We start from the raw sequence: 242,948 nt of genomic DNA on the forward strand, positions 1-242,948 counted from the left end.
TCTCATATTGCATTATTAGTACAATATGTTTGTACTTTTGTTTGTTTTGTTTGTTTGGCATCAGCAATGTGTTGTTTGTGCTCACCAGTGATGAGTGAACCTGGCTGAATTGTTTTTTTTCTAAAGTTCGGTGAAATTGGGGAAATGTTCGGGAACTTTGCCGAATTCAGTCAAATACATTGAAGTCAGTGGGCACGAAGAAATTGAACTTGAGTGGATTATGAAGGTGCAATAGTCTCTTAAGAGTTTCTGAAGTCTACAGAAGTGTTTGCAACTTATTCTGGACCGAAAAGTGTGTCCAAAAATGTGACCTGAGTTGTGAGGCTGCAGTGCCAACTACTATGCCACCAGGCACCTCAAGAGATAAAATTGATAGAATTTTGTTTCAGAAGAGGAAAAGTTCATGAGGGCAGGTAGAATGAATTCACCAAGTGATACCCACCACAGATTTGTTAGCGGGTACTCACCTCTCTCAAACTCAAACATTCAGTTTGTTTGGTTTTCCCTTATAGACTTGCTGGCTCGCTGCTGCTGCTACCAGATAGGCACAACACTAAAGCATGTGGACTCTTCACTCCTTCCTGATTGATCAACTGAACGGCACCCTGGGTAATACTATTAAAGTGGTAGCCATTCATATTCAACACAGCTCACATATATGTCTATACAAAACACACAACCTTTAAGATGCAAATGCACCGACACATTTCCAATTTTCCTTCGATTGCATGTTTAGTATTTACAAATTATTGCAAGTTTTCCAGTCATTTTTAGTGTACTATTAGGATACTCGATTTAGTGTACAATGTTTACATTAAATTTAAAATATATTAAGTGAACTATTAAGATACTTGAGGGGCTATCCCATCCAACATAGTAACACTGGCTGCTAAAGCTCTTTTATATCACACTGGCACATTAGAAGATGAAAGTGAGGCTAAGGTGGCTGCACAATGAATTTTAGGGAAATTACTCTGCAAACAAGGTCACCGGCGAACACGGCATATTTGCTGTTAGAAACACTTTGGCGAATTTGTCTGATCAACACCAGTGATCATAAACAGTAATACTAGTCACCTAAGCACTTGCACTGACCATTTATTACCAGACAGACAACACAAAAAATTGCAGATTTCATAACAAGGTGGCACATTTTATCTATGCAGAAAAAAAAGATTTTTATTTTTTCCATGCTGTTGAGTTTAATTGCATAGCATACCTGGGTCTAGTGATGTCGGAGGAATGCATAAAATGATCCTTTTTGGACTCTCATGAAGAAGCATTTGATATGTGTGGTTACCTCAACCCCAACTGAATTTTCCATATTTCTCCCACAGCTACAGTTCCTTGTTATTTTCACAGCAACACACCATAGAGCAATGGACACATACAGTACCAATTTCAAAATGTCCAATTTTTAGGGCCCAAAATCACAAGTACATCTGTTGAAAATCCAGATTTCAACACATTACTCTATATTTAACCTGTCACCAGGATATTGAAATGTTTTCATGCTGACACCTTGTAGCTGCTCCCCAAAAAATAATGGCCAATACCTGAGAAAATAAAATTATGCAATTATGCATTATGAAATATTTCATAATGATAAAAATGAATACATCATGGCCAGGATTTCAACCCAAAACTGTTCTTTTCAGGGCAATTAAGCTAACCACTACAGCACAGTTTCTAATTATTCTAAGTCAAGCAATGTCCTCCTCCTGCAAAAAACAGAGTAAAAGTGAGTTTTAGAACTCAATCCACATATGAGGCACAGTCCCATTATTTCCTTTCACCTCTATCTCTTGCTCTTTCTTCAAATAACACAGTCTGATATACAGTGTCAGCTGAGAAAGAACTGTCAACCAGGCTTACTGGTGGTGTAGTGGTTAGCATGCATGCCTCTCAACCAATACGTTACAGCTCAATTCCCATTTATCACCTACTGTATACTTTTTCCTTTAATGATCAACAATTAGTCAGCTTACATCTCTCATAGTTTATGAGTACAAAAAGACATTTTTTCATAGTGCTACCTTGTACCTGCTTCCCAAGTAACTTTAGGGAATGCCTGAGAAACTATGACCCCACCCACATACAAAGCATCCAATGACAGAATTTGAAATAAAACTCCTTTGTGGGCCGGATTTGACCACCTGGCTTTTCATTTAAGAGTACAAATGCTAACCACTACCCCACAAACTGGGGGCAAATTTTTGACACAGATAAAACTTTACTATTTCTTGACAATCACATGGTGCCCTCCACCTGCTCCCAAAAAATGATGAAAAGTGACTTTTACAACTTATTATTATGAATATATAAGGTAACGTTACATTATTACCTTCCATCTTGGTCTAATGCTCTTCGTTCTAATTATACAGTATAATGTACAGTATCATCTGAAAAAGAGGTGCTCACCAGTTTTAACGTCAGTATAGTGAATGGATTCCACGTCTATGAAGCAACACCTCTGAGTTCAATTCCCACAGATGACCAACAACTTTTTCTTTCCTTTAAACAAAAATAAAAAAATATGTCATCCATATTTGTCATTCCTTCATGAGACTCCTTTTTAGGATTTCTGTGTCTCATTTGATTATGCTTTGTTTTCCAGTCAAGACTTAGTCAATTCCATACACACAATATGTTCTTCATTACCTCATTAAAGGCTTCACCAGTCCACATTTATGTGTGAACTCCTGATATTCATATTAAGAAGCCACAAGAACAAATCATCACCAACATGTCTCATAGTTCAAAAAGCACAGCAAAGTGCAATACGTTCAGATTAATCCCCTGTGATGTTAAGTGTCAAGCTGCTGGAATTCATGTTGTATGACAGTACAACTTGGTAAACAGTACAGCTTTATTTAATTGTCATATATTAGAAGACAATATTTCAGCAGCTGATCAAGAAATAGTATTCTTATAACCTTCTTCTATCCTCCTCTGCATGATTTTGACTTCTTCAATGATTACTTTCACAACTCCATGTTCACAAACAAACCAGTTTAAATAGCATAGTGGAAAAGGAACACAGCTGTAATTCGGGGGCCAGCGTTCAGTTCTTGCACGATACATGAATATTTGACAAACGCAGTAGCTTGTCATTGTTCTTATTAATATTATAATAATGTAAGATTTTTCCCCAAATTCAAAACAGAAAGCAATTTCACAACATGTTGCTCTTTTCTGGCCTTTCCTCTTGTGCACTCTTCTCTCTTGTGCACTCTACAACTGTGCAGTCTGTCTCCTGTTGGATGCCACCATGCATACCTTCTTCTTCTTTCAGCTGCTCCCATTAGGGGTTGCAACAGTGGATCATCCTCTTTCATATCACCCTCTCTTCTACATCTTGCTGTTTCACCATCACCTGCATGTCCTCTCTCACCACATCCATAAACCTTTTCTTAGGCCTTCCTCTTTTCCTTTTGCCTGACAGCTCTATCTTTAATATCCTTTTACCCAATATACCCAGCATCTCTCCTCTTTGTCACACCCAATGCAAATCTTCACATCTTTAACTCTGCTACCTCCAGCTCTGTCTCCTGCTTTCTGGTCAGTGCCACCGTCTCCAACTCATATAACATAGCTGGATCACAAATTACTCTTGACACTCTTCTCCACTCATTTCACCCTTCCTATACTCTCTTCTTCACCTCTCTTCCACAATCCCCAATCCCACAATAACTCTGTACTGTTGATCCCAAGTATTTAAACTCATCCACCTTCACCAACACTACTCCCTGCATCCTCACCATTCCTCTGACCTCCCTCTCATTCACACACATGTATTCTGTCTTGTTCCTACTGACATTCATTCCTTTACTCTCCAGAGCATATCTCCACCTTTCTAGGGTCTCCTCAACCTGCTCCCTACTATCGCTACAGATTACAATGTCATCAGCCAGCATCATAGTCCACGGGGGCTCCTGTCTAATCTCGTCTGTCAACCTGTCCATCACCATTACAAATAAGAAAGGGCTCAGAGCTGATTCCTGATGTGATCCCAATAACATTATGCCAGCCACGGTAAAATGCAACACATTGCCCCAAACAGGTTGACCTGCTTCTCTCATGTTCAAGCCATGGTTGATGACATGGTCAACTAGTGCTGTCTATATCTGATTTGAGACTATTTGTCTTCTTGTCTTCTTCAACGAGACCTTCCTCTTGTTCTGTGTCTCTGCCTTCTCCTCTGCTCTCTCAGTTGACTCCATGGTGCTCTGTTGGGTAGCAGGTAGGCACAGAAGCTTCATGACTTGCCTTTGTATTCAGTTCACTGCTCATGCTGAATAACAACATGGAAACTATTTGGTTGCACCCTGCCTGACAGGTATGCCAAATTCCTCCATTGTGTGGCTTTGCCCCATATATATGTTACAGGCCAAACCCAATTTTAGGACAAAGTAATTTAGACTAATATATTACCAGCCAAACCCAATTTTTGGTCAAAATATTCATATGCATATACAGTATATACATCACCATTCAAAAGTTTTACAACACCTCAGTTTGTCTTCACATTTAATGAGTTGAAATGCAATCAGTGATCTAAAATGCTGAAAAGAAAAGCAGTAAACTGACAGAGGTTTACATTTTAAATTTAGCTTCACAAACACTGAAAAATGAAAATATCAGACTATTACAAATGGGCCTTCTTCAGGGACCAATTAATAGGTTACCACCTAAAGATGTTCTGCAGCAATTAAAGCAAATTAAGCTATTCAAATTGGAGCAAACAATTTGCACAGATGTTTCAACTTCTGTTGATTACTTCAAAAACTTCTGTCTCTCCTAAAGCAGAGTTGGAGCAGACTGCATTATTACACCTTCTGACGTACTGCTTGAACAATATTACATTGGCAGTAGTGTATATGCACATTCTGAAGGAACTATCTGTTATGTATAGTGCAGCAGTGGTTCACATTATTGTACATATTTGGCCATGTACCTTGTGGGCCTGGTGGTCTGTTGCGACCTTTAGGTATTTTTTTTCAGTCTAATGCTTCTTACTGTAAATATGATATCATTATCACATTGACTGACACTGGTAGAGAAGTGTGTAGAAAAGCTCTGCTGTGTTTGTTCTGTGGAGCTCTGTGCTATGTTGCTGATTTCCAAATGTAGGCGTTATCTAACATAGCATTAAGAAAAGGTGATATGAGAGTTCATCATACTTTGTACTTAGTGATTGAAATCTGTGCAATCAGAAAACAACATCATAACACTAATGCAATATTATTTGAAAATGAACAGCGTCAGATCGGGTGTAAATTTATGCTGACGCTGTTAGTTAGAGTCAGATTTGGTGCTGGGGGTTAGCGTGATCGTGACTGAGAGAATAAAACTGAAAAAAGTTAACTTTTACAAGTACCATAAATTTACACCCGATCTGACGCTATTCGTACCAGATGGCTGGTTGCTGTGTCCTACAACAAGCTTGATCAACGCACATGTACCGTACAAGCCATGCACAGAGTTCCACTGAGAATAGAAGAGCGTTCTTGGCTCACCTTACAGAGGAACTTCGTTGTTGCTTCTTACATGAAAAGGCAGTGGAAAAAGAAAAAGAGCATGTAATATCAACAAGCTTCTGTTCCAAGACCGCCGCTTCCCCCAGGAAAGCAAACTCAGTTAGTGTCTGGAGCTTCTTCAGAGTAATAGGAACCACATCATAGAGAGAAGTGTGTACATTGCAACAGGTACACATGTCGTAAATGTAGGAAGGATGGTCCTTGGGTGTGTTGGAACTGTTAACATTTAAATTTGATGATTGCATATAGCGCTGAATTGACCTCTCTGTACTATTCTTTGCTCTACATGTTCTGGATTACAAAAGAAACACCACCATGCACCAAAATGTGGAAATTGGGCAAGATCGGAAAAAAAACCCTAAAAAAAAAACGCGGCCACTGATTACAAGAGCAAGAAGGCATACGAATGAATGTGAATAATATGAATAATGTTGCATCCGTGCCACAGTGCTATAAAATGAATAAAAGGTCATAAAATGAATTATTCCAAATATCATAAATACCTATGTCTCTGTTTTTTTGTCAGTGCAGATTTGACATCATGGACCATAAGGTGCATACTAATTCAGCATGAGCAGGAACACTCAATAAAACAGAATAAAAAAATTCAAGTGACAGTGAGATACAAAGAAGGCGGATTCACCAGTGTTTGTGTGTCAGCTTTTATCTCTCCAGATCAGAGAATTTCCAGTTCCATTGTCTCAAAACAACACTCACATCTACAGTTATTCCCAGTTTCAAATAAAAACCAATAGCGTCAGATCTGGGGTGGTGTTGGTGGGGGGTTGTATCGCGATCGTGACTGAGAGAATAAAAGTAAAAAAAAATGATCTTTTACAAGTACTATAAATTTACACTGTCTGTTACTGACGCAAATTAAATGTTTATTGTATAACTAGACATTAAGCCCGTTACAATAACGGGCGCTAGAACAGTATTGCATAAACATTATTAGGAACAGTCTATATTAAATGGCAAGGGACCTTGACCTCATTCTGTTTGTTGTCTTATTTTTTTATTAAAAATATTTTTGCAAGAAGCCTAAAGTAAAATAATATTAAAAATAAAATAGAAACGTATATGACAATACAGTAAATATAATTAATATTGCCTTAGTGTAAAACTTTATAACAATCTGTAATACACAATATCTGAAGAAGATATTTAGGAAAATGTTTTTATTTTTTTACCTCAGGAAATTTTTCAATAAAATTTCATTATAGGCAACATTTTTTGTAAACACTCTGTCTGAGTTTGGCAACAGTTTGCCTTGTTCAGGACCATCTACAACCTTGACAACAACATCTGTAAAACTTCTAACTCTTGATAATGCAACATATAACTGACCGTGGCTGAATACTGGTTCTGGCAAGTAAATGCCAACTTTTTCTAAGGTTTGCCCTTGAGCTTTATTAATTGTTATGGCAAAGGCTAATGTAACTGGAAATTGTCGCCTTCTTACGGTAAAGGGTAAATTAGTAGAGGATAGAGCCAAATCAATATGGGGAATATTCTGACGCTCATTTTCTTTTTTACAATCGATCTATTTGCTCGTATTTTTCTTTGTCTTTCAGCATTTCTTTTGTTGATGTTTACTTGCTGAGTTGACCGTTCTTCCAGTAGATGTTGCTTATATACGATTTGAGTGTCTGTGTCTTTTGTCCTACTTGACGTGTCCTTTTTTTTTGGGTGGCATGTTGTTAGTAGATAGTTAGTAAACATGCACGGGGCAGTATGTGTGGCGTCTCCCCAGCAATGGATTTTATGTGCGCGGCCGCGACTACCCAATCAGCACTCTCCCCAGCAATGCTGTCCTTTATTTGCTTATCATGCGCGGCTACGCCATTCACTGTGTGCTCAGCTTCCAGTGTGTGTGCGTCCACGATGCCAGGCGTTCATGCGCACTTCACCAAAAGATACACACACATGGACACCTGGACGCACACAGGGGTTTTATTAAAGAGGATGATATTAACAATATGAGCAGCTCACTACACAAAATAGTAAATTTGTGAGGTAGCCAGGATCAGTCTCGCAACTTCTTTATTACAAGTCAGCAGTTCTTAACGCTGCACCACGGAAGCTGTCGTATTACACTTGTGCCTTTTATGAAAGTGTATATTTGATATTTGGACTTCAGACTTCACACATTATACATTTCATGTCTACATTTTGGCATTTATTACTAAAACATGAAAACATTTGTTTACATAGATTGTTGTAGACACGGAACACACATGAAATGTATGTATTCCAAATAATGATATATTATTACCTTCTACAAGTTCAGCACTTCACTCCAGGATAAACACTGAGCACTGAGAACCTTCTTTGCGAATTGAGCTGTGACGGTGGATGAGGGGATGAGATAGCTGCTTGTGTTGATAGACACATTTACAAGACAAAAGACACTGACGGAGTGGTGCGAAGGGATTTAAGATGGGCTGGGACTACAAGTTTTTTCGTAGGCTTTGGTAATTCTAGTGTTAAAAAAGAATGATAAGATTATATAGCTACATTTAGAAAGACTTACCTTTATGCATGCATTTTAAGAAGCTATTAGAAGCCTGCTTGTAGATAGATAGATAGATAGATAGATAGATAGATAGATAGATAGATAGATAGATAGATAGATAGATAGATAGATAGATAGATAGATAGATAGATAGATAGATAGATAGATATTTGTCCCGGGGGAAATTTGGCTTTTTACAGAAGCTCTTTTAGTAAATAGAAAGATACTGTATATATAACAAACACCAGAATGTATAAAAATAAATAGAACTTCTGACATGGCAGTCCCAGTCCCAGTGAGGTGTTAAGCAGGCGTATCATACCCATCATAGTAATGACAAGATAAGCAGCATATGTAATTGGACTACGGAGGTCAAAGAACATTTGAAAATGCAAAAAACAGCAAGAGTATAAGTTAGAGATGGATTTGTAGAAATGTGCTTTTTAAAAGATTACTAGAGATTTCAAGCTTTATAACGTACTGATTAGACCTCATATGGAGTACTGTGTCCAGTTTTTCTCTCTGGGATACAAAAAGGACATAACAGTGATAAAAAAAAGTCCAGTGAGGAGATCAACTAGGCTGATTTCAGGCTGCAGTTTGATATCTGATAAACTTCCTCATTTGAGGTTGTCTGCTGAACATTAAACAGATGTTTGGGAAAAGTGGTCTGGAAATAAGGGGTTTCATATGCAAAATTGCAACTCAGTCAACACCAAGAAGCAAGGTTGGGAAGATATGACCGGACTAGATGGGGGTAACTCGTGGAAAGACGCTTGTCACGAATGGGACTTTTCCAGGTCGGTGGTACTTATTGTGAAAAAAAAAACAGCATGCAGTCTGGAAAACCAGGAAAGGTGGTTGAAAGAAGAAGAAGGAAAAAAAACGAACAAACAAGAGAAAAAAATGTATCATAAAAATTCACAAAAGGTCCTCATCTGCATAAAGTAGTTGAAGTGATCTGTGATTGGCCAGCTCAGGCATTGATTCAAAATGATCTGTGATTAGATGGTGCTGGCAGGGAGTGATCTTTGATTGGCTGGCGTTGGGAGTGACTTAAAGTAATCTTTGATTGGCTGGCACAGGCAGGGATTTAGGTATGTATGTATCTATCAATCTATATTTTCTTTGGTTAGTGGAGTGTGGGATATCTTTATTTTGAACTAACTACTCCTGGGCGCTCTGCAATACCAGGATTAGGCCTGGGTTCAGGGGGTGAAACCCCTCATTTCCGGACCACTTTTCCCAAAAATCTGTTTAACATTCAAACTGACAGGAACAAGGCCATATACAAAACTGCAAGTCAGTCAACACCAAGGAGCAAGGTTGGGTAAATATGACTGGACTCGGCGGGAGGGGTAACTTGTGGAAGGACGATTGTCACGAATGGGACTTGTCTAGGTATGCGGTACTTATTGTGAAAAAAAAAACACCATGCAGAGTGGAAAACCAGAAAAGGTGGTTGAAAGAAGAAGAACGAAAAAAACGAACATACAGGAAAAAGAAAATGTGTCAGAGAAACAATTTTTATTAAGTGCAGATTCCCGAATCATACTAATATGCAGGCTGGCTAGACTGTGGCCCCTTATATTGAAATAAATAAGCTGGGAATAAGAATGCATAAATGAAAGGATGGATGTATAGATGGATGAATGAATGTTGGAATGAAATCTGATTTTCCTAAAGTGCTGGTTTCTGTTTTGTATTTGAGATAGTTTACACAAACTCTGGTCACCCAAAACACTGTGCTGGAATAAATGGATATGGGAGATAAATGAATAAATGGCTCCCTGTATTGAGTTCAATGAAGCTCTGATGAGCTCTGACCCTGTATAAATATTATTTGAGTGTGTTTAGAAAATTAATAAATGAATCAGTGTATCGATTGTGTTTTATAAAGCGTTCGTTCCTGCCTTGCACTCAATGCAGGCTGTATAGGCTCTGTATTTTCAATCAATGAATGAATCAGTCAATCAAAGGACGGATGGTTTTTGCATTGCAGAAAATTTTTCCTTGTGGGATACTAAAGTCTGCCTATCTTATGCTATTTCATTCAATGCAGCCATGATATGTTGTGGTTTCTGGCAAGACTCTATTTGAATAAGTGGGCTCAGAAATGAATGAATGAATGAGTGAATGAATGTATTAACGTATTTTCCTTATGTGTAAGTCATAATCTTCATTTTCCTTAAAAATGTTGCACCCAAAAAGATCAACTATGGAATATCATCAGGTAAACTGGTGAATAATTGTGATTATTTTCAGGCAGTCTGGAGGTATGCTGGACCTTCTGAAGAGCAAATGCACACAATGAAAATGAATAAATGCCCAGCTAACGATATCTGTGCTGCCAAGTAGTTCATCATGCAGTAAGTCGATTAGAAGGAGTTAGCGACTCTGCAAATAGAGTGCTGCCATTCAAGTCCTACTTTAGCAGAGATTAATAGTTACTAAGAACAGTACAGCAGGAGCAAATGAATGGACTTACTGCATTCATTCAGCTTAATCCACAACTTGACTCCTCATTTTATGAAATCAAAATATTTATTGTCTTCAAAGTTAAATTTCAAACTCCTATAAGATTAGAATAACAACTTACTGGTCCACATTAAATGCATTCTTACTGAAAATCTAAAGAGTGGGCAGCAGAATGCTGTGCCAGTGACTGTGTGCTGTCACTCCCGGGTCATCACTGTGTGGAGGTTGCCAGCCGCTTCTTATTGAAGCCCACAGCTTGTGCCCACCTCTCAAAGACATGCACACGATGAGTGTACCACAAAGGGCTGGCATTGTATAAATACTGTAAAACCAAGAGGTGCCAAGAATTGGTGAGCTGATGACTGGATGGCAAAATCAAGATTCAGATCATCTGAGGAATAAATTGCATATGTCAGTTAGCTGAATGTACAGGAGGCCATTAGCTTGCCTGCTGCTTGGATACGCCCTAAAGCAGGCATGTCAAACTCACTACCATTGGTGGGCCGCTTCGGCTGCCATACGTGCATCAGCGGGCTGCACTGTAACAAATACTATTATACTATTAATACAAAGTTACTGTAGCTTTCTTTCCAATACTGAAAACCTTAAAAAATGTTAAACATAAAGTTAAAAGAAAAGCAATTTATTTCCATACAATCTCTGTACAACAGCGTACAATTAGAGTCTTAGCCTCTTAGCTAGGTCCTCATATAGGAGTCTTACAGTCTGAGAGCTATTTCTTTTTTCCCGACACTTGCCAATTCATCAATATCAGGCTTGAAATCTTGTGCAGCTGCAACTTTTATATGGGATGAAAGGTGCTCGGCAGTACGTCTTGAGCGATGTGGGGTTTTGGTAGCTTTCATTAACGAAAACAATTGCTCACAAAGGTAAGTGCTTCCGAACATAGACAGTACTCTTGATGCCAACTTACGGATCTGCACTGTGGAATGAGCCCCGGACACAGACAAACAGACAACGTTTGGTCACCCAACACACACATATTTATTAATACTAATGTTTACAAGGGTGCACAACCCAGTGCCTCCAGCACCAATCCCCCAAAGTCCAGACCTCTCTCCTCAGTGCCTTTCCTTCTTCAGGCCGCCTCCACTCTTTTCCAGCCAGACTTCGTCCACTCCTCGCACGACTCCAGTCATTGAATGAAGGGAGGCGGTCCCTTTTATACAAGCCCGAATGGGCTCCAGGTGCTTCCCGACACTCCTCTGCGGACACTCCCCAGTGTGGCGGAAGTGTCGGCTGCACACCCGGAAGCCCTCTGGGTGTCCACAGTCTTCTTCCCCCAAGCACTTCCTGGTGTGGCGGAAGTGCTGAGGTCCAGGGCTCTCCAGGCACCGGGGCACCCCCTAGCTGTGACCACGGGCCCTTATAGGGTTGAGCTTCCAAGCTCTGCACCCGTGGTCCCCAGCGCAACCAAGGCGGCTGCCCCCTTGTGGTCTGGAGGAGGCACAAGCCCTCCTCCGGTCCTCCTGGGCGTCCTGGCTGGGTACCACCCCCAGCCGTGTGCCACAGCACATACGAGGGTGGCAGGTAAGCATACAAGCCTGGCACACCAACTTCGTTGTATTTTGCCTTCAGAATAGAATCTGACTGCAGTTCAATCAATTCCACTTGGATATTCTCAGGCGCATTCTCAACGTTGTAAGAAAACAGCGCAAAGTCCTGTTTGTGTGAACTGAAATCACGAAAACACTCACTGAATTCATTGCTCAGTAATTCAAGTTGGAAAACAAATCCTCCAAAAATCAAATTTTACTTTACTAAGTTTACTTCAAAGTTTATATTGTAAAATAAGCCGATATGCAAAAATCCCCCGACCTACACTACTTATACAAACTCAAAATCACAAACATTTGTTGATAAACAACTCACCAACTTCTCGCGTCCACTTCAGATCTTCAGCTGTAGTCTGCACTAACTGTTCGTTACAATACTAGCACAAAATTACATAAAACATGAAAATATGCGAGCTATTACTACTCGTGATGGTAATTTCTGCCCAGTGGTCAGTCTCAGCAGCCCAGCCAGTAGTGTAGCCTGCCAGGCTGCTGCAGCTCAGTAACTTTGGTCAAGGCTCTTGGGGATATAGCAGTGTCATACCTAGGGTATCAAGGAGCTGCAACTATACTAGCAGATTTCCGGTACCGTAATACCATGGGAAGACGCGCTTTTGTCAGAAGGCAGAAGTAAGACAAGTCAGTAAATAACGCCGAAAATGCAGAATGATTCAATCACAAATCACAGTAATCATTTTGTACAAGTTTAGTGCTAACTAGGATCTGTCATGCAGGCCGCGTGTTTGACATGCCTGCCCTAAAGGTATTACGGGAATAAAACTTACAAAAAAGTACTGTGGAACAACAGGGCAACTATACTCAAAAGAATGGCCTGGGCAATATGGAAGAGGACCTTCCTCAGGGTACACTGTAGGTTCAGCCATAATTACAATGAGCACTACACCGTAACTAGAACGTGGCACTGACCGCACACAATAATGGAGGCACCTGACCTCACCCCACCAGAGTCACTGGACTTTGTAATGTTTAGCCTGAAGTGGCAGAGTTGCTGTTCAAACTGGTATCACGGTGGACAGCAGGGGCTTCCAAAGAAACAACTGGTTGAGCTTTGTCTATCATTCTACAAGGTGGTAAGATCTTATGCTGATGAATCTCTCAGCACGTATATGCAACTGTTTAGAGACAAACCTGCTGAAAATAGCATCTGTTCAAAAATAGACATGCTGTTTATTCATTTGACACCTCAAAGCAGAGGTCTAACCTTAATGACAATGAAAACTACTTGTGACATCAGATGGACACCATTCAGACCACCATGCTTGTGCCTCTTTGTTTTGTTGATCAACCATTTCTAGTCTATCATCCTTTGTTTCAATGCATATCATGTTAGGCAGCATCACAAAATCACTATAAAAAAATGAACGTTCATCCAAACATCCATTTCCTGACCCCACTTAATCCAGTTTCAGGGTCAGTTCTGAAAGCACTGAGCAAAGCAGAAACCAGTCCTGGATGGAGAGCTGGTCCATCACAGGACACACAGAGGCAAACACATGCCTAGTTGATCCAATAAATCTAAGAAAAACAATTTAAGATATGAACAAAAATGGAAAACACATTGAAAACATTTCAGTTTCACACAGACATCGAATGGATGGAATTTGAACCCAGCCTTCCAGGGCTGAGCAGCAGCACTGCTAACTCCTTAGGCCACAGCAAACTCTAAAATACAACTGTGGGTCTGTAGGAGGCCAATGTCTCCTTTCCTGACAAGCTGCAGACACAAGAGATTCAGAACAGCACAGTGATAAAAACGATCAATGGGGTTTGATTGTCGTCTGCTTTAAATGTGTCAGCTCTTCACCCAGAGGGGGCTAAAGAGGTCTGCATTACCCAAAGAGAGCTCCTGCTGCCACATTGATTTTTCCATCCTGACAGGAGGTTATCAGAGGGAAGAGGCGAGGGTGGTTCAGGCCCACTGAGAAGGACATATATAACTGAACGGCACAAAAAGAGATGGCGTATGGCCTTCCTGCTCCTTGGGATTACTAAATGCATTCCAGGTCTGGTCACTTGGCATACTCCTATGACTCTGGTGATGCATTTGCAAACAGTGCTAGTACTAGAATACAAATACAAAAAAAGTACTCTCTAAATGCAACCAGAGCTTATTTCTCCTCCATTAACTCAAACTATTTAAAGTAGACAAGGACTTCATGTTGTCCTTTTATCGCAGTTTGATCCAGTCTGTGATCACTTTCAGTTTCATTGCCTGGTTAAATAAAAACTCAAAAAAGCTCCAGCCAATTACGAAGTATGCAGCTAAAGTTATTGGGGCTGATGTAGATGATTTGACTAGTGTGTGTGTCAGAGGGCACTGTTAAAGAAACTGGAAATCATCTCAACTGATGACAGTCATCCATGACACGTAGAACTAAAGTTCAGTAAAATCGGGAAGGATAGTCGCTTTGAAAACCCACACAAATCGCTCCAGGAACTCCTTTCTTCCAAGTGCCATACGACTTTTCAATAAAAAATATCGGAGATAATGATTAAGGTTTTGACATATATCCTGTAACCTTTTTTTGGTGTAAATATGTATTATCTAACTGCCTTACCTTAACCTTTCTTGTTTTTATTGTCTGTTTTATTTCATTCTGTCTGTTATTAGATGCAACTGAGAAGGCAAATTTCATGTTTTCTTGTGTAAACATGACTAAATAAAGAAACCTTAAACCACCTTAAACCTTAAACAGTGGCTTGCACAGCCAAAGATAGCAAAACGAGGCTTTTAATATTGATAGGCTGCCCCCTGCTGGACAAGAAGTAAAACTGATGCATTAAATACAAAGGAAAGCTCAGATCATAGTAAAGTATCAGCTTTACGCTTTTTCTTGTAGTCATGTTTAGCTGCACAAGAAGAAATGTGTCTTTTCAGCTGCAGTCACACACACACAGCCAAAAAGCATATAAACTCAAACAGGTAACCATTTCACAAAACTCCCATATTTACATTATTTAACAAATGAAAACAATTGACACATTGCATAAGATTCTGATGCACTGAGGGACTTTTTAAAGTAGCAGCATTTTTTAATTTTCTATGCCTAGACTGAAGTATTACATTTTTGTTTAATAATAATTATAACTTTATTTCTATAGCACCTTATTATACTTTTACGTGCAACTCAAGGTGCTTTCTGCTGATTAGTCCGCAAAAACAAAGATATACCAGTTATTTGGATATTATCATTAATTAATATTATGACAATTTCTAACACATGTAAGTGTACTAAATAGAAAAACAACCCGAGCATTGTTAAACAAAATTTAAACACTATAATGCAAAGCAAACTTTCATTTTTTCATATTGTTGTCTTTTTAAAAACCTTATAAATAAAGATGGCAACCAGATCTAATGTACACGTATATAAAAATATATAATGAAAAGATACAAAAGCAAGCTGACCAGCTGACATGGAGGAGAGGAAAACAACTCCAGCTATAAAAGAATGCATTCTTCAGTAAAATCTCTAAAATACAAGTACAGTAGATCCAAACTGCACAGATACGCTTGTGGTGGTCTCTGTACTCAATTGATGTCCTGTTGCTAGTTGTTGGAGGGTCAATGGACAATGCTAATCCATACCTCTTATGTATCAAGGCAGTACCTGAGGGGCAGTTAACACTTGGGCTGCCCACCATAATATCATGTAAAATACTTTTCTTTTCATGCTGACCCTAAACTTTAGGTTCCTTGTATGAGCATATCTTGCAGACTGTAGCATTATATAACACCTTCTCCTGACAGGCAGGTTCACAGTGCAGGCAACTGTTTATTTATTTATTTATTTATTATAACATAAGTGTCTAATCCCATAAGAAGCACAGGCAGAAATACAATAACATATGCAACCTAGGTTCTTGTAGCTCCAGCAGTTTTAAGATGGTCTTTCACTCCAGGTGGCACAATTTTTGTTACAAAACCTATCTAGATGCAGACACACAGCAGCTTATGTCATTCTCAGATGACCCCCTAACTAGGTCATTGTCTGGTTTATATCACAATTAGGCATGCCCACCCTTAGAGTGCTGAGCCATGCTTCCTTGTTATCCATTAAGAAATACTCAGTAAATTATTAATATACAGATACACCACTCAATGCTCAGACTGAAGCTTTTGTCAGATATAAAATCAATTAATTCTTAAACCCTAAACCTAATTAGACAAAAATGCTAAACAAAAGACAAAACATTAAACCTTAACCAAGTCAAGGAATTCCACCACTGTCAGTTCAGAAGGTCAGTCTATACAAGTCAACGTAATTATTCAGAAAAACAACAGAAAGGGGTTGCAAATTTTGAAAACTTTGCAAGTTCCAAAATTATCATCCATATATCACAAACATGCAGGTACCTGACATCCAGTGCTGTATAAAGTATTCAACAGTCATACTTGAGTAAAAGTTTTCTGAAACTTTCTGAAAAGTGAATCAAGTAAAAGTAGAATTTGCCTGCAAAAAAGCTCCTCAATGAGTCTGATATTAAATATCAAAAGTACAAGTAAATGCAGGATCTCCCCCTGTTTCATATCCATCCTTCCATTCATTTTTGAAACCAGCCTGTTTATCCAGAGTAGGGTCATCGGGATGTGGAAACCCAGGCCAGCAAGGACTGGTTGCAAAGCAGGGACGATCCTTGGACAGGGTGCCAGTCCAACACAGGTGAACACACACAAAAACACCTACACACACACACACACACACACACACACACCAAGGCCAGCTTAGCATCTCCAATCCACCTAACCTGCATGTCTTTGGACCGTACAAGGAAACCTATGAGGACACAGGGAGAACATGCAGACTCAACACAGACAGCACTGGTGACTTGAACCCTGGTCTCCTTGTTGCAAAGCAGCAGCGCTACCACTACATCAACATGCCACCACCAGTTTTTTATAAACAGTTAAAAAATGTTGATTTTGCATGAGCCGAATCATTGGGAACCACACACATGCACACACACACACACACTGGTGCAAGAGGTGTGCCAAGAAGTTACAGGATTCCTTAAAATTAAGGACAGAGATCAAATAGCTCTCTGAGTTGCTCCATTCATGGAGAAGGCCATTCCATCCAAGGGCCATGCTGGACAACATATTGAACCAGAGACCAGTCAATGTATTAAGACAGAGAGACACCAGGTAGCCTACTATCCAGGTTTTATTAATTTTATTATGAACAACACTCACATTTGCACTCTTCTAATCTTCTTCTTCATCTTTCAGCTGTTCATCTGTTTCCATATCTTCCTGTCTTCTACAGCTTGCTCTGTCACACCCACCACCTTCATGTCCTCTCTCACCACATCCATAAACCTTCTCTTGGGCCTTCTTCTTTTCCTCTTGCCTAGCAGCTCTACCCTTAACATCCTTCTCTCCCAATATACCCAGCACCCCTCCTCTGCACATGTCCAAACCTATGCTATATTATCCATAATACTTGAATAACTGTGAACCTTTCTCTTCCACCTGTTCTGGTATCCTAGCTAATTTCCTGGGCTTATTGATGTTAAAGAAAGGGTGAAGTATTGAACAACAGCAGAAGTCAACCCTGAGATGGCCAGGCTGATGTAAATAAAGACACAAAGCTATAGATGGGATTTAGGACATTCTGCTAAGGCCTACGAAGTAAAGAACCTACAGGGAGTGCAGAATTATTAGGCAAGTTGTATTTTTGAGGATTCATTTTAATATGGAACAAACACAGTGCTATCAGTCAATCCAAAATGTTAATAAACCTGAATGTTTCACAACGGAAATGTGAGTGTGAACATCATCAGGGGAATACATATGTGCGCACAATTATTAGGCAACTATTAGTGTGCAGATTTATTATGCAACTAAAGGAAAAATGAAAATTTTCCCATCTCACTTGTTTATTTTCATCTGTTATAGTGAGAATAATAAACAAACACCTCAAAATTTACAAATAAACATCTCTGACATTTCAAAAAAAATAAATCAATCAATCAATGACCAATATAGCCACCCTTCTTTCCAATAACAGTCATAAGCCTTTCCATTCATGGAGTCTGTCAGTTTCTTGATCTGTTGACGATCAGCTTTTTGTGGAGCAGTGACTACAGCCTCCCAGACACTCTTCAGAGAGGTGTATTGTTTTTCTCCCCCGTAAATCTAGCGTTTAAGAAGTGCCCACAAGTTCTCGATAGGGTTTAGGTCAGATGAGGAAGGGGGGCCATGTCATTATTCCTTCATCTTTAAGGCCTTTACTGGCTGGCCACGCAGTGGAGAACTTCGATACAAGTGATGGAGCATTGGCCTGCATAAAAATCATGGTCTTTTCCTGTATCACTGTTTGAAGAAAGTGTCTTGAAAAACTGGCAGTAGGTTTGGGAGTTGATTTTGAGTTCATCTTCAATGCAAAAAGGTCCAACTAGCTCATCTTTAAAAATACCAGCTCATACCAGTACCCCCTCCACGTTGGAGTGGAGCTCTGTGCCCATTACTGATCCACAGGTCCATCCATCTGGTCCATCAAGAGTCACTCTCATCTCATCGGTCCATAAAACCTTTGAAAAAATCTGTCTTCAGATATTTCTTGGCCCAGTTTTGACGTTTCAACTTATGTTTCTTGTTCAGTGGTGGTTGGGTTTCAGCCCTCCTTACCTTGGCCATGTCTTTGAGCACTGAACACCTTGTACTTCTGGGCACTCCAGGTAGGTTGCAGCTCTGGAATATGAAAGTACTGGAGGATAATGGGTTCCTGGTAGCTTCACGTTTGATTCTTCTCAAATCTTTGGCAGCTAATTTGCGTCTTTTGTTCTCAACACGTTTCTTGCGACCCTGTTGACTATTTGCAACAAAATGTTTGATGGTTCTGTGATCACACACCAATATCTTAGCAATTCCAAAAGTGCTGCATCCCTCTGAAAGACTTTTTACAATTTTTGACTTTTCAGAGTCAGTTAAATCTCTTTTTTGGCCCATTTTGCCTGAGGAAAACTAGCTGCCTAATAATTCTGCACACCTTGATATAGGGTGTTGATCTCCTTAGGCCACACCCTCCCTCATTACACAAATACACATCACCTGACGTGCTTAAATCCAATAAGCATTCAAGTTAATACAGCTTGGAGTTGGAATATACGCATTAAAAATGATGATGTATAAAGGAAAATAGGGTCACCCTTGTGCAGCATCTGCTCATAATGAACTACAAAAGCAGTGAGCTTCAATTTATCAGATTTGGTCAAGGGTATTGGCTTCAATGACAGCGCCACCCAATATTAGTCCCCTGTAATTCACCTACAAACACCAAAGAGTCGTCTTCTTCTTTTGGCTGCTCCTGTTAGGGGTCGTCACAGCGGATTATCTTTTTTCCATATCTTCCTGTTCTCTGAATCTTGCTCTGCTACACCCACCACCTTCATGTCCTCTCACCCAACACATCCATAAATAATAAAAAAATAAAAAAATAGTAAATAAACACTGGAATTTATTTCTCCCATGAACAGAAGATGTTCCTCCTTGGTGGTACTTTAAGAATAGAAAGTAAGGAGATCTTAAAATTTCTTAAAACAGCACATTTAAATCAAACATAAACACATATACAGTATTCCTAAACCACAAATGACATATACGCAATTGTGTCTTACAAACCTGATTACACTTAACACAGTTAACTTTCACCCAAAAACGTCCCAAATAACTCGGAAATGAAACCGGCAAAACTTAACAAACTTAACCAAATGTACAAACCACCATGACACATCTCACAAAACTTGCCAACCTCTAAGTCCAAATAACACGTATCACGATCTCTTTATAGTTCTCGGAAGGCCTCTTGCACTAAACACATTACATGACCCACATCAACATGTAACACAAACACCGAATCCCCAATAAAGCTCAGTGTTACATCAAAACCAGTTCCAAAAAATTACAGCAGATCAAATATGCAAAACAATCAGCAAAAAACTCCAGAAGCTAAATGTAAAGTCCAATGCCAGCTGAAACCAAATGAGTATAAGGTGGATGGCTGATGTCCTGGATGGGTGGTCTTGTAAGGAGAAATATATATGCATAGAAAAAGGAAAACAAAATGGTGGACTCGTCGACCATTTACTTGAAGTCCTGTCGACAATTAACTTTGTTCTGCAGAGATTCCTAATAATTCACAACTTCACCACTGCAATGAAGCGGGTGCACTCCAGTCAATCGATGTTCAATATTCATTTATGGCAAAAATGACACGCTGTCCTACACTAAATCCAAGGTGCAGTTCTTCCGACTTGTTTAGTGCAAACATTTTTCTTGTCACTCTTTCTCAAGTGGGAAATTGTGCCCCATTTTAAAACAAGTCAGCCAATCACAAAATATAGTATGGTGGTCCTGACATCCCACAAAGACTGTGTCCAATCTTGCAGTACAAAAACATAGAAACCAATGTGACCACAAGTAAGCGCCAATAAAGAATCTTCTCTCACTCCTCCCATTCCTCCAGGTGAGCTTGGTCTGCTGCATCCCGACTTTGTCTCCTTCCTCCTGGTGAGGCAGTGTCTTTTATGTTGGATCCAAGAGTACTTCACATAGCATTAAAAAGCAGAAGAACGTCTGGGTCATGGGGAAGTTCTCCAAAACAGGAAGGTCTTTGGCCAGCAACACCATCTTGCAGCAACCAGGGACCCCTGCGGGACTGCTCTTCTGAACTACAGATCCCATGCAACCCTGCTGGTGTCCACTCTGAGACCAGGCCAGGGAAGCACTGCCACATATTGTACTGGGTGATGAGCTGTCTTTGGTAGATGAACTCCTCCAGTCCATCCATTAGTTTTTATCCCTGACTGGGATTAGAATTAGACATTATCCTGACCAGGATGTCCCTCCATCCATGCTGTCCTTCCATTATGGCTTCCTGGCCGGGTAAGTTGTTGGCCTTCTTCCTATTTGAGATGCCTGTCCATCCATTATGGCATCTACACCTTAAACATGTATCACATCAAGTGGTGCAGAGAAAGAATGCACTTTTGAACTTTGTAGATTCTATTCCATTATGAGAAAACACTGAATGGAAGGCAGGCATCAGCTAAGATAAAATCCATTTTCTTCTCTCCTTCTGGTCCACACATATGCACATTAGTCGGAGTCTGATGAGTTCTTGTGCTTTTTCTGTACTTTTGACCTTCATACTCTGTTTTTGCCTGTTTCTGGATTGCTGAATTGGGACTAATTTGCTTTGGATTGCCTTGTGCTTTTAGACAACTCCATTTGCCATTGGAGCTTCTCTGTGTGACAGAGCAATTTTATGCAGAATAACATTTTTTTATCTCTGTGATGTTGGCTATATTTCCCCTTCTAGTGTGCAGTATTAGAATTGCCTTTGCAACATTTTGTAACTTGTGTGTCTTGGATCTCCGAATCATAACAGAAAAGGAGTTTGTAAGTGCTTCCCCGTGTAAGACATTATCTCAGTGGTGATGAAGAATGTGCCTGTGATTGTTATCCTGTTCCCAGTTCTTATTTCTCATTTTGAAAGTTTCCAGGGGCCCGTAAAAATACTTTTAAGAAATGGTGCTGCTGTTTATTGTTATTCAATAAAGAGGCCTGGATGAACCTGTGGCAGCACAACAAAGAGGATTTCAATTCCCAATAGTCAGTCTGAGTGCACAGAGGCTGATGGGAGGAGGCCTTGATTTGCATGAACTTTAATGGGAATTGTTATTCAGAGAAATTCAATCAAAGTGAAACTTTGGCAGTCTGTGACAGACAACATCTAAGGGTGCATGTGCCAAGAAAAGTAGCAGTTTCATGTGATGCTAGTCTACCATATGCAGAAAATGGAATGGGCATCATGTCCTTGGGCAGTGGCGGCTGGTGAAAAAAATTTGGGCAGGGGCGCAGTTTTTGGGGGGACACACTGAAGCAGTACTTATCTGTTATATAGTGCCTTTCCAATCTATCTACCTATTATATAGTGCCTATCATATCTATCTATCTATCTATCAAGTCATTCCACACACTCTTGTGGTCCTCATCGTAGTGTTAATGCACATCTTGGCTTGTCCAATACTAGACTTATAAGACAGATTCAAGCTAAAATGTATTATACCTTTTTCACCATGCTGCCCAATCTAATGCCAGCTTTCTAATTTTTACTGTGCTCCAAAGCTTCAGTTTTCACTGTGAGGCTCGCTGCCAACCACACACCCAGGGCAGATGGACACTAGCAACCTGGAGGCACGTCTGAAGTGCTATAAATGTTGTGTCTGCAACATAGTGATCATGCCACTGCTTTTACACCATCTTCTCCAGGTAGACTTATCCTCCTCAGACAGGTCTTGACCACATGCAGAGCGTATCCATCTCAGGTTCAGACCCAAGTGAGCCACACTATTATTTCCATGGCAGGGCACACCTGGGTAGCTCCCATGGTGCACCACTGTGTCGTGGTACACTGGTTGAAAAACACTGCCCTAAATGACTCTGGCTACTTTTATGCCACTTGCATTTTTCAGAAATATGTTTTATGTCTTGTACCCCTGTCATTCTCCAAAAAGCTTCAACACTTAAGCAAAAAAAAGGCATTACTTACACCACATTCAGTTAGCCAACTCCGTTTGTCGTAATAAGAGGAGAAAAAGTCCGCATGTAAGCTCGTTCTCGATCACTTGATCAGGTAGGACTGGTCCAAACTCCTTCATCTTCTTTTTTTTCTTCAAGTGAACAATTTCTAAATGGGTATTTCATTAAAGAAATAAGTGAATTTTCTTTGATTTCTGTAGCTCCACTTGAAGATCCAATATCTGTAAAGTCGTACTTGCTCACCTGTAGTTATATTTATGGTGGCTGTGAACTGTGGACATGAACTTGAAATAGTGCATCAATGATTTTTTGCTGGTACTGCAACTCATGCACAAGTCGTGTGAATTTCTTTCTTTTTTTTTTTGGATTTTATTGAAATCACACAACATTCCATACAAATAAATCAATTTTTACAAAAAGAAGATCTAAGACAAATCAACCCCTACCCCTGAGAAAGAGAGTTAAGCCAGCAGAGTAAAACTTAGCTAGTAAAAATTAGTAAATAGATGAATTAATAAGCGAATAAAGATAAATGAAGAAAAAAAAAAAGGAAAAAGCGGAGAGAATCTGCTTCCTCAGTGCTTTAAAAGCTTATTCTAAAATGTTATTTATCCGATCCTGCCAGGTTTTGAAAAGGTTCTGCACAGTTCCTCTAAGGGAGAATTAGATTTTTTCCAATTTCAAATTGTATATAACATCAGTTACCCACTGACTTAGAATAGGAGAGTTAGGATTCTTCCAGTTGAACAACATAAGTGCCAATAGTGTAGTAAAGGCCATTACAGTTTGGTTGTCCTTCTCCACTTTAAGCCCCTCTGTGAGCCCAACAAGCACAGCTGTTAGTGGGTTAGGATGGACTGTGACACCAAGGCTGTCTGAAAGGCATTTCAAGATTTTGGTCCAGAATGATGTTAATTTGGTGCAGGCCCAGAACATGTGACCCAGTGAGGGTGGAACTTGATATCAACATTCGCAGGTTGGATCTCGCCCTGGAAACATTTTGGACAGTTTTAAGCGAGACAGATGTGCTCGATATATCATTTTGAGTTGAATAATTGTATGCTTTGGCATATGGCGCTCGAGTGAATTCTCTGCATTGCTACCTTGCACTCCTTTTCTGAGAAATTGAGTGAGAGATCTTTTTTTCGCACTGTACTCTGGGATCTTTAAAAGGGAGGGACTGTAATGTTGTTTTATATATTGCAGAAATGCTGTCTGGGTCCTCAAGACTGATCAATATTTTTTCCAGCATTGTGGTAGGTGGGAGGTGAGGAAAATTGGGCAGGTTCTGTTCAACAAAGTTTCTGATTTGAAGGTAGTGTGTTGCTGAAAAGTTACATTTGGAATGTAATTGTTTGTAGGATGCAAAGACGTTATCTATGTACAGATCTCTAAGTGATTTAATACAAATGTTTTACAGACATTAAAAACTGCATATGTTTGAGAAGGTGGAAAAAGGTGGTTCTTGTGCAGAGGTGCCACAGATAAAAGCTTCTTTATCTTAAAATGCTTCCAACATTGGTTCCATATTCTGAGTGAGTGAAGAACAACTGGGTTGTTAGCATATTGGTGATAAATTGCATTTATTGAGATACAAAGCAAATAATATAAAGAAATACTGCAGGATTTTATTTCTATTGCAGACCAAGCCTGTGTCTGTTCATCTATTTGTGTTTTTATAGCTTGTATATTTGCTGCCCAGTTGAAAGTTAGGTAGCAAGTCGTGTTAATTTCTGATGATGTTCTCAGAAGACACGTCAAAAGAACGCTGGGAACATGTGACAGTCATGATGCATGCGCTTAAGTGTTCTGAATAAGCAGTCCATGGAGGCAGCCTAGTCGCTCTATTCTGGACTTTCTCTATTGCTGCTATGTCTGCGTTTGTCTGGATTTGATGTTTAAAACTGCCTCGCGGTTTGAGGATCATTGAGTGCAGAATCTGGAGAAGAGGGAGCAAAATCTCAACTTGCAGGCAGGACAAAGAAAAGAGTTCATAATTTGGAGAAATAGTGGAAAGGATTAAGAGATTACAAGACAGTTCTCAGTGCAATATGAGACTGGGGAAGTGGATGAGCCTCCCCATCTTATAGTCAGGGTGTATGACCTGTTTAGTAGAACCCAGGAAGAGACGCAAAGAGTCGTTTGAGTTCTCTGTGGTCAAAAAAGATGTCATTTGGTGTTTATTTGTGGTCTCTTTAGTAAATTTAGTGTTGTCTTCAGAGCTTCATCCTCACCCAAAATAAACACATAGATTACATCTTTCGTGATTCGACTGGCAATGAACACACTGTACATTTAGCAGGGCAACCTGCCATGCCTCCCCTGGCAAGTGAACCGCATTGCACAAATTGAGGTCAGTGCCTCGACCTGGACAGCCGTCTAGCTCTGTTGGCGAAGATGTTTCCTCATTTAGCGTGACCTTAAGCTGCACTTCCTTCCTGACTTCTTTTCAACTGTTCCGAGTGGCAGGTGGCACTTTTCCAAGCAAGGTTGTTTGTACCCAAACATTTAGATGGACAAAGCATTTTAAAAGCTTATTTTTACTGAGTTGTGAACAAAATAATAGAATAAACTGGCATGGATTTAAAACAATTCTTTAAACCTCATTGCTGATTCTTTATCTTTGGAGAGAGACAGCATCACTCCCGATTAGCTCCTCACTGCCTCTGTTGTCCACCTTGATAAAGGGTTGCAAATCCCAGGTTGTTTTATGAAGGCAACTTCAAATCGGCCTCCCCGCACATCAGATACACTTTTCAAGTTTGGAACTTGGCTATTAAAATGTAAGAAGTTGGGTGCTTTTTTGCCAAAAAAAAAAAAAAAGAATATAGTCAAGCACTTTGTGTTTTAAAGCCACTGTGAATGATATAGATTTATTATTTATTTATTACTAGCAGAATACCCACGCTTCGCAGCGGAGAAGTAGTGTGTTAAAGAAGTTATGAAAAAGAAAAGGAAACATTTTAAAAATAATGTAACATGATTGTCAAAGTAATTGTTTTGTGTATTTGGCGGCAGCGTCACAAAGTTATTTTCGTCTAGCTGCATCAGAAAATGTACCACGACGTCTGCCACGCCTCCTTTTTACTGTTTTCTCACAGCTTGGATTGCTGCTGTCATTCATATATATATATATATATATATATATATATATATATATATATATATATATATATATATATATACACATACATACATATATATATACACATACATACATATATATATACACATACATACATATATATACACATACATATTTTCATATCTACATATCTATATACATATACTTGTGTGTATAGCTTTTATATATGTGTGTGTATAGCTTTGGTCACTGAGTGCAAGTGAGAAATAATAAAATATAGTCTATAAGTTATTAAACAGTAAAACATTAACGTTTTAAGAAGTACAGGTACATTGAGCACTACTGGAGTGGTTGCGGGTAAACTACATTTTAAAGACTGTGTAACACAACAGGTAAGTAACTAACAGCAGCTAAAATGTATATGGATCATCTCTCGGTAGTAGATCCCTTTTGAAAGGCGCTACACGACGGCTGTGGTATAGAAATTACATTTTCTATGTGAACGTTCAAATTTGTGCCTCTGGTAATGTACCTTACCGGCATTTAAAGAAAATTGGTTTTGTGTCCTCTGCAGTGTTAAGCGAGAAAGGCTTTGGTTTGGGATCAAAGGAAAAAAGGTGTAAAGAAAGGAAAGTTGCCTTTTTCTTTTATATAGTACTAGCAGAATACCCGCGCTTCGCAGCGGAGAAGTAGTGTGTTAAAGAAGTTATGAAAAAGAAAAGCAAACATTTTAAATATAACGTAAGATGATTGTTAATGTAATTGTTTTGTCATTGATATGAGTGTTGTTGTCATATCTATCTATCTATATATATATATATATATATATATATATATATATATATATATATATATATATATATATATATATAGCAAAATACCGCGATTGGCAGGAGAAGTAAAAAGAAAAGGAAACATTTTAATAATAACGTAACATGATTGACAATGTAATTGTTTTGTAATTGTCATGAGTGTTGCTGGCATATATATATATATATACACACACACACACACACATATAAACATATATATAAATATATATATATATATATATATATATATATATATATACACATCTATACACATATATATATATACAGTTATATATATATACATATACACACATACATATACACATACTGTATATACAACATACAAATTTTAAAAATAACGTAACATGATTGTTAATGTAATTGTTTTGTCATTGATATGAGTGTTGCTGGCATATATATATATATATATATATATATATATATATATATATATATATATACTGTATATATACATACATACATGTGTACATATATACACATACACATATACTATGGGGTGCCAAACAGGCAAATAAATTGATTTTGTGAATATATAAAGTCAGCGTCAGAATATATAAAGTCAAAACTTGAATATATAAAGTCACTGTCGGAATATATAACATCAAAACTTGAATATATAAAGTCAGCGTCGGTATACATAAAGTCATTCCTGATTATATAAAGTGAAAGTCAAAAGATATTGATTGAAACCACTCTGAACTGAAGTTAACAAAAACGTATTCAGAAAAATAAATTAAAAAAACACTGTTCGGTTAATGTTTTGAAAATGATGCATGTGCCCTGCCCAGGATTGGTTCCTGCCTTGCACCCAGTGTTGGCTGGGATTGTCTCCAGCAGACCCCCGTGACCCTGTGGTTGGATTTAACGTGTTGGGAAATGGATGGATATTCCAGCGCTGACTTTGTATATTCCGACGCTGACTTTATATATTTAAGTTTTGACTTTATATATTCCAGCGCTTAATTTATATATTCCGAAATATTCCAACGCCGTCTTTATATATTCAAGTTTTGACTTTATATATTCCGACAGTGACTTTATATAATCAAGTTTTGACTTTATATATTCGCGAATGACTTTATATATACAAGTTTTGACTTTATATAGTTAAATGTAGTCATCATTGCATAACTTTTTCTTTACCATAGAAATTTAAAGACTAAATTCAACTTCCATTCCTGACAAAGATATTTCTGGCGACTAAATAGAAGCTACTTTTATCCAAATTCAAGCTATTGACCTGTCGCCTGCCTGCCTGAATAAATCACCCTCGCTTCGCTCTTAGTTTTTTACCGTTCATTTAATCATGGCTAGTGGCAGAAAAATTATGAAATGGAAGGAGGATTACACTGAGTATGGCTTTACCAAAACAATTATTGATGGCGAATCGATTATTCATAAAGCTTGAATTGGTGATCTGTTTCTCTGTGTTAACTTCATATTTTTTCATACTTCTTCTCAAACCAAGGGGGTGCGAGGGTAAAATGAATCGGGAAGCGCTGATCAATGTAATCGGTGTACCAGGAAATCATGCATTGAGAGAAGTTCCCCTTTGCTTGGAATGCAAAGTGTGATTAAATGCGTGATTTTTTAACGCGTTATGGAGCACATGCATCAAAGCTTCTCAGCTGTGCTTGTACTAAGAAAAGGAAACATTTTAAAAATAATGTAACACGATTGTCAATGTAACCTTTTGTAAGTAGTGCCTGGAGGATTCAGTGTGGAGAAACTGTAGAGACAGCGTGTATATTAACTTGTGGATTCTTCTGTGAGTATTTGGTGGCAGCGTCACAAAGTCACTTCCGTAACCACTGCGTGCGTTAGTTGCCGAGCTCAGCTCAGAGCGAAATGAGGTGAATGGGAGGGAAGATGATGACGTGACTCCCCCACCCGCCTTGACTGTCAATCCCCCACAAACACAGTCTCTCGGAATTTGCATAAGCACAGCCCTTCACCAGTAATTTTAACTTAGTTACAAAGTGATCAAAACTCTAGTTTATATCCTGCGTCCCCTCTTTAAACTTGTATCCCACATTACCCGAGGGGATGACAAACGCCAGCGGCAGCCTGTTAATGAACTTAATTTAAAATTTAGGTTTACACCTTGCTTTGTTTCCGAAGTAGCTGTACTCATGAATATGGTTGTATATGTCATTCGCTCGCTTCTTATTGTTTCGCTGCCTTCTCAATTGTACTGTATAATGCATGTTTTCTTCAGCGCTTTTTGGAGCTCTTCCTGGTTTTCTACGCACTGCGTTGACAGTCAGTTCACATGATTACGTGGGAGGCGTGATGATGTCGCACAAAACTCCACCCCCCCACAGCTTTTGAGCTCAACTCCATTACAGTAAATGGAGAAAAATAGCTTCCAGTTATGACCATTACGCATAAAAATTTCGAAATGAAACCTGCCCAACTTTTGTAAGGAAGCTGTAAGGAATGAGCCTGCCAAATTTCAGCCTTCTACCCACACGGGAAGTTGGATAATTAGTGATGAGTCAGTCAGTCAGTGAGGGCTTTGCCATTTATTAGTATAGATAACCCTGCATTGTATTAAGTTGATTGAAATATGGATTAATGGATGATAATAATAAAAATAACAATAATAACAGCTATTATTATTATTGGACAGAAGTATATATTCAAACGCTCAGGCCGTGGGTTCAGATCCCACTACTGATGCTCTGTGATCTTGAGAAAGTCACTTCACTTCCCTGTGAGCCAATTGGTAAAAACAAAAAAAGAAATGTAACTAATTCTGTGTCAAATAACTTGTGTCAGCCAAGTATTAACAATTACTATCATTATACTTAACACATTCTTTTACCAGAATCAACACACATACATTAGAACAATCTGGATGACAACAGGGCATTCAGCCCAACAAAGCTCGCCAGTCCTGTCCACTTAATTCTTTTAAAATAACATCAAGTCGAGTTTTGAAAGTCCCTAAAGTTCTGCTGTCACTTATTCCACATGTCTATATGGCTCTCTTTGTGAAGAAAATGTCCTAACGTTTGTGTAAAATTTACCGTCAACAAGAATCCAATTGTGCCCCCATGTTCTTGATGAATTCATTTTAAAGTTGACATCTCGGTCCACTGGTCTAATTTCCTTCATAGTTTTAAACACTTCAGTCAGGTCTCCTCTTAATCTCCTTTTTCCTACACTAAAAAGGCTCAGCTCTTTGAATCTTTCCATATAATTCATCCCCTGTAGCCCTGGAATCAGCCTAGTTGCTCTCCTCTGGACTTTTCTAGTACTGTTATGTCCTTTTTGTAGCCTGAAGACCAAAACTGCACCCAGTACTCCAGATGAGGTCTCACCACTGCGTTATAAAGCTTGAGCAGAACCTCTTTGGACTTGTACTCCACACATTAGGGCCGTATACATAACCCAATACATACTGTACATTATAACAAGGTATTCTGGAGTACAGTGGAACCTTGGTTCACGACCATAATTCGTTCCAAAACTCTGGTCATAAACCGAGTTGGTCGTGAACCGAAGCAATTTCCCCCAGAAGATTGTATGTAAATATAATTAATCCGTTCCAGACCATACGAATTGTATGTAAATATATATTTTTTAAAGATTAAGCACAAATATAGTTAATTACACCATAGAATGCACAGTGTAATAGTAAACTAATGTAAAAATATTGAATAACACTGGCACAAAACACCCAGGCACCCTGCTCAGCTGCAGGAGCAGGCTCTCTCTCTCTCTCTCTCTCTCTCAGCAGCACGCACCCTCCCCCTCTCTCTCAGCAACACGCGCTCGCTCACTCTCTCTCAGCAGCACACGCTCGCTCGCTCTCTCTCAGCAGCACCACGCACCCCCCCCCCTCTCAGCAGCACGCGCTCGCTTGCTCTCTCTCTCTCTCGTGCAGGCAGGCAGGCACGTCTGACCGAGAACAATGCAACACGTGCGGAAATCATCGGTGCGCACAAACCGAAAGGGAAACTGGCTTGTTCGTATACCGAGTGTGTGGTTGTGAACTGAGGCAAAAGTTTGGCGAACTTTTTGGTCGTGAACCGAGTTGTACGTGTACCGAGACGTTCGTGAACCAAGGTTCCACTGTACTTGGTAAAACAATGCAAAACAGAATTCAGAAGAAGTTAATTCTAGGAAAAGATGGCAAACAAACAGTGAAACAAAAGCATGTTGGATCGAAGGCTGATAGGACAGGAATGGCTGTTAGGTGTAAAGAGCAGAGAGGCGGTCCACTTTGAGTAGTGAGAAAAGTGCTATATAAATGTAATGAATTAATATTATTATTAAAGCATAAGCTGTCACAAGGAAAGTACAAAGACATGGACCTTTAAGAAATGACAAAATATCTGGGAGGGTCTATCTTTTGATGAGTCAGTATGGTGGTCTAACCTACACAATGAACACAAAAAAACATTCCAAGCAACTCAGTGAAAAGGTGATTGAAAAACAAATGTTAGAGGTTGGAGATAAGAAAATATTCATGTCACTTAAACATTGACCGTCCAGTCATTAAGAAACAGAAACAGTATGGAACAGCTATAAATCTGCATGGGGAATGCCATTCACAAAAGCTGAGGGACCATGCAAGAAGACAAGCGAGGGAGGCCAACAGGAGAGCACTTTCAACTCTTTGAAGCAGTTACAAGCTACAGCGGGTGAGTTTGGAGAGACTGTGTAGACAACTGTTGGCTGGGTGCTTCACCAGTCATAGCTTTATGGGAGAGTGGCAAAGAGAAAAAACGAACATAACATCTTAACTAGAGCTGGCCAAAACGTATATGCAAAATCTCTAAAGTCAGGTAGAAGAAGGTTCTATGGTCTGATGAGATAAAAATTGAGTTTTTTGCCATCAGACCTAATTCCATGGTTGAACACTGTACATTATCAAAAACACACTACTCCACTCTGTGGGGCATGGTGGTAACATCATGCTGTAGGGATGCTTCTCTGCAGCAGACTCTGAAAGGCTTGTGAGGGTAAAGGGCAAAATACAGCAAAATATGGGGAAATCCTGGAGGAAAACCTGATGCAGTCTGCAAGAAAGCAGCACGTTGAGAAGATTTGTTTTCCAGAGTGACAATGACCCCAAGAATAAAGCCAATGCTGCAAAGAAATTGCATAAAAACAACAAAGTGATTGTTCCAGAGGCGCCGAGTCGGAATCCAGTTCTCCGTTCAATTTCAAATTTGTGGCCTGACATGAAGAAGGCCATTCACATTCACTCACGATCTCCACACAACTTGAGAAAGTTTGAGCAGTTCTGCAAAGACGAATGTGGGAAAATCTCAGCGTCCAGAAGTGCAAAGCAGAGAGGGAACTGACTACACAGACTGAAGGCTGCCATGTCTGCCAAACGTCAGTCAACTGAATACTGAATTGAAGGGGTGACTAACTACTTATGTGATCAGTTATTGAATGCTTAATTTTTTATGTCATTTAGATCACCTTGCAGAGGTCATTTTTCACTGTGACATTAAATAAAAAAAAAAATTCTGTTGATCATTGTCAAAAAATCCAAATTAAACCTATCGTATGTCAATGTTGTATAGCAATAAAATGTGAAAACTTTCAAGGTGGGAGAATACTTTTTATAGGCTCTGTAGCTCTTTTCTGTTCTTACTATCTTTCTTTATTTTGTATAGCACCTTTCACATCTGTCGATCAATTATATAGTGCCTTTCATAATTATCCATCTGCTGTTTAGTGCCATTTAATATCTATCTGTCTATCACAGAGTGCCTTTTATTTATCTATCTCACTGTCATATGGTGCCTTACATATCCATCTATCTACCAACCATAGAGTGCTTCTCATAATTATGTTATATAGTGCATTTTAATATCTATTAAATACTACATTTCATAATTATCTGTCTCACTGTCACATACTGTAGTAACTTTCATAATTATCTGTCATATAGTGCCATTCATATCTGTCTATCAATCATATAATGCCTTTCATAATCATCTATATCGTAAGCTGGAGGGGTGATTGCACCTCAAGAGGACACAGACGCCCCTGGGAAAACCCCTGAAATGCAGTCTACCTTCACATTGCTCCTTACCCTTCTCACTTGCGCTATAACACATAATAAAGCCCTCGCGCGGTACTTCACTTACTTAAAAGCCTTGTGCAGTGCCTGTCAGTTTTGGAATTGATCGTTTTGCTTTTATCTCTCTCTCTGACATTCTCTGCTCCTAGCAGAACTGTCATCTCTGACTTGTCATGGAGCACGTTTAAGCTTTTGAAAAAGAAACAAATGTTTGTTTGCAGTGTTTGAATAAAATTCCTGCTTTCTACAACCTCCTGTGTCTCTGTGCAAATCTGTGACCCCAAGCGTGACAATATATATACTTTTTCTCTTTGACTGGATGTCTAACACTCCATTTTAAGAACACAGCCAATGTTGTGAGGTGCAGCTGCTTTCCAAATGAAAAGATGTGCCACCAGAGCCTGACGTCCTTACTGCAGATGTTTGCAGCCGCCTCTCAGGGCTAGTCAACGACTTTCTTGTACATGAGCGATATGCTTGACAAAGAGCGCCTTCCATTGAAGACGATGAGTCCCTGATGTGCACACTACTCAGGCATTTTCAGAAAGCTCCCATTACTAAAGGATGCTGCTATTTCCACACTTGGCATGCAATACAGTGTTTTTTTTTTCTGTGATCATAATATTATTTATTCAGACTTCATAAATCACTTGAGGTGCCCCTCCTGAAGGCGACATTCCCAGAATGTGAACTAACGCTACGATGTTTCAGCCAGCGCCTCGCTGTGATTTTCATTCATTCTGCTGATAAGCACATTACATAACAGGTGAAGGTTCTCTCATCCTGGCTTCCTGCTTAGCTGTCACAGTTTGTTTCTCTCCAAAAAATGAAATGAAGGGTGCCCAGTGGGGGACGGATGCTTGGTAAGTGTTTCCAATGTTTTCAAGGGGTTTCTGATGAAGATGAAATATTTTTGCCCTGAAAGTTATGTATATGCCAGGTACCTTCCACGAAAAGGAAAATACGAGGTCATCCAACCAAGAATTACAGACTACCACTGTATCTTCTATATCACCATTATTCTACATAATGCTGATACCTTCTTTCTCGTCTCATTTAATAAAGATCTCAGGAGAGCTCTCCCTCAGTGTGTATTAAAGTGCTGCCCCTAGATTAGGTATTGAGGTACACTGGGGTCTTCTGTACTTCAAAATAGACAATCCACCTGAAGCTAAGCATGCTTGGGCCCCACCAGTACTTGGATGGGAGACCACCTAAGCTTGGGCTGCTCCTGGAGGAGGTGTTGGTGAGGCTAGCAGGCTGTGCTTACCTTGTGCTGTGTGTGTGGACCCCAATGGCCCAGTGCAGTAATGCTGACATTATGCTGTCCTTTGAGTGAGACTTAAAACAGAGGTCTTAATGGTCTGTGGTCATAAAAGAGCTCTGGGAATCCTTTGAAAGGAGTTGTCTTTCTGGCCTCCTAATCATCCCCTGGTTCTCTGGGGGACCATCCACAAACCACATGGGACATAACACAGGCTGCTTAAAGACAAGGTCAAAAACAAAGAACGATACACGTAATCAACAAAAGTAACATTAACATAAATAAATGGCATAAAAAAAATGAAACAAGATTTGAACCCCAGCAAGGGGAGGAACGCAGGCTGAAACATAACAGAACACTTCAGGAAGGTGGCAGTCAACTGGAACAACACAAGCCACAACTTTTAACAGTCCAAGTTTATTATCATCATCACCACCACCAGTTTAATGGTCATTTTTCAGGTTTACTCCAGAGAGCCAGTTGCTCCCAGGTTCTTTTTCTTCTATAGCTCTGGACCCCTTTTATGGTAAGGCCTTTTCTTTTTATGTCATCTGGCACAACCTCTTCTTTGACTTCCACTTGGCCACATCCTCTACATTTCCATCGTGATGCACCCAGTCGTCCTCCACCATTCACTCCACTTACCCAAACCACCTGTCTGTTACTTCTGATCACAACACTTTGTCATCTCCATACCAAGTCTTTATCTTAACTTGAAATTCATCTTCTTCAGTCTGCCATCAACCGATCACCTAAGTAGCAGAACTTCCTCACCATAAAACAACATCATTGCTGACATCTACATTTAATGGGTACCAACAACAAAGAATAGACTGTCTTGTGAATATTCTTTTGATGGGTCAAATAACCCAAATGAACTCTTTCAGACATTTTCACCTAATGTATGAGACAGAAGCAAGAAAAAGGAAAGAAAATCCACCAGAACTAAACAGAGGTGTCAGATGACTAACCTGCTCACTGAGATCATCAGAATCAAAGGTGTCTCAAAGAGAGTCCCCGCCCCATGAGAATAGTTTGGTGTCTGAAGGAAGTTAAGATCTTGTACTCTGCTTTTTCCAGTATAGGAAATAATCGATGAGCCAAGTGAATGAATAGTGAGATTCTTTCACACTTTCCTTTTCTCTCTGAAAAATCTGAGAAATGTCATATCATATTGCCGACAACAACCATGTGAAGAGTGGTGCATGGGGCTGTGCCGATTTTAAATACATAATCACACCCCATTAAGTGTGGTCTCTATTCAAGCATGAATGGGTGTGCGGACACACTTTGCTCCAAGGATGGCCAGGGTGCCTTGCTGATTGTGAAGGTGAGTTTGTGTGTCTCATGGATTCCTCGGAGTGTGCGGCACATTCACACCTGTGCCCGATTGAAGCAGCAGTGGAAAAAAGAAGGAGCCTGCATGGGACAGAAGGGAGAAACAGAAAAAAAGACAAGAGAAGATGTGAGAACAGCATCGAGTGGAGTGGAAAGACGAGCCGGTCAGCTCGCCAATCAGTGAAGAAAGGCAGTGTGGAGGATGTGAAGGATCAGCACTCCAGGGGTGGATCTTTCCCACTAGTTTAGTGTTGTGGAGTGGGTGCAATCATGGTGGAGTCCTCTCTGGATCCAATGTATGCCAGAGTGAGCAAGAAGGAAGATGATAAGACAACCTACTCCAAGCAGTGTGGCCAATGCAGCTTGAGGAGCCAAGACAGGGTTCAGGTGGAGAGGACCATGGCTGCTAGTGTCTCTGCCAGCTGAGTGAGCAATGGGTGAGCTGGCGAGTCGAAGACGGCACTGTGCTGAGCTCGTCAGATGGAACAAGGACCCAGTGACTTGATGGATTTATTTTTGTTTTAAATTTTGGATCTTAATTGTACGGTAATTCACTTTTTTAATGGATTCTTTATTTATTGGATTTTATTAAGCATTTTGAAAACTGTTTGATTTTGAATTATTTTAATAAAAGCACCTCTGCACTTTATTGCACCTACCCCTTGCTTTGTATGTGAGTGAGTGTTCTCATTTGCTTGGCTCATCCCTTGGTTACGTTACTGATGGTTGTGGGTTCAAGACGCTCCTGGAAGGACCCGGTAGTGTTGAGCCGGCCTGCACCGTCACAGGCCAAAGGTGTTTTGAACTGAGTAAGTCAAGGATGTTTTGGATACAATAAATGGTCAGGGGATTCCAAAAAGGAAAGGCAGAAATGTAGTCAATGAAAATGCAAGAGTCAGAATGTCATACTGTATAAGGAAACATAAGCAAACCTCAAAGTCAGAGCAATAAACCAGATTCAAAGTTAAAAATGGCGCAGTGCAAATCCTTACATTAACTTGATCTTCTTTCCTGTAATTACTGTAGATAAATTGATTTGATTGGCTGAAAAGTATACAGTATATACTGTATATATATACTGTATATACTGTATATATATTCCCCGGCGGCGACTCTGGCGCGCGCCGGGCCCTTCCCGTGGATCGCCTCAGCTGCGGCGCGCGTCGGCCTGCCTCCACGCCTACCTCCTCTCCCGTTGCGGGGCGGGCTACTGGGGGGCGCGTGGCCTCGGCCGACGCCTAGCAGCTGGCTTAGAACTGGTGCGGACCAGGGGAATCCGACTGTTTAATTAAAACAAAGCATCGCGAGGGCCGGAGAGTGGTGTTGACGCGATGCTTTGTTTTAATTAAACAGTCGGATTCCCCTGGTCCGCAGCAGGTCTCCAAGGTGAACAGCCTCTGGCATGTTAGAACAATGTAGGTAAGGGAAGTCGGCAAGCCGGATCCGTAACTTCGGGATAAGGATTGGCTCTAAGTGTGTATATATATATATAAAGGTTATAGCCATTTTGATTTGATCTCCTTTGATTCCTAAGCAAACAGAATACAAAGACAGTTAATTTACCAGTGCTAGTAGGGGCCACCATTGTTTTATGTAGGGAAAAGGAACCGATTCTGTGTACTCGTGCTCCCAGACTATTCAGAGTTTTGAGTTGCCATGTTTCACCCTCTCAGTTTAGCGTGTTCACGTGGGTATCCGGTCAGATTATTCTAAGAAATGTGAAGTCATTGTTGACTGTTGTTACTTGGTCTGCACAAAAAGCAATTCAAAATAAGTGATATTTTGAGGAAATAAAGAGAAAAAATAAGCATATTAAATGTGTATCACTACACTCCAAACACAGTGGGCCCAAAAAATGGCATTTCTGGCTGACCAGGTTTTATTGTTTAATTAAAATAAAATTGGCAAAGGTGAAACGTCAGCATTGCGCCACAACTCAGAGAATCTGAGTAGCTTTGTTTTCTCTGAATTGTTTGACTCCGAGTTTGCATGTGGAATTTCCGACTCAAAACCTCTTATTGGCGGTATATGTGACAACAACAACGTTCATTTCTGTAGCACATTTTCATGCAAACACTGTAGCTCAAAGTGCTTTACAAATTGTCAAAAAGAAAGTTTCAAATAAAGAAAAGACAAATAAGATTGGGTGAGAAAATTAAAGAATAAGTAACAAAGAAAAACTAAATAAATATTTCATTACAACCTTATTAAACAAAGATGTATTAGTAGAAGAGTAGCGTCCTTACATACAATATCACGATGCAAGTCCGGTGAGAAGATCAGATGGCCAGGAGGGCAGAAAAAAAAAAAACCAAAATCTGCAGGGGTTCCAAGGCCAAAAGACCACCCAACCCCCAAGTACCTTACACAGATGTGTTTAAGTCGTTTCCAGGCTTCGTCCCAGAGGATCTGACACAGTTAGTCTCATGGACAGGAGGGGCCGGTTAGATGGTGGGGGAGCAAAACACCACCACAGGAGAACCAGAAAGGAGAGAAAAGTAGAGCTTAGCAAAGGCTGCAGATCCTAGAACAGTCGGATAATTCTTTGCCTATGCAGTCTATTAAGAGTAAAGCTAAAATGTAGCTACGAAAAAGTCAAATTAAAAAATGGAGTTTCAGTATTTTTTTAAATGTTCCATTAGCCTGCAAATCTCTGTTGGCAAAATGCAACGACTATCGTAATAAAAATTCGGATGTGAGCATCAGTAGGCTTTGCACCCTAAGAACCAACTTACCCAAACTATTCTATAACATTTCTGTAATTATTTACTGCTCTGATGCTGATCTTTCTCATCATAAAATAGGTCATTACGATAGCAATCGATGAGAAGAATTCATAACTAATTGCAGAATTACGGTATTTGAGGGTTCCTCTAGAGCACCTCATTCTCTTGCATGATTTGGCTCAAAAACTAATCGGCACATCGTCATCTCATAACAGGCTTAACTTTCGAGTTTGGTATTTTTCCGTCTAGCCATTTTAGCTCTAGAAACTGTGACACACAGGCACACAGCCATCATCGAGACATCAATGTCGGTATCGGGGAATCCTAAAACAACGAGATCTGTTGAAAACCAAACTTTTTGACGAATCTAAAGCGTTTGCTCCTCCCCAATAGACAAGAAGTTATAGTGGGGCAGGGCGCAAAGCGAAAATTGTGAAACCCAAGATACACAAAAGCAACACATGCTAAAATCGGCAATACCTGGCATTGAGAAACTCAGAGTTGTGAAACAGAAAGGTTTAAGAAAATATGCAAGCAAGACCCCAAGACCCCACCGGAAAACCTTCTTTGAGAATTCTGTGAAGTGCGTGAACATCAAATTTAGAATTTCTGACAGTTGGACTCTTAAACCTAACTGATAAAATTAAAGGCACTTGCCGCTCACTTGGCTCAAGCAAAGCCCCTCTTTCACAAGAGTACACTGGAATTTTTTAGCCCTGCAATGTTGCGTAAAATGCTGCAGTCAAAATAAGAAATAATGTCACTGCCAGCCCATTAATCCATACGGTTACACAACATTAATTACTGTGGACTACCAAGCTCAAGCTGTGTGAGCCGCCAGTTCCACAAATGCTATTTTTAGCAGGACTTCTATTCTTTAATGATTATTCTTCTGATTACACACACAGCCGAGCAGCGCAGAGAATTGACGCAGTAATTGGAAGAAGTGGGGAAGCTCATGAAAGGCCCGAATTTCAAAAAAGGTTTTAATTTGTTCATCTTGTTTCTTAATCAGCTGTATTACCTTACATTTTGCTCTTTTCATCGTAAGTGACAGCAATGAAATAAAATGCCATATTGTTTGAAGGATATAAACATTTTTTAACATGAAAGTTTATTATTGGTAGGAAATTATGCCATTCACCTTCTGGACGCCACTCGTTTGCCCAAAGAGCAAGGATGTCCCCGTATTTTATCCTGACAACTGGACACCCACCCTGGTGTATCTTTTAAGAGATGTGCTCTTCTATAACTTGACAATCCGTTTTCATTTTGCTTTCATGTTTCGGGTGACACCCCATGGCACTGCTCTAGTTAGTGATCCTGGTAAAGAAAATGAAAACGGCTGACTGGACAGATGACTCCTTTGATAGGGTAAAACATCTCTAAGCTCAGGACTTGGACAAATCATTCCAGCGGTGTACCCTGTTAGAAAGGAGTCCAGGCATGGGGTTTGAACCCGTGACTTTGGGGTTTTGAGGTCCAGTGATCTCACAGGGCTCACTCACACAGACACGGTTTAGAGTGACAAACGTGTCACCAACATGGGATTCCAGTCCACTGGGCCACACAAAACACACATTGCTTACTGGATTATCGTGTTCCGGAGAAGTACTTACTGCCTCCTGACTCACCGGTACAAGAAAACCCCCCAAACATACCTGACAATTTGTCTTGATGTCTAGTTATGGAAGACACCAGGCTTATTTGTGGCCCACTAGACCTAAAAAGCCCTAATTTTAGGTCATTTTTGGACTTTGTGTGTGAATTTATACCCTTATGATAAAGACGTCAGCAAAAACAATCAGAAGGATATGAAGTTGTGCACGCCACATCAGCCAACCCCAGGGGTTTATACCCCCTAATTAGATATGTGGGGTCAAAGTTACCCTTTCACAAAACTTTGAAAAACATGGATCAGTAATGTTAGCACGTGGCGAGTTGTTCTATGCTCTTTTGATAATATTTCTGAGATTAAAGTTAAAAATGACAAATTTCAAATATATATATGAGGGTAAACTGTATGAGGGTCAGCATTTTTATTTTTAATTGTTGACCCTTTACTAGGGATCTAGCCCTCTATGGACCTCCTTCAGAGGGTGAAAAATGACAAATGTCTATTACAATCAAGAATATTTGGACTTTTAACATTTAAATATTTCAAGTGTTAAACACTTTCTTGTTGTTTACTCTGCACCTCATGAAATACATTTCTTACAGTTGTATGTAAAACTTTGGGCCCCCTTGATTAAAATGTCTGCTACTGTGAATAGTTAAGTGAACAGAAGAGGACCTGACCATCAAAAGGCATCAAGTTAAAGACAACGCTTTAACATTTTAAGCAAAATTACATTTTTATTTCCATCATTCAAAGGTACAAAATACCAAAAAAAATGAAAAGGGCCTGAAGCAAAGGTTTGGGCACTCAACATGCTCTGTACTTAGTAAGACCCCCTTTAGCAAGGATCCCAGCTTGTAAACGCTTTTTGTAGTCAGCTAAGAGTCTTGCAGTTCTTACTTGGGGTGTTTTCGCCCATTTGTCCTTGTAAAAGGCTTCTAATTCTGCAGGAATCTTGGGCTGTCTTGCATGCACTGCTCTTCTGAGATCTCTCCATCCACAAATTCTTAATGTTGTTTAGGTTGGGGGACTGGTGAGGGTCATGGCAAAACCGCCAGCTTGCGCCTCTTGAGGTACACCATTGTAGATTTTGAGGTGTGTTTTGGATCACTATCTTGTTGTAGGACCCCATTGTCTTTTTAACTTCAACATTTTTACAGATGGTGTGATGTTTGTTTCCAGAATTTGCTGGAGTTTATTTGAAGCCATTCTTCCCCCTATCAGTGACATGTTCCCTGTGCCACTGGCTGCAACACAAGCCCAAAGCCTGACTGTCCCACAGCCATGCTTAAAAGTTGGAGACGCATTATTTTCCTAGAATTCAGCACCCTTTTTTTCTCCAAACACACCGCTTCATAATTTATGACAAAAACGTTCCTTTTTGATTTCATCAGTCCACAGGACTTATTTCCAAAAATGCATCAGGCCTGTTTAGATTTTCATTTGTAAATTTCAGCTGCTGAATTTTGTGGCTAGGACTCAGGAAAGGTTTTCTTCTGCTTATTTGTTCAGGTGCACCACCACTCCAGAGTCTACAAAATCTTCCTGAAGATCTTTTGCAGTCAAACTGAGTTTTTATTTGCCTTTCTAGCAGTCCAACGGTCAGTTCTGTCAGAAAGTTTTCTTTCTTTTCCAGACATCAACTTGACCTGCACCATTCCTGTTATCTGCCATATCTTAATAACATTACAAACTGAGGACACAGCTACCTGAATACGTTTTGCTGTCTCCTTGTAGTCTTCTCCCGCTTTGCGAGTGTCAGCTCTTCTATTTTTCAGAGTGCTAGGCAGCGGCTTAGAGGAGCTCATGGCTGCTGATTGTTGGGACAAGGTTTGAGGAGTCAAAGAATTTAAATGGCTCTGACATTTGCATCCCGTGGGGTTTCCTAATGATGATTGTGAAGAAGCCATAGTCCTGATGAGCTAATGAAGGTCTGAGACCACCTTGGGACCTCAAATATCTTGGGGTGCTCAAACGTTTGCATGTGCTCTTTTCCTTTTATCGTTATACAATTTTACAAAACTAAAACAATACACTAATCTTGCATGAAATGCTGAAATGAAATGTGTCACCTTTAACTTGATGCCTTTTAGTGGTCAGTTCATCTTCTGCTCACTTAACTATTTACAGTAACAGACATTTTAAGCAATGGGGCTCAAACGTTTGCATTTCACTGTACGAACACCCTGAATTAGTGCAGATTACGCTAATTCAAACTTTTAACATAGTTTGGGGACCATGAAAGGCATAAAATTAAAAAACAAGGCACTTTAAAAGAAATGACATAGGGCTGCATGAAAAAGATGGTGGATTTACAGACAGAAGGACAACAAGGGCAGTTGGTCAAAAGTGCACACCACATCTCGAGGAAGCAATTCAATTAATTTAAATCTGGAGCTTTTTGCTAGGCTGAGTAATAATTATTATCTGAAATGACAGCAAATTAAGCTGGATTAAATGGAAAAAATGCAATTAAAATGAAAAAGTGATCTTGTTTTTATTACGCAACCCCACTGAAAATGGAATGAACAGTAAACAAAGCTCTGAACTCAACTACTGCCGAATTTAGCAAATAATTGAGAAAAATGCTGCGTACCAATAACACAACTCGGAGGTGAATGTGAGCTTAGTAAAGCAGCTCTTCATGTGGCACATCTGAACCTTAGCTTTACATACTACCCTGCTTTACACACTCTCCTAAATGCTACAGTAACTCAATAATTACCTCACTTTGTGACACTTTTGTTTCGGTTGGCTGGACAGCCGTCCTCAAACCCATGTGGAGGCACAGTGCTAACACTTCCCTTGATCGTTTCTAGGAGTAAACTTGGCAGCTCCAATTTACAAATCACATCAAAGAAGAGCAGAATTTTACCAGTGCGACCACAGACGCACCATGTCTCCAGTTGTGTGTGTCAAAGAACGGAGCGTAAGGCAGTGGCAAGCAAAGTGTGAGGATACAGTCAAGTGACCATCTCAATAGGAAGGATGGATGGATGGATGGATGGATATGAAAGGTACTATATAATAGATAGATAGACGAATAAAACACTACAACAGATGTGGTACAATATAGTAGATAGATGTGAAAGGCACTATATACCAGACAGACAGAGATCTGAAGGGCATGGTATAACAGACGGATACTTGCAGTACATACACACACGCAAACTTTTCCTCAGTAAGTCTAATGCTGAACGTGTTTTTCTCTTTTTTCACTTCATACAATGGCAATGAGATTACTTCACTGACGTTAAACTTTCCAAGCCGTCCTGGAGGTCATTTCATAAGAGGTAAGGCCATTGTCTTTGTCAAAATCTTTTTGTTTTGTTGAGAAAGAGATAAAATGAAGCTGATTAAAGTTGTCACAGGGTCACACGAGCATAACAAAGCCTGGTAAACGTCAGTGTACAGTAGGTGCGTAACACTCCTAATTTGCAACTGGGTGTCTCCTTTTGTCTTTGCTATTTGTGGTGCTCTTTGCTCAAGCTCATTTGAACGTTCGAGTGAGTCATGCTTAAAGGGACACAAAAGCGGCTCTATTTAAAATACAAAAAAAAAAAAAAAAAAAAAAACACAAACTGAAGGCCTCACAACTAATAATAGATGAGAGAGCCCTCTTGAGCGCTGCTGCTGGTGGGAGACACAATGCGGTTTAATGTACTCCGAGTACCGGGGTTGGGATGCTGGGGGGTTGACAAGTGAAATAATGGCGCCAAAAGAAACACAAGCATATTGTTCTTCCATAATTAACTGAATGCCAGCAGCTCAGAGACCCAACGAAACGGCACCATAACTGCAACTCACACTAACCTCCATGTCTTTGGGATGTGAGAGGAAATCCACCGAGATAAGGAGAGAACACACATTGACGTTAAAAATTAGCTTTGCATGCAAAATTTCAAGACTCCATAAAAAGAGGCAGTTTGGGGTCTTGAAGTTGTTTCATTTTTGGATGTGGAAAACAATCCCTAAAACTCTATAACAGTTTGGTAACACTTTGAATACCCTTTGGACCCCTACATTTCTCAGAAAAATTGTCCAGATGAAAATAAAGGGAGGAAAAGTGGAAATGGAAATGCAACAGGGCTGATAAAACATTTTTGTAACACTGCTAGCCAGTTTTATGCTTTGGAGAGTATTAATAAGTAGTTCCATCCCAAGACAAGAGGGGGTGCCCCCAACCTTTCTTTGACTCCTCAACTTGTCTGTCTGGAACTTTTACACTTCTTATTCCTTCAAAAATGACATCCACCCATCCATTTTCCACCCCGCAGAATCCGAACACACAGTAAATTTATATTTAGAAGGTCAAAATGGTGGCATTTTATCGTCCAGAAGGGCCAAAGTTGTTGTTTAAATGTTTTTTAACAGAAACATACAAAGCTGGGATGATCCGACAATTGTCTTGACCAAGTAACAAGTAAACAAATTAAAAAAAAAAGAGCAGCAATTCAGACATGTCTTCATGTTTGTTAAGCAAAAAAATAAAAGTAGGTAGCGTATCTTTGCTGGACCTCAAATCCAGGGGCTTTTCAAGGAAGTAAACTTCAAATGCAACTTGAGCAAAGCTGATAAAAGAGCTTGGATAGCATTTGAAAGTGTGTGCCACCATTTTATTGGGAATACAAAGTTGGAAAACTACGAAGAACTAGTTGAGGGGCTTCACTCTCCCTGCCTTGCAACATGCTTTTAAAAATACATTTCCTACACTCTCATTCGGATTATCCTCCCCAACCCCACCCCAAGCACATGACAGTGGTCTCTGATGAACTCAGGGAGACGTTCCACTAGGACACCGCTCAGATGGAGAGAAGTGATAGTGAAACGTGGAGTGAGTCTATGTTAACAGACTTCTGCTGGTCATTCCACCGAGAAACCATAATCACAGGATAAGAAGAAAAATTGATAAAGAAACATACCAAGTAAGTAGTTCTGTAGTAATAATTCTATGTGTGTAATTTATCATTTTTCCAAGTCGAAATGATTCATTTTAAAAATATATATTTATCTAAAAGTGTTTTGTTCATTTTAAACCATCATCTCTCAAAAACTGGATGTGATAGAGCAATTCTAAAGCCAGATTTGGCTTCCTTAAATCCATAAAAAAAACGGCTAAACGTTTCGAAGTGACTTTTTTCTTTTTTTTAATCCAGGGTTACGGATCAGTAAAAATATGGGAGTTGAAATGCAGCTTTGCCAAGGTGGCCTTGCTAGGCCAGTCATATAGATATGAGAAATTATCTTTTCTATTTTTTTTGTACTAATGAGAAGACAAAAGTAGGGAAATAAGAATTTTTTATATATAAAAAATAAACATTTTAGTTTGGTCAAATGCAGCAAATTTTTATAGTTGGGAAACATCATAACTTTGTGAAATTAAGTTTCGCTGCAAATTCAGTTTTGTGAGATTCGCAGTCTAACTAATAAATATTTGTGTACTTACTTTGAGAATAAACATTGAAGAACGGCAGTGGTGCTAATGTTCCCTTTTGCATTTTTTGTTATACTCTTTATTTACTGCTCTGTTTTATGCTGCACAGGACAACTCCAGTTTTTGATTTCTTTGACAGTTGCGTAGACATCACACTTCTTTATCTAAATTCTTATGCGCCACTCTCATGGACTTCTTTTTAAATAGTCACTGCATTTACTCTGCAATGGACTTCTTAAATGACAGCAGATCTTCGGGAGGACAAGAAGCGAACTTGCAGCACAATGGCTTCAAATCCATATCGCCAATTGCTCCTTTGTTCTAGGCCTTCATTTCGGAGTACACAGAGACTGGTGGTCTCTACTGTGTTGCTACAACGTCTGAAATAATGCTTCAGAGGGTCTTTCAAAACAGTTTGTTCCAACACTGTTTTTCTAAAGACAGAGAGTTTGTAAGTAATTGTTTGCATTAACTTTCAAGCCTTAATCAGGGAGGGGACCTTATCAATATGTGTGTTACATTTAAGGAGCGCTGATATACAGTATTGCGCTGACTATGTGAGGAACTGCTGCATGGCACAACCATGATAACCAGATTGTTAGATAAAACTATAATTTAAAAAAAAATACATATTGTGGAATAACTTCTGTATGAAATTAAGAATGAGGGCTTTAGTTTTCAAAAGATACATGTAATTATGACAAAAGTAAAAACTACAGGACAGTACTTTATGGATCTGTTACAATACGCGTACATTGCTTTGCTTATTTTTTCCTTTTTAACATTACTAGTCATTAAACAGTTGCTGGCTCAAGTACATTGCAGACAGCTGATCCGTCTTTTTGCTGTAGCTACTAGATGTCTGGACAGGTATTATTAGAATTAGATTACTTTTGTTCCTCCAGTCTTATACGATTATCTTTTTCCAGTCTGAATTAAATTAAATCCTTAGGATGCACCTGAAATAAAGAAGGGCACTTTGCTAATATTATACTGTGCTGCCCCCTAGTGCCAAGTAAGAAAAGAAGGTTGAGGCAAGAACAACACTGGGAGAGAGCTAATGACTACATTCTCATATTTGACCACTTATTAAAAGAAGATGCATGCATGATTATGGGAGGAAATTTAGAGGTTTATTTACAGTTGAACACTGACTATGGAAAAGTTTTACAAGCTGCTATTGAGCTCATATAGCTCACACACTGTACATTTAAACTGGAAACATGAACCACACTTGGCTCTCTCTTCTAAATTTGGACGCAAGTTCCACATTGACTTCAAAATTCTCTTGTTAAATTTCAAGGCTACCTACAACCTTGCCCCTCTACATCTGTCCGACCTCCTCCATGTTGCCATTCCCTCCCACACCCTTAGATCCTCTTCCTCCATTCACTTGATTGACCCCTTCACCCATCTTACCACTATGGGGAGCAGAGCATTCAGTTGCACTGCTCCCTAGCTCTGGAACTCATTATCATCAGAGCTTAGAAATATTAATTAATTTTCACTTTTCAAATCTAAACTTAAAACTCATCTGTTTAAAACTGCTTTCTCTCTTTGATTACAACTGCTCTGTCTGATTTTAACTTTTTTTTTATTTGTATTTTTATAGTTTGTTTATAACTTTTTTTTATTGTTTGCTGTCCTTCTGTGTTTAGAAAGGCACATATGAATAAATAGAAATGTATAAACAATGGCTCACTGTATATAAACTGTGTTAAACGTTAACATTTTATAGCACCTGTCAAAACAAAATGAGTATAATAAATTATTACTAAAACAACGAATACATGTCAGAGATAATAAAACCCCACAAAATGCCCATAACATCATCTTATCAACCCAATCACTTTTCCTGGCGAGGGTCACGGCAGTAGCAGGCCAAGCAGGTCAGCCCAGAATTCCCTGTCCACAATCATAGATTTCCAGCTCTTCCAGGCTTTCCCAAGTCTGCTGAGAGAGATATAATCCCTCCAGCGTGCCCTGGGTCTGCCACAGGGTCTCTACACCCACCGAGGTGTGCCTATAGCCAATTTCAGGGGGATCCATCCATGGGCCAGCCTTACGACATCCCCAAAACACCTCAAAAGGCTCCTCTCAACTGCCACAACCTTTCTAGAAATCCACTACCAGAGCAATCTTAAAAAGTGTAAAATCACGGTCATCTGTGATTCTAACTAAAATTACGAATATTTTATAACATAGCTAAAATCTGTACCAGGTGAATTTTTCTTCTGAGGTACTGTATAATTGTAAATTTTTATACATTTTACATACATGCACAAGTTCATACTGTACCAGTGATCTTTTTAAGTTGTTTTTTTCTGTTAATGTGCATACAGGACATGTGTATATATTCTAGACAAATATAAACCTCAAATTACTGTTATTTTATTAAATAAAAAAATCAGAGACATTTCATTAAAGACAACATCACAGGCGTTTTACATAAAAAAGGTAACATTTTTATTTACTAAGTACATAACTTTCTTTAGCAGAAACATTTCAAGTAAACCTGAACTTCAAGCATGTGTTCCACTAAGCAGCAAGCATCCTGGTATTTGTCCCCAAGGAGCGGAACTCTCCTGTACAGCTCAATGCTGTAAACAACAGGTGTGAAAAGAGATGAACAAACATCTCCAGAGTTCTTACCACCATGGCACAGGAGGACTGGGTATTACAAACAATCCCAGGCAGTTCGGCAATAATGCCTTGGAAACAAACGATGTAACAGCATTTCCTACTTTTCCACAAGGTTAAATAATCAGACAACTTTTATTTATATAAAGATGTCCTGTTTTTCAGACGCTGTTTCTATTCAAACAGTATTTTACTCTATTTTTAATCCCTGTAAATGTCAACAGCAGAAGTAAACATTATATATCATCAACAATTAGTGATGTATAGTGTAATATACTAGTCGCTCACCATTCTAGCAGCAGAAAGTTAGTTATATATAAAAGGGAAAAAAATACAGGTGTCATTTAGGGATGGGAAATTCTGGGGCTCAAATGACACTACGTCTGCTCTGCCTACAACTGAAGGATGTCAGATGTTGCTTTAAATATTGCTTGTATTTAATTTTTTAGATGGAGAGAGAAAAAAAAAAAAATCAAACAGACACGTATACCTATCAACTGGATACTCAAACCTATAACATTCCCCCCTCCTTCATTTTTTACAGGCTCACTCATTTGGCCACTACGACTCAGATGTACATTTTCAGACAAAAAAAATAAAATAAAAATGGCAACAGTGATTTGGCATATTTACACAATTACTACAAAATAACCCATATAAGTTCATTTTTTTGACCCACTCTCTTGAAAGCCCTTTATAGGATGCATTTTACGTGCCAAACTGCCACATTATTCTCATTCTGGTTGGGGAATTTGTCAGCTTGTCGCACAATAGTGATAACCAACATCAGAGAATTAAGTGAGGTATCTTTATACATGCTCTTTAAACATGCTACTTATTATAGCAGGCTGTTTATGACTGTTAACCATTATTCGGATGTTACACTGCCTCCTAACTGGGTGCCAGGAGAGAGTAAATTCAATACAACTCACAGCTGAACAAAAACTGCTTTCAATATTAACAGAAAAAGACTATACAATTTTAAACAATGTAGCACATACAGCGTAATAAAATATCAGTTTTAAAACACTAATTTTAACATTTATGCAGTGATAAACTAGACTCATAAGAAAATGTCCAAGTTGCTGATATTTTGTCTTCTATAATCACTGATGACATGTTTGCTGGCATGACTTATGTCTAATGGCACCGACCTGACTGTCTTTACAAGATGGTTAACATGGTGGTGGTCTTCTACTAAAGATGTCCTCAAATGGAAATCTGTAAGAAAGGTGTTCAGCATTTTTTATTCAATAAAATGCTTCAAATGCACAGCAGAAAATTAAATAAATAAATAACTGACATTGTTTGGATTCAAATTCACTACCCCATCATAACACCAACAGATTAGATTGCTATACAGGTCAGTTTAGGAAGCAGATATGTATCTAGCATTGCACATCAGGTAATTTTGCAAAACTACCGCTTATAAATGCTACACTATGAGTCTAGGACCTGCGAGAAAACTTGGCTTCTTACGTAAAATAACTTTTTTTTTTTGTGTGTTATGGTTTGGCCTTTTCCCTTTTCAACTCTTCCTTGTATCTCCGTGTACATTGTTTGTCTTTTTTTTTTGTTATTGGTTGTTAAGCTATTTAAATAGAAGACTAAATGGCATACAGTTTCAATATTCAGGCCTCTTAATACCATTCATTTCCAGCAGAGCCAGTGACATGAGTTACTACTCTACTACCTGAAGTATTGAGCTGGATTTAAACAAGTAGGCAAGGCAACAGTTCACTGATCAAGTATTCCACCCCCTCAAGTTCTTTGGTGAGCTTTTCTCAGCTGTTTTGCATCTTTTTTGAAGTAAGGTGTCCTGTTATTTATTTATGAGGTGCCCTGTTAGTTATATATTTAATTAGAAAATTAAACTTGGTAAAAAAAAAAAAAAACAATGTACCAATCAGTTATATGGGAATAGCATTTTTTTTTCTTTTTAACAATATTTTCATCTTGACTTTCATTCTACTTTTCCAGGTGTTTAATTTTTTAATTAATCCAATATTTACTAATTAATGGGTCGGACACTAAAGTAGTTGCAACCTTTGATTATTCAGTGTTGTTTGCCTGGGTGTCTGCTCTGCTCATTTTTAATTATCATTAATAAGATACAACGAGAAAGGGCAAAATATAATGAAACCAATAAAAAAAGAGTTAAGCATTTAAATCTATAGCAAAAGGAGAAATATTTCTAAATGTCTTATAAATGTAAAAATCATGCTGCTGTGCTTTTCTGAATGTAGAGTAAGAGAAAAAGAAATACCAGCTAATTAAGTGAGATCAGTGCTGTCAGGTGTTGTCACTGATTAGGAATCTGGTTGGAACAAAAACCTGCAGCGACAGACGGACCCCAGGACCAAGTTTGAGAACCCCTGTGCTAAACTGTTCTCCCTACCGTTAAAAGGCATACAAACAATGTTCTACTTAAAAATTCATTTTTATTTTGACTGGTAATTAAAAATGAAACTACAAATTGCAAAAAAAGCCCATACCTAATAAGAATGTTTTTTCTATATGTCCAATTATTTCTGAGGAAAATGAAACTTACTAGATGTATAATATAGGTTTCATACAGTATATGCAAAACATCTACTAGTTATAGTTATACTCACTTGGAGGGCATAGTTGAGGCTGGAATGGAGGTAAATTAGTGATGAATCAATTATTTTTTGTGGCAAGGTCATCATCTTTTAAAGTAAATTTCTTCCTAAGGGCTTCAGAGATAAGTGATGCAGAATCCTCATCATGTGGAGAGCTACATCCACGTAAAAACCTGCAGGAAAAGAATACAGAAGACAGTTTACTACTTATTAAACAAAAAATTAAAATGATAAGATAGACCTAACCTAAAGTATTTTGTTTGTTCCAGAACTTTTGAGTAACTTATTTAAATGCTGGGATTGTATCAGAAAAAGATCTGCATTCTAACAGCTTCATTCAGCAGTTGATTAGTTTAGGTATTCAGGGATATTTATATATAAAAATAAAAAAAAAAGATAGACCCTTCTATTCTATGTTTCCAATATTCTAAGTTTACGTAAAGCATGTCCCATTGGTAATTAAAAGCAGATAGGTTCAATTCCAGAAAAATGAACATTTTCCTTATCTGTTGTAACTATGCATATAAAAAACACTGTTTTGTCTGGTATTCAGTGGTTTTTCCAGTTAGGTGATTATTATTTTTTTTTGCTATTTCTCTCATTACACTACTCAAACATAAATCTGAATTTGTCTCAACCAAACTAAATTTAGTAATGCTTCAAAACTGACAACCAGTAGAATGGGTGGGAGTCAAACTATTCCCATTTCTATGTTTTTACCTGTCTTTACTCAACTTCCTACGATTCATATCCTTGAGGATATCCATGACATCAGCATAACTAGTAGATTTAGACAGGGATACTGTGTCATCATCCTTCTCCTCACAGTCTAGGCTAGGTTGATCCATTTCAAATGTTGTTGATGTGTTCATGGCAAATTGAGGAGGGTCAAATTCAAGCTCAGCCACTTCCTCTGTAATATCGCTGATTACAAAAGAGGCACCCGACTGAATAGAAGGTTCAAAAGGGGCCACAGAAAATGTCATGCTTGTATCATCAGGGGACAGGAGATCTGGTGTGAGGGGAGCAGAGCCTAAAAAACACATAAAATTAAAACAAGAGGAATTGATGTATCTATATCAAGACGTACAAGTAATAAAGAAAGTCATTTTAAATTGATGGTATTAACAGCCTACCAGTGTCTGCTACCACAATCTTAGCAATTTGAGCGCGTAGCCTGCTGAGCTCTTCCTGCAGTGCAGTAGTTCGGTTTAAGGCTGTCAGACCAGGCTTCTTCAGTCCTTCAACGCGTTTCCCTTCACGCCTAAAATTAGGCACTGAGGAATTCCTTTGTAGGACAAGCAAGGGAGTTGGGCGCCACTCATGCCTCAAAGGACGGGTATCACTCCTTTAAGAAACACAGGTTTTTTATTAATACCTCATTACTTCTCATTTTAAATTCTTACACCACAGAAGGCCTGCTTACATTATATAAAACTCCTTTCTCTTCATGCTGGTCTTATCACTATTCAGCTGTTATGAAATTCCCTTAATCCTACTTAGACAACCATAGATTCTTTCCTTTCCACAAGAGGTTCATATTGTACAGTCTATGTTTACTTTAACACACAATGATTCCTTTCTTGATGCATCTTACATTAATGCTATTAATTGCTGTGAAAGCTCTTTTGAATGAAGGACTGTAGTAAAAGAATTTTGGACAGCCTCCATCAGTAGATACAGAGGGAAGGTTATTAAACTAGACTTCCTCACTGTGATAAAGATCTCTGTAATATCTTCAGCTATATCACTGCTTTTATAAGAGTACACCACTGGTCAATCTAGCACACCATTGAAAACAAGATCTCTCAATTAGCAGGTCAGTGTAGGAATGGATGTTTGCATTGTGTAAATAGCAGCCTTCATTAATCAACTCAGATTTACACAGTGCACACATCTTTCTCTATTTGGACTATCCAAAACATACTGGGCCAGATGCTATTTGTGAGTAATGTTGTAAGGCATCTGCTTTGCTTAGTTACATTTGGTGACATGTTCTGTTCCTTACTCAGATCTCATCATAGAGAAACAATGTCAGTTACTTAAACTGACTGTGGCGACCTATTGCAACCCATTGAACACAACACAACCCAAAAGTTTAAGAAATTATGATCTACTGTGATAAAACTCACTGCAATGCATAGCAGGAGGTCTTATGTTCATGTCTGAACTCACCTCCCATAAAACAATAGGAAAAGGAAGTCCTATTTTACTTAAAAATACAAAAAAAAATGTAATTTAAATTAACAATACAAAAGTTTTACTTTTTTGTTGAACAAAGAAGGCATTTGCTCTTTTTACTAATCACACAATTAAGAATTGTGAACTATTACTAATCTTTTGGACACTACAGCTTCCTTGAATGATAATTTCAAATTAAGATATCTTCTTTCTTTCTTTCTTTGCTTTTAAGAGTGGCAGGAGTGAGACTGTGTGTTCTGTTTTGAATAGGTGGTCAATATTACTGTATGCCTTACTGACATAATAAGCTAACTGAAATCCAAGTCATTAAATTGATAAAATACGTACAAATATTAAATAGTGCTCTTAGAAGCAGCATAAAAAGCATCTAAAAAACAAAACAGCACAATAAGAAAAAAAAATAACCTCTAAAGACACTGCCCCAGGGAATTAAATTCAATACATTTTATAAATATACAATGACCATCTCACCGAACTCTAGCATAAGTCTCCTCCTCATCGGCAGCTATCCATGCAATGTCTGCAAGAGTGGGAACCATGGGATAATCAGTTTCTGGTAAAGGAGGCAGTCCTGGCAGAGCCTAAGGAGTAATTAAAAAAGGAACATACACTGATAAATATGAGAGTTTCACAAGTACTCAGAGTTAATTTGCCAGAAAAGATAAAACAATAAAAAAGTGCATGTGTAAGTTGACCTACCTCAAAGCAGGCTCGCTGACATGGCTTCAAAGGTAAAGTTGATCCAATTCTTCTGACCACACTACGGGCAGAACCATGAGGCTTGTTCTGCCAGATAGGGATTACCTTAGAAATAAAAAAATGTAATTTAACACAAAGCACAATTGAAAGTAATCTAATAATACTGTACATATACTGTATAAACACTAATCAAACAAAATATATATGACTTTTACAGACAAATACAGATTTAGAAAATGATCAAATTATGCTTTAATGAAAAACTGTTTAAAAAGAGACATTTTCATTTTTATGTGAAATTACATGCGATTCAAAATTTAAAATAAGTTTAATTTAATTAGAAAACTGTTTTGTTCTCAAACTGTGCCATATTACAGCATTAATACATAATTCTTGATCTCCTCATCCACACATTTACTAAACTTATTTAATCCAAATTTAAGGTTGCAGAGAGTTGGCGCTATATTCAGCACCATGTATTGTAAAACAGGAACTGACTCTGAACATGCCAAATTCATCAAGTTACGAATACTCAGTTAATAGTTTCAAAATTAGAATTATGTACACCATATTCCCCCAAAAAAACAGTGTTTCCATTTGATGACCAAAGCTGGACTTTTGATATATAATATTGTGTACATTACCAATACCTCTTACTTGGGTTGTCAAAAGTATCAAAAATCAGTAAGTATACTTTAGAACATTTTAAAAATTGTTCCAATAATCATTATTCATTGTATCGATTCAACAGACTCCATTACAACTGTACTTGCCTTTTGTGCTGACTTTTGACAGTTAAGCCTCATAGGCTCCCAACAGGTAAGACCTAGAGTTGAGTTCTTAAAGGATCTCATTTCTAAATTACGAAAACATTAATCAGTAGAAGCCTATCAACTGTTGCATTTGAAGAAGGGATATGGTGTTTGGTTTTATTCCACAGGTTAAAACATTTTTGTAGTCTGTTAAGGGCAACACTCTTTGGCATTGGGGCTCCGTTGCTCCCTTGCCATGAAGTGTGCTGATGTAGCGAGCTCTTTCTTTTAAGTGTGATTTTAAAATAGTACTTTATCACATTTACCATACAGTATAATGTAAGGTGCTATATAATATTTCAGTGCTCAAATTCATAATCAGTAACTCTGCTCTTCTGTGTGTTACAGCAGAAATTAAGAGGTGTTGAATTCTCCAACAACAAAAAAAATTGGTGTGCAACAGAAACATCCATCCATCCTCTTCCGCTTATCCGAGGTTGGGTCGCGGGGGCAGACGCTTGAGCCAGCCAGGAAACAGAAATATGTAAATATCAAAACATCAACATATTCACAATAGGAAAGGTATGTTTACTGTCCACTGCTGTACTGAGGCAGATTTGGTATATGTGCTGTGTGAGATGTTTTGAAACAGTCACTAACGCACATAGGCACGGTTCAAGTTCAAGCAGATGTTGAAATTTTGTTTTTGTTATATCATGCATGACCTGGTAGAATGTCAATGCCTGGCACAAAATCAATATGGACCATTCTGTTATTGTAGCCGACCACAGTGGCCTTTTGCATTACTCCTAACATGTACATTGACATTTGCTGCACTGTAAACAGTGCTTAGGTAGATGATATCTGTCTTGTTTATCTAAAATCCTTTTTATTTTTTGCCACACAGCTACTGCACCATGCTGCAGCTTGATATGTGCTCATGTGGCTGGAGTCACCAGGTCTACCAGTGTCATATGCATCAGTTTTCCTTTGAGGTCTCAAGCAGTTCAGGTGAAGTATACAAACTGACCATCATTATTCAATAACTTTGGTCAAACAAACAGTCTTCCAGTGACAGTACAGATAATGTAGCAACGCCAACTAGACTGTACTTGACATCCCACTTGGTTCCCCTGCTAGTAAAAAATATCGAGTTCCAGATGTACCCTGATCTTACTTTACACAGCATGTAGAACTTAATACCAAAACATGCCTGTTTATATGTGATGTACTGTAGCTACAACAGCCTTCCCTTGTATCCCATTAGACTTTCTTCTCGATCTTGAAGTATTGAACATAAATATAGTCACCCAATACACATCCCAAAGTAGTACATTGGGTGACTGGTTTCATCATAATCCTCATTGATAGTGAAGTGCAGGTATTTCATAAAGAGTGAATATCTACATTTATTGATAACTTTGCTGAAAATGTAGTTTCTGCAATAACTGGTTTGTAAACAAGTATCTCTGCAAGGGTTTACCTTGCAGTATCAGGAAACATCCACATTGTATCTGCAGCGACAGGCTGCCAGCAACTACAAGTAGGAAATAGTTTACTGTGACTTTTCCGGCACTGCTCAGCATAGAGATTCATTTCAATGGCTATTTTCTCCATCAGAGTATCATCGGCAAATTGTAAGCAGTCCAGATAACCTTGATAAACGGGCATCTTTAGACCAGGATTACCCAATAACTTAAACTGAGATGCAGGATTATAAGCATAGTTTGAAACTGACACTATAAACATGAACATCACTGAAACCTGGCTGGAATCTACCAAAAAGGTGTCAAATTCAGAGTGTGTGTCAAGTCTGATAATCATTTCATATCAACTTCACTACAACTAGATTCAAGCGACAGTTTTATTTAGTTCTAAAATTAGCTTTACAGCATTACGTTTGCCATTGTGTTTTTGGTTAAAGACTCCTCAGCATTTATGAATATTGATGAGATACCATAAACAGGCAGAATGCCTAGAAGTATTCACTATTACCACATAGACTTATCTTGCTCAAATGGAAGAATCCTAACCCACCTCTGTTAAGTCAGTGGGTAACTGATGTTATATACTATTTGAAATCAGAAAAAAAGTCTAATTCTCTTAGAGGATCTGTTCAAAACTTTTTAGAAACCTGGCAGGATATAATCAATAATATTTTTGAATAAGCTTATATTGAGGAGAAAGACTCATTTCTCTCTTTACCACTCTCAAAAGTTTTACTCTGGCTGTTGCCCTTCGTCTATTTCTCATGGGTGGGGGTTGAACTGAATTTAGTTAAGTTTGACTTGATTGTATGGAATGTTAAATGCTTTTAACATATTCAGTAAAGGAAAAAAAAAAAAGAAATATTCATGATTTTTTTCAGCATTATACTATTTCATCCAGTGGCTGTCAGAAGAATACCATCCCAAGAGTTATTTGGGATTAACACTTTAAAGTGTATCATAACACGTCACCCCAAGTCTAACTTGGGCTTACATGTAAATTCAATGAATTCTGACTATGAGTCACGCTCAGGGTTACTTTAAATAGGTTAGTTATTCCAATGCTTTAATAAATAAAAGTTCTATTTGTTTTCATCAAAATAAAGATTTTTAATGCATACATAATTGATATTTATTTAAACACATTTTTATTGAGATGCATTAAATATTGCATTGGATATCAAAAATATTACTTAATTTCAATACTTTTCTTGGTATCATATCAAAGTTTGAATGTTTGTATCATGACAAGCCTAGTTCTAATTCTATTATTACTTGACAAATGAAAAATAATTTGTAAAGATGCTTCCAATATGATACTAATAGCTAAAAAAATGTTCCGACTATTTAAGTAACATTTGTGCCCATTAAATAATAGAATATATCATCATATCACTATCAAAGAAAGGATGAAGTATTTCTTCAATAACAGAAACTAAAGTATCTCAAAGCTAGAGCATGCAAAAGCACACAAGGAAAACAGGACACTAAATGAGAGATTAGGCATTACTAGACACAAGTCAGTAAGTGAAAGGCTACATGGAGAATACTGGGCTGTTCCAATTGATTCAGATGAAGGAAGACTATCACCTAGATTACTGTTTGCCAGATCATTCTGGTGTAACTTTTGTCAATTGCTCTTGAATAGCAAATAAAAATAGAAATAACTACAAAGCTTATTTTTCACTACATATGCAATACATTAGGCTTTTTACTAATTAAACATGGATAGTAAAACTAATAAAAAAAAAAACCCTTGATAATAATGTCGTTAAAAATGCCTGCAAAGATAATTGTAGGTTTCTCCCCCTTCAGCCCTTACAGAAATATAAATATGGCACAGGGACACCTTAGTTAACGCAGCTGCCTTAGAATTCCCAGAGACTTGACCCGAATTGTAGCTGGGTTGCTTTCTATATAGAGTTTCCCCATTTGTGTGGGGCTTCTCCAGATACTTCTGCTTCCTTACACATCTCAAAAATAAACATGTCAAGTTAATTGGCCTGATGGATGTGTGTAAGAATGTATTGTAGTGGTTCTCATCGTGTTCATAGTCCTGCTGGTATAAACTCCAGTTCCCTCTGACTTTAACCTGTCTAATCAAAATGTTAAAGCTGGATGGATGGGTGATTTAAAGTCTGGATTATAAAATTACAGTAAACACTAGTTTAAACTACTGAGTTTATAGATTAATATGAATTCTATATTACAGTATCCCATGATTGTTACCCCACTCTGTCTGCATAGGTTTTCCTCCAAAATTATAAAGAACAGTAGGTTAAATTGACAAGTGCCTTTTTATTAGCCCACAGCGAGTGTGGGTGTAAGGAGGAGTGTACTCTGCAATAGACTTGCATACCCATACTCTCAAGACCGGCTCTGGATTCTTGCAGCTCTAAAAGACAATTAAACAAGTTCTTCTAAATGGACAGATTGATGCTTAAAAAAAAAAGAATTAAAAATATTTTTGTAAGACATTAAATGTTGCTGTTTAATGATGTGTACAAAACTAGGTCACTTTTTAATAATACATAATGTCTTGACATAATACACTATTGTCAGTTTTCCACTAACAATGAGGTTCCAAATTTAACCAGGATAAGTCTCAGATTTTGATTTCAATTTATTTTTTCCAAAATGCTCCCTGGAACCAAGCCTGAAATTTCTCAACACAGATTGCATCTGCTTAGTACAGTACTGCTTAGTACAGTAAATATGCCAATCTAGAAAAACCTAAACAGTGCTGCAGTGGTGATGCCCCAGTTACTGACTGGTTTCAAAATGTTTTAATGGAGATTACAAGAGTATACCAAAGGTTCACTTCTCTCTCACACATTTGCAGTTTTTATTTGTTTTGCTTTGTGTAGTGCTCACATTTTATGCTAAATGAATTAACCAGTACACTAAATAAATAAAAATGACGAGCACAGTATTCAAATTGTCCTGGATACTCTGATCTTCAACAAAGCATTCTGCGTAGGTGAAAAACAAATACTTTTAGCCAATTTTTTTTTTATTTAAAAGTGCCTTGCCTGTTCCTGTAGGTTACAATGTGGCTGTAGGGTACTTGGAAGCAAAAAAGAGCCTTAAAACTTACCTAATACATTCACTTTGAAGTAGCAATGGTTTTGATTTTTAAAAAAAAAACAAAAAAAAACCATGCTCTCTGCATTATTTAGGATCTCTTGTGATAATAAAATGAACCCAGAAATTTTGTCACAAAATCTAATATTTTCTTAAGCTAAAGATATGTTTCTTGCTCATTTCTCTCCTTACAGCAGCGTTCGTGTGTGGGTGTATGTCCGATGTTTGCTGGGATAGGCTAAGGCTGCCCTGCTATCCTGCCCTAGATAAGTGGATTTGCAAGATGAATGAATTACTAGTAATCATTTTCCTTCTAGTGGAGACAAATATATGAATAGATTAATGCATGAAAGATACAGAGGGCAGCTAATAATAATTATTATATTAATTTTATTAGGCAGCAAGGTGGAAGCACAGTGAAACAGACGGGTTCACTTTTGCTTGCTGTTCGCATGTTTTCTCTGGCTGCTCAGGTTTTCTTCCCCAGTCCATACACATGCAGTTTAGGTGGACTGGCATTTGAAAGTGGCCTACGTGGGTCTGTTTGTTCACTCTGTGATGGACTGGCATATTCCTCAGGTGCCTCGCAACCCTGCCATGGATTAGCAGAATTAGATGAATGAATGAATGCCTATAAGGTTTGTTTATTGTCACTGCAAAAATTGTTGGGCATCAACATTCAATAATGCCAATAACAGCACTTGGTGATGATTTTCCAAGGTGAATTCATGCCCCTGGGGCCAAGTACATCCTCCTGTTCCTCAAGCTGCAACTAGGGAAGTCTCCCTGAGGCTGAAACAGTACCTCTGAGGAAAACAAACTTGGCAAAATTAAATTTAAAATGGCTGAGTCTAACAATAATAGTTTGCTTTTTTACCTTCTTAAAACCACATGGAAACGCTGTTTTGTGGTATGTGTGAAATCTTAAGATGCGGATCAATACTCGGTAATATTTTTGGCTTGAAATGGAATATATTTTGTAAGGCTCTTCCTTAAGAAGAGACCCCAGTTAGCTCTATTATAAAATGCAGGCGCAGGTTATTTTTGTAAATTTACAAAATATGCTTCACTTTAGAACACAAACGAAAAAAAAAATAAATAAAATTTATATATCATGATTCTGATTAAAAAACTTTGGCATGAAAAATACCTAACCTATCTTTTATATTAAAAGCACATATCCATTCTTAATATTAAAAGCACGCTGACTGCTTTCCATCACCAGTATTTCAGTTTATTGTATTTTTGCATAATGTGCTTAGTTTTCCCATGTTTTCTTTATTGATGCTTCACTCTTCTTTATTTTTTTTACCTTACTGGATACTGCTGCTGGTGGTGGTGAGTGTATGCCCAGTCGTGCCCCTCCACAGCGATAAATTGGATTAACCGGGTTTCAGAATTGATTAAGCGGGAACAGACTGTCAAAGAATATCTGGCACTTGGTGTCTATACGACGGTGTTACAAATTACAGTACTTACCGTGTCTGCCTCCATATTAAAATCTAGGCAACAGAAATACTAAGCAAGCGGGTTGTCGGGTGGCGTGGCGTGGCGTCGCGTCTAACGGCAGCGCGTCAACATCTGAAAGACAACAATTTGATAAGATGGAAAATTTGAGTCAAAACCAAAAAGTGGTCATGGGCACGAATTATTAACCAAACAAAACAGCATCACTTCACTTTTGATTCATTTTAATAGTACAAAAAGCTTTCGCATAAATCTGTATTTAAAAATGATGACAAGTCAATTCAAACAAAAATGCTAAGGCTAGTTGCTGCCGTAATCTACGTAAAGACTACAAGTTACAAGGCACTTAGAAAAGAAAGTGCTGAGCATCTGTCCACACATCCCTTCACCCACAACTTATTCGGAAGGGGATGCACTGAAGATATGCACACTTTAATATACAAAAGCTTTTGTTTACCCAGCCAAAGTCATATTTACATTTACCACCTCCGCTCACCTCACACCCTTACCCTGTTTTGTTGTCCTACTTCTAAACCTCTGTCAGGAAGACCACTTCTACATCCTTCATTACTATTGGCTTCGCACCCAGAAGCCTCCTCACAGCAGCAGCCAATAAACGCCTGCGAATGATCCAAGTGGGCGGGAATAAGGGAAAGAGTAAAACAGTGAAGTGCGCTAGTAGGCTAGAAGAGCGAACGATCTCCGAAAGACAAAAGAATGAGGTTGCCCCCTAGCAGATCCCGACCGTTATAAACATAACTGGTGCAATATTGATACAATTTCAAACGCGCGCCTACCCAAATCATACAATCTACTAACTTTGCAAAAATAATTAATCTATTGATTCAATGTATGTTAGAGGTAGCATACAAAATTAAACAGAATCTCGTTGTATGGGATAGCTGCTGTTGTACTTACCAAGCTTTTAGGATACTGATGTTCTCTTAGTAGTTGCAGATATAATTCTGTAGTAGTAATGCTACTCCCTCTTCCTCCGTTTTTTTATCATGTTCTCTGTTGATTTTGATGCTTGTACCTTCTCATCATTCTTGTATGTATTATGACTTGCTTTGTAAGTCGCAAAGGAGTCTGCTAAATAAATAATTATTATTATATGGTGATTTAGTATTAGGGTGTTGTACCGTGTTAGCCATTATGAATGTAGTGAGAAGACAAGCAAAATGACACCTTTTATTGGCTAACTAAAAAGATTACAATATGCAAGCTTTCGAGCCAACTCAGGCCCCTTCTTCAGGAAAGATTTATGGTGATTTAGGAAATTTCAAAAAGTCTTAGTTAAATCATTAGCGCTTAAGCGTAGCCTAGTGGCAAAGTGGTAGTATTGTAACGCTTAACCAGCCCTTGCTCGTTGTGCGACCTTGAGAAAATTGCTTCATATTACCGTGCAGAAAGTATTTTAAAAATAAATTGATCTAAGCATTTAAATCAAACATAAAGACTCGTTACGTTAGGAAAGTGCGCATTTGTTAGAGTTGCTGCTGAGGCTATTTCATACTGCTTTCTTATATTGTGTTTTGTTTTGTCATTTTAACTTTTTCTGATTTTATTTCCTTTCTTGATGTTATTTATCAACAAATGGTTTGAGTAATCTCTTCCGGAATATTGCTGACCCATGGCAATTATAATTTGGATTACCTTCCTGCTATATGTCAGTGTTTCGTTTTTGGAACCGATTTCTTCATGTCTTGAAGTTATGTGTTGCATTTATGTCGCACTTTTGAATTATTACAAAGCACATCGGGTACGTATGTGTAAGCGTGCTTAATAGGAATACAGTGAATTGAACTGAATGGAATTGAATATGGTTTGACTTCTAGCAGCTTCGTGCGTTTAAATCAGTGTCTCTGTGGAGCTGGCATGTTATCCTCATGTTGGAATGGGCAGAAGCTTTTCTGCACACGTCCCAAAGCCGTATTATGCGCATGTGTGTTCGACTTATTGGCCAAAATGGCTACCTGTGTGCGCACGTGTGTTCTGCATTGGACAGTCCAGAACTGATTCCTGCCTTAAACTGGATACCGTAGAGTGAGGTTCCAACCTCTATGTCTCAGAACTGGATTAAGAAAATTTGTGAATGTTATGCTACGTCCATACCATTCCTCTATCCAAGTTTATAAGCAATGTAACTAGGGCGCCAGCCAATTACACGGTGAACACACACACACACACACACACACACACACGCACACACGCACACTCACACGCGCACATACATAATGGGCCAATTTAGCAAGGACAATCCACCTAATTTATATATGGCTGTGGTATGAAAACGGAGCAACCAGAGGAAACCCAAGCTAACACTGGGAGAACATGAAAACGAAAAACACAAAAATCCCGGTTTTCTTACTCCGAGACAACAGCGTTTAGTTTGTGAAAGCGTATTTCAACGTTGTTTTTTCACTACAGAAATGCACAAACGTAAAGTTTTCTAATAGTGACCTATTACCAATTGTTTTAAAGTAGCAACGTTGTATCTTTAAGTTTTTGTTGGAAATGTGACTTGCCTCCATAGTTATAAACGTTGGCTGATCGTATTTGATTAGTCATGTAAATGAATCAAAATTCAGTATTATTTTATGAGCATGTGATAGAGCGTTTTGTGTAATCAGAGTTTTGCAGGTGGCTGCTTAACGTGTATATCTCTCCGGCATGTTTAAGATAGGGGAAGTTCTTTTATTGTGCATTTTAATCTGTTCCTGTAACCCTGCAGTTACCTTCGGGATTAATAAAGAATCTATCTATCTATCTATCTATCTATCTATCTATCTATCTATCTATCTATCTATCTATCTATCTATCTATCTATCTATCTTTCCTTTGGTGCCTCAGGTGACCCTCGCACTGTTCGCTGGCTGGATTGCTGAAGCAGTCTGCGCCTTTAACAGCAACCGAGGGGGCGGTGTTGCTGCTCCTGTATCTTCAACAACCTCTCCTGCTGTACGACTCAGCAACCGAAACATGAAGCGCTTTGATGGGCCCGGGATTACCGCACTGTCACCGCGCTGACGGCTCCCAGCAGGACAGGTGAGCGGGAGAGGAGAGAGAGACACGATCTTGGCTTTGTCTGCTTCTCACTCGCGGGGCTCTCTAAATACTATCAAATCATTTGCAGACGTGAACTTGTAATCGTATAGTCTCAGGTATCAGCGAGGGACAAGAAGGCAAGGTCGTGTGTTTAACCGATGAACATCGAGTATTACGGCACTGAGATTGCACTCCGTTCACACGGCAATACACCTGCACACGCATTAACTCATGTAGCAGATCGGCAAATACAAAGAATTCAGCGATAGGATATTTTCCAATATGCTTTATTACAATGAGCGTTTAACATCTATCTATCTATCTATCTATCTATCTATCTATCTATCTATCTATCTATCTATCTATCTATCTATCTATCATCAACATTTGGTAAAATCAGACAATCGGTAAATGTCTAAGTGAATAAAACGAGTCTAGGAATGGCATTATGTTATGCGCATCTTTTGCTGAATGAGTCTTTTCATCACAGAGAAATTACATCAGCGGCATTATAAAACCAGACATAAACGATTGGCGTATTTTATGGATCAGCGAAGTGTCCGATCTTTACCAGCAGTATCTGTAGCATCTCCCCATGTGATCTGTACTCGGTCGCGCCTATGTCTTTACCATTATACAGAGGCGGGTGGCAATTCGTGACATTCAGGTTCTGACTGTTCAATTAAACATCGAATAACTTTTCCATTCCTGCTTCCGATAGCCAGAAAATAAGAAAGTAACAAAAGATGTTTAGAATAATCCATTTTGAACATGAATTTCCATGTGTTTTAGGATTGCTGCATAGGTGTGGCTGGGAGTCGGTCTAAAGTGGAGGTTATGAAGGCAGACCACTAATCTCTCATTCTCGAACACGCTCTCCACATAAGATTTTCATGTATGACAGATCGCCAGCATGATATGCTTAGATCTTGTTAAGTTGTTGCATTGCGTCTATCCAGCACCAATTAGACGATTTTTGAAGACAAATCTACATTAATTCTGGGGATGACCCAAAAACAGGAAACCTGTTTTCTTTTCAGGGTAAGCTGAACCTATATATGTAGTAGATACAGTCAAGGTCATGTCTGTTTCTAAAAAATGGTCAGTCTGTGCTCTTGATTTCATAACTTCCTTATAGTGTCCGTTAATACTGAATTCATATAGATTTTGTCACGCTTCACTTTAGTACCGTATGGTAAACTTGTGTGTCTGCTTAGACTTCCTCTGATTGCTCCATTTTCCTCCCACAGTCCACAGACATCCTGGTTAGGTGGACTGGCCATGCTAATTTGTTCCTGTTGTGTTTGCACATGTGTGTGTTCACCTTTCAATGTACTGGTGATTGCTCCTGCTTTGTGCCTGATGTTTAATGGGATGGGCTCCAGTTTCCCTGCACCCGTGCTCTGGATATGTGGGTTTAGAAGATGGATGGTTGATATATTCTGTTTAAAGTACTGCATGAAGTAAGGACTGAATAGCTGTGAGTAGGCTGAATGGTGGTGTAGCTTTTAGTGCAGTTGTGTCAATGCTCCAGAGTTATCATCTTATCATCTATCTGTGTCTGTGTGACTGAAGGGGTCTTACTATTGTTTCCTGTCACTTCCCAAAGATAAGAACAACAGGTTAACCAGCAAGTCTAAACTAAAACTGTGTATACATGAGAGTGGACAAATGTATGAGTCTCCACTGGAATGGACTGGCATCCAGATTACATTGCTGACTTGAACCTTAGGAGTGTTAAAATAGGTGATAGGTTTCTGATACCAATGACCATTCAATGGACATAATAGGTGTTCAAATGAATATGTACAGTAGACAGATATGTATGTACCTGAATGTGCCTAAATATCTGCCTATAGTGGGATGTCACTCTACTGATGTAACCTAACATGACAAAGCATTTTAAACTAATTTCATTAAGGGTTACACAGAGTTGAAAGCTGTCTCAGTAGAACTGGGCACAAGACAGAAAACAACTCTGGACAGGGTGCCAGTCCCTTGCCAGGCCCATTCACTTACAAACCCTCATTTACACAGGGCTAATGAAGAATGACCAATCACCCTAAGAAATGTCCTCTCTCACCACATCCATAAACCCCCTCTTAGGCCTTCATCTTTTCATCTTGGCAGCTTTATCTTTAACATTCTTCTCCCAATATACTCATTATATCTCCTCTGCACATGTCCACACACAGGGAGAATATTCAAACTCCACACAGATATTAAGCAAGTGTATGGTTTGAACCAAGAACCTTGGATCCATGATGTGTCATTTATTAATTAAATTCAGGTAAACTGTAGGCAAATATGTACACATCCAGCTTTCTAAACTGATATGTATATTACTATGTATTCTTATTTACAAAAGGATTTACACACTTTATTTACCATTTTAATAATATGGAGGATGTATGTATATGGGCACCTTTTACAGGGAATCGGGAACATTACATCAAAGCTCTTTAGAGTGCAGAGATGGGTATGGGGAGGTGGTGACAATAAATTCAGCTTTAGCTCAGAGCAATTTCTGGAAGGTCACCTTGTTCAGACCCACATACAAGACTGGCAGGATCCTGATTTGGAAGACAAGGAATAGCAAGTCCTATCTGCACTGTACCAATTAATAAAGTATGTCCTTCTTATGTTTAGACCAGTTTGGTGAACTCAGGTAAAAGTACATTGAAGGAGAGGTGAGTGCTTCAGGTAATTGCTCATCATTCATTTGTTTTGACTTTATAATAAAATAAAGCAACGTCGGTTCAGACCATCTGCTGTAGTCCTACTGCCTGCTGTGTAAAGTCTCCTTGTCCAAAATGGTTTGATGTGAATCTCTTGTCAGTAAGTTTAACAGAAGGAAAAATGGAGGCATTTATTAAAGCACAGCTGTATTTGCAAGGGTGTGGAGCATGACAGACATTTATTACCGACACAGGAGGACAAACATCATGATAGAAGAGATTACAGTAACAAAATCCTTTCGCCAACACATGACAAAAAATAATTATGGTAACAATATTATGACGTCTCCTAAACATATAGAGTAAATGTCACATGAGCTGATGCCTCTTATTGAGAATATTCATGGTATGATCAATCAGTCCACTTACTTTATGATCCACTTATCAGGGTCAAGAGAAGCTGATGCCTAATCTGGCAGTACTTAGTGCAGGACCGGAGACACAATCCTGGAATGTGTGCCAGTCCATTGCAGGGCACAGAGGCACACACACACACTGACACTCGGCCACTTTATAGTCAGCAGTTAAGCAAATCTGGACATCTGCTGGGTATGGGAAGAAAGCTGGAGTACCTGTAGAAAACATCAAAAGGACGTGTAAACTCTACACAGAGAGTGGAAGTTTGATCCCTGATCTCTGAAGCTATGAGGCGGTCATGTGGAGTACAAACCACAGTGCCACAAAGGCCATCAATCCAAACATACAGATATACTGTATGAATCTAAACCAATAAATGTTAAACCTAAGCTACACAATCACATATATTTGTATGTAAACATATATAAAAAAGATGAAAGATACCGCAATGTTTTATTCATAAAATTATAACACACGGAAGGGAAAAATACAAAGACAACTCACAGCAGCAAACAAGAAAACCAACAGCTTGTTATTTCTCTGGGCCTTATAACTGGTCCTTGAAGCCCTCGAGTGCTTAGCACACTTACAGAGCACAATTGTAGTACCATGCACTCCTCTCACCTCCAAAGCTACTCCACTGAAATACTGCAACCTTCCTTACACACACATTCGTTGAACCTTTGTCCAGTTCTCCTCCTGATGTGACATTTAGTGTGCTTAAAGACAAAAAGCATTTTGATGTCTCAGTCTGGTATTACTTCTATGAGTTCCTAGAATGATTTTTTGCGACCAGGTATGGCCTAGGAGAATTTCTAGGAGTCCTTCTAGCAGCTCTAGCTGCAATCCTAGACCTTACTGAACGTGAGAATATAAGAAATCTGACAAACACCAGGGGACCATTTAGTCCATCAGACTAATTTGATTGGCCAATAACTAAGCTGACCTAAAATCTCATCCAGATGCTTCTTCAGTCCTTTAAGCACTTCCCCTTAATGTATACCAATGTCCTCAAGTATTTGATACATTATTAAGATGAATTCTTTCTGTCATAGTCCGAGGAAGGCCTACAATGTGCCTTGTCACTCTCCTCTGTACAGTTTCAAGTGCTGCTATGTTTTTCTTGCAGCATGGTGACCAGAACTGAACACAAAACTACATATGTGGTCTCACTAATGCTTCATATAGTCTGAGCATAACGTCTCTTAATTTAGATTTAACATGACATTTTATTTACATTTTTAATCACTTCTGTGCATTGCTTAGATGATGAAAATGTTATGTCAGAAGTAGGACACGGTCTCCCATCTTGTATTTATAACTGACAGTCCTGTTGTCGATATGTAGCATTTTGCACTTTTCAACATTAAACTGCATTTTCCAAGTGTTTGCCCAGTTCTGAAGATTGTACAAGTTTTTCAAATTGTTTTTGCTGCCTCCAATTTTAACACCATCTGCAAATTTTAAAAGTTTACAAACTATACTGGAATCTATGTCATTAATACAAATTAGAAAAAAGTAACGGTCCCAGGAGAGACGCCTGAGGAACTCCACTGATGACCTCACTCCATATGACGCATTCTCCTCTTATTTGTATTCCTTGTCTCCTGCCAGTTAACCAATTTGAAGTCCAGTTTTGGAGGTTACCTGTGGTGCCTACAGCTTCTAGTTTCAGAATTAATTTTCTGTGTGGAACTAGATCAGAGGTCTTTTTGTAAGTCTAAGTACATTATGTCCTTTATGTCATTTAAACTGCCAGGTACCTCCCAGGGTAGCTGCTTGTTTTTGTAGGCTGGTGGAAACCACATATACAATAACTAGCTGTGTAAGCCTGTGCTATAAAAAGCCCAGGCTCCTAAAAACTATTGAAATCATCAGAAAAAAATTTGAAATGCAGAGTCGGCAGTTTCATATTGTGGACATGCTCGCCCCCCCTTTTCTATCAGCGGCTAAGTGAGTTTCTCTCTCGTTTGTCTTTCCTCAGTGGTTTCATTTTGGTAATGGATTCACTTTCTTTCAGCTTCATGCTGTAGCCTCATACTGTTTTCTTCTTCCGACTCCTTAAGTTGGGGCCGCCTTGCCGGCTCTTTGAGCTTCATGCTGTAGCTTCACACTTCCGGGCCGCCTCACAGTTCCGGGCTGGACAGACAGATACACACACTCCATACATGTAGACATTTATATATAAGATGAGTCTCCATGCTGCCACCACTTAGTAAAGTGGGGACTGCTGATTCATTTGGTCTCATAATCCATTCTCCCACCATTCCCACTTATGAATGGCTATTTCTGGGCTGTCTTATAGCATTAAGTAGTACAATGACGACAACTTACATGAGACTGGCTCCTTTTTCATTTTGTAGGCCTCACTACTTCCCTGAACTCTTTCATTAAATGCATGACGGGCCAGCATCATACACACAAACACAGACACACTTATATAGCATTGTTACACGTACAGAATGCAACGGACTAGCACTGAGTTCAAGAAGTGATATAGAAACAGAGTAGAATGTACATAAGGTAAACAAGTTTGTGTTTTCTGTTAAATGAAATTATGTTATGTATTTTAATACTTTGGTGAAGTAGTGTGGCAAAGTGTTGCATGTTGGTTAGGACATGCAAGTATTTCACACACTCTGACAATTAACAATATGGCTACTACTACATTGGAATTCTCAAAGCTCGAATATGCATAAAGTAGGAAGTCTTCATGAGCTGTTCAGCTAACAGTTAAACCTATCCATCCATTAACTGACCAGCTTCAATCAAAACACATTATGTTTAGCATGTATTATTAATATCGGGAGACAAACTGATGAATTACAATGACCAAACAATGAAATGAGAGCATCACAGTAGTATTTGATCAGAATCTAATAAGTCTGTGCTACTATAAGGGAGGTGCAGTAGCAAGTTCTGAAAGTTATGCTGATACACAATCTTTACTATATTGTATATGGAATCAGTCATGTAATCTACATAAAGGTATACATAAATAAATAATGAAATAATCCAGAAGGTGTTGTGGACAGAGCGGTACATCCAAAACTGGAAGAATCACATCTTAGATCTCCATAAGTTACCAGAACGTTGCTCAGGATATTTTAGAAATGGCACAAAAGTGAGATCATTGTTTTCTGGTGCAAGCTGCCTCAAATCATCCAGGATATGTTAGGGCAAGAGAAGGTTTACCAGGTGCTTTGTTGACTTTTTGAATGGAGAAATGGCGGAAACTGCACACGTCTAGACTTGGCAGGATGCAAAGAAAAATTTAGAACAAATTAAATTAAACTGAATTTGAAACTGAACTGTATTGCCGGGTAATAGAGATACTAGGAATTTCTCTTGATGCTACCTCCAGTCACAGAACAAAAGTACAATGAACAGCACAATATATAATACATGAAAAATATTCATATCCAGGCTTAGAGAGATGAATGAACTTGAATAAATTGTAAAAGCATGTTTCATTTGGTTATTGAATGAGTTTCATGATTGAACCTAAATACATGGTTGTTTGCGATCAGTAAGGTAGTACACTGGTTAGGACTGCTGCCTCACCACACCAGGAGACTGGAATGGAGCCTAAGTCCAGCCAGGCCACTGTTTGTGTGGGTGGGCTTGTCAGGATGCACTTTTCTCCAAGTACCATAATTATAAAGTTTACTCTTAACTGTTAGTTAACTTGATGCCCAGGTGGATGGATGGGAGAACCACTATATGAAAACATTCATTCAGCCATTTGTTTTTTGAGCTCACATTTTCCATTGCAGGGTTCACTTGGTGATGAAGCACTAGGCAGGAAGCTGCCCTGGACATGATATGAATGGCACATAAGGCTCATTCATGCAGACAGTAACACATACTTGTGCAGGTTAGAGCCTGTATGTGCTTGGGATGTGGGAAGAAAGTGCAGTACTTACGGAGTATCGGCAGGGTCATTGGGAAAATATGCAAGCTTGACGACACACTGCAAATCAAACCCTGCTCCCTAGAGTTGTGAGACAAACAGCACTGACCAATTTTTCCATCTTGTGTGTGTGTGTTGTGGGAGATGGCCCGGACACAGACAGGTAGACATGGTTATAGCTCACCCATACATGTTTATTTACAATTGCTATATACAAGGTGCAGCACACAACCCCCAAAACTCCCCCAAAGTCCAGGCCTCGCACAATGCCTCACTCTCTTCAGGCCGCCTCCTTTCCTCTCCTCCCGAGCTCTGTCCTTCTACTCTCCCGAATCCAGCCAACGAATGGAAGGAGGAGGCCCTTTTTATCCCCACCCGGATGTGCTCCAGGTGCCTCCCGATAATCTTCTGCTGGCACTCCCCAGTGTGGCGGAAGTACCGGCTGCGCACCCGGGTGTCCCTGGTCTTCTTCCCCCCCAGCGCTTCCGGATGTGGCGGAAGTGCTGAGGGCCAGGGTTCCTCAGGCATTGGGGCGCCCCCTGGCGGTGACCACGAGCAACTATAGGGTTGAGCTTCCAAGCTCTGTTCCCGTGGTCCCCAAAGCCACCAGGGCGGTTGCCCCCACATGGTCTGGAGGAGGCGTAAACCCTCCTCCAGTCCTCCTGGGCGTCCCGGCTGGATACCAGCCCCAACCACTCGCCACAGTGTATACAGTATAATCTAAAGCAGGCACCCAACTGACCACAGATGATCCAAGAAACTTCAGTAATTGTCAGAGACGTCATTATTAAAGCACACTTTCAGACACCAATAGGAAATAAAAAGTTTGGTTTTAATCATTCATCTGACAATCAAAAAGAGTAAATGCTGTACAAGTTTCACATTCCCCCTACATTTCAGTTACAAATTTGCTATTAAGATCTTCCCAAAAAATCTGTTGTTCACAAAGTTTGCTTAAAGACATACCTCAGAGGCGAATTACGCTTCCATACAGTAGCTTCCTCTTCAAGCCTTACTTTAACTCTACCCTCAACTTTGATACCCCTTCCCACCCAAAAAAATAGAGTCCGTAAACAATCCGCCAGATCAGTATTGTATAAATGCTCCCATTCTCCTTGTGTACGCAGATGTCTGATTGTCTTCTAATGAATATTTAGACAGGTGTACTCTGGAAAATAGTGAAGAATGGGGCTCTGAAGACATGGAAGAACAAACAACGTGTATACACATTCATGACTGAACTGCAGGGATCATGGATCTGGAGTCGCAGAGGCAGCGGAGAAGCAGGAGCTACTTCAGCAATGTCAAGACAAGGTAACAATACTGCTCAAGTATTTTTTAATGTGTATTTTAAGCATAGCCCTAAATATTGTACTGTTTTTGACTAGTGATGGCACTGTTTGATGTGATGGTTAAAGTACTGGGCAATAAACCCCTGCGTTCCAAGCTTATTAATCACTTTGTTAAATTTTCCTCTGCTAAAATTGTTAACAAAAGAAGCATGCAAACAGGGTGGCATGGTGGTACAGTGGTTCACACATCCACCATCCTGGGTTTGAGTCCCATGCCTGCTTCTTAAATGTGGAGTTTGCACATTCTTTCTATGTCAGTGTGGGGTTTCCTCTGGGTACTTGTTGTACTCCTACATCACCAAAGAGGTGTAGGTTAAATGCCAATTCCAAAGTGGCTCTTGTCTGGGACATTACGTGAGTGGATGAGGGCCAACTAAATTGTTGGTGTCAGGATAAGTGTCAGTGATGTTTAACATTTATAGGCTACAAACTGCCTTTAAAATTTATGGCCATGGTGGTGCATCACAGCCAGAGAACAAAAAGCTCACTTGACTGTCTGCTATTGCTAATACGTCAAGTTACTTTCTAATAACCTTATCAGGAACAAAACTTAAAAAGAAGGGAAAATCAAATTTGTGGAAGAGATGAGAGTCTACACTATGGGATGCAGGATAGGGTGGGGTCTGATGTGGGCGATGTCAGATGTTAGACCCTTCCCATGTTCAGTAGTCCTCCCCTCGCTTAACCATTTACTCTGAACCCTAAAACTGCTGTCCTACAACTACACTAACTTCATGGCACTATGACTCTGCCAAAATGTATTTAACTGGCAAAGATTGTATTTTAATGAAGCAATTAGGTTGCCACTGATGGTCTCCAGGACACATCTCAAGGACCTTTGAACTAGTGTGTCACCTAGGGCAGTGGTGTCAGACTCCGGCTACGTCCACACTAGTACATTTGCATTTTAAAATGAAGGCATTAGCCTTTGTTTTCACTTTTATTCCATACTATCCTAGCGTTTTTAACCTAAAAAACAGAGACTTTTTAAAATGTTCTCCAGAGGCGTATACTTCCAAAAACATTGCCTTGGCATTTCAGTGTGGACAGGTGAAAATAAAGAGTTTCAAAAACACAGATTTTGATCGTTCTCTGATTGGTTCATGCTTATTATGTGGCTCTTCCCTGATTGGATCCTGCTGATTACAACATCACATGCCCTGATTGGTCACCCTTCATGGAAGAAAAACATATTCCAATATAGTATGGCATTCATTGGGTTGCTTGCCTTTATGCATCTCAGTTGTGTTTTTTACATTTTGATTGCTGCATATATGCATAAAAGTTAAATATGTTATCAGTTGATACAGTTTTGCAATAAATCCTGTGGCCAGCAGTATTGCTATCCTTTCTGCTGATGTGCACATGCTCAGAGTGTGCAAACACTTATATACATTTTTGCTAATTTTTATTGTGTAAATTGAACCAAAGCTGATTGGATTACAAATACAGTTCAAGTAATTCAACACAATGATTACAACTGTTTCATATTATCCTCCATCAGCATTTTCTTTGTCCTATTCAGGGTTGTACATTACACATATGGGGCTAATTTAGAATAGCCAATCTGCCTTTGGGATGTGGGAGAAAACCCTCCATAGATGCAGGGAGACGAAACTCAACAAATTCATATGGAATCTGATCTTAACATCCTCAAACTCCACAGCAGCAACACTAAAACCTAAGCCACCCATGGATTTCAAGTTTACTAAATGTAAGACAAAAATTGTGTCATTAGCCACAATAATTGGCTTCAGATTATGAAATCTGCAACTGCTGAGGCCACTAAATTTTTACTGCAGTGGTCTGAAGAATAAAAGTGCCTGTCTGAAGAAAAGTGTTATAACATTAACATATAGGGTAGGGAAGTTTCAAACCTTGTAAAATTGTAGATTAAGTGTAGAATCAGAAAAACTAATAAGAGTTCAGAATTAACTTCTCAATGAAAAACTGCTACAAATATCACAACCCATGGACTGAACTGTGCAGCCCTAATCTAAAATGTTTGAAATGCCCTCCCTCCTCAGTAAACAGATAGAAAAAAGTAAAAAGCTTCCAATCCAATCATTAATTAAACCAATCAAGTGTGATGGAATTTTCAGATGGACTAAATGATCAAAGTCTGTGCCTTGCCTAAATGAATGTAATAAATGAGTGGTAATATCTGTCCATTTTAATCATTATCCATCTGCTGTCAAACTGGTTTAATCCAGCACAAGGATTTGGGAGATTCAGGCTCTACCAGTAGCATCAGAGACAGGAACCAACTATAAACAGGTTGTCAGCCCAGCCGAAAGGTGTTTGTATTAAAACTGTGTTTAAGCCAAATGTATTTTCAGGAATTGATGTTCAATGATGCTTTGGGTGAACCACAATTTGGGAAACACAAGGAGGTTGATTGCACTTTGTCAAACAGCAAACAATCCTGTTAGATAAAATCAGGTGGGGAAGGTTTAGTATTGCAACAAGCAATCAGTGGAAGAACCAAAGAAAAGCCAATCATGCACAGGCACTTGCAGTTTACTCTTATTTAAACCAAACTCTTTTTCCTTTACATCCTAACAAGATTAGTAATCTTGTCCCTAAAACAGACACTCATTGTCTCTACCAGGCATGTCTGCTCTGCTGGCTCACTAATTTGTGAGAATGATATTGTGGTTCAGGTAGTCGATTGCTTTCATTAATTTCTGCTGTGGGATTTAATAATTTTGAACTTTGGCACAAAGGTGCTGAGCTCCTTTTCTTTACTTATCTGCACCACCCGACTCTGACTGCCAGCAGTAAGAGAGGAAAACTTCCTTTTAATTCAGACTTGTAGGACCTGTTTGCCTTAATTCTCTGCCAGCCATTCCTTTGTCAAAATGAGGTTACCCACAGGAAGCTGGTCCTTAATTTAAAAGGTCAAACTGGCTTCCCTGACCCAAATCTTTGCTTCTCTCTCTCTCTCTGATTAGCGGCCCTGTGAGTCGTGCTGTGCAGCCTGTTCAAACAATTCAGTTATAATGTTACCATTTATTCAAATTGTGATAAAGCTGTCTCAGTCAATTCTCTAAAGACTTTTTATTTTTGGGTTTAAATTCTAGGGTGGTTTGAAAACCATCTCATTTGTTCTGAAATTAACTCTGAGGCGACTATAAATATTAAATCAGCAGCTGTTTGGAAGCTTGGGCTGGGCTTCAGAGAGACAAAAAACAAGCAAAAAAAAAAAGACAATCCTTTGTTTCTTTTTCTTGATACGATTCGGCTCCTTTAAGAGTCAGCTGCATTCCTTCTCTGTCTCATAGGTTAGGAAGTAAGCTGCACCCTGCCATCCAATCAACGAGCCGCACCTCCAGTCACTTAGGCTGGGCACAGAGCAATCAACAAGGGAGGGCTCCATGGTGGGCTTCATTGGATGAACCCCAGAGTGACCCTGTCAGTTTCAGTGGGACTCCAAGGACACGGCTGATCCGCAACCCTCAACTTCGAAAGTACTACCTTATGGGTAAGGAGCTGGGTTTTTGTTTTTTCTTTTTACCATAAATTGAGTAGACATGGAAGCTTTTTACTGTATGCTGGACTTCAATTTGGCTAGTAATAAGGCAAATGTCAGTGCTTTGTGAGCAAATACTTTGATGTAGTTTAATATTGTAACATGTCATACTCCTGTTGAGGTAATTTTAGGTTGATTGTCTGCCCTGACAGCTTAGGTTGACACTAAGTGGCTGCTAGAAAGGTGCTTACTGTTTGAACATGGCCAGCTGCTGCTTCATGATAGGATTGATGGTGAAGAATATTTGAGCCCACCTTGGTACATTCAGTGTTACGATAACTTCTTCTTTATATCTGAGTTTGATTAACTGTCCCGTATTCTTGCAGAAAAATCAGACCTGTGCCTGCTATAAGCAAAATGTACTGCTCTATCTGAAGTGGTTAGAGCTAATATATTGTACACCTCTTACTCTGATTTCTTAAATTTCCACTAAAATGTAACTTGCACGTGGGTACAGTGGTTGGTGGTGCTATTTTGAGGATCTGACATCTTTGATGCCATGCCTGTTCACTATAAATGTGTAGATTGCATGTTTTTCCTATGTCTTGGTAGGATTTTCTTTAGGTATTCTAATTTCTTCCCGCATTAAGACATACAGGCTGAGTCAATTGGTGATTCGAAACTGGCCTGGTGTGAGAAGGTCCAGCAATGGGCTTGTGTTCTGTCTACTAAGTCCTGCCTTGCCTTAACCCCACAGTCGATTGGGTTTCATCCTAAGGGCATTGGATCAATGTGTACTTACATGGGTGCTTAGAGATGATTTTGAGTTTAAGTAAGACACAAAGTTTGAAGAACTGTATTATTAAATGAAGACTGCACTGACCGCATGGGATTTTGGAGTAACAGTAGTTGGCACATCACTCCTGTAATCTGTAACATTTTACTTAGCCCCATCATTTCAAGTGATTGCTGCTTAAAGAAGGTAGCTAACGTGGAGCAGTTTTTCAGGAGGGGAACTACAACCTGTCGCTGCCAGGGATGAATCTGAATCATTGTGTTTATTAAGAATGCTTTGAAATCACTTCAGTTTTTGTCCTGACTCAATGATGCAAGAAAATCCCCAGATACAATACAGCATTCTACTCACCTTGATATCTAATTATGCAAGATTTTTAGGGTTCCCTCCTATTTCTGGCTCCCTAGGCCTGAAAACCCCTCATTTCTAGGCCATAGTTGGACCTTTTATTCTATGCAAGAAATTGCAACCTTATTATGATAAAGAGTAAAAACAATCGGAAGAACTTGAAGTTGTGTAGGCCACCTCGACCAACCCCAGGGGTTTACCCTCTAATGGAATACAAAGGGTCACAAAGCTTTGAAAAAATGGGGATCGATAATCTAGGCACGTGGACTGTTGTTTTGTACTATTTTGTGGTTTTTGATCACGAATATGATATTTTATTTTTTACAAGTGGTCCTAGCCCTCTAAGAGGTAGGTGAAGATGACACATTTCAAAGATAAGCATGTGGGGTATCTGTTTATACTATTTCAAAGTCAGACACTATGGGTATGATGTTATTTTTAATCCTGTACTAGGGATCTAGCCCATCTATGGACCTCTAAAAATGACAAATTTCTATTAGAGCTGAGAATATTTTGACTATAAACATTTAAATTGAAGCACATTTTCAAATATTTGATGCAACATTTACCTCTTAATTACATAATGTGTAGCTTACATTAGTTCATACTTTTTACTAAATTAATAACCAAGCAAAAACATATGTTTTGAATCTTAAAATTGACAAACTGGCTATACTTTATGTTCAAATGTATTTTGTTTGCAAATGACACGTGAAAGGTGCTTGCCATCCACCACACTTCTTTTGCCAGCACAATATTAATGCGGAGTCCTCTAATCGGGCAGCTGGCAACACATTTTGAAAGAAAAATTTGGGTACATATGATTTTATCAGTTTTCTATGGAAAGTCTCAACAAATCCATTTCCAAAACCAACGATTTAAATTTTATCTGCAGATGTGGCATTGTGAAGACTGCCCTGCATGCAGCCAAAAGCTGCCTGAAGATTATTGGCTTTCATTGTTACTGAGAGTAAAATTCTTAGTTGTCTGACATAAGCTCAGTTTTGATGAGAACGGGGCATTCAGTTCAGTAAGCTTGTCAAAGATTATTCACCAGCCTTTTGCAAAATATCATCCAGTCAAGTTTTTGAAGTTACCAAAAGTACTATTGTCTGTCACTTAACCTTGCAATTTATTACATTTCTCTGTAGTTTTCTGACTGAAGAAAAAACTTTGTGTGAAGTTTCCCTTTAACCAGCTTTCTGTTCTTGGTAATGAACTCTGCACTAATCCTCCCTACTAACTGCCTTCGTAATTTTAAATGCGTTTAGCATGTCTTCTGCTAAGCTTGGTTTGTTTCTCTCTCAAGTTTTTCTCATAGTTCATATGTGTCATATTTTTTTTTATTTTTTTAAATATTGAGACCAAAACTGCACACAGGATTCCAGATGTGGCTGCACTAGCACTCAACACCAAGTACTCCACACATCTGCTTGCATGGCCTACCATCCTATTCGACGTCTCGATCTGGATGTGAACACTGTCGACTCCACTGTTATTACCCAGGTCCTTCACATACGCTTCAGATCCCTGTTGTGTATTTAAATCCAACAATTATACTTATTATTTGTAGTATTTTGCATTTAGTTAATTCAATTTCGTCTGTCACACATTGGCCCAAGACAGGATTCTATTTATATCTGTTTGTAATGATTCTAGGGTATCTTCCATGCCACCTAGCCTAGCTACATCTGCAGACTTTACCTGATTGTTGGTTACATTTGTATTAAGATCGTTTATGAAATTTAAAAAGTGCAGTGTTCCCAGTATTAATCCCTGAAGGAAACCATTTTTAGACTTGGTTCAGAAAACGTTCCTCTCACTTTCTTTGTTCAAGACAATTTAGCAACATTTGACACATTGCTCTTTGAACTCCTAGTTCTTTTAGTTTGACCACATGCCTCTCATGTGGGACCTTTTTAAAAGCTTTCTGATAATTAAGATAAATAATGTGCCACCATAATTTATTTATTTTTTTGTTTGCATGTAGGATTCCAGCATGTTCATGAAATGCTACTTCACTGTGACACCTCTTCTTGACATGAGCTACTCAGTCTTTACCTTTATATTTTCTTTCATGAATTTACCTGTGAAACACATTGAGTTTACTGGTGTATAGTTACACAGAGTGCCCACATCACCTCTTTATATTGTGGGACACCATTTGCTAATTTCCAATCTTTAGAAATTTCCCCAGTGTTCAAACATTTTTTTGAAAAATTAATGATCTACATATCCACTCGCTAACTTCCTGAGGAGAAAGGTCATGTTAAGGCCCCCACTGCCCTCAGGGTGTCAATTCAACAGGCTGCCTTCCAGCAGTCAATCCATTAGACACCATTTGTGAAAGTTAAGGGGCATGTACTCCAGACACTGAGGGAACACCCTACCCCGGGGGTAGAACTCTGATGCTGAGTGGGTTCTATTACCCTCTGGGCACCATTTATGAAAGTAAAAGTGTGCACACCATGGGGCACGCATTCCTTAATGTCCACAGTATACACAAAGGGGTGTCATTTTTGTTACTTTAGTGGCGCGGATTCCAGACACCTAAGGTGAACTTCCCCAGGTCACAGGCATTGAAGTTTAGGGGAACTCCAAAAGTTAACATTGGGTCAACTAAACCTTTATTTATTTTTCTTTTTATTACAATAAATGTTACAAATGAACTGGTAAATGTAAGATCACATCAAAAGAAATCAACTTTCCTTTTGTACCATAGGAAACAGACATCCACTAAATATATTTTTAAAATCTATGTGGGTTCTTCGTGGCAAAAATGTAATATGACACTGAGCTTTAGGGTTTACAAATTAGAACCAAATGAAATAAGACTCATGTAGTGGGATTCCTTCATTTGGGTTTGGTGTTCTTTGGTGTGTCTAATCTCCTGCAGTGGCACCTCGTTGTCTACTAATATTGGTGTTATTGGAATACAGATTGCTGCTAGAAGTGATTGGACTGGTTTATAGTCGTGAGGATCAAAGCGAGGTAGAGATGGGAGCAGGATGGTGATATGCTGTGAGAGCCTGTACAGTTGGTGAAACTTTGTTTTGTTTTGTTTCTCCCATTTCCTAAAGCCCTTTTGCAAGCAGGACCTCTGCGGGTTCATACTCGAGTCACCCTGATGGCAGATCTGGCCATGCTTGGAGTAATATTATCTAGTCCCGACTATTTGAATTTTCCCTTTTAATCTTGAATGTCCTTGTCTCTAACTCGCTGAGTACTTCCTTTAATAGTATCTTGAGCTGCTGTGAGTTTATCTACTTCTTTCACATGTAAAATCATTTATTATAATATGAATATATACCGTTTATTTTCTTTTATGTATATTTTAATCCTCCCTTACTACTACAAATATACATAACCTTCTTTTTGACTACCCATCCATCCATTATCCAACCCGCTATATTCTAGCTACAGGGTCACTGGTATCTGCTGGAGCCAATCCCAGCCAACACAGGGTGTAAGGCAGGAAACCAGCTCCTGGCAGGGTGCCAGCCCAGTGCATGACCATTCATTGACTTATAAAATATTAAACAGACCTCACTGGGCCAGATATAACCTTTTCCATGACTTTCCTCTCATTGCATTTTAACTTTCCTAATACATTTTTTAACGGTTTCCCTCATGTCATCCTAAGTCTAAAGGTTAATGTTGGAGAATTTTGTCTTTTACATCTTGTTCAGCTGCTTTTTCTTTTGAAATTTCCTTCTTAACTACTTACTCATCCACCGTCATTTCTTGCAAATTTCTTCCTGTTTCTAAATTTTGGGACAATCTTATCCTCCATTACATTTGATACACTTGTTGTCTGTTTGTGAACTTGTTCTCTGCCATTTGTAGGGTTTTTCCAGTTAATATCCGGGTAATTCCCTTGTTACTAAGAGTGTATAACGCCTTACTCTTTTTTTTTTTTTTTTTTTAAATATTATTAAAAAGTTGCCTACTGGCACTGTTACCTGTCTTGGGGTCTATAACCCACACCCAGTACTATACTTCTGTCCTTGCTTCTTTCTTGCGGAATCCTCATATCTTCAAGAGAATGTAGCTCACCTACTTCTTGAAGTTGAGTCGTAATTAATTATTCTCTTATGCAAATAGACATCCCCTTTTGATTTTTTTTCCTGTCATTTCTAATTATTAAAATTATGTATTTATAATGTACTACATTATCTCATGAGTGGACCCTTAGTTAGGATTTGGCCCACTGTGACCTTGAATTGAAATAGGAAGATCTAAAAATGTTGTTATATAATAAATTAAAAATCAGGAATGGCATCTGTGGTCAGATGCAATTTCTAGACCTTAATGACAAAGAAAGGCACAAATGAAGTAAGACATCTTAGAAACAAAACCTGTTCGTAATAAACACGGAATATAGGAATGTCCTGCTTTATGGAAACCTTCTTATTTTTGTGTTTTAGAGTCCATCCCTTTGCAAGATGACCCAGGAAGTAAAGGAGTTGTTCGAGAACAGCCAATTGGGACAAAGGAGTATTTGGTAAGAAGCCACTCTTGACACCAACCTACCATAGTCTTGCGTGCATGCCAGCCATCTGGTATGTATCTTGATCATGAGGCTTCATTTTAATTATTCATTTATTTTCTATGATGGTTTCAAAAATCCCATCATTTTAACATTTGCCTATAGTCAGAAAAAGTTTGCAAAAAAATAAGAGATGATTAGAGAAAAGGAAAATTTGACCGCATCTTGACTTCAGACAGGACCCTTCTCAGCCTACTTTGGAGTGGTGGCCCCGACCATTTGTGCATCGGTGTTCCCCTCTGGCATCTAAAATAAATCTGTTTATTGTACAATATTCTCCATGTCTAATGCTACAATAAAAAAGTTCACATTTCCAACCAAGGAATTGGTTAAAGAACAATTTGAAAAGTAAGTTGAGAAAGTTGGATACTTGATGTGTCTGCTGTGGCTTTCTTTACGCAATTCTTTATGAATTGTAAGTGCTTTAGGGAATTCATTTTCATTATTCCAATGCAGTGTTTGTGGAGGACCAGGGTTTAGGGCAAAGTCAAGTGAAGACAAAAACCATTCCTGACCATGTTGTCGGTCAATCACAGAGTGCAAACGTTCACCCACTCGCTTAGCCTGCCCATCTTTGGAATGTTTGAGGAAGCCAAAGCAACTCGGTGAAAGAAGACGACAGTCACATGATATTGTAAAATGGTACTAGAAATGTTTATTCAATTATCTCCGTTCTTTCTGAATAGGACTCGCTGTTTCAAAAAAATGTAATAAATGAAATTATTAAAACTCTTTGAAGTGATTGCAAAATTTAAATCTGCTGCATCTTTCAAACCAACTAACCAAGTCCCCAAATGCACCTGTACAATTTGGACACTTTCTTGTTTCTTTTCCTTATCAGAACGCAGTGACTCTCTGTTTTACTCTCAGGTGGGAGCACAAGACACCCTCTTCAGTGTGGCTTCCCAGTTTGACACAACGCCAAACCAGCTGGTAAAGCTAAATAAGTTGTACTCCCAAACCCTGCTGCCTGGCCAGGTAGGTTCCTTGTCAGACACACTTTTCTTTCAGAAGAGATCGGAAGTAAAGAGCTCAAGTGTCTGTCTCATTTTAATTAGTGAAAGAAGATGGTATGTTGGTAGTGTGTGTTCTTTTTGTTATTGGGGTCAAGGAGACTGTTTTGTATTATACTGTCGGGTGTGATCAACGTTAGTCCTGGTGGGCCGCAGCGGCTACAGGATTTTGTTCCAGTCCAGCTGATTAATCAGAAACCAATCATTGCCAGTAACTGGTCTTATTTCATTTAATGGCTTGTCTTTTGGGCCCAAGGTCATGGTGAGTTATCCAGATTTTATTGCCAGTTATTGAATGTTTCTTAAATTATCCCCCGTTCAAATTCATTGTCTTTATATTCCCTTTGGAACACTGGATATGGCGATGCTTCATTTTGTGAGTTAACATTATGGGCATTCAAAATGCACTTGCATTGTTCAGAGTATGATCTTCATGAAGAAAGACTTCAAGTGACCCCTATCTCCTCCCCATAGTGTCTCTATTATGTCACACACGCCATCACTCTTTGATTCTTCAGTACGAGTCATTCCATTGTGTTACTGGGGCATATGAAGTACACGTTAACTGAGTAAGAAGGAATATCTGAATTCTTATTGTTTGCTAGCACTAGAAGATCAATCATAGCACAATACTTGATCTGGTAGTTTTTCTCTACATATCGAACTTTTTCTGAAACAAGCAAAATGTACCATAAACTACACAATCTAGACATGTTTGTTTTGTATATTCTAGTTCTAATATTTAAAATGTCCTTATTGAAAGAAGCGCACACACATGCATAATTTGATTATTATGTTTTTAAAGAAGAATTTTCTCAATCTGCCTGGGGATTTCTCTGAATAAGTATCTATCTATCTATCAATCATGAATTTTCATGATCCACTGCTCTCCCAATATGCCATTCTTAACTGCACTTCTGTTTTTCCTCTAACTGTCTCATGTAGCGCCTTTATGTACCAGATTTCCAGCAGAAAACGCTGTCTTCAGCCCCTGATATTTCCTGCTCGGACAATCCTCTGTCATCACAGCCCAGCAGCCCTCAAACCCCATCCCCTGACTCGGAATATGACAAGCTGTTGGTAAGTAATGGCACTTCACCAGTCCCCAGGTATCGTAATGCCAACTTTCAGTCAACATGGGGACTCCCACACATTTGCACATCTATTGAACCCAGAGATGTTGAAATGTGGACTCCTGTTTCTACTTGGCAGAAAATCGGGGGCTGAATTCTGGAGCTTGGAGGTTGATGGCAAAATATACACAGCATGTCATCTTGACAGAAAAGATGTCTGAGGACTTCACAGTTAATTTAAATACAGTTGCCAGCTGAAGAGTACAGCAAGGACAGAGTTTTTGTGTACTACGTGCACTAAAATATCAATTTAAGGGTGGTTGTGTGTGGTACTGCAGTACAGTAGATATTAGGACAACCTGCAGTTGCAACAAACGAGAGGCAGAAACATTGAAAACAAGAAGAGAACTGGTCAATTCAAATGAACAGTGATTATCACATTACAGAGTTCCTTGTCCCATTTGATGACACAAGCATAGAGAATAGCACGGGACATTCCTGGATACTTCAACTTGTGCTTTAAGGCATAGCAGGAGTGATAGAAGTCAGGCTCCGTTTGACTGCTTTGAGGTATTTGTTCAGTTTGGATTCCATTTTAATTACTTTTACAGAAACACTTTTAGACTTATCAGGTTTGTTTTTTTGCTGCAGCATTTAGTCATTTAGATTAGTATGCGCAAGTCACTTTGGATAAAAATAAATAAATAATAAATAAATAAAAGGTTTCTATATGTCTGTAGTGACTTTCTCAGGCTTACTCAGCAAGTGATTGGTAAAAATAAAAGAAGTTGTCTTACAGTTTACAATCCAAAGCTTTGGCCATTAAGCCATACTTGAATAGATCTTCTTCCACTTTTTGATCCCATCTCCATTTTGGGGCAGTGAAAAACTGAGAATCTTACTTGATGGCAATGTAGGAACCCACCCTGAATGAGCTGTCTGCCCATTGCAGAGCTCGTAAATACAAAACCTAACCTGAATGTTTTTGGGATGTAGGATGAAACCAGAGGACTTGGAGAATAGTCATATGGACACAAGGAGCACTTGCAGTCTTCCAATAGACAGTGACTGACTTGGTAAATGAATCCTAGTACTTGTAGAAATAAGTCAGCAGTGCCAAACATTGTGCCCCCATCATGGTTAAGTGGATAATACGATGGATGACTCTGTGAACAAGGAGATGGCTAGCAGGAAAGTAACTAAACTTCAGCATTCATTTGGATTCCAAGTGGATATTGGCAAAGAGATAGTAGTGCTGGGATTCATATTGGGATTAAATGGCACTCTTTTTGGAAAGCTGAGCCAAAGGGAACATTTGATTTAGGTACCTAGCAATAAGGCTGTTTAAGTGAAAAGGGGGCTACTTAGAGAACAGCTGGCTGTATTACTGAGGAATGAGCGAGACTTGACACATCCATTAACAGGTGGGTCTACACTCGTACTGTACCTTAAGATCAACACACACACTGATGCTGTTCACAGATTTACATACAAGTGATGCCTGACTGCCAATCATCCTGTAATATTCCACATACACACTTCGGTGGACAGAATTTAAAGAGTGATGCCAAAAACTTGTCACTCCTTTATGCGCCACACAGGGACTCGCCATCTCCACCACTAGCAAATGTGTGGGTGGCCCAAAGAAACACCTTTTAATTATGTGCCACTTCCTAACCATCAGTGCCTTTCTTCTACTGCACTTGTTCTTCCTATGAAGATGTGACCTCTCAGCCTTAATAAACCTTGCAAGTTGGAACAGATGGCAATACCCCTTCACCAGATACCCTAATATTTACTTTATTACTTCAGTCACTTTAGTTATAAGGGCAGCATGGTGGCGCAGTGGTAGCACTGCTGCCTTGCAGTAAGGAGAACTGGGTTTGCTTCCCGGGTCCTAACTGCATGGAGTATACATGTTCTCCCCATGTCTGCGTGGGTTTCCTCCCAACGTTCAAAGACATGCAGGTTAGGTGCATTGGTGATCCTGAATTGTCCCTAGTGTGTGCTTGGTGTGTGTGCCCTGCTGTGGGCTGGCGCCCTGCCCAGGATTTGTTCCTGCCTTGCACCCCATGCTGGCTGGGATTGGCTCCAGCAGACCCCCGTGACCCTGTGTTAGGATAGCGGGTTGGATGATGACTGATTTTAGTTATAAAGAAAAAGCATAGAAGTGTAAAAGTAATGTGGTATTTATTATAGCATAACGGCACCAATAGAAGAAAGTATAACAGAAAATCCTTGGCAAAAGTCTGGAGATAGGCACACACATATGTAAATAATAATCTTAGAAAAACCTTATTGAAAATCAGTAGTGTTAAGGGTGGATGTTGGCCTGGGGTCTTTTTGATTCAGCAGTCCACGTGGTGCATATGTTTACATTTTCTGACGTCCAGATGAAATGGTCACTCTCTTTCTGACATGTCTTGGCCTCCGACATCGCTTCCTATGTCAACCTTCAGATGCTCTGTTATTTATGTTGCAATCACATATGCAATTCCGAGACATGTGTTTGGCCAGCTATCCTGGTGAGTGATGGTTCTGCCCAAAAGCTTTGATCCTGTGTGCATCTGTATGGTCTTTTACTGTCTCCATTCTTTATGCCGTTAAGTTATGTCTAACTCTTAACTAAAGCACTATAAATTCCTTGGATAACAAAATAGGTGCATTAAAGTTCTAAATTACTGGTCCAATACAAAAAGAATGTATAAATATATTTGGGTCATAAATTATTAGTCCACAGGAGAGGATATTTTCAATGTAAACTGCCCCTGTACATTAGGTTGTTAAATTGCCCGAAGGGTCCTGTAAATTCCATAGTAAATGTAATTCCTCTTATAGCTCACCATGGTTCATTTGAGCAAAATTTAAAAACTTAATATTAACAGTCTACAGTTTCAAACAATGATGATTCTCTTCTCCAGGACATTTGCAGCATTGGCCAAGTGGTCCACACCCTTCCACTTACAGAAAGGGGTAATGATGGGAAATTGTTCCCTTACAGCAGGGGTAGGCAACGTCAGTCCTGGAGGGCTTCAGGTTTCCTGTTCCAACCCAGTTGCTTAATTAGAAACCAGTTTGTGCCAATCTCGGACCTCATTCAATGTTATGACTTGTCAGTTTGCAATGTTAGGTTCTTATTTTAGATTATTCTTCCTTTCCAAGGATATCCTCTAAATGATTTGAAGCCTAAAATGGGAAGGTTTGTCTGGCACATTTTTTTCTCTCAAGTATTTAATTAAACCAAACCGTGCAGGATGAACACACACGGGTGAAAATGGAAACAAGTCGGATGGAGAACTGCTGGTTCCTTTGTCATTTACATCGTATTGCTAATAAGGAGACATTAAAACACGGGATGCAGCTGTTTAAGATTGAAATAAGCAGTTAAGGATTGGGGACCTTAACGAGCGAGACCATCTAAATGTCACTTGCTGATGACGCACATATTGCTCAATAATTGACAAGGTTGGAATTAAAAATCTGCAGCCCTCCAGGACCCCCACTGCCTATCCCTGCCTTACAGTGATGACCCAACTTATCATGCCAGTGCTGGAGAACAGACACCACCATGGGCTGCTATGCCATGTATGTGCACTGCCTGATGTGGTAGTACAAGAGAAAGAAGTAAAGTGAGAAGGGTGCTTAGGAGGATACCAACATTGTTGCTCTGTTTGCTAGGCTTGCCTGATTGAAGGTGAGGCTATATATGAGGATCAGGGGAAGTTAAAAGACCTCCTAACAAACAGAGAGCAGCATATTGTCTAAAGATAGAAGAACAAAGATCAGCTTATATGGAGATAGACAGCTGGAGGAGGGCGCTGTCTTGAAGAGATGTTCTTTTCAAAAGGTGGACAGGAGGAAGAAGTGCTAGTGTAGTATCCCTGTAGCTAAGTAAGGATTGTGAGCTTGGCTGGAAGCGACCGCAGAACAAGGCATCAAGCCACTTTAAGGTGACAGACTCGTTGTGTTTAGAATAAGAAGTTTAGTTTGTGCCGGTCTTAGATGGTGAGGATGGAGAGTGGCCAGGTTACAGATGTGGGGATTGGAGGTGGATGAAAGGATTGCTTATTGAGTACTTTGAGGTGGACAAATAGAGATGTAAAACCCTATATAGGCAGCCCAGAGATGTCACAGGCTTTTCAGTTTGCTATTTATTTTGTGTTCTCCCTATATTTATCCCTAATTTATGTTTAATTAATGAACTCTTTTGTATCATTTAGCCTAGTTAGTTTAATTCTGATTACCCACACTTGTCACTTAACAACAAAACCTACTAATGAAGGTGTAACAGAATTTCAAGGCAGTTTTTCAGTAGCCATCTTCAATGCCATCCAGTGCCTTTAACTGAGGGACAAACTGTCCAGGAATAAGAGTGGACTTGCACCTGGTGAACTAGATTACAGATTACCTCACTGCTAGACCTCGGTTTGTCAAACTGGGGAACTGCACCTCACACAGTGTAATCCGTAGCACAGGAGCTCCACAGGGGACTGTTCTTTCCCGTACACCCTGTACCCACTGGACTTTAGTTACAACTCAGGGACATGCAACATGCAGATGACAGTGGCATTTTGGGAAGTGTCAGGGGTGGACAGGAGGAGGAGTACAGGAGTCTGCTGAATGACTTTGTGGGATGGTATTGGTCAAACTGCTGTTGAACACTTTCAAAACCAAGGAGATGGTTGTGTACTATAATAGACCTACACTTCCACTGAGGCCTATCTCTATTGAAGAGGTTGATGTGGAGTGGGTCAAGATGTGTACATACCTTGGAGTGCAATTGGATGACCGGCTGGACTGCTCTGAGAACACAAAACTCTGTTCAAGAAGGAGCAAAACTGGCTCTACTTTTTTGAGAAGAGAGGGTTCCTTTAACATATGCAAGTAACTCCTGCAGATGTTCTATCAGTCTGTGGTTGCCAGTACTCTTTTTTTTTTTTTTTCTCTGTGTTGTGATGTGCTGGGGGGTTGTGGTAGCGTGAAGAGGAGGGATGCCGATTATAGTGTCCACCTGATCAGGTGAGTAGGATCTGTGGTTGGAATGCAAATGGACTCTCTGGTGACAGTGGCAGAGAGGAGGACACCGTGCAAGCTGCTATCTATTATGGACAACCAACATCACCTTCTATACACCATAATTAAGCAGAGGAGCTTGTTTAGTGGTAGGCTGCTATCACAGAACTGCAATACAGACAGATGCATGAGATTGTTTGTCCCCAAAGCCATGAGACTCTTTAACTCTTTATAATGGAGGTAGAGGTTCGTTGAGTTCTAAACCTAATACTCCTTCTCTGCTCATAAGCTATCACTATATTAGATGTACAGTGGGATGCAAAAGTTTGGGCAACCTTGTTAATAGTCATTATTTTCCTGTATAAATCATTGGTTGTTACGATAAAAAATGTCAGTTAAATATATCATATAGGAGACACACACAGTGATATTTGAGAAGTGAAATGAAGTTTATTGGATTTACAGAAAGTGTGCAATAATTGTTGAAACAAAATCAGGCAGGTGCATAAATTTGGGCACCACAAAAAAGAAATCAATATTTAGTAGATCCGCCTTTTGCAGAAATTACAGCCTCTAAACGCTTCCTGTAGGTTCCAATGAGAGTCTGGATTGTGGTTGAAGGTATTTTGGACCATTCCTCTTTACAAAACATCTCTAGTTCATTCAGGTTTGATGGCTTCCGAGCATGGACAGCTCTCTTTAACTCACACCACAGATTTTCAATTATATTCAGGTCTGGGGACTGAGATGGCCATTCCAGAACGTTGTACTTGTTCCTCTGCATGAATGCCTTAGTGGATTTTGAGCAGTGTTTCGGTCGTTGTCTTGTTGAAAGATCCAGCCCCGGCGCAGCTTCAGCTTTGTCACTGATTCCTGGACATTGGTCTCCAGAATCTGCTGATACTGAGTGGAATCCATGCGTCCCTCAACTTTGACAAGATTCCCAGTCCCTGCACTGGCCACACAGCCCCACAGCATGATGGAACCACCACCATATTTTACTGTAGGTAGCAGGTGTTTTTCTTGGAATGCTGTGTTCTTTTTCCTCCATGCATAACGCCCCTTGTTATGCCCAAATAACTCAATTTTAGTTTCATCAGTCCACAGCACCTTATTCCAAAATGAAGCTGGCTTGTCCAAATGTGCTTGAGCATACCTCAAGCGGCTCTGTTTGTGCTGTGGGCGGAGAAAAGGCTTCCTCTGCATCACTCTCGCATACAGCATCTCCTTGTGTAAAGTGCGCCGAATGGTTGAACGATGCACAGTGACTCCATCTGCTGCAAGATGATGTTGTAGGTCTTTGGTGCTGGTCTGTGGGTTGACTCTGACTGTTCTCACCATTCGTCGCTTCTGTCTATCTGAAATCTTTCTTGGTCTGCCACTTCGAGCCTTAACTTGAACTGAGCCTGTGGTCTTCCATTTCCTCAATATGTTCCTAACTGTGGAAACGGACAGCTTAAATCTCTGGGGCAGCTTTCTGTATCCTTCCCCTAAACCATGATGGTGAACAATCTTTGTCTTCAGGTCATTTGAGAGTTGTTTTGTGACCCCCATGTTGCTACTCTTCAGAGAAAATTAAAGGAGGAGGGAAACTTACAATTGACCCCTTAAATACTCTTTCTCATTATAGGATTCACCTGTGTATGTAGGTCAGGGGTCACTGAGCTTACCAAGCCAATTTGAGTTCCAATAATTAGTTCTAAAAGTTTTGGAATCAATAAAATGACAACTGTGCCCAAATTTATGCACCTGCCTGATTTTGTTTGAACAATTATTGCACACTTTCTGTAAATCTAATAAACTTCATTTCACTTCTCAAATATCATTCTGTGTCTCCTATATGATATATTTAACTGACATTTTTTATCGTAACAACCAACGATTTATACAGGAAAATAATGACTATTAATAAGGTTGCCCAAACTTTTGCATCCCACTGTATTAGCTATGCATTACATGCATCTGATATCTCAGTACTTAGTCATATAAGCTGCTTTTTTTTTTTTTTTTTTTTTTGTTCGTCATTACCCTTTCAGCATAAGCCATGTCACTTTATTTTATTTTACTTTGACTTTGATATTACGTGTCACCTGTCACTTTGGTAGTAATATTTGTACAGTTCTCACTGAACTGGCATTATTGTATGTACCATCTATTGTACTGTGATTGCATTATTCTTATAGTATTTGTTATTTGTGTTGTAAGTTTACTTAAATGTTTGATTTTACTTGGTACAATTTAATTCTTGGCTACTGGTACTTGAATTTCATTTGGGATCAATAAAGTATCAATCTATCTTACATGATGACTAGCAATCCCCTTTGACTTTTCTTTGCAGGATGTGGAGACCGTAACTATGCCTGATGGACAGCTTTGCCTTCTGGCTCTGCCCCCAGAATGTGACTCCTTCCAAGAAGAGGACACCAGACCAGCACGTTACCTGAAATTGTGCTGCCGCTACATAACTGACAGGAAGGTAAAGAGGATGCTTCCTCTTGTGGTCGATTGGGTCAGGGCTTATGTGCCCATTAACATGTTGGTTTCTTCATTATTTCGACATAAACTCCTATTCTGATGTGTTCTAGGGAGTGGTTTCAGGGATCCTGCTGGTCACCCCAAATAAGATCTTCTTTGATCCCTACAAGTCTCACCCACTAGTGATTGAACATGGCTGCGAGGACTACATGCTGTCTTGTGCCATCGACACTATTGTTTCAGTTGCCTTCTTCAATGATATCTCAATGGTTCACTTCGGTGGGAAATCCAAACAGTAAGTGCTGATTTTTGGGTAGGGAGGAATGGCTTTCTATGTGTATCAAAAGAAATAATATTTACGGAGAGCCTTTGCAACTTGCATGGTTATGAAAGAAAGTATCATGCGTGCATCAGCTTAGCTATATGGGGGAAGTTTTATCATTGACACCTTAAGTTATCAAATCTGTTAAACAGGGCAATAGCTGTGTTTGTGTAAGATGGAAATTTAAATATTAAAGAATTAGAAAATCTATTTGTATAATTTCATAGTACCAGGTCAGTCACTCGGTTAGAAGCATCACTCCACAAAGTGCCTAAACTGTCATTGGTTTCACATAAGTCGGTGTCTTAAAGATGCATTTGGTAACCCATAACTTGTGTAGCTTTTAGCAATATTTAGACATTTAATGATCTGTCCAAGAATCAAAATGAATTTTTGAATTAGTGAGGTTGAGCTGGAATGCAACACAACAGTGCTGGCAAAGCTCAAAGGAAATAGTTTTTTTTGGGATGGTAAAATGTTCTAAAAGTTCAATAAAGTAAAATGCATTTACAACAATCTGAAGAGACATGATAGTATTTATTGCAGTGCTGAATTGGAGAATGGGGTTGTAGAGTAGGATTGGAAGATAGCTGAAAAACAGTATTGGTCAGACAGAATCTCAAAATGAATTCTCTCTGCATAGATCATGCAAAAAGAAGGACGTCCATAAACCTAAAGTGCCAACTTCAGAAGATGACAAAGTGCAGGCGGCAAAGCTTGAGACTAGACCAGCGCCCCCTATGGACAACAATCAGCCAGCATCGAGTAATGCCTCTGGAGCACACGTCGACTTGGATGCTCGTTTAAGCCACTCTTTGTCGTTAAAAGATCCAGACTGCAGCAAGCAACCATTAGCAAGCCAAGAGGAAATGAAGGGCACCTTTGGTAAGTACTATTCATGTATAAATGAAGGGGGACAAAAGACAATTTGATGCTTTCTTGGGTTTAGATAAGCATGTGAAACAATCCTATAAAAAGTATGAAACAAGGGTAATATGTGCTAAGGTAACCTCTGAACTGAAAACTAAAACAAGACTTGTGAAGTTTTGTACCAGGTTTCACTTCTAACCACATTCCTTTCACATGTTTTGTCCTCCTTTACATAACAACATGAATCACAACACACAAATACTAAACCTCGCTTTTCTAATTGTGTTCATAGGAATTACTTATGAGTACTTTGAAATCACTTCAGTTTTTTTATGTCGAGCACCTCTGACTCCTCTGTATGAGAAACCCCTCATATATGATGTACTGTTTGACTCGTCTTGATGTCTAGTTAAACACGACATCAAACTTTTAGCCCACCACACCCAAAATCCCCCAATTTTTTAGGTTATATTTTGTGCAGGAAACTACACCCTTGTGGTAGAAAAATCCAGTAGGTGTCTTCTGTAAAAATGATCAGAAGAAGTTGAAGTTGTGCAAGTCACATCCACCGATAATGGGAGTTTACCTCCTGAAGGGATATGAGGGGTCAAAGTAACTCCTACTCACAAAACATGGGGACCAGTAATCTAGGCATGTGCAAGTGTCTTTTTATGCTTTTTCGAGGTTGCTGATCATAAATATAATTCATTTTTAAATCAGTAACCCTCTAAGATCCATGCCCAGAAGCCTACAAATGATATATTTCAAACATAAGCATGCAGGGTTTTATTTTGGACTACTGTATTTCAAGGCCAGTAATTAAGAATATGATGTTTTCTGATTATTTATGCAGGACCTATGGACCTCTAACAGGGAGTGAAACCTGACAAATTTCTGTTATAATCGAGAATATTTAGACTTTAAACATTTTATAATGAAGCAGACATTCAAATATTTCAAATACATGGCAAAACTATTCTTGTTTATTAGGAACTTCTACAGTACCTTATAAATCTTTACACTTTCTATGACCACCCAGAATTAGGGTGGCTTATGTTAATTCAGACTTTTGAAAGTTGCCTTCCCCAAAGCTTTCTCTACTTCCTGATGCTACAGCTTTAAGTGTCCTTCTCTCTGGGAGTGTTTGCATAAAATACCAAAAAAGTACCTACTGTTGTCGTCATGTATGTCTGTCTGTCTGTCTGATTGAAGCAAGCCTACCATCAGTTAATTTAATTTTGTTTGTAGTACTAGGTTGTTGTACCGTGTTAGCCATTATGAATGTAGAGAAAAGCCAAACAAGAAACAACAATGGTAAATTTTTAAATGAAAACTCTTAAATGTAAAAAAATTAATAGGTTCATTCAGGCTAAGATTAATTTAACAGGAGATAGAAGCACAATGTATGGTCAAGATCTTTACCATTGTTGTTTCTTGTCCTAGTGTGTGGATATAAACACAGGAAACTTCAGTTTCTGTATTACATCTTGCCTGAAGAAGGGGCCTGAGTTGCCTCGAAAGCTTGCATATTGTAATCTTTTTAGTTAGCCAATAAAAGGTTTAATTTTGTTGAAATTTGGTTAATCAATTCCTAAAGGAAATTACTGGGAAAGTTCAATTTTTGTTGAATTAAAGTGTACTGTACAGGAGTTTCATTGCAAAGTTCACAGGTTGACTCTTACCCCGGAAACAGTTTGGATAGTTCTGATTGAGAGAAATCCGCTCAATAAAAGATTTTAAGTTGAATGACTGAGTGCTTTGCACGAATGGAGCTAGAATATATTCTGTACATGGCTGACATCCACTCCTATTTTTTTTTTTTTAATGACCGTTTCCTTTTGAATGCTTTCTTCCACGATGATGTCATGCTTTTCCATAAACACCTCCTGGTTTTTGTTGTGCGGTTGCAAAGTTTAACGATCGGAGGCTTGTCATGTGACATTCTCGCCATGACAGGGTAAAGGCTGGCCCAGCGCATTTCCAAAGTGTCACTGTATTACAGTACTTTTTGGTCACCTGACATGGATTCTTTCTCTTGTTTTGGTTAAGAATTGTCTTTTTGGCTCACAACTCTCTCGATTCATCCTTTGAGTCACGTTTTTGGGTTACATTTTAAATACTATTTTCTCCTGGGTGACATCTTTCCTTGTTTGTTTTTTTTTTTCTCCCCATCTCCTGAGCTTTAATTAAATCCCATCTATGCAGTCGTTGAAACTTACCCCAAGTGGTTTATGGTGATGACTGAGAAACTTTATCTTCAGTTTCCATTGAGAACTGAGAAAATAATAAAGTTTCTGATAGAATAGGCATTAATGGAAACCAACTTTGGACAACAGCAAACAATGTCAAAAATGTCCATGAAAAGATCTCAAGTGAGTTGCATTGCCTGATCCAAATGTTAGTTATCCTTTTGTATGCTCCCAATGTGCAAAATGCATGCATTGTTTTGCTTAAAATATTGTTAAATATGATTCTTTGGGGGAATCCGAGCAGTGCACAAACAGGAAGCTCATTCACACAGGATCAAGTGCTTGAATTGAAGAGCCCCATTTATTGGTTAAGAGTCCTGTCTAGAATTCAAAATATATAGGTTTGCATGGGGCGTGACATTCGCTTCATTTGACTTTCATGCTGAACTCCACAGGCCTCTTATAAAAGATGTCCCTGACCAAAATTGGAAGTGCTAAATTACCACTTACAGTGGGAGAAATAAGTATTTGATCTCCTACTGAATTGCAAAGAAATAAACAGTCTCTAATTTTTATGGTAGTCCCATTTTAATGGAGAGCGACAGAATATCAGCCAAAAATCCAGAAAAAACGTGTTACGTAAAAGTTATAAATTGACTTACATGTCATTGAGTGAAATTAAATATTTGATCCCCTACAACCCAGCCAGAATTCTGGCTCCCACAGATTGGCTGTGTGTCCATGTGGCACACAGATTACAATCGGTCTATCAGTTAATCAATTATAGATACTCCTGATGTCAACTTGTTGTGTATAAAGCACACCTGTCCACAGAATCAATTTCTTCCATTCCAACCTCTCCACCACCATGGGCAAGACCAAAGAGATGTCAAAGGACGTCCGGTACAAGACTGTAGACCTGCAAAATGCTGGAATGGGCTACAAGACCATCAGCAAGAAGCTTGCTAAGAAAGTGACAACTATTGGTGTGATTATTTGAAAATGAAGGAAATATAAAATGACCACCTATCACCTAATGGGGTGAGGATGATCGTGAGAAAGGTGAGGGGTCAGCCCAGAAATACATGGGAGGAGATTGTTAATGATCTGATGGCAGTTGGGACCACAGTCACCAAGAACACCATTGGTAACACACTACGCCATAATGGATTGAAATCTTGCAGCACCCAAAAGGTCCCCCTGCTCAATACTTATTTCCCCCACTGTAGTGTATACTATTTATTGAAGCACTTTTTTTTTTTTTTTTTTTAAGAGTCACTTTAACACTATTTGAGGTCATTTAACACTGGCTGGATAGCAGGTGAGTGGGAGGTTTATGTTCAGAGAAAAAAGCATCACAGCAGGGTGTAGCAGCTATTTTGAAAAAAATCCAATTCTTTATTAAATTTCCTTGACTAAATAAGCTTATTTACAAATAGACAACCTCTTTTTCTGCTTTAGTTTCTCGTTAGAAAATTCTAGGAGGGACAGTTAAGTGTTACAGTAAATAACTTGTAATGCTGCTGTGGTTGCAAGCCATTGGCCCGTGTGTGTGTGTTCACATATTAGAACACTCTAGATGCGAACAGGCCATTCAGCCCAACAAAGCTCGCTAGTCCTATCCACTTATTTCTTCCAAAAAAGACATCAAGTCGAGCTTTGAAAGTCCCTAAAGCTAATACTTGGTGGCTTATTCCATGTGTCTTTTCTTTGTGTAAAGAAAAACCTCCTAATGTTTGTGTGAAATTTCCCCTTAACAAGTTTCCAGCTGTGTTCTTGTTGAACTACTTTTCAAATAACAGTCTCACTTCAATTATGTCACCTCTTCACCATCTTTTGCTTAAACCGTATAGGCTCAGCTCTTTTAATCTTTCCTCATAATTCAACCCCTGTAGCCCTGGAACCAGCCTAGTCGCTCTTCTATGGACCTTTTCTAGCGCTGCTATGTCCTTTTTGTAGCCTGGAGACCAAAGGTACTTCACAGTACTCCAGATGAGGTCTCACCAGTGTGTTATAAAGGCTGAGCAGAACCTCCTTGGACTTGTACTCTACACATCAGGGCGCTATATAATTTAACATTTTGTTTGCTTTCTTAATGGCTTCTGAACACTGTTTGGAAGTCGATAGCGTCCATTAGAGTCCACTATGACTCCTAAATCCTTCTCATAATGTGTACTCTCGATTTTAAGACCTCCCATTGTGTATTCAAACCTAACGTATTTACTTCCTATGTGTAATACTTTACATTTACTGACATTAAATTTCATCTGCCACAAATCTTCCCAAGCCTGTATGCTGTCCAAGTCCTTCTGTAACGATATAACGCATTCCAAATTATCTGCTAATCCACCTATCTTGGTATCATCTGCAAACTTAACCAGCTTGTTGCTTATATGCCAGTGTAAATCGTTTATATATTAAAAATAGCAGCGGCCCTAGCACTGACCCCTGTGGAACACCACTCTTAACATCGGCCAATTCTGATGAGGTTCCTCGCACCATCACCCTCTGCTTCCTGTGTCTGAGCCAATTCTGCACCCATCTACACACCACACCCTGAACCTCTCATGTGGCACCTCATCAAAAGCTTTCTGAAAGTCAAGATAAATAATATCATAAGCTCCACTTTGATTGTATCCTTTTGATGCCACCTCCTAGAATTCCAGGATGTTGGTAAACCACGACCTCCCTCTTCTGAACCCATGTTGACTGTTCAGAATAACTCCTGTCCTTGCCATGTACTTCTCAATCTTATCCTTAATTCCTTCCATTAATTTTCCTGTGATGCATGTTAAGTTTAATGGCCTATAGTCGCTTCGATTGGCCCTGTCACCCTTTTCATATAATGGGATAATATTTGCCATTTTCGACTCCACAGAATCTCTCCCGCGCACAGTGACTTCCTAAAAATATATGTCAAGGGTTTATATATGTACTTCCTTAAGAATTCGAAGGTAAATATTATCTGGTCCTGGTGATTTGTTTGATTTCAGCTTATATTATGGTAAAGTGGTTCTGTCTATAGTGTCACTCATAGCTTGGAAGTAGTTTAGTAAGGCTGAAACTAAGGTGTGCATAGTCCACCGACTAAGCAAAGACTTTCACATTTTAGAAATGGGCCAACACCAGATTTTACTCCTCAAAACCAGCAATTGAAATATTATAGATGTTACCTTAATCACACGGGGACCAAGTCCATGCCTCATGGAAGCTGCCAAACAACTGTCATGACATGCATTTCTCTCGCAAAAGGCCAGGACAATCACTTGGATGGAGCCACACAAGACATGGAGAAGGCTGGCAAAGATGTATCGACACACGTAGCTGAAGGCATGGCAGTTGGTGTCCTGAGCAGTGCTGCTTCTTTCTGCTGTGGGGGGCTGAAATCTCTGGAAGAGGTGAATGGAAATGAAATGAAGCCAATTCAAGAGAGGAATGAGAAGCGAGTGTGGTCAGATCAAGGCACTCAAGGAGGTAAAAATGCTTATGGAATTATAGCCCTTACCATTACGTTCTTTAATATTAGCACACGCTGCTTAAAAAAAAAAAAAAGTTTTAGCGAACTAAGCAGTCCTCATTTTCTTAGGCCTCACAAGGCCATTCATTTTAAAACACAGGGTTCAAAAATGTTAGGTCAGGTGGTTGATGCTTCTGATGGAGCAGAATAGAACGAATAAAGCAATTAAATATTTGCTGTAACTGCCCTTCTGTATTCTTCATCCAGTGGATGTGTTGGCAACCCACAAGCAGCATTTGTAGACTTTGTGCTTTAATCATTCCTTCAGAAGATGGCCCCACCATTTACTTTTCTCTATTTCTCCAGCTCTACCACAGGAGCCACCCAATCACGGTGTCCTCATGTTTGTCCGCCTGAGATTCCAAGTCTCCATGAAGAAGTCTTTCACACAACCCAAGAACGTTGGGAAACTTCAAACACAGGATGCCTGGCTGATCTTTTCTCAGGAAAGGTAAATGTGTGTGATAAACAGCAAAATTAACATGCAGCTCAAAGTGCTTTAAAAAAAACCTTATAATTAGAAACCAAGTAAGCAAACAACAACTCCCAACGGTAAAAAGCACAGTTTAAATTTCTGTTAACTACACGTGGTTCAAGTCTCTAGTAGTGTGATGGCTACAGACAAAGTACAGGAGTGTGCAGTATGAGAATGCTGAACGAGGCGCGTGTCTTTGGTTTGTATTATATTACATTGCGTATTTCGTTCATTAAGAAAATGCCATTAAAGGCCTAGCGTTTAGTCTAGGAGATGGAGTATCAGTAGACAATACTCTGACATGTCCTGCTTGGATGTTTAAGTCTAGTAATGTAGGAGTGTGTCTCAAGCAGAGCTGCTGTGATGTAGTTAGTTACAGTATATGAACCATCAGAATTTCATACACTAGAACCAAATGAAAAGCACAAGAAAGACTTGCATATTCAAAGAGGCTTTAGTGGTGCAATGGTAGTGCTGCTGCCTCGCAGTAAGGAAATTCTGGATTCACATCCTGGGTCCTCCCTACATGGAGCTGAAACACTCTGTACTTTTTTTTGTTCTTTCATTTAATCTTCACCTAGGCATTGAGAAGAGTGGTGGCTCTGGGGCTAGGGATCTACGCCGGAAGGTTGCCAGTTTGAAACTCGTAAACGCCAGAAGTGATTCTGTTCTGTTGGGCTCTTGAGAAAGTTCCTTAACCTGCAATTGCTCCGTCCTGGGTGTAACATTAACCTGCAATCCGGCCCTGCAAGTAGGTCTTTGAACTTGTAGGGAAAACGCAGGGGTTGTTGGCAGGATTGGCACTCCAGCCACTGTAGAAAACCTCACAATGATCTGTGTGGTGCTGAGGTGTCTCCTGTTGCACAGCTGCCCTAATTCAGGATCCTGAGGTGATTTGTCGTGTGGTGGGTGTGCCAACGTGCTGTATTGGTACATGCCCCTAACCCCCTAGGCAGCTGGAACTATTATCTTCTGACCTGACGTTTAATCAAAACCAGCACACAAGTCCTTAATTTTCAACTGTCCTCCTTTTTGTGTAGTGCAGCGTTTCTCAACCTTCAAGTATTTGCGACCCGAGTTTTCATAACCGTTTTAATTGCGCCCCCCTAACGTTTTTTTGAAAGGAGCCCACTAATACCAATTTATTCTTTTTTTTAATTAATGATATATTATAGATGCATATTTTATTATACCTGCTTAACTTTTATGAACATTTATCTAATGCTATATTTTACTAGTATCAGAATGTAGTTTAAGTTAATTTGCTTTGGTTTCAATAGATGTATTTTTCATATTTTTGATTCTTGTTTCCTTTTTTTTTTCACATCTTCGTGCCCCTGTTACTTTGCGCCCCACTTGGGGGTCCCATCCCACAGTTTGAGAACCAGTGGTGTAGTGGTTATGGCTTTGGACTTCAAATCCTGCTTCTGACGCTGTGTGACCAAGAGCAAGTCACTTCAACTGCCTGTGCTCCAACTGGGTGGGATGAGGAGAAAAAAAATAAAACAACTGAGATATAATTGGTTACAAGTCACCTTGGATTAAGGTGTCAGCCAAATAAATACATGCAAATGTGATGTCCTGAAAAAGTTCCATAAAGGTGATAGTAATTTCACATTTTTGCCGTGACTTCCAATCAGGCCTTATGGGTTGAACCTCCATCATTCCATCAAATCCCATCTAAATTCAGTGACGTCTATCCCAGCAACCCCACTGTAGTAAGCATGGAACGTTGATATGGTGCAGCATCCTAGTGATGTACATTCTGTACCTTTTATACATCTGTGTCCCAATGAACTAAGGCTGGTCTGAGGGCAAAAGAGGACCACCTCACTATTAAGTTGGTGCTTACTGAAGTGGCCACTTATTTCATAGATTGTGATTTTTGTGATTTGTTATCATTGTTGCAAATGGGTAAAAAAAAAGGATATAAAAGAGGAAATGCATGTTCCTTTTTGTCAGTTATGGTGGTTGCAACCTGAGATGTCCTCGCCACTTTTGTAGGCTTCCCTCTTGTCCGTACCACGGAAATTAAGCCACACAATTTGCAATAAGGTTGCGCTGGGACTGTGACACCATACAATCCAGAATATTTGAAAGTAATTCTAAAAAAGCTGTAACATGATGGATGTAACTGGTGACATTTTGTGAAGTAGTAAAACTGGTGGCTTTTTGTCCTCCATCCATCCATTATCCAACCGGCTATATCCTAACTATAGGGTCATTTTGGGGTCTGCTGGGGCCAATCCCAGCTAACACAGGGCGCAAGGCAGGAAACAGACCCCAGGCAGGACACACGCCAAGCACAATTTAGAATCGCCAATGCACCATCCTGCATGTCTTTGGACTGTGGGAGGAAACCCACGCAGACACGGGGAGAACATGTAAACTCCACATAGGGAGGACCCGGGAAGCGAACCCAGGTCTCCTAACTGTGAGGCACCAGCGCTACCCACTGCGCCACCGTGCCGCCCGCTTTTTGTCCTGCTCTTCATTTTAACACTTTTTTTTTTCCCCTACTCTCTCTTTACCCTAATAACGTATCTCTTTCTATTCTTGTAGCTGTTCTGCATGTGATTGTAGATTGATCTCCCTCTCTTATGTGAAAGTCTTTCTGCCCTTGGTAAAAAGGAAAAGGGTGGGGGGGCTGCCATCAAAATAAACCAAAATCCCTCGATCAGGGGTCTCCAGCTTCAGTCCTGTAGAGCTACTGTGGCTACAAGTTTTCATTCCAACTCTCTGTTCTTAATTAGTGACCAGTTTTTGCTGCCATTGAACTCTTTCCCTTTGTTTTAATTGACTTTTCTTGAGACTCTGACTGCTGATTTCATTCTTTTTTCCTTAAATGGCACCTAAACATACATTTGATGTGAAGTGAGCCAACGGATGAGCAACTAAGTTGGGGCTTCAAACTCCAACCAACTTCAATTTCTTAATTTGAAGCCACTTCTCATTGCTAATTAAACCCGTTATTTAATTCCATGGCAGACATTTCCAAAACTGTTGATTTTTCTTTAAGAGCGTGTGGACCTGAGCAGATCGACATTACTGAGGCCTTCACCCTTCTTTATTTTCAGTTATGGTGTGATGGACGCAGGTAGTTGTTTATGTGTTGGTTCATTTTGTGTCTTAATATTGTTTGGTTGCTAATTAAGGAAAAAATAATTAAGGGACCGGAGTCTTAAAATGTGCATCAGTGAAAATTAAGGCAAAGAGTTAATTAGCAGCAAAATCTGGTCACTAATTAAGAAGAGGGTTAGGATGAAAACCTGCAGCCACAGTAGCTCTCCGGGACCGGAGTTGGAGACCTCTGATCTACAGGTAGATTGTTTTCCAAAACCCCTGCCACCTCATGATCCTTGCCTGTGGAAGTAATACAAAAGTAACCTAAAGCCAGCGGGGAAAGCTATGGCTACTTGGGAGGAAATCGATCTAGATAGGGTGCCAGTCCGTTGCAGGAACTGGTCACACTCACACACACCTAAACAATATGTGGGATGGCCAGTCAATCGCAGGACATGACACACACACACACACACACCTAAACTGTACAGACTCCACATAAACAAAAACTCTGCATGGCTCTTGAACTTAGGATGCAGGATCTGTTGGGTGGAAAATGAACTATGTACTTCATACAGTGTCATGGATTATAGTTTGCTGTATTATTTGATAGATACTTTATTAATCCCAAGGGGAAATTCACATAATCCAGCAGCAGTATACTGATACACAAAACCAATATTAAATTAAATAATAATAAAAATGCATGTAAAAGCAGCCAATAACTTTAAATAATGTTAGCATTTACTCCCCCAGATGGAATTGAAGAGTTGCATAGTGTGGGGTCTCCTCAGTCTGTCAGTGGAGCAGGACAGTGACAAAATTAATTCAAATTTGATGGTGTACCTTGGTACAATTTATCAGCACAATGTAAATTTAAAATGGTATTATGGAAACACACCCTAAGTGGCCTTAACAAAGAGAATATACTATATACCACTGTATATAGTACTAGAGTGTTGTACCGTGTTAGCCATTATGAATGTAGTGAGAAGTCAAACAAAATGACACCTTTTATTGGCTAACTAGAAAGATTACAATATGCAAGCTTTCGAGGCAACTCCGTCCCCTTCTTACATTGTGCAGATAAATTGCACCAAGGTACACCAAATAATAACATAAAATAATACAGCAAACTATAATCCATGACACTGTATGAAGTACATAGTTCATTTTCCCCACAACAGATCCTGTATCCTAAGTTCAAGAGCCATGCAGAGTTTTTGTTTATGTGGAGACTGTACAGTTGAGGTGTGTGTGTCATGTGCTGCGATTGACTGGCCATCCCACATATTGTTTAGGTGTGTGTGACCAGTTCCTGCAACGGACTGGCACCCTATCTAGATTGATTTCCTCCCAAGTAGCTATAACTTTCCCCACTGGCTTTGGGTTACTTTTGCATTAATTCCACAGGAAAAGTTCATGAGGTGGCAGGGCTTTTTGAAAACAATCTAGTTGCCTCAAAAGCTTGCATGTTGTAATCTTTTTAGTTAACCAATAAAAGGTGTCATTTTGCTTGACTTCTCACAACATACCACTGTATAGAATATCTGTTCTGGCTCATTTGCTTCCATTTTCATAGGCCTGTGTGGCGCAGTGATTAGTGCTGCTTTAGTCCTTCATTCACATCCCATTCCCTGTTGTTGTGCATGTGCGACTTGCACGTTCTCTCCATGCCTGCATGGATTTTCTTCTAGCATCCACCAAAGAAATGTAGGTTGTTAACTGATAATTTCAGATTGACTCCGCGTGAGTGACAATATGGGTTCCTTGTGGTGGTCTAGTGCTCTATTCCAGGGCTAGCAACACTCCATTAGATGAAGCATATTTGAGAATATTATATTATTATGTGCTTGGAATGCTACTTTGGAGTACCAAGGACAGGTTTTTATTAAAACTCCCCCAATGTATGTTTTAAATTTGTTTCTTGCTTCAGGTGGCTCATGCTTCTGAGTCTCTTCCTTCTATAGATAAAATACCGACTTGCCATATTAGCTTCCCGGGTTCTCTCTGCGTGGAGAGTGCTTTGAGTAGTAAGAAAAGCGCTATATAAATATAAAGAATTTATTATTAACTTCATAAACAAAATGCACACATGAGGATAAAATCTAAGCCAAACTTACTTTTAAAAGAAGAAAAGAATTAGACTTGTAAATACATAATGTCTGTTGAGCTACAGGTCCGGTTTAAATGTCAGTATGTGACCTTGGGTGTCTTGACAGGTCAGATGAACTCTATGCTTACTTGAGTCACTGGCGACCTGATCTCTGCATTATGGAACGGGATGAAGAGGTAGAAGAAATGGAAGAGGATGATGAGGATGACGAGGAGGAAGAAGAATTTGTGCTGGTGGAGGAGAAAGATGATGTGTGCTGTGGGGAAAATCAATTGTGTCGCAAAGGCAATGAAGAGTGGGAGGTAAACACGGGTGACGGGGCTGTTCATGGACTAGTGGTTTGGTTGGAAGAAATGACTCCTAAAACTTTGATTAGTATTTATACAATCCAACTGATCCTGAAGACACTAAATTAGAGATTGATTGCAAAGCAATGCACTGTATTCATGTTGTGCTTGAATTACCCAGTGGAAAATCCACTCCAGGGCCCCAGGAGTTGTGTGTTCATAGACACCATTCTCTCCAGCCCAGTGCAGCTGCTCTTTGAATATGTGTGGCCTTTCTATTAACTCTAACAAGTCTGTCCATTTTCCTCTGGCCTTTCATCAATAAGGTAATTTCACACACACACCTGCCACTCACTGGACGTTTCTTGATTATCGCATCAAGAATTTGTGTGTAATATGTGAAAATCCCAGAAGGACAGCAGTTCCTAGGATGCTGTAACCATTGCAATTAGTCACTCAGATGATGCGTCTCTTCCATTGCAATGTTCAGTAAAACAACTAAGCCTTTAAAATACTCTTAAAATACAACACGTTATTGTCTGTTTGGAGGAGTAGACAGTTTGAGTTAATGAGAAGGTGTATGTGAATAAGTGGACACTAGGTGCTATGTCCACATTGCTAACACTCTTCATCAGTACTAGCATTTTCTCATCATTTACGAAAGCATCTCTGTCCACACTAAAACAACCGTGAATGCATTTAACGCAGAAGTTGTTCTACGCTGTGTATGGTGTAAAAAGTGACGGTAACACCACTAGCCACCGAATTTATTACAAAACTATAGCGACCAGTAAATTAGACCTTTGTGCATGTATGCAGTATTCAGACTGTACCAAACACAATATAGATAATAGATACAGGTTAGCAACAGAAACGACTGCACTGTGGAAAGCAAATCTCTTATGTCCGCTATGTTGGATTATGGCGGTCTTCTGTGAAGGGGGACCAATAAGGGAATGAGACACTGCAATAAGCAGGATTCAGCTGGGGAAGGGCTACATAATAAGCATGAGCCTATCAGAACGTGGTGTCTAGAACCCACCCAACCAAACCCCCCCCAACCCAGCCAGTTTCGGTGCTTTGTCTATTTCCCTGGAGTTTCTAGAATATAAAGAAAGGGGGTTGGGGAGTATTTAACTATAGTGATGGTGACCAGGATGGTAAGAATTAATATGCAAGGCTATATTTATATATACTGTATATAATGTTTGGCATTTGGGGCATTATATTAACCCCTTGTTACCTAAATGTATTTACAATTCTATAAAAAAAAAATTGTGTTTTTGCTGTCAAGCAGATGTTAAATTAAGTGGAGATTGTTAATCTGAGTATAGCACACAAGCAAACAATAAGCTGGTATGTATTTTTATCTTAGCACAACTTACCTCAAATTTGGACAATTTCTCCAAATTAGCAGCCAAAACCCACGTGCACGGCCATGGCAACACTTCGCTTCCATCAGATGGATGCAGTTTCCACTAGGAATGCTAGATGGCGTGACCAGTGCTTCCAATATGATCCTTGGTACCTATTGAATACACATTAACTGGCGTTGGCGGATACATATGCCACTTTGGCTGCATTTAGGCCCGAAGCAATTTGAAGCGATTTCATGACAATCATTTACAAGGGGTTAAGGTCTACATAAAGAATCTGCATGGGAAAACTGGTCACCCTATCGGTATGTTTGCAAGAGAGGACAGAGCCGACTATACTTCCTTAGAAGGCTGGTCTCCTTCAACATCTGCAATAAGATGCTGCAGATGTTCTATCAAATGGTTGTGATGAGTGCCCTCTTCTATGCGGTGGTGTGCTGGGGAGGCCAGCATAAAGGACGCCTCACGCCTGGACAAACTGGTGAGGAAGGCAGGCTCTATTGTAGGCACGGAGCTGGACAGTTTAACATCTGTGGCAGAGCGACAGGCGCTGAGCAGGCTCCTGTCAATCATGGAGAATCCACTGCATCAACTGAACAGGATCATCTCCAGACAGAGGAGCAGCTTCAGTGACAGACTGCTGTCACCATCCTGCTCCACTGACAGACTGAGGAGACCCCACACTATGCGACTCTTCAATTCTACCCGGGGGGGTAAACGTTAACATTATACAAAGTTATTGACTGTTAAACCTGCCTTGCTCTCTCCACCTTGCATTGTTTAACTAGCACTGTGCTTTTATTGCTCTTTAATTAATATTGTTTTTATCAGTATGCTGCTGCAGGAGTATGTGAATTTCCCCTTGGGGATTAATAAAGTATCGATCTATCTAGCTATGATGCTACTTTCTTCCTGGGAAAATTTTTTTTAAAGTTCAAAAGTCTTTGTTAGATGACAGTTGGCATATCTTCATGGAATTTTCCTTACTTTATAATTTTTGGACTCTCTTCCACTACTTCCATTTTGCATTTAATTTTAATCCCCTCTTTGTAAATTGAAGGCAAAACAGAAGTAGTGGACATGAGTCCAAAAAATTCGAGGGGATTAAAAGTATCTCAGTGTTAGTGCTAGATGGAGTTCTGAAATGACTCAACGATTTTAAATGTCTGTCTATGTGTTGCAGATCATTAGTGTTGAGGATGGAAGTATAAAGCACTTTGAGGACAAGGAACCAGTGTCCTTATCGGAGATTCTGGAAAAAACCAGTATTCTAGAGGAGAGTCACATCCATGCGGTAAGAATCCATGGTCTTAAGATACCAGACACATCCCTGAGGTTTTGAGTGCTTGTGCTCCACTAAATTCAGATTTTGGGGTGTACACTGGGCACTTAATATATATATATATATATATATATATATATATAATAATATATATATATATATATATATTTTGGTTTTTAAGTAAAGTTTTACAGCTGTGTTTTAAATTTAATAAAACTTTACAATGCATTTGTAAAAATGATCTATGACTGTTTCAAGTGAGGTTCTGCTATTTAAAAAAAAAAAAACCAAACAAATATTGCACAATCCTGTCATATCTGTAAAAATGGATGAAGGAAGCCATTTGTTACTCTTTCTGTGATCAGGTTATGTCTGACACTTAATGGGTATCCCTTTTTTTCCCCTTCCTGATCAGTTGTCCCATCACCTGCCATCTCGAATGGTGGTCCACCACTGGCATTTAGCATACAGCACCAGTGTGGATGGCTCCAGCCTGAGGACCTTGTATCGAAAGGTGTCCCAGAGAGATTCCCCCTGCCTGCTTGTGCTGAAGGATTTCCACAACGAGGTAAGGCAAAGTGTTTCTCTTCCTCGGCTTGAGGTTTTTGAACTGTCGGAAGAGTTGGTGGATCAGTAATTGCTTTCTCTTTTTGTATTCAGATTTTTGGTGGCTTCGTTTCCCACCCGTTTAAGTACAGCGACTCATTCTATGGAACTGGAGAAACTTTTCTGTTTACCTTCTATCCTGAATTTAAGGTACATTTGTTTGTTTTTGGGTTATTTGTATTCTTTTGAAACAGTCCTAATCGTCACATTCAACTTCTCCAGAGAATAACTCTGTTTATATTGTTCTTGACAGTGTTTCCATTGGACAGGGGAAAACTCTTTCTTCATTAAAGGAGATTTGGACTCCATTACAATTGGGGGCGGAGGGTAAGCAGCTTATTTTGCACCGTTAACTCCCATTTCTGATTATGGCATCCCATCGTGTCACTACAATTGAGCTCCTGCTAGAAAATAATTTCCTAAACTAAGTTATGAATTCTCTTGAACAGGATTTTCAGATGAGTTGCCAGTCTCAACTGATGCCTCACCTACAGTTAAGGATGATCACTGAGTACACCGTTTAACTGGAAATGAATCATTTCAAAAATAAAATGGTTGCTAGCAATGATGTATCAGGAGCTCTGTTGGCACAATGAAAATTGGCAGAAAACAACCAGAATCAGAATTGGGGGGGTATCTGCCATTCTGAACAAATTCAATGAATTTCAACTAAAGATAAGACCGAAGTTATGTGACAATCTACACTATGTCAAAGTGTTAAATATGTGGCAATGTGAAATTAGCCGAAGCTTTAAACATATTGATACTCTCTCTGTAACACTGTTCCTCCATCTCCCCATCTACCCTACAGCCTCATGTATTAAACTAAAATATTGTTTATGCTTGAAAGTATACACAAAATAATCAAATTTAGAAAACTGTACATACACTGCATGCCACACTTTATAAACCTCAAATTAACTTAAAACAATAGGCTTGTACATGTGATTGTAGCCACTCCCCTTTCCCTCCCACCAGTAGTGGTTGGCTTAAAGAACTCACCTTACTGAATATTCATGACTTCATCACCATATAAACTTGGCCATGTCTGTGAGTGGCGTCTTCAACACAAATCGTGAGAGAACAGAGGAAATGACACTTCAGTGAATGTGAACTATTACTGGCCCCCTACACAAATGCATTATGTTACTAAAAGAAGTCTCAAAAGCTCTTAAATAAAAAGGGTTTTTTTTTCATTTTTTTAAAATGTCAATATGTTGTTAATTAGGTGCACGACGATGCATAAGTAAGGAGTCTGGAGGGGGTCACGCCTCGGGTACTCCCTGCATGGAGTGTGGAGTTTCCTCTTGGGTCCCCATGGGGGTTTGCTCTTGTTCCCCAAAGTCGAGAGACATGCTGGTTAGGTGAATTGGTGATGCTAATTTGCCCCTAGTGTGTGTTCATTTTGTGATGGGCTGGTGTCTTGTCTAGGGGCTTGCTAGGTTAGGCTTCAGCTACCCTTGCCCTAGATAAGAGTTTCAAGGATGGATGGATCAATGAATACTGTAATCCATACTACCCAGAGGAATGAATGTCACCTATCCTTAAAGACTGATAAATATTCTGTACAATTTCAAAACAGGTTTCAGATTTAGCTTGAGGGAGGCTATTCCATCTTGCATCTTTCTCTTTTGCATGTCCGACAGCCACTGCTGTCAACACAGTAGTCTGAACGAGTGGCTGAAGTAGCTGCTGCCCGCATGTGTTTATGCGTTTAGTTTTTGATTTTACTTGCACATTTTCGTTCAGTTCTAGTTTTCAGACTTGTTTTTTTCATTTTTAGTTTTAGTTAATGGGATGATTACTGTAACTGTGTTTTTCATTTTAGTTTTTGTTAAAGACAAAAGCACTGGAAACCGTCACCAGTCCACCTTCATAACTCGTAAACAGAAGGACGGACGGACTGACTGCAGGGCTAATCAAGTAATGGAAAAATATTCAGCATGTGAGCTCATGCAAGACAACCATTTAGCAAGACCAGAAGCACCAGGACTCTTGGACCTCCGTCCTTTTGCATATATGGTTGTGAGACATGGACGCTATCCAGTGACCTGAGACAAAAACCGGACTCCTTTGGTACTGTGTCTCTCTGGAAAATCCTTAGGTACCGTTGGTTTGACTTTGTGTCGAATGAGTGGTTGCTCATGGAGTCCCGAATGAGGCGCATTACCTGCATTGTGAGGGAGCGTCAGTTACGGTACTATGGCCATGTGGTGCATTTCTTCGAGGGTGATCCAGCTCATAGGATCCTCATTGTTGGGGACCCAAGTGGCTGGACCAGGCCAAGGGGTCGCCCAAGTAACACCTGGCTATGGCAGATAGAGGGTCATTTCTGGAGGGTAGGACTGGACCGCGTGTCTGCCTGCGGGGTTGCCAACCAGAATCCTGAGTTGTTTCGCCGTGTAGTGGGTGCGCCAATACACTGTACCAGTGCATGCTCGCCAACTTGACTTGAGCTCATGCACGTGGCAACTGCAGGCTTAATTTAAGCTGAAAAGAATGAAATGACCAACTTCTGTATTTTTAGATTGATTTATTTTTTTCTTTGTTTTTCCTGCTAACAGCGGTCGCTTTGGCTTGTGGCTGGACAAGAACCTCTACCTTGGTCACAGCAGTCGCTGCGCCACCTTCAACAATGCGATCCTCTCCGAGAAGGCTGACTTCAGAGTTCTGGAGTTGGAGGTCTGGATGTTCTCATGAGGGGAGGTGGATTTTGGAGCGACGCAAGCAGCTGGTCAGTCACCTGGAACGCACACCACACCAAGCTTTTCACCTTTTGAAGATGGCTGCAGGTTTCTGTTTGGGCTGAGCACCTTAGACAGCAGCGTTACTTGCTGCCATGTGAAACAGTCTAACTCTGTGGATGGGCTGATAATGAAGACAAAAATGAAAGACTTGACGCCAGGGTGCGAATCGATAATCGGAAAGGAGACTCGACTGAGGTGCAGTCATGGAATAAGGGCTATTGTATAGCAGCAATAGGGCGAGACTGTTATTTTTATTTATTCATTTTTTTCTTCTTCCTAGCCAAGATAAAATCGCTACATTTGCTACTTAAAGTAACAGTTTTGCCACAAGGCTGTTTTCACTTTCGTCTTGACTTGTGGCCACTTTCTCCTTTGCTAACAGACTTGGACTCCAAGAGAGGAGGGGGCCTGAAGTACTATGGACCAAATCGTAAGCCGAAGTCCAGTATGAAAGGAGCTTGTGGTCGCCACAGAAGTGTAACAGAATGCAGAACAGCAATTTTTGTTAAAAACGAACAAGGGATTAAATCGACAGTCACAGAGCATGCTTCTCTATACACACATTGTATTTTTTTTTCTAGAAGCCATGCACTTGATTTTCCTGACTGGTTGCTTTTTTATTTTATGTATATACTAATTTAACACGCTTTTTGTGTTACAGCAGTATAAAGTGACTCTAATTTTAATGTTTGGCAAAAATGTACTGCTTTGTAGAAAGCCTCATATGACATTCAGAATAAATAAATTCTTCTTCCCACTTATCAGCCGTCGTCTGCTATAGAAGAGTTCTTCACTTAGAGTACGGTGACACAGTGGTTACTGATGCTCCCTCTTGGCTCCAGAGACCTGGGTTCTAATTCTATGAAGGAGGTTTATTTGTATGTTCTGCCCGCACCCATGTGGGGTTTTTCATCAAGTGTTTTAGTTTCCTGCAAATTTAAAAAGGCATGCAAGTTAGATTAGGTGGTCTATCGATCTATCGTGCATCCGGAAAGTATTCATAGCACATCACTTTTTCCACATTTTGTTATGTTACAGCCTTATTCCAAAATGGATTAAATTCATGTTTTCCTCAGAATTCTACACACAACACCCCATAATGACAATGTGAAAAAAGTTTACTTGAGGTTTTTGCAAATTTATTAAAAATAAAAAAACTGAGAATGTATGTATGTGTGTGTATATCTATCTATCTAATATATATATATATATATATATATATATATATATATATATATAAAAAATTCTGCTTATGGTTTATAAAGCCTTATATAATCTCACTCCATCTTATATATCGGAATGCCTGACACGTTATATTCCAAATCTTAACCTTAGATCTTCAAATGAGTATCTCTTTATAATTCCAAAAGCTAAACTTAAAAGAAGTGGTGAGGTGGCCTTCTGCTGTTATGATGCACCTAAAATCTGGAATAGCCTGCCAATAGGAATTGGCCAGGCAAATACAGTAGAGCAGTTTAAAACACTGCTGAAAACACATTACTTTAACATGGCTTTCTCCTAACTTCACTTTAACTTAATCCTGATACTCTGTATGTTCAATTCATCACAATAACTATTCATAGTGGCTCTAAAATCCGTACTGACCCCAACTCTCTCTTCTGTTTCTTTTTCCGTTTTCTTTGTGGTGGCGGCCTGTGCCACCTCCACCTACTCAAAGCATCATGATGCACCAACATTGATGGACTGAAAGCCAGAAGTCTACGTGACCATCATCATCAAGTCCTTCCATGAAAACCCTAAATACAGAGAGGACTGTTTGATTTATGTTAGGTAGAGGGGACTGGGCGGTCTCGTGGTCTGGAACCCCTACAGATTTTATTTTTTTTCTCCAGCCGTCTGGAGTTTTTTTTTTCCTGGCCATCGGACCTTACTTATTCTATGTTAATTAATGTTGACTTATTTTTATTTTTTACTGTGTCTTCTATTTTTCTATTCCCCATTTTGTAAAGCACTTTGAGCTACATTTTTTTTTGTATGAAAATGTGCTATATACAGGTGCCGGTCATAAAATTAGAATATCATGACAAAGTTGATTTATTTCAGTAATTCCATTCAAAAAGTGAAACTTGTATATTAGATTCATTCATTACACACAGACTGATGTATTTCAAATGTTTATTTCTTTTAATTTTGATGATTATAACTGACAACTAATGAAAGTCCCAAATTCAGTATCTCGGAAAATTAGAATATCAATTAAGACCAATGCAAAAAAAGGATTTTTAGAAATGTTGGCCAACTGAAAGGTATGAACATGAAAAGTATGAGCATGTACAGCACTCAATATTTAGTTGGGGCTCCTTTGGCCTGGATTACTGCAGCAATGCGGCGTGGCATGGAGTCAATCAGTCTGTGGCACTGCTCAGGTGTTATGAGAGCCCATGTTGCTCTGATAGTGGCCTTCAGCTCTTCTGAATTGTTGGGTCTGGCGTATTGCATCTTCCTCTTCACAATACCCCATAGAAAATATCTATGTGGTTAAGGTCAGGTGAGTTTGCTGGCCAATCAAGAACAGGGATACCATGGTCCTTAAACCAGGTACTGGTAGTTTTGGCACTGTGTGCAGGTGCCAGGTCCTGTTGGAAAATGAAATCTGCATCTCCATAAAGTTCGTCAGCAGCAGGAAGCATGAAGTGCTCTAAAACTTCCTGGTAGACGGCTGCGTTGACCTTGGACCTCAGAAAACACAATGGACCAACACCAGCAGATGACATGGCACCCCAAACCATCACTGACTGTGGAAACTTTACACTGGACCTCAAGCAACGTGGATCTCTCTTCCTCCAGACTATGGGACCTTGATTTCCAAAGGAAATGCAAAATTGACTTTAATCCGAGAACTTTGGACCACTCAGCAGCATTCCAATCCTTTTTGTCTTTAGTCCAGTTGAGACGCTTCTGACGCTGTCTCTTGTTCAAGAGTGGCTTGACACAAGGAATGTGAGAGCTGAAACCCATGTCTTGCATATGCCTGTGCGTGGTGGTTCTTGAAGCACTGACTCCAGCTGCAGTCCACTCTTTGTGAATCTCCCCCACAGTTTTGAATGGGTTTTGTTTCACAATCCTCTCCAGGGTGCGGTTATCCCTATTGCTTGTACACTTTTTTCTACCACATCTTGTCCTTCCCTTCGCCTCTCTATTAATGTGCTTGGACACAGAGCTCTGTGAACAGCCAGCCTCTTTAGCAATGACCTTTTGTGTCTTGCCCTCCTTGTGCAAGGTGTCAATGGTCATCTTTGGACAACTGTCAAGTCAGCAGTCTTCCCCATGATTGTGTAGCCTACAGAACTAGACTGAGAGACCATTTAAAGGCTTTTGCAGGTGTTTTGAGTTAATTAGCTGATTAGAGTGTGGCACCAGGTGTCTTCAATATTGAACCTTTTCACAATATTCTAATTTTCCGAGATACTGAATTTGGGACTTTCATTAGTTGTCAGTTATAATCATCAAAATTAAAAGAAATAAACATTTGAAATACATCAGTCTGTGTGTAATGAATGAATCTAATATACAAGTTTCACTTTTTGAATGGAATTACTGAAATAAATCAATTTTGTTGTGATATTCTAATTTTATGACCGGAACCTGTAAATGTTGTTGTGTGTGTGTATATATATATATATATATATATATATATATATATATATATATATATATATATATATATATATATATATATATATAGAGAGAGAGAGAGAGATATTGCAAGACATCACTGCTTATCAAGTCAAAATTTATTAAAAATTTTGCTCGCTTTGCAAAACACTCGTAAACCAAGTTACTCAGAAACCGAGGTTCCACTGTATGTGTATATATATATATATATATATATATATATATATATATCTCATATACACACACAACACACACTAGGGGGCTCTGCCCCCCGGTTGCTTAGCTTGCCAACTCCTGTACGGGCGCTACGCACTAGCCACTTTGCGGCTCTGCCACTCATGTATGGGGAAGCAGATGTACAATTTAAACAGATTATTTTCATGGGAATTGTTCCATATGCATAAGAGAACTAACTATTTTACATTACAGCAAGTAATTAACCAAAGTAAAACATAATAAATTGAAAGTCTGCAGCAGAGCAAGTTACTTATTCAAGACTAAAGGAAGAGTTGCCCATCAACAGAACATCATGCGGGGTACCCTGGAATTGAGACCTCATCTCGGACTACTGTGCTCTTTTTTTTTTTTTTTTTTTTTTTTTACAGGTAAGTTTTAAGCTCTGGTTACTTTGTCTGCTAGTCTGGCTTCAGTATGTTCAGACCTTTCACTTGCTTTGATCCAGTAGGTGGCAGTGTTAGCTTATGGGAAAGAAGAAAAAAGGAAAAAAAAATCACTGGGACCCCCAGGGTTAAAATTTCAGATCCCAAAGCAGTCGGTCTTGTCTGTATAGTCCTAGAGGGCAACTTATGCCAAATTTGGTCCAGAATGATTTAAAGACTTAATTTGACAGAGTTGATTTAATTTGGCATAAGTGACACTGGTCAGCAAAAAAAAAAAGATATTGCTGTGAAAGCAGATCTCTGTGAAGTGCTCTAAATTAATTAGAAATATAAAATACAATAATTAATCACCGAAGTATTCACCCCCTTCAAGTCAGCCCTTAGTGAATGCACCTTTGCCAGTCATAATGGCCTTGAGTCTGCATGCGCAGGTCAAAAAAAACTCCATTTTGGTCTCCAAAGGCCATAGAACGTCCTATGTGACAGTAGAGTCCCCCAGGTGCCTTCTGGCAAACCAACTGTGTGTTGTTTTTTTTTTCCTCTTTGCTTTTGTCCCATAAAGCTGTGATTGGTGAAGCAGCCAGACAATACAGTAGCCATTGTTTGCACAGTCTCTCCAATCTGAGTCACTGCAGCTTGTAACTCTTTCAGAGTTCTCTGCTGTCTCTTGGTGGCTTCCCTCTTTACTGCTTTTCTTGTACCATCACTCAGTTTTTGTGGATGGCCTGCTCCAGGCAGGTTTACTGCTGTGCCATACTTGATAATTGACTGAACTCTATGGGATATTCTGTGACGTGGACATGTTCTCATCTCCATCCCCTACACTTGTGCTTTACAATCCCCATTTCCATGCAGTTGTCCGGAGTGTTCTTCATTGTGTAGGTTAGGTCACCATGCTGACTGGCCACAAGCTGGCCCTTCCACATAACGAGGGGCATTTATCCAGCAATGAACTGAAACCCCAAACAGCTGATGTCCATTGAACTCATTCTTTGACTTCTAAAACCAGTTGGCTGCACCAGTGAGGACTTAGGAGTAACATTTAATACTGATGTAATTTAGTTATTTTGTGTTTTAGATTTGTAATTTAGACCACATTGCAGAAATCTGTTTCCATTTGGAGAAAAATGAAATCCTCAGTTATTTGATGTTGTAAGAAAATAAAAAAAATAAAAATGTGAATACTCTTTATAAGTTAAGCACACAAACTGTAGGAGAAAGTGTAAACTTTATGCTGACTCTCTGAACAGACAGTTGAAGCAGAAACACTAACTGCTGTGCCATCGTGCTCCATCTGAGCAATGTCGTCCACTAGTCTAATGTACAGAATTGGTCCCTTTTGGCTTCTATTATGTCACTCCTCTATTTTGTTTTTCTCTTTGTACACAAAATAATGAGATTAAACATTTTTTCCTCTACCAACATGCATGGCCTAAGGAACATATAAAAAAAATTCTTTGGTGGAGTATTCAACTTTTAAAGTCTACACAACAGAGTTGCCTTTTTTATATTACACTTCTGTATCACACAGAGGACACAGCTCAGCCACTCTCAAATCAGCAGGAGGTCTGTATTTAAGAATAAAGACCTGTTGGGACAGGAGCTGGTATGAAGTCTGAGACTTACTGGCGGGGCTTTACTCCGTGCTGGCATTTCCCACTTCCTTTAGGTATTAAACACACAGTCAGTTTGGATCACATTACCAACCTTTGTAAGAACAGAATATCCATTTGCACCCGCATTCTGTACATCGGCACACAGACAGACGTCTGAGGGGACTGAACGCTACCCACCCTCGGTTATTCTGCATGCATCACTGGGAGTACACAGACAATTCTTTAAAACTGGGTAAAGTAATTATTACCTAAGGATCTCTGTAACTTGAATTCCATTTGAACCATTCAAACAAAATTTTACTGACGTGTCACTTTGCACTGGGACTAGTTTAACCTGGGGTTACATTTTTACTGACTTTTTTCAGAAGGTAAAAGTCAGTCAATCAGTCTCCAACCCGCTATAACCTAAGGGTGCAAGGCAGGAACAAATCCTGGGCAGGGTGCCAGCCCACCACAGGACACACACACACACACACCCTAGGGACAATTTAGAATCGCCAATGCACCTAACCTGCATGTCTTTGGACTGTGGGAGGAAACCCACACAGACACGGGGAGAACATGCAAACTCCACCCAGGGAGGACCGGGAAGCGAACCCTGGTCTCCTAACTGCGAGGCACCAGCGCTACCCACTGCACCACCATGTCACCTAGAAGCTAAAAGTCTCCATAATATTTCACTGAAATGAAAACATACAGTCTGAAATGTTCTTGACAGGAGTGATTTGGGTGGGATTACAATTCCTGAGGTCCTCTGTTAAAAATCACTTTACACAACCTCCTGAAGTAAAACTAATCTCATCCAAATAGAGCTTTAGCTGAATATATTTATTTGAAACTAAAGTAAATGAAAAAACACCACGTTTCCTCCAGCACACTTTTTTTATTATGACTTGTAACACATACACACTCAGCTTTGCACAATGGTGCTATACAGTTTGCCACTGGAAAAAAAAAACCAATACAGTCTAATTCAGACCTATAAATACCTGGGAGTGCAGCTGGATGACAAATTGGACTGGACTGCCAATACTGATGCTCTGTGTAAGAAAGGTCAGAGCAGACTATACTTCCTTAGAAGGTTGGCGTCCTTCAACATCTGCAATAAGATGCTGCAGATGTTCTACCAGACGGTTGTGGCGAATGCCCTCTTCTATACGGTGGTGTGCTGGGGAGGCAGCTTAAACAAGGACGCCTCACGCCTGGACAAACTTTTTAAGAAGGCAGGCTCTTTTGTAGGAATGAAGCTGGACAGTTTAACATCCGTGGCAGAGCGATGGGCGCTGAGCAAACTCCTGTCAATCATGAAGAATCCACTGCATCCACTGAACAGTGTCATCTCCAGACAGAGGAGCAGCTTCAGCGACAGACTGCTGTCACCGTCCTGCTCCACTGACAGACTGAGGAGATCGTTCCTCCTCCACACTATGCGACTCTTCAGCTTCACCCGGGAGGGTAAACGTTAACATTATACAAAGTTATTGTCTGTTTTTACCTGCATTTTTATTACTCTTTAATTCAATATTGGTTTTTTGTATCAGTTTGCTGCTGCTGGATTATGTGAATTTCCCCTTGGGGATTAATAAAGTATTTAATTCCTTTGGTTCCAGCTGGATGAATTGCTGCCGTTCTCCACCCAGGGGACATGAAAAGCATTCTTGGGGAGAAAACATCAGGAGAGCGCCTCAGGCCAGCATGCCATCCAGCTGTTTTCAGCCACAATATGGGGTAATGTGTGTCTTAATAAAAGGGGTGTACTGGAACCCAATGAGCAGCCTCTTAAAGGTGAAAGAAGGTGAGAAACTTTTAACATTTGTGTAACTGCTGCTCAACATCAGACCCAATCCCACCCAAAGAGGGTTTGAAGACAAGGCCTTCATAGAGAGCAGTGGTCCAAAAAAGAAAAAATCTACCCACTCCCTACCGCCTTTAGTGGCTCCACTGGGAGGCTACCATTATAGCCATTTTAAAAAAAAAAAAAATTAAGTATAAAAAAAAAAGATATAAATACAAACAGTTACATATTGCAGTCATACATTATACAGTACTGTTTCTACTGTGAAGCAGACACACCGCCAGCCCAACTGCCCATTTTCATCAACACGTCACACAAGCAAACAAATCTCACATGTACGACGAGTGAATCAGTGCTCAGGTTCTTCTGCCTGAGGGACTAGACCGCTTTTACAGCATGGGACTGATGGTGTGCCTAGGTCTCCAAGATAGTCTGTAGAGAACATCCATCCTTTTGAGGGTACCTGTCTGCTTCTCAGATCTCTAATGACTTAAATATTCTGTGGCCTTTTCCAAGCCTTCCTTCAGAAAGTTGACATAGGATGAAGTAGAAGGGTCCTCAAAGCTATTTGAGAAACTAAAGAGGCCTCCTTCAACGGAATCCTCAGGCTTCATGGAGGTCAGGTCTAAGAAGTCATTGGCATTAATGTGATGAACCTGGGAGGACAAAAATGGAAGAGATTTCTGTGCAAAGAGATCAAAGTGAAAGCACATGTCTGCACCACCACTGTCAAACATTGGCTCACTTGAAAGTAGGAGTATGCAGTTCATCTCAAAAATATTTTGTACAGTAAGTCCCCTATATACCAACGTTCAAGTTACAAACGTGTTATCCAATAAATTAAATTCTTTAAATAGCTGAACAATTAAAAACTGTAGTGTAACTTCAGATTTCACGGCAGAGCGTGTCTGGCGCTAGATGGAGCGTAAAACCCATGCATTCTCAGTCACGTCTGTACATCCTCTTGTGCTTTTGGCTGTTCTCTCTATGTACGCAGAGTTAACATGCTTTGTTTCATGCCTGAAATGTTTGGAATTAAGCATATACCACAAGAACACAGGTAGAAAGTCGTTAAAGGTAAGTTCTTCTTCATCATCATCAGAGAACCACTTTAAACGTGCAATACAAAACCAAGAGAGTAAGCACAATAGGGACCTTGGGTCAGATCTCGTGAACAGCTTGTTCTCGTCGACTTGTCCTAATCGACTCTATAATGTCTGATCTTCAGAGATGAGCATCCCAGCAGGAGTACTACAGGTTAAGTGAGGGCTTTTATTTTGATACGCTCAAACTGGAGTTAGTGCCTGAAGAACGTCTTTCGTGATGCCTTTTCTTTTTTCCCTTCCATGAACAGTTACTGGAAAATCGATATTAAATGATGGGCAGTAGGTGTCAAGTGATGATGCCACCCGATTGCTCATTGTGTGTGTGGAGGTTGGATTTGGATTTGAAGACAATCACATGGGTTCGTTCACAGTAAGCTAGTCTACTGTACCAAGGTCAGCTGATGGAAACCAATGGGAATAAGTAAATTTTCAATTGTTGTTAAAATAAACTAGCAATCTACAATTAAATACAAATATTAATTTTTAAAAGTACTTAGTGTACTCTACAGTACAAATATGTTTGATAGGAGCTGAGGAGAGGTAGATTAGGACTGCATACGTAGGCTACTGGATAGCATAAACGGTGATATCAGCTGACGGAAAACAATAGAAATAAAAATTTACTTTCTGTTTACTGTTAAAATACACAAGACATCAGTAACATACAAATATTAACATTTAAAAGCATGTTCTTATGTACTAATAGCTATATATGTACATGTTTTCAATAGGAGTTGAGGAATGGGGGTTGCATTGTATTCGTTGGGTGCCTACGCTAACTTTGCTGGACTTATAAAAGGAATGGACTTGCAAATACGCTCTCAGAACACAACTCCTTCGTATGTGCAGGACTTACTGTATTTAAAAAAAAAAAAACAAACAAACTGGTAACCATGTTGAAGACGTACCACAGTTCCATTTGGCAAGCAGATCATCATTTCCACAGGGAAGTTGTACTTCTCCAAATGTAGGGTGGCCCGCTGTGAATTGGCATTCTCCTTCTCAGCCTGTTGTGACAATAAATACATCAACCAACAGATATATAGTGCCTTTCAGAGATAAGGAAGAATATCGGCACCACAGAATACTCACTATATGGTTATATAAACACATAGCACTAGCCATTAGATTTGCACCTTTTTGTCAATGACTTTCATGGATATCTTATGAATTTTTTCCCCCCCATTAGGATACTTTTAATATCTAAATTTAGTTATTTTCCAACAGTCCCTTCATTACCTGTCTTGTGAACTTTCTTCCTTTATGGTGGCTTTCTTTTAATGTCTATCAATTGAATGTCTCCCTTTATATGGCCACTCATACCTATCAAATCAACTTTCGCTCTTTTGCAAATCCAGCAAGTTTCCTCTTTTTTCACATTAAATAACTTTTCTTGTACATCTTCTCTTCTACAGTTCCTGTCATACACTTGGATCAATGAAAGATTAGAGACAGGTCTTCAAATCAAATTTTTCAATCCTGTGTGACTGCATTTCCTCTGCAGGTGATGTTCATATTTTAAAGAATTTATTTAACAATGTTTTACAAAAATGCACGTGTTTTGCCCATTGTGAGCATAACACTGGATTTTGTGTGTCATGCGACATGAGTAACATAACACTTGTCACTGACACTTTTCTATTGTTTGCTGTAATCCACCATCTCTGCCATTATTATAAACCACAAGAAATAACATGTAAAAAATATATTTAGGGTGGAGCATTCCTTTAATTAAGTTAGCTAAATTAATTGAGGATGATAAGATGGATAGGAAATACACCATATTAGACAGATACCAAGGCAGACATGAAAGGCACTACAGAGGATGACAATATGAGGTTATATAAAAGGTACTATTGAAGATAAATAATCAGGCTGATAAGAAAGGCACTACATAAGATAGATAATAAGAGATATGATAAGCATTATGTCATTTATGGTACATAAATAGCTTCCATTTGTAGCTAAGACTGCAATGGAAGACATGGGCCTAGTACTGCAGGTGGGCATGGCAAGTCTTTACATGCACTCCATACTCAGCTGAAAAAGATGCCCTCGGGATGACTACAATGCTCTGATGTTATGGTGTTTGTGTATTCATTTGTTAAGTGAGACTTCCGGACAATGCTGTGGTCAACACCCACCAGCCAACCTGTGAAATGTACGGATGGATGCAGCAGTAAGGCATTCTGAAATAGGGTGTATGATGGCAGCTGTTAGGAGTGAACGTTTCCACAGCAGCAGCCTTGGGGGCTCCATTGCAAAGACAAGGTTTTGAGACCAGGAGATTCCACCCATCAGTGTGTAGTATTCTAAGGAAAGCACTTTTGTCACAAAGCAGTAATGAAGACTGTAATTAGGTTACATTTGTTATGACAGCACAGCGGTTAGCACTGTTGTCTCAAAGCTTCAGGGACTTGGGGTCAAGTCCCAGCTCAGTTTAGGTTTGTGTGAAGTTGGTACTATGTCTGTCTGTATCTGAGAAGACTTCCTCGGCGGAGCCCCGTTTCCTCCCATATTCCAAGATGTGCCGGCTTGGTTAACTGGCAACTCTAAATTGGCCTGATGTAGGTGTTTAATGTACCCAGTGATGAACTGGTAACCAGGCTGGAGTTGCTTACCGCCTTGTGCCTCATGCTTCAGGGATATGTTCTGGATCCCTGCTTAATGTGATTTAAAAGTAGGTTTATGTTTTTTTGGTCTGTTATTTGAATCCTCTTTATGGAGTTTTAGATAGTTTTGTTTCCTTCCTTACCTTCAGGTCTTCCAGCTCTTTGACTAATGACCAGCTGCTGATGAAGCTCTGATTGAGCAGAGATAAAACGGGCAGACTTTCCAGGACTGTCTCCCGGAGAGTCCGCCCCGAACCTGTGAGTTAGAGAAAGGGATTATATTGCAATTTTCAGTCACAAGAAGAAATGTCATATAATTGTAGGAGGTTAATCCTCCAAGTGTTCCCTCATATTAGACCTGGTTGTAGAAGAGACTGGCATTGCCCATTTTGGTATGCTCTGGAACCAAACACTCTTAATTCAGCTCAAGTGTCAAGTTTCTCTCCTCACAGGGCCTTTTTAGAATTCACCCTAAGGGCCTTATCTGATAAAATGACTATTAACAAAATGACACCCAGAGATGTCTCCTCGATACACCATCTATACACATGATCAGGGACAAAGGGTCATAACTCAACGGTGGACAACATTGATGGATAAAAGGCTGCACCACTTTTCAACCAAAAGTTTGTGTTTATGTGCACCCAAGGACGCAAAGGAAAAATATCTATTCCTGCACCAAATTCATGCTTTCTCTATATGCTCACTTTTCTCAACCTGGTTATAACTTCTTCTCACAGGAGCGACCCTGTTGCCTAGGGCCTTGATGTAACAAAGGCTGGAACAATCCGTTTAACTTCAAAGGGCATCCTAGTTGAAGTGTGAAAGAATTGTCTGTGCTGGAGTTAGATGAGGATGCCATTAGTCTAAACCCTGCTAAAGAATAGCAAGTGCACAAGCAAGAGAGACACCAGACGTAAAAGCCACACATTTGTCTTGCTAAATATGGGAGTTAACTGATCACTATCTGCCCAGAAAATGTAGACATTGCTAGCAGAAGAGGACACTGTGTGTAAAACTTCAAAGTAAACTGTAGTACTGCATGCCCAAGGTGAAGAAGGAGAAAAGAAGAAAGACAGAAAAGTTCTCTGAAGACCTTTCTACATGTGTTTGAGAAAGCCAACTGGGACAAGAATAATGTATTGTATACACCAAATCATAAGTACACCTACTTTGCTTCCGAAAGTTATTAATTACAACTTAGGGTAAAGTAACAACCTTTGTAAAGATACGTTTTTAGCTATTATAGGTTTATCTTCCTAACTCCAGCAGGAAAGTCAGAGCAGTTTCACACAAACACAAACGCATGCACACACATGCTGCATGTTTGGGATTAAACCAGTGCAAACTAGCTGTGAGCCAATCACTGCTACCTTAATACACTTTATAACTACTGAACACACATCCATTCTGACCACATTAATTGAAAGATCAAAATTCATAAATTATGTGCTTTATTCTTTTGGTAAAAAAGATCAATTAAGCTATCATGATTCCATGTTTTGTGTTGTTTAGTTATTGTCCTTCGTCTCTATATATAATTTTTTTTTCTCCATCATCTATTGTCCATATGTTATAAATAAATTGTATTTTATGATGTATTGTTGCATATGTGTTTGGGTTATTTGTTGAAAAAGAGTCTATTAAAGTTATTTAATGTAGACATTAGCGGATTTTGTTCATGTATGATCAATTGTATGGATGTTTTCAAATTTCTAGCATTCCTGCAGGAAGGTGAAAGTGAGACCCTTCACACATTCTATAAATTGTCTCAACAAAATGGCCAAAACATGGCAGCTTCATACATTCAGATGCTGATGTATGTCTATTTGAAACAGCTTGTTCAATTTCATCAGACAGATGCTTAGCTGGACTGTGATCTGGCAATGCCATTGCAAGAAAAGGAATTCAACTTCACTTTGTTTGTGACATGGAGTTCTGGATCTAACAATGCGGTCATTTACTGTAGAACAGGTGAACAACGTGATGTCTAAGTCAAATAGCAGGTGAACCCAATAAAGGGGTCACTCTGTGTATGTCTGCTAATCAAAGGACAGGAGAACTCAAAGTGGTCACTCAAAGTAGACAGAGTCACCGATAATCAAATGGCAAGTGGACCTGGCCAACAGGCCACTCTGTCAAAGGACGATTGGGTCAAATAAAGATGAATTCCCAGTAGGTAGAGTCACTGCTAGTCAAAGGGCAGGAGGACCTACTACGTGAGCTCTCATTGTATCCATGACTACTGTCGGTCAAAAGCTGGGTGGTGGACATAAAAAGATCACTTAGTTATAAGGGAGGTGCACCTAAAAACAGGTCACTCTATATTTGTACAAAAGAATATACAGTGGAACCTCTAGATACGATCACATCTGTATACGAGAAATTCAAGATAAGAATAAGAAAAATTCGAATCTAAATACGAGCATTGGCTCGCGTAACGAGTCACGAGCCAGGCTATGGTTATGCGTGACGCGTTTCCCGATCCGCCTTCGACTCGGGGATTCACCAAAGCTGACGCTGCCAGCCTGTCAGCTCACTCAGTGTTCCTTGTTCTCCCGTAGCGTGAGGATCTACGCATTTGTGCGCTTGTGATTTCATTGTTTCACTGTAGCAGTTCGCTGTATAAGCATATCCAAAAATATCGTGGACATGCAGACGGAGAATAGGAGACGATTGCCCTCAAGAGGAGAGAGAGAGCGAGTGAGAGAGATGAGAGAGAGAGAGCGAGTGAGAGAGATGAGGAGAGAGAGAGAGAGAGAGAGAGAGATGTGCAAGAGAGAGAAGAACCATCAGCTCCGTTATGCTCACATGACGCTCAGCAGACAAAGTGTATCCATACTACTTGTGTTGCAAGACATCGCTCGTTTTATCAAGTCAAAATTAATTTAAAAATTTAGCTTGTGTTGCAAAACACTCGTAAACCAAGTTACTTTCAAACCGAGGTTCCACTTGTATATATTATTTATCAGTGTTATTTGTTAGAAAAATTGATTTTTATGTTGATATTTTTGGGGGTGCGGAACGGATTAACTGGATTTCCATTATTTTCAATGGGGAAGTTTGTTCTAGATACAAGAAATTTGCTATACAAGCTCAGTGCTGGAACGAATTAAACTCGTATCTCGAGGTTCCACTGTAATTATAAAATATTATAAAAGTGGGGTGACACCCCAAGAGGTCAAACACTACCAAGTGTACATAACCCAAGCAGGCCCTTAATTTTTTGGCTATGAATATTTAAAAACACAAAACACCCAACAGGAGCAAAAAGAGCAGATTAAAACTAAAGACAATCATATAAGCATGCTAGACTTCCTAATAAAAAGAATGGAGACCATCCAGTAGGCTTCACTACTTCTGTCTTTTCATGACATTTGACCTAAGGCCTTATGTGAGAAAAATGAGCACACACTGAAGATGTAAGGCTGGTCATTGCCAACACAGTAGCCATACCTCAGCAGGACTGGTCATCTAAAGCCCCCCACAATAAAATGGAATGCACTAGCTTCTTCTCCACCTCAGCCCTTTCAAAGGCTTCAGAAAATGGAAAGTATGAAACCTGCGAGGAAGCAAAGTATAACGTTATATTTTCTCCCATGGCTGAAAATTGCTAAATTTACCCTTCTTGAATTCCCTACAAAACCTCTCATATTTCTAGTTGCCCACTACATTCATTTTAGTTCAACTCGTAAGGACCAGGACTACAACAAAAGCCATACCATCACCCTTTTAAGCACATGAGGTGTACCAGAGGGAGTTACCTTCTTAAAGGGGTACATCGTGACCTCTAGGTGACGTAAAGCCTCCTCCATGGCGATTTCCGACTGCCAAGCAATTTCCTCGAACACAAACTGGATTGGCTCGCTGTTAACATCCCGACGGTCAATCATATTGCCATTTTCATCGTGAATCACAGAAGGCGTTGATGGGCCGGAGGCCTCCAGTTCCATCTGTCAGAAGAAGAATTGTTAGAATTGAAGCTTCATATATTCCAGTGATGGACAATGCAACTGTTTAGTATTAGCCTTGTGAAAACTAAACTCACTCGTTGTATGAGTAAGCAGGGGTTATGGACCCCATCATTGAATGGATACTGTCATTTAGATGTTTGCTAACCTAACTACTAACACACTTGGCCAATTTTAGGATTCATCACTTTTGAATGATCACTCAGAAATGTGGTACAGTGATTACTGCTACTGCCTCGTGGATCCACAAATCTGTGGTTGAATTCCATGCCTGGTTTCCTCCTGCAGGCAGTCTGTACATTCTACCTATGTTTGCTTGTGCCTCCATACCAGCCCTCCTGACCTCCCAATACTCTGATTTTGTTTCCATTTCCAGATGTATTCATGTTGAGTTAAATGGTTGTCATGGAGGTTAATATTTAACATTTTATGATGGTTTGTCAATGGTCATTTAAAGAGTCAACTGGATATTTAAGAGATAAAAAAACAAATTTCTGACAAGTAAACATAAATATCTTTTGTGAAAAGTATAAAAAAATGTTAAAAAGAAGCATTTTTTTCAGGAAGTCATGTTTTATTGGTAAGAACTGCTATGTTTTATGATTTACATAACCTTCTCCTGAATTTCTGTTAAGTGTCGATTTGGGATGTACAATGTAATTGATTGAATGCTTTATTATAACATGCACAAATTCTGTGCAGTTTACAAGCGACTTGCTGAATGCAAAGCTTTCATTTAGTTTGTATGAGCTTTGGGAACAGGGACACTTTAAATTTTGCTTAATGGGGGATGGACTCATATAATATAGACTGCAAGGGACAAGTAAATTCATGTCTCTGGAAGAGAAGCAGGTTTGAGAATGTAGTTTACGACTTAATTACCTGTGTATCTTTTCGTTTTTGTTTGTCTGAAATTTGAGAGGATGCATACAGGGAGTGCAGAATTATTAGGCAAGTTGAATTTTTGAGGATTAATTTTAATATGGAACAAACACAGTGCTATCAGTCAATCCAAAATGTTAATAAACCTGAAACCTGAATGTTTCACAACGGAAATGTGAGTGTGAACATCATCAGGGGAATACATATGTGCGCACAATTATTAGGCAACTATTAGTGTGCAGATTTATTATGCAACTAAAGGAAAAATGAAAAATTTCCCATCTCACTTGTTTATTTTCATCTGTTATAGTGAGAATAATAAACAAACACCTCAAAATTTACAAATAAACATCTCTGACATTTCAAAAAAAATAAATCAATCAATCAATGACCAATATAGCCACCCTTCTTTCCAATAACAGTCATAAGCCTTTCCATTCATGGAGTCTGTCAGTTTCTTGATCTGTTGACGATCAGCTTTTTGTGGAGCAGTGACTACAGCCTCCCAGACACTCTTCAGAGAGGTGTATTGTTTTTCTCCCCCGTAAATCTAGCGTTTAAGAAGTGCCCACAAGTTCTCGATAGGGTTTAGGTCAGATGAGGAAGGGGGGCCATGTCATTATTCCTTCATCTTTAAGGCCTTTACTGGCTGGCCACGCAGTGAGAACTTCGATGCAAGTGATGGAGCATTGGCCTGCATAAAAATCATGGTCTTTTTCCTGTATCACTATTTGAAGAAAGTGTCTTTGAAAAACTGGCAGTAGGTTTGGGAGTTGATTTTGAGTTCATCTTCAATGCAAAAGGTCCAACTAGCTCATCTTTAAAAATACCAGCTCATACCAGTACCCCACCTCCACGTTGGAGTGGAGCTCTGTGCCCATTACTGATCCACAGGTCCATCCATCTGGTCCATCAAGAGTCACTCTCATCTCATCGGTCCATAAAACCTTTGAAAAAAATCTGTCTTCAGATATTTCTTGGCCCAGTTTTGACGTTTCAACTTATGTTTCTTGTTCAGTGGTGGTTGGGTTTCAGCCCTCCTTACCTTGGCCATGTCTTTGAGCACTGAACACCTTGTACTTCTGGGCACTCCAGGTAGGTTGCAGCTCTGGAATATGAAAGTACTGGAGGATAATGGGTTCCTGGTAGCTTCACGTTTGATTCTTCTCAAATCTTTGGCAGCTAATTTGCGTCTTTTGTTCTCAACACGTTTCTTGCGACCCTGTTGACTATTTGCAACAAAATGTTTGATGGTTCTGTGATCACACACCAATATCTTAGCAATTCCAAAAGTGCTGCATCCCTCTGAAAGACTTTTTACAATTTTTGACTTTTCAGAGTCAGTTAAATCTCTTTTTTGGCCCATTTTGCCCGAGGAAAACTAGCTGCCTAATAATTCTGCACACCTTGATATAGAGTGTTGATCTCCTTAGGCCACACCCTCCCTCATTACACAAATACACATCACCTGACGTGCTTAAATCCAATAAGCATTCAAGTTAATACAGCTTGGAGTTGGAATATACGCATTAAAAATGATGATATGGTCAAAATACTCACTTGCCTAATAATTGTGCACACAGTGTATATGCAGGAACAAAGTGTGTGGTGTGGAGTCTGCCTAAGCTGAGTGATCTGAAACTACACACTCACTAGTTAAAGAGGTGTGTCAAGGACAGGATAAAGGAGGTCTATAAAAGTATGCTTCTGTTATGTTTCAGCCTGGGTTCTGCCCCACTGGCTGGGGTGAAAATGCCTCTTCCATGCCGGATTTCTTCATTTTTTGTTTACAGCTGATCATTTAATTGCTATATATTTATTTTTTTCTAGGCGATTCCCCAAGGGGCATTGCCATTGGCTCACCTCCGTCAAGGGACTGCCCTCAACCCTACAAAGACTAAGGAAAACCTTTGCAAGTTTACTGAATGCGCAAGGTGGTTGGGGAGCTCTTCCAGTAGCCATACCACATGCACTTCAGAACAGATCATCCACTTGAAGCTAAGCATGGTTGGGTGTGGCCAGTACTTGCATGGAAGACCATCTAGGAAAGCTTGGGTTGCTGCTGGAAAAGGTGCTGATGAGGCCAGCAGGGGGCGCTTACCCCGTGGTCTGAATGTAGATTCCAATGCCCCAGTGCAGTGACAGGGACACTGAGCTTTACAAATGGTGCTGTCCTTCAGATGCGACGTAAAACTGATGTCCTGACTCTTTGTGGTCATAAAAGATTCCTGAGCATCCTTTGTAAAGAGTAGGGTGTATCCAGATGTCCTGAATAAATTGCCCACCACAGCATAGTCATTCTGGGCCCCTAAGTATCCTGTGTCTCTAATTGGTTCTCTCTCTCACCACTTCACCACCTAACAGTTAATGTGTGGGGCGTGTACTGGCACAAAAATGGCTGCCGTTACATCTTCCAGGTGGATGCTGCACATGGTCATTGAAGTGGCACCTCATTCACTGAAGCACTTTGAGAAGTGAGAAAAGTGCTATAGAAATGTAAATAATTATTATTATTATTATTATGCATTTTTGAAAAGTACTGATATTCTGGATGTGGAAATTTAAAGATCCAGTCTGGAATTCACCACAGAGCCAAAACAGCCTGATGGATTATTTGATTGATGTACTGTATATGATTTTATATTTGACAATTGACTATTTGACTGGTATTCTTATGAGTGATAAGGCATGAGCTAAAAAGAGCATGCTTTAAAAAGAGACTCTGCAATATGATTCGTTACATTAATATAAAATGGAAGTTGCCCGCGTATTGCAGAATAGGGCCGAACACATTAAAAGAGGAACTTGGTGTCATCTGAGATAATGCAAAAATCATAATTTGGGGGTGCAAGGCACACAGACGGATTTTAACCTGGCCCACAGGCATGGGTGAACAGCTGATTGGTAGAAGGTTTGAGAACAGTTCTGGCTAGGGACAACCTGAGGTACATGGACAGAGCATGACAAGGGAGTTGGCTTGGGGATTGAATGAATAGGGAAATGCGGTAAGTAACTTCATCAGTGCAGTCAATCCTGGTGAGGTCAGAGTGGGAGCACAAGCAAGCAAGCAGAAGGAGGCAGATGGCCGTTACCTGATATCTATGCTGGCGAGTATAAAAATGAGAAGGTAATGCTTGGATTTCAGATTATTTAATGATCAAAGGAGTAGGGTCATTCCTTATGACCTCTCCACAGCTATAGCTTCACCAGCTCAGAGTGTCCTCTGGTGGTGTTTGGTGTAGAACTGAAAATCATAATTGAACAGGATCTCTGAGACATTTGAGTGGCCTGCAGCCTGTGTAAGGCTGGGACAAACAGAATATCACTGGTACCACCTGCCATCCCTGAGGAGCTGGGTTAGCACCCTGCCAGACCTCTATGGTCTCTCTGTGTCTCACAGGCCCTCTGAGAATTCACTACCAGCACATACAAAACTCATGTAGTGCTCACCATCTTCCATGACAGCTCTTGTCATCAAAAATGATGAGCAGTAGAGCTTTCCATCTGCCACTGTGGCTTTGCCATTTCCAAAAGGCCCCTGTTGGGTCTGTCCCTCTCCCTGTGACACCTCTGCCCTCTGTCAGACTGATGTTCATGTTCAATTCCCAAGGCAACAGATGCACGCTGTAACAGACTACTAGAAGGGCACTGAACTCCCTGGGGTTTAACATCTGAATAAAAGACTAATGATTGCAATGTGCTTTTTGTAGTTTTATGATTTACTGTGTTTGAATATGATACACATACTAAAAAAAAGTGCATCAAAACTGACCCTCGAGTTAACCGTTTCTCGTTTATATATGCAGAATCCTACCTGTGGAAGGAATCCAATATCCACTTCCATATTACTGCTTTCGCTAGCTCCATATAGCCACTCCATGTCAACATTCAACGACCTGAAGACAAAACAGACAATGAGGGCATGGGATATTCTTCACAGATACACAGGATTATTTTAAGGTATCATTTTATGAATAGGTACAGCTGAGGGCAGCAAAGGGATTCAAATCCTAACCAGATTACTAATTTGTTTCTAGTCCCTGCCAAATCCTAAAGATACGCATATTTGGTTGACCCAAGTCCCTAAATTTTCCCAGAATGGGCAAGAATGTCCAGCAATAGTCCGCCACCCCTTCCAGGATTGGTTACCGATTACTTCTGATACTGCAACCCTTAAAATAAAAACTAGGAGTTTAAAAATCGTAAGGGATCAGCACTAAACTTCAACTGCCTTATGGGTTACGAGAAAGTGTTTAAAAATGAAAGAGCTCCATGACAGTGAAATAGAACTCATTCTTACTGACACAGATTGATTTTCTGTGTGTTTAATAACAAGGTCAACCAAACAATAGGGAACACCATCACCAAGAAGGACACTTAAAACAGGGTTAGAAGTCAGATTTGTTTAAGCCCAATGACAACTCTTTGTCTTTGTGGAGTTTCCATTCTATCTCCACATTTTTAAGAAGCAAGTCCTTGTGGGCTCATCGGACAGCAATTAATGTAGTTTCTTAATACAGACTATTATTGGGTCCTGTTAATGATTTTGTTTACCACATGTTGCATTTCCTTTGGAGTCTCTTGTTCATAATTTAAACCTCAGCAACTCAAATTCACATCTTTGGTTAACTGATATTTATTTATTATCTTCTAATTTACATGAGGGCAGCAAGGTAGAATAGTATCCTGGTTTCAAGCTCCATGACTAGACATTGTCCCTGTTCTCTGCATGACTTCCTCCCATATCTCCAAAGATGTGCTGGAAACTCTAAACTGACCCCAGTATGACTATGGGTATGTATTTGAGTAGACCCTGGGCTTTTTCTGCTTAGCATCCAGTATTGCCAGGATAGGCTTTGGACTTGCCGCACTTCTACTTTAAATAGGTGGGTTCAAGAATATTAAGTGACCGTGGTGTAGGAGTAGTCTCACTTAAAAAAAATTCTAGAGAGTAGAAAATACTTTTTAAAATGATGTTCTTCAAAAATCAAGCGGTCAAATCAGCACACAAGGCTGACTTAAGACTGGCCCCCAGGTACTTACCTGTTATTAGGGACAAAGAGCCGGAATTCACGCACATGAGTGGAATCTTTTGCTAAGACAATATGGCCTGTGAACTGGGCGGGAGAGAACCAGAAGGGGAAATCAGGAATATCATTCAACTGAAATTCTGCATGAATTCTGAAAAAAAGAAGAATAAACACAAATAAAAAGGTCTGATGAGAAAATACCATTCAGTCCAAAATAGGTGAGCAAGAATTGATTCGCAAATGTCTTCAGAATATCTCTGGGTCATAGTTTGAAGGTCTCCATGGTGCTTGTTTAGAACGACACTGCTTGGTAGATTATTCCATTTAGCTAAATATTTCTTACAGTTGGCGCCCACCCTTTTTCCTTACTTCATATTCCTCAAACACTTCTAACATACCGTATATATTCACAGATAAGTTCTCCCGCAAATAAGTCAGGACTTGATTTTATCGTATAATTTCTGGTATTTTATAATGTCGGTCGTATAAGTCAAATATGGAAAACTCACAGTATTGGACTAAGAGATTATGATATGCTAATGCCCACCTGACAGAGTAACCACGGAGCACACTACCTTTTTTTTTTTTCTATGTGGGTGCACACCCTCATACACCTTTATTGTAAGAGCATCCTTTATCTATGATGGAGTATTCGATCAGAATAAACGTGAAGTTGGTTTTAAATTAAAAGTCGTTGAAGTGGCAAAAGAAATTGGTAATTGCACTGCACTGCACAATTCAATGCGTCTGAGAAACTACTGCGAGATTGGAGGAAGCAAAAAGATGAAAAAAAAAAAATCAAGTGTTGCATTTATGAACGGGCATACAAGTCAGGGTCTGATTTTATGATTGATTTTTTGGGTTTCAAGATCTGACTTATACGTGAGTATATAGTCCAAAAGGAAAAGATTCCAATTCTTGAATCTTTTCTCACAGTTCATATCCCTCAGCAGTTTAGGAAATCAAGTGTATTCAATAGCAATCATATTAGACTGTGTGAAAGATGATTTGATTACTTTGATACTGTAAAGTAAGCTACAAGACTTTAATCTGAATGAACTTCAAATTTTTTTCCCACCTGAAAACAATGTCGTAATAAAAATCACTGCTAGCCCGAATACAAGCTACTGTGCCCTGAGGAGCAAAGCGTGTCTTGATAAATGGGCGCGGGTGGAACATGCTGAGCAGAGAGTGAATTAATACCTGAAATGACAAAGCACAAAGCATTTCATTTAGGCTAACCAGTCTGTCCTGGAATGAAAGGTAACCATGAAAAGATACAAAACACACATCATATACTGTACCAAACAGAATGCAGTTTAGCTCCCAATTGTAGACAGGGAAACAAAATGCAAAAAATTTAAAGGACAAAATGTAACCAGTTGCCTCATGTTGTCTGTTAATAAAAATCAAGTAAATCAATTAAAAAAAAAAAAAAGGAATTAAAATTCTTGTTGGAATCACCTAATAATATGTCAGGCTTGACTGCATCCCATTGTCTTCCATGTAGTCAGCTTACAGTTTTGTTTGAAAAGTTCAATATTAGAATAAACTTCACTACTGATATTATAGCAGTGGGGTACTTTGGCGATGGATGCAGTTAGTACTGTTACTCTGCAGCTCCTGGGACTGGGGTTAATTTCCCTGCTGGCTCAATATGTCTGTCCTGGTCGCATGTTCTTTCTATGTTCATGAAGGATTTCTCATGGGATTTCACGTTTCCTCTCATGCCCCACGATTACATTCTTACTTTCACTTGTCTTTGTGCGAGTACCTAAGCAGCAAACAGAATGCCCACCCAAACACATCATGATCCACACATAACCTTAGTGCTAAATCAGAGTAATCAATTAACTCAACTTTCAAGTCTTGCAGATGCAGGAGTACACATGGAGAAAAAAAAAAAACACCTCACCGATTTTGAAAATCAACTCAAAATGACCACTTTGGAACTGCAATCCAAAATGCTTTAGTGCTGCTGCCTCACAGCTTAACTCTGTATGATTAATCCTGCATTCAGATCAGAAAAAATGCGGAAAAAAAATATGACCGAGTGTTCAGCTACTATATGTTAAAATTCTCTTACAAGGTGTTTAAATATGGGACTTGAATTCATAAATGACAGCTTCACAAGTGCAATAATCATTTACAAAGTGTAGATGGCAGGATTCCATTACCCAGCACACACCATACTAAGAACAAATTTGACTAAACTTACAGTCTAAAGGAAACAATGAGTTTTCAGATATAAAAGCATCTAATCGACCAACAGTTGTCTTCATTAATAATGAAAAAAATTACAAAGAAACTGAAGATGTATGACAGTGTATATGACCATAGGGGTTTGCTTAACCTCCATAGACAACAAAACCAAATAGAGCCCATGTTGTCTAACTGGACAAGATGCTTTGATTAAAGAAGCTCAAAAGATTTTTCAAATTAAAGTTCAGATTAATTGTAGTGTCACACACGTGCGAGGAGGCGGCAGCTAAAGGGCCTGAATAATTGTAATAAAACATCCGACCAGGGGCGGCAGAGTGCGCTGACTGTCTTTCTCAGTTCCCTACAGACCTTTCCCGGGAAATCCTGCAAGGTTCCGGCGCCTCAGAAGACGTCACTTCCGAAGCCGGCCCCTTTGAGACGTCACTTCTGGTTCCGGCCCCTTTGAGGACATCAGTTCCTCTCCAGACCTTTAAAGCCTACATCTTGGGCTACTATAGCCAGTTCTGTTTTGGACTCTGTGATATGCACATCGTGCTTTTGATTCAAAAAACCCTTTTACAGCTGGGAAAAACAATATACGGGTGGCTGCCCCAAACCTTTATAATGTCTTGGACTCATATTTATGACAGTAGTCATCCCATACTTGCAGTTTTAACTATATTTCTGACTTTCCAGAAAAGGACTGATAATAAGATGCAGATTTCAAAATGGCTGGTTTTGCTTGTACCCTTTGCACTTTATTTTGTTTCAGAGAAGCAGAGCACCAACATGGCGTTTTTATTCTTATTTGCTATGTGAAACAATCTGTAAAGGTGCTCTGTTCTCGAGACACCATAACACACAAAATTACAAAATGAAACACAGAAAAGGACAAATAATGTGGCAATTTTACAAAAAATAAGGATTCTTCGCTCTTACCTCCTTACCCCTTGGCATTGGAGGATGGTAACGGTTATTGGGAAGGTACCCAGTAAAAATGTTGAGTTCGCTGGGGATGATCCACCAAGGGTCCCCAACCTCTCGCTTGTTTTTAGGGGGCAGAAAGATGCGGAACTGACTGGCAGAATAAACACTGGAAGTTAAAGCAGGGCTGGTCCATTCTCGGAGTCCACGGAGGGCACTGATTGATACCTGCAAGACCAAGAGCAGTCGCTGAGACACTGCAGTGGTGTGGGGTTTAGTCATTTACATGCATCATTACTGTCATCATTTGGTCAGGACCAGGATCTCCAAACTGATAGGCGGAATTTGAAATAATCAATCTGCAAAATGGTACACTATGCATGCCAATTCAACCACCTGAACTAGCATTGTAGTTTGGAAAACTGCAACAGGGCAAAGTTCATCCATCATTTATACTCACCCCAAGGAAGCCATCTTTACTTTTAGTCATCGTCTCCATTAGAAGAGGCTGGAATTTAGACACAATGGTGAACGTCTCACCACTATCATCCATGTTCACATCCTCTTCAAATACAGCTGGAGGTAAGGTACCTGGAAATGCCATTTACAGAGATTAGAGGCTTCAAAGGTTCGTCTTCTGAATTTTGCATCGGGGGACATCTTTAAGCTGGCAAGGAGATGGTGGTTTCAGATCTGAGACTCTAATATTGTGTTTACTTTGTACTTCTGCATGCTCAAAGGAACAATAAGATGTTATTTTGAAGGGCAACAAACACAAATTCTAAAGACAAGATCTTCCAGTTTTGCTAACTCAGCGATTACCTTCACCCTCATCATCCAATCTGAAGGTTGCTGGAAGCAGTGGCTTATCCCAAGAACACTGGCACACTGGATGAGGTCCCACTACACATGCACAACTGAGTTATGTACAGTGGACTCAGAAAGTATTTAGACCCCTTCACCTTTCCCACATTTTGCTAAAACCATTTAAAATTATTTTTGTCCACACATCAAGCAACACGTAATATTCCAAAATGACAAACTGAAAACAGCATTTTAGAAAATTTTGTAAATTTATTTAAAACAAAAAACTGGAAAAAAAAAAAAATCACACTTAAAGAATTCAGACCCTTTTTCTATGACAGTTAATATCAGGCTGAGGTGCATACCATTCTTTTGATGATCATCGAGATGTTTCTACACCTTGTTTGGAGCTCACGTTTGGTTAATTCAATTGAGTAGACATGACTAGGAAAGGCACACACCTGTCTATAGAAGGTCAAACAGCTGACCCGATGTACCAAGCCAGGACGTCAAAGGAGTTACCAGCAGAGCTTAGAGAAAGAATTTCATCACGGCACAGATCTGGGGAAGGCTGTAAAAAATTCCTGTAGTACTGAAGGTCCCCAAGAGCACAGTTGCCTTCACAATTCTAAAATGGAAGACGTTTGGAGCAACCATGAATCCCCCGAGAGCTGGACACTGGCAATAGTGGCAAAGGGCATTGTTAAGGGAGGTGACCAAGAACCCAATGGTCACTCTGGACGAAATCCACAGAACCTGTGTAGAAATTGGAGAAACTTCCAGAATGACAACCATCACGTCAACATTCCACCGATATTAACTAGACGGGCAAGACAGAAGCCTCTTCTCAGTAAAAGACTCATGGAAGTCCATTTTGAATTTGCAAAAAGACGCGTAAAGGATTGTTAGACTGTGATAAACAAGACTTTCTGGTCTGATGAAACCAAGTTTAGCGTCATGTCTGGAGGAACCCAAATACTGTTAATCTGCTGTGCAATGGTTAAGCATGGTGGTGGCAGCATCATGCTGAGGGGTTGATTATCAGAGGCAGGGAATGGGAGACTACACAAGGTTGATGGGAAACTGAATGGAGCAAAGTACAGAGATATCCTTAATGAAAAACTGCTCCAGAGCACTCTGGATCTCAGACTGGGCTGGAGGGTCAACTTCCAACAGGATAATGACCATAAGCACAAAGAGCAATGACAGAACAGGAGTGGCGTAGGAGCAACTCTGCAAATGTCCTTGAGTTACCAAGCCAGAGGCCAGACTTGACCCCAATCGGACATCTCTGAAGAGACCTGTCCACCAGTGGTCTCCATCCAGTCTGACAGAGCTTGAGGGGGGTAAACAGAGAAGAATAACAGAAAATCCCACAATCCATGTGTGGGAAGCTTGGCGCATCATAACCAAAATTACTCCAGGCTGTAATCGCTGCCAGAGCTGCTTCTACAATATACTGAGTAAAGAGTCTTAATAGCAGACATATATGAAGGAAAGACCAGTGTGTCTATGGAGTGGTCCACTCTGCTCACGCTCAGCCACAGCCACTGGATGGCGCATGCATGCACTTTTTTAGTCGTTTCAATGCACCTCATTACAAACAACCTGTGTGCAAGAAACCTTGTGCTAATGACACAGCTGACGAGACACAACATCGAAAGGAAGCAAATGCCACGGCTCAACAACGTGCCCCAGCAATGAAGGGCAAGGCTTGAAGTTTTCACTAAAATCATTGTCTAATCTGGAAGGATTTGCTCGAGATAAAGATTAATAGGAATCATATGCAAGTGATACAGCGAAGATATGGTATCGCCAGTGTCATCTCACAAAAGCCAGTGGGGCAGCAAGCACAGGTGGGTCAACATCTCCTGCCCTGGGTGATTCTTAAGAGTCAGATAACGCCTCTCCAAGTTCACAAATAGACAGCCTTCATATTGTTTTTGTTCCAAAAACCACACACAGCTAGTACTGTTCATATTTCAGTTTTTTTTTTTTTTTAATACATGTGTACAAATTTCTAAAATCCTGTTTTTGGTTTGCCATTCTGTACTACTGAGTGTTGCTTGATGAAGGGAAAAATGAATTGAAATGATTTAGCAGAAGGCTGCAACATAAGAAAACATGAAAGCTGTGAAGGGGTCCAAATACTTTCTGAATCCCCTGTATACTGTACAATGGAGCTGGAAGACCGAGGCCACCAGACATTGCAAGTGGGAACAAAAAAAATAAAAAATAAAAAATACTGTCTGCAATCGTGTCATCACACCACATCAGTCACATAACTGCAAGGCAACGGGGGGCAAATAACAGAAAACAGTGCCAAGAATATAAAAGATGGTAACTGAAAATGGCGGCACAGAACACGAACAAAAGAAAAATGAATTAATAACTATTCAAACATAACCAAAAAATGGGCAAGAGCCAAAAATTGACCTCTGATAAGGCAACATGATAGTTACTACATAGAAATGTGCAGCAGTGTGAGGTTTACATTTATGTGAACACAAGAAAAGGATTTTTTGCTATTTCATCTTTTTTCAGTGGAGTTTGCTTCCTTAACTGTACTCAGAAAGGAAGAGGAAACAAAAAAACACAAGTGATGCGAGCCACTTGTCCGCACTTGGATAAAAAAACAGCTTAAGTATCTAAATACTTAAAAGAAGAAAAACTTAAAAAGCAAAGATAAAAGAAAACGAAGAACATTATTTCATCCCCATATTGCCATAATGTAGTCAAAGATTAGGAACTCCTCAAACCTGCAGAGTCACCGAGGATGGGGGCTTTTACAGGCAGTGCTGGGCACAAGGTAGTAAGCAACTCTAGGCATGGTGTCAGTCCATCGAAATGCCTTCTCATGCAGAAGACAGGTCAAAGGACCCATGTGCCAGCAGTGCCACCTGCTGAAATGCCCAAGTTTACAAAACCCAGTTTGCAATTTCTGGATTAACAATTTGATTAAAGACCAAATGTTTGTTCTGTAGCCACAGTGATCCCCCCACGATTAAATGTGAGGACCACCGAGTTCTGCCATGTGTTAATTCAGAAAACTCCACGCAAGAGCCCAATTTCTCAAACCTTCTTAGTAAGATTTAAGAGTTTAAGAAACCAAAGTCTGTCTCACAAGCAACGGACAGGAACAGAAAGGAACCAGCACTGTATGGAGTGCCAGTCTGTTTTAGGGTCCGCTTGCTCACTCACTCTGCCCTGAGGAATCTCCAGTGCTTAGCATTTCACTGTCATCGCCATCAAACCATCATTTATCAATCAGTAGGCTTTACAGTGCAGACTAAAATGGAAGAGACCGGCACGCACTCACTTACCAGTAAGTTTTTCAATAATAGGTTTGAATTCTTCCGGGCTAAGAAACAGGTCATTGTCGGTGTCCAAGGAGGAGAACAGGAAGAGCCCTTCATTTCCAAGGGACTGCAGGCTGGCTTCCTAAAAGAGCAGATTTTGATAAATTCATTTAGTGATTTCATAAGTGCCATCAAGAAGAAGTAAGTTAAAAACAGCTAAAGTTATCAGGTCAGTCACACACTGAGGTAGCCATCGCGGTTGAACCTGCTTATGAAGGCCTGGCATATGCCGTGTCCTTTTTGTAGCTCTAGTACTGCCGTGTGTGTGAGTATTGGGTGGGCATGCATACTTTTGGGTAAGTAGAGGATCAAGAAGCTGAGGTCGCTCTACCTTTTCGAGATGTAGTGTTCCAGAGTCAGCTGATTTTGAGTGTAAAGATTGTATGAGTGTACAGGATGTTTAGAAATTGACCTATCCAGTTTGACCTCTATAGCCAAAATGCAGTAATGGAACAACTTTTACAACATAACAAATATTGCATGTCCACTACCAGCTTAACCAGGCCTTAAGCTGCACAGCCCTACAATGTCCATCTGTGCTGTTGTCCTCCACATAAACCTTCTGAGATGAGCCAACCCATCATCCCAAATCTCAAGTGAAAACTCTCAGCCAACAATCACTTTGAGTTATGTTAACTGCAACATTAAGCCCAATAATCTCACCAACCCTGTTCACCTAGATTCTCCAAAGTAACATCAAGTTGAGATTTGAAGGTCTCCAAAGTGCTTCTGTCTACCACACCACTTGGTCGTTTATTCCATGTGTCTTGGGTGTCTTTGTATGAAGAATAACCAACATTTACCCTTAACAAGTTTCCAACCATGTCCCCGTGTTCAGCACCCCCTCTGCTGTCCCCATGCAGTTGTGAGTAGCCCGTGGAAAGTGAGACATTCAAAGTAGCTTCTGGTCTGCTTGTACTTTCTCTCTGCCACAAAGGGTGCCATCTGTCCCAGGTGACATACTCCTAAGGTCTATCCCCCCATCCCCCCCATCCCATGTGCCTGCGCCACCACCACCTACTCAAAGCATCATGATGCACCAACATTGATGGACTGAAAGCCAGAAGTCTACGTGACCATCATTATCAGGTCCTTCTATGAAAACGCTAAATACAAAGAGGACTGTTTGACTTATGTTAGGTAGATTGCCCAGAGGGGACTGGGCGGTCTCTTGGTCTGGAACCCTACAGATTTTATTTTTTCTCCAGCCTTTGGAGTTTTTTGTTTTTCTGTCCACCTGGCCATCGGACCTTACTTATTCTATGTTAATTAATGTTGACTTATGTTTATCTTTTATTGTGTCTTCTATTTCTCTATTCATTTTGTAAAGCACTTTGAGCTACATTTTTTTTGTATGAATATGTGCTATATAAATAAATGTTGATTGATTGATTGATGTGTTCTCAATGTCCTTCACTTTCAGGACGCTCACAGCACAGACAGGACGGTTACACTTAAATAAAAAGAGTAGCTCTTCTCTGGATCTCCCCCTTTTGACTTTCTCATATACAAAGTATAGTGAAAGTATTGGAATCCTCCAAAAATTTCATTTCAGGATTTTGATGAATCTTGATATTTTAGACTTCCACGAGTCCGAAAATATCATTTTTGGAATTATGTCTGTGTGTACTTCTAAAAACCTATTAAGAATATTTAAATGAATGAGAACTTTAAGTTTTTTTCATTTTGAATAAATTTCCAGACCTTTCTAAAAAATGCTCACTTTGTAATTGTGGGTTCTTAGGTGTAGATTGATTGGAAAAATAATGTAGTGAGAAGTCAAGCAAAACAACACCTTTTATTGGCTAACTAAAAAGATTACAACATGCAAGATTGAAGTGTAATTTTGCTTGACTTCTCAATAAATTAGTACAACACCCTAGTATTTGGAAAAAATAACAAATGTATCCATTGGAAAAATAAATCTACAACACAAAAAATTGTGCAGAAAGTGTTGGGGTCTGAATACTTCCTGAACGCACTGACTGTATATTCGTGTAACGGTTCCTCTACACAAAATTCTTTTCCACTCTCGCATCATCCACTTTTTCTGACTCGTGTTGCTCAGAAGGTATTTATTATTGCTACAATTGAAATGCAGGGAATACTCCTGGAAAAGGAAAGGGAAGCTGGAAAGGCTTCGCTAAGGCCATCTATTCGGCGCGTTCCGAACTCGACCGAAACCACAACTACAGTTTGGCGCGACAACAGGCAAATTATGGCGCCCCCTATGCGTAGACTGAAATCCAGTATCCTAGCGTCACAGACAGGCTACGTGTGTTCAGTCAAGTCGTCCAGTTGCAGGTTTTTGGGGAGAAGGGGTGGGTGCCAAAAAATGTAGGGGAGAAAAGGAAGAAAAGTATCATTTCTGCATGCCACTTTACAGTATAATCAATAATGGTTATTATGTGAGGACAAAAAACAACTGGAATAATGCTTTTCAAACGAAATTTAAGGAGCACAATTTTAATATAAACCTTTTTGATAATGTAGATGTCTTGACCATCTGTTCAGCAACCGTATATTTACTGTTCCTTTCCTAGGTTTCTACTGATGTTTCAGGATTACTTATTTTACACTATACAGTATTTTGCTTTAAACATATCATGTTTTGTGATTGGGCAATTTGTCAAAGGCGCTATACAAAAATACAATCATTGGCTGATTATTTCATCCCCCACATTAATCCCAACCCGGGTTGCCGTTATAAGGCAACTGAATGAATGAGTGAAAGATTTGCCGTTCTTAAAAATACAATCCGCAAGCTTTTAAAGCAGGCCTTCTTTGTAACTGGTGCGAGCTAGTTTCATAGTGGCAAACTTTCCTTCGCCTGCGGAAAATGAGACCAGAGATCATTTCCGCTCCTATTCCAGAACAGAATTACAGATAACTGCATGAGGCGCTACGACAGTGTGCGCAGCAGCGCAGTCACGAATCACGGCTGTCCACTTACTTGTCGCCTGGCCAGTTGTCCATCCCAGTAGTACTTGAGACCGAGCGCGCAGATTGGGACGAGCAGGATGACGAGCAGCTTGAAGCATAGTCTGGACAGATTCGAATCCTGGGACCCTTCGGGAGGCTTGGCTGTGCAGCCCTGTTGGGTCAACGAGGCGCGCCGCTCCGACACTACGCCCTTGCGCTTCCTCACGTCTGAAGCCATTACAGCGACAGTTTCTTTACTTTTCTTTAAGAGCCATGTTTAATTCAGCTTTTATTTCGCTAAACACGGTTCGAGGTGTTCGTAAGTCAGACTGATGGCGGAGGTCGGAGCCCGGTGTCTGGAAAACATCCCATTTTAACAGCCGGCAGTCGAGTCTCTCCAGAGAGGGGCGGGCCGAATGTGTCGTACAATCCAATTGCAGTCAGACCCCACCCACCGTCTGCCGCCACCCGCGGGGCCAGAAAGATTATTACTGGATCAAAGAGTTTTCTTTTTAAACAAATTATTTTACTTTTAAAATATAAAGACATTTATATGCTTATAAAATATAACGCGATAAACACCACTTGAAATGTTCACTCGCTCACTAAAATCAAATTAGGTAAAGGATGAAAAAATAACCAACGGTCTACCCAGTGCTGAATCCATTTAATCCACTTTCATTGTCCCCTGGAATCAGAGCCCGTACTAGTGTAGTAACAACAAATCAGAGAGCTGATTACTTACTGTGCACATGTACAGTATTAAGGAACCAGGCATCGATACTGCCTTACGTACTTCGTTTAGATCATATAAATTAACTAGCAAACTTTGGATAAAAAGCATAATATTTTCGAATTGTGTGATGGAGGTGGGATTGGGTTTTGGTCTGACACAGGCCAGTGGACAACGTAAATACCAAATCCAGATGTTGAACAGCGCGGAAACACAGCCCGGTCTCTCCTATGGTGTGGCATTTTAACATTAGATCCGTTTTCCATGATAATCAGACGTTACAACGCTGATAACATAGTTTTAAATGTGGCATCAAGTTTTTAAAATTTGATATCACGCTTTTAAACTGTGATATTATGCTTTTGAAACATAATTTCAATAAAGACAGTTTAAATGCTAAAAGGATATTACGGTGGGCCGTTTAAACATTTAATGCATTTCCCGTTTTATGAAATTTTATATAAAAAATGTGATACCATACGGCAGAAAATTGCTATCAATCTTTTAAAATTTCATATCAAGTTTTTAAAAACTTATATCCAGCTTTTGAAATCTGGTATCAACATTCTCAAACTTGATATCAATTTCCAAAGCTAGATATCAAATTTTAAAAGTGTGTTATTAAATTGTATAAGCCTGATATCATATTTCATAAACATATCAAAATGACAAAATATGATGTGAGTTTAAAGCATATATATATATATATATATATATATATATATATATATATATATATATATATATATATATTACACCATTTAAGCTATCATAACAAATATCAAATTTCAAAAGCTTGTTATCAAACATTACAAGGTTTATATCCATTTTTAAAAACTTGATATCAAATTTCTGAAGCGCTATGTCAAATTTTAAAAGCTTGAAATTAAATTTTATAAACGTGATATCAAAATGACAAAATATGACGTGACAGTTTAAAATGTGTAAATATTATCATTTAAGTTATATCAAATTTCAAAAGTGAGATATCAAATTTTAAAAGCGTGATATAAAATTTTCTAAGCCCAATATCAAATTTCTAAGTACTGATTTCAAATTTAAAACTGATGACATCAACATTTTGAAAGCAGTTATCAGATTAAAGGAATTAAATGTTAAAACGCCTTGCCATATATGCTTCAAGCTGTGAGATGGTAGCACAAGCCACTGGGCCACTGTGCTGCCCCACAACTAAAAAGTAAACCATGAAAATACAAAATTAATGTGAGAAAAACAGGAAATGTTCTATGCCCTGCCAACAGCCTTCCCATTTTACAAAAGTGCAAATCCACATGAAGTGCTCATGCTCGACTAGATGCCAAGGCGGCTATGCTGAACTGTATGAGTGAGTGTGGGTGAGGTGCGCAGTCGTGTCATGTCCAGGATTGGTTTCCATTTAGTTTCTGCTGATGCTGGGATGGAGTACAACACTTGTTAAAAAATGGATGAATGAATTAACAGATTATATACAGGGTGGTCCAGATCTAATTATGCAGAGCCAGATCATCTGGATGACTTTTGATTTATGTGGGGACGATTCCAGTTCGGCGCAAAGACGATTCTTCATGTTGTCAGTTCGCACACTTCTCAATGGTCTGGGATTTTTCAGGTGATTTTCTATGTAATAAACTTAATAAGTTATAGCATAATGAAAATTGCATAAGTAGATCTGGACCACCCTATATAATGGACTATGTTTTAGACTTAATATTAAATTGATACATTGGTCAGTTTTGCCCATCAATCTTCACTCAATAATTCATAATGACACATTTTTAGAAAGCTTGCAAATTTACTAAAACACAAAAACTGAAATCTCTCATTTCTATAAGTATTCAAACTCTTCACTGTGGCACTCCATATTGTGGTCAGGTCTTTGATTTAATTCTCCTTGAGATGTCTCCAGGCCTTGATTGGAGTCCACCGGTGGCAAATTAAATTGATTGGACATTGTCAAGCAAGGAACTCACCTACAAGATTCCACAATTCACACTGCATGTCAGGACAAAAAAAAAAATATACACAAGCCATGAAGTCCAAGGAACTCTCTGTAGACCTCTACAATAAAATTGTGGTGAGGCACAGATCAGGAGTATGTGAATTTCCCCTTGGGATTAATAAAGTATCTATCTGGGAATGGCTATAAAACCATTTATAAAGCTTTGAGTGTTCTCTGGAGCACAGTGGACTCAATTATTGTGAAATGGAAAACGTTTGGAACCACCAGGATTCTACCTAGAGCTGGCCATCAGGCAAAACTGAGTTATCAGATGAGTAAGATTTTGGTCATGGAGGTGACGAAAACCCCAATGGTCACTCTAACATAGTTTCAGAACTCTTCTTATGAGATGGAGGGACCTATCCGAAGAATGACCATTGGAGCAGCACTTCATCAATCAGGCATTTATGCTAGGTGGAAGCCACACTTGAGCGAAAGACATATGACAGTTTAAGGCTCAGCCTTATGCATTTCTTTAGCACATTTGCATGGAAGAAGTGTTGCTTTACAAGATGTCAATGAAACAGTTACAAGCAGTTAATTTTATGTGCTGAATGTGCACTATATTGAAAGTCATTTGCTAAGTAATGTACGTTTTGTACACAAATGATTATTTTCTCTGCATAAGCTACATTTTGACTAAATGACGGACAGACTGTGCATTTCTTTCTGCTAACACGTTTTGTCCAAAAATGCTAATTTAACATATGCATGTATACAGAAAAAATTATAATTTAGTCTTAAAATGTTACAAGGTTTGAATTAGAGCAATACAATATTAAGAATTGATTTTGTGGGCAAAGTGAAGATACTCAAAGCTGACTGCATGTCTGTTGGAGGCTCAGAGGTGGTGATAAGAGTGTCTGATATTAACACTGAGAATCATTCTCTTGCCTGTGTACAGATCTTGTAGGACTGCTCAGTTTATACAGGATTTTCTGGGTCAGACAGCCATGGATGCTTCTTTTTATCTATACTTTCAGATTTGGAAGCTTCTAAGCTTTTAACTTCAAGGCTACCAGTTAAACACTGTCTTTGATTCACAGAGACCCTCAAAGTGTCAGTTAGGTCCAACAGTAAAGAAATACAGTGACTTCAGAAAGTATTCAGACCCTTTCACTTATTCACACTTTGCTATGCTGCAGTCTTGTGCTAAAATCTTTTAAATTCATTTTTTCTTTTCTCAAGCAAGACTTACTGCACCACAGTGACAAAGCGAAAAGTGAATTCTAGAAATTTCTACACGTTTATTATTATTGATTAAAACATCCTGAGGAAGGGGCCAGATTTGCCTCAAAAGCTTGCATATTGTTATCTTTTTAGTTAGCAAATAAAAGGTGTCATTTTGCTTGACGTCACATTACACAATTATTAAAAATAAAAAAATGAAAAATCACATTAACACAAGAATTCAGACCCTTAGCTATGACACATGAAATATGGCACTGGTGCATTCCATTCTTTTGATCACCGGTGAGATGATTCTACACCTTGTTTGGAGTCGACCTGTGGTCAAGTCAGTTGAATGGACATAAGTGGGAAAGGTACACACTAGTCCAAAGAAGGTCTCACAGCTGACAATGTGTATTGGAGCAAACAACAAGCTATAACATTCAATTTGTGGCCGGCGGAGCTTAGAGAAAGGATTGTGTTGAGACACAGATCTGGGGAAAGCATCAAAAGAATTTCTGCAGTATTTAAGGTGACCTGATAATCACTCCAACTGAACTACAGAGAACCTTTCTGGAGATGGGGGAAAACATTCAGAAGGATAATCATTACTGCAGCATTCTACTGATCTGGGATGCAAGGCAGAGTGGTTAGATGGAAGCCTATACTCAGTTAAAGACAAAAAAAGCCCACTTGGAATTTGTGAAATGGCACCTAAAGGATTCTCCGGCTATATGAAACAAGATTCTCTGAAACCAAGACTGAACTGTTTGGACTCAATTCTAAGCACCATGTCTGGAAGGAAACCAGGCCACGCTCATCACCTGTGCAATACAATTCTAAATGCGATGGCAGCATCATGCTGAGGGGTTGTTTATCAGCGGCAGGGACTGGGACACTAGTCAGGGTTGTGGGAAAGCTGAACAGCACAAAGTACAGGGCTATCCATAATAAAAGGCTGCTATAGGACATACTGGACGTCAGACTGGGCCAGATATTCACTTTCCAACAGGACAAATGACCCTAAACACAAAGCAAAGACAACACAGGAGTGGCTTAGAGAAAAGTCTGGGGATATTTTGGAGTGGCCCAGTCAGACCCTGGACTTGAACCTAATCAAACATCTTTGGAGAGATCTGAAAATAACTCTCCACTGACAGCCTCCATCTAACCCAGGAGTGCTCAATCCAAGTCCTGGAGGGCCGCAGTGGCTGCAGGTTTTTGTTCTAACCCTGGTTGCTTAATTAGAAAGCAATTCTTGCAAATAATTTAATTTCATGGCTTGTTAGTGCTTTAACTCTGCTATATCAGCTGATTCTCATATCCGAGATTTTCTTTCCCTTTCTTAGGATATCATCTAAATGACTTGATGGCTAAAACGGAGGAGTAATTCTCAGTCCTTCATTTTTTTCTATTCACTTTCCTTTCAAGTATTTAATTAAACCCAATAGTGCGTGATAAATACACACTGAGGTATAAATGGTAACAAGCTAAATGGAGAAATGCCGGTCTCTTTTGTCATTTGCATGTTATTACTAATTAGGAACAATTAAAAACCAAGAATACAGTTGTTTACAACTAAAATAAGCAATGAGGGTTCAAAATGTTAATGGGCAAGACAACTAAAGTGAATCAGATGTGTTACTTGAGCAATAAGTGCTTCTTATTAAGCAACTGGGTTGGAGCAAAAACCTGCAGCCACTGCGGCCCTCCCCGACCGTGACTAAGGACCCCTGACCTAACCTAACAGAGCTTAAGAGGATCTGCAGAGATGTGAATGGCCAGAAAATCTCCCAATTCAGGTGTGGCAAGCTTGTTACGTCATAACCAAGATGACTCCAGACTGTAATCGCTAAATATGGAGTAAAGCAGTGTTTCCCAACCTCGGCCCCGAGGGCACACTGTGGCTGCAGGTTTTTGTTCCAACCAGATTCTTAATCAGTGGCAACACCGGATAGCACTGATCTCATTTAATTAGCTGGTATTATTTTTTTTAATTCCACATTCAGAAAAGCACAGCAACATGATTTTTACATTTATAAAGCATTTAGAAATATTTCTACTTTTGCTATAGATTTAAAAGTTTAACTCTCTTTTGCTGATTTCATTATATTTTGCCCTTTCTCTGTGCAGTTTTTCCCCTTCGTTGTATCTTATTGATGACAATTAAAAATAAGCAGAGCAGACACGTTGGCAAACAACACTGAATAATCAAAGGCAGGAAGTAATTTAACGTTATTTATATATAGTAATCCCTCCTCGATCACAGGGGTTGCGTTCCAGAACCCCCCGCAATAGATGAAAATCCGCAAAGTAGAAACCATATGTTTGTATAGTTATTTTTATATATTTTAAGCCCTTATAAACTCTCCCACACTGTTAACATTATTAGAGCCCTCTAGACATGAAATAACACCCTTTAGTCAAACGTTTAAACTGTGCTCCATGACAAGACAGAGATGACAGTTCTTTCTCACAATTAAAAGAATGCAAATATATCGTTTCTTCAAAGGAGCGCTGTTAGGAGGAGAGAATTTAAGAGAGAGAGCGAGCGCTCACCAAGAAAAGCAAACAATCAAAAAATCAATACGTGTCCTTTTAAATTTGCCTAAGCACCGCAATAAAGCGGCATTTTTCAGAGGAGCGTCAGTATCTTCTAAGCAAACAGCCTCTGTGCAAACAGCCCCTCTGCTCACATCTCCTCCGTCAGGCGCAGAGAACGTCAGAGAGAGAGAGCGAGATTAAAGCAACAATCAAAAAATCAATACGCGTGCTTTTAAATATGCGAGCACACGCAATAAAGCGGCATTTTTAGAGGAAGCGTCAGTATCTTTAAGCAAACAGCCCCTCTGCTCACACCCCCTCCGTCAGGCGCAGAGAATGTCAGAGAGGGTGAGAGAGAGGCAGAGACAAGCAAACAATCAAGCACCGCGCGGGAAGTATATCTTATAGCATTGAGGAGTTTTAGTTAATATGTAATACATGCTCTGATTGGGTTGCTTTTACGCCATCTGCCAATAGCGTCCCTTGTATGAAATCAACTGGGCAAACAAACTGAGGAAGCATGTACCATAAATTAAAAGACGTATTGTCGCGAAATCCAGCGAACCAGCGAAAAATCCGTGATATATATTTAGATATTCTTACATTTAAAATCGCGATAGAGTGAAGCCGAAAGTGAGCGATATAGCGAGGATTACTATATAAATATATATATATATATATATATATATATTGTCACGCACGCGCGAGTAGGAGGCCGCGGATTGATTCGACAGCACCTGGGAAACCACTCGCCGCCAGGGAATGGTGGGGTATTAACTTTCTCCCTCTGCTTCCTCATAGGAAAAAAGACCGTCCTGCACCATAGGCATGGATGACCGCAGTGCGATACTTCCGCCCTTCCTCCGCCATCTTGCCCTGGCGTCATCCTTCCCATCCTCCCTTGCGGTCCTTCCCGACATTCCTCCACTTCCGGCTCCTCCCCAATAAAATGGCGCGGCGCCAGGAGTCGGTGTCGCGCATATGAACTGTTTGTTTATGATTTTGACCTGTTTTTTGTCTGTACAATATACGGGGCCGGAAAAACCCCAACCCTTGCTACTGTCTCTCTCGGTCCTTTACAAGTGGCGTAGTCGGCAGGATACAGAGATCCCGGAATGCGGAGGGACAGGACCTGAACACCGTGCTGCAGGGAATGAGCGCCCAGCTCCAGGCCCTGCAGCAAGCGCAAGCCGCTACCAACCGGGAGCTGGAGGCCACGAGGCCAGGTTAGTGGAAGCCCAGGCGAGACCAGACCCGCCCAGGCAGCCGCCTCATCCTATGGTGCCGATGGGGCCCGAGGATGTCGATGCCTACCTGGGCATGTTTGAGAGGGCGGCCACCGGAGCAGTGGCAGCGGTCAGTGGCGTCCATCTTGGCGCCATACCTAAAGGACCAGCGCTGCGGGCCTATTATGACCTCCCTGAGGAGGAGGCGCTAATTACGACCTCCTCAAGCCCGAAATATTGGCCCTTCGGCATTAGCCGGGCCAGCAGGCGGCGAATGGCGGAACTGGGTCTTTGACCCGAAAAGCCCTTCGCGCCCAGGCGTTGAGTTCTGGGGCAAGATGGGCGCTGGCTACGGCCAGAGAGCCCGGCAGGCGGAAAGTGTCGGCGGGTGGCCTGTGAAGGCCTGGTCAACGCAATGCCCAGTTCCCTCGCCCAGCAGGTCGGGGCACGCCTATCAAAACATGTCGGGCCTCCTCGACGTCCTGGAGCGTCAGTTGGCGGTCCTCCGACTTGGGGGGTCAGAAAAGCCTGCTCGCGGGAACCGGCAGGGGCGGGCGGCCACCCGAGCCCCTCGGCAGCGCTGCAGAAGCGCCAGCCAGAGCCAAAGAGAGGCCGGGTCCGCCGCGCTGTTTCAAGTGTGGCGAGACCGGCCACCTGCTGCCAAACTGCCCCATCACATCGCCCGGAGCCTATGGACTGCAGCTGGACATCGCGGAGAGGTATTGTACCCGCCGCATCCCTTGGCGAGTCGAATCGGGAGTGGTGTTGCTAAATGGGCGCGCCGTGGTGGCTTTGTTTGATTCCGGCAGCAACATTACCATTGTTGCTCGCCGTTTCGTCTTACCGCAACAGTGGTTAAAGCAACATTTGTTGGTTACCTGTGTACATGGGGGGACTAGGTCATATCGTTCCGCTCACTGCTATCTTACCTGGAAGGGGAACCAATCAAATGGCGGTCGCTGTGTTACCTGACCCCCTTCCCAGTGATTCTGGGACAAGACTGGTCTAAAAAATCAGCGGTAAGCCATTCGCGCTCCGGGGCCTCGTTGGATCTTGTCATGAGGGGAAAAGGCACCCTCCGCGGCCTCCACGCCGTGCACAAGGGCAGGCCCTATGGGGCTGGTGTCTCGGGGACCTTTCGTGGCTACGGACCTTGACCGGAAGATTCCGCGGAGAAGGGACTAGCCAGGGAACTCTCCCGGGCCCAGGCCCCAAGACCCCTCGGCGGCCTGGACCATCAATTTCGGTCCACGCCGGCCTCCTTTAAGAGGGAGCAGTGGAATGATGACTCCCTGCGCTTTGCCCGGAACGCGATTGTTCTGCCTAACAGCTCGACAGCGGGCGGATCCACACCGCGGGAACCCTTCTTTGTCCTTGAAATGATCTGTTGTACCGGTGGCTACCCATGAGGCGAGGTCGCGGAAGTTGTTGCTAATTCAGCGTACCTTCCGGCGGGAGATATGCGAGTTGGCACATGCTCACCTCCTAAGCCCACCTGGGGCGAAAAACACTGGAAGGATTAAGCTCCGCTTTTACTGGCCTGGGATCAATGAGGAGGTCGGCGGTTCTGTCAATCCTGTCGAGTGCCAGACCCGCCAGATTCCTAGGAGGGACCGTGCTCCTCTAGTCCCTATTCCCCTCGTGGACATCCCCTTTGAAAGGATAGGGGTCGATTTGGTGGGACCCCTGGAGCCCTCAACCCGTGGCCACAAGTATATCCTAGTCATGGTGGACTATGCCACCCGGTACCCAGAGGCGGTTCCCCTGCGCTCGCTAATACTAAAAGCATCGCACGGGAACTGGTTAACTTGTTTTCCGCGTGGGCATACCCAAGGAGGTCCTCACGGACCAGAGTGCGCCCTTCACTTCGGATACGTTCAAGGAGGTGGCCAAATTACTGCAGATAAAGCACCTGAAAGCGTCAGTCTATCACCCGCAAACTGGCGGGTTGGTGAGCGATTTAATCAGGCGCTTAAGCAGATGCTCCGCAAGGTAGTCAGCGGGCGGCAGGAACTGGGACCAGCTCCTCCCGCTCGTGCTTTTGCCTACGGGAGGTACCCCAGGCCTCTACGGGCTTCTCCCCTTTTGAATTACTATACGGGCGACAACCCGGGGAATCCTCGACATCCTAAAGAGGCTGGGAGGCGAGGCTCTTCCCTCCTCTAATATTTTGATGCGTGGCGCAACTGCGCGACCGACTCACAAAGATCAGGCCCCTCCTAAAAGAGCACGTGACTGCGTGCGCAAGCAGCGCAGGCCGGTGTTACAACGCAACTCCGTCCTCAGGGAGTTCGCCCGGGGACGAGTTATGGTGCTCGTCCGACCTCCCACTTTCGAAGCTGCTCGCTCACTGGCAAGGGCCTTACGAGGTTAAGGAGAGAAAGGACTGCGTCGACTATTTGGTAAAACAGCCCAACGTCGACCGAGTGAGAGGATCTATCATGTCAACCTGTTAAAGCCCTGAGAGATAGAGAGGAGCTTCCCAGCTCCGTAGGTCACTCTCCCTTTTACAAGCACAACTGCCCTTAACCTCGCGAAGAGCTGACCCCAAGCAGCGGCAGGAGTTAGCCCAAACACTCCGAGCCATCCCGAGGTAGTGGCGAGTCACCCGGCGGACCGCTGATTGAGCCGCGATATAGTCACGGGCCGGGGTAATCGTCCGGGAGAGGCCCTACCGACTCCGGAGGCAAAGCAGCGCAGAGGTCGAACTGGAGGTGAAGCGTATGTTGGACATGGACATAATTGAAGAGAGCCATAGTCCCTGGTCCAGCCCTATTGTCCTCGTCTCCAAGCCAGGCGGCTCCTGGAGGTTCTGTAATGACTTTAGGCGTCTGAATCAGATCTCCAAGTTCGATGCCTACCCCATGCCCGCATTGGCGACCTCCTTGGCGGCTGGAGTGCGGCTCGATATCTGACTACCCTTGACATGACAAAGGGTATTGGCAAATTCCTTTAGCGGCATCCGCAAAGGAGAAAGCGGCCTTTAGCACCCCTAGCGGGCACTGGCAGTACAAGGTCCTCCCATTTGGGCTGCACGGGGCCCGGCGACCTTCAGCGTCTGGTAGATAGAGTGCTGAAGCCTCACCAGTCCTATAGCGCCGCCTACCTGGATGGCGTTGTCATCTATTCCGGCACCTGGGAGGAGCATCTACTGCAGGTGCAGCTGTCCTCCGAACACTGGCTAAAGCCGGCCTCCGCATAAACCCCCGGAAGTGTTTTTTTGGATTAAAGGAGGCCAAATATTTAGGCTACCTCGTGGGACAAGGACAGGTGCGGCCACAGAGCTCAAAGTGAAAGACATCTTAGAATGGCCCGTCCAGTACCAAGAAACAGGTGCAGGCTTTCTTGGGGCTTGCGGTTACTACCGCCGGTTTGTTCCCGTTTCTCGAAGAGCAGCACCCTTGACTGACCTGACAAAAGGCTCCCTATACGTGGTGTGGACCGACAAAGCAGAACAGCGTTCAGTGACCTAAAGAAGGCCCTAACGTCGGCACCTGTGTTACGGACGCCCGATTTTGGGCTCCGTTTATTCTCCAGACCGGCGCGGACACAGGCCTGGGTGCCGTGCTGAGCCAAAGCGTCGATGGTGTCGAGCACCCTGTGATGTACCTTAGCGGAAACTGATGGACGGGGACCCGTGCGCGGCAGTGGAGAGGGAGGCCTTGGCCATTAAGTGGGCAGTGACCCACCTCCGTACTACCTGCTGGGTGCGAGTTCGCTCTGGTGACTGATCACGCTGCACTTCAGTGGATGTCCCTGCACAAAGAGTGAATCCAGCGGGTCACCAGGTGGTTCCTGGACTTACAGCCGTATAAGTTCACTGTCACTTATCGGGGGGCACCCTTCAGGCCAATGCCGATGCCCTCTCCCGTATTCACGACCTCTCGGTTAGGTCCGCCCGACCTGACGGTCCTGGGCTAAGGGGGGGATCGTGTCACGCACGCGAGTAGGAGGCAGCGGATTGATTCGACAGCACCTGGGAAACCACTGCCGCCAGGGAATGGTGGGGTATTAACTTTCTCCCTCTGCTTCCTCATAGGAAAAAGACCGTCCTGCACCATAGGCATGGATGACCGCAGTGCGATACTTCCGCCCTTCCTCCGCCATCTTGCCCTGGCGTCATCCTTCCCATCCTCCCTTGCGGTCCTTCCCGACATTCCTCCACTTCCGGCTCCTCCCCAATAAAATGGCGCGACGCCAGGAGTCGTGTCGCGCATTATGAACTGTTTAGTTTATGATTTTGACCTGTTTTTTTTCTGTACAATATACGGGGCGGAAAACCCCAACCCTTGCTACTGTCTCTCTCGGTCTTTACAATATATATATATATATATATATATATATATATATATATATATATATATATATAAACACCAAACTTAGTTTTCTAATTTCCACATTGTTCCCAAAAAACACAGAACTTGGAAGTAACACAATCACTTAATTAGCCCAGGAGTCCAATTAAAAACAGAAGCTAGTTGGAACAAAAACCTGCAGCCACAGTGGGTCCCCTGGAGCGATGTTGGGAAACACTGGAATAAAGGATCTGAATACTTTAAATCAATGGGATATTTCAGTTTCTTTATTTCTGATACATTTGCAAAAACTTCTAAAATCTTGTTTTTGCTTTGTCAGTCTGAGGTAATAAGTGTTGCTTGATGAGGGGAAAAATGAATGCAGGTTGAAACATAACATGTAAAAAGGGTCTGAATACTTTCTAAATGCACTGCACATAATGCATATACAGTGCAATGAAAATGTTTTTAAACCTTTTCTTTATTATTGTACATTTTTGACACTTTACCCAAAATCTAAAATTAGATAAAGAGCATCCAAATGAAAAAACAATCACACATTTTTAACTTAAGTCATTCATTGATGGAACAAGTCGAGTGCCTTAGCCACTAGGAAACAAAGTTGATGAAATGCTGGTCTGTTTAAGGCATATTCAGGCTCACATCTACTCTCTCTAATACTAGCCCAGTTTAGGCCACTGAATAATCAAATCTTTGGTATGTGGAAGTCAACTGGAGCACCTGAAGCAAAGCCTGGTGAATCCAGGGAGAACATGCAAACTGAACATACAGCGCAACTGGGATGGGATTCAAGGTAAACTAACAGAGGAGCGTGTACCAGTCTTTTAAAGAGAGCTCTCTCTCTCTCTCTCTCACTCACACACACACAGTCATAACGAGGTCAACAGTTAACCAAACACACACACACACACACACACACACACACACACACACACACACACACACACACTTTTTGGATGTGGTCATGAGGAGCAAGTGCAAAGTGAACAAAAAGAGTGGACAGCAGCAATACCAAACACTGCTCCCCTGTAGGCCCATTAAGCCAAACCACTTCATTTTTTGCATTTCCATTTTGTATTGCTGAGTGTTTTGCACTTTATTTTAAATGTATACACAGTACTTGACCAATGAGAAGTCTGGAAAAAAAGAAAATCTATCCATTCTTTGTGTTCTTCCATTATAACAGATTTGTGTTGAACCACAGACCATTCCAGCAACAACAACTGAAAGGCAAGGATCAGTCTTGAAAAACGATGAAAAATAGAAATGTATCGTATTATACGGAGAAAAAAATTAAAAGCAATATGAGCAAAGGGGGATTGGTTAACACTGTAGGACTTGACTCCTGTCTTGGTTCTGGACTGTATAAAGTTTGCACATTTGTCCACACTCTGTTCTCCTCCCACATTTCAAAGTTATGCAGGTTAAATTGGTTGGTGTACTGAAATTGGACCAATACAGGTGAGTGCCCGGAGATGGACTGGCACTCTTTCCTGAATTAGTTCAAACTTGGCAGTGGAATGATTGCGTATGGAGGAAGAATCAATTCAATAAACCTTTTAAAATGAACACAATCCGAATGCACCACACAGTCACCATTTTGTATAACATTGTCCATTTTGCTACAACAGAAGCACAATAATTTTAAGGGACTTGCTCTAAGTGACACAGGGAGGCAGTAAATTGAGAGTGTTAAGCGAAATGCTCAGGATCAGACAGGGAGATAGTGAAGAGGATTGAAATGACAACCTTGTCCTTAACCAGCAGGCTACATGGCCTGAGCCTGACAAAGTACCAGTATTCACCCCAGTATATCAGAATTATTTACTGAGCAAGTCACAAGTCATAACTGTATACACTACTTTAAAATAAATACCTTAGGATCAGGCACTAAGTCAATTGTGTGAATTAAACCAACAATGTTGCATTGTATGTTTAGCACAATAGCCAGTAGGCTAGCATATTTTGTACTGACTTTCCTTTACCAAACATTTGTATAATCAGACAACTTAAACTTTACAGTTATAAAATAAAGTTTACCTTTTAGTTCTTTTATTTACATTAAGCATAACGTAACACAGGTACAGCCAATCACATGACCTTACATTTAGCCTGTGCTACTATTTCACATGATCAGGATCTGTTTGGAGGAAGAGAATGGTTTCATGGCATTTTCTAGGGCAGTTTTATAATCGGTTATTGGCACCTCAGTATATGCTGGAGCCTTAAGCTTCCCCTGTCGAATAAGGCTACAAAGTGAAGAAATCATCTCATTCAGTTCTCCCATTTCTGCTGGACACAAAAGACTTGATCAGTACACAGAAATGTGGACAGGTACATTTAGAAATGTGTTATTAAGTTAAATGTTAACATTATTAAAATGTTATATAGTCCTATTTTTAATTTACAAATTTAATTTTATAATATCTTTTGTGGAAGACTGCCGGCTTCCCAGGCCGGTCCGCACCCCCAGGCCGACAGGAGGAGCTCTCCCGACACCAGGATCGTGCCCCGAGGTCCAGCAGGGCCTTATGGACTTTGTAGTGTTTATACACAGCCCTGCTGGATACCTTGGGGACCACCAGGAGTCGCTGTGGGAGGACTTGTGGGATCTGTTGTGCCCTATGACCCGGGAGTACGTCACAGTCACATGACGGGAAGGAATGGCGTGCTCCCGGGGTGAAGTAAAAGACTGATTGCCCTGACCCGGAAGGAATAGGGAACTGTGGACTGCTGGGACAGGAACACCTCCGGGTCAGGGGCTATAAAAGGACGGTGCCTCAGTCCAGACACTGAGCTGTGCTGGGTGGGAGAGGAGCAAAGTGTCTGGGCGAGGAGGAGAGGTTATTGTGTGTAGTTGTAGTGAATGAGTAGTGTGGAAGGTGCTTGGTGCACTGAGAGAAAATAAAAAGAGTCTTGGACTGTAACCTGGTCTCCGGAGTTGTACCTGAGGGTTCGAGGGTGCACTACTGCCCCCTACTGCCACACTTTTAAAAATAAGGTTGACTGACTGTAAAGCAAAAGCATTTAAAATAGATGAAAAAAAAAAATGTGGAATATTCTAGTATACTTGTTTTCGCAATTGTATAGACACAACACAACGAATAACAGTGAAAGGCAACTCACCACGCTCATGGTCTCTCTTCCACTGTGTCATCCAGAACCCACACAACTTCACATTCTTGAAGATTAAAGCACTCTGAAGTGATGAACACCACTTTAGCTCTAATACAGACATGGAGTCAAATTAAAGGTGAATTGTTCAGAATATCTTACCACTGGTGCTGTGACAGGTTGTTTTGCCATCCCCCCGTATGTCACCATGGTTCCACCATGCCTATATGTTTATATAAAAAAAATTCAGGTCAGCAATTTAATATCTGTTACTTTGTAAAGCACCCTGTGACAGGGCCTATGACAAACATTTTTGAATAAGCATTTAAAGTCTATGATTGCCAATTTTTATGCAGAGCACAAAATATGTTAACTTAATACTCTGTAATAGACTGGGAGAGCTATAATGACAGTTGCTTTTCTTCTTTTCTGTATAAACCAAAGAGTGATTACTTACAACTATGGAAAAGTAACATGGCTTCAAGATTAAATCAGAGCTATTCATTGACTCGACTTACTGATGCCTGAACAATAAGCCAGCTGTTCAGATTATAAATGTTCAATTAGCAGAAAAAGAAATGTTTTGTATCTTGTAAAATATGCTACTGGTTCTGTCAGCATGTAACAAATTTCTTCAATGTCAAGGGACTGCAGGGTAAAACAGGCACACGTATGGTACAGAATAAGGAATGGTTCTTACCAGGACTATGAACCTTTCAGCAAGAGGTGGTCTAGTAAGCTATGAAGAAGTCTCCACTTTCCCACCAGGATACTAGGTGGAATGATGCAATGTCTACATGTAGGCCTGGTCCTTTAAAGGCAGCTTAAAGCTTAGTAGTGGCACAGTTGCAGGGTCACCAAAGGGCTAGAATTTACAAACCCCCCTTGACCACTGAAGTGATGTCAATTAAAGATTGCCCCCATGGAGTTTTAAAGGTCACTCGATTACAGTTCGAGTTTGGTGATGGGAGAAGAATTATAGTGGCAGGGAGTGTAACCAAGGAGAAAGTGGAAGGTATGAAGTGGAAATAGCTGGGTACTATGTGCTTATGCATCTAAATGACAGATGGTTATGGATTTTTATGTTGGTGTACTATATTTATTAATTTGTGTCACTGCTCTGAGTTGTCTCATAGAAACAGCTTATAAGGATAAACCGACTTGAAATAAGGGGAGTAAACTGGGATGACAGGACAGCTAGTTTTTGAATATTCTGTCTTTATACTAGTGTGAGGATTTTATCCCTGGCTCAAGGATCTTTTCTTTTTTTATTGTTTTTGTTGTCCTTTGTGTAAATTTTGTCTCTGAATACATTTTTGTTTTCATTCTTTTTGTATTATATAATTATTTTATTCATGTTATCTTGTTTAGTAAGGATTTCATATGTTATGTAAATTCTGGTAGTTTTTGTGATAGTACTTGTTCTCTCTATGTTGGGCCTTAAGGGGTGGGCCCCCTCCGAGACTGCAGTTGTGGGAACGCTCCAGCCCTATTTAAATCTTCAGAAGCCTCAGTGCTGTGACATTAGGTTCCTTATTGTTGTTCTGTTGTGCATTTTTCATAGTTTTGTTGATCTTCTGGCTTTTGATTCTCTGACTATTTCTTGTAATTTTTCATTCTTGGCTCACTGTCTCTCTTTTGTTAATTTTCTGGTCTGATCCTTGCAGGTAAACATTTTTCATTCTGTTTATTCAGTCATCTTTTTTTTTGGAGGATTCTGATTATAAAAGTGTTTTATCATACAGGGACGTTGTTTTTGTCATTGGGGCCAGTAGTTTATATGGTTTCCCTCTCCATTTTCAATTTTCTGCCTGGTTTATTTTGACAGTGCAAATTGTAAAGCTTACTTCTTGTGTTAAATAAGCTTTTTCAAAATGAAGACTTTCTATCGCTCCCTCTTCTTCAGTTTGTTGGAATGAACGAATTTTGTTAAATATACTAAGAGCTATTTACTGTTTTGTTCACAGAGTCATGCAACTGTCACAGCCATTAGGTTAAATGCCATAACAGTATTTAAAAATTAGATTAGTTTACATTAAGGGAATGTGAATCCTAGCAGTAAGAAACAGAAAAATAAATATACAAAAATGTCACAGGCTAAATATTTTTACTGAAATCTACTGCTTCATAGTACAAACAGTAATGTCTTGTAATTCTGATATGTTTGGCTAAAATAGAACCCCACAAGTTTGAAATCAAGACTTAGAGAGTAAACTGGATGGAAACAATGGAGCAGATCTGTTAAACAAAAAACAAAGATTTGCTTGAAATTGGACACTGACGCTACTTGAATTTCAGTTTGAATTGTAAATTTTCATTTTCAAACTTGGCTAAACAACATATTTGAAAGTCTGAATTTATTGGTGTACACACTTATAATTTGCCTCTGTAGTTTTCTATCTATTCCTGTATGGAATCTATTGATATATGTTTAAGCAGGAAGTGTAGTTTTTAAAATTGCCTGCCTTATTTTAGTAATAGAATATTACCACTAAATAACCACTTTGTAAATTAATTACTCCTACATACTGCAACACTAAGACTAAACAGTGGCACTACTTTAAATTAAAAGATCTTACTTTGTTAACACTTACTGTAAATGCCGCAGCATCTCTGTTGCACTTTTCCCTCCCACACAATTCAGTGCTAGTCGAGGACGAGGAATATTCTGCAAAAAATGTCAAGAATCCATAAGTAATTACTTCTGAAGTTAGTATTTATAGTAATCTATGATAATTTAAATTCATGATTCATTTTCTCCATATGCTTATCCAGAACTTGGACCTGAATCAGAGTAAACCTGTAAATACATTTGAACCTCACTCTTCTTTATGTTATGGATTTTTTTTTTTGACAAAGATAAATATACAACACAAAAGCTACGAAACAAAGGGGATTCTCATTAACTCATTTCCATTTATCCACACTTTCCTTTTTAAAATATACTTTATTGATTTTAGAAATTAAATTACAATGAGTACACAATACGCCAGCAAGATACACCACATACCCCCTCCCCATGTCATTTATAGGGCAGAACATTAAATTAAAAAGAAAAAAGGCTAACTTAAAATTTATTGTTCATTTGAGAACAATATTAATAAATGTCTGCCAATCCAGTAATATATGTGGACTGTTTAATGTAAAGTGAATATGATTTTTTCTTAGTAAAATAAGACATATTTCCTATTGTGTGATAGTAGACAATTTAGGTGTCTTCTGTGTGAGCAAGGCAACACAATGGAACTGCAGTTTAACATAAATTAGTGCAAAAGATAATTTAATGAGCAGCAATGTTACGTGACTGTGCAGCAAAGTCAGAACTTTTTTTATTTTTTTTATTTTCTTGTTTTATAGTCGTGTGAAGACAAAATTGTGTGTGTGTATTTATTTATTTACCTCTTTATTTATTTAAAGAGCTTCTGTAAAAAGCCAAATTTTCCCCTGGGAATAAATAAAGTTTGTTCATTCTTTCTTTCTACCCATTATATAGTACATGTCATATCTATCTATCTTATCCCAAACAGTGCAGTATATGGATTTGGTATAATGGTGACTTTAAAAACTGTTTGAGATGTAACAAAAACCATTATACAAATAAGATTTAAACAGGGAAATTCCTAAAACCCTTGAACCTGAGTAGAAGGCATCTTACAACATTGCTCAAAATTAGAACATTAGAACACTCTACACGAGAACAGGTAATTCAGCCCAACAAAGCTCGCCAGTCCTATCCACTTAATTCCTCTAAAATAACATCAAGCCAAGTTTTGAAAGTCCCCAACGTCTTACTGTCTACCACACTACTTGGTAGCTTATTCCAAGTGTCTATCATTCTTTGTGTAAAGAAAAACCTCCTAATGTTTGTGCGAAATTTACTCTTAACAAGTTTCCAACTGTGTCCCCGTGTTCTTGATGAACTCATTTTAAAATAACAGTCTCGATCCACTGTACTAATTCCCTTCATAATTTTAAACACTTAATTATGTCACGTCTTAATCTTCTTTTTCTTAAACTGTACAGGCTCAGCTCTTTTAATCTTTCCTCATAATTCAACCCCTGTAGCCCTGGAATCAGCCTAGTCGCTCTTCTCTGGACCTTTTCTAGTGCTGCTGTGTCCTTTTTGTAGCCTGGAGACTAAAACTTGCACACAGTACTCCAGATGAGGCCTCACCAGTGCATTATAAAAGGTTAAGCATAACCTCCTTGGACTTGTACTCCACACATCATGCTATATAACCTAACATTCTGTTAGCCTTCTTAATGGCTTCTGAACACTAATCGGGAAGTTGATAGCTTAGAGTCCACTATGACTCCTAAATCCTTCTCATAAGGTGTACTCTCGATTTTCCGACCGCCCATTGTGTATTCAAACCTAACATTTTTAGTTCCCCTGTGTAATACTTCACATTTACTGACATTAAATTTCATCTGCTACAAATCTGCCCAAGCCTGTATGCTATCCAAGTCCTTCTGTAATGATATAACGGATTCCAAATTGTCTGCTAATCCACCTATCTTGGTTTCATCTGCAAATTTAACCATCTTGTTACTTATATTCCTATTTAAATCATTTATATATATTACAATAGTAGCAGCCCAAGCACTGACCCCTGTGGAACACCACTCTTAACATCGGCCAGTTCTGATGAGGTTCCTCGCACCATCACCCTCTGCTTCTTGTGTCTGAGCCAATTCTGCACCCATCTAAAAACATCACCCTGAACTCCCACTTCTTTTAATTTGATGCCCAACCTCTCATGTGGCATCTTATCAAATGCTTTCTGAAACTTCAGACAAAATAATATAATATGCTAAACTTTGATCGTATCCTTTTGTTGCCTCCTCATAGAATTCCGGCATGTTAGTAAAACACGCATGTTAAGCTTACTGGCCTATAGTTGCTTGGATCTGCCCTGTCACCCTTTTTATATAATGGGATGATATTTGCCATTTTCCAGTCCTTCGGAATCTCTCCAGTGCGCAGTGACTTCCTAAAAATGTGTCAAGGGTTTATATATGTACTCACTAGCCTCCTTAAGAACTCGAGGAAAAATATTATCTGGGCCTGGTGATTTGTTTGATTTTAGCTTATTTAATCTGAGCAGCACTTCTCCCTCTACAATTTCCAAATCCCTCAGTACCTCCTTAGTAGTCGCGTTTACCTCTGGAAGGGTCATCCACTTGCTCACTTGTAAACACCTCAGAAAAATGTAAGTTTAGGGCATCCACTATTACACTGTCTGTGTCTTTAAATTCTACCCTTTACAATTCCTGATGCACTTGACCTCCTCCTTGACCGTTCTTTTACTACTAAAATACTGAAAGAATCTCTTAGGGCCTTATTTTGCCTTATCTGCTCTATTCCTCTCCAACTGTCTTTTAGCCTCCCTGATATCCTTCTTAATGGTTGCCCTCATGTTCTCATACGCTCTACGATTCACTTTGCAGTCATTAGTCTTATATGCCTTATAAAGCAGTTTTTTCCTTTGCAACTTCTTTTTTAAATCTTTATTAATCCACCGTGGAGTTTTTTTTTGTTTCCTATTAATTCCAAATTTAGGTATGTATCTGTCCTGCAATTGTTTGACCCAAGTACATTTTGGATAGTCTGACTAAAGAAAATGAAAAGAATGTACGGTCTTGAGTTGTATTAGACAATTTTTCACACGCATGATGAAATGTGTATTTTTATTAAGGGTTGACTTCCATTCATACTTAAACTTTTACTGAAATGTCTAATTACTAAACCTATATCATGCTGTCTTGGGATGCACCTTTTTGAAAGCACTGTTATTACTTTGAGATACAAAAGTATCTTTGTCACATCTATAGAGCATAGTCTTAACATTAGATAGGTTACAAAAGCCTGCTAATTTTGCTTTACTAAAGTCACCAACTTGCATGTAGCTAAAGGAGAGTGATGATAAAATAATATATTTGAGGCACAAATATTCAAATGTTGCATGTACAGTATAGTGGGAATGTCAAAATCTATAAAGATCCCAATACTAAATGTATTTTTTTTAATTTTATTGATTTTATTGAAATCACACAACATTCTATAAAAATAGATCAATTTTACAAGAATAGAATTGAAAACAAATCAACTCCCACTCCTGAGAAAGACCTAGTAAAAATAAGTAAATAGATAAATTAATATGTGAATATAGATGAATGGAGAAGAAAGACTATGCAAGTCTTGCTTGATTTTTTCCATACAGACAGCAAGATGTTGTTGATAAAGAGCATTATGTTTACCCCTAGATATTTAAACTGATCTGAGATGATAAAAGGGAAGGTGTCCAATCTAATATTGTGTGCTTGAGAATTCACTGGAAAGAGCATACTTTTAGTCAAATTAATTCTGAGACCAGAAATCTTTTGAAATTCTGCTAGTGCTGTTAGGACTGCAGGCACAGTATTTTGTGGGTCTGATATATACAGTACCATATCATCTGCATATAGAGAAATTTTCTGTTTAAGTCCTTCTCTGATAATCTCCTTTATCTCATAAGCATTTCAACAGTGAACTGCCAATGGCTCAATGGCGATTGCAAAAAGTAGTGGTGACAAGGGACATCCTTGTCTGGTACCACGTTCTAGTTTAAAGTAGTCTGAATTAATGTTGTTAAAACAAACTGAAGCTTCTGGATTGGTATACAGTAGTTTGATCCATGCACAAATATTCGGGCCAAATCCAAATTTCTCCAATGTAGTGAAAAGGTGGTTCCATTCAATCATATCAAATGCTTTTTCTGCATCCAAGGTTAATAAAATCTCTGGGATGTTTGACTTTGCAGGTGAGTATATTATATTAAACAGGCATCAAAGATTGGACGCTAAGTATCGGCCTTTAATAAATCCAGTTTGATCTTGTGGTATTACTGAAGGCAGCACTTTCTGCATCCTTCTAGCTAGGACTTTGGAGAGTATCTTAACATCATTATTCAGAAGTGAAATTGGTCTGTATGATGCACATAGAATAAATGTATTCTATATAGTAAATATTGTACAGTTTAAGGAAGGAGGAGACACGGTACGTAATTGTCCCACAGAGAAACTATAATGATGATAATAGTCTTCTTCTTTCGTCTGCTCCCATTAGAGGGTCGCCACAGCAGATCAACCTTTCCCATACCTCCGTTACACCTACCACCTTCATGTCCTCTCTCACCACATCCATAAAACTACCTGGCAGCTCCACCCTGAACACCCTTCTCCCATGGTTACAATAGCAACAACCGCTAAATATTTCTTTAAAACTGAAAGAGAACTCAGAATGGAAGTACAATTAAAACAATACCTTAAATATATCCTTCATCTCCGGCTTTCTCAGTGATTCTTCTGTTATCACATAATCAGCACCTAATGACTGCAGATATTCTGTCAATGTCTGAAAATTAGGCCTAGAGTTTGGAAAATTACACAAAACAGAAATGTAATGGTTATTGAAATGAGAAAAAAATATATATTTTTAGTTTGCCAGTAAAATTTTCTTCAATTTTATCTCCTGACTACAAGTTCAGTGTGGCTATGGCTGGAAGCTTTCCATGAGGATGACTGTATGGAGAGGTTGCACTCTTCTCTGACTTACTAACTAGAAATCTAACTGCTCATTTACTAGGTTCAAAACATGCCAAAAAATAATAAACAGTATGTTATATATAGCCTGTCACAAAGAATCCTATCACAAGGAACTTTGTTACCTTTAAAATGCATCACCTGGTGAACCAGTTTTTACAAATGTAGTAAAAGTGTGGAACTTAAGTCATAAATGTTCAGAGTTTTTAAAAATGTGCTTCTTTTCTATATGTTGTTTAATGAGCAACAATTGTCCGGCATAATTAATATGGGCTGTCTTTAGTGGTTGCTGTAGATTGTATACTCCCCTTGGCTAAAATCATCATAAAACAGCATCCATTTCCATTGCCATGCAGATGACACACACTTTATACACATCTTTTTTGTGCCAAATGATCCATATTCTTTTAAGCCCATGACAAAATTCATGGATAAGGTTACTCTGCATACTTTCACTTTTTACATATTCTTTAATTATTCTAATTATTTCAACAGCAAATCTCAATAGGATATTTTACTAATATCTGTTCTTATTTTTCTATAAATATTTTTCCCCAAAGTAAATTGTATTTTTTTGTGTAAATCAACATGGACTCTGTTTTTTCTATTACTTGCATATAAATATGTTATATAAATGTGTACCAATTTATTTTTATCTTTTAAATTTTTGTATGTAATTTATTCATTCTTATTTTTATCTGTTTCTACTTTGCTTTTCTTTTATTGTTATTTTTCTTTGACATCTTATAAAGCATTTTGATCTTCATCCTTTGTATGAAAATAAGAAGTACAAATACATTGGTGTTGTTGTTACAAAATGAATACATGGAAGAATGTGTAATTGTAAACCTAAAACTGCATTGCCTCAATAAAGCTTGATTGCATGCTATAAATAGACATGCTTTGCACCTATTCAATTAAAATATAAATAATTGTCACCTTTTCAAAAGGTATCAATCTCATATACAACACTTTCAAATAAAACAAATAAATGCTCACCTGTTTCTAACAACATTAATGGTTTTGATACCTCTGGCTGCTGCTATCTGAATCACCGCTTGGCCTACACCACTGTTGGCTGCATTCTGTATCATTGAATTACCTGAAAGGAAATGCATTTTTATATTCTTGGTGGAAACTCTTATAAACATTATATGCAACATGGAAGGATAAAACAAAAGATGTCACGGTCCTTAAGGTACTCTAATAGAAGCTGCGGAATAAATTCTTCATTTTGGAGGATAATTGACAGGTTACGTTGCCTACCTGGTTGTAGATTTTCAAAGTCAGACAGCATTCTGATGGCAGTACAGGGGTTGACACTAAGTGTGGCTGCACATGCCAGTGGGATGTCACTGGGAACCTGAAGAAGGGCGTGTTCTTTTAAAACTAACTCTTTTCTCCATGTACCTATGAACAGACTCTAATTAATAGCATATTCAGAAAAACAGCAACAGAAATAGTAGAAAAGGAGGATGATCACTGTTTGAAATAGCAGCAACAGTCTTGGACTAATTTAATCCATTAACAATGTGATTTTTGATGCCTAATAATGGTTGCAATACTGTCTACTTGGAGTTCTCTCCATGTCTGCAGGGTTTTTTCTCTGGCTTTGCCAATTTTCCTTTAACATGTCTTATATTAATTGACGTCTCTCAATGGACCCAACTTGAATGAGCATAGATATTTGCATGAGCGTGCTCTGTGATGTACTGGCAGTCTGTTATTTATTACCTTGTGTATGTGTTACTTTGGAACTTAAAATGTCAACACAAGAATGTATTTGTAGTGGATTGCAAAATGACATGCTTAGACAAAGCAAACTATTATCTTTTTTCCTTTATGTGACAATTTAAAAAGTAATCTATTAAAATATGTAGTCTTAACAGTAACCATTTTTATCAATAACAAATCTAACAGCTTACAGCAATGAAAATCATAAGACACTAAGTGTGTTTATCTGTGATGTAATAGCCTGGATATTCACAGAAACCTGGTTTCAAAAATGCCATGTATACCTTTACTATGGTTAAAGAAACTGGGTTAACATACAAACATTTCTCCACAAGTAACTCAGTTATGTGGCTAAGTAAACCCTTAACCGAGTTGTAGTTGAGGATTTTATAGTCTTTGTATGTTTATTGCACTCGGTTTGCTTGTGCATGTATTTCCTTCACACATTCGTATAACCAGCAGACACACGTAGAAAATGGTGGAAGTGTCCACAAAGATCAATGTCCTGGGGTAAATTCTTGAGCAATCACATTATTCCTTCTCCTGGCTGAAATAATCTCTCTGAATATTTTAGAAATCACAAAAATGATGCCGATTAGCTGAGAATACAGTGCTAAACTCCATAGCTCAATCTCATGAGTCGCAGGCTTCATGTTTGTGTTCGGATTCACAGCAGCTGTTGATCATGTTTAATCTTTTTTAGTGCATTTTTATGACATTTCAATGTTTTGCCATGTGGACTTGCACATGTAAACATTTTCTTTTTTCTTTTTTTTAAAGAAACCAGGTTACATCCTGCTTTTATGTCCATGTAAAAGCACTCATTGTGCCTCAGCACTTTTATGCTTAGTTATTAAAATTCACATGGTCTTTGTTTTTCCTCTTCTAACGAACAAAAATTATATTAATTAATTATATTACATTTGCTTTCTGTATACTCACCGAGTTCTGCATCTCTTGGTATTACCCAATCACCTGGTCTTAAGGAAGTCACATGACCACCAACTTCTAAGACTTGCCCTACTCCCTCATTTCCTCCTACTGCTGGGAGCTCTGGCAGTATAGCATATGTTCCTGTAGAATAAATCTCACACTTATAATCTTATTACCTAAACAATATTTAATGACACAGAATAAAGCAACATGCCTCTTTTCAACTTACCTTAGTTTTAAGGAAATGGACTAAAGTGAAGTTTCAACATGCCATTTCTTTTGGTTTTTATTTGATTTAGTTTTATTGTACTTGGTTTTTGCCTACTGCAAAACACATTTTCCTAGATTTGTTTCAGAAGGGCTTTTGTACAAAAAAATCAAACAAAATGTCAATGTCTGCTAAAGGCCTTACCTTGCACCATGTTGATATCAGATGGGTTGATTGGGGCTGCCAGCATTTTTATCAACACCTCCGAATCTCCCAAAGCAGGAAGTTTTTGTTTCTGAAGCCTGGAGGTTACATATTACATTTATTATTCCCTGAGTAAATTCTACCACATTCGTAGACACATTACATTGAATTTCCTTGTTGCAGTTACACTATAAACACATTTCTTTATAAGACTGCCAAAAATACATTAATTGTATATATGTACAGCACAAAGGTGCAGTAGTTAGCACTGCTGTCCCATGGATCCAGTGTTCTGCATGTTTGAATTTGGCACACAACTCCTGTGCCTAAATAGATTGCCCCCAAAAAGATCCCAAATATCTGTGTGATAAATAATTGCCACTCTAATTTTGTATGAATGAGCTTGGGCCCTGCCACAAATGTGTTGGTTCAAACCTTGTACCCTGGCGTGTCAGGATTAAGTTGGTTTGAGAAGGTTACCTTATGTTGAATCAGAAATATAAATAAAATTATGAATTACAAACTTGCACAGCACTTTGATTGGAAGTCGTAACACTTTACAAAACACAATACTCATTACAGTACAGCTCACAAGATGTACAACAGACAATAACAAAAAAATGTTTTATTTTCAAAGTAGTAACAGCATCCCTATATGTAAAAATTCTCCTTCATGTGTTATATATTAGTGTTTTAAACATTCAATAGAAACTCAACATTGACAGAACAATTATTGACAAACGGACTTTCAAATACGCACAAACGGCACAACATTAGTACTTTCTATGTAATAATAACAAGCATAACATAGATTTGTAGTTATTGTGAAGTACTGAACAGAATTACAAGGTAGCCTATGCAGGTTCAGTTAATAGATTACATTATTTATAAAAGTACATTTGAAACAACAAAGGTTGTGCCAAAGTGCTGTTCAAAGAAGCATTAAAATAAACGCAATGTAAACAATCATGCAGAAGCAGATTAATAAAACATAGTAAAAGGCAGAAGAAAACAAGTACAGTAGGTCTTAAGCCGACTTTCAAAAACCTCTTTTGCAGTGAAAATATCTACTTTCATTCTTTAAAGTATAAAAATAATATTTAAAAAAAATGATTAAATAAGATATAATAGCAGCAACATATTCAACCCGACATTGTATTTATCTTTCATTATATTTTCTCGTTACTGAAGAGGTGCTGCTTTTCTTTCAAATGATTCTGATCAAAAAATTACATAAAAAGGCTACCTGGAGTTCAGACGTATTCATCCACTCTATAAGGACACATGAATGCATCAAAATGACAACAATGGATGTGTCCAAATAGGTGGAACAGTCTGTTTTGTACACTGAGCTCACCTCATAATTTGACATAATTCCTTAAAAGCAAATTAGACTAAATTAATCATTTCGAAAAGCAGATCAGTTAGGAAACACTGTAAAACTACTTGACTTAACGTGCAGATTACCACTTCCACATAAACCAAAAGCATTAATGGAATATTTTAGAGCTCTCAGTTAATTGTTGCCCTTTTCCAAATGGATATTTCCAGCACAACATTATGTCATGTCATAAAGCCCACTTCATCACAAGCTGGATCCATGAACACGAAAGTAAGTTTAGTTTACTCTAACAGCCTGCACAGTCCTCAGATGTCTACACATTTGAGCACCTTTGGGATGTGATGGAATAACAGGTTAGCATAATGAATGTGCTGGAACCAAGTGCTCTTCAGTCAGCATCACCTAAAATCTTTACAGAATGTTTTAGGCACCTTGATGATTCTTTGCCTTGAACAACTACTGCATAGGAGGAACCCTGGATTCAAAAGTAACACCAGCTAGGTCCTAGATTGATGTATCTAATAAAAAGTGGCAACTGAATGTATATGTATTTTTGCACAAATATAACAGAAACTAGCATATAGTATTGCAAACTACCTATGATTATGTAAATTAAAGACATGACATCTTGGATTTTGGGAGTCTCAGTTATCGTTATAGAGGTATAGTTTTTCAAAAATATTTAAATATTAAATAGAAGTTGCAGCCAAATCTGTGACTTTAATGCAAACATGTAATTTAAAATTAGGAATTTAACATTCTTTAACCAGATCACAGTATTAAGGGTCAAATATTACATGATAGATATATAGATAGGTAGATAAAGTGGTGTGAAGAACTATTTGCCCCCTTCCTGATTTCTTATTCTTTTGCATGTTTGTCACATGAAATGTTTCTGATCATCAAACACATTTAACCATTAGTCAAATATAAAACACAAGTAAACACAAAATGCAGTTTTTAAAATGATGATTTTTATTATTTAGGGAGAAAAAAAATCCAAACCTACATGGCCCTGTGTGAAAAAGTAATTGCCCCCTGAACCTAATAACTGGTTGGGCCACCCTTAGCAGCAATAACTGCAATCAAGCGTTTGCGATAACTTGCAATGAGTCTTTTATAGCGCTCTGGAGGAATTCTGGCCCACTCATCTTTGCAGAATTGTTGTAATTCAGCTTTATTTGAGGGTTTTCTAGCATGAACCGCCTTTTTAAGGTCATGCCATAGCATCTCAATTGCATTCAGGTCAGGACTTTGACTAGGCCACTCCAAAGTCTTCATTTTGTTTTTCTTCAGCCATTCAGAGGTGGATTTACTGGTGTGTTTTGGGTCATTGTCCTGTTGCAGCACCCAAGATCGCTTCAGCTTGAGTTGTGAACAGATGGCGGACATTCTCCTTCAGGATTTTTGGTAGACAGTAGAATTCATGGTTCCATCTATCACAGCAAGCCTTCCAGGTCCTGAAGCAGCAAAACAACTCCAGACCATCACACTACCACCACCATATTTTACTGTTGGTATGATGTTCTTTTTCTGAAATGCTGTGTTCCTTTTACGCCAGATGTAACGGGACATTTGCCTTCCAAAAAGTTCAACTTTTGTCTCATCAGTCCACAAGGTATTTTCCCAAAAGTCTTGGCAATCATTGAGATGTTTCTCCCAGTCTCTTTCTTATGGTGGAGTCGTGAACACTGACCTTAATTGAGGCAAGTGAGGCCTGCAGTTCTTTAGACGTTGTCCTGGGGTCTTTTGTGACCTCTCGGATGAGTCGTCTCTACGCTCTTGGGGTAATTTTGGTCGGCCGGCCACTCCTGGGAAGGTTCACCACTGTTCCATGTTTTTGCCATTTGTGGATAATGGCTCTCACTGTGGTTCGCTGGAGTCCCAAAGCTTTAGAAATGGCTTTATAACCTTTACCAGACTGATAGATCTCAATTACTTCTGTTGTTATTTGTTCCTGAATTTCTTTGGATCTTGGCATGATGTCTAGCTTTTGAGGTGCTTTTGGTCTACTTCTCTGTGTCAGGCAGCTCCTATTTATGTGATTTCTTGATTGAAACAGGTGTGGCAGTAATCAGGCCTGGGGGTGGCTACGGAAATTGAACTCAGGTGTGATACACCACAGTTAGGTTATTTTTTAACAAGGGGCAATTACTTTTCACACAGGGCCATGTAGGTTTGGATTTTTTCTCCCTAAATAATAAAAACCATCATTTTAAAAACTGCATTTTGTGTTTACTTGTGTTATATTTGACTAATGGTTAAATGTGTTTGATGATCAGAAACATTTCGTGTGACAAACATGCAAAAGAATAAGAAATCAGGAAGGGGGCAAATAGTTTTTCACACCACTGTAGATCGATAGATAGATAGATAGATAGATAGTTACATAGATAAAGAACTAAATTTACTTACAGTATGTTCTACAAAAGGAAAAAGAACTTACTAAAACTATATTTAAATATGGAAATTAAGAAAACACTGTTACAATATTTTGCATTTTTACCCTTCAGCTACGGCAGTCAGGCATGGACTACAAACCAACAGCCAATAAAAGAGGATAGAAGCTTTCAAACTATTGTGCTCAGGATTAGCTGGCAGCAAAAATGACTAAACCAGGAGTTCTGAGGACAGCAGGCACTGAAATGCATTTACTCAATAATATATCATGAATAAAAATAAAAAAAGAAAGAATGGCCTTTAGCTTCTTGTGATCCTGCAATGAATAAGGTGGGAATGAGTATCATTCAGTCATACGGCTCCTAAAATAAATACTTGCTTCTAAGACTATTAGGATGGTAACCAAATTCTTTGCTACCACAACTCAATGAAACATATAATTTACCCATCTACTGAACCTACTTGATTACATTTTGGGTTACATGGCACCAGATCCTTTTCCCAGCAGGAAGCAAACTTGGATGGGTCACCAGTACATTTTATGACACAATCGAATATCATTTTAGAATCCTCAGTAAACCTGCTTGTAGCATAGTGACACAGTAATTAGCACTGTGTAAAACTGGTTCCTGCCTCACATTTGATGTTCCCCATTTGACATATTATGGTAAACAATTTCATCTATCTTTGGCATGAAACAGGAAAGCCAGAGTAATGAGAGAACTACAGTATATACATGTATACACCACATAGAGACTGGGAAAAAATGTAAAATCCACAAAGACAGACTGGGATATAATTTGAAGGCAGATTCCTTGAGGTGGCAATCTTCCTTGAGTGGCAGTGTGAAACAGGGTAACACTCTAATATACATATACAGTAAAAAAAACTAAAATATCACAGGTATGCATTGATTTTTTTTTTATTTCATGCGATTTTCATTTATTTTTGGGCAATGAACTCAAAAATTAAACCTATTTTTCTTCATCACATAAGTTTTTTAAAAAAGAAAAGTTTTTTGTATTGTTTTTTCACTATAATTAAAAAATTCAGTATTTTATCATATTGATATCTTGTTTGAATTTAATATTTTCTATCTATGTTTAAAGCCAAAATTATTTTATTTTGACAATAAGGTCAGAATATTGCTGGAACTGGACCTAAGATGAGTTATAACAGAAAGTAAAAGGCATATGAAGCCATTAGCTCAAGTTTTCACTGCGAGTGGAACAGAAGAGCCAGAAATTGACATTGGGTTTAGAAGGAATTGCCACAAAAAGCTGAAGTTTGGTGCCAAAAATATCATCAGACTTTGTTGAGTGGATCCAGTTAAAGTGCTGATACCACTTCTTCGAATTAAGCTTGGTTTAATAAGCAGTTTGTCAAACCCAGCCACAGGGGATACACAAACCAGTGTGTTTCTTCATGCCGGTCCCAAGCCCTGATAAATCTGGAGGGTTATGTCAGGAAGGGCATCTGGTGTAAAATTGTGCCAGATCAATATGCAGACAATACAATTTTCCATACTGAATTGGTCGAGGCCCTGGTTAACAACAGCCGCCACCAGTAGTGTTAGCCAACAGGGTGCTGGCAGAAATTGGGCTACTGTTGGCCAAAGAAGGAGAAAAACAAGTGGGAGACTTGTCTGGAGGAAAGAGGAGAGGAGGAAGGTAAAGAGAGTGGAACTGAGGGTAGGAACTTTGAATGTTGGCAGTATGACTAGTAAGGGTAGAGAGTTAGCGGATATGATGGAAAGAAGGAAGGTTTATATATTGTGCATGAAAGAGACTAAATGGAAGGGGAGTAAGGCCAGGTGGATCGGAGGGGGATTCAAACTGTTCCAATATAGTGTGGATGGGAGGAGAAATGGGGTAGGGGTTATTCTGAATGAACAGTATGTCAAGAGTGTTCTGGAGGTGAAAAGAGTGTCAGACGGACCAGGAAATTGGAGGTGTGATGATAAATGTTGTTGGCGCATATGCCCCGCAAGTTGGATGTATGATGCATGAGAAAGAAGATTTATGGAGCGAGTTGGATGAAGTGATGAACAGTGTACCCAAGGGACAGAAAGTGGCGATTGGAGCGGATTTTAATAGACATGTGGGTGAAGGAGGAGAGAAGGAGGTGATGGGTAGTGTGAGCCACTAGGGGGCATACCACCACCCTAACCCAGACAGGCAGGAGACAGGTTTTGCCACACTCCACATGTTTATTTACAGCTTTACCTACACAACGCAACACACTAACACCATTCACTTCCTTCTTGCCAGTCCTTCTCCCTCCACTCCTCTTCAGGCTTTGTCCTCTTCCTCACGACTCTGGCCACTTATGGAGTGAGGTGGCTTCTTTTTATAAGGCACCTGGATGGACTCCAGGTACCTAACAAGCTTCTTCCGGCCACACTTCTGGGTGTGGAGGAAGTGTGACCAAATAAGGCCCTGGAAAGGTCCATGCATCCCCTGGCGGTGGCACAGGTTACAACAGGGTTGAGCCTCCATCCTCATAACCCGTGGCCCCACTGAAAACTAAGGGGGCTGTCCTTTATCCCGAAAATCATCTTTTTGGGCGTCCTGGTCGGGCAAGGGCCGCGGCCATCCGCCACAGTAGGCATGGTGTCAATGAAAGGAATGAAGAAGGTCAGATGATAGTGGATTTAACGAAAAGGATGGACATGGCTGTGGTGAATACATATTTTAAGAGCGGGAAGAACATAGGGTGACGTACAAAAGCGGAAGAAGATGCACACAGGTGGATTACATCCTATGCAGAAGAGTCAATCTGAAGGAGACTGAAGACTGTAAAGTGGTGGCTGGGGAAAATGTAGTTAGGCAGCATAGGATGGTGGTCTATAGGATGAAGTTGGAGATCAAGAGGAGGAGGAGAGTGAGGGCAGAGCCAAGGATCAAATGATTGAAGTTGAAAAAAGGAAGACTGCAAGGTTGAGTTTAGGGAGAAGGTGAGGTAGGCACTGGGTGGCAGTGAAGAATTACCAGACAGTTGGACAACTACAGCAGAAGTAGTAAGGGTGACAGCAAGAAGAGTACCTGGCGTGACATCTGAAGAGAGGAAAGAGGAAAAGGAAACCTGGTGGTGGAATGGGGAAATACAGGACAGTATACAGAGGAAGAGGATGGCGAAGAAGTGGGATAGTCAGAGAGATGCAGAAAGTAGACAAGAGTACAAGGAGATAAGGAGAGTGGTGGAGAAGGCTAAAAAAAAAGGCGTTTGATGAGTTGCATGAAAGGCTGGACACTAAGGAGGGATAAAAGAACCTGTACTGATTGGTTAGGCAGAGAGACCAAGCTGAGAAAGATATGCAGCAGGTTAGGGTGATAAAGGATAAAAATGGAAACGTACTCACAAATGAAGAGGGTGGGTTGAGCAGATGGAAAGAGTACTGTGAGAGGCTGATGAATGAACAGAATGAGAGAAAGAGAAGGTTGGATGATGTGGAGACAGTGAATCAGGAAGTGCAGCGGATTAACAAGGAGGAAGTAAGGACAGCTATGCAGAGGATAAAGAATGGAAATGGAAACCTGTGGAAGCATGGAGGTGTTTAGGAGAGATGGCAGTGGAGTTTTTAACCAGATTGTTTAATGAAATCTTAGAAAGTGAGAGGATGCCTGAAGAGTGGAGAAGCAGTGTGCTGGTACTGATTTTTTAAGAATAAGGGGGATGTGCAGAGCTGTAGTAACTAAAGGGGGATAAAATTGATGAACCAGAAAGTTACAGGAAAGAGTAGTGGAAACTACTGTAGGTTAAGAAGGGAGGTGATGATTAGTGAGCAGCAGTATGGTTTTAATGCCAAGAAAGAGCACAACAGATACGATGTTTGCTCTAAGGGTGTTGATGGAGAAGTATAGAGAAAGCCAGAAGGAGTTGCATTGTGTCATTGTGGACTTAGAGAAAGCATATGACAGGGTGCCTCGAGAGGAGTTGTGGTATTGTATGAGGAAGTCGGGAGTGGTAGAGAAGTCTGTAAGAGTTGTACAGGATATGCATGAGGGAAGTGTAACAGTGGTGGTCTGCTGCAGGAGTAACGGATGCATTCAATGTGGAGGTGACATTACATCAGGGATCGGCTCTGAGCCCCTTCTAATTTGCAATGGTGATGCAGAGGTTGACAGGTGAGATTAGACAGGAGTCCCCATGGACTATGATGTTTGCGGGAGATATGCTCTAGAGAGCAGAGGAATGAAAGTCAGTAGGGACAACAACAGAATATATGTGTGTAAATGAGAGGGAGGTAAGTGGAATGGTGAGGATGCAGGGAATAGAGTTAGCGAACGTGGATTAGATAGAGGAACGATCTCCTCAGTCTGTCAGTGGAGCAGAACGGTGACAGCAGTCTGTCGCTGAAACTGCTCTTCTGTCTGGAGATGATCCTGTTCCGTGGATTCTCCATGATTGACACGGAGCCTGCTCAGTGCCCGTCACTCTGCCATGGATGTCAAACTGTCCAGCTCCATGCCTACAACAGAGCCTGCCTTCCTCACCAGTTTGTTCAGGCATGAGGCGTCCTTCTTCGTTATGCTGCCTCCCCACCACACCACTGCGTAGAAGAGGGCGCTCGCCATAACCGTCTGGTAGAGCATCTGCAGCATCTTATTGCAGATGTTGAAAGATGCCAGCCTTCTAAGGAAGTATAGTCGGCTCTGCCCTCTCTTGCACAGAGCATCAGTATTGGCAGTCCAGTCCAATTTATCATCCAGCTGCACTCCCAGGTATTTAAAGGTCTGCACCCTCTGCACACAGTCTCCTCTGATGATCACAACGTCCGGTTGGCCTGGGCCTCTTAAAATCCACCACCAGCTCCTTGGTTTTGCTGGTATTCAGGTGTAAGTGGTTTGAGTCACACCATTTAACAAAGTCCTTGATTAGGTTCCTATACTCCTCCTCCTGCCCACTCCTGATGCAGCCCACGATAGCAGTGTCGTCAGTGAACTTTTGCATGTGGCAGGACTCCGAGTTATATTGGAAGTCCGATGTATATAGGCTGAACAGGACCAGAGAAAGTACAGTCCCCTGTGGCACTCCTGTGTTGCTGACCACAATGTCAAACCTGCAGTTCCCGAGACGCACATATGGAGGTCTTTCTGTAAGATAGTCCATGATCCATGCTACCAGGTATGAATCTACTTCCATCTCTGTCAGCTTGTCCCTGAGGAGCAGAGGTTGGATGGTGTTGAAGGCGCTAGAGAAGTCCAAAAACATAATTCTTACAGCACCACTGCCTCTGTCCAAGTGGGACAGGGATCAGTGTAGCATATAGATGATGGCATCCACCGCTCCCACCTTCTCCTGGTATGTGAACTGCAGAGGGTCGAAGGCGTGGCGGACCTGTGGCCTCAGGTGGTGAAGCAGCCACTCCACGGTCCTTATCACATGTGACGTCAGAGCGACAGGATGAGTTTAAATACTTGGGATCAACAGAACAGAGTAATGGGGATTGTGGAAGAAAAGTGAAAGAGAGAGTGTAGGCAGGATGTGATTGGTGGAAAAGAGTGTCAGGAGTAATTTGTGGCAAAAGGGTATCGGCAGGAGTGAAAGGGAAGGTCTGATGGATGGTAGTGCCAAAAGAAGAAGGAGAATAAGCAGTTTGTCAAAGCACTACCAAAAGATGGAGCCTGTTTTATGGATCTGTGCTGAAGGTTTCCAGGTTTGTTGGAGGCGAAAATGAAAGAGGGCATTTTTGCCAGACCTGATATTAGAAAACCGATTGTTGACACAGAATCTGATGGTGTGATGAAAGAGCCTGGAAACAGAGGCTTTGGCATCATTCAAAGTCTTTGGGTAACAATTAAGATCCAAATGGGAAAGAAACTGAAAAAAAAAAATTTTCAGTAATTGGGAGTGTCAGACATCACTTTTTGGAATCTTCTCCTTGAAAATGTTCAAGTAGTAAGTGAAGAGTATGGTGAAAGATTCCATCTTGACACATGGAAAGAAGGCACCAGAGATGAGGAGATGTCATTATGATGGCAGACTGCTGATGGACGATTCATAAGGATGCATCAAAGACAGCAGGCCACCAAACAAAGTTTTTGATCGAAAAAACTAAACTACAAAAGTTACATGCAAGTCATTGAATATGCATTGTTGTTTTCTTTACATGTTTTTTTTTTTTTAAATAAATATTTTCATCTTAAATTGATTTAGATCAACATTGTGTACACAAATAGGTCATTTAATTGGCTAAATTCTAATTAAAAACTTTTCAGCTTTGTACTTAAATGTGACTTGATGGAAACAGTCTATTTTTTATTGTGTTCATGAATGCAAATAAAAATAAATATTCACAATTAATACACTTTTTATTAGTTTAATTTTGAAGGCCTATGTTGTTGTTATTAATAAAGTAGTACGCAAATGAAAGTCATCTTTTAAAACCTTTACTAAAATAATCAATGTTCAGTGTACATTTTAAGGTAAACAAATTAAAAATTGAAGTTTGACTATTTAACTAATTTGAACAGAAGATAAACAGAACACGTTGCGCAAAGTCACTTGAAGCAAAATTTCCAATTAATCGGATTGGAAATGGTACCTTTGATTTCGTAGTCGTCAAATCTTTAAATATAAAATCACATTAACATATTAAAGAAACGGCTGTTCCAGTATTTTTGAGTTACCGGTAATAAATTGTACCATCATGCATACAGTATAAGCACTAGGCAGGATTAAATATTCTGGCGTATTCTCCCGCCCGGACACATGTGGGAGGTTGCACACGGGGGGACACTTTCGGCGGAAACAGGATGTGCGTTAATTTAGAACGCAGGTGAAGGTGTTATATACTGAAAGCCAAGCATGCAGTTAGCTGAAACGAAACATCTCTCAGAAAAACGAAAATACTTGACGGATTAGAACTTACTTAAGAACTTGCATCGGGTCTCCATGGCTCTCGTAGACCAACGCAGCGCTCTGTCTTCGGAGAGCCGCTGACACCGAATACCTGGCAGCCTTCGCTATTAATGCATACACGTATCCATTGTGTGCTTTTAGGGTCTTTACCGTGTGCCACATTTTTCAAGTAAATTCTCAAAAGTGGGCGTTCCTTAATGACGTCAAAGGTAGAGGGCAAGACTATCTTGTTGTTTGCAGCCTATCGTTACGCTGATCACACGAGGTTTTCCCAGTTGCTAGCGCTAATTGGAAAGCGGAATTGACGGGGTTGTCAATCACAGGCTGAGCTGCACAAAACAAAGGCACACTTAAGTGTTTAGTGCTAAAGCTAATTAGGTCGGTCGTGCTGAGTCCTAAGGTGTCTCTATGGCCGAAAAGTTTGAGCTGACTGAGCCTAATGTGCTCTTAATACCTTTATACCTCTGTGCAGGCAGTTTAATTTTAACGGTCGTCCCAGTTTTAAAAGTGATGCACACGTCCGATTTTGTGTGTTCATTAATGAGCAGTTTAGTTTCCTCAAAATATTCTCATTTTTTTTAATAACAGCCAGTTCATTGGTCAAGGTGCTTTGCCAACAATCCTTGTCTGAATTCTGAAATCACGCGCTATTTAGCACCTGCTTGTTTTGGAAATCGGTTTTGTAACAATGACAACAGAAGGGGCTATGCAGGTTCGATGTGCCAACTAAATTTTAAACCTACCCTTGTGCTGAGGCAGAGGCTGTCATGTAAGTTGCAGAGAATGCAGCAAATTAGACTTTTAGTGCCTTAATGAGCTGAATGACTTTTAGGATAGCACAGCCTAGTCTCGCAGGGCCAGACATGATTCTCACATGAGACTAAACGTCTGGCGACAGCCCGTTTCCAAGTGTTCAGTGAATAGCAGTGAAATCCTGCACTGCATTATCTACACCCACAGGCTTTTTTTCTAAAACACTCCCCCATTTCTGCAGTCCATGCACTTTAAACCAGTGCCAGGTTTTCAGGGAGACAGTAAACAATACTGAACAAAAGACTTGATGCTGGGAGAAAATAAAAATCTAAAATTGCTGTTACCCATTCAGGAACTTAGTAGTACAAGGTAACTGAAGCATAATTATAAATATGCACCGTGAGTGCTTCAACAATGGAGATAGACAGACACGTAGAGCACCCCAGCTACTCCACATGTTTAAGAAGTGCTTCTGTCATTTTAACTGTTGCATCAATATATGAGATAACAACAGCAAACAGAGTTTAGATCAGCATCATGGTCTATAGATATACAACATGTTAAAACGCTGTGGCTATTTTATCAATGCAAGTTTGCATTTGAAATTAACAGTAATGTTAAATTTCTTTAGTTGTTTATTTAGACAGGCAGTCAGAAAGTGGATGTTGTGCAGCCTCATCTCTGCATCTACTGATTTTGTTAGGCAGATTTGCTTATTTGGATATTTTGAGTACTGAAATCTCCGGTGGCTCTTTGTTATCAAGTCTCTTAATAGCAGTCCTTTAAGTGTAATGTGACACACCGTTTACTTCAAATGCATATTTTGCAGTTCCTACATTCATGAGATTAGCTGGCAATTTATTCAAGCTTAGAGTGACTCCTGCGCTATTGTCGTAGTGTTGAACAACGGAAGGCACACACAGTAACTGCGACAACATATCGATCACATTTACCATTTGTCCGTTGATGCTGTTAATTAACAATGTATAATCTGATGCCACAGAAAGGTTTATCCCTTACATCCTTACTCTTGCACATTTTTCTTGTTCCTAACACATCACCTTCAATAAATGACTGTTCACTTGCTGCTTAATCTATCCCACCCCTTGACAGATGCCATTGTGACAAGATAATGCATGCTATGCATTTCACCTGTCAGTGCTTTTAATGTTGTGGCTGATTGGTGTATCTGTATACTGTCTATTGTACAGACATTAACTATAAAACAAAGTAATGTCAAGTCAGTTACTGTATGTTCTAGGCCGAGAAGGTGGTGCATGTTTCAGCTTTGTAGATTGTGGCAGACGCGGGGACCTTGCCCCACCGGGACACCTGGAGATGGGACGGACCAGAACAGGGGCAATATCTTTGCCAGGGTGCAAAAGGGCAGCCCCCCCCCCTGGATTACATCAAGGCCACGGATTTGGAGCTTGGAGGCTCAACCTTGTTGGGGTCCGTGGCCACTGCCAGGGAGCACCTGGACAGCTCTGGAGCCTTGGCATGCAGCACTTTCGCCATACCTGGAAGTGCTGCCAGAAGAGGAGCTGAACTCACATGAAACACTTCCGCCACACCTGGAAGTGCTGCCAGATGTTATTTAGGAAGCACCTGGCGCACTTCCTGGAGCATTATAAAGGAGGCCGCCTCACTCCACTTGGGGAGCCAGAGTCAGGTGGAAGAGGACGGAGCTTGCGAGGAGTGGAGTAGAGGTGGCAATAGAGAGAGAAGAAAGGACTGTGAGCACCGTTATTGGTGGTTTGCACACTGTGTATTGTGCGTTGAAGAACTGTGCAATAAACGTGTGTTTTGGAACAGTCAGAGTCCGTGCCAGTCTGTGTACGGGCTGAATCTTTCACAAGATATACTATAATCATTTACATATGTAGTTAATTGTATAACATAATCCAAATTTTTTGCCCCCACCCGAAACAATTACTTTTACTTTAAAGATTTGATCAGTCTGTACTAGAGTAACCATGAGACCTACTGTACTTCTATAAGAGATGCCCCTTCAGTCTCAGCCTTTAAATCCCGGCTGAAGACTCACTACTTCAGTTTAGCATATCCTGACTAGAGCTGCTGATTTACTGTACAGACTGCATCTCTGTTGTTAGTCATTAGCACTATAACATAAGTAACATGATAATTATATTTGAATACTAACCCTCACCTATTCTGTTTCTTTTCTCGGTACCCAAATGTGGCAATTGGTGCCACGGCCCACCTGCCAAATTGTTTGCCTGCCTATGGTAAAGTCATCCCTGATGGAGGATCACAGGAATCATGGGAAAGAGGAGTCCTTTCATCGGAGCAACGTTATAGCCATGGCATGGCCAAATGGGGAGGCAGCTAGATGGATGAGGTCTCCAGGACTCTAAAAATATCGAAACCTAATTATGTCATATCATCTACTGTTAAATCGTACTTCTAAAATTTGTATTATTATGCCGTCTTAAGGAATTGTTCTGTTGTGTATATTGTATTGTATACTTTTGACACCCACTGCACGCCCAACCTACCTGGAAAGGGGTCTCTCTTTGAACTGCCTTTCCCGAGGTTTCTTCCATTTTTCCCTACAAGGTTTTTATTGGGAGTTTTTCCTTGTCTTCTCAGAGAGTCAAGGCTGGGGGGCTGTCAAAAGGCAGGGCCTGTTAAAGCCCATTGCGGCACTTCCTGTGTGATTTTGGGCTATATAAAAATAAACTGTATTGTATTGTATTGTATTGTACTGTACCTCCTTAACTCTCTTAAGATTTTTTTATCTTCATGAAGAAAATGTTGGCAAATGACAGCACTGGCAATGTGACATGGTGCAAAAAGAGCTGGTCACTGAGCTAAAGGTTACCAGTTCAGTTCCTGCCCCTGCCTCTCACTAAGTGACCCTGAGTAGCATAACCCATCTGTGTTTCAGCTGTGACAAATACATGTAGGCAGGTTTGCTGTGAGTCTCTGCGTGTAAAGTGCCTTGGGATGGTGCTCACTACAGAAAGGTGCTATACAAAACAAACACCAATTGTTTATTTGGACTGTTTTAAATAGTGCTAACACAGTGTTGTGGCCCATGTGATTAACACATCCATGTGCAGAATTTGACAAAACTATCAGGGGGATGAAAGTGGCAGAACTTGTTGCTTGTAGGATGTTCCAGAGTGAGCTCTTGAACCCCTAGGATTATACAGTTCTGGTTAATTTTCCTTGCTATTTCAGAATTGGGTGGATATTTCTATAGTTTGTGGGGCCCTTCCGTATTATTCTGCCTTTATTTACCTTGTGTCATTATAGCTCAGCTACTTCAGAACTGAATTTCTGTACATTTATTAACACAAATGGATGTAAATAATCTTTTTTTTTTTTTGAACAGAATAGGTTGTGCCTTGCCTAAGTGTTGAGCTTCATATTTTGAGGCTGGCCGTGTCGCTAAGGAAGGTCATATCTCTAAAGAATTATAGGTGTCAAATGACTAGGGAATTATAGGAGTCTTCCAGTCAAAGAAAACTGTCAACTGCTAGAATTTTTAATGAACAAGTTCAGTGTTGCGTTTATTTGATGACGCACATTTTACTAACCCTAAAGAAATGAAACAAGACAAGAGGAAAGATATGGAAGCATCTGAATGGGCTTTTTAGTTTCACGTAGTATCTAGTAAGCATATGCTTAGAATTTCAGATTGTTGTTTTGAACCCTAAAGATTAATATATAGGGGATTGCAAATGCATGAAATCGAGTTGTGCATCTGGGGCTAGCAGAGTCCTGGATGATGAACAAGCTGAAGCCTACTGCATGCCATTTGACTCCCTGCAATAGGCCTGTTCACGCAAGTCCACTCTTTGAACCTCACTACAGATGAGACATGTTTAGGCAGACTTTACCTCAAGCAGAAGTGCGTCGGTAATAAGCCTGCAGACTTTAGAACGTAGACAACAGACAGGATTCTGTATGGAAACAATGAAATTAAGCCTTATCCACTTGATCTGTGTACTCCATCCTGTTTGATCACTTTTCTCTGCACATTTCATTAGCAAGGTCTGCTGTACATTTGCTTGGCTTGAATGTGGTTTCACACTAAATGCCTGAAATTTGTACGGAGGCTGTTAAGTATGTTCGATGAAGGAGTGCCCTGAGGTTGAATGATTGTTAGCCTCATTCATTTAACATTAAATTTTAAATGGCTCATGTTTTTGCTGATATAAAATTTATCATCCATCTTAATACTGTCATATCAGGTTCTGATTTTATGTTTTATGTCTCTTTTGTCCATACTTGATTCTTTTAATCATTCTGTTTTTGTGCATCATTCTTTATTTTTATTATTCTGTCTATGTATGCAGACTTCCTTTGCTATGTTCCACTTGTTTTGTGGATGGTTCCTGGCGATTCATTTCAAGTTCTTGTGCTTTTTGTGAATTCAGTGTGCTTTGTGGTTACTGGATTTTTGACATTTCACTTTGTATTTCGAATTTTCCTGGGATTTCATTTTAGTTATATTGGATTGCCTTATTGTTTCAGGCAAATCTCTCTATTATAAAAAAAAAAATCTTGAAAGGAGATGAGACGTGATTGTCTCAGAGACAGTTTCACGTCCTGCGAGACGAGTCTTCGTGCCAAGCGATGTAACCACACCTGGGGAAAGAAGCCCCGCGAGAGCTTATGCAAAGAGATTTGGGAAAGTCCGCCATGGTTATATCTGACACATTTCTAGAGAGAAAGAAACAATATTCACTCATGGGCAGTTATACATTGTGTTTTCACGATGTTATTCCAAACACGGTATCAAAATTCAATGCGATATTGATGAAAAGGTAAAAGCGAAAAGAGATTGAATATATGGATATAGGTCATGTGACAGAAGTGCGACACGCAAAATGCAGATCACACGGCACAGCAGCAGCAGCTGATCGAGCAAAGAGGAGGTTAAAAAAACTATGCATCTCCCATTGTATCACCGTTTAAGAGGGGGTGTCGGAGGAGCGATCGCGTCTCACTGTGATGCGTTCAGCCCCCCTCTTCACAACATGAGCAGCAGAGACGCGAAGTGGTTGGCACTTAGCACAGGTAGGGTTGAGCGAAGCGAGCAGGGGGCAAAGCCCCCTAGTCCTATTAAATATAATCTTTCAGCTTACAAAGATTCTATAGGGTCATTTTTTGTGTTTACCTGGGTTTTTTGACAGGATTTCCCTCCCTAATGGGCATTTTTTAAGTGCTTTTTCAACTTACGTGCTTTCGGGCTCCTAGTTCATCCACCTTAATGAAAGGATAAGTGTTTGTGTGTCTGTCCAGTTGCTATGTCTCTGTCATCCCAAAGGATGGCACATCACAGATATTTGTAGTAATAAAACGCATTGCACTTGCCATTCTAACAGATGGCACATCACAAACATTAAAACTGCTTCTGCCAATCCTATACCAAATGGCATATAATGGTGCACTTCAAACGTTAACGCCGATTGATTACTTACGTTGATTACTTATATTTCAGCCTGTCTTTGACAGGTAGCTCAGCTAGTGACAAATAAAAGGATACGTTTCTGTGTATCTGTATGCCGTTCCAGTTGCTATGTCACTGTTGTTCCAACAGTTGGCATGTCACCAACATTTTTGGTAATAAAAAGTATTGCATTAGCACATGGAGGGTTTGGAGAAGAAACTGGTTATGATGTCACTGGACATTGGTAATAAGCCTTAATAGGTGAAGGTTTCTAAGCAAATAGCAACATCGCTCAGTGGTAGAAGAAATATCTAGGTTGAGACCAGTGGCTCAGTGGTTAGTGCTGCTGCTTCACAGCTCCTAGTGATTATTTTCATGTCCTTCCCTGATAGTGGAGGACCTACATTTTTGGGGCCCTGAAGCTTGAACTATTATGGCGACCCAATGCAACTATCAACAGGATCTAGGTAACCTCGGTCATCTTCTTCTTCAATGGGGTTGTTCCACGACAGATCTTCACAGTTTCTTTAAAAATGTAACTACAACATGTAGGTGTTTTAACCAGCCCTTCTCATACAACAGGCAACCAAAATGTTTAAGCAATTTGGACTAATATTGTTTCCGGGGCCCCTCTGGGATTAGGGTCCAGAAGCTTAAGCTTCATTAGTTTCATAGTAGATCAGCCCCTGTGCCCTGGCCATTGTCTGCATAGAATTTACATATTCATTCTGTTTATTTTATTTTGTACTATTGTATTTTTCTCTGTGTGTTCCTGTTTCCTGCCATATCCTAGTGTCTGTCAGTGCTGGCACTGCTTCCCCTAAACCTAACCTTGAGTGAATGGTTTCAGAATATAACTGAGTCAAAGGATGGAGAGATCCCTGACCGTGTCAATGTTTGTTTAATCTCTGAGGCCAGAAAACAGCAAAATAATGAATACATACTATAATCTGATAACATTATAGTAGTTGATGGAATATTTCATATCAACAGCAGCAGTTTTCAGATGACTGGTTAAATGTTCATAAGATGACATTGTTAAACCCACTTAGCCATTCAGGGTCACAGGGGACCAGCGTCAGTCCAAGCTGCATTGGGCATGAGGCTCATTCATGCACCCTTCCACATAGGCCAGTTTACAAGTACCAGTTAAGCTAACATGTATGTCTCAGGGATGTGAGAAGAAAACCAGAATACATGGAAGAAAGCCTACACAGATGCAGGCGAATACACTTGATCTGTTGGGCAACAGAATCAGTCACTGCACTGTCCTGCCCCATTTTTAACTTTTATAATTTATAAAATTTGCTTACCTTTTTTTTTTTAATACTGCATGGATTTCATTTTATAATGCAGTCTGGGAAATAACCAAATGTAATCCTACATTAGTTGCCATTAATTAACACCATGCACTCCAACAAGTAGCGCTCCCTGTATAAAAGTTTTTCTTCTGCATGTGCTTCATTTGACTTCATCTAGACCAGGTGAAATTTAGTGTCCACGTGAAATGGGACGAGTGCTAGATACACCAAAGCCCTTCTCAGATTAGGACATCAAAGTGTTGCCTTTTAATTTAGGAAGAAGTATAACAAATAGAGTACAGATGTTTAAAAACTATTCTAGCATAGCTTTAGATTACATGACAGAAGTGTAGTCTGCTTTCAACTTTCACTACAACAGGCTGCTGAGATGATTTTCCTTAATCTACTATGGGATTAGCCATACACAGGTACCAATTTAAGCTCTTGACCTCTTTTCAGACAGATAAGTAAACCAGGCTAACAAAAGGAGTTAGATGACTGTAGACAGCTCAGGGTTGTTGGGAACTACAGCCTATCCCAGCCCCCTCAGCCACAAGACTGCCCTGAAATGCACATACAACCACTCAGTGGACCAAATCAGAGTCACCAATTAACCTAACATACAGAGATATATAAGAGGAAAAACTCAATCAGGTACAGATTCTGATTTCACACACACACACAGGTCCAATTTAGGATTTCTGTTGAACCTAATAAGCATGTCTTTCAGATATAGGAGAAAAAAAAGAGTGTCTGGTAGAAATCCATGATGACAACATACAGGGAGTGCAGAATTATTAGGCAAGTTGTATTTTTGAGGATTAATTTTAATATGGAACAAACACAGTGCTATCAGTCAATCCAAAATGTTAATAAACCTGAATGTTTCACAACGGAAATGTGAGTGTGAACATCATCCGGGGAATACATATGTGCGCACAATTATTAGGCAACTATTAGTGTGCAGATTTATTATGCAACTAAAGGAAAAATGAAAATTTTCCCATCTCACTTGTTTATTTTCATCTGTTATAGTGAGAATAATAAACAAACACCTCAAAATTTACAAATAAACATCTCTGACATTTCAAAAAAAATAAATCAATCAATCAATGACCAATATAGCCACCCTTCTTTCCAATAACAGTCATAAGCCTTTCCATTCATGGAGTCTGTCAGTTTCTTGATCTGTTGACGATCAGCTTTTTGTGGAGCAGTGACTACAGCCTCCCAGACACTCTTCAGAGAGGTGTATTGTTTTTCTCCCCCGTAAATCTAGCGTTTAAGAAGTGCCCACAAGTTCTCGATAGGGTTTAGGTCAGATGAGGAAGGGGGGCCATGTCATTATTCCTTCATCTTTAAGGCCTTTACTGGCTGGCCACGCAGTGGAGAACTTCGATGCAAGTGATGGAGCATTGGCCTGCATAAAAATCATGGTCTTTTTCCTGTATCACTGTTTGAAGAAAGTGTCTTCGAAAAACTGGCAGTAGGTTTGGGAGTTGATTTTGAGTTCATCTTCAATGCAAAAAGGTCCAACTAGCTCCATCTTTAAAAATACCAGCTCATACCAGTACCCCACCTCCACGTTGGAGTGGAGCTCTGTGCCCATTACTGATCCACAGGTCCATCCATCTGGTCCATCAAGAGTCACTCTCATCTCATCGGTCCATAAAACCTTTGAAAAAATCTGTCTTCAGATATTTCTTGGCCCAGTTTTGACGTTTCAACTTATGTTTCTTGTTCAGTGGTGGTTGGGTTTCAGCCCTCCTTACCTTGGCCATGTCTTTGAGCACTGAACACCTTGTACTTCTGGGCACTCCAGGTAGGTTGCAGCTCTGGAATATGAAAGTACTGGAGGATAATGGGTTCCTGGTAGCTTCACGTTTGATTCTTCTCAAATCTTTGGCAGCTAATTTGCGTCTTTTGTTCTCAACACGTTTCTTGCGACCCTGTTGACTATTTGCAACAAAATGTTTGATGGTTCTGTGATCACACACCAATATCTTAGCAATTCCAAAAGTGCTGCATCCCTCTGAAAGACTTTTTACAATTTTTGACTTTTCAGAGTCAGTTAAATCTCTTTTTTGGCCCATTTTGCCCGAGGAAAACTAGCTGCCTAATAATTCTGCACACCTTGATATAGGGTGTTGATCTCCTTAGGCCACACCCTCCCTCATTACACAAATACACATCACCTGACGTGCTTAAATCCAATAAGCATTCAAGTTAATACAGCTTGGAGTTGGAATATACGCATTAAAAATGATGATATGGTCAAAATACTCACTTGCCTAATAATTGTGCACACAGTATACAGACACATGGAGTGTGCGGAAAATCATTAAAGGGGAAAACTTCTCCCTGCTCGATGAAATGCTCAAGTGTCCTTGTGCTGCATTGTTCATTATGATCGGCTGCAACCAATAGTGGTTACTGCAATGGTTGACACTAACACTAGTGACGCCACTGCATACAGGATTTGGACACAAAGTGGATTTATACAGCAGTAGTAGTGATGAATGTGCAGTACTTCTTCTTTCTAATTTGATATCTTAAGCTAAATAAAAAATGCAGGGAACTGAATTCTAAACCACGAGAAAAGGGCATAGAGCATTAACATGCCTTACTATGAAAATGTGATTAGTGCAGAGTGCAGACAGTGGTGCGGTGGTTAAGGCTTTGGACTTCAAACCCCACCACTGACGCTATGTCACCCTGAACAAGTCACTTCGCCCGCCTGTGCACCAACTGGAAAAAACAAAAAGAAATGTAAACAGTTGTATCTCAAACGCTGCAAGTCACTTTGGATGAAAACATCAGGCAAATAAATAAATGTAAATATGTACAGTCACTTATATAGTATCACCAGGATAATTCAGATCTAGGTGCTGATCAGTGTTGTTTCATGGATCCAGTGTCCTGAGTTTGAATTCCACATCTGTGGCCACATTTATCAGACACCTTAGAATTGCACTAAAATTCTGACTATGATAATAATTTGTCCTACCTCAGAATAGGACATGAGAATTAATTACAAAGTTTCCTACACTTACACCCATTTGAGAATGAATCATGTCATGATTTTATGGCACCTGTCATGTGCGTGCACAGCAGAATCACTTACTTGGCTTTATTGAGGTAAGTAGTATGACCCACGGCAACCCACAGTGCTGAAAGGTGGCCCTAGGAAGACCCAAGATTGCCCTGCCCTTCTGGTCAAGATGCAACATAAACAGGTGATCCCCAGTAGATGGCGGCTCATTTCTGGAATTCCTGCCAGTGAACACAGGGCTCCTGCCGATGAGACCCTATTTTCATTCACGTAGTGACGACTGCCAGACAACTGAGATTTGTGTCATGAAGGTCAAGTACCAAGCAACTTTCCTTAGGTTTTTTTGTTCATTCCTGTGGCTAAACACCTGCAAACTAAATGGAGCGGCCTGGTTGGTGTGCCAAATAATTTCCTGGGTCCCTTGCAATCTGTCCACCAGTCACACAACCCTTGCCACCAACTGTTTTCTGATATTCATCCTATGGCTTAGCAAGCGATAGATAGATAGATAGATAGATAGATAGATAGATAGATAGATAGATAGATAGATAGATAGATATTGAAAGGCACTATATGATAGATAGATAGATAGATAGATAGATAGATAGATAGATAGATAGATAGATAGATAGATAGATAGATAGATAGATGGTAAGCTGCACATAACAGGTAAGGTAAGCTGCTGCCACTTCACGACAGCATCAAGAGTAATACTATAAGTAGCACCAAGATGGAAAGACCAAGACAAACACACCAAATGAGAATAAAGTATGATAACGAGCAGGTTTATTTAACAATGAATGATCCTGATTCATACTTCCAGAAAAATCCCCTTCCTGCTATTATGCCCATGGAAAACACCTCATAAAGTAACAGTTATCCTGAAACTAGTCACAGTTATTCTTGTGCTATTTTTGAAGTGTTCCCGGTCATCTTCCAGAGTTGCATGCCATGCCTGTCTCGTGATTCCCCCCTAATCTTCTGTGAGGCTATAATTATTCAATGCCCCAGAGTATCCGCCTGCCTTCTTGAACCTACCCAAGCTTGTAAAGTGCAACAAAAATGCTGCAGGTTTTTATGAAATGCAGAGCTCATTGTACCTGTGCAACATTTTGGTGTCAATCGCGTTTATTTTCTGGGTGATATGCTGACTACTACAGTACAGTTTGCACCCATGACTACCTGTGTGTTCATACTGTGATATCGCTTGTGCATCACATTATGTGTATTTTCTCCCACTTGGGGCAAATATCTTTGTGTGTGCCAATTTGTATTAACATTGCTTCAAGCGGAGTGGTGGGGAAATGTATACATCTGCGTATTATCGGACACATTGTAAGGCCGTTCAAATTTTGGTACAAAATTTGAGGAACGGTTGGTTATGATGGACCCAAATCATCGCAAAATTTCATTTTCTCTTTGGTTAAAAGCATAACGTTAATAAACACTTTCATTTTAGCTGACAGTGCATGGCTTCTCCACGTTGATGGATTGATCACGTAACACACAGGATTTGTCGCTGTCAGATTGATATCATCTAAGTTCATGCATTGCCAAAACATTCCACCTTTCCCAGAATGTGTATGCCAATCTCTGCCTGAGCGCCATCTCCTAGAAGCTCCTACTGAGTTAGAACAGCTCATGGGCTCTCTTAAATCTGGATGAATTTTGGATTAGTTTCCTAAATTAGGAAAATGAATGGAATGCTTTTACTCCTACTCCAAAGAGCAGGACCAAATTTGCACCACTCTGAGACTTTTGAGCCATTCTTCTACTCTAAAATGTTTGATAAATATGGGCACTAGTCAGAGTCTATATCACGTTTCCTCAGGGTCCTCGTTTCAAAAGATGCACATGCTACCTTGATAAGTGATTTTAAATCAAGCCCTGCATGACTGTGTGCGAGTGTGTGTGTATGCGTGGGGCACAATTAAGTACTGAAAGAAATCCACAAAGAGAGAAAATACAAAATTGACATAGCTGAAATCATAATTGGGACCTGACTATGGGTCCTGAACACTATGAGGTGGGTAAATACATTGTACAGATGCAAAGGACCTGTGGTTCCATTACGTTTATTCATTTAGCACAGTACTATTTGAATCGGTCTGTGTCTCCATTTCAAATGACATACCTCAGTATTTTTAGCATTCCCAATGCTCAGTTTAAACAAGTACTTGTTCAGCGTTAAAAGGGAGACACAACAATGTTAGTGGTTTGGGGCACCACTGTGTGACCCCCGTATAATCAAAGGCAAAAAAAAAAAATTCAAAGAAAGCACCCAATAAACACAGAGAAGTCTTTTCAGACGAGGTTCCCATTCAAACTCCCACAAGATGGTTGAATTGTATCTTATATGGATCTCAGGCAGGAAGGGGTGGGCCCAGGAGGACGGACAAAGGAAGTGACATCATGGGACAAGCAGCTGTCAATCTCCCATTCTGCAGAGGGAGGAAGAGTGAAGGCATTAGCAAACAGCGCCGACCCTTGGTCTGGCAGGTAATAACCATCACATGAGCCCTTAAGCTCATACATGACAAGAGAAATAAGGAAAAATCAGAAGAGTCAGTATTGAAGTGCCAATAAGACTAGTTTCCTGTGACTATTTCTAAGATTGTGTCTAAGAAAGAACTCCAGCCAAGTGTGTCTATTGTTAATGTCTCCAACAGTGCTGAAGACCCAAGTCATCAAGTGGTAGAATATTGTCAGGACTCGTGCAAATTAACCCAGAGGTGCAGAATTTGAGAACATCATTAGAGATAATAAAAGTGCACGATCAATAACATGGGCGATGGTCCAGGATGAGCTCTTCTGCAGGCACTAGGGTTAGACAACTCTAAATAAGTATTTGTTTCAGAGTGGGATGGATATTACTTCAACAATGTTTAGTAGCATAGAGACACACTGTAATGATACATTATCTATTTTAGCCCTCTCTAGTACTCATTTCTGCAGTATGCTGTTCCACATAACTTATTATGTCCTCCCAGTCGTCTATCCATTTTCTAAGTGCACCTTTTCAAATACATGGCCAGTGTGACGCAAAAACTGCCCCAGCAAAATTGTTGGTGTGGCAGGAGACAACACTGGACATGGTGCCACCATTGACACAACAGTATTTGTCCTCAATATGTGGTGAAATAGAGATCCATGGTGGAGCAAGTTTTTAAAAGCAATACGTTCAAGCTTGGAAGAGGGGCATAGCTGTGTAGTAGCGGGACAGAGAAGCCCCAGGGAGTTAATGAGGGACATTGTGAGCCCACTTTCACATGCAGACATGTGTGGTTTGGCCAATTTCCTCGTTAGCACTCTGGGGTGTGTAATTATGCATCTGTGCCCATATTTGTTTAAAAGGAGCCTGAGCAGGATACTTGGGGAGATCAGATTGAAAGAGAAGGGTGAGCCAGCAAGATGGAGAAGAGGCAGAACAGATGGTGGCCCAGCAAGGGAGTGAAAGGAATAGCACTCCAAGGGTGGGTCACTTACACTGAGCACCATGGAGGAGTGGGGAGCGAGGAGTACTCCCAAGACGTCCAGTAGATGCTGACATAGGCAGAAAGAATAAGGGGGGTCCAGGTCTGAATGCTCCAGCAGGTACTGCCTTAAGTGGCTGGGACAAGAGCTGGAGAGATGGACCACAGTTGATGGCATCTCAGCAGGGAAGGGTGAGCTGAGGAGACAACAAGAGAAAGGTGTGATGCACTGGGAAAGTGAGATTTTTTAAAAGGAAGCCTGATATCTGTATGGCTTTTTAACTTATTGACTGCTGAATTTAGTCTCCACAAAGGAACTGTTGGTATGGATCTATTTATTTATGGAATATTTATTTACTTTATTAAGTTAATGAGCACTGCACTTTTGCACTTTGGGCGTTGGAACCTTTGCTCTTTAATAAAAGCACTATTTAGCTATTTATTTAGCAGTTAGGAGACCCAGGTTCGCTTCCCGGGTCCTCCCGGCGTGGAGTTTGCATGTTATCCCCGTGTCTGTGTGGGTTTCCTCCGGGTGCTCCGTTTCCTCCCACAGTCCAAAGACATGCAGGTTAGGTGGATTGGCGAGTTTGTGTGTGTCCTGCGGTGGGTTAGGAACCCTGCCCGGGATTGGTTCCTGCCTTGTGCCCTGTGTTGGCTGGGATTGGCTCCAGCAGACCCCGTGATCTTGTGTTTGGATACAGCGGGTTGGAAAATGGATGTATGGATAATACAAGGCTGACTTGAAATAAAGACATAGATTAGCAAAAGAAACGGGGACTCCTGGGGGACACAAAAAACAAAACTGAGAACTACTTTATTATGAGCTGAGGCCATACCACTGATCTCGGAAGGTTAGCTCCTATTTATTTAAAACAATAATACCTATGCTATGCAAAAAAAAAATAAAATAAAAATTAACACCTGCTTTCAAATCTATTATATTCTTTATTTGGACAGACTCTAGTTTTGAGGTCTTTTTGTTTTCTTACCTTCTTAAATTTTCATTTTTCTTGACCAGCGTCCTTAATCTGAATCTCAGCTCTTCAGAGAGAAAGAAGAAATAAAGACTTTCTTTTTCTTTTAAATGTCTTTGTTATCCTCTTATTGTTAAATACTGTATTTCAAAAACTTTAACCTAGTGAATAGTTTCATTTTAATTCAAAGCTAAGGTGTGGTATTATTGTAGTACTAGCTAACCCGCGGCGTAGCATACACTGCATAATCAGGCCGCTTTTTAAATGATTTTTAAGCACAGAGGAAAAAATAAACATTTGAAAAATCCATAATTTAATAAACCACCAAGAAAAGTAACATTGCAACAATACACGCTACGAACCAACATACAATTGTCTGTGACTGAAAACCGGAGGAACGCCGTCACGCTTTCTCCTTCCAAAGGAAGGACGGGGTTGAACGGTGCTTGTTCAGTACGCACTGCCCGCTTATATGCCCGCCCCCAACTCCCTACCTGAGTCGCTTTCGTCTGTGTACAGTCCACACGCACCTGTGAGTCACGTTGACTGTTAATTTTCCACACACCGCCTCAGTTGGTTTCCACGTTGATTTTTCATTGTTCTTTGTGGTTCCGGCTGCTTTTTTTATATATAATCCACCAAGTCACCCGACCATGGGGGGCTTTACAAAGGGCAGGGACGTAATTAGTGCGAGCGTATGACCCGCAGGTACTGGGAATTTCTCGTTCGTGGGGAACAATTGGAAGCCACGGTCTTCATCACGAATGGGGTTCAACGGCTTACCCACGCCTCCCCGCGCTGGGTAGACACATGTTGATCCATTCAGTGTAGCGCGCGCGTGCAGTACCGGACATACAAGTGCATCACAGACCTGTTAATGCTCAATCTCACGTGGCTGAAAGCCACTTGTCCCTATAAGAATTTGGACGCCGACCGCTGTTGGGTCGTGTAACTATTTAGCAGGCGAGAGTCTCGCTCGTTTTCGAAATAACCAGCCAAATCGCTCCACCAACTAAGAACTGCCATGCACCACCACCCACAGAATCGAGAAAGAGCTATCAACCTGTCAATCCTGTCCGTGTCCGGGTGAGGTTTCCTGTGTTGAGTCAAATGAAGCGAAAGGCTCCACACCTGGTGGTGCCCTTCCGTCAATTCCTTTAAGTTTCAGCTTTGTAACCATACTCCCCCCTGAACCCAAAGACTTTGGTTACCCGGTTGGCTGCCCGGCGGTCATGGGAATGACGCCGCCAGATCGCCTGTTGCGGGGCCTGCATTGGTGAAGCAGGTGAGACGGTAATGACAGAGGCACAGGGCTTATTGGTTTTTAAAGACTGCTTCCTTCATTGGGTTTTAACCAATGCACGGAACGAACCAACACACAATCGTCCGGGCGGCGCTCAGGGTGGAACGGGAGGAGAGGAGAAGGACATGCACTCCGCTCCCTCCGTCATGCTAGTCTGCTGATTTCTCGTTCAGTATACACTGCCTGCTCATGTGCCCACCTCCAACTCGTCCTTCGAGTCGTTGTCGTCTTTGTACAGTCCAGATGCACCTGTGACTCACGTAGACTTTTCATTGCTCTGTGCGGTTTTGGCTGCCTTTCCATATATAATCCACCAAGACACCCAACCACGGTGGGAGGGGGGTGTGTACAAAGTGCAGGAGTATCTAAGAAGACGCATGTTTGTCGCGGATGCGAATTGCTGTATGTAGCATGTAAAACAGTTTGCTATAGTGCACGCGGTCATGCGTCGTAACCAAAAACTCGTTTTTTAAAGACTGCTCACTTCATTGTGTTTTAATCTCAGTTGTAAAGGAACGTTTTAAGGATCCCATGGGATACCCCTCGCAAACAGTTTTACACGCCACATATGGCGATTCACCTCTGCAAGAAACATGCCTCTATTAACAGTCAACGTGGGTCGGAGCTGCATGTGACCTCTACGACAGACGAATATAAATGGCGCTGGTTTTTCTGTGTTGTCGCGTCCGAGTTGGTGGGCGTGGCTCTGTGAGTTGTCGTCGTATCCAATGGTCTTGGAGTTGGTGGGCGTGGCTCCTTCCTGCGTGCGCCATAGGTGTCTCACTTGTCGGCGGCTTAGTGAATCCTGCCTTAGTGAATTATATATATATAGATGGAGAAAACTAGAAAGTATACAGTTATATCGAAGTAGCCAAAGCACCACTTACACAAATGGCTTTTCACCCTCATTTACAAACCGAGTGCAGTAATAGTTGGCTTGTAAAAGTTCTCAAAAGCTTTGAACCATATTAAGATAACGTCTAGGCTTGCGCACTGCATGGCAGTTTCACTTTAACATCACGATTAAGCTTATCTCTGTCAACAGGAGGTCAGTTTTTAACAGTTTCAGCGCAGCCAAACAAGATATTTGAAATGGGATTTGGTGCTTCAAACAACTGCTTTTTAAAAATCCAAGTACATTCTTAAGGCCTTTGAGGGTCCTGTTTAACGGTGCAACAAGACTTAGCTCACCCTGTTATTGTCTGTGGGGTGTTGCAGCAACTTCTTGAACACACCGATAGGAAGGGGGCTTCAGGTGTCTAATGTTCTGAATGCTTTGGTAATGCTTTAAAGGTACACAGTAATTTACAGTATCCATATTTCATAAAGTTACTTTTTTTAAAAATAACCACATAGAAAGAAGTCAAAGATTTTTTTTAAGTTTAGAATAACAGGAGTCATTAATGCATGTGAAAAACAAGTTGTATGAAAACAAGCAACACATTTAAGAAAAGCCTCTTGTTTTATGTTTTTCTACATTATAGATATGCACATAGCACAGTATTCATATTTAGTGCCAGTAAAATAACCAAAATTGTTCAAGGAAACGAGCAAACGAAAATACTATTTTTTGACCAGTCAGTTACTTGAATGGTTAATCAGCCTGGCTGTTGATAATTTCTTTGCACTAGTCAGATGATAAAAGTCTTCATTATTAGCAAGTGAGTTAGCCCTGCTTTTTCTTTTTTTTGGTTTAATGACTACAGCAGCTTGTGGACTCATTAAATTTATGTCACAATAAGTGAGGCTTGTCTTAAAGTGCTAGTGTCTGCTCTGATGAAAACTTTATAATAGATGTAATAATAATCTTAAGATTTTTGAATGATATTTGTAGACACCATGGCTACATTTCAGCACGTCATTTTTAAGTAGCAGTTCCGTTGGCATACCTTAGGCTAACTCTAATTAGACTCAGTAGTAGATCCTTCTTTTTACAGCTACTTATCTTACGGCAGTAGGAATGAAACACAAAAGAAAATATAATCTATTATAATAGAAAAAAATCCTGGGATGAGACATGACTTTTTCGGAGAGACACTTTCATGTATCGCGAGACGAGACTTTGTGCCAAGAGATTTAACCATGCCCGGGGCCGGACATAAAAGACAAAGAGTAGGTAACAAAGTAGAAAGTTGTAAAGAATTCAAAAATGTTGGCGCAATACACATGCAGAGCAGGTTTGAGATAATTAAAATACTAAACTTCGAAAGTCTCAAAAAAAAACAACAGTAAACATCGCATTAGCGCAAACGGAAATTATTACTCGGTGAAATAATGGAACAGTGAAAATAGATCGAATATATTGTTCGGATTTAAACTTAAAGTAGGAGACTTGTAGATCGTCTTAATACATGTTGCCATCTGGGAAAAGTAGTGTTTCTTCCCAACGAAGAGTCGTATCAGTGAGAATGAAAAGATTTGTTTGGTGAAAGTGAAATCCACATTTGCGAGCAGCAGAGATATGAAGTGGCTGGTGCGTAGCACAGGCCAGGGGGGTTGGCTAGCAAAGCGAGCAGGTGGTGAAGCCCCCTCGTTTTACAAAAGTAGGCCTCCTTCCCCTCCTCAAACTACCATCCTCCTGCAGGCATAGTTGTATATAAGAAAGCTCAACACACACCCAGTGTGTATCTATGAGCATAGATCAGTGGAGGGCTCAGTACAGCACCACCTACTGGACTATCATGGAAATGCAGGGTGGTTCTGGTGCAGTAGGCACAGAATGTTCCAGAAATTAAATGGGGAGGTTTAATAGGATGAAAAGAATCTGTCCAAAAAACTGCACACAGCATTTTAATGGATTTCAAAATGTTTCTTTGCATTTAGGTCTGTTTTTTATTAATTTTATTTTAATAAAATGCTATGATTTATTTCTCTAAACTGGTGCTATATTTGCTTATTTCCACTTATCATGGTGCTGAAGAGTAATGAGTTGAATGTTGGTCAGACATGCAGATTAGAATTTCATTGTACACTTTACACAGGTTTGTGAATGTGCTCAACAATAAATGGAATTCTCAATTTGGTGGTGGCTGTTTAAATCCCTTGAGAGGTTTGCATTATGAATGATCACAATAACACATCAATTGCAAGAAAATTAGGTACAGTAAAAAAGATGTGATGTTATATTCTGACAAAAAAATCCAGTTATTTAAAATAAAATTACCAATCCATACTTTGGTGATTCACAGAAAGTGTTTTTTTTTTTTTTTTGTAGCATGCACAAGAACCATATGAGCTACAGAAAACAAATAAAATTCAAGAAAGTTTCTTTGGCTTTGGATTGCTTTTTACACTTTGGGTAATCGAGGAATAGCAGAAGGGCACAAATAATTTGTCATCAAAATCCCCACGAACATAGAACATCTAGAGGTACAACAGGCCCCCAAAGCAATGGTTTAGAAATGTATGTATTGTAATCAAAGTTTAAATTACATTTAAAGAAGTTTTACTTTAAAAAGTATAAAGAGTCTTTTCATTAAAAATGATCTGGCAATATAACATTTTTAAACTGTGTAGTAAAAATTCACATTTTGGGAGAATTCACTGTAATGAAGGGACTCACCAGGAAAGAGATCTGAAGTTTAGAAAGGAAACAGCAGGTAGACGTGCAGAATCCACAAAAGTCATACCAGGGATTGAAGGGGTACAGAAGTCGCATGTCTCATTATTCCCTTTCTGAAGTGTGGACATTCAAGTACATTATGAGAATAAACTTAAAAATACACATGGAAACTCTGTTATTTTACTGTTTTAATTAAAAAGGCAAAAAATGTACATTACACAATCATTTAACTTTTATAAATTCTTTTAAACATATTTTACAGTAACTTCACAATAAAATAAAACTAAAATGTAACAAAGTTTAAAAAAAAAAACCTCCCACAGTTGAGAATAATGTGTTTTAGTGTGAGCCTTGCAACTTTTTACACCCACTTTGGTTTGAAATACTCAGCAGGGAAGATTTGAATGGGGCTACCAAAAGGCTGCTATTGCTTCGGCCCTGGGCACAGTCCTGTCGTGAGTATCGAAAATGTAGATAAAGTAGCTAGCACAAACAAACTGTATATATGTACCTGCCAAGGAACCTTATGATACTTGGGACCTACGGTTTTACAGTAAAAATGTAGAGAAAAATAACTGTACAGGGCAATGCTCCATGTTAGAGTTCTGACACATACAAAAGTCGACCATTTGTTGCACAAAATAAAACTTTAAAGCAATCGAACTGAAAAAGAAAAGCAGCTGAGACTTGACAGTCCAAAAAAAAAAAAAAAAAAAAAGTTTTCTTTCAGGATAGGAGCAGTCTATATCAAAGTTAGAGAGATCGACTATCTGAGGTGCTGATAGCCAATCTCTTTAACATGGACATTATTTAATTAGAAATCTTGGATTTCAACTAACATGTTTTACAAAACACTTGTATATATACAGAGCAACAAAGACAAATATGGTCTAGCTCAGACTTAGGCAGACATAGTCCTGGAGGGGTACGCTAGCAACAGACTTTAGCTGCTGGCCACTGGATAGACTGCAGTCGTACTTTCTGTGTAATCCAGCTTAAATATCTCATGGAGTGGACTTTCAATTTTTCCCAATTACCAACATTTGAATTTTTTTCTTAGCAATTAAAGTACTACATTCCCTCAGCTTCTTCCAGTTACCTTATTTGTCAATAAGTGGACACAAGTTAGAAATCTGCTGAATTATAGGAACATTATGGGAGCATTCACATTGAATGAAGAGTGTATTTAAACATGGAGCTCATTTACTGAGGTAACTTAGCTTTTCTGTCCATAATTGGCTGGCACAAAACTCCTCCAGGACTGAGCTGATCCACCACTAGTCTGGATGCAGTGAAGTGAAACATTTACCTGCAGAAGTATATCTTATGAATTCTCACATATTTGTCAGGCTAGTAAATTTGAATGTACTGGCTTTATGTCAGTGGTAGTAATACTCATATTGTACACTCATTAATTTTGTTTAGGTTAGATGGGGAATATAATCTTTATGGATCCACAAGAAACTGTCAATAAACCATGTTTTATATCAGTTTATAGGACACATAATTAAACATGGAAATCAACACAGAATTACAAATGCACTCTGTACCAATCAAATGTTACAAGCCCAAGTTGCTCCTTTGTATCTGTCGATAATTAGAATTTCCATTCCTACAATTAAACACACCACACTGCTATGCAATTTACCACTTTTGATGGCCTTTTATTGGCTGAAGAATGGGACTTGTAACCCAAAATGTACAAGTTTAAAATCCCAGATTGGCTCATTGTGTGTGGCAAATAGTCTACACTGGGCTAGCATAAATTTTAACACATGTATATACCCACATGAAAGCTTTCTGCCATGATGCTCTCCATAAATGGGGATTTACCAAGTAAAGGATGGCCACAGTAAAGGATAGGTGCATCCATCCAGGAATCCACCATCTTCAGGCTAAATGGCAACCCTCCAAACTAGTGTTTTCAACTTCTATTTTTCAATTGATGCCTAGTTATTTTCAGAAGTGACCGTGAAAATTACATGACCTTATGTGCAATACATTTAACTGTAGGAATGGAAAATACAATCTCATTTTTTATTAACTATAAATACAATATACTGAGATAAAAATGTATGAAGGAATAGTGGCACGACTTCATACCAAGTCTGAAAAAATACAGATTAGTACAAAGGGAAAATTAATTAAATTATACTTACTAGGAACTTTCATAACTGGTGTATGATCATTTGTACTTCCTTTTACCTGTATGATATATACAATAACTTAAATGGAAATTGTTTAGATATTAATGGAAATATTTTTTTTTTATTTTCTGGATTGAAGCATTAGCAAACATTCTGTTCAGGAACTTTAAGCATTCTTTATCCACTTAAAATGTAATACTGATTTTGAACACTCAGTAATTAAACTTATAAGCATTGTTAAATGGTCATTTTTTTATACAATTTGTTAAAAGTCAACAACCCATTATGAAAATCCCATCACAATCCTAATTGTCTCTGCAATTACCAGCAGGCATGTTATTTACCTCTTGGTCTTAGAAAGTATCTTAAAACTGTTGTGCAAACTAAATTAAAAGTAGGAGCTTTGCAAGCTTGTATTTTAGATGATTAAGTAATAAAGTTTTACAGTATAGAAACTACAGCTTTATTTTCAGCCGTGAGCTGAAAGCAATGGAAATGACCTGTCATAATACTGATAAGGAAGCAAAGCTGGACAGAATACAGGGACTGGGACAGACTGACAATATTAAATAACAAAATGCAGAGTACTGAGAAATGCTACATCTCAATTACTCCTGTAAGGCCATAAGGCTGTTTTTGCAAAGAATAAATATTTTTCTTTTTATAATTTAATACCATCTTTCGGTAAAACAAAAGAAACAGTGGCACCATATATACACTAGCAGCTTTACTGCTGCCTGGTATGTTCAGTCTTAAACAAAAAGGTATTTAAACAGAAGGAGAAACAAAGCAATAAATCTTGCTCCTTTCATTAAAGGTGGGAAAATATTAGTTATGCAGCATGATTAAAACACTTCAGAGTGAAAGGCAGCTTTCTAGTGAATATCACATTTTCCAGTTAATTTCATGGCAGTTCATTTAGTGTTCAAATAAATAATGAAAGTAAAACAAGATGGTGACCTTCTCCCATCCCATATCAGTTCACAGCATTCATATTTTCATTTTTGTTCCCATCCAAATTTAAAAACAATGTTCATGTATTTGGCAGCAGTCATACTGTTCAGGTTTGTGAACAACTATGGGTAGACAATATTGCCAACATGGCTATAGACCCTCATACTCTGCCCAAGTTACGATAATGGAGTAGTTTAATCAAATGTCAATGTTTCTGTGATACATTTATCACAATACCATCAATTTTTTCATACCACTAACTGCACAAGTAAAAATGGCACTCAAAAGCCAGTGCCCCAAAAAGAAAAAAATCAATGGGGTGAATAATATCTGTCTTTCTGAACAAACACTTATGCGTGTGGATTATGGAGATTGTTCTTTTTCAAGCTGTGACAGCTTCATTGAAATTAAGAAATGTACTTTCTAATTTTAGAAAGTTGACCGCTTACATTTCAGAATGTATTCTACAGCTTTATGTGCAATGTACATTAAATTACAACTTGGACCTTTAACAAGCACAATGTAAGATGTGAAATGATATCATGGCTGTTAATTGTACTTTAACTTTATTTAGTGATTGCTACAGTACAGCTTAGTGGCACAGTCGTGGAGCATTTAGTGCCGCCGTCCTCAGGTGATGGAATGCAAACTGGTTGGAGTTTACAAGTTCCCTTCTCAGTCTGTGTGGGCTTTCATCCCACATTTCCAAAGACAAGCTGCTTAGGTTAACTGGCTACTCTAAATTTTGTGTGTGTGTGTATGTGTGCGAGTGGGTCCTTTGATGGATTGGAACCTTGTGACAAGCTGATTCCTTCCTTCTACCTGATGTTACCAGGATAGCTTCAGCTCTCTGCAACCCTGAACTGGATTATGCAGATTTGAGAGTGTAGCTGTTAAGGTATGTTGTTGATGGCATGTGCTTATTCACTTTTATTGTAAATGGTAGATTTATCTGCACTTCCAGCATGCAAATACTATATTTTGTTTGGTCCTCAAAGTTAATAGGGTAGCAAAGTTATTCAAATTTGCTGCAGTATCTTTTAGCATTGCATCTGAATAAAAACTTGTTCTTTTTAAATAAGCCCAACTCAAGAAACAAAAGAAGTTAAATTATGTGAGCCAATACAATAAGATGGCAATTCAAGCCCCGATTTTGTTGTTCCCATATGCATGTTGACACTTCAGCCATCTGCATTCCACAAAAAATCCAAAGAAAATGAATCAATGGTCGTGTGTACAAGTTTCTGTATTTCTTGGATATCACGTATCCCAGTTACATTCTTTGCATGCAATTTTTACTAGTCTCAACTCCAGTTCAAAAGCATCCGGCCTTTCTTGGGGGTTTGCAGCCAGCATCTCCTTAATTAACTGTTTCATGCTGGCATTCATGCTTTTCTTCTTCACAGGTATGTGTAGCTCCATTTTGGGGTTTTCCAAAAGTGCCTCCCCAACAGGCACAATCTCAGTTCCCTGTTTTACATAGCTCCCCAACAACTCCTTCTTGGTCTCTGTATCAATGAACGTAATCCTCTCCAGCATGGCCCAAATTATGATCCCAAGGGCAAAAATATCTGCTTTGGCAGTGTAGTGTCCCTCCCATACTTCAGGAGCCATATAGAAATCCGTGCCACATGCAGTCGAAAGGAAACATTTATTGACACTGACAGGTTCCTCAGGATTTAAACCAGAAGCCGAACAAACCTTGCTCAGTCCAAAATCAGCAACTTTTAAAGTGGGCTCAGGTACCCCTGTGGGAGTCCTGCTTTGTGAGATCAGAATATTGTCTGGCTTTAAGTCTCTGTGGATAATTTGATTTTTGTGCAAAAATGCAAGGGCACTGCTTAGCTGCAACATGAAGCTGGTGTTTGTCTTGCGGTTTGGTTTTCTGGAAAGCAGGTAAGCATTCATATCTCCTCCGTCACAGAAATCCATCACAAACCATAAGTAATACGAACTTCTGGGGTCAAAAGCAATTTCACCTTTTAATGATGTTTCCACCAACTGTAAAATAAACACATAATAAAATCCTGTTTTAATATAATTACACTTTACTCTAAGACAACTTTTTAATAGGATCCTTCTTACTACAAGTGTTTATTCTGTAGCATATACTGACAGATGATGTTTAAATCTTACAGTACAATATAGGAAAGATGTTTCAAGACTTATACTTGGTATACTGTCTGCCCCAAAGATGTTATATGTCTTTATATACCCATATATCTTTATATACTTCTATATATTAAAGTTACAGTAAATGCTGCTAGACAGAATTGGTACTATGAAGTATCTAGAATGTTTTGCAATTACTGCTTTTATAAAAAGGATAGGTAAATAACCTCCGTCCTTTTACTGTATACTATATAGACAACTGCATTATTGTCTTCCTTTTACCTTTTATTACAGTTCTATGACAATTCTTCTACTTTATTTAATGTTTTTTCACTTTTCATTCCTTACATATTAGCGAAGTGTATTTACTACAAAAACTACAGTGCTCTGGAGGCATCAATGCTTATTAGACAAAATATAGAAAATAAGAGTTTTTGGAGGCTGCCACAACAAATTGACTAGCAAAATAATCTTTTAATTGCCCAACACTCCAATGTTAGAATACTATGCTTTATCTAATTTGTAAAATGGTTACCACTGTGCTTCAGAACTCTGGGTTTGAATCCCATGCCCATTCATTGTCTGTCATTGCCTGTGTGGAGTTTGTGCCGGTTTTCCAGGTCTGTTTTGGTTTTTCTATCACATCCCCACTAATGTGCTCCTTGGGTTAATTGGCCCCAGCATGAGTACAAGAGCGTGTTTATGCATAAGAGGGCTCTGTGATGGAATGGAACAGTGCCCAGGGTTCATCCCAGCCCTGCTTTCAGTGCTGCCAGAAAAGGCTTTGGTGCTCCATGAACCTCAAATGATCATTAACATTTTAGAAAATTACTGAAGTAATGAAGACTCTTAGAAAAAATGTAACTTCCCACCAAAAGAACCATGTTAGATACAGATGTAGAGTGGTCCAGATCTAATTTTACAGATCCAGATCGTCTGGATGACTTTGATTTATGTAGGGACAATTCTTCATGTTGCCAGTTTTCACACTTCTCGATGGTCTGGGATTTTTCGGGTGATTTTGTATGTAATAAACTTAATAAGTTATAGCATAATGAAAATTGCATAATTAGATTTGGACCACCCTATATTTAAAAGTATGAACTGATGAAAAGTGTAATTTTGACAAAAAGTAAAAATATTAAAGACAAAAAAACAAAACAGGTTGGAGCATACTATGTTATATTCCAAGCAAAGGATCAACAAGCCACATTAAAGTGCATTAATACCAAAAAACTTAGCAATCACTAGTAAGTCGCAATAAAACCCTGACAAATTTATATTTTAAAATTTTACCATGCACATTCATGCCATACATACAAATTATAACTGAAATGTATGACATGCAATGTTCCAGTAATGGGAATTTTAATGATCTGTCTCATAAGTTTAACATCCAATTCACAAGGCTAAAATGACAACAAGCACCCTTTCATGCTTACCAAACAATGAATGATTTCCAAGTAGAAGTTGTATGAAAATTACTATTAGCATGACTAGCTATTTTTAACTGATGTAAAAAACATACAGCTTATGCCAAACTTTAGCTGCTGCATACACTGCTTGTTCCTTCGGTATATAGTAAGTGAGGAAATCTGTTAATTTTTAAAATTGAGAGCAATGGTTTGTGTTACTTTCTTACCATAGAATGCCAACACTTCTATGTTTTACGAACTGGGACCATCCTTGTTACAGATCCTTTTCTTGCCATTGAAAGAAACCATATATAATATCCATACAAAAATATTGCTGTGTAGCTCTCATAAAACAATACAACATACAATCAAAAGTAAATTGAAATTTTGATGAAAAAGCTCATCTCCATCAACGTATTCCATCTGAAACACCAGTTCATGGTTATGTAGGACCAAACTGCTTTGGTATTTCTGCTTTCAATTACTCACTTTTAAAATATTATACCCAAAGTGTATGAAGTCATGTATGTAAAATTATAAATAATATGCAAACAAGAAAATAAACCTAATGGTGAGGGAAACCTAAACTGAATAGGATACCTTAAGGCAGATATTACTCATATAAATAAATTTAAATACATCAAAATGATTAGAAATAAGGGAAAAGCATCTTTCAAAAATAGAGATGTTTTCTTAAAATTCATATTGTGTTAATGGCTGTGAAAATGCAAAACAAATCAAGCAAAGTAAGCAACTCCATGTTACAAGTGAGCCCATTCGGAACTGCTGCTGAATGAACTCTGAACTAGAAAATACTACAGAAAAGGCTAAAAGGTCAGAAATGCATAATGCATATAAAAGAGTGTTAACTGAAGCAACATTTCTTTTGTAAGAAGAAGAAAAAAAAGGCCATACAAAAAAATCACTGTCTACATAAACAAATAATTGCTGCCTTTCAGTAAAACGTGCACAGAAACACATTTAAGCACAAAAAACTGGGAAGACGGCCAATTTCCTGCCACAGAAAAGCAACAGAGTGACTAACAGGCCATTAAAAATACCTTAATGTACTGCAGAGGTTCTGTAATCAAGAATTAAAAGGTACAATTCTCTATGATTGCTGTCAACATATTTATTAGTTTCAGAGAAGTAAATTATTGTGTGACTAACCCTCCCTATTCAAACTTAAATAAAATACAATGCTGTTCCACTGTTTAACTAATCAAAACCATTAAAATTTCAATTTACATCTTTTCAATTGTATATTTCATTAACTAGAAGTGTAACGATTTTAAATAAAAATACAAAAAGGAAATAGTTGATATATCTAAATTTTTGGTTTTTTTTTTTGTTTATTAGTACAGGTAATCCCCAGGTTATGGCCATCCAACCTACAACATACGAACGGGGCCAGCAGCTGTGACGCATGAGCCTCAGTAACTGCCGTTCCGTCATCTTCATTCTGGGGACGCTAGAAGCGGTGGCTGGAGGGGGGCAATTTCGCTGCTCCTACAGTGTAGTGTCCCTCGGCCGGGTCCCGGCGGCAAGTGGCTTCACTGCCTGCCCACCACACACAGCTGTCCCGTTTGTTCTAGATGGGTGGCTGGTAATGCTGCAAGCGGGGACCTGGTTGTGGCTGAGGGGAGGCCATTGAGGGTGAACGGGGCACATTGTAGTATGCCTCGGATGGCTGCATGTTGAATGGGGGAGGTGGTGTTGCGTAAGCTACAGGCAGCATACTGTAGTGCAAGTGACTCTGAGGTGGGCTGGTGATGAATTGCCCCTCGCCGCCCCCATTCATTCTCAATAGCAACCCTGCTTGTACTGTTATGCACATAGCAGGAAGTTGTTTCTTGTCAGTACAGAGTGGTCCAGATCTAATTATGCTGATCCAGTTCGTCTGAATGATTTTGATTTATGAGGGGATAATTCCAGTTTGGCGCAAAGACAATTCTTCATGTTGTCAGTTCGCACACTTCTCGATGGTCTGGGATTTTTCAGTGATTTTCTATGTAATAAACTGAGTAAGTTATATTGCATAATTATATCTGGCCCACCCTATACATCAGACATACTGAGGATGGGTGCCTTCCTGCTGTGATAGCCGTACAGTGCTGTGTAGAAGAGCTCATCTTAATCTGTTGTCTTCACCCTTCAAGAATGTCTCTGAAACACAAATCTGATGCAAGTGCTGGTGATACACTAAATAAGAGAAAAACTATCACCATTGAAAATAAAGACATACTGTAATAAAAAGGTAAGAGTGAGGTAAAACTCCATCATTCATTAGCGGGGCACTTGGTTACAGTCAGTCAACAATAGCATTTATTAAATTAATGTACCTGTTCCGCCTTACATACAAATTCAACTTAAGTACAAACCTACAGTCCTCCCCATCTCGTACGTAACCCTGGGACTGCCTGTAATAATTTTACACAACATTCTAAAATCCTGTATTCACCTTGTCATTCTGGGGTGCCGAGTGTTCTGTGATATGGGAAAAAATTAAATGATTTTAGTACAAGGCGGCAAAATAAAATGTGAAAAAGGAGGAGTCTGAGTACTTTCTGAATGCACAGTGAATTACTTCTCAAAATCTGTACAAAATGGTAAAATGAATGATACCATACACATGTCATAAATTCAGTAATTGTAAAATTATTGAACATTTTACCTCTAAATAAAGAGATGAAGTGGATCCATGTGTCATTTTCTGCACCATGCCATCCTTCTGTAATATGCACTCCTCCAAATGAATGACATTTGGATGCTGACTCTGGATGCTGCTCAAAGCCCAGAACTCCCGGAGTGCAAGTTCCACATTTTCTGGAGCATGGCACCTTATCTTTTTGACAGCAACTCGAGCCCCAGTCTTCTTTACTACAGCCTCATAAACGAGACCATAGCTTCCTCGCCCCACCTCCTGAACCAGCTCATACTTGGGCTGACTGCTCACCATCCTCACACCATCAGATGCAGCTAAAAATAAAGTGAAGAGTTTATTTTTCTTTACGCTACAGCATTTTTAATGACAATCATTTAAAATGCCACAGTGTGTTTAAATGTTTCTAAAACAAAGCACTTCCTGCAAAAAGTCAGCAGAGATAACAAAGAGGGAAAAAAGGACCATCTCCTTAAATGTGGAAAAGAAAACTTATCTTTGGCACCATCTTCACGAAATTTGGTAGGCGGCTTCCCTGCGCTAACCAAAACTGATGTACGTACTTATTTCGATGGTATGACACCACTGTCGGCCGCCATATTGAATTTTCCAACGTCACTAATTCTCCAACTTCCCGTGTAGGTAGAAGGCTGAAATTTGGCAGGCTCATTCCTTACAGGTTACTTACAAAAGTTAAGCAGGTTTAATTTCGAAATTCTACGCGTAACGGTCATAACAGTCAACAACGTCCCCAATGTTGAACTTTCTTATTTATGGCCCCATCTTCACGAAATTTGGTAGGCGGCTTCCCTGCACTAACCGAAACCAATGTACATACTTATTTCGGTGGTATGATGCCACTGTCGGCCTCCATATTGAACTTTTCAACGGTCTTTGCTAGTTATGGGCCCATCTTCAAGAAATTTGGTATGCGGGTTCCCAATGCTAACTGAATCCTACTTACGAACATATATACGTCCATAGCCTGCAGCTTGGTCACCGTGTGAGGCGGCGTTGGGTCCCCCATCCCAACGCCTCCCACGTTGTTGGCTGCCTGCCTATATAAGGCTGTCCATCGCTCCAATCTCTACATTCCCTTACTTGCTTCGCCACGGGATTCACGTCTCCCTGCTGATAACTACTGCCTTTTTAATTTAATCCACGGCTTCTTGGCTGTTTTATTGTTCATTTATTACGATTATAGTTATTGTGTAGGTATTTTAGACTTACTTTACATTGTTCAGGTAGCCATTTCCTTTATCATTCCAACCGTACCCCCATTAACATGTCTATCGAGGTGATCACCATTGATCAAAGAACTGTCACTTACCGAGTGGTTTCCATGCCCGGAGATGGCACCTACCTTTTCCATTCTCTTTGTTACATATTGCACGGCCATATCAGGCTCACTCTTGATATCCGGAGGACAATTGTGTCTTATGTATTGAATGACTGGGACAGGTTCAAGGTGTGGACTGATGACGGTACAGGAGATAATTATACTACACAGGAACACTATAAGAGTGAAATGCTTAAGCCCTTCACCTATGGATCTGCATGTGAGTTGATGGTTGCAAATATTTTACACCTTTCGACAACCGCCTATGCCTATTAAACATCTTAGATTCACAAGTGACAATTTCAGTAGTGGACACTTTGATGTTTATGAATGTTTAAAATCTCAAAAGCTGGATGTGAATGTGGTGTTATGGGTCCACAGCTCGTTGAGAAAAGGCCATTCATTTTAATAAATTATCACCGCACCCGAGGTGTTGTAGCGAGCCGCAGGGCGGTCATCGATGTGGGCGTTTCTCACCGTGTGCACAGGTGAGGAACTGCCCACATTTGTGATTGCTCCCGTGGCTAATGCTACAGCTGTAATGGCCCCTCACGTTTTAAAAGAAGCTCGAGTTGGTTTTATGAGGAGAAAGAAACGTTCGTTGTAAAAAAATGGAGAGCGAAAAAAAGGAAAGGAGAGGACGGAGGTTACCGGGAGCAGGAGAGGAAGCAGGCGGTGCGCGAGTGTGGTGAGCGCACGATCGAGCGCTCGTGGACAGCTGCGTGGAAGCTGGGTGTTAGGCCGATACCCAGGCGTTTGTGTTGATGTCGCTCCCGCTGAGCGATCAGGTAGCGGGAGTGACCAGGGAAGGCGACTGGCCGCAGAGAGGCCATTGAAAGGCAGCGGAAGTCGGGAGACTTGGTGGTGGGAATCCCCAGCGTGAGCGACCTGGCAGTTGTGCGAAACCAAGTTCTCCGGGACTGGGATGAGTGCCATACCGGAGCCAGGGATCGGGAGGTCTCCAGTCTCGAATGTGTGATGTAGGAGTGCAGCTGCAGAGAGCGTCTTGCCTGCTGCTAAGCCCAAACGGGATAAGCAGGTGAGACGCTAACAGAAAAGAAGCACCAAGCTTATTTGTTGTTGTTTTTAAAGACAGCTTCCTGATCGTTTTAAACCTCGTTTTTAAGAAGACTTTTTCCAATGGTTTTAACTTCCACGTTTTTTTCATTTTATGGATTATTTATGGAAACTGCACTATTTATGGAACACTGTTTTTGTTGACTGTTTTTAAATAAAAGCACTGTTTTCACTTATAACTATCCCCTTGTTCAGATGCTCAATTATTGCCTCCACTGACTAGCTCACTCGGTAACATTATCGACGGTGTTGGGTTCAAGGGTTCCCAAACATCAATGGGAGCGTGGAGCCAGAACCCACATCGTCACATTTGGTGGCAGCGGTGGGATGAGCTAGCAGTGGAGGCCAGAAGAGGAGACAGAGCAGCAAGCGGGATTGGTAATTGACTTTGTGTGGAACCCACGTACCCAAGCCTGAGGAGGACATTTTAAGAGACTGAGCTTTTTAAGTACATTTATTTATTGCTGGTTTTAATTGTCTTTTAAAGTTCTTATTCTTTTAATGTCCTGTTTTTATGAAGGGGGCTTGGGTTGGTTTGTTTTATTGTGGGGAATTGTTTTAGTGCTTTTATTGGTTTTAGTGCAGTGTGGAGTGGCCGAGCTGTGGACCTGAGCTCCAGTTGCATTGGGTTGGCAGTGGTGTGGAGCCTTCCCATGCAACTGGAGTTTTATGGGGGGTGGAATGTGGTGTTATGGGTCCACAGCTCGTTGAGAAAAGGCCATTCATTTTAATAAATAATCACCGCACCCGAGGCGGCTTCGTGAGGGGGGCGTTGTAGCGAGCGCTGGCGTCGTCGATGTGGGCGTTCTCACCGTGTGCACAGGTGAGGAACTGCCCACATTTGTGATTGCTCCCGTGGCTAATGCTACAGCTGTAATGGCCCCTCACGTTTTAAAAGAAGCGCGAGTTGGTTTTATGAGGAGAAAGAAACGTTCGGTGTAAAAAAATGGAGAGAGAAAAAAAGGAAAGGAGAGGACTGAGGTTACCGGGAGCAGGAGAGGAAGCAGGCGGTGCGTGAGTGTGGTGAGCGTGATCGGCTTCGTGGACAGCTGCGTGGAAGCTGGGTGTTAGGCCGACACCCAGGCGTTTGTGTTGATGTCGCTCCGCTGGCGATCAGGTAGCGGGAGTGACCAGGGAGGCGACTGGTCGCAGAGAGGCCATTGAAAGGCAGCGGAAGTCGGGAGACTTGGTGGTGGGAATCCCCAACGTGAGCGACCTGGCCGTTGTGGGAAACCAAGTTCTCCGGGACTGGGATGAGTGCCATACCGGAGCCAGGGATCGGGAGGTCTCCAGTCTCGAATGTGTGATGTAGGAGTGCAGCTGCAGAGAGCGTCTTGCCTGCTGCTAAGCCCAAACGGGATAAGCAGGTGAGACGCTAACAGAAAAGAAGCACCAAGCTTATTTGTTGTTGTTTTTAAAGACAGCTTCCTGATCGTTTTAAACCTCGTTTTTAAGAAGACTTTTTCCAATGGTTTTAACCTCCACGTTTTTTTCATTTTATGGATTATTTATGGAAACTGCACTATTTATGGAACACTGTTTTTGTTAACTGTTTTTAAATAAAAGCACTGTTTTCACTTTTAACCATCCCCTTGTTCAGATGCTCAATTATTGCCTCCACTGACTAGCTCACTCGGTAACATTATCGACGGTGTTGGGTTCAAGGGTTCCCAAACATCAATGGGAGCGTGGAGCCAGAACCCACATCGTCACAGTGAAGTTATCAATGAAACCAGTTGTATACTTACAACGCTTGACAGATGCCAAATGTCTCTTCAACACAAGTCCTACAAATACTGTCGTAATTGAAACAAACCATGAAATTCAAACCGATTATGACAGCAGCAATCCAAGCTGTGAGATTTGAAACAAGATTACTGTTCACATGGCCAACTGTACGTTGCATGCTCAAGAGTAAGCTTAGCGCCCAGCTTGGTCATATTACAACGGGAGGGCCTGAACTCACAATGTGGTATACAAAGAGATCCTTAACAAATAATTATTGGTATATTTTCCCTAAGTTTAAAAAGGTTTAATTTTCTTCTTAATAAAAATTTTAAGGCAGTACTTCGCCGCTGCGAAGCATGGGTATTTTGCTAGTCTATACTAATAAAAGGCAAAGAAAGCCCTGACTGACTGACTGACTGATCATTAATTCTCCAACTTCCCGTGTAGGTAGAAGGCTGAAATTTGGCAGGCTCATTCCTTACAGCTTACTTACAAAAGTTAGGCAGGTTTCTTTTTGAAATTCTACGCGTAACGGTCATAACTGGAACCTAATTATGTACATACAGGGTAGGATTCAAAAGTAATGAGCCTCATTTTGTTCTGACGCAAACGTACCTCGCCGCGCGCCCCACTTGCCAGTGACGGCGACGGTGGGTGTTGGCTTCACAACGTAACGGAGCTCTCGGAGCGGTAGGATCGGCCTTGACGGGAACCCCTGTGCGGTAGTGCGTTACACGGCGGAATGGAAAGTTCGTTAGAGCAACAGTACACGATCGAGTTCTTCGGAGTGAAGGGGATCATCCACTACGAGTTTGTCCCGCAAGGACAGACCGTGAATGCTGCTTACTACTTGGAAGTCCTGAAAAGGCTGAAAAGAAGCGTCGTGCGCAAGCGAAGGGACATCAAGGACAGCTGGAAGCTTCAACACGATAACGCGCCCAGCCACACCGCCTTCATCATGAGCGCCTACCTGGCCCGGGTGAACGTTCCGGTGGTCCCCCAGCCTCCCTACAGTCCAGACGTGTCACCTTCTGACTTCTTCTTATTTCCGCGCTTAAAAGCAGCTCTGAAAGGAAAACGTTTCGACTTGATCAAGGACATCCAAGCAAATGTCAAGTCAGCCCTTGCAACCATCCCGGAACAGGCCTACGTGGACGCCTTCGAGTCATGGAAAAGCCGCCTACAAAAGCGTATTGATGCAGGAGGTGCCTATTTTGAAGACTATTAATTAGTTGTACCAATGATTTGCTCAATAAGTTTGTCTTTTTGAACAAAGGCTCATTACTTTTGAATCCTACCCTGTATATACCAGCCATAGCCTGCATCTCGGTCGCCATGTGAGGTGGAGTTGCGTCCCTAATTGTCACGCCTCTCACGTAATTGAGTGCCTGCCCATATAAGGCCGTCCATCAGCGGAAATCCAATAGAAACACTCTGCCGCTGAGCAGCTCATGTGAACTGACTGTGAACACAGTACGCAGACAAAAAGCAACAGCTCCAAAGAGTGAACAAAAAACTCATTACACAACTGAGAAGGCAACAAAAGAATATGAAGCGAGTGACGCATACAAGCATATTCATAAGTGCAGCTACTGCGGAAACAAAGCACGGTGTAAACCTTAAGTTTAAATTAAGTTCATAGACACGCTGCCACTGGCATTTGTCATGCCTATGACGAATACAATATTCGCGAGATACACGTTTAATGAAAAGACCCATTGCCGGGTCTGAGCTAACATCGCAACATCGCACGAGATAGCACAAGCACAGCTGAGAACCTTCGATGCATGTACTCCGAGCAGCTCACGTGAACTGACTGTGAACGCAGTACGCAGACAAAAAGCAACAGCTTCAAAGTGCGCTGAACAAAAAACGCATTACACAATTGAGAAGGCAGCAAAAGAATATGGCGACTGGCGCGATACAAGCATATTCATAAGTGCAGCTACTGGAAACAAAGCACACGGTGGAAAAAGTCAATGTCCAGCTAAAGGAAGACAGTGTAAAAAAACCAGTGCATGCAGTGTGTGATGTCTCAAATAAAGAGACAAGCCGTTTATTGATGCAGTAAGAAAGGAATCGATGAATGAAACCTGTTATCTTTACAACGGTTGACAAACACGGAATGTAACTTGAACCCAACACATCCTCCAAATACGAACCTGTTTGAAAGAAATAATAATCAAATTCTTGATGACAGCAACATAACAGTCACAAAACAATTACGTTGACAATCACATTACGTTATTTTTAAAATGTTTCCTTTTCTTTTTCATTACTTCTTTAACACACTACTTCTTGGCTGCGAAGCGCGGGTATTTTGCTAGTATAGTATATTTTCCAAATATTTTTTTCTAATTTTTATTGTTAGAAAGTATAAAAAAAATGAGTACCTCAATTTCACAACTGTCCATAACAAAACATTATGATTTGAACTTTTCAATTTAGTAGACAGAATGATGTAAACTAGGCCTGAAGAACAGGGAGAAGATCATGAGATGTGTGTGTAGAGTGTCATAAAGCAAAAGGAAGATAAATGCTGAAGTAAGGGAAAGACTTGGTGCTGTGTTAAGGAGAAACAGACTAAGTTTCAATGGTTCAATGACATGGAGTGAAAGTCAGGGAATGACTGGGTGAAGAGATGCTCACACACACATATGTATATATATCTCTCTATTATAAAAACAATCTTGGGAGGGAGACGAGACATGATCTACTCGGAAGACTCTTTGATGTTATGTGAGACAAGGCAGTGAGACAAAAGAACAGCTGCTGAACAGGCTTTTAAATGACCGACACGCAGTGCGACAAGCAGAATACACAGCAGATGATCTGACTGCATCTCCTTAGCGTGCGTTAAGCCCCAGTCTTCACAACGTGAGCGGCAGAGACGCGAAGTGGCAAAAGGACAGCTGCTGTACAGGCTTTTAAATGATCGACATGCAGCGCGACAAAAAGAACACGCAGCTCGCCAGCAGCAAGACAGCAGCTGATCCGACCGCAACTCCTTAGGGTGTGTTCAGCCATCCTTCACAATGCGAGCAGCTTTATACATCCTGCGAGAAAGACAATTAACCACGCCTGGGGCCAGAAATAAAGGACAAAGAGTAGATTACAAAGTAGAACTTCGTAAAGAATTAAAAAATGATGGCGTGGTACACATGCACAGCAGATCTTCTCGGAAGACACTTTGAAGTCCTGCGTGACTACTTGCACGTCATGCCCTACTTATAAACAATTTCTGCGAGACACTTTAACATCCCGTGAGACAAAAGGACAGCTGCTGTACAGGCTTTTAAATGATTGTCGCGCAGTGTGACATGAAAATCACGCAGCACATCACAAGCAGCAGCAGCTGCTGTACAGGTTTTTAAATGATCGATGCGCAGCGCGACATGCAGATCACGCACCACAGTACTAGCAGCGCCAGGGTTGAGAATAACTCATTCACTACAGCTTTATTACTGGCAAATATCAAGAAATAAAAAATGAATGAAATGAAAATAGCAATCTCTTTAAATTGTATATCCGGTTAACCAAACCTGGGGGTTGGTGAGCGAAGCAAGCAGGGAGCAGAGAGATTAAGAAGACGAGACATGACCCTCTTGGAAGACAATTTGACGTCCCGCAAGACAAGGCAGTGAGACAACATTTAAAACAAGTTCACGGACATCTAACCTAGCAGTTGTTGGAATACTTTTGGCAGACACACTTCATGTACTCCCAGCTCTTAAAACAATGACTAGCAACAAGCAGAAGACGCAGCTCGTCAGCAGCAGCAAGCCAGCAGATGATCCAACTGCTACTCCTTAGCATGCGTTCAGCCAAACCCCTCTCCAACCCCTTCACAACGCGAGCAGCAGAGACATGCAGTGGCAAAAAGACAGCTGCTGTACAGGCTTTGAAATGATCAACGTGCATTGCGACAAGCAGAATACACAGCTCGCCAGCAGCAGCAAGCCAGCAGATGATCCGACTGCTTCTCCTTAGCTGCGCATATGAGGAAGCCCATACTTCTATCAAAATTGGATTTTATGGGGAATATTAGCAACATTTTTGGGGGTCATAATTACTAATAAACTGAAATGGGTACAACACATCTTGTCTATTGCCAAGAAGGCTCACTAATGTATTTAGGAGGTGCCCAATGTCTGCCTCCATCTATGCTCACCAACTATCGACAAAGTTCGTTCTCATTATTTGCACAACATCTTGGCACTGTATCTGTTCATCTCAGGATTGCAAAGCACTATACATAGCAGTAAATATTACTGGGAAATTAAACAGCATGAAATCTTTAGTTAGCATAAAAATCATGGGACATTTGTTTAGGCGTTTTTTTTTTTTTTTTGAAGATCTCTAATTAGTGCATATGACTATAATATAGGAGGAGAGGACAGGAGGATATGGAAAAAGATGATCACTGTGGCACCCCTAATGGGAGCAGCTGAAAGAAGACGACGACTGAAATTGGTACTTTGCACCCATTGACAACATGATTTGTAAACTATGAGTATTTCAAAAACTGTAAGGAATTTGGCTTTAACCCCAAAATGTATTTTATTTTTTTTTTTTTTTTTTTAAAGACCTTAATAAATTCAACCGCTAATGCCAATATGCCAATTTAACTTTGAACCTGACAACATAAAATATAAATGCGGAATATCATCAGATTGTAAACTGACTGATATCCCCATGGACATTCAGTTTTCTTATGCTGTAGCTTTAAGACCATTTGAAGTACCTTATAATTAGTTTATAACGTGCTGTATTCTGGACAGCCAGCATGGAATTACAAAGTGCATTTAATTTATTATTGGGATGAACTTATTATCTAAACCACTGCTGGTTAAAGTTTAACTGTTACACAACTACTCATCATGTCTCATCCTTACTTCTCACATTCACATTAAGCAAATATGCTCAGCCATCTGATAAATTGGAAAGAAAAAAAAAAACACAGAAAACTCAGTTAACATTTCCCAATAAATATAAAATCTGATGAAAAACTGAAACTAATGACTCCATGTTGGGTATTCTTAATGGCCTGATAATGGGTTGGGGATATCCTGTTCTTCGGAAAGCAAGCATGACATTGGGCATCTGAGTCTTACAATTCTATTGCTAGTGTAATGAGTGTATACAGCTGAATTATAATAAAAGTAAAGACAGCATTGAACATAAGACATAGTTTTCTTTTAGAAATAATAATAGAGTAAAAGGTATGTCTTAAAACTTGACAAAAATAATTAATCTTATGAACCTGTAAATTCAAATACAGGTTCATGTGGTGGTTTATAGACTACACCCACACCACTGATGGCACAAAGCAGAAACTAACTCTGGAGAGGTTGCTAGTCCATCGCAGAGCAGGTAAAATACAATAATTTAAAAATCTTTACCAAAAACAGAATAATAAATAAGTGGGCCATGGCTGTTATAGATTAATGTCTCTTCTGATGGTGGAATATAAAAGATAGATTTGTTGTATAAAAATATAATTCAGTGTCAGTGGTTGGCACTGCTGCCTTACATTTTAAGGGACCATGGTTCAATTCCCACGCTCGTGTTTTTTTTGTTCTTTTTGCATTAAAGACATGCATGCTACTAGGCTATCTTAGTTTTTACCTGGGACTCCAGTTTAATTCCACAGTCCAATGGCACAGTCACTCAAAATGTACTTGCAACAGAATAGTGAATATTCACAGTATTGCATAAAGTACACAACAATCGTACTCAGGTAAAAGTAGAGTTACCTTTCTGGAAAGTAACTCAAGTAACAGTAAACCTTTCTCATGAGCAAACTACTCAAGTAGAAGTTTTAAAGTATCTGATATTAGGTGTCTCAAGTATAGAAAGTACAAGTAAATGTAGGATCTCTCTGTTTTATATGTAGTCAAAATGATTAATTCGGGCAACCTTCTTTTTGCATGCACTACAGTCACCAAAGAATGAGCCAAGAAACAACAATTTTAAGTAGTGACATTCAGTTAAGCACACATCTTAATCATTACATTTTAATTCAGTGGGGTAAGCACTAATAACAAAGCAGCACAAGCTTTAAAATGGAGCTAAGCTGTTCTAGGAAATTTCTTTATAAAGAGAATTTTCTTAACATGAACATGACTCCCGTTTTATTCATATAATACTGAACTTCATGGAAATTGGAAAAATTAATTTAATAATAACATTAGTCATCAAAACAATCCCTAATAGGGCATTGTGCTTTATTACATAATGTTTAATAAAGCGCCTTGCCTGGACTTTATCACTTCTACTTTAACATTCAAGTGAAAGGCTTTATGGCTTTTCCAAGTAGTTCACAATTTGTTTTTTAGCCATGATGCCACAATAATGTGGGAATACATGTGCACTACACAACAAGGTGAGTGAACAACAGTATGTGAACGCACAAGTGCACCTCACTGCAGCCTACGTAACTATCCTCGTCCCATTTGGCAGGCTGCTGTGAGGGCAGCATCAACTGTGAAAATAAATGAAACTGGAATTGCACATCACCAACATTCAGACCTTCATAACTCTACAGGTTGTAGTGAGGTGTACTTAAAATGACTACCAAGACCACCGGGTGTCCACGCCAGTAGCGCATATTTGAAACCCGTCCCATATACTTAATATGTGCAAATCTTCCTGAAGCTGGGGAAGACTGTATTTTAAATGACAGACTGAGTGAAGTACTGGGTGTATTTGTGTAGCCCATTTGTTTTTTGGTTTAACACTTTATTAGTGAAATGTGTCTAGAAAAATATACTAGAGTAAAAGTAGTCAATTGTTTTTGAATACAGTTAAGTAAAAGTGTACAGAAAATATTATGCTCAGGTAAAGTAGAAACATCCTCAAAACATACTCAAGTACAATAAACAAAGTATTTCTAATTCTTTACAAGATAATACTGCAAAAAAAATACCAGAAATGTATATGTCTTAATTTAGCAATTATTAAAATAATGCCTAGAAAATAGAACTTAAAAGTGTTCATATATTATGCAATTGTACATCAAATAATGCTAAAGACTAAGCATTAATGATAATGTAAAACCTTTGACTAACAAGGCACTAAATGAAGATAAAAGAATGAGAAACTTGGGAAAACTGCATAGGGCACATGGGGGTAAGTAGCAATACTCCAGTACTTGAATATTATATTGACTCTGCAGTACCATATATTTAATTCCCTGAAATAACATAAACGCTGAATGCAATTTTCCTGAACACTACCATATTTATGTCTTGCTGATATTTACATTACAATTATGTAAATGCAGATGCATAGCTAATTTTCTCACTTATTACCCTACTGGGATGGAGCAGAAAGACAATGCTTTCACTAAGGAGAAGACATCATCATTACTAATCGCTATCCCCCTCCCTCTTAAAAGTTCAGTCTGTGTTGCTCCTAATGGCAGAAGTGCCACACTGTAACTATAGCAACTGATGTTACTAGGAATTCCAGGCTAAATACATCTCCTCCATTGAGGTTATTATATAATTAATAACCATAAGCAGATGTTATTACTTTAGAATGTACGCCAGAAATCAAACTGCAGATAATGGTAAAATATGCAAAACAGCAGGTTATTATAATTTATTGTATGTTAGTTGAGACTGGAGAAAGACATACAGTAGTTTATAAGAATTCTTTGATGTGAAAAAAACTTTTTTGATAGTTTTCTTAAGATCACTTTAGCAGAATTAAATATTCCACTTTGGTGTTTTGCCTAAGGAAATGAAAATAACTTATAAAAGAAGTAACAGATGTTTACATGACTCTCCAGTCATCCCTCTATCTACCATCACACCTTCTTAATCCTGTATGAAACTGTGCGGGGCAGTACTGCAGAGAAGATAAAATACTTAAATACTGTCATTGTAACAATGAAACTTTGTGTGGCAACAGTCATCTAATGGAATTATAAAATACAATATAAAAAATGCAAAACACAATGTACCAGATATTACAGGGTTGAAATATACTAAATACAAAATAAAACAGAAATACAAAAAGATACTAAAATAGTTAAATACCTAAAGCTCATATACCAAGAGAGAGTAGACTAGGAGTGAGGATGGCAACAGCTCTTGGAAAAAGCTGTTCCGCAATCTGTGTGAACACAAATTGTCCTGTGCATTTGCTAGATGGCAAACATACAGTGCCCAGGGTGTGTTGGATCCCAGGTGATACTACTGGCCTACTTATGTAATTGGCAAGTGTTGAGACATGGTACAGGCTCAGTAGTTCAGACCTAATGACCCGCTGGGTGGCCTTTGCCATACGCTGTAAATCTCTCCGATTGGCAGGAGAGTAGTCCCAGCCCTGAACTGGGGAAGCTCCTCTGCCACTACTGTTAAATGGCAGCACTTGTGTTTGGCTATTTTTCCACCATGCAGTTACATATTTAAAAAGAAGAATCTTTTTCTTCCATTTACAAAATACTGTTGTAGCACTGAAACTGCTGACTGTCACTAGGTGTTTTGTAAAAAAAAAAAAGAAAGTACTTCATAGAATTACACTAATTGAAATTACAGAATAATCTTATTTTCATGTTTTAATGTGAAGTGTGATCTTTACATATTTACTCATCGTGCACAAGTGGAATTCTGTTGCCCCTTAAAGAACCTATCTTTGTTCATTCTTCAGGTACAGTATATATGAGATTAAATAATTTATAATTCAAACTGGATGTATCCTCTAAAACTGAGGCATAACAACGTAAATAATTTGTTCAGTGGCCAAAATAAATACTGACCGCCTGGACCAGTTTGCCGAGAGACTGTTCCAACTTTCTCTGCGCTCAGACAGACTGATCCCTAACAATGCAAGTCAGGACTTTTCTAGCAGTGGTCTACTAACGTACTGACAGAGCAACGCGAGTTTTCACATGACCTGAGAAGCAACGTGCTTATTTCAAACAACAACAACAACATCACAGAAGCTTTTCCATGAATAGGCAGTATTTTTGACTTGCACGTCTCATTGCATAGCCCTTTAGTTTCTGATGATCAGCAATACCACTTTTTGTTGTACAATAGTCATTTATTCGTTTCATTCAATATTATGTCTCATTCGCAGATTAGTCAACTTTTTGCCAGACCCCTACCTCCGTGAGTTTGTCCTCGCTCGCTAATGCTCAGGCACTCTTGTTGCTGTCTTTACAGCAAGTTACATAAACAGCCTCGGCACTCATTCACAGTGGATGTTGCTTTGCCACTTGCACTTCTTTCAAACTCAATTCTCTATAACGTACCTTTCCAAGACTGATATGTCACCACGAACCACGGCCACCCGGCTGTCCCTAGGCACACGGCACAATGCCGCCTCTCTCGCTTCTGCTGACGGCATGCTGATTTTGACAGCGGACGCAAAAGGCAGCCTCATAAGCCTGACAGCGCCGGTCCATTGCACCGCTCGACATATCTTAAAATGAGAGTGAAGCGACCAGGTGGCCTTCAGAGCCGCAAGCACAGTTATCCGCCACACGTGTTTGGGTAGCTGCGGCGCCTCCACTGAACACACGCTGCCATAGAAGATGAACTGCCAGGCCGGCGATGCCCGGGACTGGACTATTCACCCCGCGAGGCTGGGCACAATGGGACGACAGGCGTGATTCGCAGCGACAAAGAGCGGCGCACAAGGCCAGCGTGCTTCCCCCAGTGAGGACCTCACTTCCCCCTTTCTTCCGAGAGCCTGCCATTCTTATTTTAAACGCTATTCCCGACTGTTCGCTGCCTGTTCTCCCAGCCCCCAGCGCGCACGCAGGAGACACACAACGGACGAGACGCCAGCTGGAGGGGGTGAATGGACACCGCCGTAAATGCCTGCTTCCTTGCCGGCCACCGGGCGATACACAGCGTAACAGCCTCGGACCAAAACAGCCAACACCATACACATAGCAGCAGCAATCACGAACTAACAGACTTACCCCTGTTAGTGTCCTGGTTGATTTATTTAAGCCTTTTCTCTCGCGCTTTCGATTTTCTGGCAGCCATTATAGACTGCTCTCGAGCTGCTCTACAATCTAGGTGCGCGCTCACGCTCGCGGATTTTTCTCTCTCCGCCCCCTTTCGCGCGAACTACACTCGAGCCCGAGCAGCAAGCTCTGGAGTCTGCTGCTTCACTCTGTTGGCGAGAGTAAGGTACATCGCAGAGGCTTTGAGGTGAGCCTCGTCGAAACCCGGTGGAGCTTATACTCATGTGGAATGAACTGCCAAAAATCTGGACAGTTTGCGGAAACCATTCAGTCTTTCTTTTTGATTCAATGATGTCAATGAGGTCGAAGTGTTCGATTCATCCTAGATGACATTACATCAAACTCCCGAATATAATGGGGAGTCTGATAAGATGGTCAGTTTCTTGGGACTCGTAGTTAAAACAAGTTTAAAAATAGTGACCTGTGATTATATAGTCACGCTTCGAAAAACAATACAACTGTTGGCAGCATTATGGTCCCTCCATCCAGGGATATAATTAAAAAAAAAAGTATGAATTAGCGTAATCGTAATCGGACTGTGCATAAGAAATGTATTGATTTACGTTATATGGTAGAAGTACATAATAAACAAAATAATTGTGCCATATATTTAAAATATTAACAAACGTGCTTCAGTATACATTCAGTTTTAATGTCTACATATTCAATATTATAATAGAAATTTGTAAGTTTACACTGTCTAAAAGAGGTCCATAGAGGTCTAGATGCCTAGTAAAGGATTAAAAACCACATCATATTAGAAATTACTGACCTTGAAATGCTCCACATGCTTATCAAATATAAGAAATATATTCACGATCAGCAACCTCGAAACAGTAAAAACGATATTTCACATGTCTATATTAACGATCCAAATTTTTCGAAGTTAGTGAAAATGTAGTAACTTTGAACAATCATATCACATCAGATTTGATTACATTAGATAAGCTTTATTAATCCCAATGGTAAATTTACAGTATATGCATACATCAGCAGAAACATAAAAGCACAAAGATATAGACTCACGGGAGTAATAATACAATTAATCAGTAAATAAACGTACATTGTGCAGAAACAGCAAAATTAATTTAAATAAAATAAACATTTTGTCTGTGATATTATTTGGAATCATTGAAATGTCTGATGGCAACAGACAGAAAAGATCCATAAACACATTTTTTAGCACATCTAAAATTTAAATCTAATTTAAACATTTTTAGCCACCCCGGGGCTGGTTGATGTGGCATGCATACTTTACATTTACTTATTTAGCTGACGGCTTTATCCAAGGTGTCTTACAACATTTATGATACAGTTGGTTACATTTCTTTTGGTTTTCCAATTGGAGCAGAAGGCAGGTCAAGTGACTTGCTCATGGTCACACAATGTCAGTAGCAGGATTTGAATCCACAGCCTCCGGGAAAGATTCAAGTACTTCTGATCACTTTTGCAGGTGACACCTATTGGTTTACTTTTTATCATAAGGGCATACTTTATCTCTGCACAAAGTATGGACCAAAAACAGCCTAAAAATTTGTTTTTTGGGGTCTAGAGGGTGAATGTCGAGAGGAACATCCAACAGCTTGATGTCTCACATAACTTGACATCAAGATGAGTCTACTGCTATATTACATGTGGGTATTTTCTTGTATGGGTGAGTCAGGAAGTGCGGGAAAAATCTAAATCTGAAGTGATTTTGAAGTGTTCACAAGTAATTATTTTAAACATAATAATTCCTAGTTATTCTGGGGAGTGACATAATGATGTGACATTTCCCACTAAACTATGAGGCTAACTGTAGGTCTTCTAAGTCAGGTATGATGGTGCGGCTGCCTCTTGCAGAATATTGATATCTTAACTCTATTGCAGGCACATTCATCTTTAGTCTACAATGTCAAATGGATTCACCAGCTGGTGCTATAGCTTATAGATTATGCTGGGTACACATTTCAAAGTGGGAAATGCAGGCATGAGCAGACACAGTCAATGGTTTAAGAGGTTCCCCTTTTCTAGTAGACAGCCCAGCTATCTGACAGGCAGGGTCATCACCCAATATAAAAAAAAGAGAAACAGGGATAAAAAGAGAAAGGATAACAGTCTTTTAAGAAAAGCAATGTTAGAGCTGTCTGTTCTCTGTTTCAAAATGAGGTGGTTTTGGTAGCCGAGGATCAGACCGCCAAGGTCCCCGCCTTCGGCCACCACCCAACTCACATTGCACCCAACCTCCTTGGCCCCTCCCATAGGTGGTGAGCCCATGGGGAGGAGGACCCACGTTACCTCTTCGGGCTGTGCCCGGCCGAGCCCCATGGGTGCAGGCCCGGCAACCAGGCGCTCGCCATCGAGCCCCACCTCCAGGCCTGGCTCCAGAGGGGGGCCCCAGTGACCCGCGTCCGGGCAAGGGAAAACGTCGTCCACAGTTTTTATTTTTCATTGGAGGTTTATTGAACCGCTCTTTGTCTCATCCCTCACCTCCCTGGTGAGGTGTTCCGGGCACGTCCAACCGGGAGGAGGCCCCGGGGAAGACCCAGGACACGCTGGAGGGACTATGTCTCCCGGCTGGCCTGGGAACGCCTTGGGATTCTCCCGGAAGAGCTGGAAGAAGTGGCCGGGGAGAGGGAAGTCTGGGCCTCTCTGCTTAAGCTGCTGCCCCCGCGACCCGACCTCGGATAAGCGGAAGAGAATGGATGGATGGAATGGGTGGTTTTGGTATCCTGTGTAGGTAGCATCATTGTGGAGCAAAATTTTTAATAGTTTTGTTTTTTTTTTTTTTTTAAGTTTGTCTATTGCCTCAAAATATTTTATTACAAACAAAGTAAGAGAAATTTCTTGTAAGATTATACATAAGATATACACTGTAAAGTTGGCTGAACGCACGCTAAGGAGAAGCGGTCAGATCATCTGCTGATTTACTGCAGCTGCTAGCAAGCTGTGTATTCTGCTTGTCGCTTGTGGTTGCTTTAAGAGCTGGGAACACATGATGTCTGTCTGCCAAAAGTATTCCAACAGCTGCTTGGTTAGATGCCCGTGAACTTGTTTTAAATGTTGTCTCACTGCCTTGTCTCGCGAGACGTCAAATTGTCTTCCAAGAAGTTCACCTCTCGTCTCCCTAGTGTCCCTCTCAGGATTTTTTTTTATAATAGAGAGATGAATATGGACTTTTTGGATTTATGATTTACAACAAAAGTATTGAAGGTCAGAAATAAAATAATAATAATACATTTTATTTATATTGCATCTTTAAAATTAAGTAAGAAAAAAGTTTCAAGTTATTTTTTAAAAGAATGAATTGAGTCAGCTGATCTTGTTAATTTAGGGAGATTATTCCAATGAATGGGCTCAATGGAGCTGAATGCTCTGTCACCTATAGAGCTCAGGTTTAGTCCGTGGCACAGCAAGACTGCCAGAATTGGTGGACCTTAGTGGACGGACAGGTTGCACAGTGATGGAGGAAGTTCCTGATGTAGTCTGGCTCAAGAACATTTTCTGCTTTATAGGTTAGTAATATAATTTTATATTCAGTCCTATAAGACACAGGGAGACAGTGAAGACTATCGGGAGACAGTGAAGACTATCTGTATAGGAGAAAAATAAACTTCTGGGGGGCCAAAATCGTAAGACAGAAATGAGAAAATAAAGTAGGTCTAATGGTAATCAGTTTCTGCATCATGAAAGTCAGAAAGACCTAGATCAACTAGTCGCCCATCCTCCACTGGGCGCATAGATGTAAATTTTCCTGACATATTAGAATGTGTTAAGAATAAATATTGGAACAAAAAAAGTCTTCACAGTTGGGTCTAGAAAAGGAATAAAATAAATAGGTACAGCTTTAATAAATATCTTAAAAAGTGAAATTTGTACAGTTGGGCATATTGAATTAGACTAAAGAAATCAAATTTTAAAAACAGGAGAATTCAGTTAGTAAGAATGTAGTTACAGTAAAAGTATTAGTTGGCTAATTTGATTAAAACTAGTAGCTACTATGTTCCCCAAAGTCCAGCGGCCTCATGTATAACGCCGTGCGTAGAATTCGCATTATAACATGACGTACGCCCCAAATCCTCCCAGAATTACACCTCTTTGAATATGCAAATCAATATAAATCACCCATAAGCTCAGCCTTCTGTGAAAAGACAATGGGAGAAGCACGGGGGAAAAAATAAGAATTTCAACGAATACCAAGTGGAGGCAAAGGAAAACATACTATTTGATTATTTAAACCGTGGTATAATCAACAAAAGGAAGTTGATCGAGTGACATAGCGTGTTGGAGAAACTTGAAAGCTCACGTTCACAAAGTCACACAGTGCCGGAAATAAAAAAGAAGTTGTCAGATATTAAAGTCGCCGTGAAAAGACGAGTCGTAGCCCACTGTCTGAGTGTCATATGAAAGCTGATTAGGGTACAGAGAAAAAAAAGGCACACAGTGGGGAAAAAGCACGAAATGTCAACTTCAATCTCAAAATTTCCACTTTAATCATGTAGTTTATTTTGTCATTAAAGTAGAACATCATAAACGTCATCTTAAAATCGTTTAATTAACCAGTTTCTCAAATCACATCGTAATTAAAGTAGCACGTTAAATGCTTTGTTTTGTATGTGATCTTCTATGTGCTCTATGTGTGTGAATCACTACTTGCTTCTTAAACCAGCTCTTTTCCTCCGACTGGACACACAATCCATTACATTCGTGATATTACAGCTCTCTGAATAACTAAAATACTGAGATGTATACATGATATCATTTTCATGATGATAGGAGTTAAAGCACGTTATTAAACATAGGTTTCACGGCGCAGTGATTGTGCGCAACCTTCGATGAAATTATTTATTGCAGCAGTACTCATGGCCGGCTCTGGGCTTGTGGCAGCTCTGGGCAGAGAAAGAATCGTGGCCCCTTTTCCGCCAATGTCAATATGGTATCTTATGCACGGTGGATGGCCACGTCCGTTGCGGACACTGCATAGCTGCCTCGTGCTCTTGACATAAGCGTTTAACTTTTGTCGAAATTTGCTGCTGCATTTTTAGCTGTGTCGTTATTTTCTCTTTCTATTTTATTTTTAATATATATTGGCGTGACTGCCCCTGCAGTCCTTGCTTTGCTTTCTCCAAGTAACCGATCGCCACACAATCAGCTCTGTAATAGATGTTAAGCCATCTGTAAGCTTAGAGCGCAGATTCTTCAAAACGTTTAAGGAACATTGAAATATCTTCGTAGTACATGTTTAATTATTCTACCCTTCACTCCAGTCCCAGTGAAGAATATAGATTATTTAAATGAAGTTAAAGTTTTATCTGTATAATATAATAAACATATTTTGCTGCATTTCATCTTCAAAATGATATCATCATCATATGTAAATACACGCTTTATAAAGTGGCTCAGGTTGTGTAATATTATAACTGTAGTGCAAGTTTACAGTGGGGTGATTGTACTTATAAGTACAAACAGTTCTACAAGGAGCAATTGATTGAGTGCGTTTAAAGTTCTTGGGATGAAACTGTTTCTGAACCGCGAGGTCTGTACAGAAAAAGGCTTTGAAACGTTTTGCCGTATCTGAGACAGCGTGTGCTTGATACTGTATACCAATAATTCTCTTTCCGATCAGCTGCTGCTGTGATTCCCCACTCAGATACTATGATATAAATACTCCAAGTGGTGCAGTGAGAGTAATATGGATAAAGATGATCCGCTGTGGCAACTCCTAACGGGAGCAACTGAAAGAAGAAGAAGAAGGTGCAGTGAGAGTAACAACGCTAAAGCAGTTATGGTATTTGGAATACTATGGCTATTCCCTGGACAATTATATTGTTACAAGTTAATTACAATCAGATGCATTACACTAATAAACAATATGCGGTTAATTTCAGTGTATTTATAAATCTGCTTCAGGGATGTGGATCTGAAAAAGAAAGGGTAACCAAACAGGAACAGTAGCATTGCTTTGACGCTAGGTGCCGCCAGTCTGCAAAACCGAGCGGAGAACTTGTGTACGCCAGGGTATGAGGTACCGTGGAAATGTGCGTGGCTTTACGCCAAGTTTAGGTTTTATACATTGTGATTTGAGCATGGAAACATTTGTACGCAACATTTTTGTGCGTACGCACCGTTTATACATGAGCCCCCAGGACCAGCAAACACTCTGTTCACCGATGGCCAGTTTTTTTCCCAGTCTCCCTTCTAGTCTATTCCAAAATGACTTTTAGATATCTGCTTAAATAACATCCTTGGAAGGCCTGTTTAAGACCCCTCCTAACTAATGTGTGCAGTACTGCTTTCTGACTTAATTCTAGGTATTTTTCCTTCCCCCAAGTAGTTGTTTTCACATCATACAGCAGGTCTATAAGTAATAGTCAGAAGTAACACTGAATTTGTGTATTGAGCTGAAGATACAACAGCATTAAGTGCATATCATTATTGAATATTAGTAGACAAGATAATACCTTTATGAAATGGCAATTAATGCATCTTTCCTAAAAACATGAACAATATTAGATTATTTAGAAGGACATTCAATGTGTTCCACTTTAATCATAGAGATTTCTGGAATGAGTTAACAGATGAGCAATGGGATGAATTATAATGACCACAAGTATCAACCACCCCTGACAATGACTGTTAGGCGCAGTATGCAACACATGTACTTACACTTCTACAGGACCTCTCACCTGTCCTCTCACCTCTACATACTTTCATCTCCTCCCAAAATTGAAAGAATTACTGATCTTTTCTAAGGCTTGAATCCCCAAAAGGTGAGTAGTACTGTTAGGAGTGAATGTGAGGGTTGTAATGGATTCCACAAATATTTTGATATATGGTATAAAATCAGGAAAGTGAGAAACTATGCGCCTCTGAAACAGAGAATAAAATGTGTTGGCCAAGGCAGAGCACCACACACTTCCAGTGCAAGCTTTCATGCCATTTTGTGTTTAAAATTTGGCAGGAGAAAACAGAAACTATCTATCTATCTATCTATCTATCTATCTATCTATCTATCTATCTATCTATCTATCTATCTATCTATCTATCTATCTATCTATCTATCTATCTATCTATCTATCTATCTATCTATTTATCTATCTATCTATCTATCTATTCCCACTAGACAAATGTTGGAGCAGTTGGTTTCTCTGTATGTTGTTGTTCTTTTCACCCAGGTAAGGTCAATGCCATTCTAAGAGAAGTATGATTCAAGTTTAACAAGGCTGTGAAAGCTCAGGTAAATCATACTTTCACAAGATATTAATTAATTCATTCATATTGAACTTCGCAGCTGTCTGCAAAAACAGTTATTGATGTGCAATATGCAGATGACTACACTGCTTTCACCCCAAAAACTCATGAGCACCACAAACCCATTTGTTAAAGCCTATGAAAGCCTATGACCATCCTTCAATATCAAGAAAGCCAGTGTCCTTTATCAAGACATTCCTAGCCAGGTAAATGAGGAATCTCTTGAAGCTGTGGACCTTGGCAGCCAACTGTGTGATGCTGGGCAGCTGGTGGGTGGTGTGGGTTAGGGTGGAGGGATCAGAAATTATAACCAGGTGATACCACAAGAGCAATATAAAGAGTGAGAAACCATGGGTACTCCGCGGGACGAGTATGGCAGCAGCATGGTGCCACAATATAATAGGGAGTAATGAGCAAAAGAGCCAAGTTTCTCTTCACATGCAATTTCATAAAAATGACAATGATTTTTAAACTGATAAATGCACAGAAGTGTACATTTAAGCTGTGTTTTGGCTGCCAGTAACACTTAATTGTTTTAACGTGAAAGGGTTATTTATGTGTAATTGTTGTATTGCCGTCATCTTACAATGGTACTGAATTAAATCACTGTGGTCAACATATAATACAACTTGCTAACAGTTCATTCAAATACTGAACAAATGTGTCTTTAAACAGCAGCCTTACATTAACTTAGCTCAAAATGATTATCTGCGCTGGCCCTATGTAGCTGTTTCAAACAATATTACTTTTAACTAATGTGCACATGATGTAAAATATGTTTGCTTATTTGTCATATACAGTATGGTACCATTTTTTTTGGAACTTTTTCTACATTTTCTGTTTTTATGTGGCACAGAACACATTTGTATAAACCTGGGATATTATATAATAGTGAACATCCCTTTGGAGTAATGTTTCAAATTGTTCCTTGGGACCTGTGCACCTTTGCACAGAGGGAAAGAAATGTAAAGAATCTTAGCAAACATATTTTTTCCTTAAGTGTGTAAAGTTTTTTTTCGTTATGGAAGCTGATTTATAGTAGGATGTTTTTGATAAACTGGAGAATCTGTAGAACATTCCACATTATAAAAGCAACTTTTCATTTTCCACCAGTCAAAATGGCATGCATTCATTACTAATAGATTATTAACAATTTTTTAATGTTAATGGTCTGAAAACTTTAACTGCTTTAACCTTCTCACCCTTTGTTGTTAGATCCACGTAGGTACTTGACTTATGCATGCACTGTAAAAATATTAAGGAAACCAACTGCCTAACATTTTCATGTTTATTCAGCAAAGTAGTTTAACTAACAGGAATTATTAAAGTTATAAGTAGTGTCTAGTCATATTGTATATTTTATCCAGTAGCATTGTTGAACTCAAAACCTAGACTTTCTGGATGGTTATGCTACAGAATTTAAATACGTTTGACACAGGATTGTACATGGTAAAATTGAACAAAACACATTAGTCAGCAAAGTGTTGGGGTACCAGCTGGTTAGCCCCATTTTGTAAGATGGTTGTATGTCTGGTGAAAGAAAAATACACATGTAGGGGCAAAGGTAGCTGCTTGAAGATGAGAAAGAAGGATGATGCTGAGGTGGATCTCTGTCTTCCTCAGACACTGGTCCTCAAAGAACAGCCACATCTAGTGGTTTCCAGATCCTTAGAGCACAAACCAGAAGAGGCAGGGTCTTGCGGGCGGAACTGGGAATTAGCTAACTCGACCTCCAGCTGGTGAGTCTTTGAACTGCAGGTGATAAAAGCGATGATCGTAGTGACATTGCAACCTCTCTGCTTGGGGTGGTATTGCTTACCTTTACAGAGCCCTGAAGGTGTCCCCTAAGCACGCATGCTTGATATCGCACATTTGACAAATAAAGTCAAGATTTTAGTGATCTTTAAATTTCACTCTGACAGAAATTACTTTTTAACTTATTAAATAAAGTTCATGTGACTAATTTGCCTCAAAGTTGAACAAACTCAAGCATGCTGTACAGCTGGTTTCCTTATTAAGTTTTCTGAACTTCATATTTTTTACATTGCTGAAGCTGAAACGTGTCGAAAACAACAGACAAATCAAAAACAAAAATCAGTCCCATTTTTCATCTATATTAGAATCAGAATCGAGTAAAAATAACTGAGAGTTTGTCACACAAACTCCTTTTGTCAGGAATGATAAACTTAACACCTAAGTTAAATTTGTTGTTAAGGTTTAATCTCCAGTCTCGGATAACCAGGAAGTGCATGGTGCTGACCCTTATATAGTTGCATTGATGATGTCACATGCCTTGCAGTCCTTCCTGGATAGCAACACCATAGGGACTGTACACTGAGATGGTGTCACACGAAAGAAATAATCAATGGCATCGCACAGAGACATTAAGTATGTTTGACCAATAGAAAAGCCCTCTGTAGATTAAAAGACATTTTAGATGTGGGTTTTCCACTGTCAAAAAACATAAACAGAATCCAAACCCAATCATACAAAGCTGCAGAAAATGCAAGAAAAAAAATAAAGAGAAACTTTATGCCAATATTCTCATAAGGGGTTTTGGTCCCTGTGATGTTACTCATTCGGGGTAAATTGTTCAAGTGATTAGCAGCTTACCTCAAAAGCTTTAATAATAAAAGTATGTGCAAAATACCTTGTCATGTAAAGACTGTGTGTCTGCTTTATCCAGTTTCTGTAAGGATAAGTACATCTCCCCTGGCTTTTCAATTATAAACTAACCGGTCATTCTAACCTAAGATTATAATGAGAGTTATACACTGAGACTAAAAATGTATAAACTTAGATTAACTGTATAGACTTCTAAACCAAACTATATGGCAGAGTCACACAGCCATTGCGCTTTGTATCAAATATCTGTGAGTTAAAGTTCATCTTTGTAGGAGAAGATTCACAGGTCAATATCAGTTTATCAAAGCCAGTCTGAACAACTTGCCACAAAAAGTAGTTCACTGTAGTTTTCACTGTAGTCACGAAAAGATTTGTCTCAGACTCAGAATTTACTAACCAACCAACTACAGGGCACAAGGCAGAAACCTATCGCAGGCAGGGTGCCAACCCACCACAGGACACACACAAACACACCAAGCACACACTAGGGCCAATTTAGAATCGCCAGTCCACCTAACCTGCATGTCTTTGGATTGTGGTATTAAACCGGAGCACCCGGAAGAAACCCAAACACAGACATGGGGAGAACATGTAAACTCCACGCAGGGAGGATCCGGGAAGTGAACCTGGGTCTCCTAACTGCACCACCGTGCCGCCCCAGAATTTACTATTTAAAAATTAATTTACATTATCCATTACTGTAAACAATTTTCTTGAAATGGCAAAATTCATTAAGATCTGCAAAAAATTTGTCCTAATTCTCCACAGTGTGTGTTTCCAAGAGCAAAACATTCTTTTTTTTGTTTTGGAAAATTCTACACCAAGTTTAATGCTAAGGTCCTCATACCTGAAAAAAAAGCTCAATCTGTAGATAACTTGAGTAAGAGAAGAATTGGACTCTTGGAACTCTATTTCCACCAGTAAACTGTGTCTCAGTATAGAGTTTACCTTCCAAGTATGAAGATTATCAAGATGTTTCTAATAAACAATTGGCCTGTGAAACCTAAAAAAGACTTTGAAATTGTTAAGGCTCAGCCAATCCGGTGAAAAGAAAATAGGTTTTGAGCCCAGGAAATGAAGGCAGGTCAGAAAACAAAACAAATAAAAATGCACAATTCTCTTTTGTTTGCTCTTAACTTTGTTGTTTTGTGCCAATTCATGCACCAGTTCACACAATAGTGTCAGCTCACACAAAGGTGAATAGGAAAAAAATAATCCAGATACCTTTAAAAGTCCAGACAGATATCCCTCTGTATGTATATTATTTTTTCTCCAGCCGTCTGGAGTTTTTTTGTTTTTTCTGTCCCCCCTAGCCATTGAACCTTACTCTTATTCGATGTTAATTAATGTTGATTTATTTTGTTTTATAATTGTGTCTTTCATTTTTCTATTCTTTAATATGTAAAGCACTTTGAGCTACTGTTTGTATTTCCCCTTGGGATTAATAAAGTATCTATCTATCTATCTATCTATCTATGAAAATGTGCTATATAAATAAATGTTGTTGTTGTTGTTGTTATGTTAAAATGAGGCCATATAACCAATCTTCTCACATTCAGTCTACTTGAACTTCTGTAGTGGAAGTCCTCATAATCCAGGACTTCATCCAACTCCAGTGATTAGTTCCACATTCTTTAGGGACACCCAGAGGCCCATTCACTAGGTGCCTTTATTCTACAACACTTTCCTCTGTGATAGTGCTTTCCCATGACTATTTTCACACCTTCACTTTCTTTGCTCACTTGACGCAGTCCCAAAGCACTTCCCTGATCACACGTTCTTCACATCCTTTCAGCATCACTGGTTCCCCTTTTCATTGTAATCAGGACTCAGTCTGTGAATCTGTCATTTCTGTATTCCTTCCATTTGTGCAGCAGTTCTGATCCCCTTCTGCAAAACTCAAGAACAGTGCAGACACCCAATATTCAAGCAAACATCTATTCACACTGCTCAGACTTCAGTTTTAACTCTTGACTCTTTTTCTGTCCCCTTTCTGACTCTTTCACACCCATTAATACTGCCTCCCTAAAGAATGCTCAACCACCTGCAGATCTTCTGGTTTGCCTCCTCCATTAACCGCACACCAGTCTGCTAGCTCCCCACTGGTTTCCCTCACCAGTATGCAATACATTCTATTAGTACTGCAGTCCCTATGTCTGTGCACACACACATAATCACATGATTCACTTCACACTTCAAAATGCCAGCAATTGCTTGGTGTCACCTCCCAGCTGAAATGCATCAGCCTTCAGGAAGCCTAACCCTAAATCCTCACAAAAATTTAAATGGACAGAAGAAGCTTTTCAGAAACTTAAAGAAACTTTTACATATTCCCTAATTTTATGGCACCTGGACATCAGTCATCCATTTGAGTTAGAGGCTGATGCTTTAAGTGTTGGAATTAATATATTATCCTGACTGTTTTATGATTCAGAGCAAATTATTTGTGCTTTTTCTTTCATTTGTTGACCCTAGATGAACAAAATTGTGATGTTGGAAACCGAGAATTCTTAGCGATCAAATTAGACTTAGTCTGCTAGATAAGCTTGATGAGCATTATTTTTTTTTGTTTTGCTTTTTTTTCATTTCCCATAAAACAGTAAGTAAAAATTTAAAGACTGATGCACTATCCCAGCAATTTGACGAAGAATTCCCATCCAAACAGGATCCAGTTTTCCCCCAAAGAAAAAATTGCAGTGTTTTAGAATTAGAAGAACCATACAAACATTATTGATTCCATTAAAGTTTCCAGTGCTTCTCAACCAGATACTTCCTGAAGGATTTATGTCTACAAAGTTGCTACTTTTGTGGCCAACCCTTTGACAAGATGTAGGGGAATTTATTGCTGCTGGTAATATCTGCAATAGGAATAAGTCACATACTCATTGCCTAATTCATTTTTTTCCAAACTTCACTTCTTCTGAATCAACCATGGAAAGAGGTCTCTTTAAATTTCATTTCATACCTAATATTATCACTTTTCTGGTGATTGTTGGCAGATTCCCATTTTATTCCACTTAAGAAGTGTCCCACTGCAAAAGAAAATATTTAAGTATTTATTAAAGAACACTTTGATTATGTGATTTTCCATGATCGATTATTTAAAATATATTTTTCCTAAAATAGAAATACAATTAAATATTATGCCTGATTACCCTCCTGAAAGTTGCTTTCAGATTATGCAATCAACCAATGCTGTTATGTCAAACTGGAGGAATTTATTATTATTGGCTGAATTCCCTAAGATCTTTCTCATAACTTCAACTATGGGATGTCACCATGTGAGGGTGTACGTGTGTAACAAGCACCTTTGGTTTAATTTGAATCTACTGCTTCTTCTGTACCTAATCACTCTAAATATCTAGTTCATCTTAAAAAAAACTAGGAAGTGGGCAGGGAGAACCTATTGACAGTGGAACCTCTGCTATGCTATCCTAATCGGTGACACAGAGTTGTTCCAGAATTTAGATTGTAGTAGGACTTCCATCTGAGGGTTCCATCCCATAAATTGGGTCTAAGATACTTTGGGCTATACAGCATTCTTAAACACTGGTCCAGTATCTAACAAGATGGCTCTGACACGTTATTTTTGAATATATCCCACATTGAACATGTTCCAATTGAAGACCATGCATTCCAGTAAATATTTTAGACTCTCTTCCTCTCCTCCTTCTCCTCCTGTAGAGGTTGCTGTCAAATAAAAAAATAAATATTTGTTATGGCATGTTTCAGATTCTATGCGAAGGGGTTCTAATGTTTATTACATGGTCCCATGGAAAGGCAATGGACCTGAGGACCATTATTGGGTACCAGCAAAAAAAATATCCATGCCCCTCGTCTTTTGCATGAATTTAATTGTAATTTCCTTCCCATGCTGGATAGGCATGTCTGGAGTGTGCAAAGTAGGAGATGGGCTGTGTCATAAATTGTTTGAAATAGGTATGTACATTTTTAATGTAGTTTTCAGAATTTTATGTTGTTTTGATGATGTCATGACACTGCCATTTTGTGAAGGGTTATGATAGTCACCATATTGTTGTTGGTAATGGTGCTGTTGTTAGTCACATGATCAGATGTTGTTGTGTCTGTGATATCATCGTCATTATCACTTTATTTAAGTTGGCCCCTAGTGTTGCTGTGTGTCCAAGCTGTGAGTAAACACTAACTTTACATGCTGAAAATGTCATCTTCTGGTCGAAAACCTTTTTAGGATTAACCAAATTAACCTTAGTTACGACGACCTGAGATGGTACAGCAGGGGTGGGCAACATCAGTCCTGGAGGGCAGCAGTTGCTGCAGGTTTTGTTCCAACCCAGTTTCTTGATGAGAAGTTAATTATTTCTGATGAAGCACTTATTGCTGAAGTGACATTTTGATGCTGCACTTTAGTGGCCTCACTTGTTAAGGTTCCTCATTCTTAATTGCTTATTTCAGTCTTAAACAGCTGCATTAACTGTCTTTAATGGCTCCTTTTCAGCAATAAGATGCAAATGACAAAGTAGCCAGCAGTTCTCCATCTAACTTGTTTCCATTTACACCTGTATGGATTCATCATGCATTATTTGGTTTGGTAAAACTCTTGGCAGACTGAAAATGATAAATTTTAGGCTTCAAATCATTTAGTTGATATGCTTGGAAATTAAACAAATCAATCTACAATATAAGAACCTAACATTGCAGACTAGAGGAGAAAGAAGTTAGGAGGACACGCTGATACAGCATCCACCACATGACAAATCTACTCAGATTAGGACCCGAGTGCAGCCACACTAGTTCAGATGAAATGTAAGTGTGAGGTTTGCTATGGTGGCTGGAGTGCCAAATCCACCACCAACCACCAGGCTTTTACCTGAGGGCCTACATGGAGGGTTGGATGCAGATTAACATCATACCCAGGACGGAGCAATTGCAGGTTAATTGCTCAAGGGCCCAACAAAGTAGGGTCACTTTTGGCATTTACGGGATTCGAACTAGCAACCTTCTGATTGCCAGTGCAAATTCCTAACCTCAGAGCCACCACTCCACCATTGCAGACTAAGAAGCCATAAAATTAAATAAGGTCTGAGACTGGCAAGGATTGGTTTCTAATTAAGCAAGTGGGTAGGAACGAAAACCTGCAGCCACTGCAGGCCTCCAGGACTGACATTGCCTGCCCCTGTGCTCCAGTATATAAAATGAATATAAAGAAAACGTTTATTTTTACTAAAGGTATTGACTCACGTTGGAATCTGGTGTCTATGAAAGCTGTACTATCCCCCACACTTCAAGCAGATAGCCTATTTGGAGTCTGTTTTTAACTTCATGATATTGCATAACACTATTTGAAAATAGGTATTCTTCTAATATATATACTTACATACTATTATCACTCTCATTTCTGAATGAGTTCTTATTACAAAAATATTTGGTATACAAAAAATTATTATCGAATCTCTGTCTAAACAATTGTAGAAATGGTTAAACTTTAAAAAGTGTTAACAAAGTCACTAACACTCCTGAATGTTACGCCGTATGTATGTTTTCAAAGTTGTTGTCCATGTGAGAGACAAAAAGGCAAATGCTGTCACTAGGCTTGCGTTCAAGTCTTGCTTGTTGCTCTGTTTTATTTTCATCTGAGTCACAGCAGAAAGGATGCCAAGGCTTTCTTTCTTATTTCAAAGTGCTCCTTCCTCATGTAGCCTCAAAACATCAATCTCTGCAGTCTGAAGACACATCCAAGTGGGTTTCCTGAAGGTGGGCCAGGAATTTTCCTGTGTTGCTTTCAGACAAGCAGGAGCTGGGTTTACATTTATAACTGACATTAAATTACATCTCCATGGTTTGTATACAGTCCTGGTAAAGATCAGATGTCACCTTCCTCGTGCAAAATTCAAATCAATTTCCCTTACATGGTTGTTTTTTGTGGATAGAAAACACATTAGCATGTACACTTTTATTAAAGTGGCCACTATGCATTTCTGACCTCCTCCATATGTGGTCTGATCACCATCTGAGCACAAGTTCATTTATACCTGATTTTTAATGCGGTTAGGTGCTATCACATCATGATCAGGTCGCTGAAACTGTTTGTCAGTGCTAGGTGTTAAGATAGTCTTACTCACCCTAGCACTTTCCATTTCTTCTCAATATTAGTGGAGCAAAAGGTAAATTCACAACATGTCAGCCAGTAGTCTTTTTATTATTGACTTAAATGAAGCTTTCTTCACATCCATCCTTCTAACAATCAATTTGTCCTTCCACAAATCTACATTACAATGAAAAGCGAAACATGCATACTGTATTTCTATTTTCTTGAGGAAACCAAAATTAAATTAAATTAAATTCAGACTGCTTAAGCCATTATCACATTATGCGTCTTCTAGTTGTAGGGTATGTCAGACTAGCCGATTAAACTTTCTGATCTCTTCACTGGACCGTGTCAATTTACACAACAGCAAATCGCTGAGCATGTCAAATTTAGTGATGGTGTACTAAGTTTTCTGATAGCCAGTAACATGCTGCTTGACAGGGCTGGTGCTCTATGAATACCTTAAAAGTACAGCATGTTCACCCACAATCTCAGGCTTTTTTTTTTTCCCTTCTGTCGTGGTATGTACACAAGAGACATCAGACAGACAAGCTTCTTTTCTGTTTGTAAGGTTCAGACCACCCGCATTCTTTATTCTTCATTATTGCCATATACAGTATGTATTGTACTTTCAAGTGGGCGCTCATTGATTCTCAACTCTTGGCCACACTGAGACTGCCCCTACAATTTATTTTTTTGGGGCATGTTATAGTTGGTTGGACTGAGTCACCGTGTATATCAGACTACATGGGCGATCAGTGGAGCGAGCAGTGACGGCCTCTGACTTGTTAAGATTACATAAATTAAGTCCACACATTCTGTAAACTGCTTATACAATGCAGGGTCACTGGGTGGCAGTGCCTAACCCAACAGAACTGGGCACTTTCAATAAGTCAACCAGTCCTTTTTGATGGCCTGGTAATTACATCACATGAACCTGTTAGTACAAGACTCATGCATGGATGAGGCTCAGAAATTTCAAAGATTTTTTCACTCTAAAAAATAAACTGTCCTTGTTTAATCTTTTAAACTGTAGCAAATAATCCACCTTATTGTTAGCAAAGCTTCATAAACATGTGGCAGAAACAAAACCTCTCTGGCTCTCTGAATGGCTTGATTGTCTTAACATAATAGGTTTAGTTGCAATAATCATCACAAACAAAAGTTGTGGTGCTACTCAGAATTTTTTTTTTTTTTTTTAAAGGTACAGGAACTTTTCATAAGAATTATAGTTGCAGATTACTAAAAGTTTGACGTCTAATCTTTTGGATAAAATGATTACATCTTAGAGAAGCAGGGATTCTATTTACATGAAAGAAGCTCAAGAGATTAGCATGGAAAGGTAAAGAAACAATTTTTTACATGTCTGTATTGATGACTGCCACTAGAGGGCCTCCCATAAAAAGGCAATAATCAGGCTGGATAGAAAGATGGCAACCGTGGGATGTTTCCTCTGTCAGTATGGAGCACCTCACATTTTTAACAGTTGACATTCATTCATTCTCAAACCCACCTAATACATTTCAGGGTCATGAGGGTTGAAGTCTACCATTGCAGCAATGGGTACAAGACAGGAACAAACCCTGAATAGGGTAGCAGTACAATGCAGGGATCACTCATGCAGGGACAATTTTAGAGTGGTCAATTAACCTAACATGTCTTTGAAAGGTAGGATAACACCAAAATAGCCAAAGAACCACCATATGAAAAATGACATGGTACAGAGTTCAAATCCAGGATTAAAGATCCATGAGGCAGCAATGAAAATCATTCCTCCAGCATGGCGTGAGGTCAAATAGGTGCCCTTAAGAATGGCACTTGGTTGGCTGTATTATAAGACATGATGGTTATACAGATGTTTTTCATGTCTGCTAGGAAGGATCTGGTAGGACCAGGAGAGCTGCTCTTCAAAATTACTTCTGGTTTGGGTTAACTGACAGTTATAGCTTTTGCTACAAATGTTGTCACCCACTACAGGGATGGAGTAATGGATATTGAATTAACACCTCAGATTATATACCAAAAATTAATAAATTGTAGATTTGGGTGATAACATTTATTGGAAGATGTTGTAACCGATGCTAACCATTGATGATCATATCTGGACTGCTGAAGATTAGTGTTGAGTCATCCTCAACAATGTGACCCGTATCTCCTTTGGGACTGACAAGCACTGGATTTGCATATGGTGATTAAATGGATGGAAGAGCAATCTAAACAATCACTCATACCTGGCCCATCCGGCATCACTTTCCAACAGAGCAGATAAGACATGTGGGAATATTCTTGCATTCCAACCATCACTTACTTCACATTATCTATAAACCTGGGCCTCTCTGGAAGAGCAGTTGCACTACTTGGTTGGATATGTTCTGTTAGAGGGATATGCATACAGTACAAAAAATGTTGTGTTCTCCAAACAGTTCATCTAAAGTCTTGATACTGAACTCCATTTTAAGGTGTTGGGTAGCAATCAGGACTTCAGTATATCCACTAATAGAGATGAGCCAACAATTTGCAGAAAACATAATTTGCAGAGAAAGTTTGTTGTGCAAAACATCTTGGGAGACTGTGATATTTCATGACCAACAAAACTCACAGGAAAAATGTGTATTTATTCATTTTCTACCACTTATCCAAGACTGTATTTAGTGGAGACAACTGTCTTTGCAGTGAGGCTTATATGCCCATTTTCCAGCCACCCTTGTCAACTCATACTGTAGTATTCCAAGGAGTTCCCAAAGCCATCTAGGAGATATAATCTTTCCAGGTGGTTGTGCCAGTAAAACCTCCACAGGGAGGCATCAGAATCAGAGGCCCAAATCACATCAATTGGCCCCACTCAGTGTGGAGGATCAGTGACTCTACTCCAAGCCTCTCCTGGGTGGCTGTGCTTCTCACCCTAAGGGAGAGTCCAGACTCCTTGCAAAGAAAGCTCATTTCAGCCACTTGTACTCACAATCGCATCCTTTCAGTCATTACCCAAAGCACCTGACCACAGGTAAGGGTAGGGATGTAGATCAGCTGGTAAATTGAGAGCTTTGCCTTTTCTGGTCAGCTCCTTCTTCACCACTATGGATTGGTATGGCAAACACATAACTGCACCAACCTACCCTTTTCTCATCATTCATGAACAAGACCCTGAAGTACTCCTCCACCTGAGATAGTAGCTCACCTCTCACTCGGAGAGAACAGTCCACATTTTTCCTACTGAGGACTATGGCCTCAGATTTGGTGCAGAGTTTCATCCCTGCTGCTTCACACTCTGTCACAAACCACCTTCAAAATTCACAGTCCAGTGAAAGCAACAGGGTTACATCTTCTGCAAAAAGCAGCAATGACATTCTAAGGCCACCAAACCGGACAGCCTCCCTTCCTCAGCTTTGCCTTGATATTTTATCCATGAAAATCACAAATGAGTAGGAGTCAAAGCACAGCCCTGGTGGGGTGTCACAGACACCGAGAATGGTGCAGATGTTTTTCTGAGTATACAGACATGGCTGTTGCTATTATTATTTCCTCAGCCTAGGGTGACGGTTCACCTTTCAGCACCACAAAGACCTAAAGCATACAGCCAAGACAACACTGGAGTAGCTTTGGGACAAGTCTCCAACTGTCCTTAGTGGCCCAGACAAAGCCATAATTTAAACTTCATGGGACATCTGAGGAGAGACCTGAAGATGGCAGTTTACAAACAATTCCAATCCAATCTAAAGGAGCTTGATAAGATCTGCCAGGAAGAATGGGATAAACTGCCCAAGTCCAGGTGTGCAAAGCTTGTAGCGACTTTTCCAAGAAAACTTAAAAGCTATATTTACTGCTAAAGAGGCTTGTACAAAATGATGAATTAAGAGTCAGAATGCTTAAGTGAAAGATATCAGTTTGAGTTTTTAATAAATTTGCAAACCTTTACGAAAACATGTTTTCACTTTGTCGTTATGGGTCAGTGAGTATAGACTGATGGGCAAAATTGGCAAATGTATCCATCAAGAATTAAATATCCAACATAATAAAGCACATCAAATGTGAAGTGGTCTGGATACTTTCTGAATCAACTGTTTCTTGCCTTTTTACAAAACCAGGACACAAAGTTGTGGTAAATCGCACATAATCCTAGTCAAGAGGGAGAAAAACATACCAAAAAATACCTATGCAGACACTCAAAAGTCTTTAGGTGGTATGAAGTGTGTCTACTGGTGCAGTTACTCAATAGAGACCTGTAAGAAGGGAACTGTTCATGTCTAAAATGACAAGTCAATGACGAAGAGGCCCAACAGTTTAATAACAGACTTTATTAACTTGAGAGAACATGTTTTGATGCAAGAGTATGAAACAACTTGGGAACAGCTGGGTTTGTAATGGATACACAAAATGAAACAAAAAATTTTCAAACACAGTCACAAAACCCATTCTGATTGGCTACTGAATAATTACAAAGGAAAATAAAAATAGATTATATATATATATATTTATTTATAAAACCAGGAAATCTCCTTCAGGGAGAGTTCCTCTTGTGAAACTTTGGTTTCTAGCAGTAAACAGAGTTACATTCGTTAGTCACTTTTAGGCGGTACAATCATGAATTCAAATTTGGTATTTTACACCTGTAAAACATACACAATTTCGCAGTGAAAAATGAATTAAAATAAAATAAGACACGTGCATTCCCACACTCGCACACATACATTCATCCAACAAGCGTCACTCTGTGCAAGTTAGGCTTCTAAATTGTGCTTAACACATCACCCTGAGCATAGTAAAAAAATAAGATACATTAAATTTAAAAAGGTGTGAAATGCACACAAGAGGGGATAAAATGGCACTCGCTTTTTGGGTTTTTTTTTTTTAGGTACCAGTATAAATGTTGAGCATAAAGTCTAAAACAATGCAAGTTCTTCTTTCAGGGAGGTGGGATCACCTCTTCCAAAGTTGAGAGGGGGTACGATAACATACACACAACAACATGTCCCCTGCAGTCTCCCTCTGTATCGCATTGCACACCACTTACAATCATAGCCTGTCAATTTTCAAGCAGTTTTTCAATCCTTGCACTTTTACGGCGACTGTGTGCTTTTGGCATCCGAACTGGGTGCCCCTTCTTAATGTTAAGCCTAGGGATTTGCCTGCAAAAGGCTTTTAAAAGTTGCCAGCCACACTCATTATCCAGCGCACATTTCTGCTAAACTAAGTAACACCAATACTTGACCCCATTTGTGAGCACAAAGTCCAAGAAAGAGAGGAGACCGTGAGAGGAAGGAGACGTGTCCTCATGTGTGTCAACATTTTGATGATTGTGTTTCTGCCCATTGAACATCCGTTTGCTTTTGAGGTGTCTTAATATTAATTTCTTTTAACCATTCTAACAGGGAAAATTGCACAGATTTTAAATATAATCGCAGAACTTTCGTAAAATGGTCAGTTTTGCCAGAGTGACATTCCACATTTGGTCTTTTAGACAAGTTAAACAAAATCAGAGAAAATTAAAAGAAAATCTTTCCAGTGAAACTAATCATCCACCATGTCTAGTTAAACTTTAGGCATTTAACATTAAGTTGGAATGTGTCATTGGGATCAAATATTTGGGAGGCTGCTTTGAAGGGAAAGCCAAGCACTTGAAAGTGCAGAAATGAAAAGGCTTTTGCGACTAAGAAATTAGCAAATGTAAGAGAAACCTGGAAAGAACAAAGAGGAAAAAGTATGCCAAATTATTAGATTACATTGGACTCGAAGCCAAAAAAAAATGATGGCATACTTGTGGATGTGCAAGTCATTACAGCATACAAAGCATAGTGAGACTTGCCGTCTTGGTTAATGCCTTCATAATTAATGAGGATCTTTAATTTACTGAAGTAAGAGTGTCACATTTCTGGCGTCACAAATGGCAAATACAGAGAACACTTCTTTGATAACTGAAGACACGTGTCACGTTCTTTTAAGTTAGGCCTCGGGTTTGGACTGGAAGGGACACCACCCCACTGGTCACCTCTTTTACAAAAGCCTAACAGGCAAATGGACACTAGCAGAAACCAAATCAACTGGATGTGACAGACCTTACATTTCAATGGCACAGTTATTTGAAAGGCTTAATGCACTTTGGAACAAAATCAGCTTGAAGTGACCGAGGGAGAAGCCTGCCATATCACGTAGCGCATCTGTGCTCATTATTGTGCCCATACTTGCATAAGAAATACACAACTGTCCATTTTAGGGGTCATAGACAGTTTGTCCATTTATGTCTTCTGCATGATAAGTCTTACACTATCATGTTTGGAAAACACTAAACTCAAAGTGGGGCATGGGGGAAATGGCAAATTAAAAAAAAAAAAGGGAAACACACAACAAAAAGGCACACACACTCGCACACTCACACACTATCAACAGTACATATATAAATGGACAATGCTTCACTGGACACAATGAAAGACAAGTATTTCATTAGTATTTCAGTTACATCGTCCGTGTCCAAAATATCTCCTGAGGTAGATTTGTATAGATTGCTTTGAATTTCTTTGAATAAAAATCAACCCACCACCATTACACAATACTACACACAGCAGGGCAGGCTACTGTTGATTCATTAAGTCAGGTTTAAAAATCCATAAATTACAGTGATACTAATGTCAATTTTACACTCTATACCAACACATTCTTACATCCTACATTTCTTAGTATACACAATATTAACAAAAGGCAAGATGAAGACCTCACTCCACCAAGCTTTTTTTTCTTTTTTTTTGTTTTTTAATTACGAAATAAATAAAAAAGCTACCATTACCTCAAATTCAGGTAGCAACGTGGGATTATTTGAAATTACTTCTGGCCCGTTTGGCCGCATGTCCGTCTAGTCTAAAGCATTCAACGTGTTAACATTGTCATAAGAATCCAACTAAGAAAGCATGTAGGATGTGATAGTTTCGTAGATAGCAATGCACACCTCTAAACGCGGTATGCCTGCA

At 39.8% G+C, this 242,948-nt stretch overlaps 4 protein-coding genes across 9 annotated transcripts; 1 reads left to right on the forward strand and 3 right to left on the reverse strand.

The window, feature by feature from the left end:
* Nucleotides 1-47,466: 47,466 nt before the first annotated feature.
* On the reverse strand, nt 47,467-60,898 carry mtfr1l (mitochondrial fission regulator 1-like). Of its 3 annotated transcripts, none has more exons than XM_039740807.1 (8): nt 60,877-60,898; nt 59,971-60,072; nt 53,169-53,273; nt 52,941-53,050; nt 51,404-51,615; nt 50,988-51,300; nt 50,280-50,440; nt 47,467-48,885 (listed from the first exon to the last, which is right to left on the reverse strand). In XM_039740807.1, the coding sequence occupies exons 2-7, from the start codon at nt 59,983-59,985 to the stop codon at nt 50,326-50,328; spliced, it is 870 nt and encodes a 289-aa protein (XP_039596741.1). In that variant the 5' UTR covers nt 59,986-60,072; nt 60,877-60,898; the 3' UTR covers nt 47,467-48,885; nt 50,280-50,325. The 3 variants fall into 3 exon arrangements, with proteins under 3 accessions (XP_039596741.1, XP_039596739.1, XP_039596740.1); XM_039740805.1 differs by lacking the exon at nt 60,877-60,898 and adding an exon at nt 60,468-60,567; XM_039740806.1 differs by lacking the exon at nt 60,877-60,898 and adding an exon at nt 60,455-60,474.
* Nucleotides 60,899-62,896: 1,998 nt separating this feature from the next.
* On the forward strand, nt 62,897-109,719 carry si:ch211-15d5.11 (nuclear receptor coactivator 7). Of its 2 annotated transcripts, XM_039740802.1 has the most exons (17): nt 62,897-63,006; nt 71,172-71,328; nt 74,651-74,850; nt 80,410-80,486; nt 81,402-81,509; nt 82,490-82,624; nt 89,969-90,106; nt 90,216-90,400; nt 91,071-91,312; nt 96,739-96,960; nt 97,310-97,454; nt 102,764-102,959; nt 105,504-105,614; nt 106,018-106,170; nt 106,263-106,358; nt 106,462-106,535; nt 108,773-109,719. In XM_039740802.1, exons 2-17 carry the CDS (start codon nt 71,267-71,269, stop codon nt 108,906-108,908), a joined length of 2,280 nt encoding a protein of 759 aa, XP_039596736.1. In that variant the 5' UTR covers nt 62,897-63,006; nt 71,172-71,266; the 3' UTR covers nt 108,909-109,719. The 2 variants fall into 2 exon arrangements, with proteins under 2 accessions (XP_039596736.1, XP_039596737.1); XM_039740803.1 differs by lacking the exons at nt 62,897-63,006; nt 71,172-71,328 and adding an exon at nt 73,943-74,029.
* A 6,627-nt stretch (nt 109,720-116,346) lies between these two features.
* LOC120517230 (selenoprotein N-like) lies at nt 116,347-177,100 on the reverse strand. 3 transcript variants are annotated; one of them, XM_039739403.1, is made up of 19 exons: nt 176,816-177,071; nt 166,200-166,297; nt 165,797-165,928; nt 164,387-164,530; nt 164,120-164,222; nt 162,843-162,945; nt 158,131-158,204; nt 155,699-155,759; nt 137,477-137,594; nt 133,810-133,940; nt 133,365-133,577; nt 131,302-131,426; nt 130,237-130,374; nt 129,008-129,089; nt 124,105-124,293; nt 123,797-123,902; nt 120,484-120,596; nt 118,637-118,735; nt 116,347-117,278 (listed from the first exon to the last, which is right to left on the reverse strand). In XM_039739403.1, exons 1-19 carry the CDS (start codon nt 176,965-176,967, stop codon nt 117,105-117,107), a joined length of 2,355 nt encoding a protein of 784 aa, XP_039595337.1. In that variant the 5' UTR covers nt 176,968-177,071; the 3' UTR covers nt 116,347-117,104. The 3 variants fall into 3 exon arrangements, with proteins under 3 accessions (XP_039595337.1, XP_039595338.1, XP_039595339.1); XM_039739404.1 differs by lacking the exons at nt 116,347-117,278; nt 118,637-118,735; nt 120,484-120,596; ... (6 more) ...; nt 133,810-133,940; nt 137,477-137,594 and adding exons at nt 154,445-154,714; nt 155,549-155,621 and having other exon boundaries at nt 176,816-177,100; XM_039739405.1 differs by lacking the exons at nt 116,347-117,278; nt 118,637-118,735; nt 120,484-120,596; ... (6 more) ...; nt 133,810-133,940; nt 137,477-137,594 and adding exons at nt 154,445-154,711; nt 155,549-155,621 and having other exon boundaries at nt 176,816-177,092.
* A 19,856-nt stretch (nt 177,101-196,956) lies between these two features.
* Nucleotides 196,957-220,143, reverse strand: pdik1l (PDLIM1 interacting kinase 1 like). The gene is made up of 3 exons (XM_039739977.1): nt 220,023-220,143; nt 205,951-206,255; nt 196,957-201,750 (listed from the first exon to the last, which is right to left on the reverse strand). The coding sequence occupies exons 2-3, from the start codon at nt 206,233-206,235 to the stop codon at nt 201,010-201,012; spliced, it is 1,026 nt and encodes a 341-aa protein (XP_039595911.1). The 5' UTR covers nt 206,236-206,255; nt 220,023-220,143; the 3' UTR covers nt 196,957-201,009.
* Between the last annotated feature and the right edge of the window lie 22,805 nt (nt 220,144-242,948).

The sequence above is a fragment of the Polypterus senegalus genome, chromosome 17 (genome assembly GCF_016835505.1).
Source record: "Polypterus senegalus isolate Bchr_013 chromosome 17, ASM1683550v1, whole genome shotgun sequence".
In the NCBI taxonomy this organism is placed as follows: domain Eukaryota; kingdom Metazoa; phylum Chordata; class Cladistia; order Polypteriformes; family Polypteridae; genus Polypterus; species Polypterus senegalus.

Coding starts and splice junctions, on each gene's coding strand:
- si:ch211-15d5.11 (XM_039740802.1), top strand. CDS start 71,267: ATGGATCTGGAGTCGCAGAGGCAGCGGAGAAGCAGGAGCTACTTCAGC. Junction 74,851..80,409: donor TCGAAAGTACTACCTTATGG/GTAAGGAGCTGG, acceptor TTTGTGTTTTAG/AGTCCATCCCTTTGCAAGAT. Junction 106,536..108,772: donor ATTACAATTGGGGGCGGAGG/GTAAGCAGCTTA, acceptor TCCTGCTAACAG/CGGTCGCTTTGGCTTGTGGC.
- pdik1l (XM_039739977.1), bottom strand. CDS start 206,235: ATGGTGAGCAGTCAGCCCAAGTATGAGCTGGTTCAGGAGGTGGGGCGA. Junction 201,751..205,950: donor CTTCATCTCTTTATTTAGAG/GTAAAATGTTCA, acceptor TTTATTTTACAG/TTGGTGGAAACATCATTAAA.
- LOC120517230 (XM_039739404.1), bottom strand. CDS start 176,967: ATGTGGCACACGGTAAAGACCCTAAAAGCACACAATGGATACGTGTAT. Junction 165,929..166,199: donor TGATATCAACATGGTGCAAG/GTAAGGCCTTTA, acceptor TTTATTCTACAG/GAACATATGCTATACTGCCA. Junction 155,622..155,698: donor AACCTGTCACAGCACCAGTG/GTAAGATATTCT, acceptor TCATCACTTCAG/AGTGCTTTAATCTTCAAGAA.
- mtfr1l (XM_039740807.1), bottom strand. Junction 53,051..53,168: donor GTCAGCGAGCCTGCTTTGAG/GTAGGTCAACTT, acceptor ATTACTCCTTAG/GCTCTGCCAGGACTGCCTCC. Junction 50,441..50,987: donor AGGAAGTTGAGTAAAGACAG/GTAAAAACATAG, acceptor CTTTTCCTGCAG/GTTTTTACGTGGATGTAGCT.